At 50.5% G+C, this 243,793-nt stretch overlaps 1 protein-coding gene across 10 annotated transcripts; it reads right to left on the bottom strand.

Moving 5' to 3' along the window:
• Positions 1-50,559: 50,559 nt before the first annotated feature.
• On the bottom strand, positions 50,560-223,353 carry HIVEP2 (HIVEP zinc finger 2). 10 transcript variants are annotated; one of them, XM_058307568.2, is made up of 11 exons: positions 223,105-223,353; positions 169,341-169,464; positions 129,762-129,868; positions 77,456-77,548; positions 71,269-71,313; positions 65,267-70,739; positions 63,010-63,164; positions 59,606-59,781; positions 58,016-58,117; positions 56,217-57,112; positions 50,560-52,970 (listed from the first exon to the last, which is right to left on the bottom strand). In XM_058307568.2, exons 6-11 carry the CDS (start codon positions 70,403-70,405, stop codon positions 52,152-52,154), a joined length of 7,287 nt encoding a protein of 2,428 aa, XP_058163551.1. In that variant the 5' UTR covers positions 70,406-70,739; positions 71,269-71,313; positions 77,456-77,548; positions 129,762-129,868; positions 169,341-169,464; positions 223,105-223,353; the 3' UTR covers positions 50,560-52,151. The 10 variants fall into 10 exon arrangements, with proteins under 10 accessions (XP_058163551.1, XP_071074795.1, XP_058163555.1 ...); XM_071218694.1 differs by lacking the exon at positions 223,105-223,353 and adding an exon at positions 222,534-222,589; XM_058307572.2 differs by lacking the exon at positions 223,105-223,353 and adding an exon at positions 171,759-171,904 and having other exon boundaries at positions 71,269-71,310.
• Between the last annotated feature and the right edge of the window lie 20,440 nt (positions 223,354-243,793).

Raw genomic sequence — 243,793 nt, forward strand, 5'->3', positions numbered from 1 at the left:
GGGTTCAGGCCCCCTGGGCTCCTCTGGGCTCAGCTCCTCTGTTTCCTCCACAAGGCCAGCTGTAGACCATGAGGCTCTCTGGGCTTTGCCTCTCTCCACAAGGCCAGCTGTGGACTATCAGGTGAACGGCTTGTTTCTCTTCCTGGGACCTTCTCTCTCCTCCTGACCAGGCTCCTCTGTGTGCTGACTTCCTGGGGCTCCAGCTCAAGATTCCAACATCAAAAACTCCAACGGCAAAACTCCAACCCTGTCCTTTGCCATGCCTTTTATCTGCGAATCTCCACCCACCAAGGGGTGGGGACCGAACACCCTACTGAATGGCCCAATCAAAGCCCCAGTCATAATTTAATCACACCCAGGTACGGACCAGGTTACAAACATAATCCAGTATCTCTTTTTCAGAAGTCATGGATCCTATCAACAGCTACAAAGGCGGAGAGCTGGGGCTTGCTTCAGGGGGAGCCTGTGGGCCCCCTGCTCCCTGACCGTGGCTGCTAGAAATTGTTATAAAAAACCACACCAGGGCCAGTGTGAATTGCAGGCATGGTGAATCTTCCTCGTCTCTCAAGTGGCCCTGGCAAGGCCCTGGCCTCAGCCCCGGCCGCTTCCTTGGGGCCATCCCTGTTCTGCTGCCCTCTCCCCAGGCTGGCTCCAGCCCCAACCAGCACCCACCCCCTCTCCTTCCTCTTTCCTTGCCCCTGGCCCTGGTCAAAACCCTCGGAGTCCTCCTTTGCAGCGTGAGAAGGGGGCTGGACACGCAGCATGGGATTCGCCCCGAACCCCTGGCCCTTCTGCTTGTCATGAAGAGAATGGTTGCACTGGCTGGGGGGGGCCTGGGGACACAGCCCGTGACATCAGCCTCCCGGGGGCCTCAGCCCTGGCTCCTCACAGGTTCACCACCTGCTGGGGCGGGGCCGGAGGCCGTCTCCCGCTCTCTGGAGCTCCTGCAGCTGCCCACTGCCCTTAATCCAACCCAAGCTGCGCTGTCCCCTGCTGTCCCCAAGCATGGCTTGCCGGACATGCACTTATCAGCTCTGGCGGGCTGGGCCTTCTCGGCACGGGTGTCCTGGCTCAGCCCGGCTTCTTCCAGGGTCTTCCACAGGTAAGATCCTGCACTCCAGAATTTTCCAAATCCCTTCTCACTCCTCTCTCCAGGATCCTCACAAGAGTCTGTGACCGGAAAGGCCGGAGAAGGCCACGGCATGCAAAGGCCGGGTGCCCCGTGCTCAGGACTCAGCCCCAGGCCTGTTGCTCTTGGCCCCACTGACAAACTAGCTCGGTTCCCATCTTGGGTGGACAGTCACCAGGGCAGGAGAGAGCACAGCAGTCCAGAAGTTTCCTGCTCAAGGCTGGCCGCATTTCCTGTTACGGGTTTATCGTTTAAGTCATTGTCATCATGCCCCAAGGACGTCTCAACACCTTCACCCCAGGACCTCGGAACAAGGCCTTGCTGGGAAAGATGGTCCCTGCAGATGGAAGCAGCAAAGATGGGGTCACTGTGGAGTAGGGTGGGCCCAGAGTCCTTGTGGGAAGGGGAGAGGAAACACAGAGGCAGGCACAGGGAGGGGCCTGTGTGGAGACGTTGGCAGAGTTGGGATGATGCAGCTAGGAGCCGAGGCGCTCAAGGATGGTGGGGTGCAACCGGAAGCCAGAAGAGGCAGGAAGTCTCCTCCCCTACGGGCTTCAGGGGGCGCTGCCTGCCGCCATCTTGACTTCAGACTCCTCGTCTCCAGAGCTGTGACGCGGTGAATTCCTGTCCTTTAAAGCCACCCTTTTGTTGCACTTTGCTTTGGCAGCCCTAGGAAACTGTTTTCCTCACATTTTTTTTCTTTCCAACACTTTGAGAACTTTTATTTTGGCTGTGGTGAAAGCAGACTAATGCCCCCCACCCCCCACCCCGCGTCCCCAAAGTTGCCCACGTTGCAATCCTGAAACCAGGGAATGTGTTCTAAACGTGACACTTGGCAGATGTGATGAGGCTGAGCCCTGGAGATGGGCTCATCCTAGATGACGCGGGGTCTGCTGTGACCCTGACTTCTTAAAAGCAGAGGACCTTGCCCGCTGCAGCCAGAAAGAACTAGACGATAGGGATCTGTGCTGCTGGCATTGAAGATGCAGGAAGAGGCCACGAACCAGCGAATGTGGGCAGCCTCCAGGAGCTGGAGAAGGACAGGAAGGGGGTTCTCCTGGAGCGGCCAGCTGGAACCGGCGCTGCCCCACCCAGGGTGCCTGCATCGGACATCTGGACCCAGAACTGTGAGATGATCCATTTCTGTTTGCCACTAAATTGGTGACATTGGATAAGGCAGCAGGAGGAACTTAGCACAGGCTGGAAAGGAGGGACACACAATTCAAGACCCTTTTCCTCACCTACCAGGGCCACTTAGCCAAGAAATTATCAGTCCTCTCCCTCGCAAAAGGCAACTGTTAGGACAACTGTGAAAAAGACAAGGTCACCGTATTTATAAATCAGACTTGTTGCTGTTCCAGAAGAGATGCAGCTTGAGAAATTTTGGACCAGGGAGCCAAGAGTGCCTACAACTGCAAGCAGAGGAATTGCATCCAGCATCCATGTGGAATCTAAGCCCCCTCTTGATACAGAGGTGGAGTGGCCATCACCATCCCAGGGTCCACAGGGTGGAGGAATAGAGTATGGACTGGAGTGGACCTACTGATATTCCACTATGGAACTATTCTGACTAGTAATGGAAGAAATTGCAGCATTGATGTGGAGAAAGCAGCCACAGTAGCTGCTGAGGGTAGGGAGAGGGAAGAAGAGATGGGATGTAGGGGCATTTTCAGGACTTGGAGTTGTCCTGGGTGGTACTGCAGGGACAGATGCTGGACATTGTGTGTCCTGCCATGGCCCGCTGGGTGGACTGAGGGAGAATGTAAACTACAGTGTAAACCACTGTCCATGTGGTGCAGCAGCGCTCCAGAATGTATTCACCAGGTGCAGTGAATGTGCCACGATGATGAAAGAGGTTGTTGAAGTGGGAGGAGTGGGGTGAGGGGGTGGGGGGGTATGTGGGGACCTCTTATAATTTTTTAATCTAACAATAAAAAAAGAATAAAGAGATATGCTGTGTTCTCATTAAAAAAAAAAAAAGTCTAAAAGGCCTGTGGTTTCTAGGCTGCCTGGGAGTCTAGATCACTTCCGTTTGGGGCGGAGTGGGCTGTCACATGGAAGTCCTGAGTTCATTTTCCAGGCAAGCTCCTAGCCTTGGCGGATATCCTTTCACAGGGATCCGTTCTCTTTTCAGGATCTAGACACAGAGGAGGCTTGAGAGCCACAGAGCTCAGTGGGTTTCCTCAAATCACTGCCCGGCTGAAACGCGTGCCCATGGGCCCCTGTGTCCCCCGAGTGGAGCACGGGGGCCCGGCCGGGGCTGGAGCACCAATCCCTGTGCAGCAGAAGCAGACGGGTGCTTCCAGCATGGAATGATATCCTCAGATGCGGTCAAGAGCATTCAGAGCAGGTTACAGGGTAATTGACGCTTTGTCTTACCATGAGCTTCATTTTGCAAAACCTCCAAATCTTTAGAAGAAAAGGAGTCTCCCCATTGAATTGTCTTAAGAAGTGGGTTCAGGTGCCTTTTTATTGATTACTTACTTTAAAAAAAAATTTGTGAAACAGAATTCTTCATATTTTCTACCATTTGCTAACAACTCTGCCATCCTCCTGCCGTCCACTATCTCATTTCATCCCTCAATTAAAGATGGTTAGACCCATTTTATTGCATAAAGAAACTGAGGCTCAGAACCTCTGAATAATTTGCCCAAATGTGTGGAGGTGGGAAGGGACTCCTGCCTGCTCCTGGCCAACCCCCTTGGTTTCACTCTGCCCCATGTTCCGTGGGCATGGGATGACTCCAAAGCCAGCAGTTAGAGCCAAATACAACGGATGCCTCACTGGTGGGTGCAGTGGTTGTCCATGTTTCCACTCCACCCCAGAGGCTGGCTCCCCACAGCAGCTCGAGGAGAGGATGGCTTCCTTCTCTGGGACAGACAAAAAGGGAACCAAGAAGCCTCCTCCTGGTTTCCAGACGTGGCTTCCAGCGGCCAGTGCTTGCATTTTTGTGCTGCGACCCCCTGAAAGCCCAAGGGGGCAGGGGACCCTTAGTGGGTCTGGTGGCATCTGCCAGGATTGCCACAGCTCACGTGTCCTCTCTACCAGGTGGGGGCGGTGCTGTTTACTTGCCAAGCCGCTGCCCACCAGTTCCTTTCCCTGTTACTTTTCACTTCTGATCCCCAAAACCTTTCTCAAGTAAGTCTTCAGTGTCCCAGGTTGTGCGAGGCCACCCAACAGCTCGTACCAAGGCGGCTGGCCCTCCACTGTTCCCCGTCCCACAGGGCGGGCTTCGCCCTGCACCATCAGAGCCTGGCACCCATGTGGGAGCAGAACGCCAGGTCCCTTCTCTCCCCCTCCCCCCTCCCTCCACCTTCCTGAGGTCCTCCTTGTGCACGCAGAGTCCAGCACTGTCCCCAGCGCAGGTGCCGGGTTCTGAGGCTTTCCTTGTGGGTCACACCAGTGCCATGTGCATGCGGGACAGAGAGTTGGTAGTGACAGCCGGATGGGCTCGGTGGCCCAGGAGTGACCAAGCCTGGAGGAAAGTGGTTCAGGCTCCGGTTCCCTCCATGCAAGCTTGGGGCTCCTGCACTGTGCTGCTGAGGAGGCGGCTCCAGGCCATTTCACTCCCTGCCACCCTGCCCTTCCATGCCCCACATGATGTGCTCCCTCGTCAGTTCCTGTGGGTGAGGAAAGAATGTGGTTCATACTGACAGCTCAGAAGACTTCCAGAGAGCGTGGACCATGGCTGGTGAAGCGCCCCAGGAGAAGAGCAGGGAGGGGCCGGCTGGGGTCTGCTTCTGGGGTGCTGCCCTAAAAGGATATCTGCAGCCCAAGCTGTGCTGGGTGCCCACTCCCTAGGAAGTTCAGGGAGAGACAGGAGAGACAGGCAGAACCCGTGAGGAAGAAGAAGCCAACTTCCTCCCACAGCACTGAGAAGTTTGAGACCCCTCACAAAGTGACTCTCTGGAGACGAACCTGGAAAACAAATAAAACAGAAGGTGTTATGCACCACAACATCAGGAAATTCAGCTACTGCTAATTTGTGTTAATAAGAACTGACGTGAAATGTAAGAATTGAAAAACAGATGAAAAATGGATGGCAGGATTTTCAAGTGCTAGACTGGGTGCAACAGAAATTCAAAACACATCCAGATTAAGTACCTAATGTCTTGATGAACAATATTTCCCTAAATGAAGGTGAGACAAACCTGGGCATTAAAACACGGTCAGGACAAACATAAAGTCTTTATAACGGGGACTGCTGATGTCTGTACTGACCGCATGTGGACTTTTACTTGATGAGCTGCGAGCTGCTTCTCAGCCTGGGCAGGTGCCATTTGGGGGCTCAGAACCAGAGGTGAAGGGTCCACTGTGGACAAGCAGATAAACCGACCAAGCTCGTGGCCACCACACACAGCTTCCCAGGTCAGGAGAGGGGAGTGGGTGACTTTGCCCAGGCTGCCAGGATTGGAGGGACCAGATGCTGGAGGGAAGAGAAGCACACGAGGATCAGATGTCAATCAGAGACGCTCATTTTCTCCAGGAGGCACTTGCCAGAGTCTGTAGCTGCTCAGAACAAGAAGCTAAGCAGGAAGTCGGACCATAGATTTTGACTTTTCAGCTGAGCTGGAGAGACCAAAACTGGAATTCAGAACTTGACAAGAAGGAGAAGCCCCAGTGGCCAACCAGGCTCTTGGTTGGAATGGTGGAGGGCTACATCACTGATGGAGAACATATCAGGAGAAGATGGAGCCTTTCCAAATGTCAGCCCAGCCTCCACTGAAGTAAGGTCCTCCCCACTTCTAGCTCACACCTGGGGGTAGAGTTAGCCTTCTCTGGAGGAAGTCTTTAGCTCCCATGAGAATCCTTTGAAAATCTTGTTAAACTGCAGATACCTGGGCAAGATGCTCCAGAAGGTCCTGGGTGGGTGGGGGATCAATCATTTCCATGTCCAGGAACCCCAAGTCAGGGCCTCACTTCGCATAACTGTTTGGAAAAAAAAATAGCTCACAGTGAAGACTTTCCTTTCTTTTCAATGAGGAGAAGGAGACTGCCCTAGCTGCTAGCAGCAATCTCCATGTAACATGGAACCCTCACGTGCAAGGTAAACCATGACTGCACGTCAAGAAAGCTGCCAGTCCCCATCTAACCAAGAGGGACCCCAGCAGAAGATGGACCAGGGTGGGCTGCAGGCTGGGAAATGCTCAGCAATCCTTGAGTGTGGACTGTCTATGTCCTCACCTCCATTGCATGCAGCGTGAGGGTGGGTCCCGTTGACCATTTGTTCTATAATTCCTATAATATCAAACACGAAGATCTCCAGGTAATCATGGGACTAAGGGCCGGGGAGATTTCAGGCACTTGTGTAAAGTCGATCCTCTGCCTTCTCCAGTCCACCAGGGCTCCCCACTCCTCACCCGCACCAGTCACTCCACCCCACCCCTTCCCCACGCTCTCTGAGATTCCCTGGTGGCTGACCGAAGCCCAGGGCCACAAACATCCTGATGAGAAGATATTAATCTCCCCTCCTAGCTTTGAAACCACCCAGAGAGAGCACAGTCTTAGAGACGAGAGTCCAGCCGGGGGGCCTGGGCCTCAGTCACCCCCAGGAGGAGTCCTTCCAATCCCTTCCCACTGGCCCCCTGCAGACTTCCTAGCTGGCAGCCATGTCTACTCGGACCTCAGACTCTAACTGAAGGCAGTTGTTGTGGTGTGTCTAATTGCTGTTTTTAGGGGTGCCAGGCACTGCGTTGGGTACCAATGAGTAATTTCTCACTTATTAGCCTGACCCCATTTGTCCAAGGTTTCACATGGTGAATGGCACCAATCACCGGAAGATGATAAAGTCTGATTCATATGAAAGTTCTTAAAGAAATAGTCTTGAGGTGGCGTTTGGTTTTATTTAAGAACATAGTCTGCAAGTGGATCCTCTGCTTTGATCAGAGAGGGGAGGTTATGGACCTCTTTATTGGGGGTTAGGAGGATCTGAGGTACATTAGATGAATGTCTGACACTCGCCACCATTTCCCTCCAGAGTTAAGTATTTCTGCTTGAAGGAAATGGCTATCCAAACCCAGGCAAGTCCTTATTTTCTGAAATACCCTCTGTTAAGATTAGGCTATTGTGTCAACTCAGCCAGATAATTGTGCCCAGTTGTTTGGTCAAGCAAGCACTAGTCTAACTGTAATACAAGGGCATTTATGGACTTTAGTGACCACTGACTTTACTGTAGTGTTGTAGATAGCTGGTTGTAATTTCATCAATCAGAGAGATTGCCATCAGCAATGAGTGACACTTAACCCAATCAGTTGAATCCCTTAAAAGGGGAACTGAATTCTAACACTGAGAAAGAATTTCCCAGCTCGTCTTTGGACAGTCAGCATCTCCCAGAACTCATCAAGAACCTTCACTGGACTTTCACTGCAGGCCCTGGTTGCACCTGCCTGTGGAACCTGGACTTGTGCATCCCCACGGCTGCGTGAGGGACCCTTAAGAATCACATACTATTGACACATATCTCTTGCTGATTCTGTTTCTGTAAAGGACCCCACCTAATACACCCTCCCAATTGGAATACCCTCCTCTCAGGGCAAAGAAAACCTGTCAAACTTTTCTTGAGACAGATCTCTTTAGCTGGTAGCTGAGCAGCTGGCCCTCATGTAAGCATTTAGAGGTAAGGAGATATCCAGGCAGAACAAGGGGAATGCTGAGATGTCCTGTTTTCATTTCTGATTATAAAAGTTGTTTAATAACTTGTCTTGAAATTACCAAAGGCATACAAAGATAAACTGATTACATGAACAAAGACTCCTGGCCAATTAGGTTGAAGTTTCAATCAAGATTGTGGTATGTTAATATCCATGAGGGCAAGCTCAATTTGAACCACAAATTCTACTCTTGCAACACTTTTCCAAGAATAGGCAAACTGAACAACACCTTTTGTTAGAAAGTTTGCATACATAGATTCAATTTAACAAATGAACAGAGGGAGCAGTAAGAATCGACCTCTGATGTCCATTTGAAAAGTGAAGTCTAAAAACTGAAAGTCACATATCCTTCATTATCGAAACCTATCCTTGGCCTCTGATTGCAGATAGTGAGAAGTAACTTCGGGAGATTGCATTCTAACGTTGGTCATTGGACCAAGTAAAAAGCACTGCCCATGGAAGAAGTAATTAGAATTAAAATAAGAACTTGAAAAGCTGGAGAATACTGTGTCATTATTCAGTGTCCTAGGCTCCTCAAGTAAATGCCATGAAAACTATTCAGCTTAAATGATGGGAATTTATTCACTCACATTTTTGAGACTGGGAAAATGTCCAAATCAAGGTGTCATCACAGTGATGCTTTCTCCCTGAAGACTGGCATTTGGAGCTGACTGCTCGTGCTTATTGGTTCTTCTGTCACATGGCACTGATCTTCCAGGTTTCGTTTCAGCTTCTTGCTTCCTGAGGCTCTCTCCCTCTGTCTGAATTTCATTCTACTTATAAAGGGCTCCAGCAGTAGGATTTGATCCATCTTGATTGGGCTGGGCCACACTCAAATTAACTGACGTAGCCTCATCAAAAAGTCCTACTCACAATGGGTTCAAACCCACAGGAATCGATTAAATTTAAGAACATTTTTTTTCTGGGATCCACACAGCATCAAATCATCATGTTCTCCTTTATAACTAACTACTGGCCTCTCACAATGAAGAAGCTCAAATGGCCTTTTTCGGTGAGTGAAAGAATGAATGAATGAGTAAATGACTGAATTAATGAATTAATGGAGTTTGGTAGAGAGGTAGTCACTACAGTCCTTAATTGAACTGTATGGTTAGCCGCTAGAATTCTATTCAGTGTCGTGACTAGAGACAATTTGGTGTCTTCCTCTTGGTTTCAAGCTCTCCTGTAGGCTTCTCATCCTTCATCCTTAGAGAAATGGGCAATGGGCTCCACTGAATGCTTCCACAGTAAGCAAAATCCATCCTCCCCATCCATAGAGAGAGCAGAGAGAGACAGAGACAGAGACATGCACACATACGCATATGTCCTATAGACTCTGTTTCTCTGGAGAACCCTAATACATTGACCATAATACCCACCTATCCCAACCCCAAGCACCTGCTGTTCATTCCTTCCCTTCATCCCTCCCTCCCTCCCTCTTTCTCTCTCTCTCTCCCCATAACTTGCTGCTAGGACCTTGCATCTCCTAGGGCTGGGCTCTCATTTATCTCTGGGGCTAAGCCTGCCCTCGCTTCCCAGTTGAAGTGGCAGCCTCCGTGTTCTGTGTGCTCATCCCTGTTGCTCAGATCTTTTCTCTGTGGAGTCTTGTGCTCCTGCTGGGGAAAGAGGGGGAGCCTGGCCCTGAGAAGCTCAGATCCTGGGCCTGCAACACCACCTGGCCAACTTCTGGGCACCCTGGAATGCTTCCTTGCTGTTACTGGGTCTTCTATACTCTGACCTTCAAGCCTGAACCTTTGCACCACTGCCTTTTCCCACTACTGCTGTTTATAGTTTTTGTTAAGTCATAGGGTTTGTATGACCTGAATACAAAGTGCATTTCCACAGGTGAAGGGTCTGTGAGCAAACAGGAAGATAAAACACTGAAGTGGGGCTGCGAGGACCCAGGAAAGGGCAGGGGCTGATGGTGGGGAGATGCCTTTTTGACATGAAAGGAGCCGTGATCCAACATCCCCTGCACTTGAGGGTCAAAATGGCAATAGTGGGGACTTGGAGCACCAAATGACGTTCAGGAACTTTCGGGATCCAGCTATCTACCAACTGGAGGGGAAGCTTACACAGAGAGGGAAATATTGTTTCAAATGGGCATAAAAGGATGTGATGAATGAGTCAGGGACCATGTGGTGAATGATGTATTTCCCTTTGACCTTCTGGGACACAGGGGATCTGGGAATGGGTGATTCCAAAGTACATGGCTTTCAGACCTTTTCCTCATTGATCTCTTTCTCTAAGGTCCTGTTCCCAGACCCCTGCCATGAGGTCACTGCTCCCGAGATGTCACCTCCTCTGGGTTTTTGAACCTGCAGGCCATGGAGGACCTGACAGTCACCAGCTCAGGGGACAGCTCACTGCCTGGTTGTCCCTGGAAGCAGTCACAGTATGCTCCCAAGAACTGCCCCTCCTCCCCCAGAGGAAGTGGCTAGTTTCCAAGTCCTGATCCTCTCCCTGTCTGACCTTCTCCATGCCTTGGAAACCTGATCAAGCAAGCCTTGTATGCCTCAGTGTGTGTGCATGCATGTGCATTTGGAAAATGATACAGCAAGAGAAGACCTTAACTAATTAGTTTGAATATTTTAATCTTTCCTCTTCACATCCTAGGAATTCTGTAGAACCCCTTCAAGGGTAGGATAACTTTAAGGGGAGGGAATGGGAAACTGAGGGAGTATTGGGTCCCCAGGGCCCTATAGCCAGGTCAGATGCCCACCATCAGTTTTACCCACTGACTTTCATAGTAAGCATGATGTTGGAGAAAAGGTGTGCTCCATTTAAAAGGGAAGGAACCTTAGCTAGTCCATTCTTTTTGTTTTACAAATGAGTCAATTGAGAAGAAATGGTGATCATTCCCAGATGCATAGCTACTGAGCTACAGAGCTGGAACAAGAACTGAGTTGACTCGGTTCCCAAGGTACTCCTTTCCAGCCACGAGACAGCAGGGAGGAAGGGAGAAGAAGCCTGCTTGGCAGTTTGTTGCATGCTGTAATAGCTATGTTATGCCTTGATGTTAACTCTGGCTTACATGACAACCAAGAATATCAGAGTGGACTGTCCCATCCTATAATGTGTCCCAAGAAATCGCAGGAAAATCAGTATTTCAGCAAAGGGTGGGAATCTTGAGCTAAGGGAGATATTTTCTATGAATAGCTCTCTTTGATACCCTGTAGCCTACACTTCCACAGCAAACAGAGGCACCATGAGTCCAACATAGCCCTTATAGGAAGCTTCTGATCAGGAACAACATGTTAGAGATGAATCTTAAAAACTCAAAATTCAGTGGTTCATAGAGGCTTATGAGTGGAATGAAAATTCCATCTTATCAAGAGAACTCTAGTGAAAAAAGATGCTAAGCCCAATTGGAATGATCTTATGGACTGAGGTCCATATGGACTGTCTTGTATGTATCAGAACACATGGGCCTACAGCATCAAACTCTACAGGGTCCTGCTGAGTTTAAATCAGCACTTTGTTTACAACATGAGTTAGCAGGAGACCTCAACAATGGATGCATGTTAAAATCACACGGGGAGCCTAAAAATGCTGACACCCAGGCTCGATTAAGGAAGAATTTCTGGGGACAAATCTTTGTCATCAGTAGTAGTTTTTAAAGTATTCAAATGATTTTAATATACAACTACGTAGATTTACCCAAAATGCAAGGCTAAGGGCACTGTCCTCCAGATTGCAGCCAGCTTGAGACTTCTGATGCTTTCCGCAAGGAGCTAAAGTAAAAATATAGAGTTAGAGGAAAGAATTCATACAAGATCGCCCTCACTTCTGGTATCAACAAGTTCAAGAGTTTCCCCAAACCACCCTCAGGTTCCACAGTTTGCTGGAAAGACTCACATAACTCTCTGAAACCTATTATATTTACCATTATGTTTATTACAGAGAAAGGATAAATTAGAACCAGCCAATGGAAGAGTGAAGTCTGGAGGGTTTCAAACATAGAAGCTTCCATTTCTCCATAGTGTTTTGCTTTCCCCGAATTGATGTGTGATAACATGCTGGAGTATTGCCAACCAGGCAAGCTGGTGTCCAGAGATTTTATTGGGATTGATTGGCACAATTGATTGGATCAAAGCCTGCATGGTTGAACTCTGTCTCCAGCCCTCTCCTCCCTCGGGGTCAGCTGCAAGGGGATCACTGTGTGTTACCTCACTATCATAAATGGTCAAGAGTGGCCTAGGGGGCCCACCACAGATAACAAAGACACTCCTCTCTCAGGACATGCCAAGAGTGTGGAGGCCACCCCCCCTTCCCAAGAGCTCAGGACAAGGGCCAGCTCTCTCTGGGGAGGCCCAATTCCTTATTACACAACACCTATAGTCAAGAGCCACTTAGAGGGTACAAAAGAGCCAACTGATGCGGATGGAGAAATGCGGTTGTATCACAGCCAGTCCAAGTGAGTCATTGTCCAAGCAAAGTCCCTCCGTTCTGAGTGACCCATGTTACCTACGGGGCCAGCTGGGGGCAGGAGCTGCCACACGGCCCCCTTGGAGCCTCACTGGCTCAGTGCTTTCCCTCTCAGGCTAATAATGCCTTTGGAAGTCTCCTGAAGTGCAACCATTGAACTCTTGCTCACACCTCCTGCCTCTCCTTCCAGGAACTGTTTCTCTTACTTCCCGCCTACCACAACAATCCAACCTCTCACTGAGGTATGTAGGTATTTTCCCCACTGTTGGGCAATGCAGAGAACTTTTCCAGCCCCTGATGGGACCTTCCAATCTCTTCCTCACAGCCTCTAGCCACATGTAAAGAGAAAGGAGAACCTTCTGGCAACAGACATTCCTTCTCAAAGGAATCTGTTTCTAACCCTTGTGTGTTTCCAAAGTGTGGCTGCTCAGAGCAGCGTCAAGAGCCAGAGCATGCTCCACACCAGCTGCGACTCATCTCTCCTTACAGGCTCGGCTTACCATCTTGCCTGCTTAACATCTACACAGACCCAGCCCTGTCCTCACCTCCCGGGGGCTTCTATAGAGTCCTGTAAGGCCAATTAGTAGATCACAAGCAGCCTCCCCATCCAGCCTAGCCCCACACATCCAGGGAAAATGGATTTGCAGTGCTTGGAATGTAAGAGCTACATAAAATCACAACAGTTCCAGGTCCCTGAGTTGTGACTTCTTGTTTACATCATTTTGATAGGGAGGGAACAAAATCTTTTTTGTCTTGACTTGGATTAGCCTGGGGCTGCTCATACTCCTGGTAGACCTCTAGTGTCCACCCCCCCACCCCCCACCCCCACCCCCGTCCCTCCAAATGTACCCAAGAGCTCACAATTCTTCTCCAGGGAGCGAGGCTAAAGTTTTATGGGAGGAGAGCTAGAGATGGGGCCATCTTATTAAAAATATCACTGTATCCTTGGTAGCTGCATTTCCATTGACTTAACAGGAGCTTACTGAAGGGCAACTCTGTGCCCCATGGGTGTGTGTGTTTGTGCACGTGTGTGCATATGCACACGTGTGTATTGTGCACATGCATGTGCATGCACTGGTGTGTGTGTGCATGTCAGAGGCAGTTTGGGTAATGGGATGAGCACTGCGGTGGGGATCAAGAGTGGTGGGGACTGGCATCATAGTAGGGCAGAAGGCAAATCAGGTGGCCTGCGTGTCTATTTCCACATCCTCCAAGGAAGGCACAAGAGAAGGACAGGGCCTTGGCATTCCAGAAGCTGGAAAGCTGAGCAGAAAAACAATCAGAGCTCAAAAAAATTATCTGAAGGGCATCACACAGCAACATATACAAAATTAGGAAGTACCATCTTTGATGCTTTAGAGAATGAATAAAGGAATGATTATATATATAATTATATGAAGAGAGGGTATATGAGTCAGGAATTCGAGCCCCTGGATTTCATGAGGAAGTGCGATTGTTAGCCTTGGACTGGGTCAAGCCGCAGAGAGGAAGCGGAGGTCCTCGTCCCCGGAGCACACCGTTTCCGTCCCCGGGGGCTGTGTCTACACAATGCGCTCTTCTCATCAGATTTACTCAGAAGTCTTGAATCCTGGAGCACTGGGGTGATTTCGTACCTAACAATTTAACTTCCAATTTGGATCCCCCAGGACATGAAATCCCAAAGGTGGTTTGGGCCAAATGAAGCCCCCCCAGGAAAAGCTTTGGGATGTCTGCTTCAGCTCTACAGAGCTCCCGCAGCAACGCCCAGAACAGCAGGCAGCCGGCGCGGAGCCAGGAGCCACGCATGTTTCACAGACGCCCTCACACTCGGGGCGCCCGAGGGCTCCTGGCCGCCCCGGGGGCTCCATCACGGACCCCAGGAAAGCTCAGAGCTGAAGCTGGCGGGGCGCAGGCTGCCACCCGCCCTGGTGGCCGTCCCTCTCAGGCAGGGAAACCCGCCGCCGTCCTCCGGAGAAGGTCTTTTCCACGCTGGTATCCGGAGACCTGCAGCCTGGGAGCTTCCTAGGACGAACAGAAGGCCCGGTCTGTGCGTGTTCACACATAGCGCCCCATTCACTCACACTTCAGAAGGCTTCACTTATGGTAGCATTGGAGCTCTTGCTTTTTCTCAAATCCTTTTTCGAAGCTGGCACCAGAACACCCGATTTCCAGGTATAATATATAGCTCCTCGCTGCCTCCCACTTCCAAGTCTTGCTACCAAGCATGCCACTCACATTTTCCTCCTTTCAACACAAACCTGATGTTTTTCATGCTTCCGCCTGCAAATGATGGATGGGAGCTGAGCTAAATATGGAGGCAGGGGTACAGACACATTTTGTTCCTGTTAAATGTTCCGCTGCTTGTGTCGTTGCCTTCTTTGCTTCACATTAAGTGACTTCACTCCTGGTATCTAAAAGAAGGTGCCTATGATGGGGACCCCAGAGGCCAAGTTAACTCATATTGCAGATCTGTCTTTGGGTCTGAAGGGTGTCTCTATCTATCTTTAATTTCTGATTTGGATAGAGTAAGGCAGCAGCCACTTTTGTGACCTGAGATAAATAATCTCAAGATTTGGGACATCTGTGGTTTAGGGTCAACCTACGGGATAAAGAGGGAGTTTTGAAGATACCACGTCTGAAAGACTGCTGTGTAAATTTCTGCTCTAACTCTTAACATGGTATGCCGAGGGTCTCGTGACAAAAGATGAGTCCATCTTTCAGAGACAAACACAACAAACGTAGGTTCCTGCTTCTTCTACCTCTTACTAGCCTGTGACCTTGGGCAAGCTGTTTAACATGGAGACTCTCCGTTTCCCAGTCAGTGTTCCCACATTACATTTGAATGTCATATCTTTCTAGTACTCTTTAGCATAGAATGACCCCTTGCCTTTTAAAAAAATGGTTATCTTTCCTGACATTGGCATTTTGGAAGAATTCAGGAGGATTATCTAGGAGAATGACTCACAATATGAATTTGTCACGTTGTTTTCTCATAATTAGATTCAGCGTTTAAATATTTGGCAAGAATATTAAAAAGGTGACTTCCCATTGCATCTCACCAGTTGGCACATAATGACAATTTGTCCCATTACTAGTGATATCAAGTTAGATTATTTGTTTGAGATAATTTCTGCCAGGTTTTTCCATCAAAAAGGTGCATTTCTCTTTGTAATTAATAAATAATAATATTCAGTGGGGTAGGATTTTGAAATTGTATAAATATTCAGCTCACAAAAAACCACTGGTTTTGGATCCTTGCCTGATTTACATCTATTACATTGAGGTTTGCAAAATGGCAATTAAAAATTTTCTATCATTCCTTCTGCATTTATTAATTGGGGTCCTTCTATAAAAACCTCTCTTCCTTTCTCTCTTTCCTTTACTCCTTCTTGAGTGTTGGTATGAAGTCATGGATTTTTTTTTTCAATATGCTGTAATACATTACATTATTTTCATTATCTTTTCCAATGCCCAAATCGCCCCAAATGTGGTCAGTGGTTGCCCCTCAAAAGGTGCTCTGGTAAAATTTAACTCTGCTTCTTTGTTTAGTTTTGCTTTGTTTTCAGTGACTGCTTTGGAGTTTACAATATGCATATTTAACTTATCACAGTCTACTTTCAAATAATATACAGACTTATAAATAGTATAAAAACTTACAGTCGAATGCTGCCATGCCTCTCCTCTAGTCCTTTGTGCTGCTGTTGCCATGCAGTTGATTTCTATATTTATTATAAACACCATAATAATTGTAATTTTTGCTAAAAATGGTCAACTACTTTTAAAGACATTAAAAATGAGAAAAAAGGTCCTTTGTTTACCTACATATTTATCATTTTCAGTACTCTTCATTCCTTTGTTTAGATCTAAATATCCATCTGGCATCATTTTACTTTTGCTTAAGGAACTTCAACACATTTATAGTGTAGGTCTGCTGATGAAGTCTTTTAGGTTTTCCCTGTCTAAAATGACTTTATGTTGTTTATTTTTTAGGAAAATATTTCACTGGGATAAAATTTTAGGTTGTCTTTTTCTCTTTCAGTACTTTAAAGATGTCACTCCATCACCTTTTTGTCTTGTATAGTTTTTGATGATAAATCTCCCATTCTTTTATTTGGTTCTTTATAAATAATGTCTTTTTTCCTTTGTCTCCTTTAAACATCTTTTCTATTAGCAGTGGTTCAACAATTGGAGTATGATGTGTTTTAGGAGTGGTTTTATTTAGGTTAGTTCTGCTTAGTGTTCATTGAGCTTCTTGCATTTGTGAATTTAGAGGTTTGGTTGGTGTTTTAAAACAAATTTGTGAGCTTTTTGGCAATTATTTCTTTAAATATTTTTTCTTACTGCCTTCCTTTAGGAATTCAATTGCATGTATATTAGAGTGCTCAATATTGTCAAAAAGCTCATAGCAGCTTTGTTGTTTTTGTTGCTGCTACTACTGTTGCTGGTCTTCCTTATTGTCCTCCTCCTTCTCCTCTTCCTCCTCCTTGGTTCCTTCTTCTTTAGTGTCTGGCCTCTGTTCTTCATTGGTTAGTTCCTATTTCTAAGCCTTCAAATTCACTGGTCTTTTCTTCTGCAGTTTCTAATCTACTGCTAATGGCATCTAGTGTACTTTTCATTTCAGATATTGTATTTTTCATCTCAAGAGTTTCTGTTCTGACCTTATTTATAACTTCCTTTTCTCCCTTCATCATGTTAATGTTTTCCTTTACCTTCTAATACAGGGATTTTTAACCTTTTTTGTTCCACAGACTCCTTTGTCAGTCAGGTGAAAACCAAGGACTCCTTACTTAGTCTATACTATACAGTGTATTATTTAATAAATCTATCACACCTACACCAACACATCCCCACAAAAATAATGTTTTTTTGAATTTCAATTTAAGTACACAGACCCCTTGTTAAGAACCCTTGTTCTAGTGCATATAAAGTATATACATAAAAGTTGTTTTAATGTACTTGTCTACCAATTCCTGTGTCTGTTATTTTTGGGTGAGTTCCTTTGATTTTTTTTTTTTTTTCCATTCTGAATCCATGTCATATTTTACTACTTTTTGTGTATCTAGTCATTTTTGATTGGGTGTTGGGAATTGTGATTTTTATGGTGTTCAGTGCTGTGTTTTGTTGTATTCCTTTAAATATTATTAGAGCTTGTTGTGGCATGCAGTTAAGTTATTTGAAACCAGTTGAATCTTTTAAGGAATATCACTAAGTTTTGTTGGAGTGGGTCAAGAACAGCCTTTAGACTATGAATAATTTGTCCATACTACAAAGAAGGACTCTATCCAAAGCTGTTCGTGTTGTGAAATCTTCCTACTCTGGCTGGTGTAAATACATACTCTTCCAATTTCCATGTGAGCTCTAGGAATTATTCAGCCTATTGCTTTCCAGCAGTTCTTTCCCTGGCCTTGGATTTTTTCCTCTCTCAAGCTCATACAGATGAGTATTCAGCTAACATCTCAGGGAATTGTGTTAGCCTGGGTTCTCCAGAGAAACATGACTGACAGGATATACATAGACATTGGCTCATGTGACCATGTGGTTTGAGCAGGCTGCAAGCTACAGACTTCAAAATAGAAGATTCTGAAATCTAGTATATCCAAAATCTAGGGCAGGCTCTATGATGGGAACTCTTATAAAGGTGAAACTGTATGGTCTAGGAGAAGTTGTCTTGCTGGAAAAGAGACAGACATTCTTTCTGACTTCTGAAATCCTCAGTTCTGGCTTTAAGATCTCCAAATGATGGGATGAAGAAATTTCCTTCATTGCTGAGGGTAATGTCCTTTGTTGATAGTAGATTCAATCAGCCATAGACGTAATCAACTGACTAATCATATAAATCCACCTATGAAATACCTTCACAGTAGCAATCAGGCAAGTGCTTGCTTGACCAAACAATGGACACCATTACCTAGCTAAGTTGACACATATAATTACCCATCACTGGGACCTTTTTCAGATTTCTGGGGCTCTGTCTATGCAGCATCTAGCTTACCCGTATTTTGCCTGAACTGAAAATTCTGATTGCCTTGGCTTCATCAAATTCTAGCTTTTTGACACAGCTAGGTATTTTAGGCTCAGCTTGTCATTTTCCAGCTGCATACCTGCACTTATTTAAGGACCTCTGATCCCTTTTAGTGGGCAATGATATTTAGGAAACAGAATCTGAACACTAGATCAATAGATGGGCTCATTATATGATGGTGTCATTTTATCTGGGCCCTCTTAGTGGACAGATTTAGGAAATATATATATATATATATTTTTTTAACTCATGATTTAAAGACACTGATGACACAAATTCAAATCCAGCAGTATTCTTCTCACCTTCTCCAATTCCATATTTTTATCCCCTGTTACTATAGTGAGAACCCTAGTTCCTAAAACATCAATATGTTTATTAACTTGTTCAGCACACACAAATAATGTCAGAATTACCACATCATTATCACCACCATACCAAACTGCCAAGGAAAAGACTAGAGAAAATGTTTGAAAGTTATTTGAATTAATTTTTTCTAAGTGACTTTAATGAAATGAAATGAAATTTTTGTGAGATTTACTTTTAGGGCTTGCTTTCATTTTTATCATTTTTAATTTAATTTTTTGATAACGCTTAACATTTACATGGCACAGAAATTAAAATCATCAGTGAAATCTCACTGCTATCTCAATTTCTTCCACCTCATTCTCATGTACCATTTAGAGTTAATCATTTTAATTACTGACTTATTTTTTCCTCTTTTCCTTTTAAAAACCAAGCAAATATAATATGTAATGACATGTTTGCTGTGTTTATTTTTGAAAAGTAAGCAGATATTTATGTGTGTATGTATTATTTTTTTGTTTCTTCTTATTCTACATACAAATGATAATATGCTCCTCTCTTTTTTCCACTGAACAATGGATATGCTACACATGAGATGTCTCTTAGTTATACCATTGTAGATATCAAGCAGGTGAATTGGACATATAAAATGAAGTTAAGAAGAAAGATTACAGCTTTAAATTTTTCTTTCTAAGATTCTCTACTAATTATTGAAAAATCTTTCCCTTTATTTTTTCCCTATCAGTTATCAAGTACTACTTTATTATTGTTTTGTTGAAGTCAACTCCTCTTAAAATTTTCTGTATGCTTCCCTAAAGGAACAGCAACAATCTCCCAAGTGCAATGACAAAGACCAAAAAAGAAGGAAGGTCCAACAATGAGCCCTTGATTCTAATGACTATGCTTGACCTTCAGGAAAGGCTGTCAACCTTCTGCCCCAACACGCTGAGCCTCCCTCACACCTGTTCTCAAAAGTCAACTATTAGCTTCTGGATGGACTTTATTTTTTCTTTTTTTTTAGAGAAGTTTTATATTACACAAAAGTTACATAGAAAATATAGAGGCTCCTTGATACTAATGACTATGCTCGTGAGCCTGTGCACCTGAAATAAAAACAAGGCCTAGAGCCGCAGGGTGCCTAAGAGTTACCTCCTGAGAGCCTCCATGTTGCTCAAATGTGGCCAGTCTCGAAGCCAAACTCAGCATATAAATGGGTTGACTTCCCCCCAGCATGGGACATGACTCCTGAGGATGAGCCTCCCTGGTGCCAAGGGATTACTACCAAGTACCAGCTGATGATGTAACTAGAAAATGACCTTGAATAAAAGGGTCAACTCGGACCAGCAGACTATCTTAATCTACATATAATATCAGGAGTTAAAAATGCTTTTGGCCTGAATCAAAGGGGGAAATGGAAAGGACAAATGAGTTTATATGGCTATGAGTCTCCAAAAAGTCCCAGGAGGTTATCAGAGGTGTTGCCCTTATGCACACCTGAGCAGAGTCCCAGAGACAGATAAAGTAGATACATCCCCAGGTATTGGTTCTTCTGAGGGCTAGAGAGACCCACAGGTTCTATGGTCATGGCAGATGGAATTCAGTGCCATGTCAGTTGGCCCTACTTTGGAGTTTGTGTTTCTGTGTATTGGAGCTGGACTCAGATGTGATCTTTGTCCACGAGTCTCTCCTGCTACTTTTACCGGAACTGTAGTTGGTGCTGGGGTTTAATGTATACCCAGGGGACCTGAATCTCTGGACTGACCATGTGATAGCCAGGCCCTGAGCCTCAACAGACTTGCAACTCCTACACTCTGGTTTATTGGACTTACCCCAGCTAGCTAACAGGGAGGTGAATAAGATCAACCACCACACCAGGGAGCCAAGAGTGCCTACAACTGAAAGCAGAAGAACTGCATCCAGCATCTATGTGGAATCTAAGTCCCCTCTGGATATAGATGTGGAATGGACACAATCATTCTAAGGTCCACAGGATGGAGGAATAGAGTATGGATTAGAGTGGACTTACTGATATTCTACTCATGAACTATTGTGATTAGTAACTGAAGAAAATGTGGCATTGGTGTGGAGAAAGTGGCTATGGTGGCTGCTGGGGGTAGGGAGTGGGAGGAAGAGATGTGATGTGGGGGTGTTTTCGGGACTTGAAGTTGTCCTGGGTGGTGCTGCAGGAACAGTTACTGGACATTGTATGTCCTCCCATGGCGCACTGGGTAGACTGTGGGAGAGTGTGGGCTATGGTGTGGACCATTGACCATGAGGCGCAGCGGTGCTCAGAGATGTATTCACTAAATGCAATGAATGTCTCATGATGATGGAGGAGGTTGTTGTTATGGGGGGAGGAGTGGGGTGGGGGGTCGGGGGTATATGGGGACCTCATATTTTTTTAATGTAACATTTAAAAAATAAATAAAGAAAAAAAATTTTCTGTATGCAACATGAAAACAGCAACATTTTCTTACAGTGCAGTTTTAATAGGTTGACTTCTCTTTATCCTGACAAAATGAATTCTTCTCATCACTGCCCCCAGTTTTCAAAACTCAGTTCTGTCTGGGTATGTATGACCTTTGAGAACTTTCCAAGTTAACCACAGCTTGCCTAATTTGGGAAGGTCTGTGAACACATTTGTCTCAATTCAGATTCAACCTCCTTGCTTCCTTCTACATTTCTCTAAAGGTGAGGGACATTTTGAATTGTATTTGATCCACAAGTAGATTGGCATGAAAGGCAACTTCAAATTGTGGGCAAAGAAGAGTTTCTGTTTCTTAAACAATTAAAGTGATCTTAGTGAGAAACAAACAAATAAGCAAACAAATATGGTACTTGCTGAAGAATTGACATTGAGAAATATTGCTGGCATTACATAGGAGTAACAGGAATTAATAAATTTAGAGCACTTTAAAGCCATGAGCTTTTCATTCTTTCAACAATACAATACTGCTAAGGCACCAGGCTAGGAGCAGAGTGAAGAAAGCAGAGCTCTTGCTTAAAGGGCTTTCTTACATTTAAAGAGTCAAGTACATCTGCAAGCATTGTTAAAGTAAGACATACTGTGTATTATCTGAAAAGAGCCTTTAATTAAATGCTAGTAGCATTCTGCGGTGGTGGCAGTAATTCCAATGGAGGGATATTATACACTTTTTAGAGAAGGTAAGATTCAATCTGAACATTCGAAGGCAGAGCAGCATTTTGACGACAATGCATGGCAATTGGTTTTGACATGAACTCAAGAGATGAACTGGAGGCTGTTGTAAGACAAGACAGGAAATGATGGAAGCTTGAACTGTGGCGATTTCCATAGAAGTGGGGAGACCAGAGAGAATTCACAGGTCAAATTTTTAAAAAACTGGAAGCCTTAGTTAGCAAAATGTCATTGATGGGTCCACACTACACATTACTTAAAAGAACCTAAAATGAAGATCTAACTCTTTGCAACTGCTCAGTAAACAAAGTGAGTTTTCTGGTGTTTTTGTTCTATTTTCCTAACAGGGTTGCTATGGATATTAACTAGTAAAGTGGGTGTGAAAAATAAATTTGTTCTTAAATATTCTTGCTATTTTTAATTAATGGGAAAAGACAACAGTAAGACAGTTATGTGAGGATACTTTTTCAGTCAAAGATACCTGGAAGCATAGAGGAACCGAAGGTTGTAATGAGCTTTGCCGTGGAAAATGTTGTGCCATGGAAAATGGGTTTTGGATTAAACTGTTTGTAGTTGCCAGCTTTTAAATACATTGTGTTCAACAATCGCAGGAAAAGAGTCTCCAACTTCATTTTTCAGCAGCAAAATGTGTTTTGTTTCTGAGTGAGCAGGGAATCTGTTGGAAATCTGGCCTTTTCAATTTTTCCCAAGAGTGTAAACTGGGAGAAGGCAATCTGAGTTTTCAGGAACATTTATTTCCCTTCTCCCCCTCGGGGGACAGGTAAGAATATAAGTGAGAATTAAGAATTAACAAATAATTATGATTACCAAAGCATTATATAGGTCCCTTATATTATATAATAGAACGAGTTACTTTGCTTGTTTTCTTATTTCTTAATAAACTCTTTCCTCCCTGGCCTACCTTATGGCATGTCCTTAAACTCTTCTTTGTGACATAAGCCAAGAACCTAGAAGTCCAGAACCCAGAGCCATCTGGGAACACCACCACCAGGGTCTTCTAACCTTGACTGAATTCGAGTGATTCATTAAAACCAGTTTAGGAAACTATGGGGGATGGGCTGGGTGTGCAAACATGGGGAAGATGTGAGTTGAGCTTAGAAATCTATCTACTAGGCCTGGAAATTAAAAGTGCTAGGGGCAGAGGGGATACTACAGAATAAACCTTATTTTGAATAGTCTGTCCTTTAATCCCCCAATTAATTTTTAGCAGCCTTGAGATGAGAATAATTAATAACCCAATGGCCAAATTTCAGTGCGTAAAGAAAAAGATCTGGGAAAGCTCTGAAAAGGTTTTCTCTAAATTGTGATTTAAAAAATTATATTTTCCAGAGCCTAATAATCAGTATCCTTTTCAGGTTATTTGTAATTTTAATGTGTTATAATAATAAAGAGGTTTTAACATCCTATGAAGGAAGACAAAAAGAAAGCATTTCTTATGTAAAATATCATTATTTTAATTTTATTCTAATAGCTTGATTCCCTAGGTTTATTTAGACATTAACGAGTTAACATTAAGTCTGTCAAATCTTTAAGATGATGAAATTGTAAGTTTTTAATTGATGAAGTTATTTACTTTTTCTTTTACAAATGTTCTTTAAAATTAATTGTTTTGCCTAAAGTGAAATGACTAGTTTTTCACAGAACAGAATGAAGGATATAAGACAAAATTTAAATGGCTATGAAAAGAAGTAGAAAGTTTCGGAAAACTTGTTTAAGGGAGTGTGTTTGTTCCTAAGATAAGATGGCTGGTTTTCATAAAATCACAGTGGAAATACGTAGAACAAGACAAAAATGGATATGGAAAGTTGTAGAAAAGTTAATGGAACTAAATTTCACTTGTTGCTGACTGTAATTCACTAAGCTTATTTAAAGGGGAAACTTGTCTTAAGGTAAAGTAACTAGTCTACATGATTATAAAAGATTATGGGCAATGATAGGTTGTAGGAAGTCTGTAAATGTATTTTCTGAACTGTGAGATTTCAATGTAAGTCGCTGATTCCAGATGGCCATTATTAAGTAAAAATCTATTAAATTTATATCAATAACAAAAAGTAACTTTATAGCAAAAAAAGTTGTTGAATGCCACCTCAATCTGCTATGATCTATGCTAATTAAGATTTGTTTACTGATTGGTGTACTGATGTAAAACTAAAATTTGACTTTTTCTCTCTGTTAAAGTAACACTGTTTTCTTAAATGGTTAATCTGTTTTGAGTGGAAGGATATAAAAGTCCTTTTGAAATAATCAATATATATGAAGAGCAAAGAATCTGTGCCTTACTAGAATAGCTTCATCATATCCTTAATGGTTTTAAAAAAAATTTTTGGGAGCTAAGTCTTTTCCAAACTATTTTACTTATTTGTTACCGTGATAAATAGAGCCCTGTTTAAATATAATGTTTAGACCTGAAAACTATTTATATTCTAATAAAGCTCTGAAGGATATATTTAATTGCAAACTATTACGAAAGGATTTGTTCTTTCACTTTGTAAAAAGTGTGATGCTTAAATATATATGTTTGTGAAAATTAGCGCTATCAATATATTTATTTTTTAATTCACAATGGAAAAGTATATTCCAAAACCGGAAAATATAGTATTTATATAAATTGTGGAAAAGTTTAAATGGGATGTTATTTGAAAATGTTTTAAATTTTAGTCACATTTTATTGTGATCAAACTTTTTATCAATGTTAAACTTCTGTGTTTTTTAAAAAACTGGTTTGTCATAAAATACTGTGCATAATCACAGAATTTATTTCCTCAGGCTATGGTAAATGTGTAGACTTATGTTTACCACTAAGGGAAATATTATTTATAAAATGAGAGTAGGAAGATAATTTTTATTCTATTTAGAATCTTAGGTTCTCATAAAATGTACTTGAAAAATATTTTTCTTCTGTTACTGCTGAAGTTTCTTCGTGATAAACATTATCTTTCTAAAAGAGAAAACATGAAAGAGAAATTAAATGTTTAATTGACTTATATATTTGGAGATTGTATAAAATTCTAAAAGTTCTCACTGTCTGTTCCATCCTAATCCTGATCTGCATGATGATATTGTTGGTTATAGTTTTAATTATTCTTTTCTTAGAAAAATGTGGTTATGAAAACAGCCAACATCTCTTATCAGTTACACTGCTCTGCACCGATGCTTCCCTAGAAGACCATGCAGTGAGCTCACTGTCAACAAAAAGGGACTTTAAGGAGAAGCAAGGCAAGTCTGGAAGTTAAAGTTTACCTGTTTTTAACATATTCTTTGTAAATTGAATTCAGTCACAAAATTTCTATGGTCTGTAGTTAATGAACTCTAGAAACAGCTTTATTTAAAATGCTCGTAAGGAAATTAGGGTCCAGATTGTAAGCTCTTGCTGCAGTCATTTTTATACCTGAGCTTTGATCTCTAATTGTTATTTCTACGTCCTAAGATGCTTTAATCTGTGTGTATAACCTTATAGCGTCCCGGAATTTTTAAGGGCCTCTATGACGCTAGGAACTGAGAGCTAAAGTTAACCAGCTCTGAAGGTACTGATAAAGCGGCATTAATTCTAAAGGGTCACCCCAATTAAAGGAACTAAAAGAAATCAGACTTCAATTAAAAGGTAAATGGGGCTAAAGACTAAGGAGAATCAGAACACAAGGAAAAAGGCAGTATTACCAAAATATTTAATATACTTTAAGTACAAAGGGGACCAGAAAGAAGAAATTTATTTTCTCGACAAAATTCTTTAAATTTCTGCGGAGCCCTATCTAATTTAACCCGAATAGTCAGCTCATTTACGTGGCACAGTTAACATGGAAACTAGGAGAATGAATGAGACTGTGACATTCTATACAGAGTTGTTGTAACATGTGGTGCATTTCAAAGTGTTTGGGGCATAAGATAGAAAGGCATTTGCAAAGTCCCCTAAGGGACTGGGAAAAACAAAGCAATAATAAACTTCATCTGGAAAATTCCTACTGCTCTCTCAAGCAACAGGAGCTCCCAATTTATTGAAACATGCTAGTAAGCTGAGCCTCCGGTCTCGAGGCTTACACTCAAGAAACTACTATTGTAGTGACGAAGCTAAACCTAAGAATAGTTAATGCCTGAGAGTCCCCTCTAGAACGTCCTTGCTCCTCAAATGTGGCCTCCCTTTCTAGGCCAAACTCGCACTAAGTTACTCCCGATGTGGGAGTTCCAGGGATAAACTTTTCCCTGGCAACGTGGGACTTAACTTCCAGAGATTTTTTCCTGGCAAAGCAGGACTTGACAACTCCCAGGGATGGGCCTCCCTGACAGCCTGAGATTAGGCCAAAAGGAGGAAAAGAAATGAATAGAATAAAGTTTGAACGGCTAAGAGACTTCAAATAGAGTCGAGAGGTCACTCTGGAGATTACGCGTAGGCAGGTTTCAGCCTGCAGGCAAAGCCCAAAGAATATTCTGGGCTCTACCTATAATTCTCAATTTACATATTAAGTTTATTTTTCAGAAAGTCTCTGAATTATTCCCATGCCAAAAAAGCCCTGGAGCCCAAAGGTCAACCAGCTGCATTCCTTTCCCCATAATGTTGACACCCTTTTTCAGCTTGAAGAAGCCAGAAAGATCCGACGTCCAGATTATCGTCCAGACTGGGATTTTTACAGAGAGGAAGGAGTTGTAACCAAGAGTTAAGAATTAACAAATGATTATGATTACTGAATCATTATATAGATGCCTTTATGTTATAAAATAGCAAGAGGTTAATATCTGAAGTGACTGACGCTGTCTAGAGTGGTGCCACCCCTGTGTGGTTACTCTAGACTTAGCCTCACCCTTGTGTCTGCTTACTATCAGGGTAGTAATTCTAGATGGAGCTTACTCTTGTGTGTGCTGACTTTTGGGATGGTAGTTCTAGATGAAGCTCACCCTTGAGTAGGCTTACTACTGGGGTGGTAATTCTAGACGGAGCTCATCCTTGTGTCTGCTTACTATGGGGGGTAATTCTAGATGGAGCGCACCCTTGCATAGGCTCACTGTTGGAATGGTAGCCACTCCACCTTCCTCTATTTAATATCTATATGGAAAACCCTGTGACTGACCTCTACTCTATACTTTCCTGTCTCAGAAACTTGATCTCTGAAAATGATTGTAACTTTGTAATTCCTCCTGGCTTGGGGTCCACCCCAGTGTGTTCAACCCCTTAATTTTTATTAATGAAGGAACGTGTGTCTAGCTCCATCCCAGTTATTCATTAGCACCTTGATGTTATAAAATAGAATTTCTGCAGATCAGAGAGGCAGTTTGGGGGCCATGTAAGGCAACTGACCTTTGCTTGCTCAGGAATTGGCTTTAAAGATGCACATGGAGAAAAAAATCCACAACAAAACACCTGCTTATGCTTGGTATAAAGAACTAGTTGCAGCATGAAAAGTCCAACGTCATGATCCCCACTGACCTCTTTTGCAATGCCCAGGACCTGTGGCTTCAGAGGGACAGATTCAGGCCACAGATTTCCAGAATGATGTCATATTATCACTGTCGTTATCCACAAGGCACTTCATGGCAGGTGATGCCGAGAAATGACCCAGCTGGGCCTGAGCAGCCCTAACCACAACACGCATCCTGCAGGTACCGGCAGAGGCTCCCGCGCCGCGGGGTGCGTTCTTCTAGGCGAGGGACATAAAGCCACAGTTCTCACCGAGTATGCTTCACGTGCCAGCTCCATCCCAGCTAGTCCCCATGTCTTGTCTCACTGAGCTGAAGCCTCTAATCGACATTCAAAGTGCATGCCGTTATTATCCCCATTTCACTGGTAAGAAAACAGAGGCGTGGGTGATTAAAATAACTTGTCTTGTCTAAAATTGCCCAAATAGAATGGCTTCAGAGTTCATATTTTTTAAAGTATAGTAATTGTTCCCTTCAGTGCATTTTGAGAGGTAAAAATAAGAAGGTCTATAACTGATTGGGGTCAAAGAAAAGAAAACAGAAGCATTCAATGTCTGGATGGAGAGGTTTCTACAAGCTAAAACACGGAAAGGGCCGGCAAGTAGGTGGTAGCATAAAGAACACCTTATACATTATTATTATTATTACTATTACTAGCAATAATAATAGAGAAGGAAAGGAGCAATCCAGCTGCCAGACAGCCTCTTTGAAGGATAGAGCTTTGGGTACTAGCTTGGTTGTTCCCAAGTGCCAGAAAATTCTCTCCCCAGCCAGGGAAAGACGCTGACATAGGAGTCCCTGGGGAGCTGCGTGGAGGCGATCGATCGGCCCTCCGTGGCGCTAGGTGTCCCTCTGCGGGGACTTCCTTCCTCCTTTCAGGCCTCCAGCTTCTCCTCTGGCTTTCACAGACTCCAGTCTGGGAGCGTGGGCTCCTGCTTGCCACGTCCTCCTGCCACAGAGCTGGCTGACACTGGCCCCCAGCCCTCAGGGTCCTGCCTTTCACAGGGACACAGAAAGATGGCCCTGTGATCAAGCCCTGCTTCGAAAAGCGGCTCAGCCTGTTAGAAAACAGAAGAGAAGCTGAAAGAACGAGCCTCAAGGCAGATCCGAGAAGCTCACAATTTAGATGCCCTTTTGCATCCAACTCCCCACTTAAGAGATGGGGAAACTGAGGCCCAGAGAAGTGATTTGTGGACGGTCCCTCCGCAGTGTTCACCAGAACCAGGAGCAGGGAATGCTTGGCCCACTGGTCCGTGTTTCATGAGCTGCGCCTCTCAGAGTGCCAGGGCTGGTCTGCCGCCTCCAGAGACTCCAGGCACAGAGCAGGGTCTGGCTCCTTCCTCACCTCGTGCGTCCCCCTGCAGCGGGGGTTACACAAGCAACTTCTGACAATGGCTGATTTGAACACAAGGCCCTGGACTAAATGAGAGTGTGAGAACCACTATCAAAAACCTCGCTGTCGGGAAGCGGATGTGGCTCAATGGATAGAGCATCCGCCTACCACACGGGAGGTCCAGGGTTCAAACCCAGGGCCTCCTGGCCCATGTGATGAGCTGGCCCATGCATGGTGCTGATGTACACAAGGAGTGCCGTGCCATACAGGGGTAGGGGAGCCCCACACACGAGGAGTGCACCTTCTAAGGAGAGCCACCCCACACAAAAAAAGTGCAGCCTACCCAGGAGTGGGGCCACACATGGAGAGCTGACACAACAAGATGACGCAATAAAAGAGAGACACAGATTCCCGGTGCTGCTGACAAGAATGCAAGTGGACACAGAAGAACACACAGCGAATGGACACAGGGAGCAGACAATGGGGGGAGGGGGGAGGGGAAGGGAAGAGAAATAAATAAAAAATTAATCTTAAAAAAAAAAACCTCACTGTAACAGTTCAACATTGTTTATGAATTCCAGAAGTAGATATTGGATTGTGTTTGTAAACTGGTCTGTTCCTCTGGGCATATTTGATTGTATTAAATCGAGAGGTTTATCTTTTACTTGATTGCATAATGATTAAGTTTCGAATGGGCCACGTCAGTAGAGAAAACTACACAGCAGAGGAGTTAGTTGGGGTTTTTTTGATGCTGGAGCCCCAGGAGAAGAACACAGAGAAGCAGATGCCTAAGGAAAGAGAGATGGCGCCATTAGACACAGCAGAGGCTCTGGGAAGAGAGAGCCTGACAGTCTACAGCTGACCTTGTGGGGAGACCAGAGCAGCTGAGCCAGGAGAGAAATGAGCCCCAGGAGAGGGACAAGACCTATCCCAGCCTACAGCTGATACTGGAAGAAGCTGGGACCACAGAGTCTTAAGAGGAAGAGGAAGTCTGAACTCTGTAGACCTCGGCAGCCATCTTGCTCCAACACATGAGAATAGACTTTGGTGAGGGAAGTAACTTATGCTTTATGGCCTGGTAACTGTAAGCTTCTATTCCAAATAAATACCTTTTTAGAAAGCCAACAGATTTCTGTTATTTTGCATCAGCATCCCTTTGGCTGAATAATACCCTCGCTTTCTCTCAAAGACACTCATCTTTAAAGAGCTTCTAGAAAGCAAGCTAGAACATTTCCCTAAATAGCAAGCCTTTTGGTAAACATTCCATGGGCCACAGAGACTGAACAATAATATAAAAGGACGTAAGATAAATAAACGTTCAAACAGATCAGAAGAGAAGAGGAAAGTTTCAGGAAGTGTCTGTGTTACTTATATATGTTTTATTACTATGAGTTTGATTATGTTCAAATTTATGGTAAATAATTTGTCTAAGTAGGACAGATATTGATAGAGAATTAAAGATAATTTTCCCAAAAAGTGTTTATCAGAGTTCCTGCTATGTGAGCCCCAAGCTTTGAAATGAAGTAAATCCTCACTTACGTGTGCCAACTTTTTCAAATAGGTCCAGATGATTTTACTGCTGATAAATTGAAAATGTACTTTTAAATGTTGCTGAAATTATCATAACTTTCAGTTATTATAATATTTTCTTGTTCAAATTTTACCTTATTAAAAAGTCTGTGAATTTGGAGGAGGCATGGAAAGGACTTTATCATGTGTGGAAAAATTAGGGAATTCTGGTTAGATCACAAGACAGAAATAAACCATGAGTAATCAGTTCTACAGGGCCATTGAACTAAGATGAAGGAAAGATTTCCGAGCATTTCTAGGTTATTCCTGTAAGATGGGCTGGAGCCGTTCCTTCATGTATTATGACATGGATTCAAGGAAGTCTTGTGACCATGAGAAGGAGAGCCTGGACGAGTAAGCTGGTTGCATTATCTGAACATTAATAAAAATTAAAAACAGGTTAACATCACCTTTTCCTTTCTCCCCAGGACAAGATAAGCCTGTATCTGAAAGTCCTATTCAAGAAGGTTAACCCCTGCTGAAGATCCAAGTCAGTCCTAGAAGAGGAGCCAGCGGGCCGAGCAGACAGCCACGTTGTTGCCGTGGTCGGCAGTCACCTGGGCAGTGGTGGGCGGCCTGATAAAGCTGGGTGCCAATGAGGCCTGCCACTCGGCATCCCTCGGTGCCTGGAGAGAGGCCCCAGCTGGGCTCGGTCCTAATGCAGATCCCGAGTAACCCGACATCACCATGCAGCATCCCGACTTCTGCTGCCCTTCATCTCCAGACACCCTCTGGTTGGGGACCCCAGGCCTGGTGGCACTGCAGGAAGAGCCTCATCTTGGGGCTGGGAGGCAGGCCTGGAGGGGGAGAAGCCAGCCCTGTGCCCAGGAAGGAGCGCCCATCACGCCGGGCGAGGCCGTGGGTGAACCGGAGGAGCAGCAAGCAAGCAGCCCGGAGCTAGGGGAGCAGACGGAGTGTGCAGGGCACCCCTCTCCCCCGGGGCTCCCTCAGGAACTGTGGGCGCACACCCTCCTCAAGGCACCTCATCTGGTTGAGCAGCCACATGCACAGCTTCTGCAGGAATAAATAGCCCAGGTGTCAAGGACATCCCTGAGACCTGCTGGCCGCAGAGCTGGTCTTGAACTCAGTGAAATCCCAGCTGCTTAGGGCGTCACCTCCCCAGATGACGGATGGCTCTTTGTCAAGTTATTTGATCCAGGCCTTGTCAAGGCTCCTTCCAGGATTTATACTCAACTCTCAAATCACAGGAGCAGGCGAGGCCTGTCATAGGCTCGTTGATCTTGCAGTCATGCCAAGAAGTCTTTGGAGGACAGATGGAAGTGAAGGAGGGATCTCAGAAGAGCTTCGTCAGCATTCGGAAGTCGACGCCCTGAGCACTCTGAGGATTTGAGAGCATGAGCTCATGCTAGCTAATTTTCCTGGTTCAGGGAGACTGTAAAGGATCTTCAAGAACTGAACAGAAAAGAACCGTACCGAGCTGGATTAGCTGAGGCTTCTCAAGGGAGGGCAAGCGCAGAGCAGCTGCCAACAGCTAGTGACGGTGCGCTCCCGGCGTCGTCACCAGTCGGCCGAGACTGCTGTGGCAGCCTCTCCTCCTGCCACCAGGAAACTGCTAACAAAATACCATGGAAACAGATCTGAGCTGCAAGTCGCAAGGCCCTTCCCCAGCGTAGGAACTTATTTCTTATTCCAAGGTGTAGGTCGTATTTTGGATGGAAACGTTCAAAATCTGACCCGCTCAATAGCGTTCCCTTGGAAGGTGAAAGCCCTTTGCCTCACGAGCTTTCAAACATTTCACCCCTGGGGAGAGGGGCCAAGAGGAGTGAGCTGGGAGCAAAGCCGGAACCCCTTTCCCACAGACCTTGCAGGTTTCAGACAACTGGCCTCAAGCCCCGTGCTGTTTCTTTTGCCCCAGCTTCCTGCTTCCATCAGCCAACCCCAGTCAGGTTGGTCGAGTGACCTTTAGCATCTCGTCCCTGCCTAAAGAATCCTTCTTTATGGTTTCTAGGGAGTGCACCGTAGACCTGATATTTCAGTGAACAGAGGATTTCGGCAGCCATGCGGGCTGAGGGCCGAGGGATGCACAACTTCTGAATGAATCATCTTTGCTGAGCTCCCTATTCGTGGGATACGGGGAGTGCAGTTTCCACAGGCCTCGAAGGAAGGTTCTGCACGGTTCAGGGTGTGCAGACAGACCACTGCAATCCTGCACGAGATACGGGGTAGGGGTCCTGGACAGAAAAAGGGGGAGCTGTTCTCTGGGTGCCGCCACCCCTGGGGCTGTCCACAGGCCCGGGAAGCCCGGATGGCTGGGATTCCTCTGTTGTGAGGTGTGCAGGTAGACCAGGATCTACACATGTGTCTGATGCTGCTATGGACTCCTGTTTGTGGAGGCACCGCACATCGTAAAAGAAGGAGACCAAACTGTGCTGAGTGAGGGTGAAGTTCATGGGTCAGACTGGCCAGGGTTTGGTCTAGTTGTTGGTCAAGCAAGCACTGCCTGATTGTTGCTGTGAGGACATTTCATGGACTTAAATCATAGTCATTATGGCTGATGATCTCTACCATCAACTGAAGAGATGCCTTCGTTCATGAGAGACGTCTCGTCCCATCAGTTAAAGACTTTAAAAGGAGACAGGATGATTTCAGCACTTGGAAGGGAGAACTTCCATCTGGCCTCAGCAGACAGCCCTCCCGGGGAATTCACTGAGCACCTTTGCCGGAGTCCCAGCCTGCAGCCTGCCCATGCCATGTGGACGTGTGTGTCCCAACAGTGGCGGGAGCCAGGTCCTCCAGCAGTGTCAGTTCCGGTCCCTGGAGAACCCTGATGAATACGGTAGACCTGCACCCCAGAGCAGGTGGAAATTGGGCAACCTGGCATCTGGCTAGAGGATCAAAAGAATCAGTAGCTAAGTTATTAACCACTTTTCTTTATGTGACTTGAAATGCAGACCCACCCTGAAATGAGGGAGGAGATAAGCAGAGAGCTAAAGCCTGCCGCTGAGAGCCGTGAGGTCTGCGTTCTGGAGGCTTGGGTTTGTTTTGAGGGTTGCTGTGGGCCTGTGTGAGCGAGAGCGAGTGAGCAGGCAGGTGGGGGAGCGGAGGTCCCCATCAGGAAAAGATGACGTGAAAAATCCCCAGCAGGGAGCACTCAGAAGCTCAGAGTTGCTTCCTTACAACACTCAGTAGAAGTAAAGGCCAGGCACAAAACACAAGCACAGCGTCTCGTGTGCACTGCTGGCTCGGTGCAGGAGCTGTGGGCCCATCAGCTCAGCTGGGGAGCCAGGGGCAGGGAAGCCACTTAGGTTCTTGGTGGGAGGTGGGCCTCTGTCCCCATAATTGCTGGCCTTAAGGTCCGTAACTGTTTTAGCAGCGGCAACGTCATCCCTGCTCCCTTGGGGATTCTTTGGAATGTGCACTGGAATGTCTGACATTGTGATGGAAGGCATGCCTGGCTTGCCTCCTCTCCTCGAGAACTTGGCTACATGGGGAGCACAAGCCACGTTTTCCCTCTAGGGTTTCTGTATTCCAAACATGTCCCTGAGACCGAGAAAGGAGGCATTAAAGTACTTGACTTTTTTTTATTTTATTTTTTTCCTTTATTTTTTTTAAATGTTACTTTAAAAAAATATGAGGTCCCCATATACCCCCCACCCCCCTCACCCCACTCCTCCCACATCAACAACCTCTTTCATCATCGTGGCACATTCATTGCATTTGGTGAATACATTTTGGAGCACTGCTGCACCACATTGACAGTGGTTTACATTGTACTTTACACTCTCCCCCAGTCCACCCAGTGGGCCATGGCAGGACACACAATGTCCAGCATTTGTTCCTGCAGCACCACCCAGGACAACTCCAAGTCCTAAAAGTGCTCCCACATCATATCTCTTCTTCCCTCTCCCTACCCTCAGCAGCTACCATGGCCACTTTCTCCACATCAATGCTGCAATTTCTTCCATTACTAATCACAATAGTTCCAGAATAGAATATAAGTAAGTCCACTCTAGTCCATATTTTATTCCTCCATCCTGTGGACCCTGGGATGGTGATGTCCACTCCACCTCTAAATCGAGAGGAGGCTTAGATTCCACATGGATGATGGATGGGATTCTCCTGCTTGCACTTGTAGGCACTCTTGGCTCCCTGGTGTGGTGGTTGACCTTCTTCGCCTCCCTGTTAGCTGGAAATACTGTCCTCTGGTAGGCTTGTACACCCATGGGAATTTCCATAACAGGGGCTCACATCACGGGACCCTCCTAAAGCAGATGTTTTTCTGTTCCATAAAGTGTCAAATCAGTAATAGCCCTTCTCTGAAGGGCTGTGAGGCTCCCAGGGGGCCTCCACACACCCATGCTTGCCCCTCGTGGAGGACGTTCTCCACCGAGTAGCCCCCAAATCTTTTAAAGTCCTATTATTATTTTGCTGAGGGCAAGAAAGGACTTAGAGGTGATGGCTTAGAGCTGGAGGGCTGATGTGGAGAGTGACTTCTGAAACGGGCATGTGTTTGCGCATATGTATGTATCCATAGTCAGGAGCCAATCATAAGCCATTAAAAATAAGAATCCATGAGTCCACACAAAATAATGAAATAAAGAATGGAGGAAGAGGGAAGTCTCTTGCTTACGGTAGAATTCTGTAGACAAGGAAGGCACACTGAAGATGGAAAACCAGCATTTTGCAAACATCACAGTAAAGATTGATTGGCCCAAGTATTTTCACGAGATGCTAAATCTAGGGGTAAATTTTGGCAAGGAGTTAGATGTGCGCGTGACTGCTTGTTGGTCGTGAGGGGAAATCGGAGCTCTTCAGTGGACCAGCCAGACAGTACCTTGAGCTGTAATTAAAATTAACATCACAAACAAGCAGTAGATAAGCATCAAGGGCCTCCAGATATGATACCCTGAGAGGGGCAAATGTCAGCTCTATGTTATTCCTGCCAAGAATAACCTAAATCTAATTATAAAGAAACATATAAAACCCCAAATGAGGAACAGTCTACTAAAAGGGGGCCATGTGGGGAAGGGGGGTTGGACACTGCTTCAAAGCCCTCAATAATCTTCGAAGCAAAAAAAAAAAAAAGATGAAAAATTGTTCCAGATTAAAGGAGACTAGAGATATCTAAAAAACAAATGCAATGCATGGTCCTAGAATGGATCCTTTACTGAAAAAAATGTCAAATATCATTAAGGGCATCTTTAGCTCAATTGTTAAAATTTGAATGCAGATGGTAAGTTAGGTAAATGTACCATGTTAATGTGAAATCTTAGGTTGATAACTGTTTTTATTAGTCTGAGTTCTCCAGAGAAGCAGAAAGAACAGAATACATATTTACATATATGTAAATATTAAGAGGTTTATTATAGGAATGGACTCATGAGATGGTGGGGATTGGCAAGTCTGAATTCCATGGGACAGGCCACAAATTGAGTGCTCGATGAAGGTGACATTGTAATCCCCAGGAGAAGCTGGCTGGCTGAATTAGAGATAGAAATTCTTCTTTCTGCCAGCTGAAATCCTGAGTTCTCACTTTAAAGCCTTCAGTTGATTGGACAAGGAGACTCCTGTGAAGGCAATCTCCTTCGCTGTTTGTAGATGCAAACAACTGACTAACAATTAAATCCATCTACAAAATAGTAACAATCAGGACAGAGCTTGTGTGACCACACAGCTGGACACTATAACCCAGCCAGGGGACACATGATATCAGCCATCACTACTGCTCCATGGTCATGTAAGAGAATACTCTTACTATTGGGAAACACATATAGAAATATCTAGAGATTCAAAGTCATGATGGATGCAACTTACTGTCAAATGGTTCAGATAAAGGAGTTTTAGAGGAAGAGACAGAAATAGAGCTAGAGATAGATGTAACAATGGATGTAGGTACAAGTGTAGGTGTGGGTGTAGGCGTGGCCATAGGCACAGGTGTGGGTCTAGGTGTGCTGTAGGTACAGGTGTGGGTCTAGGTATAGGTGTGGGTGTAGGCATAGACATAGGTATAGTTGTAGGTGTAGGCATAGGTGTGAGTGTAGGTACAGGTGTACGTGTAGGCGTAGGTATAGCTGTAGGCATAGGTATAGGTGAGGCATAGCTGCAGGTGTAGGCATAGACATAGTGTAGGCATAGGCATGGGTGTAGGTACAGGTGTAGGTATAGGTGTAGACATAGGTATAGTTGCAGGTGTAGGCATAGATATAGTGTAGACATAGGCATAGGTGTGGGTGTAGGTATAGGTGTAAGTGTAGGAGTAGGCATAGACATGGTATAGGTGTAGATGTAGTTTCAGGTATAGGCATAGGTTTAGACATATTGTAGGTATAGGTGTGGGTACAGGTACAGGTGTAGGTACAGATATAGGTGTAGGTATAGGAGTAGGTGTAGTTGCAGGTATAGGCATAGACATAGTGTAGGTATAGGTGTCAGTGTAGATGTAGGTAGAGCTATAGTTGCAGGTGTAGGCACAGACATAGTGTAGGTATAGGTATAGGTGTGGGTGTAGGTACAGGTGTGGGTGTAGGTGTGGGTGTAGGTAGAGGTAGAGGTAGAGGCAGAGGTGTAGCAATCCAGGCAAAATGTTAGCAATGGGTGAGTTGGGTGAAGGACCTAGAGATAATCCTCTCATTCTCCACCTAACTGTAAGGTCGACATGCTTTCCAAATGAAAGCGTTGCATAGTCTTTGCGCTGCCTGCTCACGGCACCTGGTCGTTCCGGCACTTGGGAAGGAGCTGACTTTGCTCACGCAGCCTCGGGTCACCTCTCCTCCACCTGGACCCCATCGCCCCACTCTCTGCCCTGCTGGGGAGCTGTGCTCACCCCCACCTCAGGACTCCATGCTCACTGTCCCTCTGCCAGGACGCCCCGGCCCCCAGCCCCCACGACTGCTCGGCATGGCTCAGGGGTCTTCTTCCCACGTCACCTCCCTCCACTGGGTTTGCCAAAGGACCGTCTCCAGTCCTGATGCTGCTTTATTCTACTCTAAACCCACGTGGGGCGGATCGAATCATGCACCCCAGATTGGACTGTTCTGGGCCTCGGTCTGTGTTCCGGTGGGCGTGGACCATCGTAAATGCTCTCTTCAAGATGCTCCTTCAGTTGAGGCACTGAATCAGGGTGGCCTTTAATCGGGGTGGCAGGAGTCCTTTAAAAACAGAGTGAAAAGCGGAGAAAGGAGCCGCAGGGAGCAGCCAGCTGCTGCAAGTCAACAGGACCCAGAAGGGGCTGCCGTGGACGGCGCCACACGATGGAGACGCCAACGAAACCGCAGGATTGCCGCCGCCCAGAAGACGCTGGCCCCGGGAGGGAACCAGCCCCCCAGCCTCGGCGCCCGAGGGCCGGCAGGTTCCTGTCGAGTCCACCAGCCAGGACACGGGGCTGTCATCTTCACTCATTCCGCCTTGTTCGTTGCTCCTCACCAGGAGAACAGAGTCAGAAGGGCAGGCCCCTCGTCTGTCCTGCGCCCTGCTTTGTTTCCCCTGTCTAAGTCATCGCTTGGCATATGGTATGTCCTGAAGAGATATGTTTTAATAAACAGATGAACAGCCAAGTGCCTATAGCCCCCAAACCTTTGAAATTAAAATATTTAATTGATGCGCTATTTGTCCTACTTTCTTCCAGTTTGAGGCAAGACTTTTTATAATAAGTGTTACAAGGTTGCAGGCAAGTATGAGAGCTGGTGTATTATTACAGAGAAGAGAAAAGTGCTGGCGGATGAAGAGAAGCTCTGATGTCTGAAAATTCAACTAGGCTGCCCTAGTTACCAGGGAAAAGCCAATGGACATAGGAATACCAAGAAAATTCCTCCGGAGTGGAAAATAGGAAAGGATTAATAAATGTTTAATCAATTCAAGAAGCAACCCATCAATATTTCACAAGCAGATCACTCCAGGTGAAGCACAGAAAAGGGAGCTGGGGGGTTTCGCAGTGCAAACCCTAAAGCAGGTGCGTTTTCTAACTGGAAAGAAGAACTCCTGACAATCGGGGGGAGGTTCCCCCAGTGCACAGAAACGACATTAGCAAGAGGATCAGCACCTGCCTCCGGAGACTTGTCACCTTCTTAGCATTTTCATTTTGTTCCTGGTTTGTTTTTTTGCACCTCTGGGTCGACGGGTGACTCATACCTCCTCGCAAGCCACGTGCGAGCAAGCCAAGGGCTCCTTTACCTCGCCGCTTTCGTGATGCGTGAGAACCAGGCTAATACAACAGAACCACTTTTTACCTTTCAAAAATGAAGTGGAAACCTATTTGCAGAAAGCTGCACCAAGCAGGTTGTAAGTCATTTTGGGGCTGAGAGCCGACGCTCTCCTGTGTCCTTTGGACCCAATCTGCACCTTCGCACCCCATCCCAACAGTGCGTGTAAATGTTCTCTCTTTATATTTCCAAAACATCTAAAGAAAGACGTGGCACCTGGCAGTCCTCCTCGGAGGACCCCGTTTCCCCGCAGGTGCCCCCGGGGCCCCCCTGGGGGGCAGGCCTGTGTCTGCACAGCTAGGAGCACTGGTGGACACAGAGCCGAGCCCTTTCACGCTGGCTTTACGCCTGAAGTCATCGTTAGCTCAGAATCTGGTGACTGGACTAAGGATTATTTTTGACCTCTTTAAAAACGGGAAACCAATTCCATCACAAACATTTCCTACACATAAACGAAAATAGAATGGTCCATCCAATATATGTATTTTTTTACTTGAGGTATAATTTGCATAAAGTAACATTCACCTTTTAAATGTACAGTTCTGTGAGTGTTGACACATGCCTAGAGTTGTGCAACTGCCACCCCAATGAGATATAACACATTCCCATCACCCCCAAAGCCCCCCGTGGCCCTTTGTAGTCAACCCCTCACTCCAGCCCCTGCTTCCCACAGGTCGCTCCAACATTCGGGCGAGGGCATGCGCGTTGCACCTCGCTCCTTCACTCTAACGAGAGATGTTAAAGGGGAGAACTTGGGGATCAAAATTAAATTCCATGTGCAGTGAAGGGAGAGAGGCAAGTTCGTGATGTCCCCGCTGTGCTTCCCTCGTATCCTAATTTTACACGCGGTCACTGGATTGTTTTGCCAAAGTGTTGAACTCCTAATGAATAAGGAAGGAAAATGGTCTCTGCCATGGGAGATGAGCAAAAACATCACGTTGGTGCCACGGTGAGCAAACGCCATTTCTGTAACCATGTCTAACATATTAATAAGCTTGTATTCACCTACTAAAGTGGCTGATAATTAAGAACTAACCATTCCCCCCGTCAGGGATGTGAGAACAGTCTAATTGGAATACTGGCTAGCTGGAGCTGCCTGGAGCTCCAGGTTTACTCAGAAGTATCATGAACACCCATTTAAGCCTTGGAAACGGGCAGTCCGTGAGGAGGGCACGGCCTTTCTCCTAAAGGCATCAGGCGGGTCCCGGGCAGTTTCCAGCTGGCTGGTGATGCGCTCACAGGCAGGCTCTGCAAGGGCTCCGCGCCCCGCACAGGGGACGGCTGGTGCACCAGGGGTGGGAGGGAGGGCAGCAGGGCGGCTGGAAGCCATCACTTGCAGCCCAGTTGCAAGACGGCCTGGCTAAGAGGTACCAAGTGGCATGGTCAACGAGGAGGGTCGCAGTTGGACTGGGGCCGAGGGAGAGCAGGGCTCACGGAGGATACCTGGAGACGCTGCAAGGCGAGAGAAGCGGTTAGGGGGAGCACTGCGGGGGCACTTGCCGTGTGCCGAGCCTTGTCCTAAGCACCTTACGCATAGCTTTAAAATTCTATTCTTTGTCCCCGTTTCCAGGAGATTGACACTGAGACACAGAGAAGGCACATAAAGTGGCAGACACCTGCCAATTGCTCCTCTCTCTCCTTTCTTCGGGAGGCAGCTGGCCCACAGTTCCCAGCCTCCCCGGAGGTCGGGGTGGCCCAGGGGTTGAGCTCTGGCTGCTGGGGCGTGGGAAGGAGGCACCTGCAGAGCTCTGGTCCTGGCTCATGGAATCGTCCTGCCCCACAGCCGCGTGCTTCCTCCCCTTCTCGATTAAGGAAAAACTCTGGAAGGTTTGTGGGGGTTGGTGGTGCTAGAGCTGGATGGAGCTTGGGTCCCCATGTCAAGGAACAGCAGACTTTTTCTGTAAAAAAAGAGCAAAATAGTAAATGTTTTAGGTTTCGAGAACCAAGAGGCAAAACAAAAGATGTCATGTAGATACTTAAATAACAATTTTTTTGAAGATTAAAAAATTTTTTTAAATTTATTTCTCTCCCCTTCCCCACCCTCCCATTGTCTGCTTTCTGTGTCCATTTGCTGTGTGTTCTTCTGTCTGCTTGTATTCTTGTCAGTGGCACCTTGAGTCTGTGTCTCTTTTTGTTGTGTCATCTTGCTGTGTCAGCTCTCCGTCTGTGCAGCACCACTCCTGGGCAGGCTGCACTTTTTTCACGTGGGGCGCACTCCTTGTGTGCAGGGCTCCCCTACGGGGGCACACCCCTGCATGGCACAGCATTCCTTTCATGCATCAGCACTGGGTGTGGGCCAGCTCCACAAGGGCCAGGAGGCCCTGGGTTTGAACCCTGAACCTCCCATGTGGTAGGCGGACACTCTATCAGTTGAGCCAAATCCACTTCCCTTAAATAACAATTTGAAATGTAACCATTTAACAGTGTATTATTAACCATTCTTATCTCACTAGTCCTACCAAAAACATGCAGGGGAAGTTAATTGATAGATTAACGAAATCATCACTTAAAGGAAAGCCACCTGCTGATACAGAAAACTCTCCATATGTCCTAGCCTGTTCTAGTCGTAGTAGTGCCAAGCCGCTGATGTTTTGGGGTGGTTGTTACAGCGGTCAGGAAGTAGCCCAGCTCAGATCTGAGCCCGTGGGGAACGGCGTCCCGAGCCCAAGCTCTCTAGCGCTAAGCTCTGCTGCCGCTGGAGAAAAAGAACCAAGTGTTTGGTGATGGCTACCTGCCAAGGGGTATGGGAGACAATGAGGACATCTTGAGTTAGTAGGGAGCACATGAGATCCAAAGATAGGAATTGGACTTTCAGTAAAAGTGCCTTGAAAACCCACTTTAAATACCCGGTTTTCATAAGCAAAGATATCTCTTTGATGGCACCAAGGTTAAAGCCTCTTAAGTTCTCTCAAGGAGTACAGACAACTGTGGTCCACAAATACCCCAGAGGGCCATTTCTTCCACCTGCAAGCCTCGACTTGCCACCTTACCAGGAGCACCCCCAAATCCAGAGCCCCAGAAGCACTGGAGGAGAAGGGAGGAGGGCCTGCTGTGGACGGCCCTGGCCACGCCGAGTCTGAAAGGTTGGATGGCGTCTAGTGCACCTCGAAACGCCCAGGCTTTCCTGGCACAATTTTGGAAGGAAATAAATTGACATTCTCTAGTACTATCCTGCTCCTTCTAGCCGTCTTACCAGCCCCGGTATGTTTACCCTGGTGTTCATAGTTAGCGGCTGGCCACAAAACAGATATTTTAACTGCACTCTTGCTCAGGGTTGAAGAATGTGACAAGAAGGTTTCTGTAGTGAGGATTGCATTTTTAAATTGAGAGTTAGCTGATTAAGCTCCCCTGTCATCTTATGACAAAGGGGTGATTCATATGGAAACAGAGACTGTTAGAAAACAGTTAATAAGTATTCATTTGGGTGTTCTCCTTACACAGGGGAGGTAGGGCAGAGGTTATTTTTATTTAGGACAGTCATTTATCCTGGACCCAAAGTTATAAAGAGAAACAAAATTTATCTGTGCCGATGCAATTTGCCCCATTTGCGGATACTCTGTTAGTTTCTGCTGCTCTTCTGATCTGTGGTGGCAAATTCTAGAAACCTGATGCCCAAAAGTTCTCAAAGAAGAACTGATAGTTGGTCAACTAATTTTAAAAAATCAAAAGATCATTAAGCGTACCTACTTTAAACATTTTATTTTAACTTCCCATCAATCGGTGTGGAGCCCTTCGTTTTGAGTGCATGTCTGTCACAGGTTATCAGTGGGACAGCTTAAAACACAATGACAGTGTGCTGTCCTACAATTATAATTCCACTTTATTTGAAGAGAAGTGAGAATTTAAAGACATTTAAGTATCAGTTGGAGGGCAGAATCATGCTTGGTTTTAATTTTTTCTCACTTTTGCATTTGTATATTTGTATTACACAGTCATAATTTAATGGCAATTTTTAAATGAGTCTTCTCTATTGTCTTTCCAAAGCATATAACTTTGTATTCATAGAAATAACCACTCTCTCTTTTGGACTCATATTTCATCAGTTTCCTTAGGATTTAAGTTACGCAGTTATAATGAGCAACAAAACTTGTGTAAATTTGGAATTAGATTCCGTTGCCTTTGGGAAGCCTGCAATTCAAAGGTGGAAGCAACGACGCAAAACGTTCAGAGCACAGCTTGGAGTGCTCTGCTCTGTCACGAAGGGGATGAAGAAATGCACCTGTCAGACGCTCAAGTAGAGGTCAAATAGGGGCATTGAACTCGCCAGTCAAGCGGCGTCCTTAAGACTGTGTGCCTTCCACATCCTTTAGGCTCCTAGAATTAAACAAACCGTGTTTATTCCAGCAGGGAGAATGCACGGAGGGAAGGAAAGACGTGGTCCTGGCGTCCAGCGCCCTGGGAGTCGGACGAGGTGCTCTTGGTGATGGCAGCAGCCCAGCCCCGTAGTAAGAGCAGTCACCGCCCTCCTGATTTCTTCTTCACACATCAGGCTGTGTTCATGTGTCAGCTAATACATTCAGATACACTGAGAGAGACTGTCAAGCGCTTTGACATATTTTCTCAGACATAAAACTCTTTAAAGGGTTTGACTCGGTGATACTGAGGATGTGCTTTGTAGGGTAAGGAGGATAAATGGACCCCTGTACACCTCGTCCACTGCCCCTGGCTCCCACTGAGGTTCTCCACTGGAGGGGGGCGGGCGCCAGCCCAACCTGGAAGTTCTGGAAAGGGTGGTGGTTTTGTGATGGGTGCATTCGGGAGTCTGGGGCCCCCATGCCCCAGTGATGTGCCTCCAGACACCCACAAAGTGACTAACCAAGCCGGGATTTACAGACCTACACCTACCTCTGTTTCATGTATAAAGACGTTTTTATTGAGGGGAGGGGGTGAGTTTTTAATAAGTCAGTTCTGTTGTCAGGAGACCTGTGTCTTCCTAAAAATCATTATACTCTGAAAATCAGGCACTAAAACCCACAAGGCTTATGAGAACAATAGGGTTAGGGGTTCAACACTCAAGAACTTCATTGGGACACATAGAGTAAGAGAGGGTCCTCGGAAAACGGTAGCACATGGTCAATGGTTAAGAAGTACCCAAGTGCTGCAAGAAAAACGGCCCGCAGTTACTATCTGTACACCACGGATCAGCCCGCGTCCGTGCTTACCACGCTCCTGAGAGCTACACAGAGGCGCAAGCATCTATTCACTTTATTTATTATTTATTTATTTATTTATTTCTCTCCCCTCCACCCCCCGCCACCCAGGTTGTCTGTTCTCTGTGTCTATTTGCTGCATCTTCTTTGTCTGCTTCTGTTGTTGTCAGTGGCACGGGAATCTGTTTCTCATTTTGTTGCATCATCTTGTTGTGTCAGCTCTCCGTGTGTGCGGCACCATTCCTGGGCAGGCTGCACTTTCTTTCGCACTGGGCAGCTCTCCTTATGGGGAGCAGTCCTTGCGCATGGGGCTCCCCTACACGGGGACACCCCTGCGTGGCAGGGCATTCCTTGCGCGCATCAGCACTGTGCATGGGCCAGCTGCACACGGGTCAAGGAGGCCCGGGGTTTGAACCGCGGACCTCCCATGTGGTAGACGGACGCCCTAACCACTGGGCCAAGTCCGCTGCCTAACTATTTACTTTAGTCTCCTGCTGTGACCCTGTTGATGGTGCTAGAGCATTGAGCTATTGAATAAATGAGTGCATTTTATTGCTCCCTTACGTAGAGAGTATTTGATTGAAACTTTTGAAACTATATATATATCTCAACCGATTATATTATATAAAAGAACACCATAAAATATTTAAGATGGGGAGCACTTGATCTGATAGGACTGTGAATCACTGACATAAACTAATTGAGAAGAGGATGAGGCAACCTAGGCACGTTTTTATCAACTGATGTGTGTCAGGCGTAAATGGGTTACTATTTGTCTGGCATATAGAAGGCTTTAAACAAGTTCCAGGTGGCATTATATTAGTAGTGGTATGATTGATGCAGCACTGGAAGGACCACATATCCAGGGGCTCTTTGGGTCTCTCTTTCAGACGCCCCCCCAGATCACTTGGTGAACTGATCACTTCTCCCCCAAGCCTGCCCACCCCAGGTGAAACTTGTGGGGAAAAGGCCCGACCCAGTAGTGGTATCGCCCGGGCCGCTGCTCTTCCCGAGAACCGGTTTTGATGACACCCTCCCCAAGAGCTCAATTCAGCTCGACCCACTTTCCTCCACTCAGCTGCAGACTTTCAGGCCACCTCTCTCTCCTAATGGAGCCCGGGAACGTGGCTCACCCCTCGGGGCTGGCCTTGCACCCACACGGCCTGTGGCAATGTAACGTGAGCCTCAAGGGCGAGGAAATAATTTCTGGTACTGACATCTAAAATAAGCACAGGAAATTAATCTTGATGACACTTTCCTAACCTAATATACACAAAACATCCGTTTATCACTATGAACAGTTCTTCATGGACTATTTCCCATGCTCCTTGTGCTGGGTCCAGAATCCGGCGAGTATTTGGCACTCACAGCACTGAGACCAAGACAAAGGGTCAGGCGCGGCGCTAACCTGCCAGCTCCGCTGTGTTTCACCGGGAGAAGGGCTAGCTGGGGGGTGACCTCCTCCGCCACCTGCTGACCTTCCTCAAGCAACTCTCTTCCTGCAATAGGGATACCGCGTGGCTGAATGGTGCCAAGACCCTACCTGAAACCCTTAACGGACAGACTTGGGGTGCTCCCAGGCACCTGGGGAAGGTCTCTCTGTGGCTCTAAACACAACAAGGAGCTGGGGGAGAAAAATTGAGGACTTGCACTTATTTGGGCTGAAATTTAAAAGGGAAAGGGGGTTCTTCTTTTGGAATTTATATTTGTTCTTGGAGTAATAATGAAGCAGTTTTCACATTTGGAATTGCACAATTGGGGGAAATTTATCCTGGCCTGGGGACAAGCGGATGTAGTTTCTGATAAATATGAGTTGGCCCTGGGACTCAACTTCAGCTGCGTTGGGATTTATAGCACAGTCCACCCTTCCCAAATAGGGTTCCAGAAGGATGTGAAGCCCTGATGACTAAGACATCTCTTGTGTGTAATGAATTTACCTCTCCCCTATGCATGAAAAGGGTGCTGGTTGGGTGATATCTTTAGGATTCTTGGTAAAGCGCTCAGATCATCTTTTCTAGGGCTTCTCTCTGTTCTGCAAGAGCTGCATGGTCTAATTTTTGCCTTAAGGTACCATTAATCTATTTAATTCGTTTGTTTGATTTGTTTCAGTTGAAAGCCAGCTGGATTATCATCTCACTGGTTCCAAAATGATAACAAAATCACAGGATATGGTTTGGAGCAAGCAGTGGTACTGGTAGGAGAGCCCCAGTACAGTGGCCTGGCTACTTGGTCTTGAAGGAGCTAAGACACTTTGCTCCTAGAACCCCTGCTAAGAGGCAGCTGGCAATAGAGCAGAGAAAGGAAAACCCCCTGTCTCTTAGTTTCTTTGGGTTTTCGTTAAAAAGTACCATACACTAAATGGGTTGGTGTTTCTGATGGTTAATTACTTTCGTGTGTCAGCTTGACTAGGTTATGATGTCCCGTCATTTGGTCAAGCAAGCACTGGCCTGGTTGTTAGTGGGAGGGCATTTCACAGATGAGTTTAAATCATTAGTCAGTTGATTGCATCTACAGCTGATTGCATCTACCCACAAGGAGGATTGCCTTCAGCAATGAGAGCATGCTCATTCAAACACTCAGCAGCCTTACCAGGAGAACTGAGGAGTTCAGCTGTCAGAAAGAAGCTCCCTCTACTTCAGCCAGCTGGCTTCTACTGGGTGTTTCAACCTCAGTTTCATTGGAGTTGCCAACCTGTGGCTTCTGAGGAATCCAACTTCATCTTCACTGAGTTTCCAACGTGCAGCCCGCCCCGTGGGATCCAGCCCTTCCAATTCCCAGGCTCAGTGTCTCATGAGCCAATCCCTGTAATAGATCTCTTAACACATAGGCATAATTCCTGGGGGTTCTGGCTGATACAGTGTCTTATACTCACACCTGGAGCTCAAGGCAAAGCCTTCCTTAGGATGTTGATGAAGATACAGGGTCCCGATGGCCCTGGCCCTTCCCGGAACTGGCATTTGGCTGTACACGGTCAAGACCCCCAAGGCTGCAGATTCCCATCAGCTCCAAAGGCAGACCAAGTGCCCAGGCAAAGCACCCAACACTCGCTACTGCCTGTTTGATATGTGCAGGTAGAGACACAGTTATTCAGTGATCGCAAGCTTTGCTCCCACCAGGGAAGTCCTGATGAAGCTTTTGCACATTTTCCTCTCTGAATTATCTGCAAAAATAAGTGAGCTTTTCATATTTCTTTGAAAAATGGGCTTGATCCCCAATATCATTCTATGTTCCTTAGGCATCTTCCAATAGGATTTTATTGTAGAAAATTTTATTAACATGATTTTTTTCTATGAATTAAAAAAAATGTATCGTCATTAATCATTCCAGTTTCTTTTAAAGACATTTTATTCACATGGAATCTTGTGGCAGTTTGAATTTTGTGACTCCCAGAAAAAGACAATGTTCTTAAACTAGTACATTCCTGTGGGTGTGAGGCCCTTTGATTGCATTAAATTCAGGTCTCTGAATAGATTACTTAAGATCAATTTAGGGTGTTTGATTATTGCATTAAATTCAGGCCTTTGATTAGATTACTTGATAAGATCCATTTAGGGCTTTTGATTAGGCTACATCAGCAAGGCATGAGCCAGGTTGGGTCTCTGCCATCTTGCCAGGTCTGATATAAAGGGAGCCATGGAGAGAAAGGAAGCTGCCGTGTTGGTCTTCCCATGTGTAAGAGAGGACTGTGGGAATAAAGAGAAGTCCCAAGATGCTGGGAGAGTTCCCAGAGTCTGGAACCAGCAGAGCTCAATGGCTCAGGAAGAGGCCCCTGAGGGCTGGGCCCGCAGAGCAGCTCAAGGATGAAGAGAGGAACTCTGCCGTATTCTTGATCGCCAAGTGGCAGGACTCCAGATCAACAGTGGTTGACTTTAGTGAGAAAGTGCCTCTGATGGTACCTTGATTTGGACATTTCATGGCCTCAGAACTGCCAGGTTTTATTCCAAATGAATCCCCTATTTTCCATCAGCTGCGCTGGGGCAAACTAAGACAAACCCTAATTACTAAACTTGGGCTTCAACAGTTAACAAAGCATGTGCTGGTGATCTGTAGCCAACTGAAATTACACGTTACAGGTATTTATGATCAGAAAGTAGATCTGTTGACTTGATTGTGATGACCAACATATATTTCCGAAGTAGACCTTCTTGTTGCTAAGTAATGGCTGTGTACATGTAAAATAATCTGTAGAGAGTTCTAGAAAATTGAGGGCTGGGCATCTTTGGTTTGATAATCCCCAGGCCCTTTTTTTTTTTAAAAAAAGATTTATTTATTTATTTCCCCCTCTCACCCGCCCCCCCCCCCCCCCATTTTCTGCTCTCTGTGTCCATTCGCTCTGCGTTCTTCTGTGTCTGCTTGTCTTCTCTTTAGGCGGCACCAGGAAATGATCCTGGGAACTTCTGGAGCGAGACAGAGGTGCTCAATCTCTTGCCCCACCTCAGCTCCCTAATCTGCTGTGTCTTTTATTCTCTCCTCTGTGTCTCTTTTAGTTGTGTTGTCTTGCTGTGCCAGCTCACCGCTCAGGCCGGCTCGCTGTGCAGGTCAGCTCATCTTCACCAAGAGGCCCCAGGAATCAAACCCTGGACCTTCCATATGATAGACAGGAACCCGATCACGCGAGTCACATCCGCTTTCCGCCCTGGCACTTGCTAATGCCAAATCAAATACTCTGTGTCATTTTTCCTTTTCTTCAGTACTATCACCACATGGTCAGGCCTGGTTTATTGCTGAACATAGAGAATGGGTAAGCAGAAGTCTGTCTACATTCAGAAGTCAATGGGAACGTTATATTGCTCTATAGGATGCTAAACTGCCCCTGGGGGAAAAATTATACTGTGGAAAAGTAGATGCAGCCATATTTAGCAAGGTGTTCTAAACTTGTAATTGCTTGATTGTCTAGGACAGAAGCGGGCTTTGTGTTTCTTGTGTTACTCTGAGTTTACTCACTTTTTAAAAATCTCACTGTAAATTGTTGTGATGGTAATACTGGCCTGAACAAGAGGAACACAAAACCATTCTTTAAGCAAATTCTGGACAGGAAATTGGAAGCCCTTGGTTTTTGCCTTGGTTCTGCAGTCAACCACCTAGTTCTCCTTAAAAACTCCACCTGACTTCTGGGAAGTACAGGCTTTGGAAAAGCCATTTGTGAATGATAGGCTAGTTTAATGACCTCTAATTAATTGTTTAATAATAAAGCTGCACTGTGCTACTAGGGAAATATCATATTTTATCATCCTGCAAAGAGTTGTAGTCTTTTCCCTCAAAAAAATTCTCAAATTATGTTGCAGAACTTATGGAAATCAAGTTGTCAAAATCTTGCACAAAATAATGTACAGTGAGGGCATAGCATCCGCGAGGCCTACTGCCACCTAAACCCCGTCTCCTTGTTGGTTCCTGCATTCCTTATCCACCCTCTGGAAGTCCTCAAAACCTCCTCTACCCTCCTCCACCCTGCGTCCCACTCAACGCAGTCCTCTCAGCTGTGCCAAGTTTAGGTGAGGGCCCTCCTTTTGACTTGACAAAGTAAAATTGGAGGGTTCATTTTATAACCTGCACCTGTACAAATCCATTCTCTTTCCCTGTTCTATGACCCAACCTTCATTCCATTGTCTAGGTGAAAAACACCAGGTGCCTCAAACTCCTCCATCTCTTTCATCCTTGACACTAAATTAGCATCAATTCCTTTATCTTCAGCAATACAGTCTCTTCTTTCTTCAGGGCCTCAGGTTCCAGGGCCCGCTGTCCTTATTTCCGTAGAGGAGACATCATTTTACAGTTCTCCTGGCTTCCCTGCCTCTGTTCTCTGTCCCTCTAACCCATTCCCATCACTGCTGCTCAGTGGCTTTCCCTAAAGAACAGCCGAACAGCAGCAAGGTCACTTTCTTGCTTTAACCTTTCCTGGCTCCCCCGCTGCGTGTGGAGCCAGATCTGAGGTCCTCGGCTTGGAGGAGGAAAGTGGGCATGGATGGGCCTTTCTGGCATCACTGCATCCCAGCCCAGGACGCCAGGGAAGCAGCTGCTCTTTCTCCACTGCTGCTTTACCCATTTTGGCCAATCTGCCGAACACACGCCTTCTCACCTCTGTTTTTCTCCCCACGTGCTAGAGAGAAAGCTGCGTGAAGACCAGGCTGCGCCGGCACCGTGTGTCAGGGCCCCCAGCACGTGGGCTGTGTCCCGCCCCAGGGACTGCTGCTACCTCATTTCAAGGGCTGGTTCCAAGGCTGCCTCCCACGGAAGCCTGCCCCGTCCCTCCTCACACACTCAGCAGGACAACTGCCTCTCTTTGTGCTCATGAACACACCAAGTGCACCATTATTTAGCACTTCCATTATATTTCACACATTTACTCCCACGTGCCTCTCCCGTTTGCTTGCGCTCCTTGATGGCAGGGATATCCATTCATCCTAATTCCTAGCCCACCGCATGCGCTGAAAATGGTCTTGTTTTGTTTTTTAATGAATAAGTGAGCACTTGAGTGATGAATTATAGAGGAGGAAGAAAGAAAAGAGTAATTTGACTTGGCCTGGGATCATACACACACACACACACACACACACACAGAGTCATAGTAAAAGCCCAAATAAAATATTTTAAGGGATGTGTTCTGCAGCTGACACATGCCGTGCTGGCTGGCTGAGTTGACCTTTCATTTACCTTCATAAAACAGAATTTCAAGAGAGTTTGGCTCATATGGTAAAACAGGCAAGTTGTAAACCCATCACTTTGCGAGTTTTATAATGGAGATCCTGATAGACTTTCAACCCTTAAAGAGGTTCTACTTTTATTACCAAAGGGGAAAAAAAAGGTTCAACTTTATTTTCTTCAGAGCACCCCGACTTGTGGGTAGTTTATGATATATTCCAGTAGGTTTTTGGCTTCAGTCATCTCAGCAAAAATAAAGTGGTTTTCCAGGGGCTTGCAGGTGCCTGTCCCTCCTGAGACGGAGGCAGGAGGGAAAAGGATGGTGTGTGTCACTCACGATGCCTCTGGGCCAGCAGGCTCTGCTGGCCTGGCCGTATCTGGGTTTGGGTGCCCGCTTCTGGAGCCCAGCCGTGGACGACCTCGCTCTTGTCTAACCAGGCGGTGCACGGCGCACGTCAGCGGGCGTCGCCCCCCTGGTTCAAAGCTCGCCTCCGCAGCGGTCCTGAGGGTGGGCAGAGCCGGGCCAGGAGAGGAACAGATGGCAGCGTCCACACTTCTTTAGCAACAGACTGGGGAGTCAGCTTGTAAAGCAACACAGAAACACTAGACGCCGCAAGCATGGAACCGCATATTTATTTCTCTTTTAAAGAACACTCCTTGTCATTCAATATACAAACTTGGTTTCACAGAATTAGAATCCACTAGACAGCACGAATAACCAGACCATGTGTGCGTGCACAGGTCACCGTACCTGCCCCCAGGCCACCCCACTGGACCTGCACCAACGGCTGTCCCACCTCCAGACGCTAGCCCAAAGCCGTTCTGAATGGGATATGCAAAAGATGCTGCCCCCCGCCCCCCGAGTTCTTCTCCCTTGAAAGCTCCTCTCCCCTCTGCCCTGAGATAGCCGGGAGGGCCGCTCAGCCCCTAAGTGAGGACAGAGCGGCTTCCCCTAAGGCTGATGCCAGCCCCGGTGGCCGGCGCACCGGCCAGCGAGACAGGCCGAGCGGCGAGCAGGTCGCCATCCCTGCCCCGTCGCACGGCCGCCCCGGGGCCAGGCGCAACCCTTTCCATCGCCACCACTTGCAGCTGGGACCAAGCAGGTTTCTCTGCCCAGGGCCCCTCTGCGGGCAGCGCACAGCGCCGCCTGCCGAGCCGCCGGGCCGGCCGATGCCCGAGCGCACACAGTCCGCTGTGCCTCGTCACTTAACCTGGAAAAGCTCTCTAGCCTAGGTCTGTGGCAACCTAGTGTCCAACCGAGTTACATAAAATTGTACCAGTGATGCACTTGTACATATTTACATGGGGCGGAATGTTTTCCCATATTTTCAGTTGAGTATATAGATCAACATGTTCACATAGGACCAAATACTTTTAATATTATTTATAACTGATTTATAAAGCTTTGAAAAAAATTCACAATAGCACATAGTTTACTTTAATGCTTTACGGTACTATCAGTTTAAAATCACGATCAGCACTTAAGTTATAGTCAATCCAGCAAACAAGAGACAAAAAAAAATTTACAGGAGTTAAGAACTGACTGATACATCCTTTATCGTTTTGTTTTGAACTAATGCAGAAGTGCAGAATAAGATACCTTAGTTTAAATATCTTTGTTTACAATATACATTTTTGTTCTAGTTTCGCAACAGTAAACCCCATGCTTCACATAGAAAAGCAATCCACAACATTAAGAAAAAATGTACAATTTATGAAACAAAGTAAATAAATATTAGTATTACAGAATTGGAGCTGTACATAAAAGCTGTTCAGTTTTAATCATATAAAAATATGTTTTAGTGCAACCTCACATATATATTGATGCTGTTTTGCTTTACATCATTTAGATCCAAGTGTCCAAAAAAGGAAAGAAATTACATTTATTACAAAGCAGATACACAAATTCTAAAATATGTACAAATTACTGCTAAAAAATGCTTATAAGAATATAAGCAAAGTAAAGAAAAGGCACAAACATCTGTACAATTTTAAAAGTACCAGACCCAATAGGTTAATTTCAAATTTTGTTTTGGTCAGGCTCATGATGACTTGGTATTTTACCGAATTCATTTGATATAACAAAAGTATATATAATAGCAAACTACTGTAACTTAGGACAGGCATGCTATAAACTTGATTACCTCTATTTCTAGGGAAAAAAAAAAGGGAAAATGTGTAAATGAAAGTCTCCATGCATCTGAGATCACTGTAGCTGACTCTTCTCCAACGACGCAGGCTCCTGGCCGTCCCCTGTGCTTGAAGCCAGCTCCTGGCTGTCGGGGAAGCCCGGCTGTTTTTCCTCCAGCCCACCCTGGCTGTAAAACGTGGAATGAGCTAACGCCGTCTGTGAAGTACCAAAGCTGGCCTGGCCCTCCTGCGGGTCGGCGGGGGCAGCCGAGGGGCAGGCCGGGCCAGGCTCGGGCCCGCTGAAGGGTCTGATGCCCGCGTGGGCGCCTTCCCAGGGGCCCTGCTGGGGCTCCGGCGCCCGGGCCTGCTCGGCCCCCAGCAGAGAGGCCTCCTCTGCGGCGATGCGGAGCGAGGCGATGGCTTTCGTGCAGGTCTGTAGGTTCTCCTCCTGCTCGCGCTCGGCCGCGTTGAGGCTGTCCTCCGACGTGCTCTGCTTCACCAGCAGCCGGGGAGAGGTGGGCGCGCTGGGTCGACCAGACGACCGCAGCCCCGGGGCCGCTCGCCCCTCCCGCCGCTTGGAGAGAGGGGAGAGCTCTCGGGCGAAGGGCTCCCCGAAGGCGCCCCTCTTCTCCTCCGAGCCCTCCATGGGGAGAGGCACGCTGGGCGGGTGGAAGCCGGGCAGGGCCGGCGGCACGGAGTGGACCAGCTGTATCCCGCCCACTGGCACCATTGGAACAGGAGCCCGCACCTGGAGCTGGGAGTGCAGCGGAAGGTGGCTGAAGACGTGGTCGGCGGGCGGCTCGGGGGCCAGGCTGGGGCCCTGATGTTCAAAAGCACCTTCTGGGTCTCCATAGAGACCGAAGTAGGGGACCTGAGGTGGGCCTCTTCTCAGATTCTGCAGGGAAACAGAGCGCGTGTCAGAGCCAGCCTCCCGCGGCGGCCCTCGGCCCCCCCCCGGCCCCCCATCCCAACACTCTGAGCACCTACTCCTGCCACTGACTTCCCATTTCACAAGACGAAGGAGCTATCCCAGCTGTCCTTTACAGCCCTGAATGACGGGGTCAGCCCGGGAAGGCACTTTTGTTTCTAACCAGCATCCATGTGTGCTCCGCTATGTACAGAGATACATTTCTAGTTTTTTTTTCCATCAGAGAACAGGAACAGAAAAGAATGGATAACTATCAGGAAAAGTTTACCCAGTAAAAAAAACACTAAAGAGAGTTTTTTAAATTTAAAAGGAAGTAGCTCTAACTAAATCAGAATGTACCCATGTATTTCAGAAGGAAGAAGACTGCCATCTGTTTATATGCTGGGCAGATTCTGAATATGTTTCTTAAGTGTTGAGTAGGATTGGAGCGACAAGAATGAAAAGTGACATTTTTTAAAAAAACTTTCCACGGAACAGATGACAAAATGGCGGTGATGACCCATAGGGTGTCGGCTCCATTGCACAAGACACTGGTCTGGAGGGACAAATTCCTGCTCAAGGGACGGTTCCCAAGGAAGACCAGCTCCATGAAATCACAGGTAAGGCCGTTTAAGTCTTCTATTGGTGGCACTTTTTGTAGTGAAGTTATGCATGGGGGCAGTACTTGGCATCAAACATTTCAAATAGCTGCAACCCACATTTAACTACATAGCTGGTGCAGAAAGGCAATTGTGTGTTAATTCTTCTTTTCATAGCATTACTTCCACTTACATTCTTGGCTACTCATGAACTAAGGAGCCTTAAAATTCTGGGCCAGAATTCAATATTTGATGGTGCTAGTTCTATTTTCTGTATTTGTTTCCATAGCTACACAGAACTTAGAACCACACAATGAGACTCAGCCTTTTTTGACTCAGAAGCGAAATGGTCAAAAGCACAGACGTAGGTGGTCCAAGGACAAGTGCCTCCACGTACCACCTGCACTGCTCTGAAAGTGGCATCTCCATACATCCCCACACATCCTCCCGCCATCCCTTACCCCTCTCTACCCCCAGAAAAATTTGGATTCTTCCTCATCTGCAACCCTGTTTTTTCTTGTAATTTGGACCTTACAAGGTGGTAGGCAAACTCCAATCTTACTTAAATCACAGAAGGAAATAGCAATGAATTCATATATGGGTTGTGTTAAGAGCTGGTTCAAAAACATGGTGCACACTCAGGACTTACTGAACCAATCTGCTTCCAGCAAGAACTTTCTGGGCATGTATTCCCAAAGTAGATGGACTCCCTAAGTCCATCCCCCTGTTCCTCTGAACAGGTGGACCACGTGTGGCTACTACTAGTCATCAGCGTGCTTGCAATGAGAGCCTTATTTTTCAGTAACTGCAGTTGACTGAAGATGCCCCAACATCTCACAAATGCCACAGTATCTGTCCAGCTGGTAAGGGCAGCTGAGGAGCCTCAGGGCGCACAGGGAGCCTCTCCTCACACTCCCACCAGCGTCTTAGGGGCAGGTTCCTCCACGCCAGCAAGAGGCATGTGTCCTCAGGCCTGGTGTCCTAAGCCCACCGGGACAGGAGGGCTCTGTTGGCAGTGACCTAAGCTACAGGAGGAAACCCCTCCGTTCTACTTGGCACCACCCAGACTCAAAAACACGTGGCAACGACCACTTCTTGGCCTGCTTAGGTGGCTGATAACCTGGGCTGTGACTGCGCCATGAAGACCAGGGTGGTTCCAGGCTGGTGAAAGCAGATGTTGAGCACAGGGATGGAGCATCCTGGAGTTTAAAACGACACCCAAGCTTAGGACTCGGGTTGGCCAAAACACAATGGGAGGGAAGTACCTGGCCCCAGGGCAGGGATGGTGCAGTGCCTCCCCCGGACTTCGAAGGGTGGTGCTAAGCCAACGGCAGAGACCAGAGGGCAGAGGGGCCCAAGGGGAGGGGGCCCGAGGGGGGCGGACCCAGAGGGGAGAGGGGCCCCAGAGGGGAGAGGGTTCCAGTGTGGGGGGGATGAGAAGGAGAGGGGACCTGGGGGGAAGACTCAGAGGGGAACAGAAGGGATCCAGCGAAGAGAGAGGAGGGGGAGGGGATTCAGGGGGGAGGGGGCCAGAGGGGAGAAGGGACCTAGAGGGGGCCCTGTGGGGGTGGGTACCCAGGGCAGGGAAGGAAGCTGGGGGAACCCAGAGGGGAACAGAGGAGATCCAGGGGAGAGAGGGGAGAGGGGAGGGGGGCCCAGGGGGAGAGGGGCCCCAGAGGGGATCCAGTGGGCAGAGGGGATCCAGGGGCAGAGGAGATCCTGGGGGAGAGGGGATCCAGGGGGTAGAGGGGATCCCGGAGCAGAGGGGATCCAGGGGCAGAGGGGATCCAGGAGCAGAGGAGATCCAGAGGCAGAGGAGATCCTGGGGGAGATGGGATCTAGGGGGTAGACAGGATCCTGGGGCAGAGGGGATCCCGGGGCAGAGGGAATCCAGGAGAGAGTGAGCAGCAGAGCCTAGGAAGAGAGCACTGCACACGGGAAGCCAACTCACTACAAATGAACCACTTTCCACGCCTGCTAAGTGCTGGCTTTACAGGTTTGTAAAAACCCTAAAGAAACTGAGAGAGACATCTGGCCTCCTGGGGCCTGCCGGCCCGTGGGTGCCTCCTGGGGTCAGCACCAGGCCGGCCTGCATGGCCTTCACACAGGAGGGCAGGCCACAGAAATCCCCCCGCCACCTGCCCTGGCTCTCCTGGGCCCCCCCCGCCGTGTGCCCACCCCCTCACCCTTGCTCACTCTCAAGTTCCCTGGTGGCGGGAGCAGTGGAGGTATGCCCAGGGCTTTGACCAGCAGCACGGGTGTGGCACTCCCTGGTTTTCCTTGTCCACTCTGCGCCAAGGAATGAGTGTGGCATACATTTATAACAAAATCAGAACTTGGGAGGCCAGGCAGAATCCTTACCCGGACAAGAGTTCTACCAACAGCACCTCAGTGTCCCCACCAGGGGCTCTAATTCATGCAATTCCAGGGTTTCAGCTCATGTTGCCTTTAGGAAGGCTTAGGAAGCTTCTAGAAAGGCTGTAACCTGGAAATACACTATAGCTTTGAGGCAAACCCTCGGTCCTGCCCAAAGCACGTGGCACCTGCAAATCTCCATGCCATGGTGAATTTCATGGGGTTTGCCAAGGGCCCAGGGGACCCCTGCAGGGAGTAAAAGAGGGAGCCCGATACTCACGGGAGGCGCGAGCAGGATGGGCTCTGCTTGCAAATACTGCCCCAGGGGCAACAGCGGGTTGGGGTACAGGGCCCTTCGGGGGGACGGCGCTCTCACGGTGGTCTTGTATCTTCGCTCTCTCCGGGGAGACAGGTCTCTCCGAGCCATCACGTCTTTCCCGGGTGACACTGGCCTCCTCGGGGACAAATGCCTTCTTGGGGACACATCCCTCTGTGACAGCTCTCTTCTCAAGGCAGCTTCCTTTCTCGGCGAGAGATGTCTCAGGGGTGACAGTTCTCTCCGCGGTGACAGGTGTCTTCTGGGCGATAAATCTCCTTTGGGCATCAGATACCTCTTGGGCGAGTTCTCCCGACAGGGGGAGGAGTCGTACCCCGGCGAGGAGCGGTGGCTGGCGGGCGAGAAGTCCCTGGGGGAGGAGCCCGCCTCCGAGGAGAGCACGAGGTCCTCCTCCATGCAGCCAGGGAGCCCCAGCCTGTCCTTGTCCGGCTCGGAGTCGGTGCTTCTGCTCTGGAACAGCCTCTGGTAGGCGGTCCCCCGGGCATCCTCGCGCGTGTCGCTTGGCGTCACGAGCTGCGTGACCTGAATGCTGGGCAAGGTGACCAGGTAGCTCATGAGGGAAGAATGCGCCAGAGGGCCGTCAGCGGGGCCCCCGGGGGGGACGGCACCGACGTTCACGGGCAGGGAGGAGAAGCGGGGCGGCTGCGGGCTGGTGCTCCTCGACCGGGTTTTGGGCGTCAGCTCTCCCTGGTCGTCGAAGTCGTCGTCGTCCTCGTCGTCGTCGTCGTTGTCGTCCCCGTCCTCGCCGTCCGACTCCTCGGCATCCGAGAACTGGTGGTCCGTGGACAGGCTGGACAGGCTGTGCTTCTCGGCTGCTTTGTGCAAATCTTCCATGTTTTCTGAAATAACAGGAGAGAGACGCGGTCACGGGGAGGCCGCGCGGCAAGGCGGGAAGCAGGGGTCCCGGCTCTCCCCCGCAAGGCCGGCCTCGGCCCCCACCTGCCTCTCTGGGACCCCCCGAGCTCCTCGAGCTCTCGCCGTGCAGCGGGCCCAGAGGACCTGTCTCGGTCCTCATCCTCTTGCGCACTTGTCTGGTTTCGCCCCCACCTGACAGTGACCTCACCACTCAGGACAGGGTCCCCTCACAGAAAACCCTCGACATATGGGTATAGATGATGCTGCTGGTGGTGGCACTAGAGGGACCAGAAAAGTCACGTGTCTCTCCGTGCAAGCAGAGACGGATTAATGGGCCTCCACGTGTGAGGGGCGCGTCTCTGTGTAAATGGCCTATCTCTGTGTAATGCTGTATTTCCATATAAATAAGTGGCATATCTCTGTGTAAGGAGTGTATCTACACAGAAGTGGCGTATCTACATTGAAGTGGTGTATCAATATATAAGTGTCATATCTCCGGGGGCCTGGCCAACTCCTAGGCTTTTTTTGAGGTTAATGATTGTTTTCTACTAGGTTTTCTCTTAATAACAATAATGCACTAAAACGATTTAAAAATTCCCAGAAAGCGTCAAAAAAATTTAAATCCTTAGCACAACACAAGTGCAATTCTGTGGCCTCCCTGGTTCTAGAAAAGAGCATTTTCATTTGAAGGGCTCTTTTTCCCTCAGTCACAGCTGACGAGCACTCATGTCTCCTCAGTGGGTTTCAGGAAACTTGATGTGTCAGACTTCTTGTCTAAATTTAGTCGTTAATAAAACGCAAAGTGATTGGCTTTTAAAAAACTCTGAATGCCTTTTGCTGCTCTGGCCTCGGCGCTCCAGCGGGCAGGGAACTAAATGCCGATTTACCTGCTTCCTCGGTCTCCGTGTCGTCCACCGACGTCATCGAGACCCCCAGCTCCAGGCATTTCTTCATGTGTGCTTTAGATTTCATATGCTTCGTTAGGTTTCCTAGGAAACACAGCCAAACCAGGGAGAAACTCACCGTCACCAAACCGGGATGACTGGGCGCAAGTTCACTGCCGCCCTGAACGATCAGGACAAACGTCCCCCAGCCTCGACCCCGAGGGGTTCTGATTTCCGAAGACGGAGCCCTGAGAGCTGTGGCCTGGCCTCCGCTTTCCTTTGTGCCACACGTCCAGGGGCAGGCTCCACGCGGAGCTGGGATCCCAGGCTTTCCTACTCAGGGAGCCGAGACCCTCCGGGGATGCCACGTGAACTGGGACACGCGAGTCGGGTCACGGCTCGGAGCCCCTTCAGCGTAAGGCGTTCTCGTCAGCACCCCGAACCCACCCCAGACCTGCGGGCTCTGATCAGCCGGAGCAACCTCACCGGTTGGAAACTAATGTGAGGACGGGCCCGCTCTGAACCCAGAGCCCACCAGGGCGCTCGTCTAGCGACGCTTGGGAGCCTTCCCCCAGGGGTGCCTCCGCCCGCCTGGCATCTGCTAGCAAACTCTCGGACGGCAGTTTCTGCGTTCTCTATCGTGGAACTGCACTAGCCCCTCTTCCTTGTTTTATCTTGAGACTACCATCATTCTAAGAATAAAGAAAGGCTTCCTATCAAACACTCTTCCTTGCTGGGCAATGAGTCTGGCTACTTGGTGTGTAAGTCTGAAGTTAAACCGTTGGGAATGATGGAAGGAAGGAAGCGGGCGGGGATGGCCGAAGCACCCATCGGAGCCGGCGCCGAATGTGCTCCGACCCAAGTTGCGCAGTCTGTGACTCTCTTCTCTGCGTTCTGAGCACACTGGGCTTGTGGACATGTCAGGATTTTATAAGACAGGTATAACTGGAGCAATCTTCTTATGAAAATTCTTGTGTCTAAAGCTACTTGTTAAAGATAGCCTTGTTTGCAATGATAGAATATCATTTCAAGGCAAATTCTAACATAATAGGAAATTAACAGTTATGCCCTTTAGAATAAGAAATGGCCTCTGTGCAGACGAATACACAGGAACTGGAGCTCTCCAATTTCGATGCATAATTAATGCCACGGTGGATGGAGCAGCCCACCGGGGAGTCTGGGAGCTCTACATTATTCATGCTTTTGAAACTAACCATGGGCACGTGTTTTCTTCCCAGCGGCTGCCTCATGCCACTGGAGGTACCGTCTCCCATTAACATGGCTGTTTCAATACTGGTAAGAAAATATAACCTAGACCACAGAACATTTCTAACAAGAAGCAATAGCTCTCCCGGCCATTCGGAGCCACTTCCTTCAGAGACAATAGCCAGGAGGCTGCTACTGGAGTCCTACCAGGAGCCTCAGGCTCTCGCACATCCCGGATAATCACTTTAGACGAAGGAGAAAATGCATTTCATGAAGTCATATTTGCACCAACAAAACCGCCTTCCCATCCCTGAGAGTCATTTATAAGATAGCACTCAAGTTCCTACCCGAATGAGAGCCCTTTCCTTGCACAAAGCAGGCGTGTACCTTTTGTTTTGAAGGCGAAGTTGCACAGCTTGCAGACGTATGGGCGCACGTCGGTGTGCGTGCGGATGTGCTTCTTGAGCATGCTTGGCTTCTTGCAGCGGATCCCACACTCCTCACAAATGTACTTCCCACGCCCACGCCCCCGGACATAGACATAATCTTCATTCGATTTATACCTTTAGGAGAAAGGGGAAAGCCAATGTTTCAAATCCTTTTAGTATGTAACAGTAACCAAAACCAATCATTTGCATGGCAAAATTTTATGTCTTTTATAAACAACTGTTCAACTCTACTTGCATGAAGCCTATGCCATTTATGCATTAAGTGTCTGCAGTAACCGGGGGTCAGGTTTGGCATTGTAAACAGCATGCGATTCTTTCTACTCATTACATTTCACTCAGCTCCATTTCCAGGAAAACAAGGTGTTCAAAATGGAATTGGTTCCTGTATTAAGTGTAAATATATAGACTTAGGGTACAGATCTCCCATGGAGAAACATCTAAAAAAAAATCATACCAACATGTCTCAATATCAAACATCGTTTATCAATATGACATCATCTAAGAGATGTGTGCTTAACACACACACACATGTCTAAATTTGCTACATTAAGTATAATTAATAATAGAATTCTTCACTGCAAGTTTCTCCTCTATTTTTACAATTTTGGCTTGAGAGTGCCTTTGACAACGTCTAGAGTGTGTTGGTTGAGCTCAGCTTGCCCTCTCTGTCTACAGAGGGGCTCTTCTCTTCCCAAGAACCATTACTCTGCTCTAAAGAGGAGGCAAAATTTCCAGCATCTTCTGGAAGGAGCCATTACATAATGAGACTAGAGAAGCTATTGTTCAATCACATTTGCATTTGCTTCCAGAAGCATTTTGTAAGAAAGGTTTGACAAGATGTCTGGGGTCATCTAGTTTAACCAAATCAGTCAGAGGAACAAAGTCTTAGCTGTGCAGTGTGGTAACCAAGGGGAAAGACCTAACTGTGCTCAGTTACCGCATTTTGTTTAGAACACAAGCAAGTGCGATCCATCATAGAATACAGTAGCAATCCACTGAATAATGCAAAGAGTGTCGTTCTCTCTCATCTCTGAAATCCTGCTCAGCTAGAATTATGGGTCTAATATCATTCCTCCAAAAGAGGGGTTCCTTTCTATTTCAAAAGGTTAACTGACTTACGAAATGTTCTCATTCAATGTGGATTTATGTAAAGGCACTACCCTATTTTTAATAATCCAAGAGCACCGCAGACTTCTCTATTTTGTCCTCACTAATCCACCAACAGGAATAAAAGTAATTTCAACAGCACAATCCACTGAAGGATTTTTAGGGGAGAAAACTCATCGACATATTTAAACTGCGAGCTCTGATTTGGATGCTATTTAGCCCTAACATTATCTATTTTTCGGTTAGTACCCATGTAGGTTAAGAGTTGAGTAGAATAAAAAATATGAATAATCAATTTGCGTTCCTTTTGTGCCATTAAATCTTTTCCACTTTGCAAGAATTTCTAACTTCAACTTGTTCTTAAAACAAGTTTGTACTTTATATTGTATCTCGCATCATATTTCATAATCAAGTAGAAAAGAACGAGAACACAAAATATCCCAGACCTTTACTTATCAATATTCTCTGCCCCTAAGTAGATGAAATCACATAAGCAATATAGAATAAAACAGATTATTTTATAAAAATCTAATCTTCTTCAGGGAAGGATATTTCAAGCTCCACTGCATAGTGGATGGGAAATATATTCTATATCAAATAAAATACTTTTATTTTTAATGTTTGAGCTGAATAACTTACTTCCAGAATGAAAATAAGAGTAAAATTCTACATAAAATGTGGCAGTATATTAGAAAAATCTGTTCAAATAAGATAGCTATGATACAACAGTTCTGCAGACCCAAGAATGAGTGAATTTTGAGAAAAATAAAAGTTATGTTTAAATTATTAAATCTATAAACTAAATAATGGAATGTGTGCTTATAAAATTTGGTCATAGCACTTTAATTTTTAAATAATTACCGCTTGGCGATCACCACACCGGAGGCAGTGCCACACTGCCTGCACTGAGCACTTGGCTCCTACCTTGGTGAAGCTGGCGTTATGGATTAAGGCATAACTGGGAAATAGCCCAAAATATGGGCAATGAGAGGAGAAGGAGATAAAATATGGCCACAATCCTTTTGGAGCACCAAAACATAGCAAGAAAAAGTTCACCTGCGCTCTCTCACCCCCCACAGCAGAGAGTGGCTGTGAAGGTCTCGCTATCTGGCCGTCCAAGCACAGTGCTGGGAAGGGGCCTGCCAGATGCAAGGGTGTGGGGTCAGCCGCGGGGACCACTTAGGCTTGGACAAAAGAGAAAAGCCACATTTCTCTCATCTGGGTTAAGAACTGAGGGACACCAAAAGATGTTGAGACAAGCTTCACAACCACATGGATTTAATGGTGGTGAGAGAAGGCATCTAAAGAGAGCCAGACCTAAGGGGGAAACAAACTGGGTGGTTCTTCTCCGCATCCATGTGAGAGCAGGTATTGCACCTCCCTAAACTGTCAGCACCTTATGGTCAAACAAATAACAGTAGGTTGTACTCTAAATATAATTGGACTAAATTCAGGCTAGTGAAAATATGCAAATTTGGTTTCTGTTAATAGAAATAGGGCTAGATATATCATAATTCCTCAAACGTGGGTATTTTGTTTTTAACTTTTTAACATTTTAAAGTAGAAGTCTGGGTTTTTCCTTCCATGTGACTGGGTTGAAAATATGTTGTATTAAATCTGAATCTAGTCATCAGGCATATTTGTAATATTTTTTTAAGGTGCACAAGTAACAGCCATTGAACCTGATTATTCAAGTTTCTATAACTCTTAAATATTTGAAAAGAAATTCCTAAAGACCAAGAAACTGTCTCAGATCCAAGGAAACCACAGAAGCATGAGGACTAAATGCTGTGTGGTGCCCTAGCTGGAACTGTGGACAGAAAGAGGACACTGACAGAAAACTCAATGTCTCAATAAAATCTGTAGAAGTAAGGGCAAAAACAAACAGACTCGTAACTAAGATGGTACATAAGTGTGCAAGATTTCATTTTTATAGGCAAAGTATAAAATTCATTCGTTAACAAATGTCATAAAAAGAATCTTAAAGAATGAACCAACTGAGAGCCCACCAACATACTTGATTTCACATCTTAAAAAAGGGGAAGCAAATATTTAAGGCAGAAGTTGGAACCATATAGAACATGGCCACAAAAGCAAGGGCATGAACTCATATGCATTGAGTTGGAATTCCCCTTTAATCTTCCAGCCAGAGTAGGCACAGCTTTCACCAGATGTTCAGGGTCAGTGACTCAGACTTACAACTGAACATGTGTGTCTGTGCTTATGCTTCCTTACCCTCCTTCAAAGATTTTAATTCGGATTGGCTCAGTTTGCTTGGATCCGATATCTTTGTCTCCATGAATATCTCCTTTCCCTCTCTCCTTTAGGGCACTTCCCACTAGTTTCCTTTCTAGTTTGCTTCCAAATAAAAATGCTGCATCCGGTTTCATCTGTAGACAGAGAGAGAGAATCATTGCACACACTTTCTGTGAGACAGGGAAAACAAAGCCCCTGTTCCACTCTCCCATCATCATTGAAAATTAGGTTAATTTCTGCACTAAAAGACTGTGTGCTGGTTAAGTAAAGTAAGGAACTCTGGGAATAAAATCTGAGAAGATATATGATCTCCTTAGAGTGAATTCAAAATTCCATTAAAATAGTAGATTACCACTTATTGTTGGCAACTGTCATTAACATTTAGCAAGAACTCCAAAGTGCTCTTTATTAATATTTTCTAATTTTACATGTAAGGTATTCAAAAGTCATTTAGGAACAAACCAGCTGATGACTTGGCAAATATAAGCTTTGAAAAAGAGCTACAGAAAAAGAATTTTCATGAAGAGTATTGCCAATGAAAACAAGTCCTCCAAAAGCTGCAAAGTTCAGTTTGGGTACCTTCACATTTCCATCCTGATCACTCCTTCCAGCATCTATTCTCTGGTCTACAACCAAATCCCTCAATTTCCTGAATTCCTCACCTCAGAAGGAAACTAGTCCTCCAGGTCTCCAATACAGTCAGAGAAGAGAAGAACCAAGAGGCACGAAACCTCAGTGGTGGAATTTCCTGGCCCCAGAGTGAAGAAGATGCTTCCAATCACTGGGGCCTTCCCCAGGATTCTCATAACCATGACCAGATTATGACTAGACCATAACCAGACCATAACATAACCATAACCAGACCATAACCACAGCCATACAACAATGAAAACCAAAATGTAGCTATAACCAGGACATAGCCCTAACCATAACCATTATCAAAACATGACCGTGACCAGAACATAACTGTAACTGTAGCCATAACGTAACCATGACCATAAATACAATACAACCACAACATAACCATAACATTGCCATGACTATAACATAACCACGACCACGACAATAACCATAGCCAGAACATAACCATGACAATAACCATGACATAAGCATCCATAGTTTCATCACAGTATAATCATAAACATGACCATGACAGAACCACAGTGAGAAAACAGCCCTAACCATGAGCACAGCCTGACCGTGACCATACCCACAACTGACCATAGTACGTCTGTAACATAACCATGTCCACAACTATCACATAACCATTACAAGAACATAATCAAACATAAGCATAATCATAACCTTAACCATGACCAAGCCATAACCATAGTTTAATCATAACATATCTGTTACATAACCATGACCATAGGCATAGCATAAAGATAACAAAACCATAGTACAGCATAACCATAACATAATATCACCACACCTCACCACAACACAACACAGCCATGACCATGACAAGGACATAACCATAACCATAATCATAATCATATCATGACATAATCATGAACGTGACCCTAACCCTAACCTAACCATAACTATAATATAACCATAGCATAGTCATAACACCACAATATAACCACAGCTATAACCATAACCATGACCATAACCATAATATAACACAACCATAACTAACATAACCAGAACATGACATCATCGCTACATAACCATAAGATACCACAACATTAACCTAACTATACTCACAGGATGACCATTAATGTCACCGTCACTGTCACCATCATCACCATCACTGTCATCAGTCACCATCACTGTCACCATCATCACCATCACCATCACTGTCACCATCAGTTACCATCACTGTCACCATCACTATCACATCACAGTCACCATCACTCACTATCATCACTGTCACCATCATCACTGTCACCATCACATCACTATCACTGTTACCATCATCACCATCACCACTGTCATCACTGTTGCCATCACTATCACTGTCACCAACACCATTACCATCACATCACTGATCACCATCACATCACCATCACACCACCATCACACCACCATCACACCACCATCACACCACCATCACACCACCATCACAGCCAGCAGTTTCTTGTACCACCACGAGAGGTCAGACCTGCTGAGGACTCTTCCAGAATGCACCTTCACTTTGCTTGTCCTTTTAGACCTTACATGCCCCTTACTATGCATTTGCTTAACAATCAGGTTCATGATTCAGCGCGCATTCTAAGACATGAGCTGTTACCTGAGCAAACTGTTTCCAAGCACTCGATGACGTCAGCTTGCCACTCCCAGGTCTGTGCATGGCAGCCAGGGTGTAGATTTCCGCGGTGATTTTTTGCTTGGACCTCAGGAGAGCCAGCGTGGTCTTGGTGTTCAACCCTGATGGGTTTGGGTTACAGGAACTGATGCACCATGAAGCATACACCGAGGATTTGAAGGTGGCCTGTTGCACGCAACTGGGTTTTGTATAGTTCAAGAAGCACCAACTCACAGTCGTTGTTGTCCGCAGACTGGGGAACTGAAGAAGCTGCTGGAAGTCGACCACGTCCGTGAAGAGGAGCGTGGAGCTTGCTGCCTTCCCGCCAGGGCCAGACGCCACGTGGAGCAGCATGCCAAGGGGCAGCCTCTGGCCCTTCCCTTGCTCTTCGGGCTGAAGGTCCCCCGGTGGCAAGGTGGAGCCCTGGGGGCTCATGCTCACATCAGAGGCTGTCTCGTCAATATCCAACTCGTCAGAGGACTCTTTGCTTTCCGAAGCCCCCCTAGGCTGCTGCCCCACGGGGGCTGCCCGGGAGCTGGCGAGCGGCTCCCTGCCCAGCGAGAAGGGCTCCTGGCCGGCTGGTGGCTGGTCTTGAGATGAAGAGGGCGACAGGGAGGAGAAGGACGAAGACCGCGACTGTGAGCCGTCCTTGGGCTCGGAGGCACAGCCTTGGCGAACCAGCTGGGGCTTCGGGGGGCGGGTCAGGTGCTTCTTGATGTCCGAGCTGGTCAGCTCCACGGCACTGAGCTCCTCCACGATCTGCCCGTACATCTTCTCCTCCTTCACCCTCTTCTGCTGCTTCGTCTCCATGAAGAGCTCCAGGCTGCTGGCGGGCGACAGCATGCGCTTGCTGCCCCCCAGCGAGGCGGCGCTGTCGGAGGTGGAAGGTAAGCACAGCGGGATGGAGGACTCCAAGCCCAGAGGGAGGGTCTGGGGTACCTTCCAAAGCGGGTACTTCTCCAGGCCCGCGTGCTGCCCGAGGACCTGGGCGATGTCCAGCCCGAGGCCCTGCGTGGCGGCGCTGCTCACCAGCGTTCTTTCCGTCGTGTTCTCGCTGACTTTGCAGATGACGATGGCGGGGCTGTTGTGCCCCAGCATCTGGGAAATGCTCGTGTACATGACGCTGCCGTACGACGGCACGTGGGTCTGGATCCTCACCGGGACCACCGTGCCCGGAAGGGACTGCAAGGACGCAGCGCCCGCCAAGTCCTCCGGGAGGAGCTGCTCGGCGGGAGGGTGGGGCGGCTTGGCGCTCTGGTCCGACGGACTCGTGGGGAGGAGGCTCTTCTTTGAGGCTAACCCTGACGCTCCGGAATAGCACGGGTAGGCGTGCTCCGCCCTGTGCGCGTAGTCGGGGGGCTCCTTGCCGGGAGGCTTGGAAGCGAGCTCGAAGGGGTAGCCAGCGTGCATCTCGGCTGGGAACGGTGGCTTGTCGTAGCCCTTGGAAGGCGCGGGAGCCAACGGGGGTGGGAACTGCACCTGCCACCAGGGCGGCTGCTGGGTGGGCAAGGGCACCATGCTGACCGCGGGGTACTGGAACTGGAACAAGGCATCCTGCATCGGGGCAAACGGGACGGTCTCCTGTGAGGGGAACAAGTGGGGCTGCTCGGGGAAGTGCTTGCTCGCCAGGTAGGACGCCGGCTGGCCCAGGGGATGGCGCAAGGCCTCTGCGCTGTCCAGGTGCAGCACCTGCCGCTGGGCGAGGTGGAACGAGCCGGCGCCCAGCGGGGCACAGGGGCCCAGCCCCTGCTTGGCGGGCTCGTCGGGGGCACGGGGCAGGGGCCCCGGGCAGGGGGCCCAGGCGGCCCTGAGGCCGGCGTGCAGCTGCTCCATCTGCTCCTGCTTGACGGCCTGCTCGGCGCCCGCCTCGCCCGGCGCCGTCTCGGGGGAGCCGCTGAAGGAGGCCTGGCGCACCAGAAAGCACTTCTTCCTCTCCCGGGGCGGCGACAGCGCGGCGGCCGCGCGGCCGGGCGCAGGCGCGTGGGACAGGTTGCCGTAATCGAACGACTTGCTGCGAACCTCCGGGACCTCGGCAGGGGGCGGGCAGGGCGTCTGCTCCGAGGAGCTGCGGCGCATCTCCTTCTGGGGGTGGCCGGGCACGGACAGCGAGTAGGAGCCGCCGGGCACCGTCAGGAACTCAGACGGCTTCCCGAACTCGTCCTGCTTGGCAGGCGCGGCCAGCTTGACCGCCTCGTCCCTCTCGAACGACATGGAGAAGCTGGAGCTGTGGGACAAGTTGCTCTCCTGGCTGGGGCTGCGGGAGAGGCCGGTGCCCGTGGACTCGAAGCTCGACTCCCCGGACGAGTGCTCCATCTCGGCCAGGCGCAGGCGCTTCTTCTTGGGCGGCAGCTTCTCGGCGGGGAGCTGGGACAGCGTCTCGCTCCTCTGGGGCCACTGGAACTCCTCCACAGGCTTCTCCGGCTCCCTGCTCTGCGCGTCCCTCTCGCGGTCCGGCTTATCGGGCTCCTCGGTCACGCGGATCTCGGGCACCTGGATGTTGTGCTGGCGAACCAGGCGCGGCGGCGCGTGGCCGGGCGGCTGCGGGCCCTGCGCCGGCGGCTTCCCCGCGCCCTCCGCGCCGTCCCCCGGGGAGGCCCACTCGGGACTCGCGGGGGCTTCCGAGACCTCGCTGTCACACGTCTCGGAGGGCGACAGGGCTTTGTCCGCGGCGCCGGCTGCCAGCTCAGCCGACTCGGACCGCTCGAAGGAGCTGGGCCGGCTGAGGGAGTTGGTGTGCTGGATGACCGAGATCACGTTGCCGGGGGGCTTCCGGCCCCCCGGCTCCGCTGGTCGCTCCGCGTCTGCACCCAACGCGTCCTCGGCGCCCAGGGCCGCGCCTCCCCCCTGCAGGTGGGGCCCGCCGGGGTCCGCGCGCTCGCACGAGCCGTGCGGGGGCGTCTCCTGCCCGACGGCAGCCAGCCTGCCCCGCGCGCCTTCCTGCCCCTGCAGCCGGGGGTCATAGTCGGCGGCCACGAGGCCCAGGGGCACGCCCCCGGCGCCGCCGCACACCATGGGGGCGTCCTCCTCGTCGCCCACGCTCTTCTCCTTCCGCCGCTTTCTCGTCTCGCACGTGGTCCCGAAGAGCGGCGGCAGCCCGTGCGCCACCGCGGGCGCGTCCAGGGCGTACTCCCCGCCGTGCTTCAGGGACCCCAGGCAGGGCAGGTCCCGGCAGGTCTGCTTGGGCATTCCTGGTTCTTCCCACTTCTTGTAGGGCTTGCGGCAGGCGTCGTAGTCGTAGCCCGCCCTGTCCCCGGGCAGCAGTTTCTTGTCCCTCGAGGACGCCCTGCCGTGATGCTCCAGCTCGCCGTGGCCCTCCTGGACCGAGGGCAGCTCGAAGGCCGCCTGCCGCCTCAGCATGCGCTGCGGGGGCAGCCCCAGCGGCCCGGGGTAGAACACGTCGTCGGAGCCGGTCATCCTCTCGTCGAACGAGTGGCTGCCTCGCAGCGAGGGCGGAAGACTTAAACTGGTGGCCGAGGAAGTTGGCATCGAGTTGCTCCTGATCAGGGGCGAGGAGTCGACGGGCGCCTCCAGGAGGACGGGGCTGCTGCCTTGGAGATGCGCCCCGTACAGCTTTGGCTCGTTCCGGCCCGAGGGCGCGGCGCCCGGGGGCACCCTGGGCTCACAGTTGAACGTCGGGGACTTGAGCAGGCGCGGCTGCCCGGGGTCCACGTCCCCCTGGCCAGCCACCAGCTGCGCCGCGGGGTCCTCGAACATCTGGACGTCCAGGCGGGCGCCGGCGGGGGGCAGCGCCTCCAGGGTGCCCTTCCTGCCCAGCACGGCGCGCTCGTCGCCCGCGCCCACCACGCCCAGCACGTTGCGCGGGCTGAGCCGGCAGAACTTGCCGAAGATGATCTCCTCGTAGGACTTGGCGTTGGTGTTGGGGGGGCTGATCTGCTGCTCGGCGCTCTCGGAGCGCGAGAAGTACCCCGAGTCGGTGCTGCCCTTGCTGTGCGGGCTCAGCAGGTTAAGCGCCGGCTCCGCGTCCTGCCCCTTCTTCTCCGACAGCCGCAGCGCCAGCTTCTGCTTGACCGTGTGCGAGTCGTCGGGCCTGGCGTGCGCCGCGGCGGGCGCGGGCAGCATCTCGGGGCCCGCGTACTGGGGGCTGTCGTGGGGCGCGGGCAGCCCGCCCTTGGGGATGATCAGCAGCGGCACCTTCAGGGGGCCGCCCAGCGCCTCTTCCAGGGAGCCGTGGAAGCCGGCCCTGGCGCCCAGGTCGAGCGCGCCGGGCGGCCCGGGGCTCAGCTTGCCCGGCGCCTCGGCGAAGAGCGCGGCCTCCTCGTCGGTGTCGGTGCTCTGCTCGCCGTCCGAGTGGATCTCGGCCTCCACGTCGATGAAGCTCGCCTCCAGGTCCAGTTTGGAGACGGCGGCCTCGGTGAACGGGACCAGGCCGGCCTTGATGGCGTGCGCGTGCGACTTGCGGTGCTTGTAAAGGTTGCTCTTGGTCTTGAAGGAGAAGCCGCAGGGCACGCAGGGGTAGGGCCGCTCGCCCGTGTGCGAGCGGATGTGCTTCTTGAGCACGCTGGGCTTGGCGCACGCGCGGCTGCAGTAGGGGCAGATGTACTTGCCCGGCTTCTTGGGCTTGTGCTCCTTCCGGGGCGCCTCGTCGGGCGCCTCGAGGCTCTTCTGCGCGTACTGGCCGTAGGCCGGGCCCAGGCCCGGCAGCTTCTTGCGCGGGTAGGCGGCGCCCGGGCCGGGCAGGGGGTAAGGGAACAGGTCCTCGGCGGCCACGGGCGGCAGGGGGCCCGGGAAGAGCCACGGGGGCCCGTCCAGGCCCGGCGGGGGCTTGGCGCCGTGCAGGGCGCCCAGGCCCAGCGGGGGCTGCGGGAAGGCCAGCGCGGGCGGGCGCGCGTAGGGGCCGGGTCGCGCTCCCGCGAACGGCGGCTCGGGGGCGGGCGGGGCTGCCTCGCCGGGGGAGGCCAGCCCCCCAGGGCCGAAGAGGGGCGCCGAGGCCGCGCCTCCCGCCGGCTCGGGCTCCGCCGGCGGCCGCCGCTGTCCCCCCTGGCCGCCCAAAGTGCTCATCTTAAGGCCGCCCGCCGCCTCGGGCCGCCACCGCCCCGGTGCTCTGTCGCCGTCTCCGGGCCGCGAGGCCTCGTTCTGTCCCATCGCGGTGCCCCCGGTGCTCATCGTGCTGCCCCAGCTCGTCCGCGCGAGCTCACTCGAAAGCCTCACGGAGCGCGGCCCGAGCCGTGCGCTCTAGAGCTCGGCGCCGTCCATGGCCCGGGCAGGGGGGTCCGCTAAGGAGCCGAGGGCGCCCCCGCCGCGCCGCGGGCTGTGGGCACTCGCCGGCGAGGTCCTCGGCCAGCGTCAGAAGGCAGTTCTCCCCATGGCAGAACCGTCCCTGTGGAGGCCACGTGCACCTAGAGATTTCTTATGGCATCGGAACCGTGTCGGCTGGGATGGAGGCCCGTCTAGGAGGAACTGTGCCCGTCAGTGGCCGGTTTCACTAAGATGGGATGACCTGAAGGCAAAGCAAACGCAAGAGGGTGAGAAACCAGAGCCAAGCCTAAGGAGCCCACAGGAGACCGGAGCCCTGAAACTGCTGTCTAGTTACGGGGGTCTCTTTGTGGGTGGTGCCTAATTAACTCCTCCCTTACAGGGCATTCAGTCAGAGGCTCTTGCCAGGCTTGAGTGGGGCCAGCCTTTTCAATGCTGCTCAATTTTGGCTAGAAGATCCCTTCAAGGATAACATCTTATAAAAACTACTTCCGACATCAGGAAAAGATTAAAAGACTTTATTAAAATAAATTTAGGGCTATTTCTAACCTAGTTTTACTGACCTGATGCTGAACTGTACTTTATACCTCTAGATGCATTTTATAGCGTAAAAGCAGCGATTAGTGTGGTTAGAGCAAAGCTATAAGAACCAAAGATCGTCTGAGGACTTTGGAAAAGGTAGAAAAGTGAATCTAAACAAAACTATTATAAAACCATCATACTACAGACAACCAAATATAAGATAAAGGGATGGCTTAAAATGAAACAATTACCTGCATGGTTTATGGCTCTCACAGGCATGATTTTCCTGTCACCTTCTGGGGACAAAAAATGCAATTAGAAAAGAATGTTTCATTAAACCACAGCATTGCTATGTACAAATTTCAGTTTTACATGCTTTATCGACAGGGCTCTCAGTATTGTGTGCCCTAAGTCCATAACAAATAATGGTCTTAGAATGTGCTACACCGAAACAGTAAACCCTACACGGACACACATTCAAGAATGACACAAAGAGAAAAATTTATGAAAACTTCATAGTAATGTTTTCTAATATTTAAGGGTATTTTATCAAGGCATCTTTGTCTTTTGACACAATTAGCCCAGTTCCAATACCCGAGATATTAAACAGTTGAGAGTAGTGGTTTTGATTGAACCTGTAGGGGCTGCCATTTATAAGGATACATTTCCTTTCTAGGAAATCTACTCAACTGCAAAGTACAGAATTCATCCGAATGACTATGAATGGCTGAGACTTGACAACTTCCTAACTTTTAAATTTAAAGCAAACGCTCAACTCCCATAAAAGCACAGATGATCAGTGCAGGACCCAGAGGATTCTGAGAACCTCAGAGCTAAGCCGTGTCAGTCATGATGAAAGCAGAGCTTTTTCCTGGATGGGCAATGTGGCAGGTGACAGCGTCTATCCAAATAAGAAAGCGCACACCTTTTGGCCCAGAAGATCCTCGGGTGGAAATTTATCCTTACACAAACATCTACATAAATGCAAAAATGTGTATGTACAGGACTGTTTACATAAATTATGGCTCAACCAGGAAACTCGGCCTGCAAGTATCGATACAAAAGTCCATATAAGAGATGGTAACATTAAGGTGAAAAAGCACCCTAGAATATATATTGCAATCCCATTTGTGTAAGAAAGAAACAGAGATGAATAGAAAGTTTCTGCAAGAATGACAAGCAATGTCTACCCATAGGTAAGATGCAGAAGAGAGCCAGAGAGTCAAGGGGAGGGAGAGAGGGGAGGGAAAGTATTTCTACTTTTCACCTTATGACTTTTGGTAATTTCTGCTTTTATTTTTTTTAACAGCATGTTTTACTTTTGTAATAAAATATCGGTTAATGCAAGATGCTACCAGGCAAATCTGCATATTTCTGAGGCATAACTCAAAGACTGGTTTTATCCTTCCGTGTCCCAATTTGCTCTGTCGTATAGACCTCGACGGTGGATGATGACTCTAAGTAGGTACACTTAGAAAGCACCGAGTCCCCATAGAACAGAGTCCTGGGGACGAGGATTCAGGAGCTCCAGATTTCCATAGCAAGATGTTCCATAATCAAAAGTTCCTCTGGCAATAGCTGAGAAACACAATTGAATTTTAGAGCAGTTGTCAGACAAACTGAATAACAAGCACATTCATTTCAGTTTGCAAAAAAGTTTTAGATTGGATTCTACCCTTTCCCTGATGCTTATTCTCCTACGCATCGTGTACACAGAACGAGGCAAAACTGGCAGTGGAGAGATGGCCTCGCAATCCCGCGATGCAGATGTCCTTGTGTAAATTCCAGCAACCGTGCTGACAAGGAGAATATATGATGTCAAACCCAAATCAGCAGAAGTTTTAGATGAATTAATGAAAATATTTAAGTTTTGGTAAGTACAACCTTTGTCCAAATCTTCCAGGTAAAAGTGGCCTTCTAAAATGGACATAGGGTATACTTCCAGTTAAAGACAGAAACATGCAAATTCTTCTTTAATAGGGTTCAGAGAGCTAGGACTGGGTAATTTCTAAGTTACGTTCAGAGTAAGGTCCACGGCGAATCATAACCAGGGTGATGTCTGCCCTGTGCTGGAGGTCACAGCCGTTATGTCATTTGGTCTTCAGCATGCCCTGGGCAGTAGGTTTCGTCACACCTATTTCCAGGTGAGGATGGTGCTTCAGGAGGTAGAGTGGCAGGCTGGACTCTCCTGCCGGTTGGGCAGACCGCCAAGCCTTGGGGGCTTGCCCTCCCGTTGCCCATTTATCACAACTTAAAACTTAGGCAATACCACTTTCCCCTAACGATGATCACTTAACTTCAGTATTTTAAATGTCTGGATGTTAAACAGTCCTGAGAGAAAATACACGAGCTTTTCATAGTTGTAGTACAAAAAATGGCTCCAAAATGTCAGTTCCTATAAATTAAACAGGCTCATAATTTTAAAAATGCTCAGAACATGATCTATTCCCATGACCAACACTTGTTTTCCTTTGTTCTTTAAAAAACAATACTTTTAAGGTAGTGGAAAATAAGAACCTTGCAAGTTAAAAGTAGGTATGTGGGCACTGCCACCCACTAGTTTACACAGAATCTATAATTTTGCTTGACATATGAACTTCCATTGAATAAGCACATTGTTTTATTATAAAAAGGATTGGAATAATAGATTTAATAAATTATTAAATAGAATATAATGTTTTCAATTAGCAATGCTGTAGAATCTTGGTAAATCAGATGATTATATTTTTATAGTTTACAGTAATAAAAAGTATTATGCCTTAAAATAGACATATAAAATTCTGATTCACTAAGGATTCATAAAATAGATGTACCAAATAAAATCTAAATAAAGACAATATTTTTCTATTGCAGAGTAGACAAAAGATGAAGGAAAGTGATTTATATCAAAATGATCAGATATCGATGATCAGAATAAAAATCATCCAAAACATTCAGTTAATTGTGGAATCATTGAGATTAATTTTTAGGAAAAGGAGGGTAAGTGGAAAAACGAAAACAAAACCCTGCACCATATGTACTATATTTCATTTTACTTTTATTTTAGGTTTATTTTTTGTTTCTCTTGTCTTCCCTCTTCCCCCCACATCTGCTCTCTGTGTTCATTCACTGTGTGTTCTTCTGTGTCTGCTCACATTCTTGTCAATGGCACCAGGAATCTGTGTCTCTTTTTGTTGCGTCATCTTGCTGCGTCAGCTCTCTGTGTGTGCAGCGCCACTCCTGGGCAGGCTGTGCTTTTTTCATGCAGGGCGGCTCTCCTTGTGGGGCTCACTCCTTGCGTGTGGGGCTCCCCTATGTGGGGGACACCCCTGCGTGGCACAGCACTCCTTGCATGCATCAGCGCTGCTTGTGGGCCAGCTCCACACAGGTCAAGGACGCCCTGGGTTTGAACCCTGGACCTCCTATGTGGTAGGCAGATGCTCTATCCGTTGAGCCAAATCTACTTCCCTGTACTGTATTTAAAGTAATATAAATTGTTTTGCTAAGGTTAAGATAGAATCATTTTATATTCCAATAGTACTTATTGTCCAGACTTTTTTTTTTAATTAAAAAATTTGAAGCTAGATAAACCACATTAACTCAATGACACAAATAGCTTCTGTCTGGAAAAATTTCTTTCCAGATTTCTAAGGCATATCTACCTGAGATGTCCAGATGGCAGACACCCTGAGCCACGCTTCTAGTCCCGGGTCTTTCTGGAATGTTCCTGCTTTGGCGTCTAAGCTGAAAGTCCCACCTGCTGGCCACAGGGCGCTCTGGCCCCCTCCCTGAAGTGCCCACTGTGCCTTGTCACTTCAGGGACTACCTAAGCCTCAGGAGTATTGCCAGGAAGGTGGAAATTCTCCCTCTGCTATTAGAGAGTTCAAGCATCCTTGAGGATAGATTCGTCTTTCCAACTCTATCCTTGGGGAGCCTTCAGTGAATGCTACCCGCAGCATCGCTTTCTTTCTTGGAGTTTCTGACACCTACAGAGAAAGGGGAGTGGGTGGAGATGAATGATGGGTCCTCTTGGGAGCTGCCAGGAAGGTGGGCTCTTCGTTAATCTCTCATCTACAAGTGCTTTATCCTGTAAGCTGAAAAAAGTTCCGCAGTGTCAATTGTGCAAATCCTCGTGATGTGTCTGTGCAGAGCACAGCTTCCTTTTTAAAATCAAGCAGGATTTGGGACTGATAGAAAAGTTCTTTGCTGGTCTCCTCAACTTACATTGAGGAAAAGAAATTCACTTGAAAGATTGGAAAACTTTCCAAGTTTAATCCAAAGTTGGATAATGATATTTGTCTCTTTGTTAGGTACTACTTTTACTTAGCCACCCAACTTCCAACAGTGACGTAAATTCTCCAGCTTGTGTTTTATTGTAAGTGTGTGAAAACGTGTCTCAACGGGGAAAACATTTTTATAAGTATAGTATAGTAGGAAAATATATTAAATGGGTCCTTGAGTCTAGAAGAATTCTTTCTGTGAACCTCATAATATTATGACAAACCATTTCAGCTACCATTGTGTATACCTGCAATTTTAGTTTAATTTCCGCCATGTCGATCTACTTTTAAGTATAAAGATTTATAGCAACATGGTTAATTATAGTTACATTGCACCCTGTGACCATGTACATTCATCTCTTCAGATTCTCTAATTGTATATGAAAAGCATATTCCACGGGGTTCCCAATCAACTGATATGTGGAAAAAAAAAAAAAACGTTACTAGAGCAATTCCTCTACGAAAAGAAAACAGCTCATCGTGACCTGATGGGCTGCGGTTTCTTTTTACAGGGATCAGGCAAACTGGTGTTGAGCGCCACCGCCCCAGCGGACACGACCTTGCACACGAGCCTCCTGCTCACACTTCAAAGGCCCCCCAAGGGCCCTGGGTGCCCCCGGAGGAGGAAGCATTCTTCTGGAGGAGAAAAGCCCGCCGATACAACCGTGGGATGTTCCGTGGCGGTGCCGGAGCCCACAGGACCCCGCAGCCAGAGACGGTGACGTCGTAGGCTGGCATCCAAAGAGATGGCAGCGAAGAAGAAAGGCAGGGGACGGCTGAGGTTTCCCCAGAACGTGCCCTTGCGGGCTGCTCCTCCCCGCCCCTCCAGTGAACTTGGCGGCCAGGGCCAGGGAGAGCTCTGTGCAGCTCAGCGGGGAGAGGAGCAGGGGCCTGGGAGGGCCCCGGGAGCACGGGCGGGCTTGCTCCTCCAAGGGGAAAAGCGCTGCGGGGTCCTGGGGAGGCAGTCGGGATCTTCTGCCTAGAAAAACACTCTCTTGGGGAGAAAAACCTTCCGTGGGGGAATTCATCCTTTCTCAAGTGGCAACCAAAGTGAAGTGAGCATTAAATGATAACACGCTAAATGACCACGGACCAAAAGGGCAGGCGACAACCGCTACTGCCCTTTCAGAATTCTAGGCAGAAACCTCTTTTCATAAGTGAAACCGGTCTCTGGGTATTTTTGCTTTGAGGATTCGGTAGGATTGCATTTATAAATAAAACATGCTGGCCTGATGACTGTGATCACTGAAGAGAAATTTAGAGGCGGCTGCCGTGGATCTGCCTCTGAAACGCCGCACCTATAACATCATGAAGCGTTTTAGACGAGCTCGAGCGGCTTTGGGTGCCTCTGCTTTAGCACCACTGCCCGCCAGGAGTGCACCTGGGAGCACCGGATGCAGGAAAAAGGACCCGCCCAAGAGCCAGGTCAGGGCCAGAGCCCACCTGAGCATGGACTTACTTCAAAGGGAGAAAAAAATCACCTTCCTCAGAGACAGGTCCATTATAAATGCCTCTTTTATTAGGGAAAATTCCCATGACAACTTCAGTTCTCCCTGAAACGCGAAAGCTCCACTGTGAGTATACTACCTATTTCATAAAGGCTTGCCACACACGTTAGAGAACTTCATGGGAAACGTAAAAATATCATGTTGCTTGTCCTCTAATCTGACCTACATTGAAATCTAATTTGATACTTAAAACCGAATGGCATCCCAAACTATAATTTTCTATTTTGGAGACAATGTGGGCCTCATTACAGATATTTGAATAGTTTATATATCTATTCAAGACATTTATGACTTATTTTGACTCTAGTATGCCACTTATACCATAACTACTGTGATGTCACCTCTCTAGTGGGGTGTTTTACCATTATACAGCAAAAGTTATTAGGAGTTACTGAGTGGAATTTCATATTTAAATTAACATTGCCAGAAAGAAATTCTCTTCCATGAGAGTATAACTGAGGAGACTATAATTAAACTGTTCTATTATGGAAAACAAAATAAAACAAAACAAAACCGTCACAATACTTTTCTTTGAAATAGAATATACATTGTTTCCTCACAGATGTGATGAAAAGGCCGGTTTTGCAGATGGGTGCATAGCAGGCAAAAAGTACATGTCAAGTTAAATATAAAAGTAGCAGAGAAAATAATAGTGAGTTTTGTTTATTAACCTGATATCCTCATATCAAAATACTGCATCACGTCGTCCTTGCTTTCCAAGGTACCATTTCTCCCCACAGGAATTCATGCAAAACCTCTGGGATCTAAAAGACAAACGAGAAGATTTAAAGGTGGTGACGTTACAAGGGATTTAATAGGCAGGGTGATTCTTCACACAGAGAAGCTACCCTCCCTTAGGAAAACAGATTTGAAACTGGATATCCCAAGACGTCTTTTCTTTTTTCAAGAAAAAATGTCCTTTCTTTTAACATAGTTTAAATATTTTCAATAAATACTTGTATTAACAGGGAATTGCTTGTAACTGCAAAAGCAGGGGCAATTACAAAAATAATGCACAAGTTAAAACTGTGCACTGGGACTAGAAATCACACCATTGGGGTCCCTGAGCTGAGGCACAAAACTTCTTTTAGCACGTCAGCAATTAAACGCCGCAGGATGAAATCCCAGACAATCTCACAGCAAATTATTTTCAATAGTTAATTTGTTTCAGCAAGATTATGTTCTGTGCTAGAAGTAATTCCTAAAATAAAAATCCAAGCCAACCCAAGCAAAATCGTGAAAATTCCCCAAATCTAGTAAGCAGTGAAAAAAGGGACTTTCTCAAACTTAGAAGTAATATTTATCCAAGTCAGACCTGGAGAAATTCACAGTAGATCCCACAAGCTACTTACTCCCACAGAGTAATCAACTGACCACCTTCAGATGGTTTATCTTTTGGTATGAAAGACCCACAGAAAACTATTGCTCCACCACCTGTGGCTAGTTACATTTTGTTGTTTTTGAATGAGCATTGCCCATTCTTCCAGACATTATTGACAGTCTTCGCAGGAAGGACTCAAAACATGGAAGACATGACAGTTAAACTGCAGCTTTCCCAGGACTCCTTCCTGTGAGCACGCAAGATGCTTCAGAGAAGGACTTGGCTTGCATTTTCCCTCCTTTCTGCTCTCGCCGCCATAGCATTTCAAGACACCCTGTGTACTTTGAGACGTGAATCATCACAAGCAAGGAGGCCCACTCGGTTCCTCAAAAGACACAAAAGTGCAAAAATAGCTTCTGCCATTGAAGCAAGCAGCACGTCAGAACCAGATGACTGTGGGAGGCCAGATAAGATTCTGTTGCTGCAAAGGGCAAATTATTAGGTAAGAGCTAGGTTTATTTTCTTTTTTAACTTTGCCCCATTTGCTGGACACCTGGCAAGCTCTGCTCCCAAATCAAAGCCGCATCCATGCCAAAGGGCATGGCTGGCCAAGGGCCGAAGGAAGGGCACCCGTGTCCTGAAGGAGTCCCTGGAGGCCTGAGGCCGGCGGCTGTATCTATGTGCTCAACGAGCTCACATGTCATTGCTCTATAAAAAGGCCGTCTAGTAAAGATGCGTTCAGAAAAGGAAACACCTGTACCGTGACAATGAGACCCGAGCTAAAGCAAAGCCTGGCACCCTTCCCTGGGAAGTAAGAATAAATCCCTGAGCTCCATTTTGTCCTTTGAGCAGAAGTCACATGAGACATAAATGGGCCAAGATTCTACAGCCAGAGCCCTGCATGGGAACAGTAATGCGCAGTACTCGGGGATGCCGTGTGCTTGGCAGTCCCACGGTCAGTGAACCGGGAAGCGGGGCAGGCAAAGGCGAGCTTAGCTCCTTATCGGGCACCCCTCCCCGTCTTACGGCCCGGCGCACCCCCTCTGTCAGCAGCCCCAGCACCCCAGGTCCAGGGCTGCTTTCCCATCTGGTTTTCTGTGTGAACCTGAAAGCGGAATTTTAGAATGAAGGAGCTCTCTCTCACCCCCAGTCAGACTTCCTGGAATTTGGTCCTATTGCATGACTTATAATTCGTGGCTTCTTAATGTTTGGTTTGCCTTTGAATGACAAAAACGTAATGGTTATGATGCCGTCCTGGTATTTTATCTTGTGGAAACATCCAGATAGTTCATGTGATCAAGCAAAGCTCGAGAAGATACTTAACAAGAACGTTAGGACACACGTTTCGGCAATTTTGCAAACCGTTTTGTTGGAATTCAGTCAATAATGGCCTCTAAAAGGGAGGTAACCATTGTTACTATTAAAATAAAAACACGGAGATAACCATTTCAGAAAGGTATTTTTGCACTAATTTTAACTGAGTTCGGGGGCTTCAGTGTCTCCATCAAAATACAAGAAAAATCTTTTTAAAATAGCTCTTGGGAATGTAGTATGACAAGGCATGGTTATGTCCCATGACACAGCATGCCATTTTAACAACGGAATAAAAGAAAAAGGAGAAGTCTTCATTTCTTTAAGTTTCCTTTAAGTTATTTGATAACACAAGAAATTACCAAGCAATGCAACCCTAATATTTCAGAAAACGAACAAGTTTTCTGAAAATAATGGCAACAGATCTTGTTAAATATCCCTGGGTCATTTATGAGGTGCAAATTATCTTTTACTTTATTTTACTAACAAAGTACAGACCCATTTTTCTGTATGCTAACAGCTTCCTGGGAAACTTGTTCTAATCCTCTATCTCTTGCTTCCAGCAAATACTTGGGAAGTTTTGAGTATAATTGTTTCTGTTCCAGTGGTTTTTTGGCCTTTCTACTCTTAAAGAAAAAACATTCTTGGCATTAGATATCTGTTCTTGGATTTATAGGTAATTATTATATCACTGTGGTAACCAAGGATTGGTAGGGTTAATTAGAGATAGATGGCAGACATATAGATGATCGACAGACATACAGTTATCAAATATCCCTGTTGGGAAGATGCTTTATTCTCTCTCCACTATTCCTCCAGACGGTTTTGCAACACGGCCCAGCTTTTCCTGACCGCGGCCCTTGGAGGACAGCCTCGGCTGGCTCTCCTCTCCTGCAAACACCAGCACCGCCCCTTGCACTTGCGTTTTCTGACTTTAAATAAGCAAAGCTCATAAATCTGGCAGCAGAGTTATGAAAAATCAGCTATACTCTAGCTAGAGAGTTGTCCCAACCAAAAACAGCGATTATTTGCCTTAACTCTGGAAATTGGGCAGCTAGAGCTGCCCAGCTCTGGCCCTCTGGTTGTCAGGATAAGAAGGAGACTGCCCCCTGCAGAAGGGGTGTGTGTACCTGGCAACGGGAAGGAGGAGAGAGTCAGGGGAACTGTGGGGACTTCCAGGTTTTCTTAGAGGGGATTCCTTACACACACACACACACACACACACACACACACACACACTTCAAAACAGCAAAAACACTGAATGGTTCCAACTGGGAGTGTGAGAGCAGCCAGGTCAGGGGAGGTTGGAGGTAGTAGAGAAACGAAGCCCAGGCAGGAAGAACACACACACTCACATACCACATACATGTGGGCACACACAAAACACACCACATGCATATGCACACAAACACACAGAACACATATCTCACACACATGTATGCGCACACAAACACACAGAATATACACACAGACACTGCGCTACACAAACCACATACATATACACAAAGCATACACATACCATACACATACACAGACCACACCACATACATGTGCACCCAGACACACACACACCACACAGACATTGCACACATCACCCCACACACATACCATATACATATGCACACAAACACAGAACACACACATACCATACACATACACACATAGACACCACACAACACACAAACTACATGCATCTGCACATACAAAACACACCTGCACATATGACACGCCATGTGCATGTGCACACACACATCAACACATATACAGATACCCCACCACACATACACCATATACATATGCACACACATATCACACACACTGTACACATATGCACACACCACACACAGACACCACACAATAGACCATACGCACACTATATACATATGCACAAACACACCCAACACGCACCCCACATACAAACTTGCACATATACACATCCCACCTATATACACACTTCAAACCTCATCCACACACAGACACACAACAAATACATATGCACAAGCACACAAATACTGATTATTATGACAGTAAGCTTAGATGTTTAGAAACAGTTTCAATATGAAGATAAGGGCTGGACTGGGTTTGGGATGTAAAGAGAAGAAAAGGGTACAAGATACCAGTCAAAAATAAACAAGTGGCAATTTTGGAACACAGCAATTCGTTACTGGGATGGCCTTGTGAAGTCAAGAAGCTACTTAAGTAGAGGGAGAAAAGAGGCATCTGCAGTTTGCACAAGAGAGGCTGGGGCAGATGAGTCAGAGTTAGGTTACTTTGCAGTTTTGTGGAGGGTCTGGTTCTAGAAACTGTAAATTGACTCAAGAGCAGCTGTTGGCCATCGCTGCTTCTGGGCAGGGGTCTAGGTCAGGCCTGGGACACAGAAAGGATGGGAAACAAAATGGGGTGCAAATTAAAACTACTAAAAAAATAAAACAGTACAGGTGGCCTCGTGATTGTGACCTTGGCCCACATAACTAGGGTCTTGGACTATTTTATGTCACCTTGAGGCACTTACTGGAAGCCACCATGTGCCAGGAAATGGGCTATGGCTATGACGTACACGAAGTAAAGGAGTCTGGCAAGGAGACGTTAGCGAACGAATAAGGTGCTTTGGCACAAATGCAGACACAACCGACGGCACCACAAAAGAAGGAACGGGCGATTTTACTGAGAGAATTAGGCAAGGCCGTCTAGGGGCGATGTTTCCAAGAAAACGACGTATGAGAACATGCACGAGTGCACCGCCCTCAGGGCCGGATTTAGAGATGAACGGACTCCTCAAGTGAAATAAATACGCAGGACTCCACCATCCCATGTCTCTCAAGTTTTCTGTATTTTATTTTTGTGTGGTGAACTCTTGGCTCCCGGGGATGCTCAGGAAATGTGTCGTAATTAACACAACCTCACGGTTAGGTAAAGACCACAGAGAAAATGACTTTGGTTTTCACATCTGCTAGTGATTATTTTTCAAAGTACATCAGCCTTCTCCTTGAGTGAATTACAGAAAACTGAACACACTTCAATCCTCCTTTGGTGATTCGGGGTGGAGAAGACCCTCCGGCCACGACGCTGCCCCCAGCGGCCCCCGCCTCCAGCTGGCAGAGCTGACTTGCTCCCGTGCGTCTTGACACACACGCGTCATCACTGAGCTGATCAGATTTTCCAAGATCAGCGCTCTAACCGGCGTTCACTTTCCTGATCACACATTTGACATCAAGTAAGTCACATATCTGACTGACATGTTTTAGGAGCCGATATCCAACCATAAACTTCTATCACCAGTTATGTTTTGAACTTGTTCTAAATCATAAAGGCACTTTAGGTACTGCAAAAGAGCTTAGAGGTCCTTGAATCCATCCACCAACCGACAGGTGGAAAACCTGAGAACCAGAGAAGCTGTCAAGAGTTGCGTAAGGGCCCACAGCTACTTAGGACAAATCTCAGCTCTGGCACAGTTCTGCAAACTCCCAAGTCAGTGCTTCTCCACTGTCTTTCCTACTTCCTCTTTTCGAAAGTGTGTTAGTCTGGCCCTACTGCAGAAACCGAATGAATGAATAAAGGCATGAAAAGTGGAGGGTAAATGACATTTACCTTTTAACGAGCAAGATGTTTACGACTCATATTTTAAAGTTAATTGGTCAAAGAAGCAGCAAATAGCAATAGCTTAAAATTAATCAATTTTTATAAAAGTAAAAATAAATTCATTAAAAACAATTTTTCCGGAACGAATGAACGATAGCTCTGTCATTGACAGTCACCGGGCTCCCGCTGCACAGGCAAGGCCTGCCCGGCAGCTGGCGTGTGCCTGCGCTGTTGGGGCAGAGGGCAGGCCCGCTGGGCATTTTCAGTAGCAACAACGTTTTTTCTAAAGCACTGTGACACATCTGGCCATCTTCCTTTCCCCTCAATTCCTTCTTTTTGCTCCCTTAATGTTGCTATGGCAGGTACATGATGACTCTTTGCCAAGCCATCCTGACTCTTTATTCTACCTGGGAATGGGGCTGAAAGGGCTGTGTGGCCCCTGCTTTCGCAGCCACTGACCCCAGCCAGTCCCGGCACCCAGCATGGCTTGCTCAAGGTCTGGGTGCTGCAGGAGTAGATCAAGGTCATGCTTCTCCAGTTTTCCTTTTACTTCTGGAAATGCTGAGACTAGAATGTGGAAAGCGAATGCTAACTTTGGATTATGTAAGAGAGAAGGGAAATCAAATTGTAAAATATGCATAAGACAGGCCGACCTGGGCTGCAGGGGGAGCCACGCTGGCAGGAATAAGAGACCCACAGCTGGCGGGGATAAGAGACCTGTGCAAGCACAGCTGGGACCCCGGACAAAGCCTGCATCGAGGCTCCAGTGGATGCTCAGATGTGATGGGGAAATGGTCCACAGGGCTCCTGGGTGCCCACACCGCGAAGAGCACCGAGAGAAAAGGAGCATCCCCTGCCCAGGGTGCGCTCCGCCTCTAAGAACTGAGCAGCTGGGAGAATCAATTGTTTCTCTCTTGAACCTTCTCCCAGAGGGAGGGGACCCTGGTCCCAGTCGAGGCTGTCCTGAGTGCCAGGGTGGGGGCAGAGGACGTCCCCCTGCCCCAGAGCCGGCGGCAAGTCCACACTGCCCTGGACCTGGGAGGCATGCTGGGCAGGCAAGGGGCAGGGACCTGAGCCAGGAGGCGTTAGACAACGAGATGAGACTGGCCACAGCACCTGGCCACCTGTCACCATCACAGCTCAAGAAGGCATCTGATCACCAAGCCTTGAGCAGCCAGGGGAGACTGCACGGCGCTAACCGCTCCGATGGAAGCCAGGTTCGCCCGAAGGGGGTGAGCAGATGCGCAGCTGGCCCTGCGGAGGCGCCCAGGTATTCTGACAAACGCTGCATGCCACTTACACGTTCTTGGATGCCCCATCTTGGAATATGTATGTTACCTACAGAGTTTAAGGTTAGAAAAATACTAAAATATTCCAAATGGGTATTCATAAGATCTTACTGGGAAAATTCTGCCAGGCAATTCCAGAATTCCATTTACTGGCCCATTCACTCAATTCAAATTACATTTTTCCAAACTTTACATATACACTAAATCAACGAAATATTGGAATGTAAACTCCATATTTATCTGAGTTCGCACCCAGTTTTCATTGTCTCCTTTAAAAAAAATACTGCAATATAATTTAAATCACTTCACCCATTCACTTCCAAAATATGAATCAACAAGAACATGCACATGTGGAATTCAAAGTTAAGTAAGACAAAGTCCCTACCTTAGAGAGCTTTCAGTCTAGCACGTGAGAAAGACACATAAACAAGAAGCCGTGGTGGCAGTGGAGGCCTAATGTGGAATTGGGAAGTACTGAGACACGAGACTGCTTGGGAATGCCACCAGTAAGAAATGGCACCGGAGACCTTGAATAAGGCTGGGAATTGGTAGGTGGACTACAGAGGAAGGCACTGGGTGTAAGCATATTGTGAAAAAGAGAAGGGCAAAGGATGTTAGGGAGACCGTCAGTGTGACAGGACGTTATGGCCAAGAAGGAAAGGCAATGGCAGGTGGTAAAGGTGGTGGCAGGTGGCTAAGGTGGTGGCAAGTGGCAAAGGTGGTTGCTGATGGCTAAGGTGGTGGCAGGTGGCAAAGGTGGCGGCAGGTGGCTGAGGTGGTGGCAGGTGGAAAAGGTGGCCGCAGGTGGCTAAGATGGCGGCTGATGGCTAAGGTGGTGGCAGGTGGCTAAAGTGGCAGGTGGCTAAGGTGGTGGCAGGTGTCTAAGGTAGCAGGTGGCAAAGGTGGCTAAGGTGGTGACAGGTGGCTAAGGTGGCAGCAGGTGGTAAGGTGCTGGCAGGTGGCTAAGGGACTCTGTCTGGTGGGAACAGCAGCCTTGGAGGCTCTGAGGAGTAGCTGTGCCATCGAGAGGCTTTAGGAAGCTTAGGCTGATGCCGCATCTTTTCCCACCCCTTTTTGAATGAACTTCTGCAAATGTGTAGCCTGAAAGTGAATCAAAAAATGAGGGAAATTTTGTTTTAAGACCAAGAGACCTGAGGCTAAAGGGGAGAAGATACAAATAATAAGATGATTAATGGAATAAACTCTTGGAAAAGTGGGAAAGAAATGAAGTTCAAAATCATAGATAAAAGTGTACATTTCAGAAGAAAGAATGGAGATTTCTCTGTTTTAGATTGAAGGAAAAGAAGAAATAATGAAGCAAGGCAGCCTTTTAGATAGAAGAGAAAGTGAATTGTTATTATCTGCTAGGAAAGTCGGGGCAGGTCATCTGCTAGGGCTGAGGAAGGCAGAGTTGTCCTGGAGGTCTTGAGTCAACAGCCATTTGCTCTTGGCAATGAATGCTTCACAGTGTTAGGAAGAATGCTGTGTCATTTTAGGCCATTTTAAAAGAGGATTTTGCATCAGAATATATACAAATTATATCTCAAGTGATAAATACATCCAAATAATGTGATAATATATCCCAAAAATTATCTTTTCTTTTTTTCAATAAAATTCTGAAGCCTCTCTCTCTGCATAAATGACTTAAGTCTTAAAAAAACAAGAACTTAGGAAGTAGATTTGGCTCAACTAATAAGCGTCCGCCTACCATATAGGAGGTCCAGGGTTCAACCCAGGGCCTGCTGACCCATATGATGAGCTGGCCCACGCGAAGCACTGATGCGTATAAGGAGTGCCGTGCCACGCAGGGGTGTCCCCTGCGTAAGGGAACCCCATGCACAAGGAGTGAGCACCGCAAGGAAAGCTGCCCCGTGCAAAAAGTGCAGCCCACCCAGGAGTGGCGCTGCACACACGGAGAGCTGACGAAGTGAGATGATGCCACAAAAAGAGACACATTCCCGGTGCTGCTGACAAGAATGCAAGTGGACGCAGAACACACAGCGAATGGACACAGAGAAGAGACAATGGGGGCGGGGGGGGGGAGAAATAAATAAAAAATAAATCTTAAATAAAAACAACTCTATCTTATATACTATTTTCTGACTTTTATTAAAAGTGCAGCTATAAGTATGAAGTCTGACCCCTACTAATCTTAGCTATGTTACAGAGTTTTAGAAGTACGGATGACTAGTTGAGATCTGGAATACTGATCTACTCCGGGGTTGATTAACTCCACCCATTCAACTGCCAGCAGAATTCACCAAAAGGGCAAGTGCCATTTCAACGCCCCGAGGAGGCCTGGGCTGCTGCGGGCTGAGCGGGTGAATAAATGAATGCGAGTGGATGAAGCAAGGAGCCAAGAGATGTGTGTGCAGGAGAAACTCTTCCTGTTCGATGACTGAGAAGGAGCCTTAGAGACCCTCAGGCCTGGCGGGAGGGCCCCTGGGGAGCCGACCACCCCATTCAGCCATCAAGGAAACAGAGGTGCAGGCCTAATTTGACTCCAGGAAAGCTGAGCATCCTAAAACCTCAAAATCGGGTTCACCTGACACCCCCAGGCACCTTGCCAGTTATCAGACACAGGCGAGAGTCTCGTAAATGCCACATGGGGAGGAGTTCCATTGGTTATCCTGACAATTGAGAGAGACAAGAGGAGAGAATACGGAAATGTATACTTTGCCAAATTATAAAGGAAAAACTCCAGCATGTTGTCTTTTGTCAGGTATCCCATCAGAGCACAGCAACCAAATTAAGTGATTGCGATTTAGACTTCGATCTCTTTACCCAAGATACAGACAATGAAATATTAATTGAGCTCGGCCTCTCCAGTTTCTCCCTCCATCTTTCCGGCCTCCGTATTGATTGGCGCTTCCTGTCACTGCTGAAGACCCGGGCGATTTGAGGCCGACTCGATGAGCGCGGAGACCAGATGCACACGTGAAGGCTGTTTAGACGGGGGGCCTAGGCCTGGAGCCTGCGGGGGCAGCACAGCTTCTGCCCGTGCCCGGAAGGGCGGTCAGGAGCCAAGCCAGGCGTGCCCGGTGACGGCCCTCGAGGCACAGTGCGTGCTGGCGCGCAGCCGTCTCGCGTGCCTGCCAACCATCAGAGCACAGGTCCCGGCGCTTCCGTCCAGCCCCAGGCCCGGGCGCGCAGCCGTCTGGGTTCGAGTCACCAGGCACCCTGACCAGCGGCGAACCATGGGCCCTGGTGTGGCAGGGCAAGTACGACGTCCCTGCCACACGAGCCCGGCCTCGAGGGTTCAGAATTAGCCCTCGCAGAGGGAGTGGCTCCTGGCATGTCCCTGCCCCATTCCCAGGGGAGCCCGCCGGGGCTCAGCTATGCCTGGACTTGGGGTGGGAGCCACCCTGCACCCCGCGCCCGGGCACAGGGTGAGGGAGGGCGCCCCGTCTGCATGCCTCTCCTTGAAATCTTCTCCAACAGGCTATTTAACGCATTTTTACCAAAGTGCAGAAAACTGTTGGGCTGCAGGAGAAAATGCGCAATGAAAAGGGCACTGGATTTTGAGCCAGAAAGTCCACAGACTGCTGGTGCTCTTACTTAGTCACCTTTCTGAACCTTTTTCCGCTCGTACACATTCGTGGTGGAGTCGCCCGCCTGTCTGACGTCGATGGGACAGGATCAACGGGGAACCCCGCGAGGAAGAGAGAGGAGTAAGGAAAGATCTCCCACCTCACGATTCCGTGGAGCTAGCTGGAGCAGACCATCGCCACCGCGCGCTGAGCTCTGTCCTCCAGGCGCTTGGAAATATTTATCCAAGGTCTGAATAGTCACCTTTTAAGGAGTCTTCAGCGATCGAGCCGATTTTTGTCAGTGTTTTAGTCAATAATTTATCAGAGGAAATGGACGATTTTATGCCACTTTTGCCTCCCATTCAGCCATTACCAAATTATCCATTGCTTGCTCCTAAGGGCAGAGCAAGGTATCTCTCCAATCCATTTAGCCCCTAGAAAGGAGCCGTGGGGTTTAAACTGCCCACTGAAAAGAGGACTGCAGAGGGCTGGCCTGGAGAACCCCGGTGCCTCGGTGAAAGGGGGCCCTGGCAGGTGGAAGCGCTAGCATGAGACGAGGTCCCACTGGAGCGGGAGGGCCCTGATCCAGTACGCCTGCTGTCCTTTTAGGAAGAGGGGCTTTGGGTAGGCATAGGCAGCCCCTGGGGGAAGGCCTTGCGACAAGAAGGAGATGGCGAGCAAAGTGCTATGATCTAAGTGACCCCCGGGCAGCCAGGAGATGAGCAAGTCTCTCCCAAGCAGAGGAACCCCTTGACTTTGGACTTCTGTCGTTTCCAACCACCCAGCTTTTGGTACTTTGTCAGGGCAGTCGTAAGACAGACACACAGGGAGAAGTTTATCTATCCTCAATACCAGGAAGAATTATATTTTAATGAAAACTGCCCTTCAATACTATGTGTTGAGCCTGTTAAGCCCCTTTCTTTAGGATGGCCGCTAGGAAACTAAGATTGAAGTACGTAGACTTTCTTGGCACATATTTTGGTCACACATCATTTTCTAGCCTCGTGAACAATTTCTGCCTTTATTTCCATGGCCTCTTACTCTCACATTCACACACACACACATACCACACAATAATGGGGACCATTGCAAAAGCCATTATAAATAAAGCTAGGAACCAGTTCCGGAACTGTCTCTGTTTGTGTGTTCCAATAGTGTTTGAGCATCTGTGAAAACTAATCAGTTCCAGGTATATAAAAAGTATGGTGGAAATTTCTGAAGTCCATGTCTTTTCACACAGCCTTCAGCTGTGTCTGTTCCCTGAAAAGAGAGGATTTCATAAACACAGCAGAAAATGTATGTATAACACAACTCAGTGGGAACACCAATTATTTTTTCCTTTGCTAAGGTACTGCCTATGAATAATATGGAAATAATATTGTCAAATTATATATCTTTGAGACATGGTCAAATTTCTTGTTTCTGTCGAAGCTCAGAAACAGACATGGCAAATAATTCTGACATCCTCCTGGCCACAGAAAACTTAGGCTGGCAGGTCCTGGGCAGTGTTTGAACAGCGCTGGTTATTTGCTGAGCAACCACGGGGTATAAATTCGTATTGAGTAACATGTGCTTCAGCAAGTTTTGAATCTCTTTGATCAGAATGTCTTTCAAGTCTCAAATGAATCTCTTTTTTTAAATGTACTGGATACATATAATTTTTTTTTTTTGAATCATACAGTATGTTACACAATATATTTGGTTCATAGTAATGCAGTCATGCAGTATTTGTCCTTTTGTGTCTGGCTTGCTTCCCTCAACATAATGTCCTCCAGTGAACTTGTCTTTTAAAGATGCTATGCTAAGTCCTATTGGAATTTTAGAGGATTTAAGGGGACTGAAATTATCAGCAGTGTCATCTTGATTAGTGATTTATATGTGATTAAGGTGCTCTTTGTTTTCAAATAAACCCAACATCAAACCCTTTCCCCCTTCCCCAGCAATGATCTTTTTACATGTTCATATTATATTTACTGTAGCTGATGTACAGATATTGAAATATAGCTACCAAACAGGGTTCCATTTTGGTTTACATTATGGTTTATATTTTAGACTGTACAATTTTCTAAATTTTTAGTTACATTATAGCTAACATTTTAGCCTAAGATCAGCTAACAGGGCAGTGAAGATGGTTAACGACCACCCCAGGGAACCAAGAGTGCCTACAACTGCAAGCAGGAGAATGGCATCCATCAGTCATGTGAGATCTAAGCCCCCTCTCAATTTAGAGGTGGAGTGGACATCACCACCCCAGGGTCCTCAGGATGGAGGAATAAAATATGGATTAGAGTGGGCTTACTGATATTCTACTATAGAGCTATTGTGACTCTAGCAATTGAAAAAACTGCATCGATGTGGAGACAGTGGCCACGGTAGTTGCTGAGGGCAGGGAGAGGGAAGAAGAGATGGGATGTGGGGGCATTTTGGGGACTTGGAGTTGTCCTGAATGATATTGCAGGGGCAGATGCTAGACATTATATATCCTGCCATAACCCACTGAATATACTTGGGGAGAGTGTAAACTACTATTAAACTATAATCCATGTGGTGCAGCAGTGCTCCAAAACATATTCACCAAATGCAGTGAATGTGCCACATGATGAAAGAGGTTGTTAATGTGGGAGGAGTGGGGTGGCTTTGGGATATATGGGAACCTCTTATATTTTTTAAAGTAATATTTTTTGTGATCTATATATATTAAAAAAAAAGGTAATTAAATAAAGTTTTAAAAAAGGAAAACAAACCAAAGAAAACAACAAAAAACACAACAAATAAATCCACATGCTAGATGAGAAGGGTTTGGAATGTCACAACTCATTTTTCTGTCAACACTGACCCATATGCAATATGGCCCTGCTATACTTTACTTCTATATTCTTGACACCCACATGAATAATTTGAACACGGCTTAAACAACGTAACCAAAGGAATTCATCCTGAAAAAAAGTAGATTATAAATTTAAAAAATAACTCTTGTTTTGCTTTGAAATCAGTTTGCCAAAATCTTGAGGGCCTCACATGGTCTCACTTTGCACGATATTTAGTGGCTCTACATTTACTGATGTTATCTGGATTCTCACTTTCGTTCTCTCTCATCTATCACTGAAGGGATAAAAGTTTGCCTTAAAAGTCTTATAAAGAATTCTTCCTTAGCACAGATTCCCATCAAAACAAACAAAAGTGGAGAAAAATAAGCAAACACAAATAAGCAAATAAAGCACTGAGAAGGCTACAAAATTAAATATGATACCATAATGTATCAGGCTTGCTCTTATTTCATTTAGGGCCTTTGAGAAGGGGCCAGAATTTTCTTGTAGCATCTGTGCCCTCATTTTAACATGGGTGTAGACTGTTTGAATAAGTAGATTATAATTCCTCTGGTCATCATTAACTAGCAATACAGCCTAGAGAAGACAATGCTACACCAAAGCCTTACATCTGCATGGTATTTTATTTTTTAAAGCGTATCATGTTTGCCTCATACTATCCTCCTAATGGAAGAACAATTGGAAATAAAGAGGCTGACATTCAAAAGATTAACTTGCCAGAGATCCCACCAAGGGCACAAGGCAGCACCAGGGAGCCAGGCTGATCTGAGGGCGGCGTGAGGGGGCGTGTTGGGGAATCCTCATCAGGAAGGACGGGCTTGACGCTGCCGTGGACGGGCCTCGGGTGAAGCCCCTCCTGGCTCGGAGCTCGAGTGTCCTCACCTACAAGACACAGACGACGACGGCCCTGGCCGTGCCTGCCCGGCTCGGCTGGTGGGCCAAAAAACGGGGTGAAATACGCGAGCGTTGCTGTCAGATTTAAACCAAGAAACAGCAGGCATTGCCGCCGCTGACACCGATGAACGAGCCTCTGGCGTCGCTGTCCCCCGCGCTGTGGATGCCCTTGACAGGCCCGAGCCCGGGATGTGTTCCCGGTGACATGGTGGCCAGCTGGGAGGCTCGGCCACAGCCCACTGAGGGGCACCCAAAGGCCCGTCAAGGCCAGCCCACACCGCCTTCTGTGCCCATCCGGCAGCACCTAACATTCCTTTCATGGGACTCATGCTGCCCACCCCGTGAGCATCCACCGATGGGGACGCGTGGCGCTGGCGCGGTGAGTCCCCTCCGCGGGCTCTGCCCGTGCCCAGCTGGGTCACAGCCCACGGGCACGTCTTCAGTGTGGCAGGGGCCGGGGAGGCAACGCCAAGCCCGGGACGCTGTGGCCTTCATTCAGGGACGTCCTTCAACGCCCCTCATGCTCTCGCTTGGCTGAGGACCCCCATGCATCAAGGGGCCAGGCTCCGGCAGTGGGCGGGGGGCACTTGGGGACGTGTTGCCCACAAACCCTGCTGCTCAGAAGCGACCAGAGGGGCACAGCGGGACAAGCAAAAAGCCCGCTGCCAGGGCTCGTTTCAGAAAATAGATGGGCCTCTCCTTTTTCTCCATGGAAAGAGGGTGGCAGGGGCTGACCTCCTTAAGCATAAATAAAAAAAAGCCAGAGAAAGGAGGCGGCACAGACCTTGCCCTCAGAATCTACAGACACGGCACAGCACGTGGAAAACGGTTAGAAACAGTGCCACCGGGCCACGGCCCTGCCACAGACGGAGGCGTTCGAGTGACGGGAGGCTTATTTTCTCCCACCAAAACATCACAGAGAAAACCGTAACGGACTCCGTCACCATTTGGTCTGATTTCTACGAGCTACAACACGGGGTTAGATTGCAAAATAGCTGCCCTTTAACATTCTGGAGGGGAGATGTCATTTTTCCCTTCTTTAGGAATTAAACTTGACCTACACAAGTGAAGCCCAGAATGAATTACAATCATTAGTTCTACGTTGTTTCACAACCCTCTCCTGCACAGAACAAAGAAAGAGTTGTAACTCATCAACAGTAATCAACCTGGACTCCTTTCCTCAAGGAGACCCGAGTAAGGCTGTTAGGAGAACCGTAAGTCAAGGTCAGGGAGAGGACACACTGCACCCGACTGGCAGGCAGAGTTCTCTGGAGGAACATTCTTCCCAGGGCACGTGTGCTCAGAGCACAGGCCACGGGAGGGGGATGTGGGAAAATCCTCCCCGGCGCCCGGCAGGAATTCTGTGGCAGGGTGGACCACCCGGAGACATTCCGGATCGAGCCTCTAGGTCGCAGCAGCTTGTGCCTTCACAAACGAAGGAAGAACTTCAACCCGATACCTGATGCATTTTCTGGTGGTTCCTCAGAAAGATAAACATCAACTCCCCAAATGCCCCGGCAACTCCACTCCTAGGTGTGCGCCCAGAGAAGTGGGAACAGGGGCTTGGGCAGGTCGTTGTCCACCAGTGTCCACCACACACCATCCTCAACATCCAAAGGATGGAAGCGACCCAAGTGCCCGTGGACAGGAGGAGGCATGAAGAGTGTAGGTCAGTCGGCTGCAGAAGGGAACGGCGCTCCCGTGCGTGCTGGACACGGGTGAACCTGAAGGCATCGCAGTGCGGGAGACAGGCCAGGCTCACGAGGTCACCCGGCACATGACTCCACGTTTAGGATGTATCAGAATACGCAATTTCACAGAAGCACACAGTAGGTTAGAGGGTCCCAGGGGCTGCGCAAGGCACGTGGGCACTACTGCTTAACGGGCGCAGAGTTTCTCTCTGGGGTGGGGAAGGAGTTTTGGTAATGAAAGGAGGGTGATGGTAGCACAACTCAGTGGGTGTAATTAATGCCACTGAGCTGTACTCTTGCAAGCAGCTAATATGGGAAAAGGTAAGTTGAATGGATGTCAACTCAACAGAAAGTGTTAAAAATAGGAAGCCAGAGGGGCAGCCTCAATTCTGTTGATTTGCTGGTGAGGAGAGGAGGCTGGGAAGCACGTCCATCAGGGCCACTGCCCCAAGGGGAGCCAGCCAGGGACAGCCCTGAGGCCTGGGGGATGAGGCCGGAAGAGGGCAACCAGATTTGTGGGTATCGAAGGCCCCGCGCCAGGCCTCTCCTGAAAGCACGCCTGCCCTGCTCCGTGGGGGCTCACACGCCGGCACGTTTCCTCTTTCTCGCTCCAGGTGGTAGTCAGGTCCCTATTCCCGGCCACTGAGGCACCACACAAATGCTGGGGTGAAGATGTCGTGTTAAAATAGGTTTGCTTGGCATCCCCACTTCCTGGATCTACCTGCCCACACCTGGGAAGGCATGACGTGAGGCCCAGTGAGGCTGCGTGTCCTCTCACCTGGGCGGTGTGTGCCTGCCAGGCCTACCTGCTTAAAACGGGGAGCAATCCTGCTCCCCGCCTCCAGTGACAGCGTCAGGATGCAGAACATGGAACCCGGGGTCAAGCAGAAAGAGGCTCTTGGTCCTAGTGCACTGCTCACCAGCTGCAGGAGCTTGGCGAGATGGCTCACGCTCCACATGCCCGTTTCCCCACTCGAACGCTGGGCAGTTAAATGCAGGCCACTTGCCAACCACGGGGACAGCACGGCCACTTGCACATGCCCAAAGCACTGACGTGACCATGTGGGTACTAATAGAGCTGAACTCCCAGTCGCTGTAAACTTGGCAAATGCAGTATTTGCAAAATTAGTTATTTGACATTTGAGTGATAAAAACATGTCTTCTTGATCAAAAAATGGCCATTTGATTTCACCCGTGCACAAGCATACGTGGGCATGTGTGCTATGCCCATAGCCTTTTCTCTTAGCGCGGGCTTCACAAAGCATGAAAACACTAAGAAGGCAAACTGCTTCTATGGTCTTCCAGAAAGGAGCACCCACTCAACAGGACAGCGATATTGTAAGAATTTTGGTGGTTTTTATGTCATGACGAAAGGGCTTGTCGTGACCTGTGACTCATTTCCAGGCTCCTGAGCAGGAAAGCGTCACTTGGATGCTCCCTGCAGCTCAGGAGAGCCTGGCCTGGCCCAGGTACCACCCGCGGGACAGAGCTGGGGGCTCACGTCGGCTTTGGGCCGAGCCACTGCCCTGGAGGGGGCTGGGACGCCGGGAAAGGGGAGGCACACGGATCTCGGACGTCCATGCTGCTCTGACCTGACAGAATGACGAACAAGCAGTGAGGTTCTGCTCACTAGTGGGTAGCTTCAAGACCAGTCACTTATTTCAATAAGTGTGCTCTTGGCAAAGAATCTCCCCCCGCCCCAAACATCACTGAAGTCCCGAGCCCTGGAGCCCTGCCGGTGCCCTTCTCCATCGCAGTGACGCTGTCGCTGAAGCTCCAGGGGCCCGAGCAGCCAGCGGTGCCTGAGAGCCGGGTAGCGGGCAAACGTTCCCCTGCCCGCTGAGACCCCCACCCAGAGCCCAGGACGGTGGCCCGGCAGCTAGCTAACGGTCACTTAGTGCAAACTCCACCTCCCCACGGGGAATGGAAGTCCACACGCCACCGAAGGCCGATGAGTAAGAGTGTCTTCAAATCAGGGTCAAATTGCTAAGGTTATGTTCCCCCGGTTTCGTGAAAACCTTATTTCTGCCCAAGAACTTTTCCAGAAATCAGATTAGGCAGCAGCTGTTTTCCCTTCACTTCAGACGTAGCGTCTGGGCGGTAGCGGGGCCGGGGGGCTGGGGGGCTGGGGGGCTGGGGGGCAGCGGGGCCAGGCGGCAGCAGGGCCTGGCGGCAGCGGGGCCAGGGGGCAGCGGGGCCGGGGGACAGCGGGGCCGGGGGACAGCGGGGCCAGGCAGCAGCGGGGCCGGGCGGCAGCGGGGCCGGGGGGCAGCGGGGCCGGGGGACAGCGGGGCCAGGCGGCAGCAGGGATGCCGCGGGAACCTGCATGTGCTAGGTGTGAAAGCAGCGTCCTCATCCGCACAAATACCTGAGGAATTATTTACATTAGACCAGAGAGGGAGCATTGCCACATCCGGCTTCTGAAACGGGCCCCAGCGCTGCAATTTTTAGTGACTTCTTAACATTCAGTTAACCTCCCAGATAAGCCGTGGGCCATTATTCACACTTCTCTCCACCCCTGCTCTGCCAAGACCAGGATTCAAGATGAATAACGTGGGCCCCTCCATGCCGCGCGTGTCCTCACCCGATTTATGCTTCTGTAGAAAACACCAGATTTCTCTCCCAGCTAACCAATCCCAATTTCTCAGGCTTGTCCTTCACCTCCTATATATGGCCAAGGAACGCACGACTGAGCGTCATGAGTAAAATGACGTATGAAAATTTATTTTAAAACATGCTTTCTCTTTCTGGTGCTAAGTATCTACTTGATGAGAAAGCCTTCATTTGTTGAGAGATGCACTGATTTAAAATCAGGGGATAGACCCTTGGAAAGCGCTTCCTTGGACCACGCTGAGGATGGAGGGCTAAGGAGAAGGGAGAAGCGGGGAGGCTTAGGAGGAGGAAAGCGCCCAAGCGCAGGCAGGAATTTCTGTCTCTGGAATTCCGAGGCCCAGCGCCCTCTGCAAGTTCGAGCCACCCGTCCAGGCTGCCAATCCCCAGACAGTCCACGTGGCCCCGAGAGGTGATGACCAACGCTGGACAAGTCTTACAGGCATCGTGATTGTATTGTTTGCCGCCTTTTTGATGGCAAGGGGTTAACGGTGCATCACTCTGGCCACCTACATCACGGGAATCGCGGCATGGCCTCTTGTGTTGAAGGGACGTGTTTCTGCGTGGGGGCGACCCGGGAGGGTGCCTGCAGCGGCCCCACCTGCCCCCTCTCCTGTTCTGAATCTCTCCACATATCAGACGGACAGGTCTGCCCGGGGCTCACCAAGAAAGGGGTCACCCAGCAGCCGGCACCAAAAGAAGTGGGAAGAAGGGAGCACCAGGGGTGCCGTGGAGGCGAGAGGCGCCGGGCGGGGAAGGGGCCCTGGGCCCAGCGAGGCCCGGCGCTGGATGGCACGCTCACGGCGGCGCTGAGCCACGGCCCTCCACAGCCGCAGGCCCCATAAGACCAAAGGCCCGCAGAGAGCCAACGCTGGGGACAGGATCAGAGCCAAACAGCTCCACTGAGGCATGAGCCTGTCCTCGGAGTATCGATTAGGGGTAAGCCACCGGAACTGGGAACTAAAGGAATGTCACATAGAATAGTGGGTCAACGGCCCCCACCAGATCTCCCTAAGGGCTGGGGGCTCCCCCTGGGCCCTGCTCGTCGTGGCGCAGCAGACGACCCCAGCACAGGCTGCTGGGTTGAGATTTAAGTGTCACCCTGGGATGTGACCGCTCCTGGGATCTGGGGACTAAGCTGGCTTTCTCCCACGCGTGTTCAGTTCCGGGACCCTCAGGGACGCGTCACCGCGTGGCTCACCCCCTGTGCGGGAGGATCCGCTCCTATCGCAGAGCACAGTGAGGCCCCGAATCCACCAACGCCCTGCATGCCGCGTAACAAGCCAAGCCCAGAGCGCGCAAGGGCCGTTCACAGTCAGCCCAGAATCAGGGTCCTGGTCGATGGGGGCTCCCTCTGGGGTAAGTTGAGACCGAGGTTCTCCCGGGCTCTGGCTCCACAGCCTGGACGTGATTCCAAGCTCGCAGTGACTGTGCTCGAGGTGGTGGACGGGGCATGGGTCAACGTGGGGTCAGCATGGGGTCAGCACGGGGGCCAGCACGGGGTCAGCACGGGGGCTAGGGGGCAGGCTGGACCCCCCTGCACTGCACTCACATTCCCACAGGCCGTGGCCACGGGCCCTGTTGGAGGGCTGGGCAGCACGTCCTGCTGCGGGTGCAGAAGGCGCGGGCAGGTGTGGCGCCACCCCAGGCGCTGCCGCCCACCTCTGGGAACTTGGGAGGCGCTGCCCGCTGTGCCCAGGGACCGCCGTCCAGGGATAATGGGAGCAAACGCGTGGGTACCCGTGGCCCGGGGCCTGAAGTCACCGGGAGAACGGGTGATCCTCCCCTCCCCGTGGTCCCGGCCACATCCCCTCCTTGCTCCCAGGGGCCCTACCCTCAGGGCCGGGCCAGGAGAGCCGGGAAAGGCCCCCAGGCCCCGTTTCCAGGGACCCTTTGCTAATGTCGTGCGTTTCCACGTCTAAGCCGCAGGAGCCCTGGATCACCGACCCGAGCGCCTTCCTCCCGACGTGCCGGCCCCTCACTGCTTCACGCATGTGCCGTCGCGTGCGTCACACGGAAGCGGAGTCTGGCCGGGCTTCACCTGCGCCTGGAAGCACCGGGCCAGCCCGATGCCCAGACAGCGAGATGCGATGGGAGGCACCTGCTCAGGTCACCACCGCCTCGGTGGCCAAGGGCTCGAGGGCTTGGGCGAGGTGCCCGCGCCTGCTCACCGCAGAGCGCACACGCAGGGCCAGCCCACCAGGGCCCACGCCGCCGCCCGCGCGCCCAGCCGTGTGCGCGTGCCCTCCCGCCCCGCCCGAGCGGGACGACGCGCCAAGGTCAAGCTACACCCCGCCAGGCCCTCTGCACCCGGGGCAGGCGGGCAGGTGCGCAGCGAGGTGAGGGCCCCGGGAGGCGCCCCAGCAGCCACTGGAGGGGACCCCGCTCTCCAGCTGGAGCGAGCAGACCCCCGTGCCCACCGCGCCACAGGCCCCTCGCCCCCCGTGGGCTGCGCAGCTCACCAGCCAAGCCCGTGTGTCCGGGCCTCGCGGGCGGTGGGAGGGCGACGCTGGCGGCCTTTCAGCAGTGGGGCCAGTTCTCGGGTGGGGCTGCTCCGGGTCTCCCGACCTCGCAGCACCCTCTCGTGCGTCTTGAGCCTCACGTAGGAACCAGGGCCTTCCGGCTGCACGGGCGTCATGAGTGGACCCCGGGCCCCCAAAGGGCACACGGAAGCCTCACCCCAGGACCCCACAAAGTGACGTAGCTGGGAGTGGAGGCATCGATGAGTGAGGGGTCCTGCTGGGGGAGGGTCCTGCTGGGGGAGGGTCCCGCTGGGGGAGGGTCCTACTAAGGGGAAGGTCCTGCTGTGGGAGGGTTCTACTGGGGGAGGGTCCTGCTGTGGGGAGGGGTCCTGCTGGGGGAGGGTCCTACTGCAGGGAGGGGTCCTACTAGGGGGAGGGTCCTGCTGGGGGAGGGTCCTACTGTGGGGAGGGTCCTGCTGGGGGGAGGGGTCCTGCTGGGAGAAGGGGTCCTACTAGGGGGAGGGTCCTACTGTGGGGAGGGTCCTGCTGGGGGGAGGGGTCCTGTTGGGGTAGGGTCCTGCTGGGGGAGGGGTCCTGCTGGGGGAGTGGTCCTGCTGGGAGAAGGGGTCCTACTAGGGGGAGGGTCCTACTGGGGGAGGGGTCCTACTGGGGGAGGGATTCCTACTGTGGGGAGGGGTCCAATTCCCGTATGACTGGTGACCTGGGAAGAAGAGGGGAAGAGACACGGGGAGACTGAGGCAGAGGCCGGAGCATGCGCCCGCAGCCCGGGAGAGCCCAGGGGGCAGCCGGCTCCAGAGGTGAAGAGGGAAGGAAGGAGGCCCCGCCCACCTGCAGGCCCCAGAGGCGCCCCTGGCCCTGCCAAGCCCCCAAAGCTGTGGGCCTGCGCTCTGCGGTAGAAACGCCCGGCCCTGTGGCTCTGCTCCCGCAGCCCCAGAAACAGCCGCACCGTGCATTGTATTAAGCGACCTACAGCGGGCCTGAGAGGACTGGGTAGAGGCTCGTGGACACGCACATGGCGGCGGGTGGCGCGAGGACCCTCGTTCATTTGTTCGCTTACCACTTACTAAGCACAGGCTGCGTTTCAGGCGCCGGGTTTGTGCGGAGCCCCGGGGGGAGGCACTCCAGCACGCGACTTCCCGAGAGAGACTGCCCAGTGGACGCGGGCCCTGAGCCTCATCTCAGGTCAGAGCCGCTCTTCGCGGCGCACGTGGGTCCCTCTGCACACTAACCACCACCCTCCTACAACGCAGCACCCGGATCGAGGACCTCTGGCCCCTGCTGCGCCTCTACTCCCTCCAGAAGCCCAGGTCCCACTGCCCTGAGCGTCCTTCAGCGAAGGATCTCGGAGACATGAGATGGGAGCTGCTCCACGCTCTCCGTGAGCTTATGATCTTTAAGGCACTGACAAGCAGCTGTGAATAACACGGAACCATCTATGTTGGGGAAAGGGCCCAGGACAATTCAGAATTGCAAATATTCCAAAAACAGGGTGCCCATAAACCTTTTTATCCGAACCGTGACACCGCTGAGGATAAAAGAGGGAGCTATTAGTACTTAATGCTGGGACTTGCCCTGACAAAAAGCAGAACATACTGTCACTCTTTTCATAAATCACTTTCGGGGAGTGCATGCTCCTGTTTAATAATCATATTTAAATTTTCCCTCAAAGAACTATTTACGGGACATTCACCACACTGGAGTCGGGCTCCTTCAGCAGTGGGCTTTGGGGAGGGGCTCGCAAGGATGAAGAAGACACGATCCTTGACCTCAGAGTTTATTTTTGCAGAGAAGAAGGACGTAAAAATAGCTAACGCTCTCTAACACGTACCAGCGAGCGTGTGGCCAAGGCCTGTCAGGCTTCTTGCTCACATCATCTCGTTTAATCTTGGAAACATCTCAGAGGTAAAAGGTCCCATGGCCCTTGCGTAGAAGAGGTGTAGGGTGGTCAGGGGCGCAGGTTGTAACTGAAGAGCTAGCACTGGAACCAGGTTCCTCCCACCTCAGTGGCCCCCTCTCAATAGGTGACACCTGTTATAAGAAAAAGTCAGAGGAGGAAAAGTGTATCCTGGTTGGAGGGGTAAGGATGGCTGGACGGCCGGTCCTGGCATTAGCTACGGATCTCAAGGGGCGAGAAGGATTTGAAAAGCAGAGAGCAGAGGGGAAAGCAACCCGGGGAGGGGAGCAAGGGCCAGCAGCCAGGGGAAGAGCAGGGGGGCAAGGAAGAGTCCACATGGCTTGTAGTTTGCAGCTTCGAATAGAGGAAATGGGAAATACAAGGTTGGAGGGGCTCACTGAGGCCACCCTGCTTCCATATCTCATTTTGACAAATATAAGAGGAGTTTGCATGCCCCGAACACGCTCTGTGTTTGATCTGCACTGAGGCCACTGTGCGTCCAGACCAAGAGGCCGCGTGGGCAGAACGCCTGCAGGAAGCCGGTGGCAGGAGGGGCCAGGCAGCCGCAGCGCCTGGAGGCTGGCAGGGAGCCAGCGCGGGGTTGGACGCTTTCCTGAGAAAGTCACTGCGGGCCGAAATGATGTAAATCAAATCTTCTTTTCCCATAGAAACAACTTCATGAGAGCAACATTTCAGATCAATGGCTAGATATCCAAGTTCTAATCAACAGCCCTCCGAACACCACAACCCATGTCCCCTCGCTTGTATTTGCTAAAGAATAATGCCCTCGGTGCACTACACCGAACAGGATGGCATCACGGTCACCTAATATGAACGAGCTGAAACTGCAGCAGGAGGTTAAACAGAGAGGCAAAGCAGCAGGCTCTGCGCAAGACCCAGCAGGCCGCTGGCCAGAGGAGAGCCGCCCTCCAGAACTGAGGTCCAAGGCCCCAGGGCCATGCCTTCTGCAAGTGGACCGGGTGACCAAGGCCAGGCAGAGGAGCCTCCGGAACGCCAGGCTCTGCCGTCATCAGCTTGACCCCCACCCGACAGCTGCAGGAAGAAGCTTCCTGAAGCAATACCTCAGATCTTGTTTTCCTTCTCAAAAACATTTCGTGACTTCCCTCTCCTGGCAGGTTCCCAACCTCAGAGTTGCCAGAATCGGATCCTCATCTGCCCGCCCAGCCTTATACTCCACAGCACCTACACCAGTAAACTGGGTGCAGAGAGGATGGCTTTGTTGTTACTCTCTAGCATGCCCAGCACCTTCCTCTTCATGCTTTCACTCAGTCCAGTCTCTGTCTGACAGACCTTCCTTGTCACCTGTTATGGCCCGTAAAACCTTCCTAGATACCAAAGCCAGCTTCTCCATGAAGACTGGTACACCATAAGGGTTCCAGAAATATCTGTTGGACAGATGGAAGGGTGGGAGGATGCATGGGGTGGGTGGATGATGGAGTGGTGGATGGATGGGTGGATAGGTAAATAATGGATGCATAAGTGGATGGGTGGATAGCTAGGTAGATGAATGTGTGGATGCATGAGTGAGTGATGAATGGATGGGTAGATGGGTGGGTGGCTGAATAAATGGATGGATGAATGGATGGATGGATGAATGGATGGATAGCTGGATGGGCAGGTGGATACGTGGATGGATATATGGATAGGCTCATGGATGTATGGAAGCATAGTGAGTTAGAGATGAAGAGTGAAGGAATTTGTGGAATGATGGATAGATGCATGACTGATGGAAGGATCAGTGGGCAGATGGGTGGATGTGTGGAAGCATAAGTGAGTAGTGCAAGGATGGGTGGGTGGATGGATGAATGGGTGGATGGATGGATGGATGGAAGCATAGGTGAGTGGCGGAGGGATGGGTGGACAGATGGATGGATGTGTGGATGGATGGGTGGATGGATAGCTAGGTGGATGGATGTGTGGAAGCACAGGTGAGTGGTGGATGGATGGGTGGATAGATGGATGGAGGTGCGGATGGATGGATGGACGGATGTGTGGAAGCACAGGTGAGTGGTAGATGGATGGGTGGATAGCTGGATGGATGTGTAGATGCTTGGATAGATGGATGGATGGATGGATAGCTAGGTGGATGGATGTGTGGAAGCACAGGTGAGTGGTGGATGGATGGGTATGTGTACATGTGGACGCGTTTCATCACGAATCTCCCAGCCTGTGGGGTCAATCCATGTCAGTGTGCCACAGCACACGGCTGTTCTCTTATGAAGCTCACTGCCTGCCTCCTTCTTTCAGAAACATCAGAACACAGTTTCTCTCCCCTGAAAAATGAAAGTCTCTTAAAGGTCGAACTATATCCATCTTTGTATACTCTACGCCTACTTTCACCGAGTAAGTACAGAAGGTATCAGAGATAAAGCAGCATGGGATACTTGGCAGCAGGCAGCCATGTGCACTGTGCTTAGCTTCACACAGGCCAGGGATGGGCACCTGCTATGAAGGCAGGTCAGTGGGCCTGGGTTAGCATCTGCTATTCCAGACAAAGGAATGCGGTGGGGCCCAGAGGTGTGTCAATGAGGCACCGCGCAGCGCTCCTGGCACATGGTTCACACTCCGTGAATGACCACGCCTATAGTTAGTGCCCCAGGAAGACAGGTTAAGGTCAACGTTGATACACACATTTTTCTGTGAGTATACATAAATTGTATTCTAGTACTGGTGAGTGTTTAAAAATCCAACTTCAAAACATAGTGTCCCCACACAGTCATATCCCAAATCTCGGGGTTGTAAATCATTTGTCATGCTGTCAGCAGGACTCTCTAACCAAGTGACAAGTAAACGATGATGTAATATTCAGGACACGTATTACCTAGATAGAAAAACAGGCAAAGCTTGGCAGGGACGTCAGACTCTCAGGTCTGTCTGCAGTCAGATTTCTGTTGCGTGGTTTTCCTTAGAGAATTAAAAAAACGTCTATCTGTGGGGAGGAAAGAGGATGTTTTCTCAACATTAAATATTTAAAGTAGGTCGATAAGAGCACTCCCCATCAGGAGTTCTTCATGCATCTCCAAGCCTCAGAAGCATGAAATATGCAGGTTGCAAGCTCACATGTGCTACTGGGACAGACCAACCTGGAAATGCATTTGTGATCCAGGCTCCAAAGAGAAGAGTGCCGTGTCTAGCTGGCTGTGTGAACAGATGCCATCACATTCACAGAGCAGGGCACGAGGAAATTCTGTGGAAGACAGCTATGCTTCATGAGCTGTGTGTGTGTGAGAGAGAGACGGAGCATACAGAGATGGAGAGCAAGCTTGAGATCTTACGGCCCTCGGTGTCCCTCTGTAAGACGCATCATTAAAAATGCAGCACGTGTAAACGCTCTGCCTGTGCTTAGTGAAAGCAAAATGGTCACTTAAGGTCACGTGAAGAACCTGGCTCCTTACCAAGAGGGGCCAGCAGGTGGATTTGTCCAAACCACCTACTTCCCTGTTCTGAACCCTCTCTTAGGGTGCAAAGGTCAACATTCCCAGCACCTCCCAGCCTGCCCCTCCTGCGCCCCACCTGGAGGCTGCTTTTAGAATGTGAGATGGGAAAAAAGGAGAAGGGAGGATTATTTCCAAGGCCCCCAAATCCCCCAGGGAACTGAGATCACACAACGTTTAGGTTAAGTATTTAACCATGGATAAATGGCTTAGAAAATGTAGAGCTCACTGTCCTTCCTGTCATGGCACGAACACACTCTCGAGCCTGCATTACCAACAGATTCCACAGACCTCACTCCCTGCATTAAAGGTGCACCATCAGTTAAATGCTTCATTTAAATATTATTCTAACCACCACTTGAATTGTTGAGGTGGAAAAATAGTAAATAAATGATATTTCCTATTTGGCCCTGACTCTACCTTGCATCAACATGGCGTAACAGGAACCAAATTTATCCTCCTGCTGCCACACAACAAAAGTGGGTGACATGTATGAAAAACAGCTGGCAGCAAAGGAGAAGGGTAGCAAATGAGGTGAGCCTGCATCGCCACAGCTTGCTCGGAAGAGGGTTTCCAGCCCTGGGTAGGAGGGGAAACCCTGGCAGAGGCCAGCGAGCACCCTGCCCTGGGACATGGAGAGAGGGGTCGGGGGATGCCCACGTCGCTTGAGATCACAGGGCCAGGTCCCGAGGGGGACAAGACAGTGATGCACATGGAAAATGCTGGAGAGCTGCAGATCAGGTGTTCCATTGGAGATTGACCAGCACGTGCATTTGAGGGAAGAGCCACCTGCAAGAGCTCGAGGGAACGGTGTCTGCAGCTCACACAAGGCCCCAGAAAGTCCCTGTCCCCAACAGCCAGGGTGGAAAAGCTCACAACTCACAGGCCATTGTTAGAGGGGTCTGAGGGCCTCGGTGTTGGGGAAAAGTTAGCCCTAGACTAAGCGCTGCCCTGCCCTCCCAACAAGGCTCAAAACAAGATCCAAAAGGATCCAACTGTTCACAAGCCTGTTAAGGATGTTCCATGACAGAGGCCAAGAATATTTTTAGGAATATAAAAGTTCCTAGCACAGCAAGGTCAGATTTCCACATCCAATAAAAAATGACCAGGAATACAAAGAAGTAGGAAAATGTAACCCATAACGAGGAGAAAAAGTAATCAGTTGCAACTGACCCAGAAACGACACAGATGGTAAAATTAGTAGAAAAAAGCATTAAAATGGTTATTTTAACTATATTCCATGTGTTCAAGAAATGAGAGAGAAGAATAGACATGCTAAACAGTAGCAATGTAGAAGCTACAAAAAAAAGACCCAGATGGAACTTCTAGAGATCAAAACCTCAACATCTGAGAGGAAGAAATACACTGGATGGCAGTTTAAGCCCTAATGCAGACGAGATTTTTCAGAAGAAAATATTAGTGGAGTTGAAGATACAGCAATAGAAACTATGTAGGATACAACCAAAAGAAAAAGTTCTCCTCAAAATCCATAATTTCAAAAGTGAGTCTGAAAGTCAGACGAGGTGGGTTGTCCTGAGGCTGAGAAATTAACTCATCATATGGTTGAAGATCAACTCAACACTGAGAGAAGAAAGCACAGGACCTATCCTTCTGTTACTGGAAGTCTATGACTTTTTAGAGACTGATCTCACTTTACAGTCTTTCTCCTAAAGGTCATAGCAACTGTTGCTGCTGTAGAGCCACTTAAATGAGCACAAGACTTACAAATAACCTTTCAGTTTTAAATAACTAGCTTGACGTTACCCTCCTATATGCATTTTTTGCAATAATAAAAACCCACAGTCGGGCTACTATTTTTCAGTAATTGTAGCCTGACTATTCTCATACTAATGCCATCAAAAGTCTTAGGAGGGCTTCTTTCAATTTAAGAATTAATTATCTTTGGTTTTCTGATTGAGTTTCTAACGGAGTCATTTTCTCTCTCTCAGCTTCTACTGTTGAATCCTCCGGATTCTGGAAAATATCTATCACACTCAAGATTTTACAGTCATCCGTATGGATGACACCCACATTTCATGACTTTTCCTTAAGTTTGTCATATATAACAAATAATTTAATGTTAAATCATTTAAAGTCAATAATTGATAAACCATAAGACACTAAAATCTGCTTGCCTCATCAAGAATACAGATCATTGTTTTCAACTAGAGCATATATTCAGCTTCTCTTCCCAGTCTTTATTATTTTTCTGAACGCCTATCACGTCTATGCTAGTCACTGGAAATATAATCATGAACAAGGCACGCTTCTCAGAGAGCTGGCGGTCTAGGGTGAGGGAGATGAAAGGTGTTTCTACGCCATCAGTGTGCTCAAGTGTGGACAAGGCACTGCAGCAGCTGAACTTTTAGAGTGGACAGGACGGGGGGGAGTAGGACACTCCCCAAAGAAGATGGCCTTTACGTCTCAAAGTATGTGTTGAGGTTCACCTACTGGAGAACCTGGGAAAGGACATTACAGGCAGAGGAAATTGCCATGGTCAATGCCCAGAAGCATGAGATACAAGGCATATTCTGGAACTAAATGTGGGGATTCCTGAAGTGTAAGTTATGTGAAGAGCAATCCTGGGATTAGAGAAAAGAGATAGGAATTAAAAAGTGGTCCAGTTACCCAAGTGTCTCACATAATATGGTCAGGAGTCTGAAATTTATCCTAAAGCAGGTGGAAGTCATCAAAGGTTTCTGTGCTGTGGAATGGTCAGGGTAGCAGTTTGATATTATTGATGATTCCAAAAAGAAACACTGGATTATGTTTGTACACTGGTCTTTTCCTCTGGGCATATTAGATTATCCTGGATTCAGTAGGGCATTGAGTGCCCACCCCTGGGTGGGTGGGGACTCACAGATACAAGGCGTAGTGAAGAATAGAGCTGAGGGTTCTTAATGTTGAAGTTTGATGCTGCTCTTAAGTGGGAGCCCTGGGGAGAGAGACAGAGCCGTTCACCTGATAGTCTATGGCTGACCTTGTGGCGAAAACAGAGGAGCTGAGCCCAGAGGAACCCAGGAAGCCTGAACCCTCAGAGACATCGGCAGCCATCTTGCTCCAAATAGACTTTGGTGAGGGAAGTAACTTATGCTTCATGGCCTGGTATCTGTAAGCTCCTACCCCAAATAAATGCCCTTTATAAAAACCAACCAATTTCTGGTCTTTTGCATCAGCACTCCTTTGGCTGACTGATACACTCTGGTTGGATCTCGCTTTTAGAGAGCTGTGGAAGCAGCGTGAGGGACGCTGGAGGCAGGCCTGTAGGGCCAGGGTGCGAGTCAAGAGATGTCCAGCAGCGAAAGGGAACCAAACGGGGCCAGGGCAGGCAGGGACTGGCTAAAGGGACATTTGGGAAGAGGGATGGACAGACCCTGGGAACCCATCGTGTGTACCAATGTGGAATGAGGGTGAGCAAGAAGGAAAGATGATTCCAGAGTTCTAGCTTGGGTGACCAACAGTGGTGGGGCTTTTGATGGGAAGAGAAGAAGAGAAACAAGTCTCGAGGGAAAGATACAATTTTGGACACGTTGCCTTGGAAGTGGATGTGGCCACGGAGGCATCTAGCAGATAGTTGTATGTGTGGAAGCAGGAAACTGGAGCGTCTAGGGCAGAACAGAGGTGGAAGAAATGAAAGAGGACAAAAGGACTCAGTCCACGGAAATCACGTAGAGTGAGAAGAGAAGGGAAAACGCCCCATGGCACATCGCTGGGCCCTGCAATTTCAAGGGGCTGATGGAGGGCTAGAGGCCAATGCTGAAGCCTGAGGAGTCACCTGAGCGGCAGAAGAGGATCTGGCGGGATGGTCGTGGGTCATGGAGAAAACCGGCGGAGGAGCAGGTCGTGAGGAGGAAATGTCCAATGAAACAGAAACGTCACGGCCAATGAGAAATGAACCACGTCCCATGGAGTTGCCAATTAAGAGACCATCCGTGCCTCTGACATGAGCAATGGCAGTGAAATTCAGGGTTGAAATAAGATTCCTTTCAGACGGGAGGTAAAGAACCTGACATTGCCAATACAGATTAGTCTATAAGACCCTGAGTGACAGAAGGCCCAGTGAATGTTAATAACAATAATCGTGATGCTAATGAATAATTATAGGGCACTTATATCCATCAGGCATTGAAGTAGACACAGTAAAAGATTACCTTATTTCATTCTAGAAAATTTAGATGACTGGAAAACAGTCATTCCCATATCCCAAATTCCTAGCACACGGCTAATCTTCTCAGCCAGGGGTCCTTAACCTTTTCTGTTTCACGGATGCCTTTTCCAGTCAGGTGAAAACCGCGGCTCCCTTCCTGAGTCCACACCAGACTGTGTATTAGTTAATAACGAGATTACACCCACACCCACACATCCCCCCAAGAAGAATGCTCTCTGCGCTTCAGTCCACACTCAGGGAGCCCTGCTGGGTAGCCTCTGCTCTAGGCAGTGGATCCACCTCCCTGATCTGCACATTAATCATGAGGATCTTCTCTTCACTGTCTTTTCTTTGGCCCCACTTGGTAAAGTTTCAAGGGCACAGGGAAAAGTCAATGTGCTTTAAAGATTAAAAATGCACCCAGTGGTAGTGGACTTGGCCCAGTGGTTAGGGTGTCCGTCTACCACATGGGAGGTCTGTGGTTCAAACCCCGGGCCTCCTTGACCCGTGTGGAGCTGGCCCATGCGCAGTGCTGATGCGCGCAAGGAGTGCCGTGCCATGCAGGGGTGTCCCCCGCATAGGGGAGCCCCACGCGCAAGGAGTGCACCCCGTAAGGAGAGCCGCCCAGCGTGAAAGAAAGCGCAGCCTGCCCAGGAGTTGTGCTGTACACACGGAGAACCGACACAACAAGATGATGCAACAAAAAGAAACAGATTCCTGTGCCGCTGACAACAAAGAAGCGGACAAAGAAGATGCAGCAAATAGACACAGAGAACAGACAACCGGGGTGGGGGCAGGGGAGAGAAATAAATAAATCAATCTTAAAAAAAAATGCACCGAGTACTTGCTACGTGCATGACTACGCTGGACAAAAGAGATGTTCTTAAACTATCCAGTGCTCCTTGTGCATAGACGTCCACTGAAGAGACAGGGCACGCGAGGAGAACGTTCAGTAATAACTTTAAACGGAGCTGAAGGGCCGCTGATTACCCAGCAGTGTTATCTGCGTGCGGTGGAGGAGAGAATGCCGCGAGCCAGCGTTTGTGCAAGAAATGTTCATGCAGCTGGTAGGAGAAGGGCTGGAGACTTCTGACAAGCAGAGACCAGGCTTCCCGGGGTGGGGACACCTGTTGAAGGAAGGGCAGCGGGCAGCTGGGACGGGATTTATTGAGCAAACCCCCAAGCCTTCTGTTTTTGGCGCCAAAGCTCATTCCCAAGGTGTAATTTCCCTTTCCTCCTTCTCCTGCGTCCACCTCCTCGGGCGCGCGCTCTGCGTCGGCCGCGGCCTCGCCCCCTCGTCCCCCCCCTCGGGCCTGCAGCGAGGGGGTGGAAGGCGCTTCCGCTGACCTGCCCCACGGCCACCCCCCCTCAGGGTTCTACCCACGGCTCCCAGCACTCCGCACTCGGGGCGACCGGCTTCCCCTATGCCTCCATGACCACCCGCTCCCCTCGCCTCCCCCCCATTTCTCCCTCCTGCAGCCCTCCCCCTTCCCCTCCCCCTAGGCCCCAGGGGGGCTCCCAGGCACTCCTTCTGCGCCAGGGCCGGACCACAGCTGCCTGCGGCCACCGCGAGCAGGGGACGGCGCGTCCTCCTCCGCATGGTTCAAGCGCCGAGGCAGCGGGGTTCAGCGTGAATGTTGCATCCAGGCTGTCTAGAAACCTCTGTGGTTGCGGGAGGCACAAAGTCTAAACTGCGAAGGCGGACAGCTGCTGGAGGACAGGCCATGGCCTTTCCCCTCGCTCCCCACGGGGGACGAGCCAGGTACGCGAGGAGCCGGCTGCCGCGCCCTCCAGCCTCGGCCTCTACACCCGGCAGCAGCACCACGCTTTCTTTTTTTAAAAATATTTGTTTTATTTATTTCTCTCCCCTCTCCCCCCAGTTGTCTGTTCTCCGTGTCCATTTGCTGCGTGTTCGTGTTTTTGTCCGCTTCTGTTGTTGTCAGTGGCACGGGAATCTGCTTCTTTTTGTTGCGTCATCTTGCTGGGTCAGCTCTCCGTGTGGGCGGCGCCACTCCTGGGCTTTCTTCGCGCTGGGCGGCTCTCCTTACGGGGCGCACTCCTTGCGCGTGGGGCTCCCCTACGCGGGGGACACCCCTGTGTGGCACGGCACTCCTTGCGCACATCAGCACTGCACGTGGGCCAGCTCCACACGGGTCAAGGAGGCCCGGGGTTTGAACCCTGGACCTCCCATGTGGTAGACGGACGCTCTATCCATTGAGCCAAATCCTCTTCCCCCACGTGTCTCTTAAGAACTAAGCCGGGCCCGCCGTGGGGAGAGACAAATGAAAACACCCCTTGGGAGACACAAGATGCCCGAAGCCCAGGCCTGGAGGTGGAAATGAGGAGCGACAGCCACTTTGAAGAGTGAAGACATTTACAAGGTGACAGAGGAACGAGGGGGGGGGCATGTGAAAAAGAAATCTACCTTGAGGAGTCGCGGAAGGATGCACCAAAGAAATGAATTTTAGCTGGGCGGCCAAGAGGACGGCAGGAGAGCAGGGGTGAGGGCGGCTGAGCGGGCCCGCGGCCAGGCCCCGCACGTGCACCGTGGCCTCGCTGCCCCGTGTCGGCCATGGTAACCCTGCCTTGGCATGAGCACAGCCGCGGCTGGAGGGGGGCACGGGGGTCTCCGGCCCGGCCTCGTGCACTCTGTCCATGGCCCCAGCTTCGCCTGAGCACGAGCATGCGCTTGCCAGGTGGCAGAGGGGCCAAATTAAGGTGGCTCCAGGGCCAGTCCTTCCGGAGCGTCTCTTCCAGAATGTTTACTGACACTGAATTAACATTTCATGCCTGTAGCTGTAATTTTTCATTATCTCCCCATAAAAAAGGTTACCTCTGTTTTATGCTCTTAAAACCCAATTCTGTGAAAGATGCCTGAGGTCCAAGGTTGCTCTGAGATTTGTGAAACTTTCAAAAGTGTGTGCAAAAATCGATGCATTTTTCCGGGGACTTTTTCAGGAGCTTTTGTCGAGTTCTAAAGACCCCTTCCCCCCAAATTGCCAAGAAGAAACCACTCTACAGAGTTTTGCTCTGCATTTTGACATGTTTCCAAAAAGGGAAATATATACGAAAGATTCAGTACCGTATATAAGGAAACAACTTTCATATATAATAGAGGAGCATATTAACATATCCTCCTAATAATGTGACAACTTGATAATGAGGCACAGAAGCAACTCCTTGCACATGTCCCACAACTACTCAGGTCAACAGTGAAAGGCCCATTTAGAAAGCTCATTTCCTTCTCATCACGCCCGCTAAGTGTTTACTTAAATTCACATCCTGCGTGACCCTATGGGAAAATTTGTAACTAATTCTGGGGAAAATCCCAAAGGGTCACACAGGATGTGAACAGGGCTGTGTGCTAAGCTACCTTCGGCTTGAAAAATAAAATTAGAGAGGTGAGTTTCGCTTTCTGTTTGTCATAAGTTCCACTTTCTGGTTCCCAAAGTTTAGGTTCATTGTGCATCCTGTATCTAAAACGCAAGTTTAATAAAATTCCCGAAGTCCAGCTCTCTGTTCAAGGAATGCTTTTTCTGTATTGCATTGCAAAATCCTTTCTGCGGAAACGGCAAAATTGGCGTGTAAGCCCCAGAGGGCCACAGAGGGCCCCCCAGGGTGCTCCCCAAACTGGCTCACGCCCGGCTCAGCTGCCGTTTCCATTTCCTGTGGAGAACATACATCATACCACTTCCCCTACCCAAGAAAGCAAGCGGCCGCGTTTAATTGCTGATGGAAACACTGTCATACTTTCCACTGGCCAAGCTTGAAACCATTACTGATCTAACCTTCATTAATTTTTTCCACAACAATTTGCAGAAATGTCAGGAAGCAGCTGCAAGAGACCTGATTAATCGTCCCTATCGCCGCCACCTCTTCACCAGGCCACAGAGATATTTATCTAAGTTTCAAAATAAAATCTGGGATTTTGCTGCCGGGGCTGGCAATGGGTAGGTGCACGTTTTCTGAAAATCCCATCACCAGGGGCCCAAGCGGTTTCTGATCTGGGGGAGACATCCCCGTGTCTGAAAAAGCCTGCAGGAAGGAAAATATTGCTTCCTGCCAGTCACTCGGTTAGAGCTGCTGAGGCAGACGTTGATGAATGCAAGTAGTATACAGCAACACTGCCTTCATCCCTTAATCACAGACGCTAAAATCCACTTACCAAACAGGGATTTGAAATTCATATGCCCTTTTCCCATTCTTTTTTTTCAATTTCCTTTCTTTCTCATCATTTTAGTCTGAGCTATACCATCTGTCTCAAACTATCAAATGATGCACTGTGAGCGCACGGCACAAACCTGGGGCACGGTGCACCCCACAGCCCAAGGATGCATCCCCAAAGGGTCCGTAAACCTAGCTCAATGCCTGGGGATGCCGGGCCCAGGGAGCTCGCTTCTCAGCCAGCACCCAGACTTGCAGACTTCCAACGAGCAGGCAACACATCAGCCAGTGTGCGAGAGGAGAAACATGCTCTTCTCCCCAAAACACGGGCATTCAGATGTGACTTCTGAAAGGCACCCTTGACCTAAAGCCTTCCCAAGCAGCACCCCAGTGGCGCCCCACCCTGAACTGGAGACGCCGCCATCCTGCCTAGCATTTTGCGGCACCGCTCAACTTTCTGGGCATGGGCACGTTTTACCTCCTCCGTGTTGTCTTGTCTGTACGAGCCAAGGATAGAATCCAGCAGACTCTGAACCGAGGGGCATAGGGATTTCCGAGGCAGCTGAGAGAGAGGGAAGGCTCTGCCCCACACGCAGAGGTTCCTGGTCCAGCCCAAAAGCGAAGAGGAGCAGGGACCCACAGTGACGGGGACATCAGGGGAACAACTAGGCCTGCAGCCCGGGGACCCCGCGTGGGCTTACGCCAGAACGCCTGCTTCCAGGCCCGTCGCAGCCACGCGCTGCCACGCAGGCCACGTGGGGAAGCCGCCTGCCCCTGTGCCTGCTTCTCACCTGCCCACGGGAATGGCGGTGCCCGTGGATGGCACAGGACGTGACACATGTGTGCAGCAATTGACTCTACGTTTCTCTGCTGGTATTTCAGGGGTATGTTCGTCGAAAAGTGAGGAGCAAACAAGGGGACAAGAAGTCCCAAATGATTTTCAGAAAGCCCACCGGCCTGGCTGCGCAATTCCCCCGACGGCGCGAGGGCGCCCAGGGAGCCCGAAGCACCGCCGTGAGCACTGGGCTTCCAGGCCCGTTCCGGCCCTCCTCTTAGGGGGGGCCCAAAGGCGATGGGGGCAGCACGCAGGGTGACGTTGGGGTGCAGGGGGCCCCGAGTCCCCGGAGGACGGGAAGGGGTGCCCGGGCTCACCCGGCAGGCCCAGCGGGCACAGGCGCTAAGACGGGCCGGGGGCCGCGGCGTGCGGGAAGCTCTACCCCCAGCTCCTGCGGCCCCAGGCCTGCGGGAACGCGCCCGCCCTCCAACACCGGGACCCTCGGAGCTAAAAGAGGGGGTTTCACCAGATCAGGACACCCCCCCCACAGTCCACAGAGCAGTGGGCCCCCACTTAGACTCATGGTTCATGTACAATAGGACATTTTACAAGAAATTTTGATAAGAAAACCAACCACAGTGAAACGCTTTTATCACAAAACCCTTATCGGAGCCAACTGGTGGCCACTCGGTGTGGTTTTTCAGGAACATTAGGAGGGGCGAGAGGAGAGCCGCAGGGTGGGGGGGTTGGACACTCCATGACCTCACTTGGTGACCACGTCAGAGCCACGTCCACGGCCCCTGTGGTCTGCGTTCAGGGCCGCAGGGCGTGCGGCGTTGCAGGGAGGTCGGTGAAAACGAGTGACGACGTTTCCTCAGCCGTGCGGAGTTCCCTTCTCAGGGGTGACAGCCCCAGCTCCGGCCGACGAGACGCCCCTCATTCCAAGGTTCCAGAGCGATCAGATGGGCTCCTGGCTCCCTGCTCAGTGGGTCCGCACACAGGCAGGTGAGGCTGCCCCGGCCCTGTTCCAGCATGGAAGGGAGAGCGGACCGCCACCCCGCTCAGCGGCTCGGAACCGCGCTGCCCAAACCCTGCCCTTCCCCGCCAGCTGCCCCCCCTGCTTGCCCAGCCTCGCCTGCCCCGGTGGGCTTGTGGCCCCTGAAAGGCCCATACAAAGGTCCCTTGGCCCCCAACCCAGAGCCCGGCAGAGCCCAGAGGCAGCCACGCCACCACCTGCCCCTCCTCGTCCCCCAGCGGCACCCCAGGTCCCCACGAGGGGCCAGCGCTGAGAAGTGGAGGCTGGTGGCTTCTGGCCAGCTCAACCCCACGTATCCCAGACATGCCAGGAGCCTCATTCTGGAGGAAGCGGGTGTGACTCAAGCAGTTGAGCACCCGCCTCCCACAGGGAGGTTCCCCGGTTCGGTCCCCAGTGCCTCCTCAGAACAAAACAAAACCACAAGCAAATAAATGGGAAAAAAAAAACAAAACACAGTTCAGGGGCGCCAACGTGGCTCAGTGGTTGAGCACCAGCTTCCCACAAAGGAGGTCCCGGGTTTAATCCCCGGACCCCAGTACCTCAAAAAACAAAATTAAAAAAACAACAACAGAAAATGGCCTGAGCATCTCAGTCATCGACACGGACACATGGAAGGCCTGTGACCCTAAATGGCCCTGCGCCTGCCCACAATGGCTCAAGGAAATCCTTCTCCACGGCTCTCCCCGCCTCTTGGCTCCAATCAAAAAGCACCGGGTTCCATGCTGAGGCCTGGCAGACTGCAGGGTCAGGCCACTGGACACTGGGCAGCAGCCCCGCCTGGGTGACAGGAAGCAGCAGTGCCCCCGTCACCCCCCTTCTCGCCCCTTGGTGTTTCCATCATGCTTCAAGATTTATTAACAGCATTAGCGCAGCTAATTGCTCACAGCCCCCTGAGGAACATTTTGATTAAACAACACTTATTGCTCTTAAACCTGTGAAGGTATAAGCTGCACAGAGCCTGAGGCTAATTCTTTAGATTTGCACCTGAATGGACACTGAATACTGCACCTGTCAGTGCTTTTACTTTTATAAAAATATTTAATGGATTGGATCACATTTCCAAAAAATATGTTAAAAAGCCTCAGCTTCATTGAAAAAATTGTGCATTTAAAATTTGAGCTGTTGTAGCTCAAATGGTTGAGCGCCTGCTTCCCATGTCCACGGCCCTGGGTTCAATCCCCCCAGTACCTCCTAAAAACAAAACAAAAACAACCAACTCTCACTGAGGAGCGGACGTGGCTCGGTGGTTGAGCGCCTGCTTCCCATGTACAAGGTCCTGGGTTCAATGCCCAGTACCTCCTAAAAATAAAAAAAAAGTTTGATTCATCCATTACAACCAGCATCTGCTTTTTAATTTAAAATGTAATCGGGGATATGTCATTTGAAAATCACTTTTTGAAAATGGTTTGGTTTTTCTGAAATTTTACATTGATTTTACAATTTATTTTTAATGGAAATATATTGCTACTTTGTAGGCTTTGAATACAATTACATTTTATGTTAAGATCCATTAGGTCTTTGAGAATGAGTACAAGTTGGGGTCTTGATATAAGTGGCATCTTCTCTGCAGCTCTGAAAATTTTAAAAGCTGAGAAAAAATAAACAATAGAAAATCTAAAAAGTCAGTTGCTTAACTTTTTTAATGCTGGAAACAATAAAAGTAAGCAGTCTTTGGTCAAGCAGGACCCCTAGGAAATTCACTAACTGGATACTTTATTTAATGTAATTTTTTATTGTAGAAAACAAGAGAAATGAGCCAGAAAATTACCAACAAATCTACAACTTGAACAGGTCAGATGAAATCAGTGAAACTCCATATTCTTTAGAAATAGAAATTTACATCACTGTAGAACTTAATAGACACGTAGGTGGGATTCTTTTTGAACTCTCGGCCTGGAGTCCCCAAATACTGGGGACAGCCACTTCCTCGCCAGTCACGTGTCCTTAAGGCCCCCAAAGGCTGGACTTATACCCGATTCTCCCCACGAGGCTCTGCCTCCACTCGTGCTCAGAGGCGAGAGTGGACAGGAAAACCTCGCCCCGTACCACCGCGGCCCACGCCACGCCTGCTCCCTGCAGTGAGTGTCCCTCTGGAAATCCTCTGCCCCGCCCGGCCAGGGGAGCGAGAACAGAGAGGGAGAGGCAGGCTCGGCCAGGTGCGCCCGCAAATTCCATGCCTGCAGAGAGGACCTGCTGACCTGGCTTACCCCTGACGGCTTCGCTGTCTTCTCCCTTCCTCTAGGGCTGTCACCTCACCTGGGCCTCCCCACCTCACCTGGGCCTCCCCACCTCACCTGGGCCTCTCCACCTCACCTGGGCCTCTCCACCTCACCTGGGCCTCCCCCACCTCACCTGGGCCTCCCCCACCTCACCTGGGCCTCCCCACCTCACCTGAGCCTCCCCCACCTGGGCCTCCTCACCTGGGCCTCCCCCACCTCACCTGTGCCTCCCCCACTCACCTGTGCCTCCCCCATCAGACATACTAAAAGTAAGGTGGGGGAAGTATGGCAGTGGAGGCCAAAGGGAGCAGAGCAGGCCTCAGAAAACACCTTTTCACCATTTTCATTATCCAATTTCAAACTCAGGATGAATCTCGTGGCAAGTTTTCTTCAGCCAGGCATAGGAGCACAGCGGCCGTTTTGAACAGAACCGTCCCGTCACACTTGGGAGTTTACAGGAAGGCTGTTCCTAGACTTCAGGATTAAGAGACTGACTTGCACAATGAGCATATTAACTGGTGCTAAAACACCTGTATGGAGTCTTGGTTTCCATATTTAAAGCAGAAAAAGAATTTTAGCAGTTTAGCAGCTATCTATTAGAAATCCAGTTTTTTAAATAGTATACCAGAAGCAGGTCGGTGACGGGCTAGGAGGGGCTTGAGTCGTTTACCCAAGGTCAGTGCACATGGCAGGAGATCCAGAGCCAACACGGGACACCTCCACCAACGGCCTTTACAGACCGCCACTGCTCTCCCATCCTCTCCCACAGGTAACCACTCACATAGAGTTTGTTGCCCTGTAATATTATTATCTTCTGTTCAGATATCTGTTATTAGCATTTTGATGGTAAAAAAACAAAACTTAAATCACATTATCAAGATGTTGTAGGTTGTTTTATATATTGTGACTAAATGTATAAGTTCTAAGATGTCTAATTTTAATAGACATTACAGAAATTATACAGATCGTTTCTCAACCTAATTCTTTAAAACATCGAAGTTTGAATAATAATGTTATTATGAGCAAAAAGATTTAAAGATGTGTTCTTCACATTCAGTTCCATCTGTTCTGAAGAATATTCACAGTACCAACCGTAAAATGGAATTAATTTATTTTAATTTAATTTTTCTTCAGATTTCCAAAATGCATCAAACATATGCATGCAAAACAGGGTGCACATAAAATTAAAATTATACTTGATTACAACTCTAGAAATAAGTATTTTAAAGTGATAAATATCTTCAATTGAATGATTAAATTGTCTTCATCCACTAGTTTGCTGCTGTATTTTAAGTCAACAAACATATCTTGTTTCCTACATGCTGTACCAGCCAACCACGCTAGTTCCAAAATACAAATATATCTGATTTAGACATCCCTTTTCACAATCCGGAAGTGCTCTTTATAATCAGAGGTATCTTATTACTTAATTCTTCATTTATAAGAACTTTCCATTATACATATTTTAAATATGTATATTTAAGAACAACAGCCTACATGAAGACTCTGAATAGCTCCATTTTTACTTTAACTAGTAGAAAGTTGTGACAAACAAGTCTTGTTCCTGCCAACTGGTAAAGTCTCCCAACATGCAAGTTTCAACACACATAGAGTTCTAGATATTTTGAAATGACTGTATCCCTTTGATCTGCACACGATCAAAGGGAATTTAACCCTTAATTAATTATAAATATGTGGCATTACATATTTTCTGATCAGATAATATTCTATTCATTTACAACAAGATTAAGTTTTCATATGTTGCTCAGTGCCCCCATTAATGTTACATTTCCTAGTTAAAACTTTAATCTTCTTGTATTTATGTGAAATAGAAGGAAAAATATAAGCCATTCATCCACATCCTTCCATCCCTACCCTGAATGAATGAATGGATGGATGATTTAGGTACACTCATCAGACAAGTTGGGGTCCTCTTCTAGATCACAGATTTGAGGTTTAAGAAGAAAACACACACACTTCAGAAAACAGAGCTGGTTCAACTGTTTACAGTTAGAAAACAAGACCAAGGTGAGAGTAAGTCTTTCCTCTCTAGAATTTAAAACATCCACACACAACATTTCACTTTTGTCAAATAAATATCCAAATTTGGATTGGGGCATTTTAAAATACGCATGGTAAGCTTCCAAATGAACACATAGTTTAATTTAAATAGTTTAGTAACCTTCCAAAAATATGTATTAATATGTTCATCATCTACCAAAACTCAAAATGTCTATTTTGAAATAATGAAAATAATTGCCATTTATGCATGCATGCTGCACGTATATTTTTTATTTGCTTTGAAAACACAAGAGATCAAAAGTAAGAGTTGGACGATAAACTTCCCATAGGTTTCTGAGCTCAACTTAAAAATCTGACCATTTACAATGGAAGCAGACATAGCAGCATGCAATACCAAGCTCACATTTCCGTGGACATGCAGCAAAGCAAATGGGGGAGAGTCAAAGCCTTGTCTTCTCAGATAACATAACCAGGATGAAATAAAAATAGGATGAATCCTGAAAGACACGAACTTGTCAGCCACAGTTGCTGGTTGGAAAAAAAGTAGAAAATCATAAAAAAGAGTCAAGGAGAAGACTTTTTTTTTTTACTAAAAGGGAGGGGAGGCTGGGGGCAAGGGGAAGATGATACCTGGCAAGGGACGTACCTCTTCAATCTCAGGTAAGCCTCCCAGGCCCAGTGATATCCCCAATTCCTAGCTTCATCATTGGTTGGAAAGATTTTGCCAGAGTCTCCAAAGAAAGAGAGGACTGAGAACATTTCCATGTCCTCAAACAAACTCACTGATCCCCTCTATCCCAGGGCTTCTGATCAGACAAGCAAAAGTCACCTGAAACAAACATCTTGCCAATTCAGTTCTCAAGGGAAGGGAGCACCAACCGCAGGGCTGTCATAGGCAAAGCCTGAGAAGAATGCAGAAGCTCTGAGACGTCCCACTCTGGGAATCCACCAGCTCAGTACTCCTGCAGGCTGAACACATTCTAAGGCTCAAGAGAGCAGGGAAGAGCCTTGGGGAGTAAGACACTCACCTCATCACTGCACCTTGAAACAATCTGTCTTCCTAAAAAAAACAGGGACACTTACTTTAACTGGTTAGCGTCCTATATGAAAGACGTATTTTAATTTTCAAGTTTGCTTGTCTTTTCTCTACTGAGGTATATTTCCCAGCCTCCAGCCTGGGATACAGTAGGTACTCAATAAGTGTTTGCTGACTGTGCGATCAAGTGAATGAATGAATGATGGTGAACCGTACATTCACAATGATCTCGTACAACTGTGCGTTTGAAGAGCAATGCCGTCTCCCTTTGCTCTACTAGCCCCTTCACTTCTCTTTTTCATCCCTTTTTCTTGGTTTGTTGCAGGTAGCATCACCACACAGGATGGTTTCATATAATTTAAAGTAATCTTAAGGGTACCCCTGTGCAAGTACTTGTCTTGCGCCCCATTTGCCATAATAAAAACAAACCAACACAAAAATCAGCTCAGTATAATGATGACCTAAATTTCAGCCCTTTACTTTCCTATAGTAATTTGCTATTCATCGTAGCAAAGCAATTGCTGAATGTTTTCACAAGTCTATTACTATTGCTAACTTTAAATGGTTACGTGTCCCTCCCGCCTCCCACTACCTCCCTGGCCCTGCCCTAAGTGTCCTTGGGGTGGCTCTAGAGGTGTGTGTGTGTTCACGTTTATTGGCACAACCATTCCCTTGACAGGAAGAGAACCTGTGTGTATGTGTGTGTGCCTGTGCACACTTCCCTGGATTGTTCTCTTTGGAAATCTCCCTCCCGGTGTGGGACAAAAGCCAAGGAGAGCCCGAGGACTTCCCTGACCCTGAGCCCAGGGTGTGAGAAAGGCAACGGACATTACCAGCTGACCGCCCAAAGGGAAGCAGCAGGAAGGAGGAAAGAGAAAGCCACAAGAAGGAAGAGGGAAGCCATAGGAAGCATTGAGATCTTTCACTTCTGATAAGATAACCAGGAGTCTAACATGCTTGTGTCACTTCAAAGTTTGCAAAGACTTCTCTGCAGGCCAGCGCGTCAAGTGGGTGCTAAGACCTACTGGGCCCTACATGAACTCTGCCCCTCCAAGAGGAAGTGCTGAGGACACCTCAAACTTACCCCCTGTTGTAGTTTACGCCTTCCAAGGTAAGTGATAATGCTTGGAACGTTTCCCCCGGTACCTCTACGCTGAAATCTCTTCCAAAGCCACCCGTAACCCTTACTTGTCAAATCCTTTGGTCATTTCTTAGAAAACATAACTGGGATGACTCTCAATTTTACACTTGAACATACCTCTCTAAACATGGAGCTTCCAGCTCAGCACTGGACATAGAGCAGGCACTCAACAAGCATGAGCTCCTCTCTTCAAAGCCCCTGCTCCTGGTTTTCCAGCGATTCCTGCACTTGCCATTCCTGGTTTTCCAGCTATATTTCTGATGGGGAGAATGCTCTGGAATCCTCTCTCTGAACTTCAAGCACAGTTGAAGTGACTGCTGCTCTGCAAGCTTCTCTATTCTTCCATAGTCAGAACTTCTCCTTCTCTCCATGGCCCCATCATCCTTTGCTATCCTTCCTTATAGTACTGCCAGGGTCTACTTTGGGTTTTAGTCCATTGTGTACATAGTTTATATCCCAACTAAATGTCCAGCTACTTGGGGATGGGACCATTCTTGTTTTGCTCAGGGTCCACTTCTAGCACCAAGTGCAACCCATGTTCATTCATGGCTGAATTTCTATAAACACTGGTTAGAGTCAATATTGGATTAAAGGTGTGGAACTGAATCTTTAATCTTTGCTGTTTCCCACCTCCTCACAGCCCATCAAGTGCCCAAACCTCTAATACCTCATTTCCAGCCCCTTGCCTGCTGCCCACCACAGCCTTGTCACCTCTCGAGGAGACAAGCCCCGCAGCTTTCTAACCTGCCTCTCACCTCCAGGTTGTCCGCCCCTTGCCTGTGATGCTTCCTGTGGCAGCCATGGTGATCTTCCTAGAATGTCGTGCCACCATCTTTCTCCTTAGCTAGACTGGGTGGAGGCTCTCTAACGCCTACCAATCCGGCGTCTTGACGACAGGCATTCAAGGCCCTCTGTCTCTGGAGAGTCCTTTCCTTCCTCATCACTCTGGGCTCCTCTTCACTTCCCAATCTGGGTCCTAAACACGCCGTGCTCTTTTCTGCTCCATGGTCCACACCCGCGCCCTCCCGCGCATCTCTCCACCTCTGTGTGTGGCCTTCTCCCGACCTGACAGCATCTCACCCATCTCTCAAGCTCTCCTCAGGAAAAGCTTCCCGATCCCCTGCACCCCCACATACCTGCAGGGAAATGGATATGGTTTCTTTCTCCTCTGAATTGGCAAACATTTGATTTCCCCTTCTCTGAAGGCTTTGCTATAAGCTTCCTGATAGCCAACCAGGTATGTTCTAGACTTAGCTCTCTTTTAGGTGTATGAACAACCTGAAGTGGATATGTAGATGAATTCATCATCGTATTCCTCCACAGAAACAGAATACTAAATTGCATATGGCAGGAATGCCATAAATATTCATTGGATTTAACTGAACTAAAGCTTTTACAAATAGCCAGAAAGAAAAAGAAAAAGAGCTCAGGTTCCCTGTCAGAAGGAGGGAGGCTCGCGCCAACTCGGTGCTGGCGTCGGCGATGATTGGTGTTCTCAAAATTTCCACTTAAGGCCGATGACAGAATCCAGCTCTGCTCCAGTCAATGAATAATTTATTTGTGCACAAAACATTCTGTTAATGGAAATCTTTTTATAGCTCAGCATCTAAAATATATCTGCGGCCCTATCGTTAGGGAGTGTTTGTTTTCATCATTAGTACACAAGGTAATGACAATTGATAATCACAGGATCATCATGATCTTTAAGTGACTTAATCAAAAGTATCTCTTTTGAAATTCAAAAACTCCTCCATGGATGGAGGTGGACGGGGTTACACAGAACCACCCGCTCTCTGCCACCATCAAATTTAAAAACTTAAAGAGTTCATGTTAGAAATATCCCCACCGAAAGAACCACCGAGGACTCAGATGGCTAAAACCTTTGCTAGATTTTCGCCCTCAATTAGAACTGCCCCTGCGTCCCCCTGGGCTAGACTCTCTCCAGCAAATGCATGAGAGAGAAAGAGAAGTGCATGAGTTTGTGCATTTCCTAGATTTCCCAGCCTGCCCAAGAGTTCCTTTGCTGTGCGATTTCAGCAGGTCTTGAGATGGCAATGAGCATGCTCCTCAAGAGGAAAAGACAGTTATGCGTCCTGTACAGTTTTATTTTCAGAGGCAGAAGGGCCCACTTCTGGCAGCTGAGAGGCCCTGACAAGAAGTACACGTGTTCCCGAGGAGGCGACTTTGTGGGGCATTTTGGCAGGGACGAGGTCGAGAAAACCTAAAGCGACCCGAAACTCTTGGGAAATATTTAAAGAGCTAGAAAATCAGCCTAAAAGGCGGGTGGGGAAGGAGACTCTAACCTTCTAGTGAATTCCTGTTTCCAACTATAAACCCCCACGGAAAAGAAAAACGCGAAGTAGCCTGCAGCATGTGCTTTACGTCTGCTTGGATCTCAAGCCCTCGGGTAGGCAATCAAATGCATCCTACTCTTGCCCAAACCAGCTTCTCCCGTCACTTCCCCTTTTCTATTAAAAGCCGCGGCCAGACTCCCAGGCTCAGTGACCAGTGTCATCACCGACGGCTTCCTCCCGCCCCCCCTCCACCCACACTGGCACACGTGCCCACATGCAAACACGCCCGCACGCCTGTGCACGCACGCACACCCACGCACGCACGCCGTGCCTGAGCAGGCAGGCCTGCCCCGTCCTCGGGCACCTCCGCCCTCCCACGCCCTGTCCCCCGCCCGCCCCTCTTGCCACCCCTCCGGCCCTTCGCTCGGGACTGGCCGCCCACACACAAAGGCAGGAGATCAGAGGGCGTTCCGGGTCCACCCGGCAAGTTTCCAGAGGGCAGATCTGGGCACGGTGCCCCAGCGTCCATGCAAGCCAGAGACAATTAGCACGGCGGCAGGCTGCGCGCGGCCAGGAGGGCATTAAGGAAACGGTTGGAGCTGATGCTGGCCAGGAGGTCGCCGAGATGCAGGCCGCAGAGTTCTAGGGCAGCTCGGGAGGGGTCAAGGAGGGCGGCGGGCTGAGCTGCCCGCCCGTTCCGTGGGCGGCAGGAGCTGGCAGCTCGCGGGGCGCAGGGCCGGCCCCGGGCTGGCGGGGGCTCCTCCAGCACCCGTGCCCCGCCTCGCCCCCCACGTCCCACCCGCTTGGCTCGACTTGTCTCCCCGAGGACGTCACTCTTCTCCAGAGTGCCCAGCGCTGCCCCGCAGAGCGGAGGGGCCGTGTGCGCCCCGTCCTGCAGAAAGGCAGCGGGCAGCCTTCACCGCCGGCCGCGGCCGCCCGCAGGGCCCTGTGACTCGAGAGGCCCCGCTTTGGTTTATCGCCTGGAACCTCTTCAGAGGCCAACTGCTTGTGCGGCAAAGCCAAGGAAAGGGAATAAAGGTCCTTGTCAGGGAAGGTAGGGGCTTTTGTCAGGGAAGGTAGGGGCTTGGTTTGGTTTGGGGTTTGTAGCTCTGTTTCCTTAAGAGGAATGTTTTGCATTCCAACAGAACGCTTAAAGTAACCATAAACCTGTTCTTAGGACTCTGCTTAAAAGGAATCAGACTTGCTGATTCTTCTCAAAACTATACTTAAAATTGAATATATATATATATATATATATATATATATATATATATATATATATATGCACTCAGGTATCAATTTACAGCCCCCAAAATAAACTTTAAAAGAAGACTCACAACCAGATACCAGATAGTCTGATTAAATTCAGCAAATATTTATTGTAGAGCGAGTATTTTTTTCACGTGCTGTTTGCCTGGCTGCAGAGGACACCAACAAATCAAGGTACAGTTTCAGCCCCAAGCAATTACAGCGCGGTCGGGGGACAGAACCTCCCCCGAGCGCGGGGACACGGGCGAGCAGCACAGCAGGCGCAGAGAGTGTGAAGGGGATTCTGCAGGCAGGTGCCGTGATACGGCACGAGCAGAACACTAATGCCAAATAAATACTGAAATATGGAGCAATGAAATACCAGTGCCCAATAAATACTTAACACTGAACAATAAAGTACCAATGCCCAATAAATACTTACATACTGAACAATAAATAAAGGAGTCAACCAAACTGTCACCAATGAAAGTGCTGAGCAAGTTGTCAATAACAGATGAGGTAGAAAACTCAGCTAAGGAAGGGAATTTGACTCTTGGCAATTCCTGGATGAGAAGCCAATGTGTTAGGAGGTTCAAAAATAAAATAAAGATCTTAATGTGAGTGATTTTGTCCAATATCCCATTTAGTCATTCTAATGAAGACTAGAACTGCCAGGGACCCGAACCTCAAGGCCACCCTTGCATAGAAGGTGGAGCTTGGAGCATATGAGTTTCTCAGAACAGGGGGTGACAGGGGGTCTTAACCGTTAGTGCCATCGAGTTTCTGCTTACAGAAGAAGGTTTGCCTGTCAGAGGTCTGGAAAATTCATTCTTGCATCACAGTTTTTCTCTCTTGGTCAGAATGTGGAAGTGAGCTACCTCCTACAGTCCCTAAAATTATGAGCTCTGATCCTTCCCCCAATGCCAGCATGGCTCCTGTTTCATTAAATGAATCCTACAGGCATAAAAATCATGACGACTCAACTAAGCCCTGAGAGTTGAGCACTGCTGGTCGGCCATGGAGGACGTGGGGTCTGCAGTTGGGAGACCCAGAATGGAATTCCAGATCAACAACACATGAGTGCTGGGACTTTGAGCAAACCCATTTCCTAATCCACAAAATACGCTGCAATATCCAAGTTATTGTCCCGAATGACACAATGTACAAGAAAGCCGGTTGTGAACTAGAAAGCCTCACACAGATGCCACTGCACAGGGTCATAGAAACAAGGCTGCTGAAGTGGAGGTGGCATTGAGGGCCCCCACAGCCACTCGTACTGCAGGCGGAAGCAAGTGGGGGGGGGAGGAGGGAGTCCAATGGGGCGGTGAAGGCAGCCCTGGGGCAGGCGCCACGGGGCTCCAGAAACACCCGTGGACCCCAATGCGCTTGGCTCTCCTACTGGCTTAACCTCTTATGCCTGTTGACTGAACGATGAATACACGAACAGATGGCGTATTGAAAGGAAGGAAGGTATGGTGGTGAGAAATGCCTGGGAAACAGGAACAGCCAAGTCAAGCAGCAGAACCCAAGAAGAGAGTTTTGAAGGCACGAAGCCCCATAGCGCAAGCCCGCGGCAGTGTGCTCCATTTGCCATGGCGAGAAGAGCAAACAGGTGGAGCTTGGAAGGCCATGGGCACCACATCCACTTGCTAATCCTCAAGGGTCAACAGTGGGATCATCTTTAGTTACCTTAAAATACAATGGACCCAAACAGAAGAAGTGCACACAGCTGGAAAGTTCTTACCATGACCTGGTGGGGGAGGGCAAAGGGGAGCCAGAGTGTAATTGGCACAGAGTTGCTCTTTAGGGTGATGGAAAAGCTTGGGTTCCAGATGATGGCGATGGTTAGCACAACACTGTGAATGTAATTAGCACTGCCAAACTGTGTATTTGCATGTGGTTGAAAGGGGATGCTGTAGGCTGAGTATATCTTAGCAGAATAAAAAAATTTAAAAGACCAGAGAGCTGAACAACACAAGCAGTGAACCCCAACGTAAACTGGAGTTAACAGTTTATTGCCACAACACCGTTTCATCACTTACAACAAAGATGGCGCACTAATGCTAAGTGCTAATAACAGGGAAGGCTGTTTGTGACAAGAGGTAGATGGAAAATCTGTACTTTCTGCATGTTTTTTCTGTGTACCTGCAACTTTTCTAATTAAAAAATTTTTTAACTGAATAAGGATCAACATTTTAAAAAAATGACCTGACAGCTGAGGAAACATTTTGAAGACCACACACACCGATGGTCACACGTCCACCGTGAATTCTACGTGACAGCTGGAGAAGGTATATTAAACCTGGAGGTGACACAGACACATTTTGCCCCTTTAGCAAAGCTGTACAAGACCCCTAATATATGTTCAATTTGGACTAATTGAAAGTCTCCCTTTCTTCTATTTATTTCCTTTTTGGTATAAATAATGACAAGAAAAAAAAGGGCCATTTAGAAGAGAATGAACAATGTGTCTGGAAAAGCTACAAAATATAGTAATTTCCACAGAAAAGAGAATTACATATTTTGGACTTTCTAATTTAAAGTAGGATTTCAAGAATTTCTGATTCCCAACATTACTAACTATAATAACTATGTGATTCCTGGCAAACTAATTATTGCTCTAAAACTCCATTTATCAAATGCAAATGGAATTCCTGGCTCTTATTTTCAAAGAATGAAGCACTCAGCAAAGGTGTCCAGTGAACAGTCACATGCTAAAGGTTAAAGGAGAATCACCAGTTACGTGATTCCTAAATAATCACATCTGATATAACGAAATAATATGCCGGAACACAGGGTTGAGGTAGTACAGCTAACGTTAGCTTACAAAAAAAAAGGTCAAGGACTGTCAGAAGCACTGGTTACACGAGGGAAATGGCAGAATATGGAAAGAACATTATTGTAAAGGTAAAACAACTTGTATTTACTAAACTAACTTTTACAAAAAGTACCAGAAAGAAGAGCATTTTCATGGTCAGTCTTCCTACTTACCTTGCAAACCATTTTTTTAAAATTTACAACCAATATGAGGGAGGTGGGGTTGGGAAAATTTTTAAAAACGTATTATTTAAAAAATAAAAGACTCCCCTTCAGGCTGATGCATGGGGCCAGCCACGGGTGCTGGAGAAGCTGGCCAAGTCCATAAGGAGAGCTCCTTACCCAAGAGGTGTCTGAGTGCCCTGAGGACACACACCCATCTCTGGGAGCTGTGTCAATGTTGATGAGTGAAGACCAGCCCTGGGCTAAGAAGATACCATCATCAAGGGAAGCGGACTTGGCCCAGTGGTTAGGGCCCAGGGTTAGGGCCTACCACATGGGAGGTCCAGGGTTCAAACCCCGGGCCTCCTTGACCCGTGTGGAGCTGGCCCACGTGCAGTGCTGATGCGCACAAGGAGTGCCGTGCCACACAGGGGTGTCCCCCGTGTAGGGGAGCCCCACGTGCAAGGAGTGCGCCCCGTAAGGAGAGCCGCCCAGTGCGAAAGAAAGTGCAGCCTGCCCAGGAATGGTGCCGCACACACGGAGAGCTGACACAGCAATATGACGCAATGAAAAAGAGACACAGATTCCAGTGCTGCTGACAACAGAAGCAGACAAAGAAGACGCAGCATATAGACACAGACAACAGACAACCAGGGCGGGGAGGGGGGGAAGGGGAAGACATAAATAAATAAATAAATAAATAAATAAATCTTTAAAAAAAAGAGAAGACACCATTCACACAGTGTGTGTGAATACTTCCACCGCTCCTAATTGTCATCATCATAAGCCCTGCTAGCTAGAGCTGCTGTTACCTGCCAGGGGTTCAGTTCTTGCACAGCATTACAAACTAAACAGCCTCCTTGCCCCCTTTCCCGGATGAAAACAGATGCATGCTGGAAAGCGGTGGTCTTATTTATACCCCAGGTAAATATAACAAACCGTCGCCACGCACTAACAAATGTTTCTCACATTTCGAAGGGTTGGTAAACAGTACCTCTAAAGCCAAAGTTTAAAAAAAAATTTTAAAGAGCAAGGGTAATGCTTGTATCGTCTTACCAAAAAAAAATCATGCATCATGTATTTAACTTAAAACAATCATTTTATAAACAGAAGCCCAGTGAGCTGACTTAACCAGAGGATCCCAGAACTCAGCGCAATAACCGAGGAGCAGGCGCCACCGCGTTTGGTGGGACCTGCTTTAGGCGAAACCTGACTGAGGCGGCGAGACCGAAAACGCGACAAAGCGCGGGAGTTAGGGGTGCGGACCCTGAGCCCCCACTTCTCCCATCCGTTAGAGCTGCTGAAGTAAATAAGACTTTCCTTTGGGAACTTTTTTCAACGTCTCTTCCTGGCAGGTTTTTCACGTAACGGCTTTATATCCCTTCGTTCATTTTTTTTCCCCAAGTGGCACCGTGTGCCCATAACGATGAGGGTGATGGGACACAAACGAATAGGGGGCCGTGAACCCCACAGGCAGGAGCTCCCTGGGGTCTCCCTGCCTGGGATTCCTGCACGCCCTGCACGCGCAGCAGCCGCGGCAGCAGATCAGGTTCCAGGGTGGCCTACGATTGCGGGCCACGCGTGGGCAGCCGCTGTTGTGGGCCATCAAGGCAGCACGCGTAGACTCTACCTTTCAGCAGTGCCGGTAACACGGCCGCCCGGGCTGATGCAACAGTAGCTTAGGTCGCCCTCTCCCTTCTTTGCGGAACTAGTTCGCGCCGAAAGTGCTTACCCGCCTGTCTGCCTTCCGCCCTAGCAACAGCAGCTGCCAACCCCAGACCCCACCTATCCTTACCCGCCACGCCCCTCCTCCCTAGAGTATATATGCTCAGTCCCCTCAATAAAATTTTGCAGCTTGATCAGAATACTGTCTTGCTGTCGTTCTTTGTGTCTCTTGTCCCATACCATTCTTCCCTCCTAGGACCTGGAGTCTCTGTTGATTGTCCCGCGGGCCGGGACAAGCCGCAGGCACCGCAGGAGGCGTTCGGCCCCGCCCGAGAGAAAGCCCAGCTCTCCCCGGGGCTCAGGAGGCCACCGGCCCCCCAGGCACCGCCCGTGCATTCGGGTGGAAGTCCACTCCCCAAATGAGCAGACGCGTCCCTCTCCTCCACTACCATTCATCAGGTTTCATGAGCGCTCCGGTTCATATTCAGAGGAAAATTAAGTCACAAGCGGCACAATTTTAGAATCGTGAGTAAAAATACAGAATTTCAGAAACTCAAATCTAGTGAGCTAGGCGAGGGTTACAAAATTCTCTCCAGATTTCCTGTGACTGTGTAATGGGTTAATGGAAACATGAATTTTCCTGGACTAAAAAAAAAAAAAATTACCAGGCCTTAAAATCAGTATCATTTAGATTTTCGATGCCAAAAATCTGTTTGACAGAGCCGGCTTTACTCTACTGACATTTTAACAGTCGCCAAAGTCCTGTTCCCACTAAATTCTGTCTTGGCAGGAGCAGGAGTCTGTCAGAATTCTAAACTCCTGGTTGAGCGCTGCCTGCCTCAGGGGCTCTCAGCCACAACGCCGTGCAACAAGGAAGGTGACGTAAGCAAAGCCTTACGATTCCCGTTCTTACCCCAGATACCACGCATTCTGTAAGACGAGAATGGCTCAACACAAGGATCATCGCTAATTTATGGTATAAAATTTTTTTATCCTCAGGTTTCAATCTGATACAATGCTGTACAATTAAACATAAAAATTGCATTCCAAGTGGAATCTGATATTCTCTCAGTAACTCAAGATTGCAACAGGAAAATCATCGTTAAAATAGTAAACAAAAGGATCTGATTTCAAACTGTCAATGACAAAAGTTTCCAACCCTCTACCAAAGTCATACTATTTCCAGAAATGTGATAAAGACATACAAAATATTTTCATGCAGCTAATATCCCAGACTTCTGCCACAGGCCTCAAGGCCTTCAAATTGTCCCTGTCAAAATTTCCCATAAAGCTTAATATGGCGCTTGAGAAAGCTTTCCAATAATTTGGAAATCAAACCACATTGAAAGTACTTGACTCAACTTACCCAATGACTGAATGGTGAGGATTGGTAAATCAATGTTCCGACCAATTCCCTTAATTTTTCAAGTACGTCTGATTGCCATCGTCTCTTAAAAAATCCAAAGACTCCACCTGAGGAGAAAAGAAACCACAGAACAGCATTTAAACCAGAGGGGCATTACGTGGTGGGCAGATCACTAACACAGCCATCAGATCAGGACAATTGCTATCCGTCCTTAGGTCGCTGAGCCACTTAAGACCCTAAAACAGCAAAAGCCTCTGGAAACTGCATTAAACTTTCTAGTTTGAGGTAAAGTGAATGTTTAAGCCTAGGGAAAACAATATAGTAACCCAACATCAAGTGACAGCAGAAGTGTTTATTTTCAGTGCTGATTGGCACGTGAAAATGATAGCTACATAATGTCAAGTGGGATATTTAAAACTGACTATGAGGAAAGATGCAGCTGATTGCTTTGGAGCCCTACTCCTTTATCCTGGTTAATTTACTGATACAATAAGATGTGTTGGTTGCAATTCTTTAAAGCTGTTAAGCACTCGCTGTCCACAATCTCTGTTAAGAACACAAACTGCCATCTAGGTAGCCCATTTGAACTTGATAAAATCAAGAAGTCTTGGAGAGAGGTCACAGCATGAGTTTGCCATCATTCTGAGGCGGTTGCCTTGTCCGTCCCCCAACAGAGAGTGTTTACGACCAGAGGCCTATAAATAGCTCGAGTACAGAATACACGTCATCTCAATGTTTTGTTTTGTTTTGTTTTTCATTTTACTTGTAGAGGAACCTTTTCTAAAAGTTCCAAGAGAAGGTCTGAGAGAAAGCAACTTATCTCTCAACTGAAAAGTGCCTCAAATAAATGGGATGCTGGATGGTTGAGCGGAAGAAGAGACAGAAAAACTGAACAACTTCCAGCTGCTCCTGCATCGGTTCTTCCCAGGGTAGATTTAACATGCTTTAAAGTCCCAGAACGTTAGACACAACCGTATTCAAGTGAGAGTTCCAAAACCTGTTCCAAAGTCGTAAATATCTGTGCGTTTCGTATGTCGTAATTTTGAATCATTGCACACCCCCACTCCCCAAACGCTACCACACACATGAATAAAATCAACTGACAGTCAATCTCAGTATCAAAAAATAAGGGTTGAAATAGATTTGCTAGCCACATATAGAACATATAAACTCAGAAAGAAAACCATTTCCAGCAATGGATAAGACGAGTGGCAATAATCAGACATACTCAGTAGACACCCGCAGTGATCACGGGATTTTTCACTTCCAAGGAAACCTATGTCTAGATTTCAGTCTCCTTGCGATTCAAGAAGCAGTGATCTAGGAACCTCACTGGGATATGTTCCCAAGAGGCTTCTTCAGCAGAGATCGTCTTTATTATTTCAGGGTTCTTGAAATAAATAGGACAAGACAAATGCCAAGTGCTCTGGTTATTTTAATTCTACTAGATCCACAACTACGAGCCGAAACAATGAACTGCAGAAGGTTACGACGCACACATTTTCCCATTTGAACCTCTAGAGACGTGAAAATACTTTCGTACTTCTCCAGGCGTTTTATGAGAGCATCACAACGGCTCTTCCGAGTACTCTTTGGTGGCTAGTGTCAAACATCGCCTCTGAGTACTTGTCAGGCAGAGTGGATCGGGTCTGGGCTGCTCTTAAGGCCCCTCCCTGATTTTGTTTTGTTTTGTTTTGTTTAGCTTTGCACAGATTCTTTGTATTGAGATTTTGTTATATAAGCAATTCACCGACACGGAAACCAACCACACTGCTCTCAAATAACCGTCGGGGTGGAGACTTGAACATCGCGGCAAGGCACTGACCACAGACGTGGAAGAGCATGTCTCCACGAAGGAGACTACTTCAAACGCGCACCAGTAAGTAGTATACTCAGAAAGGGAGCATAACCCTTCCCTGGCACAATAAATATGAAAAGAGAGAAAACACGTACTTTTATAGGTATACTATCTGGATTTACCGTATCTAGTCCACTGGCTTCATGTGGTATAGCAAAGCACGACAGAAAACGGGTTCATTTCTTTGACGGTACTGAACTTTGCCAAGAACAGAGGGAAGACATGACTGTACGATGGCTATGTAACCAGGAGATCAGGCAAGGAAACACTGTCAGCGGGTGAGGAGGAACTCTGCCACACGGTGCTTTCCAGCCCTGTGCATGCCTTAGGCAGGGACCTGCTTTCATGTGTAAATCTTGCCTCCTAAGAAGACGTACATTTCCTGAGTGTGGACCTGTCACTAAGCCGGTATCTGAAGAGGTTTTCCACTGCTAGTGCAGAAAATACACCTGCTTTCCATCTAGCCAGGTCATCGCAGCAGTGACTTCAATGACTGAGAAATATGTAGGGGGTTATGGGGTGCCAACAAGTGGTGCTGGGGGCACCTCACATTGGGCTAGGAGAGCGGTGAGTTCACAGCCCATGGCACCCCAGGTCCAGCTCTGTTGCCAAGGTAACAGACAAGCTCACGCGTGACCACAGCCCAATGGTGCTCACAGGTGAGCCTGAGCCAGGGACAGGTGTGCTGGCACACTACCCAGTAGCCCAGCTCCTCAGATAATTTTGTAACCTGATAAAGGCTCTTGAGTCTGCACTTCCTTACTTTTAACTTCTTTTTATTGCCTCCTGCCTCCCCACACAGGACCAAAAGAATTACGAAAGTAGCAACAAAATACCCAAATGGTGGTATTTGGGCTCCATCAGAAAAACGAAGCCCACCTGGAGTTTCTCTTGCAACAACGGAGTCATTTGTCACTAGCTAATATTTGATCATGCTTGTCACCAGTGGGTCTGTGTCAAGTATTTGGCAGTACTCAATCAGCAGCAGCCACGACGCTGCACCCAGCGGCTCGGGCCGAGCGCCTGGACCAGCTGGTACGACTCCTTGTACAGCCAGCTGCTCTCCTGACACCTCGCTCTCGTCTCCTCCCTCCATCCCCGTGCCTCCTTGTGCCCACATGCCCAAGTTCAGTCATATTTAACAGGTGCCATCAAGCACCGAACACGCTAAAGGTGCTTCTGCATTTAGGATGGGGAAGACTTGGGGAGGCACCGAGCCTCCAAGCCACATTCTCCATCACGTTGCAGTCAACTCACTTCTCTACAGACCGAGGGGCCGACTGGCCAGAGAGTAGAGGAGACAGAGGGTGCTGGAGGCCGATACACGCCCCAGATGGGGGGGCATGTTTCAACAGGGTCCCAAAGGGACGCCTGGAAAGCAGCGTCCTCGCGGTCAGGAGATATCACTGCCTCATCCAGTGCTTTATAGAACGAGCACTCGCCGGGGAGTCCTGTTCCACTGTATCCCACTTAGTTGCCGATACTATTTTTCCTTATAAATATACAACATTTTTAACAAGAAAACACCCCTAATCCCATTACCCAATTATGTTCATCCATTTTCCTTTTAATCTAGCATCCGGCACCTTTGCAAGCATATTTTTACAGATGCTCTCTCGTAATATACATATTTAATTATGCATTCTGCTTCTTTTCCTAAATATTTCACAAGCCTAGTCTCTATTCCCATGTAATTCTCATAATTCTCATTTTAGCCACACAATACCCCAAAGAGTTAGCCTACTTAGTCATTTCCTCAATCTTTCTTGTATCTGGGCACATTTTGCATCTTCTCATTTATTTTCAACACTCGAGCTACTATTTTTCCCTTGGGATATTTACCAGAAATGGGCTTATTAAACAAATGGTCTGAATATTTTTATGGACTTCATACTTATCACCGTCCCAACGTGAGGAGATTGCAATCCCTTCTGGAGGCACCAGCCGCATGTAAGTATCTACTTCCACCCCAGTTTCATCAGCGTGCAGGGGACAAATTTGGGGCGGTTTATCTCATGTAAAATGGTACTTTTAACAGTGAGCATATTTATTCTCCTGCTTTAAAATTATTTTGTTGCCTTACACTTCTAATGTAAAATTTGTCCACCCCTGGAGTTTGGTGACTTTTAGGCCCTCATTTCTTTTATGAATGTAAATGGCCTTTTCAGATGATATAACTTCCTCATTCACATACTTTGCAAATAATATTTACAACTGTTTCCCTGTTTATTGTTGATTTATTTTTCACAGAATGAGGTTTTTTTCATTTTCTCCTGTTTATTAGAGAAGTTGTAGGTCTATAGTAAAATCATGCAAAAGAGAAGTTGTAGGTCTATAGTAAAATCATGCAAAAAGTAGCTTGCCTATAGCTCCCCTACTAGTAACACCTGGCGTTAACGTGGTACACTAGTTACAATTGATGGAGGAACGATATAACTGTACTATTTAACCATAGAGCATGGCTCCCCTTAGGTTCCCTGTGTGTGTTGTACAGTCCCGTAATTTCTTAAACTTTTTATCCTAGTATTCTCTTGATGCTTATTTCAATGCAAAGTTCACCTTCCTACACATTTTCTGTAAGTTTATTTTTAAGTATTTGATCACTTAGATTTAGAGTGCATTTGGATCCACAGTGAGATATTCAAAAATTTTTTTTGCAAATTCCAAGCTATCCACATTACTGCTAAGTTATGCTTCCTCACACCTCCTTTTGGGGGACTGTATTTGCATTATATTTTATGTGTATACTGTACTATACTGGGCCCATTTCTGGGCTCCCCGTTTCGCTATACGGATTGACATATTTAAACGGAACCTTTCTTCCAACTGAGCAACTGTAATGTAATTAGCATCGTGACACACAGTTTTTCTGAGCATTATCACAGGGACTATATGGTTGAATCACTGCTGTTTCCTAATACGTTTGCACCCACAGCAGGGCTAGATTCCTTTTTTCTTCTTCCAAAGATTCCTTGATGTTTCCTTACGTAAACATGTGGATGTATGAGATTCTCACCCATTTTTCCCAAATTATTTTGAGAATCTTTTGATCAAGTCTGTCTTTGCATTCAGCCGTATCCCAAAATCCCCAGTAGGATTCCGATGAGTATTGTGGTGAATCGTATGTACAAGCATCATTTCAATATTTTCCCCATGCTGCATTTAATCTCAGCAGCCCTTGGATTTCAACAGCTGTGCTCTGTGAACGCGCACATCTCTAGGCCCCGATTCTGGCTGTCCTCGTGCCATCTCACCTGCTTTGAGGTACTTCATCCCTCGTGCCTGGCTTGTTTCACCTGCTCTGCTCCTCACCTGACCCACCTGGAGCACATCCTTTATCCACAGCAAATGCTGCTCCAGTAGGATCGGAAGCCAAGAATGCCAGGCCTCTCCTAAGAAAGGCATGTTAACTGCCTCTACAAAAATGACATTAAACTGTGTACAAAGAACACAGTTTACTAAAATACTAAGTACTTTAAACTTAAAGTCGTCTGAGAAGAGCCCACAGTGCTGTACATTAATTAAATCCACGTGTTACCTTCCTTCATTTAGTGAATGTAGGTATTCTCAAGGAATCTTATATTTTATAAAACCTATGGAGTATGTGAAGGATTCTAGAAACTGGGGTGAATTGGAAAAGAAGACCAAATAGAAGGAATTGGGGAAAACAGACGCTTGGCGGGGGGAAGCTGGTAAATGAAGAGACGAGCTGCGTTCCGTCTGTATGTCTTCCGTCCATAAGTCCCACTGTGTGTCAAGCTGGGTGAAACATAGAAAATGTGGCGACTGTTTAATCTAAGACTTGTTTCCTGAAAGACGGCAAATCCCACAAATTTTCTTTCCCCGAGTTCCAAATAGCAGGCAGGTGGGTGGAAGTCCTTCAAGTGCAAAGGAAAGGAAGGCTAACTGAGGGAAAGGAAAAGAAGAGCCTGCTTCCGGCTCCCGGGATGAGAATTCAAGCAGCAGCCACTGAAAGGGATTGTGGGGACCCGCGCCCCAGGACGCGAGGCCAGTCCCGGTGACCGGCCGCAGGCCCTCCCCTCTGGCCACCTGCGCGTGGCCGGGTCTTTCTTGCAGCCTGACATCGCGGCCTCCGTGGCCACGGAGCACTGGAAAAGCAGTGCCCGGGGGAGTTTGTGAAGACACATGTCCTGGGGTCCGAGATTCCAAATCCCAGCCAGCCCCAGGGTGCTGATGCTCCGCTCAGGGAAACTACAGCCGCGGCTTCCCCACGGCCAGCGGGTCAGAGGGGCGGCAGGGGAGGATGGACAGAGGAGGATGGGAGCGAGGGAAGGCAATTGCAGAAGGGGCCGGGGAGCCGAGCGCCCCTGCTGGTGGAGCTCCTGGTTGCTGCACGCGCCATCAGGGTTCCCGCGGCGAGGCGAAGGGCGTGCTGGCCTTAAGACGGGCAGGCTGGGGCAATCAGGGACGGTCCAGGGCCCCAGAGTCGGGCCCACTCGCCCGGGCACCGTGCAGATTTTCTCTGCTGGCAGCAGCTAGCGTGCTATTAGCGACCTCCGGGGTTAAGCCTGGGAGCACAAAATTACTATCTTTGACTCTGTATTTACGCGCACACACGCCTTTGATCAACATATGTCTTTAATGGCGAACAATGCTCACAGCCTTAGAATCAAAACTTGTCACTTTCACTACAATGGAATTAGTCATCTTCTGTCATTTAGGGTGTTTGGATTCAGCTTGCATTACAAAAATAAACACTTCTTTTCTCTTGCAAAGTCCTTTCGGATGGCACATGCCCACGCAACACCCCAGCCGGCGTGTTCTTTCCCCTTCCTCCCAGACCAGCTGAAAAGGGGAAGGAAAACTCAGGCAGAGACAGAATGAAATTGTTAACGGGTCAGCTCTTCATTTATTTCAGCTCCTTGGTGAGAGTCATGTTAACCCACGTGTTGGCGACGTTACACAACGAGTACAACAGAAAAGCAGGAGAGGATCCCAAAGGTCAACTTAGACGGACCATTCAACCTCTACTTTTTTTTCGGATGCAAATTACAGGGATGCGAGAGCACCTACAAGCTGCAGGGGGCAAGGGAGAGGGGGTTTTCCCGTGCCCGGGTCAGACCAGCTCCGATGCCAGCTCCAGCTTCATGGCCTCATTGTGAAAACTGAGAGTTGGTTTTGGCTGTGCCTGCAGATCGGATGCTTCCTGCCGTGACCTGCCATGACCAGTCATGACCTGCCGGGACCCGCCACGTCCTGGGCTGCCCTCAGCGGCTCTTCCTTTCCCACACCTCTCCGGCTGCTGCCCCTGCATATCCACCCTCGCACAACCAGCCCCTGCATGTCCACCCCCGCACGACCAGCCCCGCACAACCAGCCCCTGTACACCCAGCCCCTGCACGTCTAGTCCCTGCACGTCCACCCCCTGCACGCCCAGCCCCTGCACATCCACCCCCTGCACGCCCAGCCCCTGGACGCCCAGCCCCTGGACACCCAGCGCCTGCACGCCCAGCCCCTGCACGCCCAGCCCCTGCACACCCAGCCCCTGGACGCCCAGCGCCTGGACGCCCAGCGCCTGCACGCCCAGCCCCTGCACACCCAGCTCCTGCACGCCCAGCCCCTGCACATCCACCCCCTGCACGCCCAGCCCCTGGACGCCCAGCCCCTGCACACCCAGCCCCTGCACATCCACCCCCTGACACCCAGCCCCTGGACGCCCAGCCCCTGGACACCCAGCGCCTGCACGCCCAGCCCCTGCACACCCAGCCCCTGCACATCCACCCCCTGCACGCCCAGCCCCTGCACGCCCAGCCCCTGGACGCCCAGCGCCTGGACGCCCAGCGCCTGGACGCCCAGCCCCTGCATGCCCAGCGCCTGCACGTCCACCCCTGCACGCCCAGTCCCTGCACGCCCAGACCCTGCACGCCCAGCCCCTGCACATCCAGCCCCTGGACGCCCAGCGCCTGGACGCCCAGCCCCTGCACGCCCAACCCCTGCACGCCCAGCGCCTGCACGCCCAGCGCCTGCACGCCCAGCCCCTGCACACCCAGCCCCTGCACGCCCAGCCCCTGCACGCCCAGCCCCTGCACGCCCAGCCCCTGCGACGAGTGGTGGTGAAACGGGCGCTGCCTCAGCACCTGGGCAGTGGGCGCAGGACGCTGCTCGCTGCAGCAACACGGGGGGACTCACACTCAGGAGGCTCTGGGCCTACTCCCCTCCACGTCCACTGCACACTCACAGGCACATGTGCACACATGTATGCACTAGCAGGACGCATGCGTGCACACACAAGCTCACGCACGCACTCGCACGCACAAACGTTCACATACTCGTGCACACGCACTCACATGTGAGCACACATGCACACTGGCATGCTCACACACAAACTCTCCCACTTGCACACTTAAAGACAAGGAGAGGGAGCGTGTGACTCTTCACACCCCGAAGGCTGCAAAGCCGCGCAGAAGCACCCTGCCCAGTCCTGCCCAGCCCTGCCCAGCCGCCCCTCTCATCCCGAGCCCGGGGCGCCCCGCCTGCCCCTCATGAGAGCTGGGATCCCACTGCACCCAGCTGCCAAAGGCACGGGGACATTGTAAAGAGTTAAACCACAGAACTACCATGCATCGCCACTGGAGAAGAGAAATGCTAGGAGGGCGGTGTGCATGAGAAGCCCCCAGGCAGGAAGGGCCCTGCCTGGCCCTCGGGGTGCACAGCCAGGGGAGGGTAGGGCCCAGCTGCTGCACATTCAGGTTTCCCAGGCAATTTCTGGTAGAAATGAACTGGGCACCTTCTGGAGAGTGAGGGCACGCGGGGGCACGCGGGGGCACGCTCGGCCAACACCCCCACCCCTCCCACCCCCCTTTTTCCAGTCTCTCCCTCTCCCTCCCCACAGCTCTCCATGTCCCCCTCCTCCCCCCGTCCTCCATTTCTCACCCCTCATGTCTCTCTCCCTCTCCCTCCCTCCCTTCTCTTTCTCTCTCCCTCCCTCTCTTCTCTCTCCCTTTCCCTCTCCCTCCCTCCCCCTCTCCCTCCTCTTTTCCCTCCCTTTCCCTCCCTCCCTCTCCTCTCTCTCTTCCTCCTTCCCTCTCTTCTCACTCCTTCCCTCCCTCTCTCCCTCCCTTTCTTCTCTTTCTCTCTCTCTCCCTCCCTCTCCTCTCTCCCTCCTTCTCTTTTCCCTCCCTCTCTTCTCTCTCTTTCCCTTTCCCTCCCTCCCTCACCCCTTCTCTAAGGGGCAGCCCCATTTTTTTCTTCCTCAGTGGCCGCCACTCTGTGTCCAGCTGTGCTTAGAACCACCAGCAGATACTAGCAGATGCTGCAAGAGTGAAACCTGCGACCCGGCGCCTCCTGCACCGCTGCACGCCTGCTGGGAGCGAGGCCTGGGTGGAAAGGGCCGCATCCAGGGGGGTGGCTGGGCCCCCCGGAGCTGGCCTGGCACACGGTCCCCCAGCCGGGCCACATGAGGCCGCACCAGGCGGGCGGACCCAGAGGCAGTGGGCGCCCCAGGGAGCTGGGAGCCTGCTGATCAGCAGCTGCCAGCTGCTCTGAGACGGACTGTGTCCCCTGGCACAGCGGCCGGGCAGCCAGGCTGCCATCAGAGCCGCCCGGGAGCTGGCAGGCAGCCAGGCCGTGGAGGGCAGGCACATCAGGGGGCCGGAAGCCCGCCTCAGGGAGGACCCCAGGGCTGTGCCTCTCCCATCAGCACGGAGATCTAATTTCCTTTGAAGGAGAGAAGAGAAAGCCCGGGCAGGGAGCTGACCGCCACCCTCTGTCCACAAAGGCTGACACCGTCTGGCCAGCCGGTGAGCTCAGCCCCGTCCACGGCAGCCATGCGGCCCGGCGGGCCCTCCCCTGCCCAGGATGCCAGGCTGGGGTGGGGGAGGCCGTGGCGCCCACAGCGCCCTCCCTCTGCTGCTGTCCTCCTGCTGGAGTGGTGCCCACGGGCCTCACCGCCTGCCCGGGCAGGAAGCCGGGCTCGGGGGGGCCGCAAGCTGCCCAGCGGTCAAGGGCCAGGGGCCATGGCGCCCGGGCCGCGAGAACCAGGCTGAGGTCGGCTTTTTGCATCAAACCACGCAGAGAACAAACAGAGGAAATAGAGAAATGAAAAGCAACACGAGTGCCCCTCTCCGCTGTGGCCCTTGCCTGGGACTCCTGGGAGCCAGGATGGAGAGGGGGGCAGGAGGCCCCTGTGGGAGGGGCAGGGTCGAAGGCCACGCTGCCCACCTGGCCCTGCAGGGGGGCCTCTGCCTCCCGCTCTAGACCCCCATCGCCGCCAGGGCTGAGTCCAGCAGCCGGTTGTCACGTGCCGGCTGCCGCGCGCCCCCGTGGGCACGGCCTGGCTGCGTAGAGCACCTTCTTCTCCGCCTCTCCGCGTTGGACCGCCCTCTCCAGCCCACAGCACATGACAGCACTGAGACCCACCTCCTCTACTCCGTGTTCGTGCACCTTGATATACACAGACACCGAGCACCACCCCGGGGCTCCAAAAGTGCACCTACAAAGCGGAAGAGCCTTGGATGGTCGCCCTTCCACGGCGGCAGGTCCAGCGCGACTGCCCTCAGCTATCTTCAGACTCTGCAAGAACCCCACACAATCAGCCTGTCACAGGACCTTGGTGCTATGGACACAACCCCAATTTGTTTTAATCGCGTCTAAGGGCGACTTTGAAGAGGAGTTTCGAATAACGGAAGTGAAAAACGGCAAAGCTGGTATAGGAAGAGCCTGGGCTATTTCCGTGATGATCCCCCTGGGATTGGCGATGGCTGTGCTAAAAACAGGATGTTTTGCTTGTTGTTGCTCATAAAAAGCTCCCAAATAGCCGAAGGGTCCAAGAGACATCAAAACTACAAATCTGGGTGAAGATTTCCAGTATCAAGAAAAACCAAACGGAACCCTTAACTGATGATCGGAGTGATTTAAAACGGTGGTTTACAATCTGTGGGTCGACCCCAGGAAACATGTTTTCTGTTTTTACAAAAACCAAAAGAGGAAAACAGTCCCACACGATGGTCTGCAGTGGCCCACCTCGAACAGAGAACTCCACCTGAGACACCGGCCACAGGGCAGTCTTCGCTGCTGGGACTGCCGAGCTTAAAAATTAACAAGGGTTGAGCCGTGCTAACTGGATACTGGCTCCACTTCGCGGGAAGCAGCGAAACTCCACAAGAACCCACAACGCGCTTTCTCTAATGCTACTGCACGCAGTGCTTGCAGCTACGGGCACCAGTGGGCGAATTCAGTCTCAGTGGATTTAGAGATGAATTTTACAGGGTCTGATGAGCACCTCCTGACATAGCCTCTTATCTCGGTGTGGGGAGGATCACCTCCGCCAGCAAAATCGTGGTTTTTCACTCCTTTCTGCCTATGTAAATGGAAGCATACATCTCACCTGCCGGCCCTGCCCCAGGTAGGCTCACCTGGGGGTGGAAGAAGTCTCTCCAGGAAACATGCATACTGACATATTCTCCCCAGCAGAGAGCTGATCTCAGCTCTGTCCATGCAGACGCTTGTTGAAATTGCTGGGAAAATCACCCAGAAGCCAGCACCGCTGCTGGTAACACCATGGCCATCCCCCCTCAAAGCAGGTGAAGGCTCCAAGGGGACCCCCCTCCAAAGAGCGCCACATCGAATCCATCAGGCTGACGGTTGCCTCTTTTTCTTTTTCTTTTTTAATAAAACGATTAAAAAAAATCCCTTTAAGATCTGCCCACTTATAGATTTTTCTACCCAGTGAACTAAAATTCATTTCCCATCTCAGTATTCCATAATTAGCTACTTCTGTTAACCTCTCCAAGAGCTATTTATCAAACACGCCTCCCCACCACACACCCGGCTGCCTTCGAGCACACCTGGTTTGCAGGTAGCAGGAAACTGGAGAGGGAGCACCTTGCAGGGGATCTCAAGTGGTCCCAGGAGCTTGCCAGGTAGACCAGGAGAGAACCCCATTTGAGGGGGAAGAGGATATATGCGGTCTCCACACAACTAAGTTTGAGGGGCTGTAGAAATGTCCAGGGAGCCCAAGCAGATGAGAAACGCGGGACCCGAGGAATACGGGGGCTGGAAATCGTTTTGGGGGGCCGTTTGCATCGTTAGGTGATCGTTAAGCCCAGCTGCCTGCGTCAAAACCAAAACGCTGGGAAGCTAAGCAGGGGAGGAGGCTTGCGGGCTGAGCTTTGAGGAAGGCCACGAAGGTAAGGAAGTGTGGAAAAGGGACTAAGAAGAGAGACGGGAGCCAGGCTGCAGCGTCACCGGACCACGAGGAGAAGAGAGCAAACAACACGTGGAATCCAATGCCAGTCATGTGACAGCCCACGTAAGCCCAAGAGCTGAACAATTTCACTGAGTTTCAAAATTCGGAGGTTTCTGATTCTCTGTGCTTTAGCCGGTGGCTACAACCCAGGCACGCGGCCAGCGCGGCCCATCGCCGCCCGAACGCGCTCATCCGAATCCCGGGAGAGAGGCAGGGCCTGGCGGAAGAGCCAGCAGCATTGCAGGGTTTCTGGTTCGTTTGCTCGTTTGTATGGTTTTTTCTTGACGAAGGGGATTTGGGCATGCTTACATTTTCCAAATCGAGTGGGCTTCATAGCTATTGTCCCCTAAAGAGAAAAAAGTCTTAGCACGATTTTACTGGATGAAATGTTGGTCACGGCGGCACGACGCAGTTGACTTGATTGTGTTAAAGTAAAATCTCAAATTCTCAACAATTAGCTAGCCACCAGTCTTGATGTATTGACTCGGGCTGCCTTTAATCAGCCGAACATCTGTTCTGCTGTAAAAGTAATCAGTAGGAAATCACACAGAGCTGGGGGTGAAGCCGTAAAATTAAAACGAGCAAAGGTATAAAGTTTGGCCGTACAAGTTTCCAGCTGAATGAAATTTTATAGATCGTCCATCTGAATCCCACATTTTGAATCAGATTTTAAATCGATGCAATAATACTGCCTTCCTTTGGGAAATATCGAAACTAAAGGCAAGTTGTGCAGGATGAAATAAACGGCGTGCGGTGAAGGACGCACCAACTATGGGATTTCAGGACACTTTAAGTGCTTCCTTTAGCCATCGTGGTAGGACAAACGCCTCAACCTGGCGCTGGCAATTACCTGCAAGAGCAGGGGACAGAGGAAGAGGCGCCCCGAAAGAATTCACGAGCACCGTGGTCACGCCCTGGAGACTCCTACAGGACACAGAAACAGAGACACGGCACGAGGGGAGCCGCAGCGTCAACTGCGCGTGGTCACGCTGCAGCGTGCTGGGGTCCGCAGATCACAGCGGAAAACCTAGCTCCGCTCCTGCGATGAAAACTCCAGGGAAGAACGAACACCTTCTTTCGAAAGTAGGAAATGACTTCTAAAGTACATTTCTGGGAAATATGAAAACAAAAGAAGCACCTTTGGACTTCCCTTACAAGCTTAATACAGATTTCCACCCCCATTTGCTTTACATTTTGAATGAGAGATGAACACCGCCCCCCCAAATAGAAGACAAAAAATCACCAGGCAGAGGCAGTGTTAGCAGGCCCCAAATAAGTGAGCCCTGGTAATGGCAAGTCTTAGGGTTGTGACCGTCCCATTTCAACACACAGGCACGCCAAGCATTTCCTAACGTCTTCAAATGATGTGACAGCTGCAACTCTGTCGACTGCCCTGATTTCCAGAATGAAGAAGCGTCAAAGTTTGGGTACATGACGGAGAACAGGATGTTACGGAATGATCTAGATACAGTAATGCTTTGAAGCAATCAGCCCAGAGAAGAATAAAAACAGCAGCGTGCCTGCGTCCTGCGTGCCAGGCGGCTCCCCGGGGACGTGGGTTTCCTCACTGGGCCCCCACGCAGCAGTCGTAGCAGCCCCTTCCAGGAGCTGAAGGAACCTGTCTCCAGCCTCCTCGAAGTGCAGACGCTGGTGTCTGAATCGGTGCCTCTGACCCCAGCGGAGCTCTTGTGGCCAGAGAAGGAAACTCTTGGATGAAGAAATCCCAGCACACTGCCCTGACTTGCACCCTGTTTTCACTTCCAGGCACGACCAACGCGCTGGCAAATGACCAGTCCTGCCAAGCCGAGGCAAGCTCAGCCTCCAAGCACCTGCTCGCTGAGTGGCACGAGGTCTCTGGTCAGACGGTCAGGTCATCCCCGACAGCGACAGGGCACTCTCGTGGAATGAGGCCAGCATGCTAAACTTGGCATCAAAGTGAAACTCTCTTGCGCAGCTCAGGAGCAGTCTTTTACCCAGATCACTGTCCTCATTTATGTGGTGCTGGAAAGGAAGGCCAGAATGGATGGGTTTGGAGGAATTTATACAGCCATGTTCCACTAGATTAATTTTGGAGGGCATGCCATGCTTTCTTTCTCCAGAAAATATATTCTCTCTCTGCTCTTACATAAAAGCCACAATTCCCCAAAAAAAGCAAAACATCACCACAGGATACTCCTTTAGATTTTGTTTCAGTTCCGTTATTGGGAAATGTCTTCGCTTAATTTTTCTATTAAAAAAAACAGCATCAAGCTTTTCTTGTAAAATATTCATACTCAACTCTTCTTTTGTTTCCTCATCTATTCAATTATTCATTCAACAAATAACAGTTGTGGGTCCCCATAAGCCATGGTTTTTGTCCTCATGGAGCTTAGGGGGTAGTGATGGAGAGACACAGAATGGCTATTCCATCCCGAAGGCAGGCCAGGTAACGGGAGAGCTATGTAGCATTATTCAAGGAAGACAACTCACAGGTCTTTAAATGTACGCCGTTGAAAATGTGGGAGAGAAGCATCCTTGCTTCCGTGATCTGAGGCCTCCAACTACAGGTTATTAAAGCAGACACATGTTAAACGAACCCAACTGCATCAGCCTTTCTTTCAGTAACTGCTGGATGTCTTACGGAACTCTGGGCCCAATTTGAAATTCTCCAATATAGAGGTCCAGCCACTTTCCAGAAGATGCCATGGGCTCACATTCTAGCTTGCCTTGTTCTATCATTCTCTCCAAAGTATCACATTGTGCAACATGACACATGTAGAGGGGCCTGGGAGAGGAGGGAGCCCTCAGGATTATCAGAATTGGAAGAACCTCCCAAATCTTGGAGTAGCGGTCTTTTCCACTGTGATATTCCTGGTCCAGAAAGAAATATTCCTAATTCTTTGTAGAGTAATTAATAAATAAGAATTGTTACTGAGTACAACCGGCAATTACAGATGATGGAAATTTACTAAGTGGATTAAGAAAGAAGACTACTTGGTAAGTCCAAAGACTCCAAACCAGAATTTTTAAGCAGCGTCACTATTGAGTAATTCTTCTCGTGGGGACACAGGAACACCCATGCGATGATCTTACAAGTGTGTGATTGCCCCTGGGCACTCTTATCTTTGACAAAGGCTTGATTTAACAGATGCTTTTGTGGAGATGTAAAAATAACAAAGAATAAGGTATTTCTGTGTTTATCTTTTCGTTCTCTAACAGCCTCGGGGCTTCACTGCATCCTTGCACAACCTGCATCTTTCCTCCCCTCTGTACTTGCTGACATCCCCGCTCTCTCCCTGCAGATGTCCTGCAGGTTCTCCCTCTGCCGCAGACCGAGGTGCTGCACTTCTCTCCCGGAAGACTAAGTACGTTTGGAGAAGATTGCACCCAACACATGACAAATGGATCCCGGGAGACGGCCAGCTGCCAGTCTCTGCACGTCGGAGAAGCCCAGCACGGCTGGCCCACGGGCCTGCGCGCCGAGCCAGGGGGCTCAGGGTGGGAAGGTCCCAATGGCTAGGGTCCATCGAGGCCGCCCAGCCAAGGGCCTCCTTGTGGTTTGGGTGAGGAAGTCCCTCGAAGCAGGGGCTGTCACACCTGTTCGTCCAGCCTCCAGAGTGGTTCCTAATTTAGAAGCAGGTCACAAAGAGGGGTCGGCTTCCCAGGCCAGCTTTCAGATGCTTCTAACCCGATTTGGAATGAGCCCAAGGAAACGCGACAAGCACTCTGCAGCCAACCTGCCTCGAGCCTTATACGGCACTGTCTCTACTAGAAGAAATAAAAGAGGCTGGAGCCCAAGGGACGCAACAGGTGCTTCCCCGACACGGGCATGAAAGTCTAGGCGGCACTGCCGGAAGCCCGTAAGGAAGCAGAAAGACAAGTGGCCTCTCCAGGGCAGCAGGGCGGGCCAGGGAGCCAGCAGAAGCTTGGAGCATGTGACTTTTGTCAGATGCAGCAGAGGTCCAGGCTTTGCAGCCACAGGGGTGGCAGCAGAGCGGGGCGAGAAAGGAGAGGAGGGAAAGCCAGTTCCTCCTAAGCCAGGGCGGTGGCCACAAAGGGAGCCTGTCCCAGAGGGAAGAGAAGGGAGGGGGAGAGGAAAGGGGTACCAGGGCGCGCACAGGGAGACCCGCTCAGAGCCGCCTTCCACACCACTCAGCCCGCACTCTTGGATCCCAAATGTTGAGCTGAGAACAGTGACCCCTGCGTAGCAGTGTCGTTGCAGCCTGCTGCTCCACACCTCGACGTTGCAGCACAGCTCCCGCAGACTAACTCCTCTCCCGCTACCTCCACGGAGGCTCACGCTCTGATACCAAAATCCAGCCAGTGACCGGCAGGTTTCTTCAGGGTCACCAAGGGCGACGTCCACTTCTCAGCTGAAGGCATCCACCAGGAGAGCCAAGCTCTGCTCTGAGGCCGGCTTGGCTGGAGCGGGTGGAAGCTCCTGGAGCCGGGCCCGTGCAAGCCCAGAGCGGACGGCACATTTCCAGGGGCAGCCGCCGGCTCCTCCCACCGTGGTCAAGCCCGGGAGGCCCCAGGTGACCAGCCCCGCCGCCCTGAGCCCCCGCGGTGGTGTGCCAGGAGGAAGGGGACAGCGGGGCCACCCGGGACCCGGCAGCAGGCAGTGGCTGAAGGGACTTTTTTGGAACAAGGGCGAAGGCTGGCCCAAGCCGGACAGGCCTTGGCTTCGGCTGCATCGGCAGTGACGCCTTGCGGAGATCAAGAAGCATCTGGAGGCGGCGGACTTGGCCCAGTGGTTAGGGCGTCCGTCTACCACATGGGAGGTCCACGGTTCAAACCCCGGGCCTCCTTGACCCGTGTGGAGCTGGCCCATGCGCAGTGCTGATGCGCACAAGGAGTGCCCTGCCACGCAGGGGTGTCTCCACGTAGGGGAGCCCCACAAGCAAGGAGTGCACCCGTAAGGAGAGTTGCCCAGCGCGACGTAAAGTGCAGCCTGCCCAGGAATGGCGCCACACACATGGAGAGCTGACACAGCAAGATGACACAACAAAAAGAGACACAGATTCCTGGTGCTGCTGAAAAGGATAGAAGCGGTCACAGAAGAAAACGCAGAGAATGGACACAGAGAGCAGACAACTGGGGGCGGGGGGGGGGTAAGGGAGGAGAAATTAAAAAAAAAAAAAGAAGCATCTGGAGGCCCACCGGCCTCTGCAGCCCCAGCCTCCGGCGCAGGAGGAAGTCGCCCCTTTCCACTGCGTCTGACAATAAAAATCACAAACGGAAACGACACGGGCGGGCGGCGAGCGGGAGATGCAGGAGCCTCCGATGCTAAGGCACAGACACCCGACAGGGCACACTGCGCGGAGACGCCGAGGCCTCAGCTCCGCTCAGCACCCTGCCCCAGCCACTGGGGGGTCCGTGACCTGCGCTGTGCCCACCTGAGCCCCTGCGCCAGCCCCAGGGCTCTCCCTGCAGCTATTTGCAGTACCAGGGCCAGAGGTAAACTGAGGCTCTACCCAGCAGGGCAGGTGGAAGGCGCTACGTCCAGCCATCGAGATGTGTAAAATCTGAGTACAAGACCTTATTAAAATCCCACCATGGTGGGGCACATATAAGGAGGGAAAGTAACCAAAACCCTTTTTTTTCTGCCATTTCTGCATCATCACAACTTCCCAGCGCTCTGCTTTCCCAGCTGAAGCCCAAGGGGTTTACCACGTGCTTGAAATCTGGGCTCTTCTGATAAAACCTGTGTGTCTGCCGGGTTGCCTTTTCTTTTTTCTTTCAGTAGAGCTGGTTCTTTCAAAAACATCTGCCGCCTGTGCTGGAGAGTCCTTGGAGCCACGCTCTCCTTACTCCTTACCACATCCTGGCGAGGGGCAACGCTCAAGGACCGGCATTCCATGTCACCACGAAACTGGCGGCAAGGGTGAAGAGAGGGGCCCGCCAGGGACCCCCACTTCCACGCACGCCTCTCCCCCAAGGCCCAGGTTTCTCCCCGAGCCACCCCCAAAGAAAGGCACGGACAGAACGTCCTTGACCGGTGGTCCTGCCGCAGGGAGTGGGGACGAGTTTGAGAGGCAGGTGGGGGCGCCAACGCCCCCTCTCGGTGCAAATTGCCCTGATGCGGCCAGCACGCCCCGAGGGCCAGCTGCAGCCCGGCTGCCGTTTCAGGAGCTGCCTCAGCTGGGAGGGGACTCGCGAAGCCACACACTGCCTCCACCGAGCGTCGCGGCGGGGACAGCGACAACAGCGAGCGCGGCACGCGCAGACGGGTGACAAGGTGTTGAGGCAAGCCCCGTGCCCGCAGGACAGCCGCAGGATGCAGCGCCAAGGCAGCCTGCGCGTGTGACCCAACTTCTGGGGTCCCCGCCCCTCTGGTCCTGAGGAGACGCCGTTCCCAGGGGCCATCAGCGCAGGGCCCGCTGCGGTGGGCCCCCCGGGAAGTGGGGGCGTCTCCCGCACGCCACCCCCCTCCGTGCAAGGACACAGCCGAGGCACACCTCCGTGCCAGCGTGCTGCGAAGGCATCTACGGTGCCCTAAAGGCCGAAGTCCTCGTGCCCACACGGGCCCTTCCGAGGTCACCTGGGGGCTCCGGGCTGCGAGGCCCCTTTGCGCCCCCCCGGGCCCCGTTTTGATGCCATCATTTTGTCACCGCCGTCCAGCGACAACAGGCGGAGCATGACGAGGACCAACAGGCGGTTGGAAAGCCAGGCCGGCGTCTACGGGTAGGGGAGGAAGCCGACATAGCCCGCCGTCCAGCGCTGCCCGCCACCGTCACCTGGCCCCCACGGCCGGCTCTTGTGTGGCCTCGGGGTGGGAAGCCGGCGTGGCGCCCGGGAATCTGCGCAGGATGGCCACGCGCCCTGCCCTGCCATGCTCCCCCGGCTTTCGCCACGTGTGCCAACTGCTGCCGGCACCGTCCGCCTCCGGAGCAGGCACCGCCGGCCACCGTGCCCGCCTGCCCACGCGGGCCTCGCGGCGCCCCGTGCCCTCCGGCAGCTGCGCTCACCGCAACGCAGGAGAAAAACAGCCCTCCTCGCAGTACCCAGCTCCGGGCCTCACGGGTTAAAAAAGACTCGTTTCCTGTTTTTCTCAGAACCTTAAGTGTGGGTATTGCTGTGTTTTTTTTTGTACTCCACCCACACCTTTTTCTTTTTAATTGCTGAGGATTGGGTGCTGTAAACACCTAACCGTAGGCATTTTTTGGTACGAGAACTCCAGCTTTCACTTGACGGCGGGTCTGTCCTCTCCCAGGCCTGGCCTCCCCTGCACCGAGCCCCGCACGTGGGAGGGACCCCGGGGAAGTGGCCTGGCCGGCGGAGGGAAGCGGGGGGCTGTTCCCCGCAGAGGGGGGCCTCGGCACAGGCACTCCCGGGGCCAGGGAGCTGGCTGGCCTCCGGGTTGGAGGGAGGTCCCTCTGATGAGCTGACCACGACAAAGTCACGAGCTCCTTCACAGAAACCTGCAGCTTCCTTCCTTCCAGCAGCCCCGGGCACGAGCGTCAGTGCCATCCGAGGGCAGGGCCATCCCCCTGCTGCTCTTCTGCCTGCCCCGGGCCCAGGCACCTCCTCACAGCCCTGCCCTATGCCCCTCCCGTCCCCCCACGCAGCGACCTGTGCCAGGAAGGACGGCGCACGCCCCGGTGGGAAACCAGGTGCTGGATTTGAGTTCCTTCAGCCTGGCAGCCCCTCCATCCCCTCCCCTCCAGGGCTGCGCGGGTGCCTCCTCAGGGCCGCGGGCCCTGTACCTGGCAGGCCGCAGGTGCGCAGGTGAGCCCTGCCGACCTTGCTGGAGGGGCCAGCAGAGGCCCGCTCCGGGCGGGGACCTGTGGAGGCACCCGGGAAAGGGGGAAGATGAAGGCACAGGGGTCCATGAACTAATTTTCTCTTTCCTTTTTACCAATTCCGTAACTTTGGGTCACGCCAAGAAAAGTCTGAGCTATTTTCTCTGCCATGAGCATGTGCTCAAAGGTGAGGCATAAAGGCTTGAGTCACATAAACTTGTCAAAACAGACCAGAGAAAGAGCGTTTTCACAGCACATCGAAAACACAGTTTACTGCTTTCCCGCTAGGCCGGAAGCTGTGGGGGTATCCTTTGAAAGCCACTGGAAAGGAAGGCTCCCAATGACAATGAAATTCTTCATTTTGGTTAAAGTTAACAACAGAGAAAGAGTAAACAACTCCGCCCCCACCCACGGGTTCTGTCTAAAACAAAAGGCAGAAATTCAGCAAAGCCCTATCCCCTCACACCGCCTAAGTTATTCTGAACTGCAAAAAGGGTTGAGAAAAACCCAGAGCCACACATGTCCTTAAACACCCAGGATGGGCTCCCCAAGATTCCACTAACATTAAAAAAAAAACAGGAAATAAAAACTTAAACGACACGAGGAATGTGAAGAAATCAACGACTGTCCTCGGGAGCTGGCTGAAGCGTTTTTAAAATTGCTGGTTTGTGAACGCTCGTACTTTAAGCCCGTCGTAAAGCTCTGCAAGCTAAGCACGACGTGCACTTCTAGCACCCGTAGCCGTCCTTATTCCTAACGAATCGTGCAACCTGTTTAAGTAACAGACTTAAAAATGAGGTAAATCTCCTCTCTCAATCCCCACGGGCTCACTGAACGATGGAAAGAGTAAGAGAGAACAGGTTACGTCAGCGGCCCCCTCGCAGGCAAGGGCACCTGTTGAAGGAAGGCCAACGCCACGCTCGTCCATCAGCGGCTGAGCAGCATGTCCCCACGGCCACACCCGACACGCGACGGTGTCGGCCTTCGGGGGGAAATGCTGGCTACGGTAACAGCGGCTCTCGCATCCTGCTTGGAAATACACAAGAGCAGGGTCTCGTGCTTTACTCCTAAGAAGCAAAGCCCTTCCCGATCCGCTGGCCCCCTCGGAGCGGCCTTCTCGGGGTTCGCCTCGCGTTCTGGGTCTGTGACGATCTAGATGGCGAGCTATGACAACGGCACGGGAACTTGAGGGGCGCACACCAGCGCTGCAAAACAACTGGCGCCTGCAGGTGTCCGTGGCTAAGGTAGCGCCGTCTGCACAGCTCACAGGGATCCGAGACACGCGTGCTCGTTTTGCCATCAAGCTGGTGCTCACGAAGTCAGGGGGACGAGGAGGCCATGTCCCAGGTTTAATACTCAAAACAGAAAGAGATGACCTGCTTTGGCTTTCCTTCCCGGGCATCAACAAACGCCCTGAAAATTAGCCGTCTCCCTCCGTAAGACGAGGCAGCCTTCGGCTCCAAGCTCCAGTCCAGCACTTTCGGCTCACAAATGCATGAAGCGTGGCGGACGGGTCTTCTCTTAGGAAGGGGATCCCATTCCAAAGCGGACCCGAGCACGCGCTGGTTGTCAGCAGACAGAGGCCGGAACTGGGCCTGCCCACCAGATGGTGTTCTGGACCACTGCGGGAAGACAGGAAGGAGAGCAAGGGACCACCGGCGGGACAGAAAACAATGGGCATCAGCCTCCATGCCAGGCGAGGGCTGCTCACAAGCTCTCAGGAAGCCCTGGGGTTGTAAATCAGGGTGTGGGGAGAGCATCTCAGTCGCTGACAGGCTGGTACCAGTATCTCTTACCTGAATCGTTATCTCCTACACTCTCTTCGCCCCTGATAAAAATCTCCATAACATAGAAGAAACCCTGAAAGCTACGGCTGATGAGCAATCACGAGAAGGAGTGAGACCAGCTGACTGTATCAGATTCCTGATGGGAATGATAAGTGTCACTTCTTTGTCAATGTTTACTAATTTCACCAGCAAAAAAAAAAGAACAACAAAAACCTGTCCAGTGATGGCGTTGCTACTGCAGCAGATGCAACATGTAAAAATGACAAGAGCAGAGCTGATTGTATTTTTCTGATAAATTCTCTATTCACCACTCCATCATATGCCACACAATTTGGTATGAAACCTCTCGGAGCAGAAGTGTATCATTAAACAAACTGAATTACAACAGTTTTGTTTTCTTTAAGATAAATCCTGAATATGCAAGGCAAATCTTTTCTCTGCCTTGTCAATATTCCAGACATTAGCAAATAATGGTGTTTTTTTTTATTTAAGAGCTTCAGATCTTTTTGAAAACTATGAGTTCATTTTTTTAGATTATTAAAGGCTATTAATAGCTACTAGGCATAGAATAACCTTTCTAAAATGCTGCTTCTGGAATATAAAATATATGTGTATGTATAAGCTATAATATTACAAAATAGCTCTAAAGACAGTACATGGCAAATATATACGTATGAATCCTTTCAGCAATTAAATGGGTTCTCAGAAGTAAAGAAAAAATAAACAATTTTAGAAAGTTTTTCCCCAAAGTCAATAGTAAAAGTCATGGCAGATTTAAAGTAAATGAAAGACATCAGATCAAAGTTTCCCCAACATCTCCCATCTACACGCATTACGCTTTGGGACATTATATAGCTGGAGATCACGGGCTAGTCAGAACCACTAGATTGTCACTTTGTATGGAGAAACTTGGATAAATATGACTCAAGGTATGTTTATAACCCACAGGTTCCTGAAATGCAGTTATAATGGATTTAGCAAAGTGGACTTAGCAAAGAAAAATGAAGGATTCCTCAACTGTTGCTAAGTTGAGGAGGCTCACGCACCGAGGGGCAAAGAGAACGAGAGGGCCACCCCCCCGGGGCCCTCGTTCAGGCAGTGACGGTGCAGCACCGGCTAACTGCTGGGTGTTAGCATTTGCTATTCCACACCGTCCCTTCTGGGCCCTGATTCTGCTCTCTGGTGCTGTCCATTCATTCATTCCAGCATTCATTCATTCAAAGGACAGCCTCTTTCGGCATTACAGCCTCAGTTCAAACCGCTTGCTCCAAAGGCTAAGTACAAAGAGGGGACATCTGTCATCACGTGGATGGCGCACCATGGGCGCGCGCTCTGCCCTCTCCTCTCCGGAGGCCCAAACCCTGCAGAAAGCAGACTCATAATCCCGTGACACGCCATGATGACCTCCCAGGGGCCAAGACACTTGGGCGAGCTGTCAGTGCTCACGGACAAGACGCCATCGGTGCTCACAGCCCTCCAGGAGAGCTGGGGCCTAGAACCGAGAAAGAGAGCGGCTCTTTCCAAACTCCCTCCCGTGAAGGTTTCACGAGACCCTGTGTATTTAGTCGTGCGAGTTTTGTTTCCACTGTTGCCAGTGATGGTGTTTATTTCCTCATAAGAAATTAAGTCTCTTGACAGCTACTGTCATACCAGGAAAACCAGCTCCCTTCTGGATGATTCCAGGTTTCTGAATTGATGCCGTTTTCATTTGTGTAATCCAAGAGAGAGCTGGACTGCTATCGCTAAGCCGGGAGCTGCTTTTGTTCTCCCTTGTCACTCTGATTGTCTTAGGATTCGGGATGCTGTGCCCTAATGCTGCCAAGAGCGTGGTAAGAAAATGCCTGGGAAGCAGGCGTGGCTCAGCTGATAGAGCGTCTGCCATGTAGGAGGTCCAGGGTTCAAACCCAGGTCCTCCTGGCCTGTGTGATGAGCTGGCCCACGTGCAATGCTGCCACATGCAAGGAGTGCCCTGCTATGCAGGGGTGACCCCTGCGTAGGGGAGCCCCAGGTGCAGAAGTGCGCCCCACAAGGAGAGCCGCCCTGCGTGAAAAAAGCACAGCCTGCCCAGGAGTGGCACCGCACACACAGTGAGCTGACGTAGCAAGATGACGCAACAAAATGAGACACAGATTCCCGGTGCCGATGACAAGAATCCAAGCAGACACAGAAGAACGCACAGCGCACGGACACAGAGAGCAGACAATAGGGGGCAGCGGGGAAGGGGAGAGAAATAAATCTTAAAAAAAAAATAAGAAGAAAATGCTATGTGCGTAAGAATAAAAATCCAAATCACGAAAAATTAACCGAGAAAAAAGACAACAGAGTTAGGCTGTAACTGTGAGGGTCTGAAGGGTGGGGAGGAGACGGGCAGAAATGGGAAGACGGTTAGCACGCCGTGTCCCTGTTACTCTTCTCTTCCCGGAGTTCAAAATCCCTGCATAATTAACCAGCCTCGCTTCCTAAATGGACCTGAGCCTCCACCTCTCCTCGCGTGCGGTTTAATTAGGCGACTGACTTCAGGCACGCTATAAATTATCATGACAATTTAATTACTTTTTTAATGTGCACACTTAAAAGATTTATAAACACGGACGGAACAGCCCTGCGAAGCGGCGCCCCGAGTGAAACGAAGCCCAGGGGACGGCGGAGCCCGGCGAGGCGCGGGCCGGCTGACGCCGCGGGTCCCCTCCCGCGGGCCGCGGCCACCCCCCGGCTTCTCTACAACCTCAGCCGTCTTTCCAAACCAGCCCTCCCGCTCTGAGGCCAGCGGGGCCCTGGAGCCTCCTCCCGCAGTGGGGAAGCCGCTTCCGAGCGAGCCGGGCTGGACACGGCCAGGGCTGTGGGCGCCACCCGCCCGGCCTCCCTGGGTTTCCACGTCCTCAAGTGTCACACAAAGAAAGGAGCTGCCAGCAGAGCTGTGCGCCGCGGCGCCGGAAGGCAGACCAGGTGCGGCGGCCGAGGGCTCGAGTCCGACTTCGCAGTGAGTCCCAGCTCTGCCCTCACGAGTCGGAGGGCCTTAGGCAAGCCACTCAACCCGTGCCTCAGTTTCCTCACCTGGGAGATGGAGACACGGGTGGCGACTACCTCAGACGCTGACTGGAGGGGCGGGTGAGTCAATACACAAAGGTACGTGCACCTGGCCGAGCCCTGCTCGGAAAGGCCGGCGAACCCCGGCGCTGGCAGCAGCGCACGCGCCCCCGTTCTACTCCCGTTTCCACCAACAACCAGTTCCTGGAGCCTGCCCTGCCCTGACGCAGTCGTGAGGAGCCGGGAGAGGGCGGACGCCTTCGCCCCGCTGCCAGGCGGGCGCTAAACGCATCGGCGCGCCCGTCTTTAAGTTTGCACCTATGGTGATCCTCAAAGCAATGTGACTTTTGTCTTGTTTTTTTCTCTTAATTTTTTAAAAATGTTACATTCAAAAAATACAAGGTCCCCATACACCCCCCACCCCCCTCACCCCACTCCTCCCACATCAACCACCTCTTTCATCATCGTGGCACATTCATTACATTTGTTGAATACATTTTGGAGTTTGCACCACATGGACAGTGGTTTACACTATAGCCCACACTATCCCCCAGTCCACCCAGTGGGCCATGGCAGGACGCACAGTGTCCAGCATCTGTCCCTGCAGCACCACCCAGGACAACTCCAAGTCCTGAAAATGCCCCCACATCACATCTCTTCTTCCCTCTCCCTGCCCTCACCAACTACCATGGCCACTTTCTCCACATCAGTGCTGTAGTTTCTTCCATTACTAGTCACAATAGTTCCACAGCAGAACATCAATAAGTCCACTCTCAGCCACACTCTATTCCTCTAGCCTGTGGACCCTGGGATGGTGATGTCCACTCCCCCTCTAGATCGAGAAGGGGCTTAGCTCCCACAGGACTGAGGATGGGATTATCCTGCAATGGGACTCTGACACCAGTAATAACGATTGGGGGACCGCGGAGCCAGCCAGCCTCGTTCCTGTCTTATCCCTCAGGTGACCTGTCCACATCAGGGCTTCTTTTCACCCTGGCCGGGCTCAAGCACGAGGAGGCTCAACGCATTTCCCGTTTCCCTTGAACCGTCTTTATAAAAAGTGAGAAGGCAGATGAAACCTGCACTCCCAGTGCTCGATGGGGGCTGCCGTTCTTGTCCCTGCCCCCGAGGTAAATGAGAGCCAGAGCCCAGGGAAGGACAGGTCCGAGGGGCCGAACCCCTCTGACCAGCGAGCTCAGAATTCCGCCAACGGCCGCCCAGCTTTATTTGAATCAAAATATGCCTACTGAGAAAGCATCACTGTCTACGTATAGGAGGAAGCAAGGTGCTCTTTGGCTCTTCTGCATTTTCATTTGTCTTCTTTCTCCTTTGCTGGCTATTGAAAATCCAGCTGTGTCTTCAAACCACTGCAGAAAGGCTGCAACCCAACCTGCTAGTGAGAACGTCTCATCGCACATGTCAGGAAACCGCTTTTGATCGACTATCAGCAGTGTTTATCACAAGGACATCCTATCTGCTGCTCAACTGGTCGAAGATAAAACAAGTATCTGCCCTCCACACAGCTGTTATCATCACACACTGGTGGTAACAGATACGCTCCCAGCACTGCCAGCCTGACAAATCACCTCCGAGTGTCCTCCCGCCCACTTCTGTGACAGCACTGGTCAGAAACAGGGGGGCCGACCTGCCACTCTACGTGTTGAAGAACGTGGCCTCAACACAGAGGGTAGATGACACACAGCTGTGAATACTGGACGCAGGCCTTATAAATTTCCCCCAAGTGAGCCAAGATAAAAAAACAGGAGATGTGGTCAAACCTTTTGCATATGTGACAGTACCTGGGAAAACGTGTGGGCAATTAATGCTTTCAGTAATCGATGCAGCAATAGCCGAGGTGAACCAGGTGAGGGGTGGTTTTAGGTTAACAAATATTCCAGTAGGATCCCCTGCGAAATGCTTGGAAGTTTGTACTCAAGTATGTCATGGATTGCTCCACACACTCTCATTGTAGCAAATGAAAAGGAACTTCCATCCATCTCAGCCACCTTTCTGAAAAGCCTGTCAAATTCTATATATCACTCTAGAGCTCTAATCTGGCACAGATGAGCAGCAGAGAGGAAATACATGCCCGCGATCTCAAAAGTGGACAGACCCCACACTGCAAGAGGGCTGGGTCAGTAATTTCCAATTTCCAGAGTTACACGGGGCGTAAACAATAGTTATCCCGCAGAGCTGGCCTCAGCGGCCGGCTGGGGACAGAGAAGGGTCAAGAGCACGGCAGAGTGTGGGCGTGCAGCACTTTATCGAAGGTGGCTACAAGCCAGGGACTGCGAGAACAGTGCAAATCCTGGCTTTGGCCGCACAGTGACTTCCCGTTGGCTAGAGCGTCAGGCTACAGTGCAGGAGAACGAACATGGTCCCGTCGTTAGCAAAGCTGTTTTAAAGGTCCAGTGAAACGTCCAGTGAGGTGATGACCGGCCACCACATGCTCAGCGTTCACGAAGGGACTTCCCAAACCGGCTCCGCACCAGCTGCTCAGATCTCCTCTCATCGGGCACACATCCACCTTCAGAGCACCTACACTTCCTGCTCGTGTGAGGGACAAGTAGAATGTTCTACTGAGAGAGGCAGAGACTAAAAACCATAATAGTACCTTCTGTGTGCTTGAGGTCTTAAACACTATCAAATCAGTGCTTTAAATTAATTCAGAATCTATTTTGAAAGAAAATAAGGTGATGAAACATTAATCAAAATGTTTGGAATTCTGGTTAACTGGATTTTTATGGTAACTGAGGGTTTACCAGAAAGCACTTACTTAACCCACATTTTCAAAAACTTTTATATTTTTATAGTTAAATATAATTTATTGCCACTTAACCACAGCATGTAGGCAAAAATTTGTACTATGGCTAATCAAAGTTGTACTGCATAAAATCAAGGTGTTTATTTGGCAAACATACACGGTACCACCTATATACATATTTGTGATCCAGAATAGAAACAGTTTAAAAATTTATGTATTCAAAGGCAATGCCCAAATAAATTCAGTTTATACCCAGTAACATGCATAAAATAATTTCTAATTTAAAATTTTTATAAATATTTTTAAATGTTAAAGTACTATATAAAGAATTTTCTCATATCTCTTGCCCACAACAACTCACTTTGCTTTTCAATATGACAGACAGGACAGCCATGATCAGGGGAGAACCCAAATATTAAAACGGCGCTTATCTTAGACCTAAAGTTTTACACACCAACGATATCATATACCTGCCAACATTTTAAAATGTATGCCGGAATTACCGAGTTAAATCATATTAAGGTGTAGACCATAAATACTTTAATTTTGCTTACTAACTCCAGTGTATCAACACAGGGACCCCCCAAAAAAGGCCTGGACTAGAAACGCATTGATTCCCCTGGTCTTGTGCAGAAAACGCTCAGCCGCTCGACGGGTCCTTGAGGAGAGGGCAAGACCCTCTTAACTCCGCAGAACGTGGGTACAAAATGGCACTGCCCAGAGGGTAAACGTGGCCTTGCTCGAGGCCACAAAGCGCCGGGGCCTCCGCCCTCCCGTGGAGCAGTGCGCGGGCGGCTGTGAGGTCAGGTGTGTGCCGTGGCCACAGCAGGGGACGCCCCTGACCCCCCAGGCTGGCTTGGGAACCAGCAGCCAAGACCGCTAGAACTGTGAGCCTCTGCACAGCGAGAAGGGCCAGCACGCTGGAAGAAGGAGACACGCAGCCTTCTCGGGCACCTGAGCGCCCCCAGAGATACACGCACAGCCTGAGCCCCGGGCCCCGTGGCTGCGACCTCCTTTGGATAAAGGGTCACTGCAGATGGAGTTAAGAGGAGCCCAGCCTGGCCTGCAGGGCCCTCAACCCAACGACTGGCGACCTTGTAAGAAAGGAAGGGGAGAGCTGGAGAGAGCCAGAGCCGACACCCGGGGGAGAGGCCGCCAGGCGACGCAGCAGCATGGAGGGAAGCGCCCACCAGCCAAGGCCACCGGGGGCCACTGGAGGCTGGAGGAGGAGGAAGGGGAGAGCACGGCCCTGCCCACACCTTGAGCACTGACTCCTGGTCCAGAAAAGGAGGGAACCGGGTCCTGCTGCTTTGAGCCACCTGTCCGGGTCCTTGGTCATGGCAGCCCCAGGGTGGCCCAGGGCTCTGCTCTCCTGCCCGGTGGTGCCTCCCACAGGCGCGGGACGGAGACGCCTTGGCTGCGCTCTGAGGTGCACTCTCCACATCCACAGGGGAGGGGAGCTGTGGGATCTAAGGAAATAAAGAGTACAGAAGACTCTGCAGACAGTGCGCGGTCACCGCCTGGCCGCACCTCTTCTTTCTCGGATGCCCCACGCGCAGTGCTCCCCCCAGTCTCTGACCACCCTCCCGGCTCGCCCTCTCATCCTCTCAAGAGACGTATCATCAAACTCAGTGCAATTCCACCAAGTCGTACCTAACACAGTACAAGGGACAGACACGATGCACGTAACCCCCTCGTTTCTCCTTCCAGTCGCTCTAGCGTGCCAGGTGCTTTAGAGACCTCATAGCCATGCAGTCACTGTCCCTGGCTTACACATTGGGAAACTGAGGCACAAGGAGGTCAGGAAAGTGCCCAGATGGTAGATAAGGGACCAGGATAAGAAGCAAGATGATGTGATTCCAGAGCTCAGGCTCATAACCGTAAACAATGCAGCATCTTGTCTTAAAAGCAAAATTACAAATACAACCAAATGCCGGTTTTGGTCAAGTGAGCCTTATGGTGTACAGGTTGCCAAGCAATGCGTGACTCCGATGCAGTGTGAATAGACCGAGCATTTTCCCCTCCCCCGTCTCCCCCTGGCCCCCTGCCCACCTTCTCTTGGTCAGGGCACAGGCTGCAGGGGGAACCAGGAATTTGCCCAAGATGGGGTCCCATGGATGAGCCAAACTTTCTTAAGCTCAAGAAGAAAAAGCTTCTCCATGCAAGCACCCACCATCATCTGTGACAATGGAGAAGGAGATGTCAGCGTGTCGCGTGGGTGCCCCAGAGCCTCTGATATGTGAAATCGCCTCTCTGTGGCAATTGCAATCTGTGCTTGCCCACCACGCCCTCCAGCTCACAGAGTGCTTTGTGTTATCTCATTAGGTCAATCGTCCAGCCAGGAGGGGAGATTTGTGAGTATTGGAAAGAAAAGGTGAGTCAACTGTCGGAATAACCAAGGAGAGAACTAGAGGCTTCAATTTCCAAAATACTATTTATTCTATGACCAAAATATATATACAGTTTTGGAGCTTCTGAAGGACCAGAGAGGAATAGAGATCGTGTGACTCCAAAATAATTTTTAAAATGGTTATTTTCTTTTTTAGGGAAGATAATGAATCAAAACAAATGTTTTATACCAATAATTCTGTTTTTTACATTATCAATAAAACCCTAAAACCACAAAAGTCACCAATGGAGTACACCATGTGCATAGATGCACAAGCTGAAGTCCCAGAAATACCTGTTTACAAGGCGCAATGGCAGAGCGAGCCCCGGCCCACCTTCCCTGCGCCTCCTCGCCCTGGCAGGCGGCCACAGTGATCTCACTGGCCCCGTTTCCTCCCGGCTCAGCCTTCGGCTCTGGACCCAATGGGACCCGACTAGGGCAAGGCGTGTCCGTCGCTGGGAAGGAGGCTGTTAGCCAACTGCCATGAAACAAGGGGGCTTGAAAACTATCGTTGAACCAGCCGAACCCAACCTCGCGGGAACGGGGGTCACCGGTTTGTGGCGCTGCAACAAAACTGTTCCCGCCAAAGGCGACGGCACCCGGTCGCGGAGGCCAGTGCGCCACGCCGCGCCGCCCTCTCAGCGTCCCAAGGCGTCTTCTGCACGGCCGCCCTGACCTGGGAACACCCAGGGAGCGTCTGGCTGGGTAGCTGGACCAGGAGTGGGGCTGTCAGCTGATGTCGCCCACAAGCAGGTAACAATGGGGACATTGTGAAACCAGGAATAGCCTCTCCTTATCTCCAGGAGTTTGGAAATCATTTCCAGCCCAGTGAGTATGCCACTTGGAAACTGGCCAGATGGTTAATTATTCACTGAGAGGTTGGTAACGAGTCGTTTCAGAGTACGTGTCGGAGGGCTGGACAGCAGAAGGAGGGCCAGTGCCTGGAACAATGAATCTTTGGAAGCACTTCCAGGAACCAACAATACTTCCTCAAAGTTATGACAGAGCAAGAACAGAACCTAAGTGCAGCTGGCAAAAAGCAGTCGGAATGGACGGCAGTCTCATACTGTCCCATCAGTTCATTTCAAAACGTAAACGGATGCTGCCTTTTCCCGGGTGGAACCCCAGTGGCTGGTGAACGGGGGGGCAGCAAGCCAGCGAGCTCATGAGGAGAAAATCACGAATATCACGGAAACAGTTGGCCCTCACGGCAAAGTATCCATCTCTCTATCCAAGGTCCAAGGCCTCCTACCACGTCGAAACCAAGAGCTCCCCTTTCCTGGGATACAAGGGAGCACGGTCATGGACAAGATTTAGCAGCGAAGTGAGATCTAATGATGTGGGGCTGCTTACCAGTTCGTAAGTTTTCCTGTTGGCATTTTGCAGTCTGGTCCCGATGCATCCCACCCACCTTGGGCGCGGCACCCCAAACCTGCTGTTTCTCTCCGTTCCCAGTATGCCCAGCCCTGATCTTTGTCCTCACTTCTCCTGGGGCTTTAACAGCAGCCAGCAGCCAGGTGACGCCTGCGTCAGCCAGGCCCCCCACCAGAGAGGATCTGCCAAGCGCATTCCACAGGGCGATACGGCTCAGGCCCCGGAAGGAGCCTGCCCCACGGAAACGCAGAACAAGAGTCACCTGCCTTCGTCACTCAGAGGCCCCCACGGCGCTGGCCCGGCACGCCCCCACCAAACGCAGCAACCTTGCGGGAAATCCATCGTATCGACTCGCTAGAAGAGAATGGCCACCCAGAACCTAAACAAGATATTGACAGAAACAGACATTATTTTCTCATCTCTGCTTTTCCAAAAGAAACAGAGGACTTGAAAACAGGCTGTTGATTCAAAATGGAAAATTCTGGGACAGGCTGAAGATTGCGCCAATCGCTGACATTAGATCAACAGTCACGTTCGGCAATAACTGATGTACACGATGATGACCACGAGCCAGTAAGTGCCTTTTATGCAGTCAAAAATCAAAATATAAACTATCCAAGTGCATCCAACTGCACTCTTTGGTAAGAGTTTCCCACGGGTAGACTACATGGACAACTCTCAAGTGCCGGCTCTGGACTGAGAGGAAGTCGCCATTTGTGCACGCAAATTCGCAACCAGTCTTAGGTTCACACGTGGAGGGAAGAAACAGCCTGTGATTCTCGACTCCCACCCACGTGAAGGATAAGAACCGCCCCCAGGACACGACGCTCAATGGACATGGTCATAAACACACGCACTGAGGAGTTCCCCAGCGCCTGCGTTTTTTCAGTGGACCAGGATTCTTCTCATCATAGAAGGAATGAGCAGCTTCTAAAAAGAACCTCTAACCAACATCAAAAAGATGCACCCAGCCCGAGCCCCTGGCACGGCCTCTGCCCGGCACGGCAGGACGCGCTGTGCCGAGATTTCCCACTACAAACGGTTCCCTCCACTCAGCCATTTGCTATTAAAAGAACCAAGCTGTTCTGGAGATAAGCAGGAAGAGGAGATTCAGGATGTGTGGGAGGCGTTTTTTCTTAGAGCTCTTCTAAATTCCAGATGCCTGAACCAACTGAACCAAATTCAAAACCCAACTTGAGCTTTACCCCGAGCATCAGAATGAGGCACATTCCCCTTTTCCATGACCCATGGATATATTTTTACGTAACTACTTAAATAGAATGAAAGTTCAGAGCAAAACTCTTTTTTGGCAAGGCAGCCTTCAGATGCTGGTGAAACTCCTAGTCCTCGCAGGTCTAGCTGTCCACGTTCAGATTTTGTTCTCTGGTTCAAGTCTAATAGAAATATTCCGATTCGGCTGCCTTGTCGAACTCTCTGGCTGCATGTAGGCTGGTACGCAGTCCAAACACACTGGCTATTCTGATTCAACATTTGGGAACGACACACCCCTACCCTTGCGTTAAGGCTCTCATTGGGACATGCTGGGTGCGAGCGGCAAGGGACCCAAACAACACGCGAGGGACAAAAGGGACGTGGCTGGCAGGACAGGGAGCGCCGAGGAGCCAGGAGCCAGGCAGAATGGAAAGGGTCTTTTGGAGGACACTGGGAGGCCACCAGCCCGTGCAGGGCCCAGGGAAGCAGGGACTAAAGTTGGTCCAGGAGGGAAGGGTCAGAGGTAGCCAGTCCTGACACCTGGGCTGTGTAAGTAAGGCCAGCACCCCGCGCCCCACGAGCTCACCGAGGGGCAGAGGGAACGACGTGTGCCGTGCACCCCGGGGGGAGGTAGACAACAAGCACGTCGACAATTAAGCAGCTGAGAAAGTCCAGGTTTTGGCGGGCTCTTTGAGGAAAAGAAGTGACCACGGGTGAACAGGGAGGGCAGGGGGACACGCCTGGGTCAGGGAAGGGCCAAGTCGAGGCCTGAGCAAAGGCGAAGAGCCAGAACTTGAGGTGGGAAAGCGCCCAAGCAGGATACAGCCAGCCACAGGGCAGCGACTGCGTGGGGACAGGGGCGTCCTGGGGCAGCACGGCCAGGAGACCTGCGGGAACGAGGCACCCCGCGGGCCACGCCCCGAGCTTGGGTTTCATTCCGAGGGCAGCGGGAAGCTATTGCAGAGCTGGGAGCCAGGCAAGGCCTCTGTGGCTCATGTGGCACCGGGAAGCACCAGGGAAGGGCTTCCCGGCAGGCGAGGCCAGGGGCAGGCAGCATGGCCCGCGGGCCTGCAGACCGGGCAGGATGACGGCCTCGCTCCGGCCTGTGCTCCTGAGAGGGGGTCCCAGGGCCTTCGGCTGGACGCGGGCCCGTGGGCGGGAGGCGAGGCAGCTCTACTCACTGAGGCGAGTGGGCCAGGGGCACACGGAGGGCTCTAGGCTGGCTCCCCGAGCCTCGAGGCGTCCACAGGGTCCCCAGGCTGCGGCCAGGAGGGCCACACCTGGCTGCTCAGGGCCAAGTCCACTGGTAGAGACGCGACACTGAGCACGGCCAGCATACCAGTGACACTGACCCCGCAGCCCTCTACGGTACGCCCTAGAAGGAGAGTTAAGATAAAGGAGAAAGGAGGATTTAGGGCAGAGCCCAGGGGACTCCAGTTCTTAGAAGCCGCTGGTCACGGGGTTGAGAAGGGCCTGCCGCCAAGGGCAGCACGGGGAAACGGGGGGCCCGAGCAGCTCAGAGGGCAAGGTGGGGGCGGCCGTCCCCAGTGCTTGACACATCGAAGGGACGAAGGCGAAGGGAAAGCATGGGGCAACGCCGTGCTGAGGGGCTCAGAGAGCAGCAGGCACCCAGGCCGGCATGGGCCGAGCAGTTCAGAGTGGGCCTCCGCCCCCCCCCACGTGCTGTTCCCCTGCCCTGCGGGCTGGAAAGTCACTGAAGAACTTCAGCCGAAAGTGCATTACTGGGGAAACAAATATGATTATGGGGAACATGGCCCTTTCGAAAAGGGACCATGGAACACACAGGTGCAGGGCACGGAGCACAGGTGCAAGGCACAGGTGCAGGGCATAGAGCACAGGTGCAGGGCACAGGTGCAGGGCACAGGTGCAGGGCACAGGGGCAGGGCATGGAGCACAGGCGCAGGGCATGGAGCACAGGTGCAGGGCACGGAGCACAGGTGCAAGGCATAGAGCACAGGTGCAGGGCATGGAGCACAGGTGCAGGGCACAGGTGCAGGGCACAGAGCACAGGTGAAGGGCCTGGAGCACAGGTGCAGGGCACAGGTGCAGGGCACAGAGCACAGGTGCAGGGCCTGGAGCACAGGTGCAGGGCACGGAGCACAGATGCAAGGCTTGGAGCACAGGTGCAGGGCACGGAGCACAGGTGCAGGGCACGGAGCACAGGTGCAGGGCACGGAGCACAGGTGCAGGGCCTGGAGCACAGGTGCAGGGCACGGAGCACAGGTGCAAGGCATGGAGCATAGGTGCAGGGCACGGAGCACAGGTGCAGGGCACGGAGCACAGGTGCAGGGCATGGAGCACAGGTGCAGGGCATGGAGCACGGGTGCAGGGCACAGAGCACAGGTGCAGGGCATAGAGCACAGGTGCAGGGCATAGAGCACAGGTGCAGGGCACAGAGCACAGGTGCAGGGCCTGGAGCACAGGTGCAGGACACGGAGGACAGGTGCAGGGCCCAGAGCACAGGTGCATGGCACGGACAGGCGGGCATCGTGGGGTGCGTTGGAGGGGAGGGCACCAAGGGCCAGCCCTCAAGCCACCAGGCAGAGAACAGTAGGACGATGTCACACTGAGGGCCACCATCACCAGAGCCACTCCAGAAGCTGGGCAAGTCAGTGGGGACACACAGAAGGCGCCGCACCTTGGGGCACTAGCTCCACTCCTCCTGGGTCGGGCAGCTCCTCGGCTAAGGAAGGAAGGCGCAGAGGTAGCCAGAGGCAGCGGCACTGCAGGAATCTGCTCTTTACCTTCACATGCTGTGAGCAAGTTCTTTTGTTTTTGCTAAACCATTTGCTTAATTATTCAAAATGCAAACTGCACAGGCATGAAGTAGAAGCTTCTCTTCCTAACCACTGATGGGGCACATACACACACACAGAAGCTCATAAAGCACCCAGGTGTCAAGTTATTTTTCATCAAGATGCCTTCTTTATTCAATTATCATTAGCTAGCCAGCCAATTAAAACTAAGACCTGATGAAGAATATGAGAGCACAAAAATTATCAATACTTCTAGTGAATACCCATAAATACATATATGTATTTCCTCCGTCTTTACAGAACCAAAGGCAGTTCCCGGGGTGCTGGACAATCGTCGGTCATATTTTCGACATCACTTAAACTTCTGATCCACTCAACTGTCTCCCAAATCACCATCAGAATCCCAACACCCCTGGCTTCGGCCCACGAGGACGTGGTGGCAGGGCCCCTGAGGTCCTGACTCTGAAATCACGCCGTGGCTAGCAGGTGCTGCTGGTTTGGACTTGTAGCTTCTCCACACGGTATTCTCCAGAACGATCCACATCTACGTTGTAACAAATCTATGCATTCGGTAACAGAACACCGCGCTGGAAGACGTTCTGAAGCAGTTTAGGATTTCTTCATTAGCTCCTCCAGCTCAGGCTCGGAAGCCTGCTCAGAGGTACACCCTATCGGAAAGGGCGGCCGAAGGTCCCTCGCGGCCGAGAGCCACCCCACGAGCCGGGGCGGGGGCAGTGACAGCCCACCCCGCGCTTCCTCTGCGTCAAGGCAGGCGCTCGAAGACACCGGGAAGTACAGAGTGTTTCCTGGCCTCCGCAGATGCCCTGGCAGGAGGCAGGCTTTTCCCAATCGGAGGGGAAATTGGTCAGGAAACGAGTCGCAGCTGACAGCCCTGGATGGCAACTCCGGAGCACGGGGACGCCCGCGGCCTCTCCGCAGTCCTGCGGGAACAGAAGGTGCAGCCCTCCCGGTCCCCAGGGAAAGGGCACGCTCTGGGGACCCGGTCCCCGGCTGCTGGGACCGGCGTGGCCCTGGGCAGGCCCTCTGACCTGTCTGACCCCCTCACAGCATCTACACACGGAGGAGAGGGCCCTCTGTCCTGGCCACCGCTCAGCGAGACCGAGCTGGAACAAGCCCTGGGTAAGGCACCAAGTGCTGTGAAGACGGAGCTTCTCGTCCGGGGCGGAGCACGTACTTCACGGGGTGGGCGATGGGGGCCAGCGAGGTGAGACCATCACACGGGCCCGCTCAGTGTTTTGAGAAGATGAGCTTTGCGGGTGGTGCGAGGAACTGATCACAGGTGGGGCAGGAGTCTAAGGTGCACCTGCCCACGCCAGCTAGGAGCACCTTTCTAGAGTCGTCACAGGGGAAACACACGAGAGGGGCATGCGTCAGCGCCCATTCAAGCAGGCTCCGGCTCCCAGTCACTCAAGCCCCCACCAGCATTCCACACTGAGGCCAGGCCCCCCGGGCCTCTTGCTCTCGGACCCGGGCGCCCACCTCCTCGGCGGCCTCCTGCCTTCCACGTTCCGCTTCCCCGCAGCTGCTCGAGCAGGCCTCCACCCTCCGGCTGGCTTCCAGAGCCACCGCACCTGGCCTGGCCATCTGCACCCCGGACCACATCGGGGGGACCTCAGTAACACCTCACCAGCCCACTCCAGCGCCCCAACCCACAGCGCTGGCCCTGATCCCCCACCTCCCCCTCCCCCTCCCCTGGCCCACTCCACACTTGGCTTTCTCAGCTGCCCTGAGCTGAGCTGGAATCACATTGAAAAGGAGGCACACAATATTGTACCTGGGCCCATTGACTCCAAATACGATATTTTAGGACAAGAACTATGTCTGATTCCCTGTTGTGTCCCCTGAAGCTAGCACAGAACCTGGCATCTAGAGGACCCTCACTATGTATCAGATGGGAGGAGGGAAGGGGAGGGAGGGGGAGGGAAGGAGGGAGCGGGGGAGGGAGGGAGGCTGGGTGGCTAGATGGATGGTGGATGGGTGGGTGGATGGATGGAAGGGTGGATGGAAAGAAGAAAGGAAGGAGGGAGGGAAGGAAGGCGGGAAGGAAGGAAAGGTGGGTGGAAGGAGGGAAAGGAGGGAAGGAAGGAGGGAGGGACAGAGGGAAGATGGAGGGAGGGAGGTTGGGTGGCTAGATGGATGGTGGATGGGTGGGTGGATGGATGAAAGGATGGAAGTGTAGGAGGGAGAGAAAGAGGGAGGGAGGCTCGGTGGTTAGATGGATGATAGATGCGTAGAAGGGTGGATGGGTGGATGGAAGGGTGGATGAAAGTAACGAAAAAAGGGAGGAAGGAAAGAACAAAGGAAGGAAGGAAAGGTGGGTGGAAGGAGGGAGGGAAGGAGGGACAGAGGGAGGATGGATGGAGTGAGGTTGGGTGGCTAGATGGATGGTGGGTGGATGAATGAATGGATGGAAGTGTGGGAGGAAGGAAGGGAAAGAGCGAGAGAGGGAGGATGGAAGGGTAGGTGGGTGGGTGGGTGGATGGAAGGAAGGAATACATCTCTCCTATTGCCGCAATTCTCTTGGCTCCTACCTACCCACTCACTATCCCTTCTTAGTCTACCTTATTAGACTCTGTTTTTCTTCCTGTCCCCAAAACGAGAATATTTTCCAGGGTTCTAAACTCAGCTCTCTTCTATCCCCTTTTTCCCATCTCCCTCCTGAGCATCAAGACATTGCAGACAATTGTTCTCAGGAGGACCTCAAATTCAACACTGCTGCCAAGAGCCCTACAGCCTGCACTTGACCCTCCCAGCAATGACTCTGAAGAGGAAACACAAAGGCCCGAGAAGAACCAGAGCCTCCCACCGGGACGGCTCGGCCTCAGGTGGCCTGATGGGCTAGCCCTGGGCACTGGACAGGCCACCCACATGCCCTACATAATGACAAAGAGGCCTCTCTTCCTGGGGACAGGCAGCCTCCGGCCTGGAGCTGTTCGCCGTCAAGGTTCTCGGTCCCCTCCTCCGAGGCAGGCATCCAGGCAAGAGAAAGCAAGGTTTGCTTCGGCGCTTCATTACCAACGGGGGGGCTGCCCCGCGCCCAGAGACCCAGCCCACCACTGAGGCAAGGCTCCAGCAGGTTCCGCTCCAGCTGGGCGGCTGCCTCCTCCAGCCACTGCCCTCCCCGTCCAGGCACAACCGGGGCCGCCGCCCCGCGCAGGCTCCTCACGCCCCTGCCCGGTAGAGCCGTGGGTGAAACCAAGTCTCCCTGTCGCTGGGCCTCCTTCCTCCAGCCCTGGGGCCCCGACCGCAGCCGTCCTTGAAGTCTGAGGGCACCGCGGATCATCACGGCCGCGGGGCATGCCCGCCCCGTCCCGCACCACTGTTCCTTACAGCCAGGTGTTCTCTTACGCTTTCCGGCAGCCCTGCCTTTTCCAGAGCTGGCCCTCTCTCTGCCTGGCGTCTCCTAGACGTATTCCCTCAGGAGGAAGGTGAATTCTTTCCTGGGCTGTGCCATGTGGCCTTACGGCTACTTCTGCACTGGTGTAAAACTAACCCGAACAACAGGAGGAGGTAATTTTCAGAGCGCCTTTGCCCAATTCGGGCAGGAGCCAGGCTGTGATTTTATAGGAAACGAGGCACTTGTGGGCAATTAGTCATTTAAATGTCTGTAAACTTCCATGTAGGGAATTTTCAAAACGCCCCAAATCCAGGTTTGCGGAGGCAAGTTTTGTAGATGAAATCCTAAAGCAAGGGACTCCTGGCATGTCGCGGGGAACGGCACCCCGCTCCCAGCAAGGCGGGGTCCCCACACGCGGCCCCAGGGGAGCCCCCTCTCCACTCTTCGGTTTTGACTCCGTCGGGGGGGGGCCTCTTCCGACGTCTGTCAAGTGGGAAGAAGGTGGTGGACAGAAGGGCTTGGCGCTCAGGCCCGTCCCCTGGAACGGACAGCGTGGCCTTTCAAGCTCTGAGCTGAGCGACACCCACCCCGAGCATTTCTTCCAGAAAACGGGTCTCCTTCCACACGTGGTGGCAAGAGCAGCTAGCCGTGTGCCTGCACCCGCGGTCCGCTCCCGGCGCCCGCTCTAGGCAGGCCCTTCTCCAAAGGCGCCCCTCGGCGCCAGCGCGCCCGGCCCGACCGTCGTAGCCGTCTGGGGACTCGATGGCCCACCCGTCGTCACGGAGGAACGTGGCCGACGCTGTCACAGCAAGACGGAGGCACCCCGCAGCCAAGCCGCGAGGGCACCCTGACCGCTCACCACTTTTAGGGGTGCTGCCGGCACCCGGCCTGATGTCACACAGGTGAGCGCGGAGCCCCAGCTCCAGGCCCCCCGGTGTCCCTTGGGCGAGTCTGAGAGAGGCAGCGCGGCCTGGCCCCGTGGCTCGTGGGGAGGGTACGGGGCTCCCCCAAGCTCGCGCCGTCACAGACGGGGATTCAGGAAAGCGGGGAGCCTTCTGGGGCCCAAGGCCTCCACACACGGGTAGCAAGCTGGACAGTCACTCACCAAGCATGGCACGTCCGATCCTCCCCGGCGGAGCCTTCTCAGCAGCGCCCTGCCCTGAGCCTCATCCCACCTCCGTGGTGTTGGGACTTTCTCCGTGACCTTGGGTCACGCTGGATTAATGCACCTGGAGGAAGGTAAAATTGCATCCTGTCGCCTCGGGGCTCCCGTCGGGCTCTTGGCATTTGTAGCAGCCTCCCAAGCCCTGTGATGGACCAGGCCCGGTCAGCGCCCGGGACCCCAAACCTGCACCGGCCCGAGCGCACACCCCAAACGCTCCTCCCCCGACATCCTGAGCATCTCGAGTCATGAAAGTGTCTCCATAGAAACCGAGCACCCAGTGGGGGCCTCTCGCACGGAAGGAGCTGCTCTAGCACAAAGCCAGCCGGCGCAGGTTCACACGTCCCCGTGCCCGACGGCGCGAGATGTGACACCTTTGGAATTTCGCAGTCCTCAAGATTACACAAAGCTGCACATGGAAAGAGAGAAAAGAAAAAGAAAGGAAAAAACGGCTTGGGAGAAAAGATTTGCATATGTTGCTATAAAAATAGCCAAGCAGATTCCACGCCAGGCTCTCAGTCACAGCTCCCACCGGCATGCAGTCTTGAACTTACATCCTCATCTGCAAGCAAACGCGGCCGTGGCACAACCCGCAACGCAAAGAGCGCTTGCACAGAGCAAGCCCTTGAGCTCAACAGACAAGCAGTGGGTTCCCTCCCACACAAACTATCATCTTTTATGAGATGTATTTTTAATGGAGAAGGCATAACCCCCTCCACGTTTGCTTCTGCTCTCACACTCCTCCACATCGAAACCTATGTACCATTTAAAGGGAGGGAGGAGAATGTTAGAGCATCTCCTAGCATCCCCTGCAACACAGGGCAAAGGAAAACGCCAGCCTCTGAATGAAAACCCAAATGCCTTTTTCACAAAATGCTACTCTCAGGACAGTGACGCTAAGTTCCCGAGGCCCCCGGGGAGAGTGAAGGAAGTAAACTGAGGCAGTGGGTCCCACCAATACGTCAGTCCTTTCTTTCTCATTAGACACATTATGAAGCCTCAAACCATTCACCTACTAATGACTCAAAACTCACAGAGCTGAGTTTCAATCGTTCACAAATTTCAAATTATTAATTGCTTGTCAGGAGTCATACAGGTTATTCAAGAAGCAATTTTTTAAAAGTTTTTTTGCGGGTGACGTTTACAGTGACACTCGTTTTACTTTCTCCTTCAGTCACTTGAATTTTAAATGCCTAAAATGGAAGCACTAGGACTTGACAGTTGTTACATAGGTTCCCACCTTTAGAATAGCTCATTTGAAAGGAGGCTATAAAAATAATTGCGAATTTCCACACCCGCTGAATGGAAATGTAGGAGGCAAAAAAGATAGGAATAAGATCTCCTTTTCCACTAGGACATTTTTACCCCACACAGCATCTGTCTGAGGGTAGGAGGCTCTAGGATGTGTCTCAGGCTCTGGTCCCCAGGAGGCAAATCATTAAGCTATCAGTTACAGTGGAAAGCTAGCTTGGCAATCTGTTACAATAAGGGGATACACCTGAACTTTGAAAAATAAACTAAAGGGATAAAATTGCATAAGTCAAATCAAAAAGTGTTATCTTTTTTCTTAAAAAAAAGTAGCCATAAAAGATCCAAAAACCAACTCTGTCCCAGTTGCATTACACTGAAAGTCAGAGTGTTTTCAGTTTACGTATCAGTGGCTTGAAAAGCAAAGCAGTCGCTGGATGAAGCCGCGTGCACGCCCGGCCGCTCCGTGTGCCCGACCCTTCCCTTCTGCAGACCAAGGAGCCTCGGGCACAGACAGAGGGGCAGGGAGGGGAGGACTTGGCGTGGCTGGATACTGTGTGCTAAAGCGCGGGAGACTGCGCCCGCCGCCCTCAGTCCAGGGACCTCACGCACACCCAAGGAAGGAGGCGGCGGGGAAGGGAACACCAGACAGGCTTTCCGTGCCCAGTGCCGTTGTCACCACCCGGCGGGGACGCAGCGTGCCCCTCCCCAGGGCAGCTCCAGGGCAGGTGCGGCGGGAAAACCGCCTCCAGATGGGTGCCCCAGCTCCCGGGCTGGGAGCCAGCCCCCACTTCCTCTGTGTCACTCGGAGGCTGGCGGGCCTTCCAGGGCAGGACGCCGGGCTCCGTGCGGGACCGGCCAACGGAGCCAGGAAACACAGCCCCGCCGGCTAGCTAAGGAGAGCCCTCGCCCGGCGGCGCTCCGGCCCGCACACGGCCACCCGCTGGGCTGGGAGAGGCGCCTTCCCGCGGGCGCCCGTCCCCCGGGCCGGAGTGCCCAGTCGGGGCTGCCGCTGTGCACAAAAGGAATCCCCCCTCCCGGCCGGCCCTTCTCCCTCCCCTGCGCCCCGCGTCCCTCCCCAGCCTCGGATGGAGAATAACGTCACTCTGCTACCTGCGGCTGGAGCGCGCCCGCCTTCCAGCACGGGGCGCCGGGAACAGCCCGGAAATTCCTGGTGTCCGCTGGCTGGGGTCACGGGGGAAGCTAAACAACAGCTGTGCTCCCATCACTCATAAGTCCCCCACTGCTGGAAGGTATGGCAGGGGACCTGATGTAAGAGTCACCAGAGAAAATACCCAGTGATGACGCATATCCAGGCATAAAAATAGTCGCAGGGCCCTCAGAGGGCTTATTCAACAGCCTACATTTAGACTTTCTTACGAGGGACCTCAAGTCGGCGCTCTGCAGTTCACGGGCTGCAGAGCTCAAGTTCAAGCTTCCTCCATACACGTAACCACAAAGAGCTGGTTTCAATACGCTCCCGCAATAACAAGCCGCTTTGTGCATTTCAGCCCAACTTTATAAGCATGAAACGGTACCACCAACTATCTATAAAATGCCACATCATCTTTTATTTGATTCATGCTCCCTTTCCTCTCCGTAAATGTGTTCCCCAAACATGAACGCTGAATCAGTCCAAAGAAACGGGGCATTTGTCGCTTTCCAAATAAAGGTGAGGAAAATAACAAACGGCAGTTCTGCCTCTATCACTTTTTAGAAATCTTTTAAGGGGAGTACAACCTAACCGTGACTTTCACCAGGGAAATGGAGGTTAAGCCCACTATTTGCCATTCTATTTTTCCTCAACTGGTTTGATAGTTTATAGAGATGATCATCACGCGTTCACCACACCTGCTGCGGTAGCCTGCACACATAGGCACCAGATGAATGAATGAATCAGCCAATCAATCAACGAAGCGCTATGTGCAAAGATTTTAATTGAGCAATTGACAAATAAGATGTGAACTAAGACTGAAATCCTGTTTTGTTTTTAACAAAGAGGAAAATAACCTCTGTGCATGTATCATACATTTAATAGCATTCAAGTCATCTGTTGCCATCCCCTCCCACTCCAGCACATGCAGAGCTACCCTGCAAAGCAGGTCTTTCACAGAACTTTCATATTAGACAAATCTGGCTTTTTGCATATTTTCCTATCTGAGTATCTAAAAACATGTTCCCTTCCCCAGTTTCCTTTAAGCCGATGTGCACCTGGACGGGACATCCTGCCTGGGGGCCAATCGCCTCCTTCTTATGTGCTCTCTTCGTGGGGCCAAATTACCCGTCCTTTTCTACTGTGGGCAGATGTTCATTGACGCCCTGCAGATTCTGAGCCCAGGCTCTCTCTCTCTGAGCTAGAATTTATCCCAGCGCCCTATAATGTTCGCTATCCTGCCCACACAGATCAGCAAAAACACACTGGCAACATTGCTGTAGCTTCTGACAAACGCACAGTGCTTCCTCACAGAGGCAGAGCCCGAGACCCTCTGCACCGTTCATTGTCTTTCTCAGCCACCGGAACAAGATGGCACTTTCTTCCTGTGCATCGCTCTCCTCCAGCATGACAACACTGCTATAAATACAGGTGAGGATTATTTTTAGTCCTAAGATTTCGCAGAGCGTTCACATTTCTCTCCTGTGCATATGTGTCGATGGTATGTGGCCCAGTTCAGAGGATGGAAGGGGACCGCGGAGGGCGCCCCTCGTTGACGGCTGCTAATGCAACCCTGGAAAACACCCTCCCTCCAGCACCCACGCCAACACTGCCAGGGCCCGACCATCTCCAGAGCATTCCGCGGTTAATTCCTGACCCAAAACGTGAGCGAAGGAAACAAACTAAACCTAGGGTATATTTTATTTGGTAAGGTCTCATTATCCAATTTTTGGAAGAGAACCATTGAGGGAAAAAGTCAAGAAACAAACAAAAAAAATCAAAACAGGTAATGAAAAACATTCCTAGCACTCCTATTTGCCAAAGAAGAAAGAACGGACTTAAGAGTTAACTGACTCAGAAACCTAAAGCGTTTCCCTAATTTTACAGAAATTTGTGTGTTTAAGTGACTCAAAACTATGCAGGGTGCCCAGAAATGCTCCCGCTCACCCTGCCATACACTGGGCAGCTTTCAGTCGTGATGGTCTCTGCAAAGCCTGGACTGAGAACCCTCAGGTACTTGCAACACAATGTCAGTCTCCAGAGCAGGCAATATTTGAAATGACACAGACATATTAACTATCAATCCAGACATCACAGACTGAGCTCCACAAAAACATTTCCATCAGCACTCCTGGTTTTCATAGTTCCTTGCCTGTTAAACTGAGGACCAGCAGAACTGCTTTTGAAAAAGGATAATGGAATTTCCTTACCCTAGATTAGAACCTGCATTACCATTATAGTTACTGAACTTTTTAAAGATTATTTTCTGCTTCTCTACTGCAATGAAGAGCTTAAACAAACCACTAATTAAAATTAAGAAATGCCAAAACATACATTAGAGAACACTTGTTAGTTCTTACCTTTTTGAAATATTAAGTGGTATAATCGCTCGGTCACTAAATTTAAGACAGGATTATCTAATTACCTGGACAGAATGATGGAGAAAAAGAGCTATATACCAAGCAAAGACGATGCAGGAAAAAAAAATTGCTTTTTCAACATTAGGATCTCTAGAAACCATATTTAGATTCATCTCCTAGGTCACCAGTAAAATAACATGATGATAATCTTTTCATACATACGTTTTAACTATTTTTTTAAAGTCCACAATCCTCTGCCCAGCCTGGGACAGTTGTATCACATTTACATTATAAGGTGAGTTCTCTTGTTCAGTTTCAGGATTATGGTTGGGTTCTGATTTATTTTTTAATTGTTTAAATAACATTTAAAATGGCTCATTGCTCGAGTGGCCTTTTCCACTTGGAGAATGACTGCTTCCTGGACATGTTATGGGTCTGTGGACAATTGAGTCCTTATCCTCGCGCTTTTCCAACTGACAATGTACCCACATGAGTATGCATATGAACACACACATGCACACCCATGCTCGCATGCACTCACACACGTGTACATGTGCACACATGCAAACGTGCAGGTGTGCACACCCCTCCACATGCACGCATGTGCACACAGCGTGCATGCATACGCATGTGCACACGTGCCTGCAAGCCATGCATGAACACATTTGTGCAGGCACTCATGCAAACACACAAGTACATGCACACTCACACACATGCCCAACGATGCACACGTATACATGCATGTTTGTACATGTATGTGTACTCACGCATTCACACACAAACATGTGTGTCATATATGTGTGCGAGCATGCATGTTTGTGTGTACACTGCATACATGGACATGTGCCAGATGCACACGCACGTGCACTTGTGTACACATGTATAGGCACACTCATGCACATTTCTGTACACATGCATGCACACACACATGTATATATGCACAAAGCCTTCTAATATTAAATCTCCTTCGATGAGGCCAAACCCTCACCAAGGACCAAGGTAAACACCTGCCGGCCACCTTGACCCCTCCCTAGCCCTCCTCTCCCCCAACTAACCCTAGGTCCAGGCACTATTTCCAGGTCACCTCCACAACCTTGGCTAGCCCGCCACATGCTTTGCACAGGTGTCTACAATAACTGTCCTAACTTCTCCCAAACTAGGAGACATCAGCCCAACTTAGGCAGCCTTCAGCTAAAACCCTCCAAAGCTTCCTGGGTGTCCTTTGATGTTTTGCATGGTCCCTCTGACCTGCTCTGCAAGCCCTTGGCTCCAGAAATTCCAAACGCCACGTCCTTTCTCCAGACATGCCACTTCCTGCCTCGTCTGCACCCATGCTAGGCCCCCAACCCGGAAAGACTTCCGAGGGTAAGCATGCCCATCACCCAAGGCACACACCTGCGCACTCGCTAGGCGCCTGTTCAAACCCTGCACACCTGAAAAACCCCCCGGAGGTCAGGCTTGGGGGGGTGCACCCTGACCCTGCTCACCCTGCAGAGACCCTCACGAGCACCTGACACGCACATCGCCATGCCAGAACCCGTTTTCTTTTGAGGTCCTGTCGAGCGCGTGCCGCATGCCAGCTCCCAGCAGAGCAGTGCGCCGTGGCACCCAGCACGGCCTCCTTCACTCCTGCTGGGGCCTAAGTCGATGGGAAAGACCACGTGGCAGAGCGGACACGCATTCTCTCTGCAATCAAAAGAGCGAGCGCAACGCTTAGCCTGCAGGCCACGGCGCAGCCTCCCTGAGCCTTACGTCCCTGGCCTGTAAGACGGAGAGGATAAAACTGAACAGCGCACACCACATGCGCACGCATGCGCATGTGGTGTGCTCAACGACGGCTCTTCGGGCGGCTTAGGTGTGAACGTATAACCCAGTGATTTCAATCTCTGACCTGCAGTTATACACACAGATGTCGCCACCCGAAACGCCTACTCCAGCACCGTCCACCAGACAACTGCCTGCGGACATGTGCCGTCCACCACAGTAATCCCACATATGACTACTGGTGTGACGGGCATTTGATCCGATGTGAATTAAATGAGATCTAAATAGCTAACGGGACGGGGGCTGCGGTAGTGGTGATAGCACCCGATTTCCGTCGACGCAGCCATGCGCCCTGGACCCCCGCGTCTTCTCCCCAACCCCCGGCCCGGTCTCGTCTGCAGGGAGTCATGTGACTGAGGGCTGCGCCTTTGCTTATTAACTCAGCGCTTCCCCTTCACTGGCCACAGCAGACCAGAAGCCTCTAGCTTTGTTCCCTGTGCAGACCGGCTCCGCCTCGGGGAGGGGCTCCTGAGGGGGCGGCCGCCCCATCCCAGGAGGCTCGAGCATGCCATCTCGGGGCCAGGCCCTCCTGCGGCATCCCCTCCCACGAGCTCCTCGAACCCTTTTCAACAGTGTCCCTTCTGAAAGAATAACTCACTCAGGAGAGAAACGAGTCAAGAGTGAGTGCAGGCCAGTGCGTGGAAGCCCCACCCAGCCTGGAGAGCAGGGGCGGAGGCAGGGGCACGGGGTGGACCAGAAGTCCTCGCTTCAGTCCAGCTCTGCCACTTACATGCCAGGGGTCTTGGGAAAGTTACTTGACCACCCAACTGTCAGTGAAACAGTGATATGCAACACCACCTCACAAATATTCCAGAATTATGAAATGAAATGTGGACACAAATGGTGTAACTAAATATGAAAGCATAGAAATAACAATTAAATCTCTATTGCCCCTATTATCACAGTAGATAATGTCCTGTAAATAAGAAGTACAGAGTTTGTATTCCCAAGTGTGACAGAATTGGACTCTGATGTGACTTCTCTACACATGCCTCTTCTGGCCCTTTTATCGAACCTGTAGTCGGCACTGGAGTTGGTAGGTGTATATCCAAGAGACTTGAATCTCTGGGCTCTCCATGTGCCAGCTGGGCCCTGAGCCTCAGCGGTGTTGCAGCACCTACTGTCCAGTTCATTGGACTCACCCAGGACAGTTAACAAGGAGGTGAGGATGGACAACCACCACAACAAGAACCGAGAGAGTCTACATCTGCAAGCAAGAGAGTCCCATCCATCAGCCATACGGGATTGAGGCTTCCTCTCAGTTAGAGGTGGAGTGGGCATCGCCAACCCAGAATCTTCAAGACTGGGGAATAAAATAGGGATTAGAGTAGAATTACTGGTATTCTACTACAGGCTTATTGTGATTCTAGCAATGGAAGAAATTATATCATTGATGTGGAAACAGTGGCCACTAGAGGTACTGAAGTCAGGGAGAGGGAAAAAGGTGTAATACGGGGGCATTTTCAGGACTTGGAATTGTCCTGAATGACACTGCAATGACAGATACAGGCCATTATATATCCTGCCATAACCTACTGAATTGAGTGGAAGTGCCATCTACTTGTAAACTATAACCCATGCTCAGTGGCAGTGCTCCAAAATGTCTTCATCAATTGCAATGAATGTCCCACACTAATGAAAGTTGTTGTTAATGTGCCAAAATATGGGAGGTATGGGGAGTGAGGCATGTGGGAATCCCTTATATTTTTTATGTAACATTTTATGTAACCTAAGAATCTTTTAAAAATAAACAAAAAATATATTAAAAATAAATGAATAACAAGTAAACCCTGGCTTGACCACTTGGGCAAATGTCTATAGGGAAATGTCAATTTTAAAATAATTACAAGGTGAGTGAGGCAAGGCAGACACAAAAGGACAAATACTGTATGATTGCCCTATTATGAACTAAAGATATTATGTGAAACATAAATATATTATATGAAATATGAGTATGGGTAAAGTTACATATATATGACCTTTTTTCTTTGAAGTTGAACAAATACAGGTTATGACTACAAAATGTTAATATCAGACCAAAAAAAATTATATACTAAGTGAAGGAAACCAGACAGAGGAGTACATATTGTATGATTCCATTTATATGAAATGTAAATATAAATCAATTTATAAAGATGAAATTAGATTAGTGGTTATGCAGGGCTGAGGAAGGAATGCTAGGGGTGTGAAGTGTGCCTTTTTGGAGTAATGAAATGGGTCTAAAATTTTTGAGATGATGAATGTACATCATTGTGATTATACTAAAAGCCATTGATTATACACTTTGGATATACCATATATTAATATATCTTAACAAAACTGCTTAATAAATAATTGTGCAAGAACAGCCAGAAATAGCTATTACAGCAGGGGAAGCAGAGAGATTGAGGTGAGGAATTTTCTTCTTTTTTATTATTATGATTGAAATAATGAAAATGCTTTAATAATGATTGAAGTGATCAACACACAACCATGTGATGATACAAAATACCAATGATTGTACACTTTGGATAAATTGTATGCTTTATTAATAAAAAGAACAATTACAAGGATGCTCACACTTCCATTTGTAAACTCTAACAGAAGGATTTGTTATTTCATCACAGGCCCGCAAGCTGACCGAGGTCAGATAACCTTGAAATTGCTCTGGGATTTACACTCTGCATCCGTAATTACACCGTGCCTGCTCGGCCTGCCTGGTGAGCAGAGACGGGCAGGCCACGGTATTTGGTGATGATGGTTCACTTTTGTCCTGGGCTCTGCCGGTCACAGAGCACTTTTTTTTTTTGTTTTAAATGATCTTCAGGGCAACTCCAAGACAGACTGTGGGTCGCATTGTTCCCATTTAGCAGGAAAGTAGAGCAATCACAGTTAGTACACAGGACCGTATCAGGTCCTACAATGCTTATTTAGAGCTGTCGCCGTTATATTCCCTGGCAATTGCATGCTGTTTCACTTCCCCAAAAGAGAGTCCAGATTTTATTAATGAGTTTGCACAAAAAGGATGTTAAGAAAAATGAGAACATTAGGGGGTGGAGAGGGTGTAGTTCAATGGTTCAGCACATGCTTTGTGTGTACAAGGTTCCAGGTTCAACCCCTGGTACCTCCTAAAAAAAAATACGTATCTCATACATATGTATATATCTCATGACACACATACACACACATATTGCACTGGTCTGTAACCTTGAAAGGCAGGTCCAACAGGTAGACAAGGAAGTGGGGCTCAGGGAGACTGATCCCGGCCGTGGCTGTGCAGCTGGTAAGGAACGACCCACGCACCTGCTTATGGGGGCAGAGCTCTTCCTGCCAGTTGAGTCCCTGGGCATGGGCCCAACCTTCCTTCCATGTAAAATGGGAATATTTGAGTCACTCACGGACAGCTCCCTAGGTATAGGATCCTATCTAACGTAGGGACATGGCCGAGACAAGGCCCCAGGTGGCCTGAGCCCTGTGGTTCCCAGGGCCCCTGGCCACTCTGCACTGTCCCTGGATGTCTCACTGCTTCCCAGTTGACCAAGCTGGACCTACTCACGGAGTTCATTCCGTCTGGGGTGTACGTGCTTGGCCCCTAGAGCAGCCCACCTGGTTTATGCCCTGCTTACTCTCTGTCCCTGGCATGGGCAGAGCCCATGAGGACCCTGGTGGAGACATCAGCTGCCCACACATCCAGGTGCGGGTCCCCACGTGGCCGCCCCTCACTGGGGCACCATCGTCCCCGCGGGCCTGCAGGACGCTTGCGTGTTTTGATGGCTGCGACACAGTTTTCAAAGTCGCGGTTCAAAGCCAAGGTTCTTAGGAATGACGAGCTATTGCCCCAGGTCACAATTCAGTTGAGGCAACAAGGAGAACTGGGTCAACCAAGAAGCATCCTCTGTGAAGACGGGGCGAGGCCAGAGTGGGGATGGCTCGAGAGAGCTTGGCTGCAGGCGGGACCATGGCACAAACACACACGTACCCCCTCTGCTGGGACAGAGGCGCTTCCTGCAGCTGACTGAGGAGCCCGAGAACAGGCAACCTGACCCAGGAGCTGTCTGGGAGCAGCCTGGCAGTCACCTGAGCTGCCCTAGGTTATTTTTGCCGGTGGCTGGTGGTTCTTAAAGGGACCATGTTCTAATGCACACAGCCAGACTCAGGATGCAGATCCGTGAAAAGACAGGTGCCACCTACATGTCTTCATTCACGCATGTGAGTGTAGAACAGATAAAGGAGAAGATATAAGTGGGAAAATATTTTAATGCCCTTTCCAAAGGTTCAATCAAAACACCTGTGGTATAACACCATTGGCTTAAACAAATAGGAATGCTGAATAAAATAGAATACGAATGGTTCCAAATGTAAGAAAAGAAAAAGGAAATATAGAGTAAGCCTTCCTCAAGACTCTCTGCTAGTCCATGTTCTAAGAAGGGTGGGGGTTGGAGATGAAGACACAGATGGAGATGGAGATGGAGATGGAGATGGAGATGGAGACGGAGATGGAGATGAACATGGAGATGAACATGGAGATGGAGATGGAGGCGGAGAAGGAGTTGGAGAGAAGCTGGAGATGGAGGCGGAGATGGTGATGGAGGCGGAGATGGAGATGAATATGAAGATGGAGATGGAGGCAGAGATGGAGTTGGAGAGAAGCTGGAGATGGAGATGGAGATGAACGTGGAGATGAACATAGAGATGAACATGGAGATGAATATGAAGATGGAGGTGGAGATGGTGTTGGAGTTGGAGAGAAGCTGAAGATGGAGATGGAGATGAACATGGAGATGGAGATAGAAGCGGAAAAGGAGATGAATATGAAGATGGAGATGGAGGCAGAGATGGAGTTGGAGAGAAGCTGGAGATGGAGATGGAAATGGAGGTGGAGACAGAGACAGATGGAGATGAACATGGAGATGAACATGGAGATGGGGAGAGGGATGGAGATGGAAATGGAGACAAAGATAAAGATGGAGATGGGGATGGAGATGGAGATGGGCACAGGACTCTGCTCTGTCATCATTACACCCATTTAAATGCCTATGAGGACCCTTGTAAGAAGCATAATTCCATTTTGCACAAAAGGAAATTGCTGCTCAATGAGGCTTTGTAACACACCCCAGTTCTGCAATGATGAGTGCAGGCCCCTTCCAGTACAGTCCACCACAGTGGTGAGGATTCCAAAAGCAAATCCCCCATTCAAAAAATAATTCTCATGAAACAACCAACCCTTTCAACCCTGTCCCGTCCCTCATGCCTGTCCTGGCCAGGCAGGTATAGGAATTACCCCATAACACACAAGAGGGTTCCGAGTCCCAGGGGCCTTTGGGGCTGAAGCCTGCTCCACCAAGAACTCACCAGCGACCTCAGGCACTTGCAGTTTATTCCCGACAGGAATACTGCACCATCAGGGGAGCCTGGAGATGAAGTGGGCCACTAGGTGCAGTGCAGCTAGAGTGGTCCAGCTCCTAGACATTCCTCAGGTGATCGGTCGCCATCATTACTTGCATTTGTATTCCTCTTAGCAAGTAGATAATTCAGTTTGCCTTGAAGCTGGATATCGCAGGACCATAAGAAAACTAATCTAACAGCTATGTGCTGAGCTGGTACTTTACAGACCTGATGTCCAGTGCAGACAGTTTTGCCAGGCAGTTGCTTCTATGCCCTGTCCAAGGGAGGGATGGAGGAGCTCATGGAGGGCCAGCGACTTGCCCCAGTCATACACTCGTAAGTGACAAAGCGGGACTTTAACTAGGGATTGATCTTAGAACCAGTTCTCCCTCCTCTCAGTTGAGAAATAAAGGGGATGGGGGCATGGGGAGAGCTGGGGAGGGACCCTCAGACTCAACTCCTTTCTTTCCTCTTTTTCCTTCTTCTTTTTTTTTTTTTTTCCCCTGGTCAAAACAACTTCTGGTGGCACCCAGAAGTGTAACAATCTTCCAGAGCTGGAAGTCCTACTGTAGGTTCTCAAAGTTGAGTCTCTGGACAACCACATCATCACCTCCAGGCTTGAGATGCCAAATCTACATTTTCAGCCAGCTGTCCAGGGGAATCCCATACAAACTGTCAACCTGCCAATTCCTATAAATGGTTCTTCTAGTGAAGCTTTTCCCATTTCACAATGTGTGTGTGTGTGTATATATATACACACACACACACATATATGGTAGTTTTATGAACATGACTTCAGCTGAGAGTGTCACCCGATGCAGCGTTTTATATCCTAAATTTAAGCCAAAGATTTTTACACACTCTATTATTTACTCCACAGTGCAGCAACCAGGGAGCAGATCAAGTGAGGACTCCAAATACAACTGCTTAGGGCACATGTCCAGGCCATCGCTGCTGAGGTGGTGGAAGCAACTGATCTCTATTTTCAGAGTTCTGCTGTAGTAAGGCCTGGCCACTTGGTTTCCTCATGATCCACAACCAGCTTTATTGAATCAACTAGGAACCCATGGCCAATGTGAAAGAAGGCAGCATTGAATTAGAAATATTTGTTCACTAATGGTGCAGGGGACAATGAGAACTCAATATGTGAATTTTTGAGCAGTTATTTGCCTCAGTGTTTATTTCACATAAATCCTAGCAGGGAGCACAGATCGAGTTGGGTCAATATGAGTGGGTCTACCATAGCCCCTCTTGTCCCATCAACTAGCCTGTCCCACTCCTGTCCACTGTTCTACTTCACAGAGACTCCTGGTTTCAGTCCTTCTCTCCCAACAGTTGCCTCCCCCTCCCCTTCCTGTTCCTTGTCCTTTTCAGTGTTCTGTCAGGATCCCTCTGGCGTTCACCCTGCCCTTCTCTTCTCAGCAGTCCAACTCACCTCCTCCTTGAGTGGCCACATCCTAAAGACCACCAAACTCTGGTTGAGCATCCTTCTCTATATCTGCACCACACAGAGTGCCTGAGGGAGGCCACCAGCTATGGAGAGCACCAACTATGGAGACCACCAATCATGGAGACCACCAACTATGGAGACCACCAACCACGGAGACCACCAGTTACAAAGACTACCAACTATGGAGACCACCAACCATGGAGACCACCAACCACAGAGACTACCAGCCATGGGGATCACCAACCCAGAGACTTAGCCACTCCTGTCGGGGTTGTCATCCCATAATGCTCCAGCCAACACGCGTTCCCATTTCCTCCAGAGACAGTTCCAGATGTTCCCCCATTGTCCTTAGCATCACCCAGTTTCCCCAAATGACTGTGCCTTCTGCTTCACAAAAATTACATATTAAAATAAAATAATGAGTTTCTCCAAGAACTTTCTGGAAATTCCCATGAACCTCGTAGCAGAGTGCGTGGCTCCCTCTCCCCAGCAGCCTCTCTCCAGGCCAGTGCATTCCGGCTGCCTCTTGACTGCACGGTTGGTTGTCTTTCTCTGGCACCGTCCCCCTGTCCCCCTCCATTGGCTCTTTCTTGCCCACACACAAGCAGGCTCCCATCTCGACATGTCCTCTCTCGGTCGTATGTCGTCCTCCCTCTGTCTGCCTACCACCCCACACCTCCTGCGCACAGCCAAGCTTTGCGAAGGAGTGGTCTAGATTATAAACGTCTCGAAGGCAACCTAGGCCCGCGGTGTCCCCTGCTACAGGCCCGGTCCTTCGCAGGCCCTCAGGAGCTGACGGCCACTGCTTGGCATCGGGGCTGTGGGAAGGCGGAAGGTGGGAGAAGTCCTCCAACCGGGAGGTCACCAAAGAGGACCTCCACGGGCCACCACACAAATGAAGGGGCTCAATCTCCCTCGGGGTCGGAGAAAAGGGGCACTGAGGCCACAAAGCTGTACCGCGGCACCGCCGCCAACGCGCGCGCACGAGCAGGGTGGAAGCACCTCTCCCTGGCCTCAGCGGAGCGAGTGTGAAGGGCACGACCACTCAGAAGCGTGGGTGGCGGTCCCTGCCGAGCAGAAGGGACACCAGCCCCATGGGCCAGCATCTCCACTCCTGGGCACATACCCAGCAGGCACCCACCGTCCCCTTCCCAGAAGCACCACACGTCACAGTCAGAACCCGGCAGGCCAAGTCACCGGTGACAGACGAACACGCTGTGGGATATTCACACAGCGGACTCCGCGAGGAGAACGCGTGCGTGTCACGCACCGCCGACCAGGGGATCTCGCCAACACGGGGCTGATGACAGAGCCAGGCACAGCCCGAGCATGCATGACGACACGCGTCAGTACAAAATCGGCGAAACGGATGTGGAGAACGTTCTGGAAAGCCGCTCCGCTGCCTACGACACCCCCTTCCACGACCTGCTGTCGTCACATGGTGAGACCAGTGCGCGCCCAGCGGCTTGGCTGGCTCCGCATTGCTCTCGTGTGCTCTCGCTGTCGCCCTCTGGACGCTAAGATCCTGGGGGCCCGGGCTACGCCCTTTGCCTCGGGGTTCTCCCGGCTCCTGCGCAGAGGGTGGTCGCCTTTGGGCTCTGGTCAAGGTGTTGGGGTGGCCGGGACGCAGCGCAGTCCACGGGATGGGCTCCTCTCGCCTGGGCCGAGTCCCCTGCCTGTCCCCTGGGGCGCCAGCTCCGGGCCCGCGCTCGCCCTCGGGACATGGCGCTGGTCACCGGCCTCACCCGAGGCCCGGCGCAACGTCGCGGCTCCGCAGAGCTGCCTCTGCCACAGCCCGCGGGCCGGGCCGGGTCAGCCCCGCGTCACAGGCCAGGGGACCTGCTGGGGACACACAGGTGGTAGGTTAGGCATAGAGGGGACGCTCCTGCGAAGGCCCGTGACCTCTCCACGCGCGACCACAAGCCCACCAGGCTGAGTGCCTTCCTCCAAGTCCCGCTCGTCGGCCGGCGTCCCACACCAGGACGCCACCCCCTTCTCCCAGCGGGGCCCAGGGGGCCGCCTTCTGCCCCTGCCTGCGCCCCGCTCCGTCGTCGCTCCGTGCTGCCCCCCAGCGTGACACGCCGCCCTGTGGCCGCTCTCCACACGGCACGTTCGGACCTCCGCGTCTCCTGGGGAGGATGGCCCGCTGCCCACCCGCCGGGCACGGGGGCCCCTGGCTGGCTCCCCGACTCCCGCCCACCACGCTCGCCTGCAGGAGGCCATAGATGGTGAACTGCCTCTTCCTCCTCATCGCACATGGGACGGAGATCGCGCGCACGCCACGGCCACCCCGGTGCCCGCGGGCTCTCCTGACCCTCCCCTGCTCAGCCCCACTCCCCGCCTCCGCGCCCAGCCCTGCAGCCTCCCACGCGCCTTGCACGCCACGGCGCCACCTCCTGGAAGGGCCTCGCCATCAGCGTCCCTGGCAGACCCCGACTCCTCCTGCAAGGAGCGCCTCGAGTGCTGGCTCCTGGGCCTGCCCCGAGGGGATCCACAGCCCGCAGGTTGCGGCGCTGCAGGGCGCGGCCTGCCCTGCGCCCGGCGGCCCTGGCGCGCTCCCAGCCGGAGTCAGCCGTCTTCAGCTCTAGTCCCCACGCCTGTTCCCGTTCGCAGCCACGCTCCAGCACACAACAGTGAGTCACAACAGCGGAACAGGGAAGCGGACTTGGCTCAATGGATCGAGCATCCATCTACCGCATGGGAGGTCTGCGGTTCAAACCCCGGGCCTCCTTGACCCGTGTGCAGCTGGCCTATACGCAGTGCTGATGCGCGCAAGGACTGCCGTGCCACGCAGGAGTGTCCCCGCATAGGGGAGCCCCACACGCAAAGACTGCGCCCCGTAAGGAGAGCCGCCCAGCGTGAAAGAAAGTGCAGCCTGCCCAGGAATGGCGCTGTTCACATGGAGAGCTGACACAACAAGATGATGCAACAAAAAGAGACACAGATTCCTGTGCCGCTGATAAGGATAGAAACGGTCACAGAGGAACACACAGTGAATGCACACAGAGAGCAGACAACTGGGGCGGGGGAGGGTAAGGGGAGAGAAATAAATAAAAAATAAGTCTTTAAAAAAAACGAAACAGTGGAACAAGTGAATTCATCCAGGAGCTCAATCGCATGAGCGTGCAGACTCAGTCACAGGTCGTCAGCGTGTAAGAGTGAAGCCGAAGCACCTCCATGCAGGAGCCACGGCAGGCAGGCGGTCCACGGGACCCCCAGGAGCAAGCAGCCCACGGCGCGAGCCGCGAGGGCCTGGCTGGCATCGCCCGACCTGGAGCGCGAGGCCTCCCCAGCACAGCCCACCACCACTGCCGGCGCCACCCAGGAGGCTGGGGAGGGCGAAGCAGCGGGGAAAGGGTCTCGCCCTGTCACCCAGTCCCGGTGCTGTGACCACGGGAGTGCCACCGCAGGTCGTGGGGAGCGGAAGTCGTCGGAGGCCCACCAGAGAGCCTCCTCCGAGCAGCAGGCTGCGGCGGGCGTCCAGCCCCTGCCGCGATGGCCACGCTGGAACCCTGCAAACCTGAGCATTGCTCAGATGGCGCCACCTCTTCTAAGGCCCAGGACACGCACGGGCTGGTAACACACCAGCAGTCTCGAGGTCACGTCTTCGGGGCCCAGAGACGGCGCGAACGGCGGGTGACAGTCTTGATGGAGACGCGTGTGGCTGTGAAGAAGGAGCAGAGAGCACAGGTGACGTCTCGGAGTCAGCCGGAGGCCGCAGCCCACGGGCAGGGCTTCTGCATGAGGACAACGGCTGTCGCAGGGCGCGCAGCAGCTCTCCTTCCCACAGGCGGGGGTGCCCACCGCTGCATTCACATGAGGACGACAATTCACAGGGGCTCCCTAGGTCAAGATGGAGAGAAGTGGCCGGATGCCCCCACGATGCAGAGAAAAGCGCAGTCCCGCCTGGCCTCCCAACAGCGAGCGGGAGGAGCCGGCAGTGGTGCTCGCCCCTGCGTGCACCCTCCTTTCTGGGGAGCACGCACGGCAGCAACTTCCCTTGGCCTCCCTCAAAGGCCTGCTTCCAACACTCTAAAAGCACGGGCAGGATGGGAGGCTTGTCGCCCCAAACACGGCGAGCCCGGGTCTGTGCACAAAGGCTGTGCACGCCCTCCGAGAGGACAGGGGCTCCCTGTGCCCGGGAGCAGGAGCCTTTGTCCTTTAGGTGGACGAATCGCGCTGCCGTGACAGTAACAGAAATAAGAGTCGCTGCGCAGGATGAGCGCTACTTGTAGTCGGGATCTCTGGGTGCTCGCCTTTGTGTTCTGCGTGAACTTTCTTTAACTCACTCTTCATAAGATCACCGCCCGGAAGCTCCTGGAGAGCGGATTCTGGGTTTTGTGAAGCCAGCACACCAACACTTGAGCACATACATGTCCTGTGAGATTTTTCCCTCTTTCTAACAGAGTCTGTGACTTTATCACAGATTAGAAGACTTGACGAGAAATGCAAAATACAATCATCCACATTTGCGACCTATTCTGGGAAACATCGAAAACAGCTCGTAACATTAGCTCTTTTTTTCTGAAATGGGAATCCTAGTACGATTTACACTCCGATGCGGCCTTCTCGAATAGGCTTCAGCAATCAAAGTCTTATCTACGGTACTTGTGTGAGTTCCTCCCTGACTTCACTTTAAAGCTCGCCTATTACCCTATCGTTTGGAAATCAAATAAAAGAATGTAAAGCAGAGTCCAGAAAGGGAAGACTAAGGGGTTTCCCAATGGGGCATTACCATGGATGTCTTACCCCGAGGATTCTACGTCTCCTAACGAAATGGCTACTGACTTCTACATAATAAAATGCAAAGGAGTTCAGGAAAAATGACTGTGATTTCCGACTGTGAACTGTGCTCTGGGTCCCATTCACCCACGCTCTCAATGCCACGGCACCTTCTCAGGCAGATGCGCCAGTTATCGACAAGCTTTGCATCATGACTTCTCCCACAGGGCACACGCACATGACCGAGGACGTTTCCTGCTGTCGGGAGCCTGAAGGAGAGCCTAATCGACGTGTCGAGGGCCAGGGACAGAACAGGCGCGGGGGCACGCTACACCGAGGGGGAGCCATCAGATGAAACAATGGTTTATGAGCAACAAAATGCATAAAGATGGTCTTTGAGTTACGAAGAACCAAGTAAATGCCCATGAGTCCGTTCTGACATCAATAAATGCGTAAGGAATACGTGAAGCTATTCTCCCCCTTCAAAAGGCAAAGCTTAATCCTGACTTCAAACAACTGAAACTCGGAAAGAAACGGAGCGTCACTTGCAATGGAAAGACCTGGCCGACGCTACCTTAACCAAGTGATCGCGGTTAGCGCCACCTGGGATAAGTCACGATGATGTCACCTGCCCACTACGATACCACGCAAGGGGTACCTCCTCCACGGGTACTGTAACCCCAGTCGACAGAACACCTGGCCAGCAGGCTTCAAAAACGCCCACCCCCCAGGAACAAGCAGAAGGTACCGCGTTATATTATGCTGTCATTAAATATTATATTGCACTTTACATTTTATTAAACATTGTGAAGATGAACAGCCAGTTAACACGAAATGAACTTTCCCAGGCAAACCAGACCATTCTCTGAAACAGGTAGGGAAGCACCGGACAGGCGGCCTCTCCGACAGTAACATCGTTTAGATCGTAATTTTTCTTCTTCTTTTCATTCTGAGGTTTCCAAAGCACATCTGAACATCTCCAAGGGCATAGACTTCCGCTTTACTCTTCCCACCAGCCCCACGTGCTTCTGCCCTCTGACTAGCGGTGAAACGCCTCTCACCAATGGTTCTGGCAACCCCCTGGGGGCTTCCTTGACATCAATTTCAACAGCCCCGCCACCAGCCGTTCCGGGACCTTCCCAGTGCCCCAGCCAGACCCCCCCGGGGCCTGCGGCTCAGCATTCCCACAGCAACCACAACTGCCCACCAGGTGGGTGGAGAACCACGAGTGAAATAAATATTTGCAATGAAACAAGATGTTGGGGAGGGGGCGAGGGGATAGGATACATCAACTACCGAAGCTGTTCCGGACCGTCAACAGAGTTCCTTCGTAATGCTGGAGGCAGCAAGCGGATTGATCTTTGCTCTGGCAATCCCCGTTATTGTAAATAATTACAGACTTAATACGGCGCAACCCAAAATCACCCAGACGTAGGACCTAAAACTTTGGGCTATTGAACCAAAAACCCTTCGCCCCCAACACAGGCTGTAAACATCCATTGACGACAGTTCACACAATGATGCAAAAATTCCCATACAGTTTCTTCAGTCCAGGGCACACATTTTCAATAGATCTGCCCTTGCTGTTGACGGAATCTACACGTCAATCAGTTCCTAGGTTAAACCTCTTATCTGTGCCCCACACTAACCTCAACAACAAATAATAATCAAGCTGCTCGGGAGCTCTCTTGTCAAGAGGAAATTGGAGAAATTCTGAAATAAAACATACAACTTCACTTGCATAGTGTACTGGCTTAGAGATCTCCCTTACAAGGAGTCGTCAATATTCAGGGCAAATGGCTCAAATGAATCCGGCCTATTTGCATGCTGATTCTGATCTCGGCTATCAGGCTTAACGACACGGAACAGAAAGGTGACATCATCACGATGGTGGGGCTGTTTTGGACTCGTATTTAGAGCAAGAGTTATCAGCAGTGACATCTTCCTACAGCCCACAATACTTGCCCCTCTTGCTCATCTCCACTCAAGCTTGCTTATTCCACCAAAATATAGTTTGAAAAGTTTCCTAAATGAAAGCGCATCTTAGTAACAACGTGCTCCTTGAAGCGGCTCTCTGAAGAGCTCTTCAGTGGACATGCTCAACAAGGAGGCGAGAACGTAAGAGTGCTGGGAGCCGAGATGGGGACAAAACTGTGCCAGCTCAGCTGGCTCACTCGCTTCAGACTAAAGAGAAATAGGAAACCCCATATCAATATGAAACTTGAACTTCCAGTAGTTTTTAGACTTACAAACCCAGTTTACCTTGCGTGAATTTCAACTAGCATATTGATAAGTACCTCCAGATAAAGAAGTGGGAAATTAGATGAATTTGTGGACACACATTCTACTTTTGTTTCCACCCAATGGTCCCACAGTACTCCCAAGTATGATCTATTGCACTTTTACACACTTTCCTTTAAAAATATTTTCTGGAAAAGTTAGAAATTGTCATTTTGAAAATAGCAGGGGAGTAAAAGGCCACAGTGTCACATGTACTTTCCTGCACTAATATGTTAGAGAGTTTTCTATAAATCTATTGTTCATGCTGTCCAACTGGACATCAAACTAGAAGAGGAGAAATAAAGCTGATGAGAAAGCACAGTAGATGCAGAATCCAGGGTGAATGTGATATTGATTCGTCCAGACACTACCACACACACAACTGATAAAATTCCCATCCAGGACTGAGATACAAATCATAATTCAATATGGATCTTTGTTCATAGCTTCTTTCTGAAAGAAAATGAGGCAACTCAGTGAAAGTGGCGATCAACAAAGATGAAATGACGCTTCGTGACCACAACCAGAATAAAGAAAAAGAAAGCCCAACCCAAGAGAACGTCTCTACCTAAACGGGCACTAATAAAAACGTAGCACCAGAACCCTTATGATTCTGCATAAGTAGTTTATTCACCATTTATCTTTCAATCCTAACCTGCCTCAAAATTCAGCCTTAGCTTTTGCAGCTGTCCCAGTTCAATTTAACCTTGGCACACTGCCATCGATCAGTTGACTGCAGGCCAGCTGTGGTTCTCGTACCTCCTGCCCTGATGTGTCTTGAACATGCAGGAAACAGGACCCCTCCCCACTTATGGTTTTGATCTTTTTGTTTGCCCATTTACTTGACAATATTTGGTAACAATAATTTATTGCTTAAAACTACTTAAGGGGAAACAGTCCTCCATTAGACGCTTTAGATCCCCTTCTCCTGCATGAAATACTGGAAGATACATTGAAGTCCTGTCTAAATCAGAGTTGAGAAATAAACGTCCCAACCAACCACGTTTATCAGATAACTTGGATTATTTAAAAAAATTACTATTATAAGGTCAACAAAACCACTGAAAAGAAAATGCTGAAATACATTACAGATCCCAAGAGTTACATAATAGAATCTGCCCCTCGGAAGGAAACCAACAATAAGGCATAATTCAGACAATCGATAAGGGGCCACTAAAATAATGTTTGCAGATGACTAATGATTTGAAACCACATTTATGGAATTATATTTAAATTTTAACATTAAGGCATGGGGAAGTTGTGTCATTAGGCTAAAAAGGCATGCAAAATTGATTTTTAAACATGGTGTGATTTTAAAATGTTTTCTACCTCCAAGACATAATTATTTTTATTAAAATCTAACATTAAATGCATTTCTTAATCTAATAACCAGATTTACTATATTCATAATTTCTTGAATGTTGTTTCCATCTACTTTCAATCTGGACATTTAATCTGTAAATAGCATATTACTTAATAGAACTCTTAAATATATTAAAGAATAATAATCTTCCTCTAGCTTGCCCATTTGATGACTCTTGAATATGAAGGTCTCTAAGAATTCATTCTAGTAAACTACTGTTAACTACTGTTAACCAGAAAATCACATGAATAATTGTAACCATAAAGAGCCCCACTATCTTGTGACTAACTTTTAAATAATTTTGAACACATTCATTAAAAAATAATCAAAACCAGATAAAACAGGTAAAACTAAGTTAAAACTGTTAAATTGATAAAATAACAAAAGAAAACTTAAATCACACTGGAAAATACTACGACCGAGTATAAATAATGAGAATTAATTTTTATAACATACAAAGAGCTCCCAGAAAATTATTTTTTAAAACTCAAGTCCTTAGGAAATATATTGGGAAAGATATGATAAGCCAATTCAGAAGAAGAAATATATTTTTAAAAAGAAACCACACCACTTATTAAAGAACACAAATTAAAATAAGAACGTGAATTTTTTTTTTCATTGGGGTGGTTGTAATAAAAACGGAAAGTGATCTGACAATAGGGATCATGTGTAATGAAAGTATTCCTACCCTTTAGCAGCAATGCCACAGGGAAAAGAAAAACTGCACACTCAGAAATAAGGGAATTTTAAGGAAATTGTGACCACTGAATTAGAACTAAATTATCCAGCCTTTAAAATTAGAGTATGAAAATTGCAAAAATGGAAAAGTGTGTATCAAAACACGATTCTGAAAATAAGGATTATATCAATACCATGATTATAACTATTTCAGATGTGTGAATATGAACAAAGATGCAAAGAATATACAAGGAAAAATTAAATATCAAGTCAATACATTGTATACAATAGCGAGTGGACTGTTCTTTGTCTTTTCTTTACTTGTGATATGATATTGCTTGAGTGAGGAGTTAAAAACACGACCAGAACCAATGAATGACACTCATCTAGTCAGCTCCCGAAGAAAAGCCAGCACGGGGCAGCACCTACCACCCAGCAACGCGGAGTCCACGGCGGCCGGATCCCGCAGCAACAGCCAGGCGCGCCTTTTCCACGCAACGAGCCCGCGGACGAGCCGCGGCCCGTCCATAGTCTCTGAACCATTAATTCAGACCCGGGTTTTTAAAAACATCTTTCTGACTAGCCAGTGATGTTCGGGGTTGTTCGCGTCTCTCCTTTTAATTCTCCCACATCCAGTATCCCTACAGGAGTGGACCACAGGCTCCCACACCACGGTGTGTGAACACAGGCGGGTCTCAACTTACAAACACCTGACGGAAACCAAAAATAAAAGCAGCTGCTGCTGTCCCCGAGTGCTTGCCTTCTACTACCGCCAGAGGCCTTGCCACGACTCCCAGAGAGGCTCAGCTGTTGTGACAAATCTTCAACTCGGGAGCGAATGTGCAGGAGGAAAGGGCCAGCCCGTTAGAAGAGCAGGGCGCGGGGCCGGCGCTGACCCCCGGGGCACCCGGCCAGCCCGCCGAATGAATGCCCGGAATTCGCCGCCACCACCCTGCCGCTCAGACACCGCGCTCAGCCCCGCTTCTGTTCCGACCGCCTGGCTGGGGAGGGTGCCCTTGACCTCCTGATTCACGGCACTGGAGCGAAAGAAGGGAGTCACACTCCAGAAACCAACAGCGGGCAGCACCCAGCTGTCCACCTGTGCTCTCAGGAGAGGGCCACGGGCTGTGGACAGCACAGTGGCGTGCAGAGGGACACGACCCGGTGGTGGAAGGAAGGTGACGGTCTAGCGAAGCTCACACACAAGGATGCCAGATGAGCGCTCAAACAATGAGCGTCCCGGCAAAGTGAGGAAGTAGTGAAGACACAGGGAGGCGAGGGTGGGCTGGGAGCAGGGCAGGGCTAATCTGGTGGCCCCAAAGCGCCCGTTTCGGATTTCCCTCCAACTTCACTGCGAAGCTCCCTTAAACCCAGCTCAAGTCTAGTAACTTCTCAAGTCATTTCACTGTAGAGATATGCCAATTATTAAGTTTCTGAAACTTCAATCCACTCCATCACTCAAAAGTCTTCCACAGCTCACTTTTATTAACTGAATGAGAGAATTCATGGGTGAAAGGCCTTCTGGTCTACCAACCCAACGAAAGGGGCAAAACCACCTCCCTGTCCCACTCAGGACCCATCACAACACAAGCCAGGCTTGCCCTCCCTGCGTCCTGACCTCACCCTGAGTGTCCAGCCTCCAGGCTTTCCTCATGGGCACCATGCTGCACAACTGTAGGGGGCACCATTGAAATATCCTGGTCCATGATAGCTCACACAGACCATGGGATAAATGATACTCGCAAAGGTTCAGCAACACCCCACTCTTGGATAACTGTATGGGGTGACTCCACTTTCATGACATTCTCTCCACAGGGAATGCCACCTTCCAATCCCATCTCGGTTTCCAAAGATGGGCAAAGACCGCTTCCTCCCTCCAAGCTCTCTTGGTTCCCACAGTTGCTGTACTCTCCCTCTGAACTTCCACCTTCTTTGGTTTATGCCTTGTTGTGCATGCTCTGTCTCCTGCTACATGAGTTAGTTAAGCTCGTCCTATTTCCAGTACTGGATTGTAAACCCCTGAGGATGGGGGTGGAACAGATTCACCTTTCATGACACACACCTCCCAGCCCCATGACAGCATCGGAACAGGTACTTAATCGTTGGCTGGAACCTTCGGGTGGAAGGAAATGGTGGTGATTCAGAAGTAGAAAACATTGAGGGAGTAGTTCAGGTTGGAATTAAATATAGCCATCAAAGACTCAGGGCTAAATATTGGTCGTTTGTGTCTTCAGGGCCACTGAAGAGAAGGGGTGGGAGGAAGCTAAGTGCTTGATGTCAATGTCAAAGGCACACTTCTTTGAATTTCAAAGTTTTGCCAAGACCAAAAAAAAACTTATCTATGGAAAAGGTAGACTTCTTCACTTCTTCCTGCACCCTACAAGTCACGGCCCCTAAGAAAATTAAGCGATCTTGTATACTATATAAAAACGATGGGAGAGGATGTGGCTCAAGAGGCGGAGCGCCTGCTTCCCGCATGGGAGTTCCAGGCTTGGTTCCCCGTGCCTCCTAAAAACAAAACAGAAAACAAACAACAAGCAAAAAGATGAAAAAGCCAACTCAGGAGAGCCAGTGTGGCTCAGTGGTTGAATGCCAGCCTCCCACATACAAGTCATAGGTTCAATCCCCAACCCCGGTACCCACCCACCCCCCCAAAAAAAAAACAACTAATCTTCACTTTCCAGTTAATGGAGTCTACTAAAGGCCAAGCTCTACAGAACCCAAGTGTGAAACCCGTGGAGAGCGGAAAGACCACTTCAGCAGCCTCTAGACATGCTTTTCTTCAACACGCAGCTTCCACGCGTCTGCCGAACACGTAATTTGCATTTTCTTAATTACCAGGCCAGCCAAAATATCTATCTCTAATAGATGTGTCACCATCCAAGGAAGCCATAATGACTCATTAAAGGACGCCACACCTGCAGACCCCAGGAGAGGCGACAAGTGATTTCACATCTCCTTCTGGACACAGGCCAACACCAGTGATCACACATCCGTGTCTCCAAGGCACCCGAAACTCTTCAGGTGGAAATTCACAAACCCCTCCAGGAATCCCTGCCCCTCTGGTCATGACCCCTCTCGTCTCGTGGCTGCGCCCGTCTTGCTCAGTAGCTATGTGCACCTCCACCTGCTCACCTGTGTCCTCTTAGCTCCTCGAGGCCAGCGGTTCCTACTCACTGGCACCCTGCCACCTGACCTAGGAAGAGGGCCACGATCACAGGGCGTGCTCCTAATTAAAAGCCAAGTTGCATCTACGGCATCATTTGGATACTTCCAAGGTGCTTTAGTTTGCTCAATGCCGCCAAGGCAACATACCAGAAATGGGTTAGCTTTACCATGAAGATTAAGTTATAAGCTTACAGTGCCGAGGCTGAGAAAGATGTCCAAAGCAGGGCATCCAGCAAAGCTCTCTGCCTGGACCCCGGCCGCCAGCGAGCCTGGGCTCCTGCCCGTGGCAGTGCCCCATGGCACATCTGCTGTCCCTCTCCTCCACTGTGCCCGCCGCTTTCCCTCCTGGCTTCCCTCTGGCTCTCTCTCTGCTCCCGGGGCTTTCTCTCTCTGGGTTCCACTGATTTCAGCTTCTGCCTTCCAGGACTCCTTCAGGTTCTGGGGGTTTCTCTCCCTCTCTGTGGTCCCTTCTTTCTGTATTTTCCCATTTATAATGGACTCTAGTAAGAGGACAAGACCTGCCCTCGTGGAGCAGCCTGATCAAAGGAATGTCCCACCCACAGTGGGTGCACACCCAGGGAACCAGGTCCTCTAAGAGGGACCTGGTCAAGGTCCACAAACGCCCCAAACGGCATCCAAAACACCAACAATGTTTCATTTTAAAAGCCCGATTGAGGAGAACAGCCCATGTATCAGTAACACGCGGGATGGAAAATTTAAACGTTATGGCATTTGTCCCTCTCAAGTGAGGATTTTCTTTGGGCAATGTGAACGCCGCCGTCTCCCCTGCTTGGTGCTTCTGGACATGCCCACGGCGCTGGAGGTACCTTCAGGCCCCGGCAGTACAGTTGGAAGGTAACATGCAGGAAATGAAACTGGGCAAGACTGTGAGAGCTCGGCGGTCAGAACGGGGATTCACGAGAACCCCGGGAGCGGGGCCGCCAGAGGAAATGAAACCAAGCACGCACTGAAGACGCCGCCTGGGCCCCAGGACGCCGCACCGCTCAGACCTCCTCCGCCGCGCATCCCTGGGTCGGGCCTTCAGAGCCCGCGTCTCTCCAGGCTCACCAGCTCCTCTCCTCTTCCGGCTCCATCCACTCGCCTCTGGCTCCCAGATTTCCACCTCCAGCCCACCTGCTCCTCCAGAGCAGTGCTCAGCCGCCTCTCGACTGTGTCCACTTCCACTCTTGTCACCCTTCCATTTGCCTGACACTCAACGCCAATCTGCTGGTGTCATCCCCTGCTGGAAAGCACCCCGCAGCTCCAGGATAAAGGGCCAGCTCCCCAACGGGCCCGTGAGACCCGGCGTGCACTGGCTCCTGCCATGTCCCAGCCTCACCCCATGTTCCTGTAGTTTCTTTCTGCCCTGCGACCCACCCGCCACACAGCTGCTGCCCAGACCAGGGTGGGCCAGGGCCCTCCTGACTCGGCTCTGCTCGAGCCACCGCTTCTTCCCAAAATCTGCCCGTCTCCCCAAGGAGACCCAGCCCCAGCTGTGCTTCTCCCAGCATCATAACCACAACCTGCCAGTCTGCGCCTGTGAGTGTCAGGTTCACGCAGAGGTGTCGCGGGGAGGGCTGGAGCACACCTTGCCTGCTCCCCAACTGTTGGCCAGCCCCTGACACACGGCAGGCACTCAGAAATATTCATTAAATAAGTTAATAAATAGCAGCAAACATCATCTCTATGTTGAAAGAAACTCGCGTTCTCATTCTCTAGCATACGATAATGCACATTCTTTCATCAGAAGGATACGTTTTTTTAGGGCGGTACTAGGGACTGAACCCAGACCTCGTACACAGAAGCAAGTGCTCAACCACGAGCTACACCCGTTCCACATAGAAGGACACATATTTTTTAGTTTCCCAAAAGTTTCTGCTTTGAGCAGGGGATCTAGTCAATCTTATGGGCAATAGTGTGGTTTAAGTTAACTTGATTTTAAATATGTTTCTCCTAATATGAAATGGTTATTAGTTAGGCTATCACAAGGCAAAACCTACATCCCTCAAAATTTTAGATCTGGTTAGATGATCATTTCTCTCCTACTCTTATTCTAAGAGTCGAGACATAAGTAAGCGAAAGTTAAGTACCGGTTTCGTATCTTATGTACCATTGGTTGTATCACTAATGGGCTCTTCTTTGAGGTTATCCATCTACTTGCTATAAAAAAAAATAGGACATGCTAATTACAATAAAAGTCATGAACCGACGTCACCTGATCTAAGCAAAAGAGTGACTTACTCACCCGAGCCCACTTTTAAATTTCCCTCAAAATTTTCTGCGCACAGATCCTGGCGAAGCGCTGGGGAGGGGCCAGCAGCTGCTGTCGGTGGCTGCACGTGGGATTTCTGCCTGAAAGGTACACAGCGGACAGCGACGGCTCAGTGCATGGGAATTCCAAATTCGCGGGGACGATACAGGAGACATAACGTCTTTTCCCAACGACGGGAACAGGTTCACATTTTAGACTTTATCGTATTAAATAAGACTCCTGGAATCACCTTCGATTGATAGGTGCACCCCAGAGCTGCCATGAACCTTTGACCTGACTCTACAGAGGACCAAAAAGCACAGGCGGCGATGCAAAGCGAGCTCCAAAATAACCGCCCGGTGCGGTCGGTAAATGAACTCTAGTTCTCAGGCACCCTCGAAGCCCTAACATTTGTCTGAGGTGTTGAGAACTTGAGTCATGAAATGACTTGTCTTTCGACTTCCCCTCTCCAGCCCTCCTGTCCGCAGCCCCCCTCACTCGTTCTCTACAGCACACCTGCATCGAGGAAGGGCCTCCGAGAGGGTCCCGGGCAGAAGCTGCTCCCACCCTCAGCCTCGGTTTCAAATCTGGACGCTACCAAGCACCTCTGGGAGCACCCCGCCTCGAGGCCCGCCGCTGTTTCAGAGCTGTTTCCCCAAGGGTCAGGTCATGCCCAGCGAGACACCCCGAACCGCAGCTATCAAAACAGAGCACTCTGCAAACAGCGCCGCATCGCCCGGCCAACAGCACGGCGCGCTTCCGGGGTTGGGGGACGAGCAAAGGCAGGCATTTCAGGAAGGACGAGCCCGGCGAAGCCAAGGGGGAGGGCCTCGACTCAGCCCGGGAGCCCCTTCCAATAATTTAGAGAAAAGGGATGGCAGAAAAGTGATTTCACCGAAGTCCCCAGACCAGTCATCCCGCCGACACGTTTTTCAGAGTGAACCCGTTCCTGGGCTCCTCCGCACGGCCTGTTCACACGTGCTGTTTTACTTCTCCGCCACACACTCGAGATGGTTCCCCTCGTCTCTTCCTTTCGTCAGCCCCAGGCCCCACCCAGCCCCTTTCTCTCCCCAGTTGAGACGTCCTCCCGCTCCAGTCCTTCACACAGTGAGCACCTCAACTCTCCTTTCGGGAGAGACAAGATCTAAGTCAAGTCAACAAAATGAAAGCTCGAAACCAGTACTGCTGCCCGCTCTAGGGCGAAACATGTGAGGGGGCCTCTGCTGTCCTTGTCATCAATTTCAGAGCTTTAGAGTTTAATATCTGACTCATAGCTGTGCTTTAAAAATTATCAAAATAAATCTTGGTACTCACTGGTCAGCTGAGGACCATGCTTTCCCTGCTGCAGCTCAAATTAGGAACATCCATAAACGGCTTAAACCCAGGCCTCAACGAGCCGCCTTCCCACGCCGGCCTCTGTGGAACCACAGTGCTCTGACGCACTTTCTAATATGGATAAACTTATGATTACTCTACCCAAAATTCACTTTTACAAATGCCCTTTCATTAGCCTTCAACAAATAAACTCCATGCTCAAACCTATTAAGCTCTAAGAAACAAAATGCAATATACATTATCCATGCAAGCATGGTAAAGGAGAATTTTAAAATATTGGTAATCATAAGTTTACTTAATTAAAAAAAAAGAAAGCTACCTTGATGTGGGCCTCATTCTCCTCTTTTCACATTTAGTGTGACGATTCTCAGCTAACATAAATACATGCCAACTCCACCCTGAGCACTGAACTTAAGTAAAAGCAAAGGAGCTTAGTGCTCAAAGAAGGCAGAAATTTCTCTGAGAATCATCCAGTCAAAAGATGTAGCTGCAGGGATTAAAAGCATTCTGCATTTTCTTTATTCTGGCTAAACATGGAGAGGTTTCTAAGGACATTTTTAATGCCCTTAGCACAAATAAACTTTTAAAAAGTGTTTCTAGAGTGGCAGTTAATTTCACCAAATAGAGTGATCCTGTTTCATTGTAAAGATGCAGTTTCTCGATCTTTCTAGAAATTCAACCAACATTTTCCTTTACCATTTAGGTCATCTCCAAAGATAAGAACTGTTGCCCCATGTTGCATAACTGCTACTTAAGGTTGCAGAAGTAGAGCCAAGAAGTAGAGCCAATGAAAGAATAACGTCCCTTTGGTTGTATTCTGATTCTTCTTTGTCACCTAGTGATGCTGGCATCTCTCAAGCCTGGGCCTCCAGAGGTCACGGGCCCCGGAGCTGGCCTGGGTCCAGCGCAGGTCGCAGGGCGGCCGGCTGGCGGCTCAGCCCTGTGGTGCGCCCTCTCTCCACCAGATGACAGGCAGGGGTTCCAGATGTTAGCCCCAACAGCTGGAACCAGAACGCACATCAGCAAGGTCCTAGCTTCCCCGGTAGCCCCCCAGCTCCCCGGAAACAGCTTCCCAGCACGCCTTCCACTCCCAGACCTCAGCAGCACGACCATTCCATGAAGTGACTGCAGAATGGGCCTCCTTTGAGAGTGGAAGGCACGAGCCACAAGCAGGAAGAATAAGCCTGTGGAAGTCAGACTGGCTGATCTGGAAGAGGCCTCTGTCCCAAATGCATTCCTTCCTTCATTCGCCCATGTGCCCAGCAAGCACCCACTTAGCCATACCCAGCAGCAGGAGACCCGCCCTAGGAAGGGCTTGGCCTGCCTGGGGTGGACGCCAGCGCCGCGGCGTAGGAGATGGGGCAGCGGACATGACCCTCCCGCTCTGCCCTTCAGCGTTTGCCTCTATACAATGAGCAGAACAGCCCTGCCCCATATGATCAGAAAGCACTAAGGACAGGCAGTGCGACGATACGAGGACTGAATCATTCAACACATTTAAGAGCCTAGGCAGGTGCCTGGTGCTCAGTCGTTGTTGTTTTTTTCATTATTAGGGTGAACTCCAGCTCCATCGGATTCTGATGTTACGAGGATGGACGGGTGTCTCCTGCTGCTCCCAAGTGAAGACTCTCATCGATCCAGCAGCGTGCCCTCGCGTGAAGGGACTGGACGGAGAGGAAGGGACGACTTCCTGGTAAGTTCTAGGACGTGACATGCGAGCCTCATGTAAATATCCCCTCCACATGTAGCGACGGTCAGGGCTGACACAGCAAAACCTAGAGGAACTCACTCTTCAGTTCCGACTCATCTCCACCCCGTGCTCTCTGCCTGCACCCGTCCTGGGGAAAGGCTGGGTTCTCCTGGCGTCTAATTCTGCTCTCTCCCGCATTTCCTCCAGTCCTTCTTGGTCGACCTCCTCAAGCGCCGGCCTCTGCGGAGACCTCAACCCATTGTTCGTGGTCTCCCCCTTGGCCCTCCGGCTTCAGCCGTCCTCTCCCAAACGCCATACCTAAACCCACGGCTTCCCGGACCCCCGCCCCGCAGTCCTGGAGGTTCTGGGTGCCTCCGGACCCCTCTGGGGTCAGCCGAGGAACGAACCCTCTCGCCCTCCCCCTCCCAGCCTCCCAGTCCCCGGCGCCCGGCAGCTCTGCTCCTCCCCGACAGCCTGACGCTGGATTACAAGCCAGTTCCCTCACGGGACCGCGATGGCCTTAAGGGTGGCAGCGAACGGTGCTCAAGGAGCATTTACTAAAAACAGCACAAACGTGTCAACAACTAAATCGAGTTTTAAGAAAGAACATCCAGAATGGCCCGGGCTTCTTTTTCCTTTTCCGTAGCATTTATTGGTTGCTTGCTGTCTACCAAGTACTTTGCATATATTAACTCATTTAATCCTCATGACAGTCTCTGAGATCCGTTTTAGGAGAATGCCCATATTACAGACGAGGAAACTGAGGCTAAGGGAAATGATATAACTTGCCCAAAGTCATACAGCTAGAGGGTGGTCACGCCAGCGTCCCAGCGAGCAGCCCAGCTCTGCTTCCCACACCCCCCAAAGGCACTCTGTCCTCTCCTTCGCAGCTACAAATCTTATTGAGCAACAGAACTGGCTCTCAACAAGAATGATGAAACTCGTGTCCCCAAAGGGCCTTAAATGTAGATTTTTATGAAAACACTGCCTTGTCCTTAGAGGCAAGGGCAGGGGACAATGCCCACAGCAAGCTCCCTCCGCCGGTGCGTGCCCTCCTGCTACATGCTCCTCTGTGCTCTCCAGAAAACCAAGATGCAAGCTTTAGTATAAATCCTGCCCATTATCTGGCATAATGCATATTATCAGGAAATCACTAGCAAGTAAATAATTACACCACTGATAACAAGGAGCAATATTTAATAGTTAAATATTGAATAGTTAAACACCAACCAAAATATAACCGAAGCTATGAAGAAGATAAGAGAGAAGGGTCACTTCGTTAGCGTCAAACTCCTACAGTCCATAAGATTTTCACTCTGCTAGAGTGAACACCCGCGAAACTTGTTTTTTTTAACAGGTCATTTATGATCAGTTCCAAATAATATTCTAATTGAGCTAATTACAGAATGGCTCTGAAATCTTACTCAGTCTGTTGTTCACTTAATTGCACCTCAGCAAGATAAGGCAAGTGGGGCTTACGACCAGACCGATGATGTTTTCAGGAGGAAAATCAAAGTTTCTAATTTCTACAGTCAAGTCACTCAGTTGGTCACAAACAAATGTTGAGCTCGGCTACCACGATCAGCCACAGCATTTGAGGAGCCTGATGTGACCTGAAAAGGCAGGGCCTCTTGTTCAAAAATGACTAAGAGTTTCAAGATAGTGACGGCAGAGCATTTGCCCACACACAGGGCCCTTCTGAGCACGGGTACTGGGGGGCTACCCAGGTCACAGACCCAGCAACAGGCCCTGGGGACAGGCAGGGCCCTTTTCTCCCCCACCCCCATTTCCTGAATGGTCCAGGTTATTAAAAACAAAAGAGGTGGGTGAGAGAAATGTCACTTTTCTGTTCTCCTCCATTCCCTCAACCAGGTACAGGTACTTCACCTTTGAGCTGCCATGCCCCAAAGGGAAAGTCCAAAATTAAAAAATACAACCGGTATAGAAGAAAATAAACAGGGAGTGAGACAGCAGAAGGGAGGCTACGGGAGGGGAGGGCTGTATCAGCACAAGAGTTGATCTACCCTGTTAGGCAATAAATGGTCAAATATAATGCATGTCTAAGAGCTCAAAGAATCTCTGGACCTCAAACTGCTATGTAGAGCCTTAGGGCTAAGTGCTAGTTAAAACAATTCCAATTCTAGCCGGCTGCTCTTTAGCCTCCCTAAATGTCAAACAATGAGTACCAGGAGCTTATGTTAAAAATGAGTCTAGGGAAGCAGCTGTGGCTCCATCAGTTGAGCCCCCGTCTACCATACGGGAAGCCTGGGTTCGCGTGCCAGGGCCTCCTTGTGAAGGCAAGCTGGCCTGCGCCTGCGGAGAGCTGATGGCCTGTGCCCGCAGAGAGCAGACAGCCCACGCCCGTGGAAAGCTGGCCCAGCAAGATGAGGCAACAAAAGGAGACAAGCAGACACAGAAGAATGCACAGCAAATGAACACAGAGAGCAGACAGCAAGCAAGCGGCAAAGGGAAGGGGTGATAAATAAAATAAACCTTTAAAAGAAATGGGTCTAGTTAGATGAAAAAAAGGATTGGAAATTATTAGAAGGGGAAAGAAAGGTCTGGGATTGCAAAATGCCTAAATATCATACCACTTTCCATATTTTTTTGAAATTAATAAACATTTACTGCACAAATGCTCTATGTTTACATTTCATTGAAAATTTCTGCTGAGCTTAAACCATTTAACAAAAGAATTTAGAAATTCTGGTCCAGGGAAATAAATATAAGGAAGAGCAGAATGCCCTCTTTTTCGAGCAATGTGGGGGGCTGGGGGCTCTCCTAGGAACTGGGGGTCCAGCCACACACAGGCCACCTCCACCCTTGCTGATGAGTTCACTGGGAAAGCTGGGCCGGAGGCTGGCAAGTCCTTTGCAAATACTCTTGATACTTTGAGTTATAATGCTAAGGTTTCACTGATAATTCTAGGATTCTCCTCCAAGCAGAGTCAGCTCAGCTGGGAAGTAAAGGCTCCCCCACGTACCCCAGTCGGGACAGCAGTTGGGGTCCCTGTCAAGGCGCAACGTTCTTCTGCAGCATGAAGGGCCCACCCGAGGCAGCTGCTTAGCAGCTCATGGACAGACCCAAACATAGATGAGCTGTGGGCTCTGGGCTAAAGTGACAGGAATGACAGGAGTTCTAGAAGTCCACACGAGGCATTGCAGGGGAAGCCCCACGGCAGCTCTCGTAAAGCAGCATGCTCATCTCCCGGTTGCCGGGAGAGTCAATTAATCCATCTCAACACCCCACTTAGCCCCTCTAGCGAGACGCTGCATTGAAACAGGACTGCTGTGAAGGCAGCTCTAGGGTAACTGACCCTTCCCCTAAGAGTGCTAAGAGATACTTTCCTCACGCCAAGGTTAGAAGTGTCCAGCCTGGCCTAAAAGCAGGGGACCAGAGCCCCAAGAGCTACTGTCCACTGAACAGCTAGCTGTCCTCCTGACCTCGGATGCACCTTGGGGATGGTTTTCCCATATGGGAAAGAAGGGAGAAGCAAGTCATCCCGAAAAAATAACTTGCTCTCACACAGAGCTTTTCAGTGTTACAAAGTGGCTTCGCTGGCAGCAGAGACCCCTCCCCCCAAATCCACGCATGTGCCTTGGACTGTGACACAACCCCCCGAGCCCAGCTTTCCCTCGCCTCCTAACTCTGACTTCCTTTACCGTCCCGTGGGGAACGTCTGTACAAAATGAGCCTGTGCAGTGCACACCACCGAGCAAGTGTGCTCCCCCACCAGCTCCAGGCAGCTCCTGGGTCCGAGAAGTCCTGGGGACTGTGTTCTGGCAGAGCCAAGGGCTATCCAAACAGGAGCCTTTTAAGACCTGCAGCTCTTCTTCCAAATGCACTCAAATACCCCTTAACTTCCTTAGGGCGTAAATCAGCGTTCAAGTTTCCCAGAAGAAACGGCGTGGTCCCCGTACACACATCTAAGGAGCCCACGGCGACCTTTTTTTTTTTAAGGGAAACGTTTTGGCAGCAATTATAAAAGCACAGAAGGCAGGTGACAGTGTCTGTTCCAACCTGGGGTACGCCTCGAGGTTTGCTGTGCGCTGCTAAGTGATGTTTTCACCGCTTCAGCCCTCTCTGGGACGACTGTGGCGGAAACCCCGCAGGCCGCCTGGTGACCTTTGGCATCTGGGCGTGGGGGTCAGAAGAACAAGCTCAGACCCAGCCCAGAGCCCGCCCAGAGGCCAGCCTGGTGACTGCCCAAGGAGAGGCCACATTCCCCCGACTCCAGCCCCTGAGGACAGGGCCTCCACCGACTCCCGGGGCTCAGGTGGCACTCGGAAGATTATTCAGGCCACTCGAAGCCCTATCACAGAGCCGGGATTCCCCGCCTGCCTCAGCTTAAGTCCACCTGCAGAGAAGAAATACAGGAGAGAGAGCGAAAGCCCATCCACGCGGCGCATACTAAATGCAGGGCCCAGCCCCAGGCCAAGGTGAGCATCTTCCGTCTACACGGCCCCCCGCCCTCCCGCACGGCAGCCCTCCCTGCGGCAGCGCCCGGGCCTGCACCCCCGGCCAGGCGGGGGGCCGGGGGTCGCGGGGCTGGCCGGGGGTCGCGGCGCTGGGGGTCGCCCCGGCAGCGGCCCCGCGCGCACCCCCCTTCTCCCGCACCCGCTCTGGGGGTGCCGGGGGCGGCGGGGGCGCCGCGCATCTGGGCCCGGGCCCCGCCGGGGCGCCCCACTTTCCCTGGGCAGGAAGGAGGGGGAGCGAGCGCATTTCCTGTCGCGCAGCTGGAGCCGGCGGAGACGTCACCGCCCTCCCGGGGGAGGGGCGCCCGGGGCGGCGGGAGCGGGACCCCGCGTGCGGCCCCGGGGTACGCCCGGTGGCGGTGGGCGGCGTGGACGCGTGCGGAGGGCGTGCGGGGGCGACCCGGGCCCAGGTGGGGGAGGACCCCCCCGGGCCCTCTCCTCCCGCAGCCGAGCCTTGGCACAGCCCTGCGCTCAGGCGCCCCAGTGACCCCCCCGCCACAGTACCCCGAATTTCCCGGGGGTCACGTGTTCCAGGTGCCGAGAGGAAGCACGCTCCTTGCCCAAGTTTCTGAGCTTTATTTTTAACGTAATTTCCCCAAACAGGACTCTTTTTTTCCATCCGGGTGATTGCTAAACAGCCAAAAGCGAAGCGCAGTGCGGGGGCCGGCGGTGCGGGGGGCCGGCTCAGGCCTGCGGGAGCCGCTGCTGCGGAGGGGCGGGGGCCTCGGGTGGGACTTAATTGTCAGACGCCCCCCGCCCGCGGCGGACACGCCTTTCCTTATTAATTAGGTCCTCGTGGAGCACCTCTCAACTGGAGCATGAAAACACCCGGGCCCCAGGAATCTTTCCATCCCGTATCTATTCAGCAGAGCAGCAAACACCACATTGGGCTGGAACGCTTCGAAATGGCAATTGCCCGGTCCTATAAAAATAATGGTGATTTCTAAAGTTCCCTTTAGCGGACCTTTCCCACCTTTCATTTCAAATCACAAAACAGAATATAATCATGCGTAATTCCAGAGAATCAGCGGTTTGCGGCTAAAAATGGTTAAAAACAAGATCACCCGATGCCTTTTTAACTAACGCCCGGTATGGCTGACATCAGGCTCGAGCCCCTTCTCACGGTGAACGGATGTTACAGATGTTATGTTGCCCCCGCATCTGTCAGCATCTGAACCGCGCGATGTTTCACAGCGGCACACAGAATTTTTACAATTTGCTGTAAGAATCCTGGCATTTGAAACGTGCCCTGCACGGCAACCTGCGGCTTCTCAAGGAAATGAATCTAAGAATTCACCCCAAAAATCATCATCTTGGTGCTTACAGGCTCTGCCCCACCTTTATAAAGTCCTATTTTTGAAAGATTCCAGAATTTTTCTTCCATTTTAAACTTACAAGAAAGGCTTTACCATTTAATAAGCATGCCAGTTTGCATATCCAGTCCTCATTTTACTACCCAAGACCCAAATCTAAGGTAATCTCAGCTTCTACATAAAGTGGTCCAAAGCGCCTGAATTCTATTTAATTTTTTTTACTTTGAATTCTTTTCTAAACCCTGGAATCAAAAATTGAGTATTTTATCACAAAATAATCTTACATATGCATAGTATATTGGAGTTTACCATTTACTTTGCAAATAAGCTTATCACCATTTTACCAAGAAATGGGCTCAGGGTCAGGACTCAGATCAGCTAAAATGCAGGGGCTCAAGTGGGCTCTTTCCATCTTGGGGGAAAGAAACCAAGACCCTTCCCATCCCAGACTTCTGACTCCAACCCAAACCGCCCCTTCTCTCCTTCTCAGGACCCGGGCACAGCTCTGAGCATGCGCTCAGGGAGGGCCAGGAAAAAGCGCCACAGGCTTGATTAACTGCACTTGCACACAGCTGCTTTTAAAGGCTTTAGTGGGCTTCCCATGCCGTACCAAAGGATTCTGGGTTGCAGAAGTCCTTCTGGTGTGGCCAATACTAGGAAACTCTGTACCGGTTTCTGTCTCCTCTTGGGCCCACGCGGATTTTTTTGTGTTGTCTTTTTCTTTTTCCTATCACTCATCCTTTTATCCATTAAATCTCGGCAGCAGTGCTTGTGTTTTTGATCTGAACACGCTTCTACTTATTCCTTCCCACCATTCTCTGTCAATAGTATATAATTAATAGTCCACAAACTGAGCAACAGCCCAAGTATGGTCTAAGCTCCCTGAAGATTTTCTTCCAAGTCCACCCTCTCTGGTTTCTATTTAATTGGCATTTGGAAAGAACAAAAGAGGGCTGACTAAAATTTATCCTATTTTGTAATCCTAATTACAGACTAGATGCTATCAGTATTATAAAAACTGAGTATACACTGGGGAATTAACGACCAGGATGATAAACCGACTTGTAGAACAAATACATCATTGAAAATATAAGCCAGAAAAGTAAACTGTGTTTTAATAGGTTCCTGGTGCTATTTTCAAATGCATCTCTTTTATATCATCAAAGAGAACAAATCATCTGTAAGGCTAAAAGGATGCTTTGCAGGATGACACATTTTATACTTCCCCTTTGGAAACTGCAGGAAAAAATTTAAATGCACCAGTTTTGTCTTTAAAGAGCATTGTGGGAATGCACAACCCCAGCCTAATAAGATATATTATTGCTTCATTCAATGAAAAGGATCAACACTTGAAGTTTCCCAAGTAAATCCATTTAAAGCATGTTCCTTCATTTAGAGTTTGTTTCCTTTTGCTGTGTACTGACAATATGAGAGGAGGAGGAATTGCTGCTCTGATATCTGGGCTCTGTGTTTCCAAGTGCCCTGCCTCGCTCCCAAAAGAATTCTACCTTTTCCTAGATTGTCTCAAAATCTATCAAAATCTTTGATAGAACTAGACCATGAGATGCAACTTACAAGCAGGCATCCTCTGTAGACTGAGATTTTTGTTCTTCTCTCATTATATTCAACACTGAGCATTTTTCTTCTCAGATGAGCATTCCCCATCATGTCTTATTTTTCCAGAATGCTGGCTCCCAAGAAAAGCCCTGACAATCGTCCTGGCACTCCTCTTTCCAGGCTGGGCGTCCCACTCTGGCTCCTCTAGAGCTGGTCTGAGCCCACATCAGCCCGGCTAAACCCTGATGCACAGGCAAATGAGTGAGCAGGCGTTGACAAGAGAGCAGGGAGAACGCCCTCACACACACACGTGCACACATGCACACCACGAACGAATGCACGCACCTCACTTACCTACAGGCGGCACTATCTGTGTTCCAGTAAGATCCTTTCTTCCTCAGTATGTCTAAGCCTAGAGATTGTATTTTCCTTACAAAACACCTGATGAACTATAACGTCCTCTTGATTAGGCATGATTTACTAGAGCCTTTGAGGCTGGTGCACACACAGAGCTGGGCCTGAGTTCCTTTTTTCCAGACCATAATGACTGGAGAATGGTCTCTGTACCTCTCAGCCTCCAGGCACAAGTCAGTATGTTCCTCAAATGGAAATCTCTGTACGGAGGACTCTAGTTCAAGAGCGCACCTCCTTTGCCAGCCTCCAGCTATGGCAAGTCTTCAGAGCAGGCCTCACCAAAGGCTAAACGATAGCGAGTGCTTGGCTGGGCCGCAAGCTGCCATGTGCTACTGAAACACCCGTGTTTCCACCACGTTCAAGTAATTGAAGATCACGAACTGCATCGGTTATTTTATTACAATACCGGATTGTTTCTTCTCTCCTGCTCCCTCACAGAGTCCTCTATCCTCTGTGTGATTAGAGCTAAATTCAAAATAAGTTCATTGACAGGTGGTTAAAAGAAGAGTCCCCAGATCAAAGGAGCCCGCTCAGGAAACCATACCATCTAACTTTTGCTGTAGTAACTTGTAATAAGCTCTCAGTTATCGCGTATAATAGAAAATGTCTGCTTCCAAGTCACTTGTTCCATGGACTACCTACCTCTTTAAAGATTCCCTTTGCTATTCATTATGTGGATTATATGCAGTTTGTTCAGGCAAATCAAAAGAAGAGTGTTTCCTCTTAGATACTAAAGGCAGTCTCCATCAAAAGTCAGAATATTTTTCATGACTGATATTCCTTTTATTAATAAGGTAATGTGACAAAAGGCATTGTATACTGTAATATATATATATATTATATTCTCAAAAGTGATATTACCATCTGCATGGAAATACTTCCCAACACTCTTTATGCCCATTTTTTTTTTCGAATAACTGGAATTAATGAGTTTATTAATGTTGCAGGACACAAAGTGAACATACAAAAAGCTAACATACGTTTAAAAACAAGCAATATACAACTGGAAACAAATGTTTTGAAAACCATACTGAGAATAATTCCCCCCAAATGAAATACTTAAATATAAATAGAAGAAAACATGAACAGGATCAGTAAGGGAAACACAACAAAAGAAAAATATGAAAGAATGTGTAACTACTTGGGGAGACAGATAGTGTTCGTGGATTGGATGACTCAGTAGAGGAAAGACTTTTATCCTTCTACATCCATCTATAGATTTAACAAAATAATAACCAAACTACTAACACAAGTTTTTGTAGATATAAACAAATTCTTTTTTTTTTTTTCCAGGAAAGTTAAAAACACAACAAAAATCTAGAAGAGTAATTTTGTTTTTTGATTTTTGTTTTTTTTTTTTTAATTTTTTTATTCATTTTTTTAAAATATTACCTTCAAAAAATATGAGGTCCCATTCAATCCCACCGCCCCCACCCCACCACTCCCCCCACAGCAACACTCTCTCCCATCATCATAACACATCCATTGTATTTGGTAAGTACATCTCTGGGCATCGCTGCACCTCATGGTCAATGGTCCACATCATAGCCCATACTCTCCAACGTTTTCATCCTGTGGGCCCTGGGAGGATCTACAATGTCCGGTAATTGTCCCTGAAGCACCACGCAGGACAACTCCAAGTCCCGAAAACGCCTCCACATCTCATCTCTTCCTCCCATTCCCCACACCCAGCAGCCACCATGGCCACTTTTCCCACACCAATGCCACATTTTCTCTGTGGACCTTGGATTGGTTGTGTCCATTGCACATCTTAATGAATAGAAAATGACAAACTGAAGAAAAGGTCAATTGCTCCACACTAACACGGCAGCCATTTATTATTAAGTTAGAGTTAGACAGGCGGGGTCAAGCATTCTTATGGTAAAAAACCTAGAACATAGGAAAGGTATGAATAACTGGCCCAGGCTTGATCATAACAACCCCTGCTCCACCAATACTTGTTCTGTACCTCTGAGTTACAGCCGTAATCCTTGAGGTGGCTGGTTTTCTAGGGCAGGGATAGCAATAATATGCCAATTCAAAGCCAATATATATCTTCGCCTCGTATGCAAAATACATATAGAGCATGTGATTTATAAGTGCAATTGAATGTTCTGCATAGGAATCTTTCCATACAGATCTTTTATCGGTCTCATTTTATTTATCTGCATTTATAAAGTCATGGAATTGCCAAAATCAGGGACCAAACTCTTAAAGTAGTACAATATACCCATCGTTATCTTAAGGAATGCAAACACCTTAAGCTCTCTTCAGAACCCATCACCCAACCTTTCTAACTTTTTTTATCAATTTTCCCTTACTGTGCATTTTATGCTGCCTTCAAGTGAATCTTCCTGTGAAAACACTCTGGCACTTTCCGTCATTGCTGCAAGGCCATTTTGCCAAAAGGCCAGACCTAATCAAAGCCCTCCCACCCCCCAAGTCTGCCCTGGTCCCCGCAGCCAAAGGTCACCGTGCACCTTCTTAGTTCTTCCCAGGTGCTGCTCTCACCCCACACCTGCCTCTCCCAATTACAGCTTCCTCTGCAGTGCTTGACCTCAATAGAGGATGGAAGTTTCGATGGAAAGTGCATCCCTCTTCTTTATCCTTCCCACACATCTTGCACCTACAAACCAGAAGCTCACTAGCTGTGTTCACCACAATGAATGTTTTACATTGTTCTACATTCCAACTCGGTTCCAGTTGTACCTGCCTAAACATTCTCAGCAAGCCTCTTCTGCACAATGTGTCTAACTCGGTCGGTAAGAGGCTGTAATCTGAAGGGTCGCTGGGAATAATCAGTTTATTTCTGAGGATTCACAAACACACACAAGCCAGGGGTAATGGTCAGGCACGAACAACCTGATCCTTGAAAATATTAATAAAATGAAAATGAAAACTACCTCATAGGAGGCCCAGCTGAAGGAACTGGGGATATTTTGCCTGGGAAAAGAATGAGCGAGGCAAACAAGATTCCTAATTTTAAGTAATTGTAGAATGATCACGCAAGACAAGGAGCCAACGCGGGCAGCTGGAGACGGATCAGCTATGGATGAGCTGAAATGCCCACGCGTGGAACAGGCCCCCCGAGAAGGGAAACGTGTTTCAGCAGGAACAGCACAGGGGGCTGGGGCAGCGCTTTTCCTCGCAGTCTCCAGAACGTCACGTCCAGAGCCTCTGGAAAACTCCCCACCGCAAAGCGTGCTTGAGCCCCACTTTGCAAATCAAAATCGATGCGTCAGCTCCTCCACCTGGGCCGATTCGTCAGCAGGCTCTCAACGAGACCGATCAAGGGGTGCCCTAAGTAAGCCACCACTGCAATATATCAAAGAGCATCCTTTGTACAGGAAGAAGGAAAACTTCTCACAAAATGCTAACCTGATGCTGCAGAGGCGGGGGCCCCCGCCCAGACCTGCCCCAGCCGGGAAGAGGCCCACGCTCCCAGGAGCCTCGGCGTCCCGCTCCCCGGCCTTGCCCTCTCTCCTTGCCTCCTTTAGTTGGAAACGTCAGAAATGAGAACAGTCGTTCAATTTGCACAACTGTGTGACAGGTCGTAAAATGTTCACAGGAAGCTTAAAACAGAACCAGTCGCTTCAAGAAGATCCCACATGTTCAACGGAGTTTCGGCCCTGCTTGCAGTACAGCGGTTAGCAGGTTTAGTATAATCGTGTAAGTGTCGAAGCTGCAGTGACTATCATTATCATAACATCTGCATCTCACTGCCCCCTCCTAGGCCACCCTGAAGGGTGCAGGTAGAAAGGCAAATCGGCAGGGCAATTTCTTCACAAGAGAAACTCCTGGGGTGGTTTGCTAAGATTTAAATTACTTCTAGATCAACTATCAGTATCTGCCATGACTATTTTCAGGCATCATTGAGTTGAATTTAGCAAACTCCTACCAAAAGTGACCAAAAATCAACGGATGATGGGACAAATTTGGAGTCCCTCCATTTGAAGAGCAGAGCTCCACGCTGGGCGTCCACTTATTTGCCATATCCTGTTAGGTCAGGCGATTCATGGCGAAAGGCCACTGAGCGTGTTCTCAGCCACTTGGCCATTTCAGCAGCTACACCGATGACACCGGGCCCAAGCGCGTCCCAGACCAGCAAGCCCAAAACAAACGCCTTTGGGTCCCTTTCCTTTGGCTGGAAGGAGGGTGTGCCTCTCCGGATGTTTTATTACCCATGTGCATTAGTGACCCACACAAAATTTGCATCCATCAGAGACTACAGCCAGCTGTGGGGCTGCTGACCGGTCTCTCTCCAAAACCCGTCGCATGTGCCTGCACCAGATGGCATCGAGAACAGCCAATTCTCCATTCACCCTTGTCACAAACGTGTCCTCTGTACCTGGTTTTTTTCACCAACTGAACTATTCCCAACGCTCATCGTCACCTTGCATCCTGAAAAGAGCCAACGGGGTGCACAAGGGGCCCTTTCTTCCGGGGGTGGGGGCAGCAGTGCTGGTCACAGATGAAACAAGGCGCAGAGGCGGGCACGGGCCAGAGGGGTTTGGAAAACTGGGAGCGAGGCAGTAAGCCTCCCATTCTGGGGTCCCCACAGCCCCAGGTGGGGTCTAAGGAGCACACCACCGGCAAGAGACCCTTCTTCCACCCCCAGAGGCCCCGTTTCTCCCGGCACGAACGCTGGCACCTGGCTACTGACGAGAGAAGAAATAGGATGTTTGTAACACGGGCATTTTCCTTGGCTTGAGGAATAAGTGTGGCTCAAAACGTAAGCATCGGGGCAAGACAAAAAGTAAAGTGTGTACCGCGGGCCATCAGGTGCTGAACTTGACACGACCTCGCGGGGGCGGGCAGCCCCAGCATTGCCGCCCCGCCCCCCTTTCAGGGCCAGGCTTCGTCACTAGGCTGGCACGGGACCGGGCGGCACCGCCCCTGCCTCCGCGGCACCCGTGTGCGAGCCAGGACAGGGAACTACCCCGTTCCGGGCCCAGCGTGTCCCAGCAGGCGGCCTGGAAGCGACGGTGGCCGACTCCCCACACCGCCTGCCCTTCTCCAAGCACCCCACACAGAATGTGGCCAGTGAACCCCACATCCTCTGGCCCCCAGGACCCCCCACCTGCTCCCTCGCTGTGGGCACAAGTGGGAAAGACAGGAAGCCCTGGACCAAGCAGCAGGTGTGTTGGCAAGGGCCGGGTGGGTGGGTGGAGAGTGGGTCCCCAAACTCCTAATAGAGCGGAATCCGGAGGACGACGGGGAGGGGAGCAGAGCGGCGGGCTCGGGGTACCAGGGTCCACCCGCAGCCAGGGCGCTCCTTGGGCTCTGCCCCCCCTCCTTGCGGCTAGCACGTGTGCTCACCAGGTGCACGCCCGGGGGCATAGCACGCTCACCACACACCTGCTGCCAGCCGCCCTCTTGCCTCCTGTGCGTGGCACACTTCTGGGGAGACCCACCACTGTCCTCTAGAAACCTTATGGCAAAAAGGATCAGTGAAGAGTGCAACTGTCTTAATCAGATTAAAATGTGGACTCCCGGTGTAATGCGCGGTCCCCGCGTCACTCTAAAGCTCCTAAGTGCATTCCGCAGTGGGGTGGACATTAATAAGCCATTCTTATTCTCCCTTCCCCCCCCCCAAAAAAAATGGGGCCCGATTCTGAAGAAACAGAGCTGAAATACAAGAACTCAAAGAATTGTTTTTAAAAACCCTAATGCTACAATATTGAGTTAGGTAAAACTTGTATCTTTTCAAAAACTCTCTTAGTTTCAAAAAATCTGTATAGCTATTAAAATAATTCAGCTGTTTTCACTAGCAAGCAGTAACCCTGCAATGCTTCCTTAGCAGCTGTCTGGGTTGAGGGAGACCCACCCAAAGAGGAAGGTTCCGGAAGCACTGGGAAGTGGCACCGGGACTGACTCTGCCATAAAGAGTTTCTGCATTGACCCACTGGAGCGCACTCCACAAGGGCTGCGCACGTCCCCCGTTCTGTCCCTGTGAAGCCCACGTCTAGGACGGCGCCTTGCCCAGAGCAACTGCTGGGTATTGCCTATTCAGGGGATAAACGCTTTCGCCAACGCACCAGCTCGTGTCTCCTCAGCACGTCCACCGGCCCCCAAGGTCACTGGGCTTCTCTAGCTTAGGCGATGTATGTAGCCGTCCAGGTGCAGAAGTCAGGCCCGGAGGTCTGTTCTTAGACCAAAGCCTCCAGAGTGGACGTCCAAGGAGCACCGCAGAATTTGCTTCCCTTCGTTAGGGCGGCACTGGCTAAGCTAAAGGAGACAATCCCCAAATCCCACCCCATGTTTCCATGTCGCTGCTGTAAAGCACGTGCATTCTGACACTCCCTCTTCACACATTTCACTCCAGAGTTTAAGAGCTGATCAGGGAAGTGGACTTTGGCCCAGTGGTTAGGGTGTCCGTCTACCATATGGGAGGTCCGCGGTTCAAAACCCGGGCCTCCTGACCTGTGTGGAGCTGGCCCATGGCACAGTGCTGATGTGCGCAAGGAGTGCCCTGCCACGCAGGGGTGTCCCCGTGTAGGGGAGCCCCACACACAAGGAGTGCACCCCGTAAGGAGAGCCGCCCAGCATGACAAATCACTGCCTGCCCAGGAATGGCACCGCCCACATGGAGAGCTGACACAGCAAGATGACGCAATAAAAAAGAAACACAGATTCCCGTGCCGCTGACAACAACAGAAGCAGACAAAAACAAGAACATGCAGCAAATGGACACAGAGAAGAGACAACTGGGGTGGGGGAAGAAAGGGGGAGAGAAATAAATAAAATAAATCTTTAAAAAAAAAAAAGAGCTGATTAAACGGGTAATGGTGCATTATTGTCACTATAATCCCTTCTTGCTCCTCGCTACCAGGTGTTCAACAGTGACCCCGTGCTCATCGACGTCAGGTCACGAGCTCTTTGCAACTTCACCAGGGCCCTCACGCAGGTATCAGTGCCCTCACTGAGAGGGGAAGGGGCTGGCCTGAACTCTCCCCATTCGGTGGGACTTCACATCCAGGCTCTTCCCCCACCCTGCCTGCTAGTCGGCCCCATCGGAGCAGCCCACTCTGCTCCAGAGGGACACGGGCTCGGGGATGGAGACGGCTGCCAGTTAAAAAAAATAACCCTGCGTGTGCACAATTGCTTGTGCTGCACGAATGATGAAAAGACCATGCTCTCATAGAAAATTAGCCCTCAGTTCAAGTCCCACTCCACCAGTGACTAGGAGAAGGTACTTGCAAAGAGAAAGTGAGCTCAGGGGTGGGCAGTGTCTGGCATGGGAGGAAAAAGTGAGCTCAGGTGTGGGCAGAGCCTGGGGTGGGAGGAAAAAGTGAGCTCAGGTGTGGGAAACGGCTGGGGTGGGAGGAGGAGGTGAATTCAGGTGTGGGCAGAGCCTGGGGTGGGAGGAGGAGGTGAGCTCAGGTGTGGGCAGAGCCTGGGGTGGGAGGAAAAAGTGAGCTCAGGTGTGGGAAACGGCTGGGGTGGGAGGAGGAGGTGAATTCAGGTGTGGGCAGAGCCTGCTGAGGTCTCTGGCCCAGCCTGTGGACTCCCTTAGACCAAATTCCTTCCTTCTAACAGATTTGCAAAATTGGCACTGTGCCGATTTTTTAAGCATGTAGTTCATCCTAGTAATACCATAATTACAGAATATAATGACACTGCATTCTCTATAGCTACAAAGTAGCAGTTATAAAAGGAGAGACTAGGAGTTGGAAAGGGCTTTCCAGACCATCTGTCCCCAGTCCATCCGTTTCCAAAAGGGGTCCAGAGAGCTGGCATGGCTTGTTTTCAAGTCTCCACAGAAAGTTCGTAGCAGGCAGCCGGAGCGCGTCCAGCCTCCCCCTCCCCCCGCCCCCCCACTCTCTGCCTCACATTACACAAGCATGGCAACGCATGTAATTTTCAGACAATTAGACAGTATAAAATAACCTCAATTTAATTGCATCCAATTAACAAGCCAAATTAGCGTTTCATATGTACACTATTAAACCAGTTGTCTGGCTTCCAAAAGAAATAAAACACTGTTTCCAATGAAGCTAGCAGTTCAGTGAACACAGCTACTTCTAATTTAAATTACCTTTCCTGTAACTTTCTTTATATGGAATTAGACATAATCTCCATTTTAAAAGAAATATTTTCTGTGACAATGAAGATGAGAACTCACTTTGCATTTTCAGGGTCAAGCTCTACTCTCTCCCCGAGCACGTGATTTTCTGAGTTTGCACACGTGCGTGCCCATGCACCTGGCAGGGCCCACATGCAGGTCTCAGGTCTTGAAGAAACGCACACGGGCCGTGTCTACACCCAGTGCCTCGCTTCGAAAAGCCCTCTTTCTTGCTGGGCCTCAGAAAGCAAGTGAATCTGCTGCGATGCAAATAACGAGAGGCTCACCAATCTCCTGCTTTCTTTTTCAGAGAAATTGAAACCACAGAATAAATCTTTGCCAAACAAAGCGTTGCGTTTCTAACACACGACACCACACTCGCCGTCCAGGCTGGCTGCGCTTCGGGTCCAGTTAGGCACCGACTAAAAAGAGGTATTCTGGTTAACCCTTCAGTGGATCACCCCTCTGCGCCCTAAATATTTATGCCTAAGAATAGAAATACCTTGTCATTTTAAGCCTGAACAATTCTGGATGTGGGCGTTTTAACCTTTGCTATTAATACTTAACGAATATTTTCCGGAGCAGAAAGTTTCACAGTGGGTTAAAATAATAATGCACTACTTCGTATTGACATTTTGTTTTCAAACTGACAATCATGCCAACGAGCCTAAACTCTGCCGTGTAAATTCAGCCACATTTAACACAATGTGGGGCTGGTTCTAAGTGCTCTCGGGGGGTCATCCCAGCCTTGCCCTCCGGCCTCCTTACCTCTGCGGGCTCAAGCCCACATGACCTGGTCATCTTTCCAAAGCACAGATTCTGGAGCCCCCCCCCCCCCCCGCCCCTGCTCGGCCACTCCAAGTGAAGTCTGGCTCTCTTGGGGGCGCCTCCCGACCCCACCCAGCTACTACAGCCTCCCAGGTTCGTGCCCAGGCCCCACCACCAGGTCCGACAATGCTGACCCCCCACTTTGCTTAATGACATTCTCCACCACCGCCAAGGTCCCCCTCAAAACCCCCCTCCTCCCGCAAACACCCTCCTCTCTCCTGTCGGCTATCACCTGCCTCTGTTCATGCTCGACTTTCCCTCGTGCATGTGCGAGAAGCTCGCGTCCATGCCCTCTGCCTCCCCAGGACTTCCCAAGCCGGGGGCCATCGCCCTCTTCTCTCTCAGCTCCTCCACGGAGCCTCACACAGCGTTGTCCCTTGATAAACGACACTTCGGGTAACGTCTACGGAGCCCTGGGGCAGGCCGCATGTGCCAGGCCGGCCATGCTGCGCCCACTTGGGGGGCCTGGGAGCGGAGCGCACCACCTTCCCCATTTGCCCACGGAGAAGCCGGAGCATCCCCGGGCGGGTTGGCGGCGGTTCCTTGGGAAGCCGGGCACCAAAGACGCCACAGCCTGCGCCTGGCCCCGCCGTGCACCTGCCTCTTCTTCCTACCAGCTGATTTTCTACGTTTTATAAAATGTAAGAGAGAGAGAAAAGTAACCAAATGGCACAACTGCACAATGGAACGAGCCTAAGACGCCCTGAAGCAGGGCCGCTCTCGCGCACCGCTTTCCCTCCTTTTTCTCTACTCCTACTCTCTCTGCAAGGGTCCCACTGGCCAAAGGGCACATGCAAAGTCAGAGGCAGATCGAGGTATCTGATATCTGCACTCGTGGAGGGAAATCATCCGAGGAACTGAGCATCTCACTCTTTCACGGGTTGTTTAGAAACATATAGATGGAGCTCACGTCGAGCTCCAAAGGTTCATCAGTTACTTCCCATGGCGCCGCTGCAAAGTCTCTGGGATTGATTATTCATTTAATCAATGGTGCTGGCCAATTCGGCCCGATGCAGTATTTTTTTTTTCCAAATCTGAATGACTTATTCTTAAAATAAATGTATCTGAAAATAACAATAAGGGGCCCACAACTAATTCCCTTGAACTGAGGGCAACACACACAAAGCCACAAAAAAATGCCCAGGGCTGCCTCCCCTGGTGGAAGCAGCATGACGCTGGGCAAGTGTTACCCGCGGGTCCCGTCACCTGCGCGACCCTGCACCCCCACGCCCTCTCCACCGGGCAGTTCTGACGTGGCCAATAGCGGTCACCCTGCACCCCACTTGTCAGGAGCCGTCCCCCTCTTGCTCTGGGAAGCGGGACGTGGCCTCCCTGCAGCAGGGCCCTGCCCAGGGGTCCGGGCTGGCTCCCCTCTGCTTCTCCGGCTTCCAGCCCCACTGCTTGCTCTCCAGTCCCCAAGCCTCGGCTGCCCCCAGCTAAGGGCACCTGCCTTGGTGGGTCTTGGTCCAGGCCTCGCCCTCTCCCCCCTGCGCTGACGCCCCCTCATCCTTCAGTCTCAGCTCTGACCTCCAAGGAGTCTTCCTTCGCCCCCGACAGGCGGCCCCCCAGCGGGGCACTCGTGTCTGTTAGCTGCCTGGGCTCCCCAAGTCCGGGCACCTGTCAGCACCGTGACCCCAGCAATTTCACTGGGCGTCCTTACTCCCTGGGTGTCACGGTGGCGCTCCCTGAACGGCTGTTCCGGGACCTCTCTCCATCCGGGGGTGGGCAGAGCACTCCAGCAGAGGGGCTAAGACTCTGTACCAGTCCACGGTCAAAAGGGCCAGCCTGGGAGCTTTCTGACCTCAGATCCAAACATCCCGTGACCCGGAAATCGCAGATCAGACTAGGGAAAAAAGATGCCGCCTGCTGTCCCATCATCCCCTCCTCGCCACTTCGTCTCCTCTCCAAAACACTGCCTTCTTCAGGTCTGTCTAGAGAGCCCAGCTCCACATTTTCGGGGGAAATCCGAAGTCACAGGTACTTGCAGATTAGACCACGTGCTGCAGTTAAAGCCGCGAAGCATGGGAAAGGGAGGGCATTCAGCGCCACACGTGTGTGGTCCAGCACAGCCGTGACCCAAATTCCAAGCTGCTCTGGTTCTGTCCCAAAGTGATCGTGCAGCCATGCTCGGCCTAAGTCTGTCTTCGTGGCAGTATCGAGGGTCCACGCAGTGACGTTGCCATGAAAATAGAGTGTCGGGATATTCTCCCAAATTTCTGACGGCCACTTTGTAGCTACAAATGTTGCCTTACAACCTCTAATTTTGCTAGTGTTGCCTTAGAAAGCAATGAGGTTACAATGCTTTTGGGTGAGGAATGTGATTGGATATCAGGAACAAAGAGAGGATAGACTACTTCTCCCACAACTGGCTTCAAAGGAGCACAATCCTGCTTTGCTAAAAGTTCCCCCATCTTCATCAGTCCCCTGTGTTCAGCCCCAGGCTTGGTGGAGAAGCGCTTCCTTGACAGTCAGGAAAGTTCTACTCATCCTCAAGGCAGGGCAAACCCAACATGCTGGATGGCTTGAAATTCTTCATGAAACCTCAAGACCATCGAGTTGAGCTAGCAAACTTCCTCTGCTCCTTTTAGTAGTATCGCTTAAAAAGTTTAAGCACTCACACACCACGCTGTAGCCAAACTATGAGCTCCTAAGACTTGGTAGAGGAACCCATGGACTGGAAGCTTATCCTTGGAATTTCAGGTAGAGATTTAAGCTGTGGCCTGTTTCTCCACCTACGGGACCATCACAGAGGCTAAGAGAAGTTCTGCTGACGCTGTAGTAAAGTAAAAAACTGTTTACTGTTAACAGCCTTTGGCAATTAGCAAGCTGTTTCATCCCCGGCCATGCAGCCAGCTGATCTCAGCCGCTTTCCCTTATTACAACAGTTACCAAAGCAGATCTTAGGTTATGTCACATTCTGATGTACTACACTTTTGACTCCCGCCAAAGAACACTGGATGGGTTTTTACAACTACTTTTCCTTCACAGAAGGTTTCAAATTAATTCCAGCTAATTACTGAGGATAATTTACACATCAAATCCACAGAGTACTTAGGATTTGTATTGCTTTTGAGATAAACCCTTTTATTTAAAAAAAAAAAAAAGGCAGATTTAAACGTAAGAGCCTTCACTTTAAACCGAGTCGACATCAGCATAAAAGATTCAACCTGGTTCTCTGAACAGTGACCAAGTGCCAGAAGCTCAAGCAGACACGTGCCATTTTCCCACAAGGAACGCCTGCATGCATGTTGTCCTCTGTTTTGTTTTCATAGTAACAAGGAGGTTTGCAAACACACCTCGTGTAAAAGGAGCCTGACCAACCCAAAGATGCTGGGAGCTAGTGTTTCAATGTAGTCAAACAGCACGCTTTCATTATGTGGTGGTGTGTACAAGGAAAATTCACTGTCACATCCCATGTTTCATAAAAACATAAAAATGCTTTATCCACTTTCATGGTATTTTACCACAGACCTCTCCACAAGAAACTAGTTAGTGAACATCAGCTCATCTTTAAATTGCAATATCATTATTGTACTACCACTCCTCAAATGGTCCCCAAATCCATCTCACACCAATTTAACCTTAAATACCCTCATAGAAATATAAGCTGTCTCTAAGAGAGCCACATAAAAAACAATCACCACAGAAACAGAGATGCCAACTATTTGATACCTATGCTCAAGGCAGGCAACTGTCTCTGACAATTTTCTAAAGAGTCACCTTTGCAATATAATGTTTTCTGCATCTAAGAATTATACTGCGTATTTCACACCTTGTGACCAAGGGGCTGAAGACATCTGCTGTCCAGTGTCATTAAGGGGGTGCTGGCACAGCCCTTTCGCCTCAGTATAAAAATGCACCATCTTCCTCTGGTACCTTGACTTCTTCCAGGTCCACAGAAATGTTCTCTTAATAACGATGTCTATGTTACTCTCTGTAGAGAGTGCATTTCGGTTTGATAAACTATTTGGCCCATGTCCTAAACTCAAATCCAATCTATTCATTACACAATCTACTTGGCTAAAATTTCACTCTGGCACTCATATAAGCTGAAAAAGCAAGCAGGCATTTGCAAATTCTGGCATATAGACTGTATATCCATATACACACATATTTAAAATAACATGGTTTTGTCAAGGACGAAACCACCGAATATTACCATATTTCTGAAAGAAATGTTTCAAAGTTAAATGGCCTTTCTCTATGAGGACAGCTCCTTACAAATTTAATTAAAATGGATCTTATTAATATTTCAAGTAATTCCTGGGCTTGATTATGCACTAGAAAAGAAGCAACTGTACTGAAGAGAAAAATCAATAGCCCTTGACTAGGGCTCGGAGCCTGCTAGAAAACCACTTCTCGGTGAATTACCGAGGTACAGCCTTTGGGGGGTGGGGGAGGAGTAACAATATTTATTTGGAGGTAAACTGAGTTATTTTTAAAATGGCAGAACAGGCAGGCGAGAAATCAGTTCAAATTTTCCATTGTAATGAAAGTACCAGAAATAAGCCTTTTTATGTTCATTGCAGGCCTAAATATCCGTGCAGAGAACGAGGCTTCTGCAGGCAGTTGCTCACTCGGCCTCCGGAGTGAACGCTGAGCCCGCACAGGTGTCCTAAGGCTGGCGGTGACACCGCTACCAGGGGATTCCGCCCCCGCAGCGCTGCCCCGCCCCGCCCCGCACGCCACCGCCCCCCGCAGCGCGCGGGGACGAGCGCCCGGCTCTCGAGGCGCCCCGGGGCGCACCACCCCCTCTCCCCGAGCTCGCCGGTTCGGGGCTGCTCCTGCAGGCATTTTGGAGAGGCGCTGGCAGGCGGCGGGCGGAAGGAGAGGCCGCTCCGCGAGCCCCGCACGCCCGCCTTCCCGCACCCGGGCTGGCTTCCCGCCCGGCCAGCCCCGCGCCCCGTCGCGGCCGGGAGGGCCGGGGTCGCGTTTCCTCGTGTCCTCTGCTGCACTGGCTGTTATGTAAGAGGGACAGACGCTGGAGGCACATGCGTACAAAACGCGCGAGCTGCGATAACAGCTGGGGTGGCGGCGCGGTTCCGGAGAGCCCCCACCGCCTCCGACAGACACCCCCGCGTGACCCCCGCGCCCCCCGCCACCCCCCGCACACGCCCAGCAGCGTTCGCCTGCCTCGCCCCTACCGGTACCAGACACGCAGCAGGGCCGGGGGAGGAGGCGCGCGGCGCGGCGGCGGCGCCCGCGGCACGGCTGCGGTGCTCGCGGCCGCACGGCCGCCCCGGGCCCGGAGCCCCTCGCTACCCCCTTCCTGCGGCCGCAACACGTCATGGAACATTCCCGGAACGGGCCAACGTTCCACCCACTCCAGGGAGCCGACCGGAGGGCGCAGAGCCCGCTCGCGCCGCGCGCGGCCCGCACACCGGCCCCCCCACACCCCGAGCCCGGCCCCGCGCCCCCGGCCCGCGCCCGGCCCCCGGCCCGCGGCCCCCGGTGCGACCGGCGCCTCCGCCGCGCGCGCAGCGCCTCCCTCCCGGCGCCCCGCCGCCCTCCTTCCTGCCGCGGCTCGCCCGGCGCCCCGGGCAGTTCTCCGCCGGCGGCGGCCCCGCGGCCTGGCCCCCTCCCCGCGCGGCCCGGTACCTGGCAGCGGCCGCGGGCGCCGAGCGCCGAGCGCCCGAGCGCGTCCCTCCCCGGCGGCCCGCGCATTCCATCCCGGCGGCCCGCGCCCCCCCCACCCGGACATTACGACAGCAGCCGCGTCCTCTGCAGAGCCGCCGGGGTATTCCCCGCAGTTCCCCGCGCGCAGCCCCCCGCGGCCCCCACCGGGGGGGCGGGGGAGGGCGGGTCGCCCAGGGCACCCGGCGCTCGTGTCCGGGGGGCGGAGCGCCCGGCGCCCAGGAGGCCACTCACCCCAGCCCGCCGGCCAGCGCCCGCACTGTCCCCAGCGCCCCGCAGGAGGGACGTGCGGACGCGGCGGGCTGCGGACCGGGGGCCTCCGGCTGCGCAGGCCGGGGGCGCTTCGTGCCTGCGAGCCCACTTGTCGATGCTCGAGCCCCCCACCCGGGAGCGGGGCGACCAGGTTGCGGGGACGCGGCGCGCCCCCTCCGCCCCCGAGCCCCGCTCCCGCGGCTGTCAGCGCCCGCAGCGCCGGGGAGCGGGGGGCGCGCGGCGGCCCGGGCGGGCGGGGACCTGGCCCGGCGGCGCGGCTCACCTGGAGGGTCTCGGCTGGGGACGAGGAGGCCGGGTAGGAGGCGGGGGCGGCGCGGGCGAGCCCCCGGGCGCCCCAGTCCCCGCGGCGGCGGCCGCTCCTGGCAGAGGCCGAGCGCGTCTGGAGGGGGGTGTCTGGGAGCATTTCCTTCAGGACGTGGGAGGGCGGAGGGCGGGCAGGGATCCCGGGTGCCGCCCGGGCCCGGGCGCCCCGCGTGCCTGCCTGACACGGCGCGGGACCGCAGCCGGCGAGGGCCGCGGGGCTTCGGGCAGCCGCGCGGCCGCCTCCCGCCCGGTCTGGGGACGGACGGGCTATTCCTGGCAGCGCCGCCCCGAACAGAAGTTACGAGGAGGAGCGCGCGGCGAGGGGGGGGGAGCCAGGCGGGGGGGAGGACTCGGCCGGCGACGTCATCGGATCCCCCGGCGCGTCCCAGGGAGGGAGGTGAACCAGAAAAACCAGTCTGGAGCGGGCGGCCGGGCGGCAGGGCGGGCGGCGCGGGCTGCGGGGGCCGGGGCCGGGCGGGGAAGCCCGCAGCGGCGCGGGGCTGGCCGCGTACCCCGACGACCGCGAGGCCGCGGGACCTCCCGAGCCCCCCGCCCACCCAGCCGGCCTGCCCCCAGGACGCGTGGGCCGGGTGCTCCTCGCGCTGTCACGGCGGGCCCCGCCTCCACGCCCCCCTCCCACCCCGCGATCTGTGGGTCGCGGCTGCGGGGGCTCCCGGCGCCACCCCGCCACTTCCCGGCACCTCAAGCGCCCCGACGCCCCCCTCCCAGGGGCGCCCTTGCCGGGAGGTCCCCGCGGTGTCAACGAGACGCGGGGGAACCGGCACCTCCAGCGCGCGTGTCCCTGGCCCCAGAGGACACGCCCGGCCGGGAGCGCGGGGACGGGGAAGCCCGAGGAGTGGGGGCCGGGCCCTGCGCTTCCTGCCCGGCGCGGGGACGCCGGGGACGCCGGGGACGCCGGGTTCCCTCCGGCCGCGACCCTCTGGCGCCGCCACGTGCGCACCCCGGCGGAGAAGAGGTCCCCGCGCCTCCCCTGGGGGGGCCTCGGGCCTCGGGACCGCGCCCCTCCGGGCCGTGTCCGCCCGGCCCTCCCCGCCGTCCCCGGCTCGGGGCGGAGCCACCGCGAGACGCGCACACTTGACCTGGCGCGACCCGGCCTTCTGGCCGGGCTTCCCCCGGAGCAGGTGACTCCGTGGGAGGGGTGGGAGTGGGGCTCAGGAATTCCGAGCCCAAGGCCTCCGCGCCGGCTCTGCCCCTAAGGCGGGTCCGTCCCCACGACTGCGGCGCGCCGGGGTCTCGAGTTTCCCGTCCCCGCTGGTGGCCGACGAGCGCTGGGGGAGGACGGCGCGGCCCTGGCGCCAGCGCCGCCGCTTTCGTTTCTGTTTTGCTTTGTGTCGCTTGTCATTTTGACCTGCGATCGGTGTCGCTTGGACGTCCCCGCGCAGTGGCGATGGCGACTCTGCAAAACGGGGCAGTGACACGTTTTTATTCATGATTTTTTTTTCAAAGAAAAAACTCCGAAAGGGTTTGGAGTAATTGCCGCTGCGCCCTTCCTTGGGGTCGATCTGATTTAAACTCGGGGCCTACCACGCCTGCAGCGTCTCCCTACACGGAGAGCTTCTGAGCTGCTCCGTAATTGCTCTTTTCTAGGCTTGGCTTGACCGCCCGGTGAGAGCTCCGGGCAATCCTCACTTTCTCGGCAAGGTGGGCCCTTGTGTTTTTAAAATCCGTTCAAAGGCCAAAGGTGATTTTGAAGTTTATTTTTCACTTTCAAGCCCACCTGTTACGTACTTCCTAAGCCCATTTTCCTTAATTGCTTAATTGAGATTTACTGTGGATATCAAGGTGCTTGGGTAATTGGAGAGTCAAATTAATATTTTAAAGGCCAATATACATCAATTTTGGCCTCAAGGTCCGGGTGGTAGATTCTTTGCTGCCTCCGCCACCCCCACCGCAAGATCTGTCCCACCACCAGGAAGGCCCTGGAAGAGTTTTTACACAAGCCGAGTTTTGTGTTTTGTTTTGTTTTGTTTAACCTTATTTCAACACAAGATCTAGAGAAGGCAGCCTGATTGGAGTTGAAGGGACGCAACGCGTTTGTGCGGCTGTGTGAACTGAGCTGGGAAGAGCTACTTCCTCTATGGAAACGCACCCCTGGGCAGCGGCGAGCGCTGCCCGGTGCTCTCGAGTGGCCCATAGGCCTGGCCACAGCGCCTGGGCAAAGGACACGGGCCAGCCCAGAGCCGACCCACATGATGCAGGGACAGAAAGCCCATTTGTTCCACTGTCTCCTCCAGGGCCAGGCCGCGGGCTTCCGACGTTGGGGCCTCTCTGCGCAAGGACACAGGATTTGTGCCTGTGTCCCCAGCACACTGCGCCACCTCGGTGGACATGCATCCAGGAGCTTGTACCTCGGGAGACACGGTCAGCAAGAGGGAAAGCCTTCCCTGGCCACTGGCCTAGGACAACACTGCGAGGCTGGGGAAGGGGGGCACCGCAGACACAGCCTGCGCCATCCCTGCAGGGGCCTCTCCTGCTCGGTCTTGGGGGAAAGGAAAGTTTGGTCACCAGGGTTGTGAAGTATGAAGAAAGCAAAATCGACGTCTCCATGCTAGTCGGGTGTTTTGCATAGTATTGTCAGAATGTCACTGTGCACCAGAACTGGTTTCATTCAGAAGTTATTTATTGTGTGTCGACCGTGTGCTGAAGAGCCTTAGGACGGGGCCGTGAAGAACACGCAGATGGAGAGGACTCTGACGGCACAGAGTGCTGTGGACGGAAAGCCACCACGAGCGGGGTACAGGGCATGGGGTGTGCGTGGGGCAGGAGGCTGAAGAGGAGGCTGCAGCCGAGCCAGGGAGGAAGAGCCTTGGCTGTGCAGGTGTCTGGGGCAAAGAACTTCCCAGGTGGAGGGTACTAGGGAGGTGAACCCCAAAACTGAAGAGGCCTCCAGGAGAGCGGATGAGGCAGCCAGGGCACAGAGCAGCCTTGGGAAGGAATTGGATGCCAGGGACATGGCAGTGGAAGCTTCTAGAACCACTTTGCAAATTGAGGCCCCAACCCCAAGAAGCCTAAGAAATAGACGGGAATTCACTGGCTTCCATACCTGGAGGTCAAGGAGTCACTCCCCACTGGGCAGGGCCCGGTCCTCCAGGGATGCCATTCTGGTCTGTCTGTCTCAGCTTGCTCACTGTCTGGCTGGGCTCTCCCCAGGGACTGCCTGTAGGGGCTGACATCCGGCCCAGCTGGTCTCTCTCCTGGTCTTTTAGCAAAAGACTTGCTTCCCAGGGGGTGCAGCTGGCCTCGGCTGCATCCCGGTGCTAGATCAGCTGGGGTGCCGAGGCTGGGGTTAGGGGGCCCCCACAGAAAGAGGGGCTCCCAGGAGAGAGATGACGAGGTGCACAGGCCCCGGGAGGCTGCTGCCCGATCCTTTGGTCTTTGGGCCTTGCTTTCTCTATTTGTGAAATTGGGGTGTTACTCTTCCGCTGGGCTCTGGACGTGCGTCTCTGCAGCAAGTCCCACTGACCAGCTCACAATGAATGAATGGGCACGCTCTTCCCTGCACATCAAACCCCGAGGGGGTCCCTGCCCTGGGGTCCCGGTGAGTCAGTGGTACGTGGACTTGGCCTTGGTGGAGGGCTCCGGGTTGGAACTGCCTTTTGAAGGAGCTCCCTTGTAGCTGGCTTGAACTGGAAGATGGAGAAGAAGTAAGCAGTACTTGTTTACCTTGTTACTGCGTGAAGCACACCTGAGTCCCAAGATCAGTTGAAGAAAAGAATTTTGAGGGAAAACTGATTTACCTGTTGAATTGCTAATAGGAGACTAGACTTGTCCGAAGACTTTAGCTTACTACCAGGACCTCCTTTGGTGGGGGTGACGCGGTGGGCGGTTCCCCAGAGCCTTCTGGGACTCGGGGTGCCGTCTGTTAGGATGGCGGGGTGAAGCGCTCCTCCCCGCGGCTTCCCAAGGCCAGCAGAGCGCCCAAGCAGCTCCCAACCACACCCCACCTCCTCCAGAGCGTCGCCTAAGACCACCTGCAGCAGCCTTCCTGGAAGAACTGAGGGGCTTCAAGATCGGGGTGCTGAAAACTCCGCGGCTCGGCACCCGGCCAGGCCTGAGGCCAGCCTGCTCCGTCGTCATCACGCTGCTCAGGTTCCGTGCTTCATGCCAGCCACGGGGTCAGGATGGCCCCTTCTCCTTCTTCCAGCATGTTCTGTGGCTCTTGTAACAGATTTCATCTGTACCAAAGATGTTAGGGCCAAAAAGTCCCCCGGTGGGCCTGCCCTGTCCAGGTTCCCCGGTCCTGGAGGCCCCCTCAGCTGGGGGGCACGTGGCTGACGACGCAGCCCGAACAGGCAAAGCCCACCACCCGCCCCGCCCTGCTCGCTGCGCCCCTGCCCCGACACACCTGACCTCCGTTAGGGCTGCAGTTCCTTTCCTAGACAGTCCCTGCTCGGGGCTAAGCTCTGTACCACGGACACCTTCGGTTCGAAGCCAACACAAGGAGCAAGCTCTTAGCCGCCTAAGCTTTTAATTGGTCATTAACTTCTTATGAGAGATTAATTTATCAGATTGCCTTTCCGGAGCAACAGCTGGCTCCGACCAGTTTATCTGGAGCAAGTGTAGGATGGGGAGCGACGGGGAGGCCCGAGCAGGGAGGGCCGCGGCGTGGAGGCAGGTGGGGACCCCGGGGGCTGGACGGGCGGGAGGGGTGGGGACAGGCGGCCTGAGGGAGGAGACTTGGTTTTAGCTGCCCAAGTCCGTCTGTGATGACCCTGTGCCCAGTCAGGTCACTGCCAAGCCCTGGCTAGCAGGACGTGGCATATCTTTGTGGGGCACTATTCAACTTGTGACACCTGCCATCCAGCAGGGTCAGGAGGAGGGCAGGGGCAGAGGGGAGAGTGACGGAGACATAGAGGGCCGCTTACCAAGGACCCCCACGCCCCTCACACCCTCTGGGGTGGTTTCCTGTGGCAAAGCCTCAACTTCCAATTTTAAAGAATCAGAGGTGAGTCACGGGTAGGGATGAGGGGAGAGGTTTTGTTTTGTTTTGTTTTTCGCTAGTATTTTTTTTGTCTTTATTTTTTTATTATTACATTAAAAAAATATGAGGTCCCCATATACCCCCCACCCCTCTCACCCAACTCCTCCCCCCATAACAACAACCTCGTCCATCATCATGCAACATTCATTGCACTTGGTGAATACAGCTCTGAGCACCGCTGCACCTCATGGTCAGTGGTCCACACCATAGCCCACACTCTCCCCCAGTCCACCCAGTGGGCCATGGGAGGGCATACAGTGTCCGGTAACTCTACACCATGCTCAGGAACTGGAAGAATGGTTTTCCATGAACAGCCTCAAAATATTTTGGAAAAACCATGTTTTCCCTGAATTTAACCAAACGAGTCTTATTGTTAATGAAGTCCTTAAAATTTTAGCATTTCTTGGGACAGTGACTGCCCCTCCTCAACCTCTCTGTGTTCAGCTCTCTGGCTAGATTTGACCCTCCTTTATAGGTGCATTTGAACCAAGAATTGAAAGGAGAAAAAACCCCAGAAAAGCAAATAGCTGCCTCCAAAAATATGCAGTGATGGAGGCCCTTAGCTGGGAAGTTTTCTGTAAAGTAAAACTCAAAGCATTAGAGCAAAGAAAGTGTGTGCTGGTATAGGATGTTACCTCAGAGCTGGGGGGGTGGACACCTCGGCGGGGAAGGAGAGACCCCAATTATGGAAACACACAGCAAGGCGGGCACACCGAGCCGCTGGTGGCAGCATGGCAGCCAGGGACCTGGCCCGGCCACCAGGCAGCTCTGCAGGAACCCAGCGGCCAGGCACTGTATCCCACATGGCCATTTCATGTGAGGAAGGGGCGAGGCGTGACCTATTTAGAAAGAGTGCCACGTGAGAAAATTAGAATCACTGAAAAACATTTCGTGTCAAGAGGGTCAAGATTCAACTATTGGGAAAGTCCAGGGTTAGAAAGTTAATGATGTATTTCATATTATTTTTAAAAAGATCTTCTCAAAGGCGCTCCTTATTGGGCATGACATCTGCCATGGCGTCCTGGAGGCTCGAGGTACACAAACCAAAACCCTCCGATCCGGGCACACAGAGCCCCTGTGTCCTGCTCGTCCCCGTCCCTGTTCGTGGCATTTCTCCTGGACTAGGCTGGGAGCCCCCGAGAGTCGAGTGGCCGCTCTGTTTTCCTCCGTTTTGCCAGGGCGACGCCACTTAGGCATTGCAATGAATAAATACCAAGAGTCTGCAGACCAATGTCACGTCCGCCTTCTCATCCTTCCCGGCTCTGTGTGCAAGTTCTAACCCCTCCACCGACAGTTGGGAGACCCCTGGGGCTAAATGAAGGCTTTTGTAATGAGGGCATGCAGGTCACAGTAAACCAGATCCATGCGAAAGGACCCTCTGCGACCTCGGGAGGAAGTCTCTGCTGTGGCCGACCTTGACCTGTCCTTCAAGTCCACTATTACTTTCCAACAATCAAAGACTTGATGGGAGCCCCGGAGGCACAAAGCTAAACAAACCTCCAGCACGGGGGAGAGATGCCACAGTTGGTAGTTTTTTATTTGGCTGTACAAAGCGCACAGATCGTGAGTGTACGGCAACATTAACTTTTGCACCTATGTGCATGTGTGTTTGTATAACCGTTACTCTGAGCAAGAGGGAAAAGTTAATAATCCAGAAAACTCTTATGCCCAGCCCATCGATATCCTCCAAGGCAAGTGGTATTCCGACTTCTGTCGCCGTTGATTCGTTTTGTTGTTTGTTTTGTTCAGGTCAATTTTGAGCGAAGCACCTATCTATTCATTCGCTCCAAAAGAGTGGTATTGGGTGCCACGGTGAGTAGAGGTTTCGGAATAAACAAGGCCTCTGGCTTCAGAGAAGCTCCCATCCAGTCGATCCAGTCGGGGAGCGGCTAGTGATGAGTGAGATCACTTCCCATCGTGCCGAGGGTGTGGCGAGGACAGCGAGGTCACTGGCAGTCAGCAGGGAGGGCAGAGCAACACAGCTGCTGCTGTGCGGGCTCGAGAGGTGACCTGTGAGGATGGAGGGCCACGCCCCAGCTCTCCAGGAAGCCACGTGGGCGGGGAGGGGGCAGGAAAGGGGGGGCGGGCGAAGTCGGAGGAGGTGGTGCCAGAGTGGCCAACGGGTGATCTTCAAATAAGGTCATAGACCTATGGGCATCTAATATATTTACCTGGTACAGTCCATTCATTCATAATGTTTCCCAGAAAAAATCTTCAGAAAATAAGTCGGGACTGGCAGACGTGACCTGCGATTGCGGGGCAGGTCAGTAAGGAAAGCTTTCCAAAGCAGAGGGTGTGCTGACATGTAATTACACATGTTGAAAGTAACAGAAAGGAAAACAGCTTTTAAGATAGCAAAGCCTAAAGAGGATTTGGAAGGCAGGGTGCTGTCCTCGCATTCGCCTGTGGTTCATTAGAGAGAGCTGGAAGCACGCGGCCTGGCCAGCTCGAGAGGGGCGCTTCCCACACAGAGCCGGGGAGCGTGGGCCAGCACCCCAGCTCCTTCTAGAGCAGGCTAAAGGCAGCAGCCTCCAGAGTATGCGACGGAACCTCTCCGTTAGAGACACAACTCCACGCTGAAGGAGGCAACTCCCAGATTTACTATGCCCTTGGATCAGTCCAGTTTTTCCCCTTTATGAAAAAGGTGATATTTGGCCAGACACTAGGTAGAGAACTAACAGTTTCTTCATGTACATGTAACTAGAAAAATAGTGATTATGTAAAATCTCAGGCATACATACCTTCTTTTTAATAAATACTACGTGTGTGTTTCTCATTTTAAAGAGCATTTCTAATCATATAGATTGATCCAAATACGTACGAACTTTAAAGAGATGCTAAAAACAAATGGCCTAGTGGCACCTGTAAAACTCATCCTTTATTAAACAAAACCATGTTTAATTAACATGTCCTATGTCGTTTAAAAAAAAGAATCAAATATGCACAATGGGAAATTTTTAAACTTCATGTTCAGGGTGCAATTTGAAGAAGCAGATGAGTTCAGGCTGCTGTATTTGAGTTTAACATCATTAGGTTTATTGCATCTCTAAAAATGCTTTAGCAATGTTTCCTAAATGCCCCCCACAAACTTGAATGAAATAGAAATGATGAAAATTTGCCTGGTTTTAAAAGCCAGAAAATCTGGGGAAGCAGATGTGGCTCAAACAATTGGGCTCCCATCTGCTATGTAGGAGGTCCAGGGTTTGAGGCCCAGGGCCTCCTGGTGAAGGCAAGTGGCCTGTGTGATGAGCTGACCCATGCAGAGTGCTGCCCTGTACAGGTGTGCTGGCCCATGTGGAGAGCTGGTGAAGCAAGATGACATGACTAAAAGAGACACAGAGGGGAGACGATGAGAGATGCAGCAGGCCAGGAAGATGAGGTGACACAAGAGAATGATCGCCTCTCTCCTACTCTGGAAGGTCCCAGGATTGGTTCCTGGAGCCACCTAATGAGAAGACAAGCAGACACAGAAGAACACACAGTGAGTGGACACAGAGAGCAGACAATGGGGGCAGGGGAGAAATAAATAAATAAATCTTGAAAGAAAAGGTCAGGAAATCTGAAAACGTAGAGGTATTTGGTTGGATTTTTCCATTTTCACCCACATTTGGTTTCACGTTGAATGTGCTGAAAGGCTCTTGCTACTTAGGTGCTTCAGAACTTAGAGGGAAGCAGACTTGGCCCAGTGGATAGGGCGTCCATCTACCACATGGGAGGTCCACGGTTCAAACCCCGGGTCTCCTTGACCCGTGTGGAGCTGGCCCACGCGCAGCGCTGATGCGCGCAAGGAGTGCCGTGCCACGCAGGGGTGTCCCCCACATAAGGGAGCCCAACGTGCAAGGAGTGCATAAAGAGAGCTGCCCAGAGCAAAAGAAAGTGTAGCCTGCCCAGGAATGGCGCCAGACACACGGAGAGCTGACACAGCAAGATGACGCAACAAAAAGAGACACAGATTCCGATGCCACTGACAACAACAGAAGTGGAAAAAGAAGAACATACAGCAAATGGAACAGAGAACAGACAACTGGGGGAGGGGAGGAAGGGGAGAGAAATAAAATCTTTAAAAAAAAAAAAGAATTTAGAGAAGGGGCTGCTGCCCAGTTTTGGCCCTTTTTGAATTGTTGCGGGGCTCTAGAAGCGGCCGCCTCCCCCCGAGGTGTAACGAGGCCCTAGGCTAAAATGAACCCCTTAGGGCACGGTTAGCAGGTCCGTGGCCAGGGCCCCATGGGCACGTGGGGGGGGCCTGGACTTCGGGGCGTGGTCTGTGTGGCCTGGGAGCTCAGGGTCGGGCCACGCCCCTGCCCACGCCGGGCTCGCCCAGCGCTGTGGTTTGTGCAGCTACAAAGCATTAAGGGCTTCAACTGCATTTCCTTCATAGAGTTATTGTAAGGGTCAGGTGCATACAGTAGGCACTTAATAGATAGTCGATTGTTTAAATAAATGTTTGGGGCTCAGACGCTGGCTTTCTCCGTGCCTCTGCTCTCGGGGCCTAACGAACCAGGTGAGCCCGAAGCTTCCTTCCCGCTGCAGGATTCCGTCCTTCCCCTGCGTCCTCTTTGCCGTAAGGGGCGTGAGGAGAGCACGGCCTCGCAGCGCCGCTGAGGCTGTCAAGCCAAGCACGACAGGCGCAGGGGGTTCCTCAGACACGTGAGCCTCGGTGACAACGGTGGCGACGGTGGACGTGGAGGTGACGGCGGCCAGCTCGTGCGCTCACGGCGCGGACGCCGCGAAGCATCCGGGATCCGGCCAGTCTAGACTTTCTCTCCTCTCCTGAGTCAAGGCCAGCGTCACCCAGCTGTCACCCTTGGAAGGTTCTTCACGGCCCAACACGGTCCCTCGAAGGATCTCCCGGGGTAGACACACCCGGCTGCTAACATCTTTTTCGCTTCTTGCCTCCATGCCTTCACAGATTAACTGGCTCAGGGCCGTCCTTTCTTTTGAGAGCCCGGATTTGTGTTTCCTTTCCTTCTGAAAAAACAGGACGCGCGTTAAGTCTGCCTGGGAGTTGCCTGCGATTCCCTGTCGCAAGTTATTTTAAATAGTACGGAATCCCACCAGGTCCCTCAGACACGGTAACTCTGCGTTGGCACGTGAAGGGCAGTTTCCATTTACCCAGACGTGGCGCACAGGTCATTTCCAGGCTCCCCTGCAGCCTCGAGCGCACGGAAGGAAGATGCGGCCCTCGGCCAGGTAAGGCAGCCGAGCTCAGGGCCCCGGGGGCGCCTTGTAACTCGCAACCGAAATTATACTTCGGGCGGTAACTGGTCTGTTCTGGTTTAACTGGTCTGTTCTGGTTTAACAATGAATCACGTCGTTTGACAGATCAGACCTTCGCCCTTAGCTTTCTGATCCAAACTTCAAGACGCGACGTGGGCCGTGTGCACCCGGCGGCCGCAGGGCCCCCGCGGCTCTGCCCGGCCGGGGAGGCGGCGGGGAGCGGGGTCCGGGTGTGCAGCCCCAGGCCGCCGAGGTGGCCCAGGCAGGACAGCCGCCTCCTCCCAGTTGGCGCCGCCCAGCGAGGGTCGCCCGCGACGCTGGTCGAGTGTGGACGTCGGCGTAAAGGGGGCCTCTCACGCTTGTCAGGAAGGTTTGCGGCTCTTCCGAACCATCTGCTCCCTTTCCAAACGGCCGCGGTGGCAGCCCGGCCGAGGCCAAGGATTCCAGAAGGAGCCTCGGCCGGGCCCAGGGGCCGGAGTGTCCCCGGCCAAGCGGCAGGCGCCAGCAGGGCCGGCTCCTCTGTAGGCCACGTCGGTTCTTCTCGGCGTCCAGAGAACTGCGATGTGGCGGGGGACCCGGGGAGCACCCCCAGGACGAGACGGGTGACAGAGGTGGAGGGGAAGGGGCTGGGCGGCCTGTGCGGTCACGTTTCCTGGTAGGTCTAAAACCATTATTTGAAAGGACAACGTTTAGGGACACGATTAAAATGAAATGCAAGGAACCAATTCGGAGCACCTCCGGGGTGGACAGGCACCCGCGGCCTGGCAGCTGTGACAGGCAGACACGCCGCCCCGGGAGCCGCGGCCTCGGCCTGTGCGTGCACCCAAGAGGCAGCCGAGATCAGCTCCGGGCTTGCGGGCAGGGTGGCCGAGAGTGACCTGCCCCCTGGGGCCCCCAGCCGCACAGTGAACCACCTTCCCCCCAGCTGACTGCACTCGGGCCACCGTGAATGAGAGGAAAAGGGGTGGCCCTGAGTAGATGTGCTGCACAGAGGGCACCTGCCAACCCTGGGGCTCGCCACCCTCTGTCTTCACCCCTCCTTCCCCGCAGCCTTCCACACACCCAGGGTTTTATCCACAAACTTCCTGCCAGCTGCTGATTTCTGGGAGTGAACTGATTGAAGTCTTAGAACTCCAGGACATTCTTGCATTTTAAAAGACACCAAAACAAGTCCAATGAAATGAATCACTAACAGTGGAATTTCAAGTAGTCGGGTCCCTGGTAGTAAGAACTATTTCAAAGGAAAACTGCTTTCCTGGCAGCTGTTGAGTCACACCTCTCTAAAGAGACTCAGCCACCCGGTATTTTGGCATCTCTGCTCAGGGACACGTGTGCGTGCCAGGATCCAGAGGAAATCAAGGGGTTCTGTCTGGATATCCAGCATTACACAGACCCTGTTAGACTTGATATTCCGTTAGGAATTCATCAACTTAAGAAACATATCAAAAATTGGGAGAGCATTCAGAGGAACTAAAGACTAAAAGAAAATTAGAAATATTCTTAAACATTCAAAGCTACCAAAATGTAATATATTTCAGTAAAATGCCATACATTGGGGGGCAGATGTGGCTCAAGTGGTTGAGTGCCTGCCTCCCACATGGGAAGTCCCAGGTTTGGTTCCTGGTGCCTCCTAAAGAAAAAAACAAACAGCAAGCAGACAACGAGCAAAAGCAGATAAGGGAGCCATCTCAGAGGTGGGGAATGCTTACTTCAGCTCACACAAGTTCCCAAATGTCTAATAGACACACACAGATGCGGGACAGAATAGTAAACTTGTCCTATTTGTGTGACACACCGAAATGATTTCCCATCCCAAATGCATGGGACACGGGCGACCACATTCGCTTTTGCAGTGTTTTGTTGTTGTTTTGGATTTTGGTAGCTTTACATTACACTTGTTTTAGGAGGTGCCAGGAATTGAACTTGGGACCTTGTGCATGTGAAGCAGGCGCTCAACCTCAGAGCTACACCCACTCCACTAAACTGCATTTTTATTGGTAGAAAAGGTAACTACAAACAAAACCAGTGGGAAAAGGCAAAGGAGTGAGGGGCTAGGATGAGCCCTAAAAGAGGGAAGGGAAGCAGGGAAAAACCCCGACGCGGGACTGGGTAGAAACACTCCAGTTGGGCTCTGAGCCCCAGCATCCCGGCACATGTTGTTAAACACTGGGGCCGTTGCTAGGAGAGCTTGGGAATCTCCCTTTCCCAGAAGTCTTTAAAAATAGGAACACATCTGTTTGGATGGGATAACGGTGATACCGCCTGACTAGACGTCTTAAGAAAACCTATCGTCTCGTGATTCCACCGTTTCTATTTCTGGACGTGAAGAGGAGTGAAGCACTTTGGTTCACCTAGCGACCGGGATGGACAGTGAGTGATCGTGTCAATTGCGTCCTGCAACCATGTTCATCCTTATTTGTGATGCAAAGGTGTACAGGACACACTTGGATTTAGAGCAGGGGTTCTTAACCAGGGATCCGTGCGCGTGAATTGAAATTCAAAAAACATTGTCCTCGTGGGGACGTGTTAGTGGGGGTGTGATATATTTATTAAATACTACACAGTGTAGTGTGGGCTTAGTAAGGGCTCTGTGGTTTTCATCTGTCTGGCAAAGGGGTCCATGGAACAAAAAAGATTAAGAACCCCTAATTTAGAACAACAGGTCCGGCTTCATTTACCCATTAATAATATTTTCCCTAAATAGCATGAAAACAGAAAGTTACTGCCTTATGCCCTTACAAGAAAGTTGTAGATAAGGTAATACACAGAGTGCATAGATTTTTTTTTAAGATTTCTTTTCTTTCTCCCCCAGCCCCTTGTTGTTTGCACTTGCTGTCCTCTCTGTGTCAGTTCACTGTGTGCTCATCTTTTTAGGAGGCACTGACTGGGAACCAAACCCAGGACCTCCCATGTGGAAGGAGGCACCCAATCGCTTGAGCCAACTCTGCTCCTCGCTCGTTGTGTCTCTTCATTGCCTCATCTCGTTGCAACATCCTGTTGCATCAGCTCACCGTGCCAGCCACTCAGCTTGCTGCCCTGCTCTTCTTTTTTAGGAGGCACAGGGAACTGAACCCAGGACCTCCCATGTGGTAGGCAGGTGCCCAGCTGCTTGAGCCACATCTGCTTCTCTGTATTTGATTTTTAATTAGAACTGAGTAGCCCCTGTATGAAGTACGAAGGCCAGGTGGAAGAAACCTTATGAAAGGTTGGGTTCTGGTTGGTCAGCTTCCCAGCCAGGAGGGAAAAGGATATTTGGCCCCTGGAGAGACTCTAGGCTGTGATCCAGTTTCTGCCCTGCTCCCTCATCACCAAAATTTTGCCTTATACAAGACGATCAGATGGATCGCCCCACTCCACTTAATGGCACATATGTTTGATAAGCGCCTACATGTGGGCAGCATCGTGCCAGGAATACAAAGAGGATGTGATCACAGCCCCTCCCTCAAGGAGCACATCAAAGAGAAGGTGCAGGGGTTGGGGGTGCCTTCCACAAACTCACTCATGAAGATGCATTTTGAAGAAAAGAATACAAAATTACAAATCCAAAATTAAGGATAATTAATGAGTATTTATTCAAAGAGCCAAGAAATCACAACACATGGCGACTTTTAAAATTCTATCAAACACCCAGAAACATCACAAAATCTTAAAAATAAAAACCTTTATTTTTCATCTAACTACCTGATTCACATCACACATCTGTAATTCTGTTTGCTTTCCGTTTTCATTGCATGTTATTGACCTGATGATAAGAACTTTGTTATATCATTTCCTCAGAGAGAAGAGACGGACAATTCCGTTGTTCTTTTAATATAGGACATGGAGATTTCTTTTCTTTCTGCTTCCTAGCTTATTCAGAATTTAAGTAAACTTTCAGGATTGTTGTCAAGTACAGGAAAACGGCAGTCAAGTTTCTTTCCTCTTGAGTGTTAGAGCTGTAAGAATTCAGGGTACTGTAAATTGTCTTGAATGTGAGTAACTTTGGCTACTCTTTCGGCCACTAAGACACAGTAGCCAGCTTTCCAGTGGTGTTTTTGTTGTAATGGATATTATGTGTTAGATTTTCTCTCTGTCAATATCAGCATTGTGTACCAAATTTGAAAGAAATTTAAATACCTTTCCAATTAGTTCACGTGATTCACTCCTTTTGCATTAATTGAATTATCAAGTAAAGAGCGTATTCAGTTCTTCTGTTCAAAACTTCTCTCTTCCTCTTAATGATTTATTGCTCCTTGTATTATCTGAAAATTGCTCTTTTGTTACAACTTGCTTCTTGATGTCAGAATAATTTCTCTTGATTTGATCACTCACTACCCACCCCCAGAGTATCCCATTAGTTTTCCATCCAGATTTTCTCTCAGCTCGTTAGTAAAATAACTCTAGATGAAAAATGTGTTCTCCACAGAGGCCAGCTCAGGCGTCAGTCATGTCTCGCTTTCTTTTCATTAAAAAGTTCCAAACATCTTTCCAAACTGCAGCTAAATGAAGTACCTGTGCTTTGCCGCTTTCTGAATCACCTCTGCCCGTCTTGTCTGCGTTTGTTTCTCTCTCACGACTTCGGAAGTACCTCTTAGGTTGCTGACTCGCCCTTGTGCTTGAACAGCTTCGGAGGGGCAGCCAGGCTGAGCTCTCCCAGGAAGTCCTGGCTGACCTTGAAGGTCAACAGGCTGTAATCACCACTCATCGAGACGCACAGCTCGTTCCCCGCTCAGTGCATGTGAACTCCCCACCAGCCGTCCCCAAAGAGACAAAGGACACTCCACCAGCGAGAATTCCGTCCCGGCTCTCTCCCCCGCGCAGCCCCTTCACCACCCGCGCAGCCTCTTCTGGTTTTTTCACCACAGAACATTTTACCGCTCCGGGCTTGGTGGAGATGGAGGCCCGCGGTACGGCAATTTTGTATCTGCCTGTCTTGACCAGCGTAACGGCTGGGGCTCAACCACGCTGCTGCGCGTCTCGGTCGCCCGGCCTGCCGCAGCAGCTTATCCCATTGCAGGAACGCAGCACAACTGGCTCTTTCGCTCTCCTGCTGATGCACATCTGGTCTCTCTCCAGTTTGGAGTTCTTGTGAGTGAGGCTGCTTTGGACATACTTGCACACGTCTCATGTTCCTGGGGTAAATACCTGAATGGAATTCCTGAGTCAGTGGGTAGATTTGTGCTTACCTTGATTACAAAAACGGCATGTATCTTTACAATGATACATCTAGGGGAGCAGATGTGGCTCAAGCAGTTGAGCTCCTGCCTCCCGTATAGGAGGTTCCGGTTTTGGTTCCCAGTGCTTCCTAAAGAAGACAAACAGACAATGATAAGACAACAAGCAGACATCAGCAAACAACGAGCAGACAAAGAGCAAAAGCAACGAGCAGACAACGAGGATAAACAACCAAATGAGCAGGGAGGGGATGTGGCTCAAGCAGCTTAGTGCATGCCTCCATATGGGAGGTCCCCAGGTTCGGTTACCAGAGCCTCCTAAACAAAAAAACAAAAACAAGAGAAAAGCAGACAATGAGCTAAACGAAACAACACAACAACAAGCAGACAATGAGTGCAAACAACAAGCAACCAAATAAGGGAGCTGCTGGGGTCCGGGGCAGGGATGATGCACCTGCAAGGAAAGCACGCCATCTCTACGCAACCCAGAGTCGTGGATGATTCTGGATTCTTTAAGGGCAGCTCTTCCTCCACCTGGCCTGCTCACCTGCAGCTCCTTGGCTCCCTCCCCTGATCCAGCCACGCAGACGCCTTGAGCCAGGCTCATCTCGACGACCCCTGCGGGCAGCTGGCTGCTCTTACCTCCGCCTTCCCTGCGCCCGCCGTGTGTCCCAAAGGCCTCGCCTTGGTCCTTTCACCTCTGGGGGGGCCTCTCATACCAGCCCCTCCCCCAAGCCCTGCCCCAGGACTGAGCTGTGCGTCCCTCTCGGGCTGCCCGGCCATTGCCTGTTTCCACCGTGGCTCCGTTCGCCTCCCGAGGGTAGAGCCTTGGGCCTGCTGGCACGTGAGAGCAGAGCTGCCCGTCAGGGTGGGTGTTCCGCTGGCATCAGCTGAAGCAGCGACTAACTACCTGGGCAGGTTGAAGTTGAAGGGGGTGGGAAGTCTTTATGCCTCGGCTATTCAGGCAGAAACAGGAGTTCTGGTCTCAGGCTTCCGGGCAGGGGGTGCCTGGGGCTGTCCAGGAAAGAGGGCCCCTCAGTCTTCAGAGGCAGGGTATATAGGTACGAGTTGAAGGTGAGACACCGCATGGAAGAGGTGACCTTTTTCAAAGCAACTGAGAGAGAGGGTGAGAAGAGGAAGCCAACCTGCAGCAGACTGTGGGAAAAATGGGAAGAGAGGACAGCAAACAAGCTAGGTGGACAGCTAACTCAAATGAGCGACGCCAGGGAGGACAAGCTAAGGTGCTATCATAAGGGGCAGATGAGGCTGATGTTATGTGGCTTTCATTTTTATTTCTATTAGCATAAGTAAGACAATTGAGCCTACTTTCAAATTTAGGGTCCAGAGTTACTGGAGAGAAGATATTGTTTTGGAATATGATAACAAAAGAGACAAAGTTAGTCTGTGTGAAGTTTTTGCTGAATTCTTACCTCATGGAGTCATGATTTGGGTTTTTCTTTTTCCATTCTCAGTGACTGAGAACTGCCTGTCACTGTCTCTTCATTTCCTGGCATTGGTTAGGATTGGAGCCTGGAAATAGTTTGGTGGCTTCAAGCAGAAGCCTTTGTAATGCGGAGAACAGAGGGAAGTCGTTTGAGGGTTTGGAGGCCACCAGAAACCGCAAGCGGGTGTGCTCCTTTTGGTATTAGAAGTCCAACAGCGCTAAGGAAAACCAGCTCACCTGCATCTAGACAATCACATTCTTGGAGTTGCATTACGCTTGTTATTAAATGGACAAATAAACCCATTTAATTTTGATTCATAAATAGTTCTCAGTCTTATTTGGACAGAAAACCCATATGCCCTTATTTTGTGAACACCTATGCACATCTCATGAAACCAACTCAGAGAAGAACTAGTCTACTCCAATGCTTTCCTAGAGGCAGGGGTCTCATCCAATGCTCTCTCTAAACTTAGGAGCTTAAAGCAACCCTTTTTTATCAGGTTGACTTCTGACCCATGTCACGTTATCCACGGCTGGACTGGCCAGAGCCGCCAAGATGGGCCCTCTGATGCCAGGTCAGGGGTAGATGAGGCTGGGCTTCTCGCCCCACCTAGTCCCAGGACCGCTAGCTCTTCACCAGGTGGCCTCACCTCTCGGTCACTTCCTAGATTAACCAGACCACTCAGGTAACAGCTCAGGCTGCCCAAAGTGCAAACTCAGAAGCTGCTGGGTTTTCTCAAGGGTTAGGCCCAGAACTGGGATGGCATCACTTTCAATGCATTCAGATGGGTTGACGCAGTCACAGGGACAGCCCAGATTCAAGGGGCCCACCTCCCCATTGGGGGGGAGGGTGACAAAGGCTCTGCAGTCACCTTCAGTCCACCACACTTCTCATGGGCTCTTGACATCTCGTGGGGTAGAAAACCTGGTCCCTGAGCTGCAAGAGTCCCCCAGTGACTCTAAGAAACCAAGGGTCTTGGCACCAGAGAGATCGATGAGGTCCAATGACATCCTCCCGGGTCCCTGCATGGGTGGGCCAGGCAAACGGCCACACATCAGATGGGGGAAAGAGGAGAAACCCCACCAGCTCCAGAGGCCGGCCAACTGCAGCCCGCGGGCCAAATCCACCCACTGCCTGTGCTGCTAAATAAAGTTGTTTTTTTTTTTTTTAAAGATTTATTTTTATTTATTTAATTCCCCTCCCCTGGTTGTCTGTTTTCTGTGTCTTTTGCTGCGTCTTGTTTCTTTGTCCGCTTCTGTTGTCGTCAGCGGCACGGGAAGTGTGGGCGGCGCCATTCCTCAGCAGGCTGCTCCCTCCTTCGCGCTGGGCGGCTCTCCTTATGGGTGCACTCCTTGTGCGTGGGGCTCCCCTACGCAGGGGACACCCCTGCGCGGCGCGGCACTCCCTGCGCACATCAGCACTGCGCATGGGCCAGCTCCACACGGGTCAAGGAGGCCCGGGGCTTGAACTGCGGACCTCCCATGTGGTAGACGGACGCCCTAACCACTGGGCCAAAAACCGTTTCCCTAAATAAAGTTTTATTGGAACGCAGCCATACCCATTGTTTATGTATTGTCTCCGGCTTTTGTGCCTTGCATTTGTGCTACAAGGTCCGAGTTGAGAGCATGGTTGCAACAGTAACCACATGTTCTGTAAAGCCTAAAACATCCACTCTTAGGCCCTTTACATAAAAAATTTGTCAACCCTGGTGACTCTAGATGGTACAAGCGTTACTACTACCAAGCAGTACTGCCATCAAGTACTGCCATCAAGCATGCCATCAAGTACTGCCATCAGGAGATGGCCTTTTCTATGGGAGCCTACAGATTAGGAGATACAGAGTATCGGCAGGCGTGAAGGACTTTCCAGGGCGGCAGAGGGAGGAGGGGTCCGTGTTGTCACATGCACCAGTGCTTTTCTTCTTCTTTTTGCTGACTTGTAGTCCATCTTTTATGAACTTCAGCCAGCCTTTGGGCTGGTTGCACTTTCTGTTATTACAAATGAAACTGCTCTGGACAAGCCGTGTCGAGGTCTTTGTAGGGATATGTACTTTCATACCCACCAAGCAGTGAAATGGCTCAGTCATGTGGTTGGTGTAGATTTACTTTTTAAGAATGTTTTCCAAAGCTCAAACTGTTTTTTTAAAAATTTTCATTTCCATAGGCACTTCTTCCCATCCTTGTCAGCACTGGGTATGGTCAGTCCTTGAATTTTAGCCACTGTAATTGGTGTATAGTGGATTCAATTCATAATTCTGTAATAACTAATAATGCTCAGCACCTTTTCATATGCTTTTTTTAAAAAGATTTATTTATTTCCCACCCCTCCCCCCACACCCCAGTTGTCTGTTCTCTGTGTCTATTTGCTGCGTCTTCTTTGTCTGCTTCTGTTGTTGTCAGCAGCACGGAAATCTGTGTTACTTTTTTTTGTTGCGTCATCTTGTTGTGTCAGCTCTCCTTGTGTGCGGCGCCACTCCTGGGCAGGCTGCACTTTCTTTTGCACTGGGCGGCTCTCCTTACGGGGCGCATTCCTTGCGCGTGGGGCTCCCCTACACGGGGGACACCCCTGCGTGGCACGGCACTCCTTGCACGCATCAGCACTGCACATGGGCCAGCTCCACACGGGTCAAGGAGACCTGGGGTTTGAACCGCGGACCTCCCATTTGGCAGACGGATGCCCTAACCACTGGGCCAAGTACGCCCTTTTCATATGTTTATTTGCCCTCCATGTATCTTCTTTGGTGAAGGGTCAGCTGAAACCCATGGCTAATTTTTTAAAAATTGTGTTACTTGTTTCTTATGGTTGGATTTTGAAAGTTCCTTATATGTTGTGGATAAAAGTCCTTTATCTGCTACCCAATTTGCAAATGTCTTCTTCCAGTCTGTAAATTATCATTCACTCTCTTTTGAAGAGAAGTTTTAAATTTTGATGAAGTCCAATTTATCACTTTTTCTTTCTTTTCCGGATAATGTTTTTGGTATCAAAGCTAAGAAATCTCTGCCTAATCTAAAATCACAAAGGTTTCTGCTTCTGTTTTACCGTTTTCTTTTAGAAGTGTAATTACTTTAGATTTTATATTTAGATTTATGATCCATTTTCAGTTTTTTTTTTTTAAGGTATAAGGTATGGATCCAAGTTTGTTTTATTCTATTTACTTTTCCTCTTTCTTTTCTGCACTTGGATATCCAATCGTTCCAGCACCACTTCTTGTAAAGACTGGCCTTTCTGACTAAGCAGCCGTGTCTTTGGCAGAGACCAGCTACCTATATCATGTTGGTCTATTTCTGGACTTTCTCTCTGTTTCATTGACTGATGTGTCCTGAGGCCAATACAGCACTGTTCTGATGACTCTAAATACTGAAATCGGCAAGTGTTCGTCTCTGTTTCTATCAACGCTGCTGGGGCATTCGTGCTCTTTTGCATTTCTGTATGAGTTTTAGAATCCGTGTGTCAATTTCTACGTGCGGCTTCGGTGGGCATTTCACGTTCACTCCCGTGGCTTCTTCCTCAAACAGCCCTTTCTCCACTGCGGGGGCGTGCTCAGCCCACACGGAGGCAGCCGGGACGTGCCTGGAGGTGTCCATGTCCAGGGACAGTCTCAGCCAAAGGGAGATGAGACGCGGAGGCGAAGCTCCCCAAAAGGGAGATGAGACGCGGAGGCGAAGCTCCCCAGCTCCCCTAAGGCGGGGTGGATCTGTGTTGAGCTGTGATCTGCAGCCTCAGGGGGCCCCAGTAGCATGGAGCCCGTTGCCCACACCCTGATACACCTACTGGTGCAGCTCTTATTTGCTTTCTCCCTTGCTTGTCTCACCTCCTCACTCTCTCCCTGTA

Source organism: Dasypus novemcinctus, chromosome 11, assembly GCF_030445035.2.
Source record: "Dasypus novemcinctus isolate mDasNov1 chromosome 11, mDasNov1.1.hap2, whole genome shotgun sequence".
NCBI classification, from domain to species: Eukaryota; Metazoa; Chordata; class Mammalia; order Cingulata; family Dasypodidae; genus Dasypus; species Dasypus novemcinctus.

What these genes read in the sequence shown, in the direction of transcription:
- HIVEP2 (XM_058307567.2), bottom strand. Translation starts at nt 70,405, where the DNA reads ATGAGCACCGGGGGCACCGCGATGGGACAGAACGAGGCCTCGCGGCCC. An exon ending in ATTAAAATCTTTGAAGGAGG is followed by an intron (nt 59,782 to 63,009) that starts GTAAGGAAGCAT and finishes TTTCTCCTAAAG; the next exon opens with GTATAAATCGAATGAAGATT. An exon ending in CTTCGCCTTCAAAACAAAAG is followed by an intron (nt 58,118 to 59,605) that starts GTACACGCCTGC and finishes TGTGTTTCCTAG; the next exon opens with GAAACCTAACGAAGCATATG.